General features: G+C 38.7%; 1 protein-coding gene across 1 annotated transcript; it reads right to left on the bottom strand.

Annotated features, from left to right (window-relative positions):
* Positions 1-70423: 70423 nt before the first annotated feature.
* On the bottom strand, positions 70424-206079 carry RAPGEF5 (Rap guanine nucleotide exchange factor 5). Its single transcript, XM_081971446.1, has 26 exons — positions 205540-206079; positions 195785-195835; positions 193621-193727; positions 180537-180658; positions 174344-174512; positions 170192-170258; positions 163263-163311; positions 154713-154789; positions 149799-149924; positions 118599-118717; positions 118167-118255; positions 101762-101840; positions 100368-100512; positions 98687-98784; positions 94973-95003; positions 89617-89695; positions 85531-85680; positions 84215-84312; positions 82131-82253; positions 81266-81444; positions 78631-78721; positions 75221-75271; positions 74836-74923; positions 73227-73291; positions 71911-71965; positions 70424-70961 (listed from the first exon to the last, which is right to left on the bottom strand). The coding sequence occupies exons 1-26, from the start codon at positions 205726-205728 to the stop codon at positions 70843-70845; spliced, it is 2616 nt and encodes an 871-aa protein (XP_081827572.1). The 5' UTR covers positions 205729-206079; the 3' UTR covers positions 70424-70842.
* Positions 206080-288358: the final 82279 nt, after the last annotated feature.

Here is a 288358-nt window from a genome sequence, read left to right as displayed (position 1 = left end):
TTGTCAGAAGGTCTCAAAAGATGATCACGTGACCCTGGGACATTGCAATCGTCATAAATGTGAGTCAGTTGCGAGGCATCTAAATGCAGTTCACGTGACTATGGGGATACTGTAATGGTCATAAGTGTGAAAAATGGTTATAAGTCATTTTTTCAGTGCCTTTGTAACTTTGAACAGTCACTTAATGAACTGTTGCAAGTCAAGGACTGCCTATATATTAGAGTTTTTGAAATGTCACAATAAAAATAAAAGTGTTAGCTTAAAAGATTGACAAAGTATTATTCTTTATGTTTTCTGAAGTGAACCATAAACTCTTTTTTCTTATGTATAAAGAGTCTTACTAAGGGATGCTTATGGGATCATGCTATAAATCCCTAAGAACTGTGATTATTCATTGATGGGAGCATCTGAGAATAAACTAGATTAAGTGCATCCTGAAGCCCAGAAATGTTCTTTAATGAAATCAAGGGACAGAACAAAATCTTCCTAGGGAAGTATTTTAAAAAAACCTGTAATTACTAGATTCTTGGGTCCTTTTTCTCTTTGCCAAGAAACCCTACAAGCAGGAGTGGGCTGTTGGGGGTTCACGGGGATTCTAGAGAACCTCTAGCTAAGACTTTGTGCAGGTCGGAGAACTCCCAAATCCTACTCCTGGCTGGCCCTGCCCACCCCTCCCCTCCCAGGAGTCCCCACACAGCCCCTTTTGGATTCAGGTAAACGCAGGGTGGGTGCAGGGGCTCAGGCAGAGCAAAAATGCCCTACCGCTGCCGTGATGCAGGAGGTTGACAAGGCCGTACCCACCATGGCCATGCCAACTCAGCAACCAGGCTGAGAACCCTTTGCTAAAATTTTTGAAGCCCATCCCGGCCTATAGGGGGTAAATGGTCCTTTTGTTTTCTAAATATCTTGTGTGAATAAAGATCTTGGAAATTCAAAACCTTGCAATGATTATAAAAACTTTCTGTCTAATTGGATATGAATTTTATAAATAAATTAATACATTTCTCACTGGGTGGTCATTACTGTTTAATTCGTGCTGCATAAATGGGTGAATTATATTTTTATTGGGTGTTTTATTTAAAGCTGATCATTTATTTATGTATTTGTAAACTGCCTTAAGAAATGGTTTGTAATAAATAAATATATGGATGCAATGTGTTAAATTTCAATTAATTTAGAAAACAATTAGCCTCTCTTGTCAGCCCCTGGAGTACTTATCTTGTTCAGTGAATTGTCAATATTATCCCCCCAATTATGTAAACTGGAAATGAATATCAAAACTGCAATCAATTTAAAAAGCAGATATTTATATTTTTGAAGTGTGTTTCTCTATTTAAATTATTTAAATTTGCAGCTGTCCTCTTCTGCTGCCATTTTTATATCCTACTTAATTTAAACATTTCTTTGATATCATTCTCAAAGGATTACTCTTTTCTTTATATGTGAATGTCATTTAATATTACAAGAAATAAAGCTTAGTTTATGCTCAGAACTTTTTTCACAAATCTGAACAGCAGCCCAAACAACAGATTTTTAAAATTTGTTTTGAAAATCTGATAGCAAATAGAGCCAAGCAAAGAATCAAAATGAAGCAAGAGAGAGATCAACTATATGATGGTATAAAAACCATTTCACGCAATGTTACTTCTGAGTTGGAAATTGCATAATCGTACTATTTAAGGCTGGATCTATCCATGGGGACTTTTCATCATCCTATTCACACTGGCATATGCTTGAAGGAGAGAAAAAAAGGAAAAGTAGCACTGGATGGCCCTAAAATTCTACATTGTTGTTGTTGTTGTTAGTTGTAAAGTCATGTCTGATCCATTGCGACCCTATGGACAACATTCCTCCAGGCCTTCCTGTTCTCTACCATCATCTGAAGTCCATTTAAGCTCATGCCTACTGCTTCAGTGACTCCATCCAGCTACCTCATTTTCTGCTGCCCTCTTCTTCTTTTGCCCTCAATCTTTCCAAGCATTAGTTTCTTCTCATTAGGTGGCCAAAGTATTTGAGTTTCATCTTCAGGATCTAGCCTTCTATAGAGCACTCAGGATTGATCTCTATTACTCACCGGTTCAATTACCTTACAGTCCAAGGGACTTGCAGGAGTCTACTCCAGCACCAAAGTTCAAAGTCCTCAATTCTTTAGTGTTCAGCCTTTGTTGTGGTCTAACTTTCGCAGCTGTACATTGCAACTGGGAAAACCATAGCCTTGACTATATGTACTTTTGTTGTTGGGGTGATATCTCTGCTTTTTAGTATGCTGTCTAGATTTGCTATAGCTTTCTTCCCCAGGAGCAAGCATCTTTTAATTTCTTGAGTGCAGTCCCCATCTGTCGTGATCTTGGAGCCCAGAAAATAAAATCTGTCACTATCTAAATTTCTTCCCCATCTATTTGCCAGGAATTGAGAGAGCCGGATACCATGATCTTAGTTTTCTTAATGTTGAATTTCAAGCCAACTTTTGCACTCTCCTCCTTCACCCGCATCAAGAGGCTCTTTAGTTCCTCTTCACTTTCTGCCATTGGAGTGGCATCATCTCCATATCTGAGGTTGTTGATATTTCTCCCAGCAATCTTAATTTAAACTTTTGATTCACCTAGCCCCTTCTTTCTCATGATGTGTTCTGAATATAAGTTAAATAGGCAGGGCAACAGTATTTCTCCATGAACCAGCGTATGTTGGCAATGTGATTTCTAGTTCCTCTGCCTCTTCGAAATCCTACCTGTATGTTCTTGATCCACATATTGCTGGAGCCTAGCTTTTAGGATTTTGAGCATAACGTTACTAGCATGTGAAATGAATGCAATGGAGCAGTAGTTTGAACATTCTTTGGCATTGCCCTTCTTTGGAATTGAAATGTAGACTGACCTTTTCCAATCCCATGGCCACTGTTGAGTTTTCTGGCAAATTGAATGAAGCACTTTTAATGCATCGTCTTTTAAGATTTTGAATAGCTCAGCTGGAATACTATCACCACTAGCTTTGTTGTTGCTCAGATTTTCTAAGGCCCATTTGACTTCACATTCTAGGAGTGTGATGGCTAACCTTTTCGTAAAGTTGTGTGTGACAATTTGTAAAGTGTGTGTGGACTATCGCACGCGCACATGTGCCTAGACCCACAATGGAGTGCCGCCCCACCCACCTGTTCATGCATGCGTGACCCCCCCACATGGGGGCTGGTTTTCACCCTCCCCATGCTCCAGAGGCTTTCCTGAAGCCTGGGGAGGGTGGAAACAGCCTCCCCCGGCCCTCCAGAGGCCCACTGAAAAGTGGAAACTTATCATTTCCAAACTTTTGGTTTGCCTGTTGGGTCCATTTTTCACCCTCCCCAGGCTCTAGAGCCTTTCCTGAAGCCTGGGGAGGGTGATAAATGGCCCAATGGGCCAACCGGAAGTTTGGAAACAATCCATTTCTACCTTCCAGAGGGCCCCTGGGGAGCAGGGGGAGGCTGTTTTCACCCTCCCCAGGCTTCAGGAAGTTCGGGAATGAAAATGGCTTCTGGCCCTCTGGAAGGTCAAAAATCAGCTGGCTGATGCGCACATGCACGCCAGAGCTGAGGGCTGGCATGCTGGCAAATATGGCTCTACGTGCCCCCTGTGGCACGCATGCCTTAGATTCACCATCACAGTTCTAGGGTGTGGCTCAAGGTCAGTGATCACACATTGTGGTTATCAGGACATTGAGCTCGTTCTTGTATAGTTCTTCTGTGCAATTTTCCTACCTCTTCTTAATCTCTTCTGCCTCTGTTAGTGCCCCGCCATTTTGGTCCTTTATTATGCATAACCTTTGCATGAAACGTTCGCTTCATATCTCCAATTTTCTTGAAGAGGTCCCTGATCCTTTCATCTACTTCTCTGCACTGTTTATTGAAAAAGACATTCTTATCTCTTCTAGCTATTCTGCATTCAATTGGATGTATCTTTCCCTTTCTCCCTTGCCTTTGTTTGACCACATCCAGTTTGTCTTGATTAATGGAACTTATATTCCAGGTTCCTATGGAGTATAGCTCTTTACACCATCAGACTTTCCTTTCACCACCAGATACATCCACAGCTGAGCATCCTTTCAGCTTTGGCCCAGCCACTTCATTTTCTGGCGCTACTAGTACTAGCCCTCTGCTCTTCCCCAATAGCATACTGGACACCTTCCAACCTGAGGAGCTCATCTTCCAGCGTCCTATCTTTTTGCCTTTTGGTATTGTCCATGGGGTTTTTATGGCAAAGATACTGGAGTGGGTTGCCATTTCCTTCTCCAGTGGATCACGCTTTGTCAGAGCTCTCTGCTGTCCATCTTGGGTGACCCTGCACATCAGAGATCATAGCTTCATTGAGCTACGCAAGCCCCTTTGCCACGAAAAGGCATTAATCCATGAAGGAGGAAATTCTACATTAAAAAATTCCTAAATGAATCTGAAGGATAGGAACAATTGCTGGAACCAGAGCTCATATGTTTACTTGTCAAAATCAAGAGCAATTTAATCTTACAGTATTTTATGAAGTAGCTACTTTAGGCCAAAGCCCCTGAAACCAGTATGCAGCTTATACATCCACATGAAAAGAGAACAAACTGGGTTATTTACAACAAGTCCAACAAAAATAACACAGTTTGCCCACGTTTTAAGAAATGTTATGTGGGTGGGTAGGTGATAAATGGCTACAAATAAGACAGTTGACAGAAGACTTCGAAAAGTGAGAAAATGCTGTCTGCTGCTTCATTGGTTCTGAAACAAAAGAGTTCCAGGAATACCATGAATTGCATAAACTTTCTACTGGCTCATCTTTGCTTTTTGATTCATTCAGCTTAGTGTCTAAGCCAAGATGCAGTTTCAGAATGATCTAAGTGCATGTTTATGGGGTCAGAGAACAATGGATGGCTACACAGACCGAGTTCCTTAGAAGCATCAGTGCTAGATGAACTATAAACAAAAAGGACCCTGAATGGTGTTAAGAAAAGTCCTACATAACTAAACTGGTGTCAATCCAGATGACCTTTGTTACTGAGCTTTAAAGAAATAGTGATTGAATAAATCTCATACATACATACATACATACATACATACATACATACATACATAGAGAGAGAGAGAGAAAGAAAGAAAGAAAAAGAGAGAGAGAAAAAGAAAGAAGAAAGAAAGAAAGAAGAAAGAAAGAAGAAGAAAGAAAGAAAGAAAGAAAGAAAGAAAGAAAGAAAGAAAGAAAGAAAGAAAGAAAGAAAGAAGAAGGGAAGGGAGGGAGAAGGAAGGAAGGAATGAGAAAGTGCTTATAGTTTTAAAAAGTTCAAGCACTGCATTTTCATTTGATCTTTGTTTTTCTAACTAGGAATGAGCTTATCTTCTCAGAAAGAAATGTTGATAATAGAAAGGCTCCAGAAATTTGTCAGGCTGCCCCAGAAACAAAATAATGACTAAGGAAAGTCAAAACAAGGTGCCTGGAAACTTAAACAGCACTAAAATCCAGTTCACAGGGCAATGGATTGTCAGGCCTTTCCCCCTTTTTTATGATTATGTTAGTCCTTTAAAAATCTAGTTTTTTTAAGGGGCATAACTGGCACTTAGCCTGAAACTGTGCAAAAGGTTCTCCTGGCCATTTAGTTTTTTTTTAATTAGTCCTTTCAAGATCAAACCTCATTTTAGAAAATAACTTTATTTTCTGCTCATAGTAATTTTATTAAAGATTACAAATATAATAGTAAAGGCTAACATAAGCTAAAGAATAAAATAATAGAAAAGATACATATAGCAAGGGAAAAGAAAAGAAATATGTAGGTACTTCACCCTTCATGGCAAAAAGTGTAAGCAATTTTAATAACATCATTTTCTCTTGTAACAAAAGATCACTTCCTCTTATGTCCAGTGGTGGGTTCCTACTGGTTCAGCCAAACTGGTAGTGGTATGGTGGCCTGGGTTGCTGGAACAGGCCTGCCATGACCCCGAACCAGTTCCCCGGTCTTTTCTGCAATCTCCGGCATGTTTCTGCACTTGCACAGAACCATTTTCAGTCAACTGCACATGCACAGCAATGCGCTCACACGAGCGAAGCAAGCAGCATGCATGCAAAACGCCCTCTCAGTGAACCGGTAGTAAACTAGCTAGGAACCCACCACTGCTTATGACCCATCTTTTATCTATCAGGGGTGTCAAACTGGTGGCCTATGGTCCTGATGCATTACATGCAGGCCATGCCCACCTGGCGAAAAAAGTCGTGAAACATCATGTGATGGCAACATAAAACAGCGGGTTTGACACCCATGCTATAAACAAATCCAAAAGGTTTTGTTATTTCAGCCCTGATGTCCACTAAAAAACTTAACCTTGTCCAAATAAGCCTTCCTTTTACTTCTAATACCCATTATACCCATCAAATAATGCTATGAAATTTGATTTCTTTTCATTTATTTATTTATCATTGTCATTTGCTGCGGCATTCTGAACTAAACCAATGCTTCCAAATTCTCTTCAAGGGCAACCCTATGTAGAGCACATTACAATAATCCAAGCAGGAGGTCAGGAGGGCAAAGGTGACTGTGAGATGGGCACATTGGTTCAGGAATGGGCGTAGCACTCAACCTGAAGTTGTGCAAAGATTCCCCTGGCCCAATTGCACTGTTCCTTGAGCAGGAGTCATGAATCTAGGAGGACCCTCAGATTGCGCACGGGGTCAGTCTGGGTCATTGCAACTCCATCCATGACCAAGTATGGTAATTCTCCCAGAGCCAAAGACACTCCCCCCATCTCAGACCCACTTTGTCTTTCCAGGGTCCAGCTTTATTTGCTCTTTGTTGCAGTCTTTCCAATTCTGTCTTGTATTTAGTGGTGGGATTCAGCCATTCTGTACTGGTTCGCCAGAACTGCTAGCTAACTTTTTGTGCAGTTCTGCGAACCAACTGAAATAGTGTGCCTCGCCCCTCCCCAAGGGAGCGGAGAAAACAAGGAGCTTTGGGCTTCTCCTTCTCCAGCACCTGCAAAACTGCAGTTCTCTCCCCATTACTCCAGCTTGGATTTCACTGGAAGGAGGGCAGCGGAAAGCAATGCAATGCCCTCCCACGCATCCTACATGCCAATATCCAAGTCTTTTTGGGAAAGATGCTATCATCTTTTTAGCATTTTTCTACTACCTATTCGCCCAAACAGGTAGTAAAACAATGCTTTTAAAAAGTTTTTAAAGGTTTTTCAGTGTGAGTTCTGATTTGGCGAGGAGTTGCGGACACCAAAAATGAATTGTTATCTTTATGTAAAGTGTAATAGTTGGTTTGACTCTGTGAGGTTCCTGCTTGTTTCAGGGGCCATTTTGTGTGAAGTCCAGCTGTGTTTACATTGTGTGTGAGTCAGCTGTGCAACTTTTGTGTTATCTTTGTGTAAAGTGTGACTAGTTCATTTTTGAGCTCTCTGTGACTCTATGAGGTTCCTGATTGTTGCAGGGGCCATTTTGTGTGAAGTCCAGCTGCTTTTACATTGTGTGTGAGTCAGTTGTACAGCCGCACCCACCAAGCCATGCCCACAGAACTGATAGGGAAAATTTTTGAATTTCACCACTGCCTCAGCCGCCTTCTTTTGGAGGGCTACTATCCATTCAGCTCCCCTTCTCCACCTCTCCTCTCACCCCACTAGCCAGCCTGCCAGTGGAAAGTGAGTTGGTGGGGTTTATTACATTCCAGGCATTTCCCACCCAAATGGCATGCCACGTTTCCATGGGGGGGGAGTTGTTTGGGGAAGTTGGCGGGGGAATGGGGGTTGGGTAGCAGAGGAACCGCTTTCAAGCCATTGGTTTTGGTGGAGCAGAGCGTCTCCCCTTAGTTATGTAGGCAGAGGCGCACTTCCCATTTCAATAGTCCCCCACAGGAAAAAAAAATTAAACCGTCGCTTGGGCCAGGCTGCTGGGCTAGCAGCAGAATATCCATGCCCAGGATGGACTCACCATGCTACCCATACAACCATATCTGCCAGCAGCGGGTGGTATGTACAAAATGAGAGGCTTTGCCTCCCCTGGGCAGTAGAGCCACGTCTCTCATTAGTGCTGAGAGGCTGAGGAGAAGGTCTTGCATGGCTGCCAAAAAGTCTTTCTGACAGCCTCACCGGTAGCAGAGATGAGAATGTCGTTAGCCCCTAATTCTCCTTAAGCATTGCCAAATGAGGAACAGCACTGGCAGACTTTCTAAGCCTGCCTAATGTAGGTGAAGCTTTACCCACAGGATGAATAAGAGGTATTAATAGGGTTAGGTATTAACAGCTTTTGTCTGAAGGAGAAGAAGGGAGAAAAAAGAGGGAAAGTGGCAAAGTGAGAAGTGCCCCGCCTGCCAGGCACTAAAGCGCTACAGAGAGAGAGAGAGAGAGAGAGAGAGAGAGAGAGAGAGAGAGAGAGAGAGAGAGAGAGAGAGAGAGAGAGATCTGATCCAACCTCTATGCGTGTAAGCATGTCTGTGACAGAGAGAGGAGGGGAGAGAGGGAGAGATCCAACTTCTGAGGGTTATATCAGGGCTGGTGGTGATGTGCTCTCGCTCTATCTCTGTCTCTCTCTAACTCTGTCTCTCACTCTGTGTGTGTGTGTGTGTGTATCTCTGTCTCTGTCTCTGTCTCTCTCTCTTTCTCTCTCTCTCTCTCTCTCTCTCTCTCTCTCTCTCTCTCTCTCTCTCTCTCTCTCACACACACACACACACACACACACACACATGTTGGATCTCTCCCTCTCGGTAGTGGTGCCAGTACAGTGACTGGTTAGTGGGGCATTTTCCCTCTTTCCTCCTGCTCCCCCCACCCAAGACCCCTGGATTCCTCCTCATCCTCGCCTGGCTCACATAGGCATCATCCACACGAGTGATGTCAAATCCAACTTCTGACTTCCAGCCACACCCACCCAGTCATATAATAACCCAGCCATGCCTATCCAGCCAGTCATTAGGGCAGAGAGCTGGTTGTTAAACTATTTGAATCCCACCACTGCCTTCTATGCATTATTATTGGCAGAATATGCTAACTTATAGTTCTTGGTGTTTGCTGACCTTGCTATGATACTAAATACCAGCCTTGCCAAGATTTTAATCCCTTCCAAGTATTCAAGGAATTATTAAAAGTGAGGCTGCCTTATTTAACACTGCATCTCTTCAATAAGGGGTTTTTGAGAAAGTTTATCAATGCTTAGTGAGTTTCTGTGTCTATATGTAATGAAACAACAGTGCCATCTGCTGGCCAGCATATCTATGTTATTATTCATAAAGATAAGGAAACCAGGTTGAAATCTCTTCATATAGTCAAATAAGATTATCTTAGCCGTCTTCTCATTTCCAGGCAAATAAATATTTAGTTATATAGAATCATAGTAACCAGTTTTGCTTGAGGAATAAGATTGCACAATGGTGTAATGTCCTATAAGCAGTTAATTTAATCAAGATCTATCCATTCTTCTAGCTCCTGTTTAAAAAACCGTGATTCATACTTGGAATGGAAGGTTTGCTTGGGTAAAGGTTCCCCTTTTGCACATATGTGCTAGTTGTTCCCAACTCTAGGGGGGGTGCTCATCTCCATTTCAAAGCCAAAGTCCCAGCATTGTCCAAAGACGTCTCCATGGTTATGTGGCCAGTATGACTAAACACCGAAGGCACACAGAACGCTGTTACCTTCCCACCAAAGGTAGTTCCTATTTTTCCACTTGCATTTTTGCATGCTTTCAAACTGCTAGGTTGGGACAAGTAACGGGAGCTCACTTCATTATGGAGCACTAGGGATTTGAATCACCGAACTGCCTACCTTTCTGTCAACAAGCTCAGCATCTTAGCTACTGAACCACCACGTCCCTCTTGGGGAAGCCATAATAAATACTGAATGGAAGCACTTTTGATGACCGTATCCATGATCATGAGCTGTCACGTCACCACTATTGCATTGATCTTGCATTGCTAGCAGAACTGTCCTATTTTATGGCTTGTTTGCATGAGTTTGCTCTTCCAAAAAATACAAATTCTTCTTGTATGGAACTGCAATTACTGAGGTTTTCAAAATCAACTATGAAAGCCTTTTCCACGGAACTATTGCTTGAATTATAGGGACCACTACAACCATTGGCCAAATTCCCTTAGCACTGTCTTTCTCAACCTTGGCAGCTTGAAGATGTATGAACTTTGACTCCCAAAATTCCCCAATTTACTGTCCTTGTTCGGAATTCTGAGCTTGAAGTTCTCATATCTTCAAGCAGCAAAGTTTGAGAAACATTGGCTCAGCAGCTGGTTATGGATAATTATGCAGGAAAAAAGGAGTTAATAAGGAGTCCAGTTTAGAGATTTCATTCATGGCTTGTTTGCATGAGTTTGCTCTTCCCTGTATTTTTTTTTCTATAACTGAACACAGAATTGTACTCTTGCAGAAAACATCAAACAGTCTTAAGAGGAGCATGCCAGATTTACAGTGATAACTTTTCAGTTACAAAAATGAAAGTGATCTTTTATTTGCAGTCATTAAGGGGAGCATATGTAGCAATGGCAGGGGTACATATAGCTATGAAGTTCCGTTTATGTTTTGCTTGAAAAATATTCTAAGTTCAGTCACAAGTTTCTTCAGACAAAATTGGAAGACATTCCCTGAAAGCTTAAAAACACAACCACCCAAGCTTGGTGAAGCTAAACTAGATATGTCAATAGTCTGTCAGAATAAGGGTATTGTGTATTGTGTGAAGGGATAGTTAAATTGACAAGAACAATTGGAAAGCTTTCATAATAATAGTTGTTCAATTTGAATGGCTCAATTTGTACCTTATACCTTATAACATGGCTGCTGGGGAATTCTGGAAGTTGAAGTCCACAAGTCTTAAAGTTCCCAAGTTTGGACACCCCTGCCTTATAAGAAAGCCCATAAGAGATGACTGATTGATTGACTGACTGACTGACTAATTCCATAACATGCCCAATATTTCAGCCTAGTTATTGGTTCCCTGAGTAAGAATTTTGGATTGATGCACTCTACAATCCATTTGTTTGTTTTCTTTACTGTGCAATGGTATCCTCAAAAATTTCCAATACCAAGTTCAAAATATATCAATGCTCTTTTTGTCCTATCAGAAAACCCAACTTTCATTTCCATATTGTGTTTCAGGAAAAATCATTGTTTAAAAGATCATTCTGATCTTTTAAAATATAGGCAAATTACAGCATTTGAATATCTTTATCCAGGGCTTTCGTTGTTGTTCTACAAACAGCTAGTCTGTGTATGTTTCTTGATTTCTGATTCTTTTACTGCTGGTAGTCAGCCCTAAAAAAGAAGAAACTATAACTTCAATACACCTTCATTGTCACTTCTAAAATTGGTTCTGGTGCCTCTTGATATTATTTGAGCTTCTTTATATTTAATGCTAGGCCTATTTTTTCACTTACTTTCATAACTAGAGCTGTCAATTTAGTTGCATTTTCAGCTATCATCATCAGTATCATTAGCTGAAAATGCAACTAAATTGACAGCTCTATTTATGAAAGCTGGTGAACCCAAATAATATCAAGCGGTACCAAAACCAATTTTAGAAGTGACAATGAAGGTGTATCTGAAGAGTATTATCAGCACAGGGATGGTGTTTGATAGTTGTTCTTCCAATTTTAAAATCAGTCATCTTCTTTCAATCCAGCGTCCCTCGGTATATAGTTAAATAAACCTTTCATCTCAATCTTTACAAATTTGGAACCAGTCACCATGTTGCATCCAATCTGTGGCTTCCTATCCCACATGACATGAAGGCAATGTTATGTTAGTCAGATTACTTCACCTTGCATTGTGTTTCTCGTGTTAGGGATTCTTACACTCCAGGTAATTCTTTCATTGCTGTTTCAGATTTTATTTTCATACCCACCAAACATCAGCAAGTAGCTATCCCAAAGGCTTTAATCCAGCTGGGTTATAAACAGCACTTGTACTCTGAAAGAACCTCAGCAATTTCCCATAGCTTGTTTAGTGCCATCTGACATGTGAAAACCTTTTTCTGCCACTATATATCATCAATCAATTTATCTTTGCTAGTTTTCATTGCCTTCTTCCATGGATCATGATGTGATGTCTTTGCTATTATTGCAATAAAGTGTTCATCAGCTTCCAGTGGCTTCCTCTATTCCTGCCATCCAGCTTAGGTACCTCTTTATTTAGCTGGATAGATTGGGGGGGGTCTTTATACCTTGGGTGACATTCTTGGAGTATACATTCATGGCATACACTGGACTAAGATTCTTCACTCATCTTTCCCAGGATTGGCTCAATTGTTCTGAATGTTTATAGTACTAGTTTCATCTACTTCCATGTGTTCTTATCCAAGCCTTTTCCATTTCTAAAAAAAATGAGATATAAATACATTGGCAAATAAATAAATATAGGAATCTCCCATTCAAATACATCCCAAATTCTTTGCACTTTCCTGATTCTAGAGTCAGTCCAGAGCGTTGCAAGTCAGAAGCAGATGGTCCTAACTTTTGCAAATTCTACCCATCCCTAAGATTATGCTTTTAATTTACAAGAGAGAGGCTATCCAGCAATCTGTGTACTTCCACATTAGAGACTCAGATAGACTTTGTACAGTTTCTTATTAAAGGATGTTATGCCTAAACATATTTGCAAGTATCTCTAAAATCCAGAGGATAGCAGCAAATAAAATGCATGAAAACCTTGGTCCATGAAAACGTAATGCAGTACTGTGTGTTAATGACACCGAATTCATTATAAATTATATCACCCTCTTAATTTTGATAAGAAAAGTAAGTTTGATATCTGTCCTGGAAAATATACTAGATAAAATATTGGGCCAATAAGTTTTTAAGTTTCAATGCAGCCACTTTGTGGCTTTCCACCAGGCCTGCAAAGTTTTATCAGGAATAGAAATCCTTAACTTCTAATTGTAAATTTGCTTCAAATTTTCAAAATTAATAATATTTCAATCTAGAAAATTTATCAGATTTTTTTCTTGTGTACCTCCCTTTCATGGGCTTTTAATCAGGTAAGTACTTCTTGGTCCATCTTTTTCACAATTAGTTATGACTTTCATTTTATCTCATCTGGTATTGTGCTGAACTGATATGAGGTCTAGAGAAGTTTGTGACAAAGTGATCTCATTAAATGTTCCATCTTTCTCCGAACTAGATTTTACATTTTAAAAAGACAATTGCTGATTATCCATCAAGGACATCACAATATCCAGTCACACAATATCCACTTCAGTTTGCACCCTTACTCAATATTAATTCCATATCCCTTTCCATTTGAATAACCGTTTCAATCAATAATCCAGAAATTAAAATTGTCATAGCAAGTTAAAATCTAGATATTTAGAAATACTCCAAATCAAGATCACAGATCCATTAATCTGTGAAAATTCCAACTATCCAGTTGTAATTAAAATCAATATAATTTATCAGCAATGTTCCTCTCTTCTCTCTTCTTACAGTTTAGGTCAGTTCATTTAATTCAACACTGTCATTTTAATTATAATTCCTTCTAAGGGAAATAAAGAAATTTTTATTTCTGATCATATACCTTTCTTTCATCTATGGATTGAATGCAAAAATATTCCTACTTTCTGAGTCTTTTGAATATGCTGACAATATATGCTTGTTATTCCCTTCAGCACATCTACTGAATGATTACAATGGAGAATATAAAATAAAATTCCAAAGATCTAATGTAATTAATTTCTTACTTAATCTTACAAGTTTTCCTTATTGTTAAAATGTTATCTTATTATTTTATATTATGCATTAAGCATTGATTCATTTAAAGACTGTTTCATACTATCATCTTCCATTTCTTTTCAAGTACTACAATTCTAAAATATACTTTCCAGAATAATTTCAGTGTTTTACAGTACAATACTTTATTTCACAATTTCTTCTTCCTGTGTGTATTTTTTAAATATACATTAACATGTATCTCAATTTCTGTATCTTCTTAGGACTTCTGATGTTCTGAACATTTTTTAAAATAAAATTCTTATTTAAATCTATTAGAAGGTATTTTAAGAAATTTGATTATGCTCCATTAAATCTGGGTTTTTAATGCTTTATTGTGGAACCTTGTGTTTTAACATCTGTAGCCAGCAAAACACGTTCAGGTTTACAGTATGACCCAATTTAGCTTTTAAACAACAAACTGGATGAGAGTGTATGCTGGAAAATGTTTATTCATATGTTGTGAAGTAGTGCTGATTTAACAGAATGGTAAATACTCCTTGTGTAAAAGTACTTTAAATATCTTGTTGTGTTCTAAAAATACTTGTAATGAATCCCCTAACTTAATTTTAAAGAAAGAAAAAGAAAGAAAGGGTGAGCCTTACTCCTGAAACCAAACCCTACAATTTTAGGCTAATGCAAAAATCACTGCAGGGGATATGAAACAGGAGGACACTTCTAGAACAATTTGAAATAATCCTGTTCCAGAAGCGCCATAGATTCAGGACGCTACAGAGCAGAGGTGAAATGCTACTGGTTCGGACCAGTTCATCTGAACTGGTAGTAAAAAAAAGCTACCAGTTTGCTTGAGCCAGTAGTAAAAAAAATGCTACGGGTTCAGGCGAACTGGTATTTCCGATGATCACTGCAACACACAGCAGGATTTCCTGTTTTCTAGCTAATATAAATTGCGTGGCACAGCAGATTCCCTCCCCCAACGCCACTGTTCTACTTATCTTTGCAGGTGCTCTTGGTAGAAGGCTCTGCCAATCCACCCAGAATCATCACATCCCTTTTTTTGACACTCTGCGCATGTGTGGAAGTGGCGCATGCTCACATTTGCGAACTGGTAGCGAAGGTAGGTAGACTTCACCTCTGCTACAGAACTTGCTGGGCTGACTCAGCAAAAAGCACCAGCAGTCGGTTATAGATTAATAGCTCTAGTTTCATTCCTACTTTCCATGAAGCTTTGGAAGCTATGCCAACAATCTTTAAGAACCAGGGTTGGGCAATGAAAGAATAAACAAGAGCATCTTCTTTCCTCCAACCCTGATTGATCTGTTATCTGTCTTTTCACAGAGTTTTAGGACGTTTTTCTTTTCTTTTCTTCCTTGTCCTTTCTGTTCATTCTTTCTCCTCCATCTGATTTTCAGCTTCTTTTTCATTCCCTCTCCTTCAGCTGAACTCCAACTTCCAAAAGCTGGAGAGTATATGAAAGAGCCTTACCCTTTTCTCAAAGACAAAAAAAAAAACCCTGTGCATATAGAGCATGTTTTGGACTTATTCTCTTTCCCCAAATCCAAACTGGATATATTGTCCCATCACCAACCCCACAAAATCTTCATTCCTCGGTATGGCTTAGGTGCTTTCTCCCTTTTATTGCCTTTTTCATTGTCTGTTACATCCCATCTTGTGAATGTTCTTTATACTTTCACTGCCATTTCCTACATGGTATTAATTGTTTTAAAGAATATTTCCCTATTGAATGTTAATTCTCCACTGATTGCTACTTTCTCTTTCATTGCCATCTCCAACTGATATACTTTTATTGTCTTGTTCCTTAATAAAATCCCAATTCAAGGACATGCATGGTAACATTTCTGAGGTCTAGGATGCTAGGTTTGTTATGTGTTTTTTAAAAATAATCTTTAGTTAAAAGATCTCAGTTGTATTCTGACCCCTGCTGGACAGTTCCTGCGTAATGCAAGATTTTATTCACAGACATAGTATTATGGAAGATTTTCTTTGATTTTCTTTGTTAATTTTTCTTATTATTTGAGAGGATTATTATCCTAAATTTTAGCCAGCTGCCCTGCTGAAATTCCCTTATCTAACTAAGTTGTCCTTTCATTTTCTTTGTTTCTTTCAGTCAAATTTCTTTCATTACAGCTAATCCTTCATTGCATTTTAATAGTCTTGGATGAGGAACCTATTTTGCCATTACTACCTGTTGATTACAATTCTCTTGATGTAATGTAGGTGGTACTAATTGTTCACTAATGAAAACCTTATTAGAATAAAGGCCTTTAACTGATGACGGGGGGGGGGGGGGGGGGGGGAAACGGATTGCTTTCAACACAACATGTTAAACTTCTTTGTTGTTTTAACATGAGAATGTAAACTTAAGTTGCAAAGGGCACATGTTTAAGTGGTGTGGGATTGCTCCTAAATACTGAAAAGTAAGAATGAAGTTACAGGAAGTCCCCAAATTGTGTTAAATTTTAAATCCTAGAGATTACATTAAATTTGTCATAGCTTCCTCCCTCACAACATACCATGACTGACGATTGAGTATTGCCATCAAATCAGTGTCAGCTCTTAACAATCACATAATAGATTTTCTCCATGAATGTCTGTACCTAAACTATTCATTTACTGTAGGTCTCGGCATACTATACCCATATATAACAATTAATATACTTAACATTGCTATTTCTTTCTTTAATTTCTTTTTTGAAATTACTAGATAGCCTATAATTCAAAGGACAGAAGAAAATCAAGTCTTGTTCTTTCTTAAAAACAAGGCATACAAGTAAATTTTTATATTATCTTAACCAGTGAAAAAGCGGAAGCCATTTAAAGTTCCTATACCTTCAGCAGATTTAAATGCTAGTTGTTTTCACCCTTTATTTATTGCTGTTTTAAACTGGGATTAAAAAAATTAAACATTGCAGAATAATTTTTCTGTCCTCTGAGGAGATTTTGTGCAGTTACTTCTTAATGAGGCGATGTTATTTATTAGAAGAAAGCAACTACTTCAGTTTCATTTTCCTAATTGAGATACAACAGTTTTATTTTTAAAAAAATGCTTCTTTGCAAAGAACTACTGCAATTAGGCTGCAAGTGAAACATTGTCCATTTTTGTGCTAATATGTTGCTGACAAATGTTAGCACATATCATAGAAAGTGGTTATGTACCTCAGTCCATAATGTTGTGGATTAAGTGATGGGATTATGATGTTGCCATTTTATGTAGAGATTTGATATATAAGTCCAAGTCAAAATTCCTGTCTCTTTAGTTGGTGTTACTAAATATGCATTTTATGTTAGGCATCTGATTCTAAATATGTGCCCTCTGAGAAGAAAATATTGTCCTTAGTGGGCTGCAGATAATTAGACAGACACCTGAAAGACTTTAGCTGGGAGATACCAGTAACAAAGTATTGTTCTGTTGTTTTGTTTTGTTTTGTTTTCTGTCTTCCTATAATAGGTTATTCTTCAAGATCACGGATGTTGAACTCTATTTCATTGAGGGCCGCATCAGGTTTTATTTATTTATTTTATTTATTTATTTGTCAACAAGTACAAGGAAACAAGTATGAAAACACATGAAAAAATTGCACAAATAAATGTATATAAACATAGCAAAACATAGCCATAAACACCTAAAAAGAGTACATATAAATTGGACAGTAGGACAGGGACGGTATTTACTCTGGTGCGCTTATGCACGCCCCCTTAGGGACTTCTTAAGAAATGCATAAAGTCCTTGGTAGACATCTTAAGGAAAAGTGCAGGGGTTAGAGGAACTAGCCACAGGATCAGGCAGGGTGTTCCACACATTTACTACTCTATTGCTGAAATAGTTTTTCCTGCAATCAAGATTAGAAGGGATTACATTTAGTTTGTATCTATTGATAGCCTTTGTGTTATTGCAGTTGAAGTAAAATTAGTCATTAACAGGTAGGGCATTATGGCAGATTACCTTGTGCACTAAGCTCAGGTCAGAAGGTAGACAGTGTAGTTCAAGGTTACCCAGGCCTAAAATTTCAAGTCTGGTGGTATACGGAATTTTATTACGAGCAGAGGAGTTGAGCACTCTTCTTGTAAAATGCCTCTGGACCCTCACTAATGTTTTAATGTCCAAAATGCAAGCAGGATTCCAGGCAGGTGAGCAGTATTCAAGTATAGGTCTGGCAAACGTTTTGTATGCCCTAGTTAGCAGCATAGGGTTGTGTTTGACCTCACGGGCCAAACTTGCATAGCCAGCATGGTCATAGCGAGTTTGACATCACTCATATTGGGGGCACCTGTGGTAACCCGAATGCCTTGCCAGTGAAAATGGGCTTTGAAGCTCCGTTTTTGGCTGCAACAGCCTCCCGCAACCCTCTGCCAGTGATAATGGAGCTTGTAAAATGAAGCTTGTGGCCCTCCCAAGCTCCGTTTTTGCTGGCAGAGGCACCACAAGCCAGTCCTTCATTGTTTCTAGGGTGGCCCAGCAGGCCAGATCTAAGCACCCCACGGGCTGGACTCACCCCTCATGGGCCTTGAGTTTGACACCCCTGCTCAAAATGCTTCATTCTCTACTGATCTGCTATTATTTTTCATCCTACAAGTTGTTGGGTTTTGTAATTATAAAAGTGGCTGATTATTTAGATACTTCAAAAGTGAATCACTATTCAAAAAATACATGCCAGGTTAAAATTTGTTAGCACATTATTTTCTAAATGCTGTTGAAATCTGCACTTTAATCACTGGATCCAATTCTTAATTTGCATATACTGTACCTAATGAAAATGTGCCAGATTTTAAATGCACAATCAAGTGCTAGTTTGTGATATGTCTATAAAGCAGTAATAAGACTGCAATGCCAAGTCTATTAATGTTTTAGATTCATGCCCAGTTCTCTGCATTGTATTATAAAAATAAAGCCTGTTTTTTCTTCTTTTGCTCCAGACTCTTTTCAGGAATATTTACAACTATGTCTCATTAAAATGGCAAGTTGGAGCATGACTGGAGTTATAAAATTATCTAAGGGCTAGGAGATTATGTTGTAAGCCACCCAGAGTTGTGTGACGAAAAGATGGGCATTCAATTAATTAAACAAATAAATAATGGGAGATTGACATGTGTGTTTAATGAAACAATAGCACCTTCATAAAGAAACCTGTAGCATGATAAATCGTACTAAACTGAAGATTTCCCATCACCATATTTAGAAATATTGCTTTTCTGTGAAGTAGAGATGCTCCGTCCAAGACCCTGCTTGGTGTCCTGGGACAAAAATGATGCCCCAGAGATTCCTCCTATAAAGGGAGGAAACTGAGTTTTTGCTTGTTCTCAGGTGGAGATATGGATTTATAACTCTAGATATGGTTGGACTCTAATCAGTCCACATAATATATGTGGGTATATGCATAATTTTATATTTATTTATTTACATTGGTTATGTAGTGTATATTGGAAGCGTGATTCTTTGAGAACTGTATGCAATGGAATTTAATTTAATGTATGTTGATCAATGTACATTCAAAGTGACAATAAAGTTATTCTATTCTATTCTACTCTACTCCATTCTACTCTATTCTACGATTGACTGACTGACTGACTGACTGACTGACTGGCACACACACAATGCTATTTGGTGAACTGTGTTTCAGCAATCCCTTGAAGTTCATGCTTTCTCTATACTTTCTGGAAGAACTGATTCATAAAAGTCTAGCATTTATCTGTGTTTTTCTTCAAAAGATCTGTCTCCAAACCATCCTGCTCCAAGTTGTCTTCTAAAGATTTGTAGCAGGTGCTGGTGGGGCACCAATTGAATGAAGTAAAGTTGATGGGACAGAGGCCACTTCTGGCCCTCTCATTGACAGACTTCCAGAAGACCTTTGGGGAATGGTTATTCACCATTGGTGATTTTTTAAATTACATAATTGCAGTTATCAGTCATTTTTTATTTTTGTTATGAACGTTTTTTGCATTATGTTGTTTGGAGGTTCAGTTAATTTATTATAGACATGTTATTATTTACATGCTGATGACTGCAATTGATCAGAAAGGATTCACCAGCAGACACATTAAAATAACAACAATAAGAGTAGTAACACATCCAGTAACTACTGGTTGAATACTACATTAAATACATACTAGTCTGTGTATGCTGTTCAAAGTATCCCTACAGCAAAACCCTGACATGTCACAAAAGTAACACAGACAAAATGTATTCCGTGAGTTTGGGTTTATGCCAGACAATGAATTTGTATTTTGCATTTATTAGTTTGCCAAACATGTACAAGATAGCAGGTATAAATATAAACATGGACATGAACGAAAGAAATGAATACAAATAAATGGGACAGTAGGACAGGGACGGTAGGCATGCTAGTGTGCTTATGCATGCCCCCTTTACACTTTAAAGTGTTTTTGACAGTTTTGACAAATCAGCTGGTTTGAGTGTATTGTGGATTTGATAGAACCATCTGCTGGTGAGAAGAGAGTATTGCAATACTTTGTGGAAGATAGAAGAGAAAGTGCAGTTAGTTCAGATGGTTGATGCCTGAAGGTATGTTAATTTTCTGGGAGGATACTAGAGTTAGAATTAGCACAACCATAGAGGCTCAGGCCTTTATGGAAAAAAAACAAAGCACTCCTAGATAAAACTGATGATCCTACACCAGATCTACTGGACATGGGAGGGGCCGGAGCGCTGCTGGCGGGGGGAGAAGGGGCAATACCAAGAAAACTCAGATCACAAAAATGAACAGGAAAATCTGCTTGACAAAAATTGATTGAAATTATTATCTGAATCTATATGCTGACAAGATATTGCTATTTAGTATTAAAGTTTATGTTTAAATGAATATCATGAGTACGGGGGGAGGGGACACCTTCTACATATTGTAACTGCCAAAATTTGTAACCCATTCCACCACCCCTTTCCTTTCTTTTCCCTAAAAAAACCAATAAAACTTTGTTTAAAAAAAAAGAGAGAAAGTGCAGTTGGGAAAAGTGACCTTGACTACCAGAAAACATAATCTGGAACCATGAGAACTGCTAAGGAATGTTTGTTTTTCTACATTGCTTGGTTTTGATTTTCTATGGCCATGGAAGATAATAAATTTTCAACTTGGATTGTATTGGACTAACATTAGAATTGGACATTAGAATCTGGCAATTAAAAAAAGACTGTATGGACTTTAAGTTCTAATTAAATGTGATATAATTTAAAAGTTTTAAAAAATTGTTAAATTTGTTAAATTGACAATACAGAGTCTTGGATATATGATGAATTATTTGAGATACTAAAAAATGTGCGTGAAACTTTAAAAGAGAATAAAAAGTCAGAAATCCGTCTGGAGTACATAGAACAGGAAACAAGAGAGAAGGGGGTAAAAGTGAGCATAAATGAAGAACAAGAAAATAATATTGAAGAAAAAGGAACTGAAAATTAAAAAGTTAGGTGATTTTACTGGGATTTACAGTGGCACAAAAAGACGGGGGGAATGTCCCCCCAAAGAATCAATCAAATGGCAGAGAAGCCCTGGCGAAAACTACTCGAACAACAATATTAAAAGTGAGAAAAAGGATTCAGAAGAAAAGACACGATAATTATAAAAAGAAAAAGAAAGAAAAAGAATAAATTAAGACAATGAGATAAAAGGAGAAAATTAATAAGAAGTGGAATCTTTGAGAGACCAAGAGAAAATGGTTAAAAAGGAGGAGGAACAGAAATAAGGTACATCTAGTAGATTAAAGAGTATTGTATTAATATTATTAATGGTGGACAGTTAATTAAGATGTAAGGGAATTATAAAACATTATTAATTGTGGGTAATTAATTAAGTTAGATGTTTTTTATGTAAAAATTGAATTTGATGATGTGTGTTGCTTATAGCAAAACAGACTAACAGATGAAATGTAAAATTTGGTTTAAGACAATTTAAATTAAGAGACAAAGATGAAATGTTAAAGAATGGGATGGGGAATTTGAGAAACATATTTAGCGATGAAGTTAATGTTATTGTAAGAGATTAGAAATTAAGTGATATTGTTTATGCATTAAGAAGAAAATGAGTTTAAGATAAAAAATATGGAAAGAAAATAATATGGCTGAAATTGGAAACAGAGATATGGTGTAAAATGGATTATGTATATGAGAGGATGTACAAGAAAAGATCTGGACAACATTTTGTTCATAAAATATGTAAAATATTTGCAGTAAAAAAAGAAAACTTTGGGAAAAATGGAAATGGAAAAAAAATTATTGAATGGTCAATAACTAAACTATTGTAAATCGAGGACTATCTCTATTCTTTAACTGATATATCTGTACATAATGACTTTAAAGTAAGGCCACATCCACACTGCCATCTCACCATCCCCCTATTATGTCCTGGAGCTAGCCAAAAATCACCCCTCTGAATATTTTTGCCTCCACAATAAGGACTTCTTGAGGATGAACTGATCACATTGCATTGCTTTCAGTACAACTTTTATATGCAACATTGTATGATTGATAGCCCCCTTTGATGAGATTCTAGCCATGTCTGATTTTATCCATCATGTAAAAAATGTCCCCCAATTATCTTTCAGAATCCAGCAGTTATTCTATACACATTACTCTGTACACACAATAAACATGTTTTCTTTCTTTTCTTTCCTATTGAAATATCAACAAATCAGTTTTTTAGAAGATGCTTATAACTCTGGGTCAGCTGGTTGCTTTGCTGCCTTCTGGCAGTCATCTGAACAATGCAGCCAAGAATAAGAGGTTGGATCTGCTGTAGAAGAGCTGAAGTTTGAAAAATGTTTGGCTGTGGGGGATTGGTGTGGGAGCTAGAAACTATTAAGGAACAATATGTAAAAAGAAGAAGCGGAAGCAGTGTCCACTGGTCGGAGAATTTTACAAATACAAGACATTGTTCCTTTCACTTACCCCTCACAGATTAGATAGGTTGGAGAAAAAGAGACTTCAAAAGAACACTGTAAGATTAATGTCTATGGCTACTATCTCCAGGCTGTCACATGATTGCATTGCTTTTGATATAGAAAAGAGCAAAGAGCTCACTCCCTTGAAATCCCTCTTCAAAAACATGTGATAAGCTGATAGGCTAGACCAGGGGTGTCAAACTCATGTCATCATGGCAGCATCAAGTGACATATAGGGACTTTCCCCCCCTTTGCTAAACCGGGCGTGGAAGTGCCAGCATGTGACACATACAGCCCGGCGACCATGAGTTTGACAGCTCTGGGCACTTAAGAAAGGGAAGGGAAAGGGGTTAGGTTAGGGTTAGGTTATGTCTCATTATGTCTCCAGTTGCCAAACTCTGGGATCAATGAAGAAGTCAGCTCCCCAGCAGACCTGCAGGACCATTTACAACTGTGTTACCTCAAACTTCTTCACTTATGCTTCACAGCTTGTCAGATGAAAGATCTTGAGACAGGTGAGAGGCACAGAAGTACTTGTGGAGTAGGGGAATCAGAAGGCATCTGTTAATGCTTCAAGGTAAGCATGTTCAAGAAGTCCAGCGTAACGGTTCCAGGAAATTCCTTTATTGCTATAGGCTAGAATAAACTGCTGAAGCTGGTTAGTTCCTCTCTACGCCATCTTATGCCAAAGAAAATGAAGGCAGATTTAATTTTGATCTTCTTGTATTTTCTTCTTTCTCACCATCATGTAATGTCTCCTGAAAGTTTTCCCTTAACAGGTTGCTCATCTCTTCCCCATTCCCAAGGCCAGATCTATATTCTTTCACAACACCTTTGGGCTGCCTTGATGCAGGTTGACCTTAACTTATGGGAAGAGGTAGAGAAGACAGGCTCTGCAAACAATGGGTGGAGTCTTAGATAACATTTTCCAGGATACTTTTCCTTATGTTCTTCTTTAGAGATTGAGGGTAAAGTTACAGACTGGGTTTATTTTATGAACTTTGTAATGTCTACTATGGGGTGACATGGTAGCTCAGTAGTTAAGATGCTGAGTTTGTTGATCAAAAAGGTGAGCAGTTCGGTGGTTTGAATCCCTAGCGCCACGTAATAGAGTGAGCTCCCGTTACTTGTCCCAGCTTCTGCCAACCTAGCTGTTCAAAAGCACGTTAAAATGGAAGTAGAAAAATAGGAACCACCTTTGGTGGGAAGGTAACAGCATTCCATGTTCCTTCAGTGTTTAGTCATGCTGACCACATGACCACGGAGACATCTTTGGACAGTGCTGGCTCTTCACCTTTGAAACGGAGAGGAGCACTGCCCCTAGAGTCGTGGATGACTAGCACATATGTGCGCGGGAAACCTTTATCTTTACCTTAATGTCTATTATGTTTTAATTTCCCAATATACTATTTTCTACCTTAAATAATTTTAGAAAAAAATATAGAAATGTTGGTATATAACCAAACAAAGATGATAAAAATTAAACAGAATTTAGTGTAAACAGCATAACAAATACAACCAATTTCTCCCTATACTAAATTTTCCAAAGATTACTAGCCAAAGGTGGAAAGACTACTCCTGTATTAAAAACACTGATCTATCAAATTAGAGAAAGCTACCTCTAAATTAAGGTTCCTGACATTATGATTATAAATGATGATCTGCAGACAGAAATGTGGGGAAGGTAGTGATGTAGAAAATACAATCTGGCTAATTTTGAAAATGTAATCACGTATCTGCCTTTCGTTCATTAAAGTGTCGAAGTAGAGGGTTTCCATTTTAGACAACAGTAATATTGTTGCTATTAAATCTTCTTTTTCTCACTTTCTGTTCAGTTTTAAATGAGTGTTGGGAGAAACATGTCTGGCTTTGTGAATTTGAGTACTTAGACCAGATGCCTGCTAAATACAATGCCAAATAAATGGGCTGGCATCTCCTATGTTTTGGAAGGATGCTTGGATGAAGATGATTCCATAGCAACCTGCTCTGCAGGAACTTGGAAAGTAATGTTACAATCAACAGCATACTCTACCCATACACACACCTCACATCCTTATGAATTCCATACTGTTTAGCTAAAGCAGTATCATTTTCCCATATGTAGCAGTAGCAGCCATATGAATACTTCAAGTTGCTTCCAAAAACTTAAATTCTGACTACTTTTAAATCCATGCAAATACACACACAAACTGTAATCGTATTTCTTTCATAAACATACACTGCGTAATGACTTTAAATTACTTTACTTCTTCGCATGAGAACATGGAAGTATTCCACATTCTAGAAACTTCTTAGCAGATCATCTGTGTGCAATAAATGTTATCAAACTAAAGTCTTAAAGTGAGCACAGCTTTGTACAACAAAATTAAAATTAAAACAAAAAGGAATGAATGGATTTCTTTTATTGAAATCAAGAAACAATATCATCATTTTATTCTTATAATGGCTTTTTTGCACTCATTGATATGAAATCTTATGTATGTTTTCTCAAAATAACTCTAGCCTTATTTGGTGGGATTTACTACTATATAAAAATAAAAGGCTTGTATTACTTTATTAGCACATACTATGGAATCAGCTTTCATGGACTAAATGTAATCTGTTATTTTCAACAGACATATTCTTGCCACCATTGAGAAAGATCTGAAAGCCATGAGATCAGATATAAATAAAATGGAGGGAGGGGGGAATGCAATACTACAAGTGCACTAGAGATTGAGATGCATGTAGCATTAATTAAATGTTAAGGCAATTGATACAGAACATAACACCACTAGCCTCTGAATTTAATTGCAAATAACATTTATCATAGCATGCAAAATAAAATAATTCTATTAGATTGGTTAGTTTTTGTGAATAAACTCTCTAAATTAATTTCTTGTTAATATTATCTGATTATTTCTCCCATTCCCATTCCTAAAAATGCCTAAACATAACTAACGGAACTACACAAAGATAGGTTTCCATGCTAGAGAAGCAATCATATACAGAAAACAATGCAATGATATTGATGGGAGATTTTGCCTAAGAAAATAATAACTTTGCATCCTGCCATGCATTCATTTCTTAAGAAAGACTGGCCTGGTTATCACTAAACGTAAAATTGTGCCCCTTCCACAATATTGAAACACTTGTGGGTGTTTATATATCCATATGCAGAGAGTAAGGAAAATTTCTTGTTTATCAAGGTCAGAGTATGGAACTATAATATTCCAGACACTCTATTTAACATTTGGTAATTCAACTGAAACATTTAAGAACTGTAGTTCAGCAAGATCTGAACATTCAGAAATTTCTCAGTCCTAATCAAAGTTTGAGTTTGAGTCAACCAGGTGTCTTCTAGATCTCTGAGCCTTTAGCTTCCAAAAACCTGGGACAGGAACAATTATAGGAGTCTTAGTCCAAACAGGTTCCAGTTGCTTATCCCTGCCTTACAGGGTGAAACGAGGACTAACTGGCAAGACTGAGTTTCATTTAGTCACAGAGGGATTAAATTACATTCTTTATTTCAGTTTAATGCATTTTAATGTTTATTTCTATATATGCAAGACTCCTTAATTTAGCATAATTATTGAGATGAACTTCAGCTAACATTACAAGAAAATTGTAACTTGTCATAAAACAAGAGTCCCATATTGTAGCTGAGCTGTTAACACATTGAGATACCCTGTTAGAATATCTTAATAATGCAAATAAGTTCTCTTCGCTCCCCACTATGATACTCCTTTGGTGACTTGATTAATTATTATGAAGCCAAATGGCTAACAAAAGACGATATAAATAAAAATATCTTCTCATGTCCAATAAAAGAGTGTAAATTTTAACTACGGTGCATGACAGCAAGTGTAAGCAAGAATTAAACACAATGCAACTCACTGAATGAGTTAATATGCTTAGGGCCTTTGTTGCTAGAAATAGTTGGCTCTATTATAATCATCCATTGTAGTTGTACTCAGCTGCGATTTCAGTTTTTCCTTTCAGTACATATTCAATGACATTTCTAACAGTATAAGCTTCCAATTCTAGCAAGGTCTGGCACCACAGGAATCTACTGCACCTAAATTCTTGGAGCAGAACATTCTGGATCAAATCCAGGTCTCAATCCAAAGGCCTCAGCACCTAGGAAGACAGACTTTCTATTTGAAATCATACAATATCTAAGGAATTTACATTAATGGGGATCATACACCAATTATACCATATTCTAAACTATGGTTTAAGGCCATGTGGGTACTGTACCTAATGTTTTATTCAACCATTAAGGTTAACAGAAAAGTGTAATGTGTGGGCCATGGTACTGTCACTCGATGATTCAGTTAGTAGCTTAATAAACATGGGGGGGGGGCGAATCCATCATTTTGTTTATTTAGCCTGTCATTTTGTGATAGCCTGCCATTTTGTGATAACACATTGGATGGGGAAATTTTCTTTGAAGGCTGTTCAGAAAATGAAATAAGTTTAAAATACTTGTTTGATCTTCTGTATCTTCTGGATATGAACTATAGGAGGATATTTTGCTATTAAAATAGTTTCACTGCATCCTGATTTATTTTCGTTCACAAGTATCAGAAATGCTGCTTTATTTTGAAGACCGGCGTATAATTGCAAAGCACTTACAAAAATTCAGAAAGTGAATAGATCTGCTTATTCCACACTCTTGCCTGGATCTTAATTTTTTTAATTTCTTATTAATCTCTGTCCCAATTTATATTATGGGAGGATATTAAGTTACAAGAGAGTAGCTGACTTAATCTGAATTAAAAATCTTAACTCCAGCAATCATTCCAAACTTTAAGGGTGTACTATGCACGTGTGCCTACTAACCAATTTTTTACTTTACAAAACGTTCTTTATTTTTATTATTACATATAGCATAACATAACTCATAATATTATGCGTTAGTATATAGATGATAAATAAATGATGATAGATGATAGATAGATAGATAGATAGATAGATAGATAGATAGATAGATAGATAGATAGATAGATAGATAGATAGATAGATAGATAGAAAGGCAGGCAGGCAGGCAGGCAGGCAGGCAGGCAGGCAGACAGACAGGCAGGCAGCCAGGCAGGCAGGCAGGCAGCCAGGCAGGCAGACGTTGGTTGGTTGGTTGGTTGGTTGGTTGGTTGGTTGGTTGGTTGGTTGGTTGGTTGGTAGGTAGGTAGGTAGGTAGGTAGGTAGGTAGATAGATAGATAGATAGATAGATAGATAGATAGATAGATAGATGATAGATAGATAGATGATAGATAGATAGATAGATAGATAGATAGATAGATAGATAGATAGATAGATAGATAGATAGATAGAGTTGTGTAGTGGGCTTCAGTAGGCAAGAACCAGACCAGCATGGCTGCAACAGCATTTATTGACTCAAAAATGGAGCCTTAACCAATTATAAACTAGAAAAAACCTGGTCCCATCTAATTGTTCTGAACTTACAGTTGGAGTCATGTAAAGGTTAGTTTCACTTTTGCACAATGTGATAGATAGATAGATGATAGATAGATGATAGATAGATAGATGATAGATAGATAGATAGATAGATAGATGATAGATAGATAGATAGATGATAGATAGATAGATAGATAGATAGATAGATAGATAGATAGATAGATAGATTCAAGTTCCATGATAACCTTCCCAATTTGAAATTGGTTGAAAAAGACTGAAAATTGAAACAACAAAATCAAGAAATATATAATCTTCCTGATGATATATTTTACAAAACTCTGATTCTGCCTCCCCTACTCCCAAATGTACTAGATAGGGGAAGTGCATTGCAACACTTATCTATTGTTGGGTGTTTTATGATCCCATTCACAAAACTTACAATGACAGTTGCATATTAACCACTTTTAGATAGCCAGTGTCAGCATAAAAATGGTGGTTAACGTAAATAATCATGCTTTTGTCAATTTTTTCCCCAAAAGCAATGCACATACAGGATGTTATTATATAGAAAATTGACATGGGCAGATACAGTTCAGTCTATGCAATCCAACCTAATTTCCTTCCAGGTGAAGTCATTTGTTTTGACTGCACATGGATGCAGATAAGCTCTGTAACTGGACATAAATGATAAGCTCTAATGAAATGGTCAACCTGCCACTTTTCACAGAAGAGCTATTACACATATCTTGAAGTGCTCATAATAAATTCTAGGATCATTATATTTGATTTCATAGAATTTATCTTTTTGTCTTAAAATCTTTTGAGAACAATGGCTTTGAACAAAAGACCACTAGCAAAACCACTGAGATCTTTCTGAATACCATTTTTAGTAAATTGAGAAGTCACTCTAAGGCTTTGTTTAATGTTTCTGTTTCTAAAAAATGGGGGGGAAAGTACTCATGGCAGGTAGAACCAAAAGTAGAATGTAGGAAAGCATCCCCTTTCGTATTCTGCAAAATATGGGAATTACAAATAAATAGGAATATTTTCCCAAACTTTCACCGATTCAATCAAACAATATATAAACTAATTTAAAATAGCTGATGGGAAAGCATTCTCACCTCAGAATTAGACTTTTCATTGGCAACAGATTCTTTTCAGAATGAGAACTTACATATTCAGAAAACAAACATACAAAAATATGCATTTAAACAGTGATATTCAAAAATGATAAAACAAAAACATCAGATGGCAGTCACAATGGTGCAATCAAAACGTGTGTGTGTGTCTGTGTGTGTCTGTGTCTGTGTATAGAGAGGGGGGGAGAGAGGAAGGGAGGGAGAGAGGGAGAGGGGGGGAGGGAGAGTGCTTTGATCACAGTGTCATGGCTGCTACCTTACTCTTTTGACCATGTTGGACCATATCTAACTGGAGCACAAGTAATCCTAATTTACTACCAGTTGTTTAAAAGCAAAACATACACATTTGGGAGAGTGGAGTTAAACTTGCAGAGATTTGCTTAACAACTGGTTGAAAAAACAGGTCCATTCATGTGGTGCCTTGACTTACAACTGCAATGGCTTATGACGGAAATTCTGCTCCCAGTTGTGGTCATAAGTTGAGGACTATCTGTTTGTTCTTAGAACATCCAGATCATCTGTCTGTTTGCTTACTCTGTGTTGATACTGGACAATGTAGGAAAAGTGTTTAATGATAAAACTCGATTTGCAGAGAATTGTTGCAGATTTAAAAAGAAGGCTTGCAAAGGAGCTTAGAATAACAAGTTCTGTTTAATGAAAAACAGTTGAAAATATATAATACCCTCTTAGTCAACCATTTCTTGCTGAGGTTCATTCTCCTGCCAGGATGATTTATTAAAACATAAATCCACAGTAGGGAAACTCTAACTTGGGGTCAAATACAATGGATCATGCAATTTTGACAAACAATTTGCTCTGCTGGAAAATCCTTCTCTCACTACAAGCATTTTTTTCATTGAGACAATTTTATTTTTCTTTGCCACAGCAGGAGCAAGAAATTTCCTCTCACTTTACATCAAAGCAACCTTTCTACTATGAGCAAGAGACAAGCATTTCCCCTTCCTCTCGGGAAGGAAAAGGATGTCTTCACTCATAAGACTCCTAAAAAATAAATTCACTAATGTCTTTCTTTCTTTATGTTGTTTAGAAGGCCACAAAAGACAAATCAAGAGGGCATCGGATTGCTGAGAGGAGGAGGATTAGGAAGGAAATAGAAATTATGCAGCACAGAGATTATAAGAAGCAGCTTTCATTTATCCCTGTAGGTTTTTGTTCCCAGCTGGTCTATTAGTTACTTTCCCTGTTACATCAGAATTTTGCAAATCAATACATTTGGAAATATCTCTGAAAACCAGAAATTAACTTGATGCACAAGCAGTTTTTTATATGGCCTTATAGCCCTTGGACCATGACACTGTGGTCAGGGCCGGATTTAGATGAAAAGAGGCCCTAGGCTATTCCACTTATGGGGCCCTTTCACCTCCCATTTTTAAGTTTGTAAATTACATGAGAGATAATAAAATACATCATTACTGTGATATATATCAATATATTAAATGAAACATGTTGTAATTGGTACTAACCTTTATAAAAAATGTGGCACGGATAATAAATAAAAATAAAAGGCCCCTCTTGATCTTAAGGCCCTAGGCTCAAGCCTAGTTAGCCTATAGGAAAATCTGGCCCTGACTATGGTATATTTGTGGTTTTACTCTCCTACCCGTATCCACTTCGTTATTATTTCTACACAACAAAACAATCTCCTGGATGTTTGTTAGGATTGTGCAACTTGGAAAATGATTTGGAAGAAGTGATTAACATCTGCAGGACTGCAACGCTTATCTTCTGTTCATTAAATAGTCGGGTACATTCTGAGTCTGAGAAAAGTTTTTTTTTTTAATTGTAAAATTTTTATTGGTTTTTACAAATGTTTCGAGGAAAAGGGTAAATAGGTATAGAAAATTTTGACAGCTACATCATGCGGAAGGTAGAAACCCTCCCAAATCTCACAACTTTTATAAAAAATAAAACATCAAAATTTGAATAAACATTGGCAGCTTTTTGTTTTTACATTCAATCATCAATATATTCAATCATCTTTTGTATCACTTCCAAGAATTACATGATAACAACAATTGCAATAATGTTTCAACTCATTTTTGTGGCCTGAGTCTTCTGAGTGTTGCATCCTCCCCCCTGTCTGTTGGCAGAGCCGCGGCCCCTCCCTCCTTCATATCTTGTGTACTGTCCCCTGTTTCATCTAGGAGGGCACTATGTTTCTTAATAAAGGCCTCCCCCTCCACAACTGTGTTGATTCTAATTCTGCTGCCCTCCCAGAAAATCAGCATTCTTTCTGGTAATAACCATCTGAACTAGATTCCATTATTATATAATTTCTTTGCTAAAGAGGAATATTTCTTCCTCTTATCTCTTACTTTCTTTGGAATCTGTTTAAGAATGGTTATTTCTTTGTCTCTATATTTTAGTGGTCCCACCCTTTGAGCTCCTAAGACCTCATCTCTTGTAGTCTTTCTAAGAAATTTAACATGTATTTCCCTTGGCACATTGTGTGTTCTAACGTATGCTGAGTTAATCCTATAGATCAAATCAATATCCCACCATAGCTGTTGTTTATCTCTTTTAATATATTCTGCTAAGATTGTGGTCATGATCTCCTTGAGATCTTCCTTCTCTGTTTCTGGCAAGTTTTGAAATCTAAGAAAAAAAGACATTCTCTCAAATTCCACCTTTATCATATGATTTTCAAATTCTACATTCCCCTTCTGGATTGTCTTAACCTCTTCCCTCAGCCCAGTCGCGCCCTCCTCCAGCACACCTATTCTCTGTTTATTTTGTGTTGTTTGTTGTTGCGTTTCTCTGAGTTCATCAGTTAAATCTGCCAGTTGTTTTTTCGGTTTGTCCTGTCCGTTTATAATAGTTTGAAACATTCCCTCAACGGATAGTTCCTTTGAGCTCTCTTCAGTCGCTTTAGGTTGTAAAAATAAAGGCAGTTGTGTCTTTTGGATGACCGGGCTGGACGTAGAAGATGTTGGGGCCAAAGACGGCTTACCAGGCGGTTTTTTTTTAGGACCCATATTAAGTTCAGAGATAGCTATAAGTTTGCACAAAGAAATGGCATCTGTGGAAAGACACAACCGGGAGAAGTCATAAGGCAAGCAAGTCCAGAGGAGAGCATTGGTCTCTATACAGCTCCAAGCCAGGTGATATAAACCAAGTGTTCCAAATCCAAGGGAGATACGTGCAAGGAGAGGCTCCTGGAGATCTCTAGGGTGTGATATAATACAAAGCCAGAAATTCTTTCAAAAGGGAAACTTCATTCATAAGTGCAAGAAGAAGGAGGAAGTTGGCCATCTTGGCTCCGCCTTCACAGGAGATCAGAAAGCAACGTCCAAAGTTTCCATAAAATAGTTTAAAAGAATCAACTCAGCAGTCCTCCTTTGCAATTATAGCAAGAAATCATCCTCCCATTGCTTAAAGGAAGAGAAAGTAACTTTTAACTCTCTCTCTCTCTCTCTTCTGAGAGAGAGGGATTTTCCAATTGCCGCTTTTCCGAGGGGGGGTGAAAACCCTCCCTCCAGTCTTAACACTTCAAAAGATTGAAAACACAGTTTAAGAAAGGCTGCTGTTCATCGATTAAGTAGTTAAAATGGAGATTGAGGGAAGCTTCCCACCTCACCACATTTCAGCTGTAACGTCCGATTAGTTGTTTTCTTCCAGCTCCGCTTGGCGAAGGCGCTCTGCTGCGCACCCCCCACACTCCCCGGCTCCTGGGGCGAAGCTGGAGACCCCCCTGCAGCCACCGCCGATCCAGGGGCCCCCAACGGGCCGCCCTATGGCAGGGAGCCCCTCCAAGGCTCTCTGTGCTCCCCCTAAACTTAAAGGGAGCCCAGCGAGAAGACAAGCAGCAGACCCGAACGTCCATCGCCTTCAGCGACCGGAAGTCGTCTCCCTTGAGAAAAGTTATTTAATAAATAGTAAAGAAGAGCTGCACTTGTTAAAATCTAAAGCACTTTTTTCAAATGGTTTCTGAAATATGCCTGGCCCTCTTGCTTACACTTAGATCAGGCCATGTGAGCAGTATATAAGCCAGTTACCTCCTGCCTGCCTTGTTCATGTATGGGAAATGAGATATCCTTGCACTTGTCACATATAATTATACACATGATCCATGCAGACAAAAAGAAGTTCATCAAAAATCAGAAGAGAAAAATCTTGTGGCATTTAAAACATACACACAATTGTGGCTTGCTTTAGCATTTAAAAAATTGAAATTAGTCTATGATATTGTTTCCTGGCTCTATATTACAATGTTTTATAATGCTTAACTTAAATATACTGCCTATTATATATTAACATATTTTCATAATATTTACTGTTCTATACAGTCTCAGACAAGTGGTCCATCACACACAGTGTATACATATTTTGAATAAATAAATGCACCTTGATTTTTCTTCCTTGAATTTTGATTAAATCAAAATACTTGTTTTCTTGATAATGGAGTTTTATGATTTCTTTTTATAGTTCAGAGAGAAAAGTATCAGATAGTTATAAACTAAGAAGCTTTCTGCAGAAATTAAGAGAATAAAGCTTTAGGGAACCCTTTGAATAATAGAAAAGTGTATATTTTTTCCTCCAGAATAAAAAAAACCACCCAGTAATAGATTAGCAATACCACAACCATGATGGATGGTTGAATGAATAAGAATCCATGTGTCAAGCCTGTCTGTTTTTTGCTTTTACTTCTTCATTGTTTCTCCTCTTTCTAACTTGTTTTTACAGATCAAAGTTCTGCTCTTCACCCATAGCTTAAAACAGCATTTCTCAATCTTAGCAACTTTAAGTTTTGTAGACTTCAACTGAATGGCTAGTTGCAAAATGCTGGGAGTTGAAATCCAAGAATTGTTTTAAGTTTTCAAGTCGACAAAGATTGCCTTAAAGGAATAAATTCTTGGGTGCAGAGAAATCTCTTGGCTAAATTTCTCAAACATGAGGCTGAGATAAAGATTGACAGTCAACGTCATGGTGTGGGTTGGGTTGGGTTTAAATAAGTATTGTACTGAGTAAGGCAGTCAGGGAAAAACAGGACAACTGTACTTGACTGCAGAGTGTTCCTCTTGTCCCCAGGGCTCATTTCACACTATAGATTACATACATGTTTATAATATTTATTGTTTTATACTTGCCCAAGTCTATCTATGTAAAAAAAAATCTAATTCTATTCTAAGAATTGAAATGTTGCCATTTCCTTCAATGGGAGAGTTAATGTACACTTGCTTATATCAACTAAAAGGAGAATTGGAATTGACTTAATCCTAAACTACATTTGAGTGGCAGTAATTGATGTTTTCCCCTTAAGTTAGGGAAAATAGAATTTTCAAATATCGTATCTCATAAAACATAATAATATTGAAAGATTTTAATTCTATTACTAATTCAAGGACCCAAACAGCTCTATCAGTGTGGGGTACCTCTGACACCAAATATTATACAATTATAATTCCCAGCATATGTCATTTTGGATCATGGTCCCGGAAGTTTCATAATTTCCATATGTTCTTCAACATCTGGGATGTCCCAATCCTGATATATTAAAAGTTAAGGGATGATTGACCCAAGTTACTTCATACTACTTTTTTACACCTCCATCACTTCTGTAAAATTTAAAAAGTGTGACATTCTGATAAAAAAAATCATTTACTCTTGAAATTTCAGTGGAATTCTCACGGGAAAAGGTGGTTGTTTTGCATCTTCTTATGAGATGGCCAAAGGACGCTTATTAATGTCTTTTTCTTTCATTGTTCAGCATACCCCAACAATATGCCGCTCCTCTAACTTTTCATATTTCAGCTAAACACAAAGACATCAGAATGATATTTCTCTCCCTCAGCTTGTTTTGGAAGCAGAAAATATGGCAAAGCAAAGATGCTTCAGAGTAGTAGAACAGAAAACAGCTGGATCAGCAGTAGCAGTTTCTGATAACTCTAAGAATAAAGTAGCTCAAAGAGAAGCATCTGTGAAAAACAAAACATCAAAGAAAAAGAAAATGTCAACAAATCTGCAATTCAGGTTTTGGAACAACAATTTGTTAAATCCTACTTATAAATTCTACACATATAATTATGGATATCTGCCATCAACTCAGTGCTGATTCTTATTAACCACATAGATTTTCTTGATGGTGATCTGTCCCTGATCTGGTCCTTCAAGTCTCCTGGTTGTCTTCTTCTGCTCTTTCCTTCCATCTTTCCACATTATAGAATTTTTCGGAGAGCTAGGTCTTCATATAATGTGATAATTTGAGGGTGATCATTTATGTTCAAGTGATAATTCTGGGTTTATTTGTTTGATGATCCACTTGTTTGTTTTCATAGCTGTCCACAATACTCTCAGGAATATAAACTTTCAACCAACGTTCAAAAGTATCATAATACACTTCCTATTCTACTAAAAATTCAATTCATCTGTAGGGTACCAGTTTAAGAAGGCTATTAATTAAATAAGGTCAGCTAAATATTATGCTAATAATAAATAATATGAATTAGTTGCTACAACGATTAAGAGTACATTTAAGCATACTAGAATCAAGAATTGCCTTAGTTTAAACATATTTTTAAAATTAATAAGGCAGCTAATCAATTTAGAAAAACCACATAATTTAAAAATAACTTGCAAAGTTAAACAGTGACAGAAATGTTTTCACCTGAAGAAAAAAAAATCAAAACATTCATCTACTCAGATAATCTCAAATGGAATTCAGAACATCAAGTTTTGATATGGTGAAACAAAAATGGAATGTTCTCTCTGGAATCTGCAGCTTAAGATATACATTTTCACAATAGGCTGTGGGGTTTAATGAGAAGAAGACTTCTATAAGGTCCTCTAGTTGGATGTAAGACTCCATTCTAAACTCAGAAAACATCCATCCAACAGGTGTGTGAAACACCTAATATCATCATTTTGACTCAATTTATTGGCCCCACTAACCCAACCAGATATGCATGGATTCTAACATAATAGAAAGGACCTATTGAATATCAATTTCCATCAGCCATCATTGCAAAATAAGTCAGAGGAGCTCCAGTTTAGCAAGCTTTCATTAGAGCTGCTTGTATAAATGTTGTTGATTTGGGTACAAGGGCTAACCAGATGGCTGTGCTGACAGATCTAGTGTCCATTAATTTGCTGAATTACTTTTTCAAAGCATTAAAACCAGTGACCATCACAGCATCACATAAAACTAGGCTGTATAAAATTTTAGCTGGCAGACTGTTGCTGATTGCTGACAACATTTACAGCAACATGACCATCTTTTACAAGTTTTCTTCTTCCCGTCAAATAAATCCCTATCCAACATTTTGCTATCCTTTTATAGAATTTGTAAAAACCACAAGGCATAAAGAGATACGACTTCAGATCCTAAAACTGAATTTTTAACTGGATTTCGAGTACCAAGTTGTTTTGATTTAGAAGAGAATTCTAGCTATCGTGTCAAAATGTATTACTTAATACAAGGTGCACTTCTGACTTATGGCATTTGACCAAAGGAATCTGCAAGCTCTAATCTCATTTTGCTTGCACAGGCATGAATCAAAATGAATTATGAATCTGAACATTGTAAATTATGTGTATCACAAAATACAAAGCACAATGATCAACCACAATCCAGATTTTCAGCTTAAATAGCTTTACATTCATGCAAGCAAATTAACCATAAAATGGGGGAGGGGGGAGAGTTGAAGGAGAGAAAAACAAAATATCCCAAGAAAGAATAAACTGCAGATAATAAGCACCAATCTGGTGTTGAATGCTGCCCAAGATACCAATTGTTTTAAGTCACGACAAAGACAGCTGAATGCTCATCTTGTGGATATAGAGCATGGATGATTGCTTGCCATGAGTATCTTCTCTCACAAATAACAGTTTTTTCGCTCTTAATTTTCTGCTAAATTGGAAGCTAACTGCTTCCCACATTGTCATTGGAACACCTGCAGCTGTGCTGGATTTCTGCGCACCATTTCTTTTAGGTAAAACAGCACTCCGCTTTCCTTCAGCTCCACATTATGCTTATGTCTTTCTTTCATTGCACTACAGTACTAATGATTCAGGCAGGCTGGTCAGTCATTAAGTGACAAGCAAATGATACTGTAGGCAACGTGTGACTAATCGGTCTGAACAAATGAAATCACAGACTTGCTTCTCTCATCATTCATTTCCCAAACAGTAGCAATGTGGCGCACAGCAGGTAGTTCAGTTAAAACCAGCCTTGTAAAACAAATTTCCTGCCACAGTTTTAAGTGTGCACCACTGTGATGGGTTTGAGAAGCTGCAGTTGGGAGACCCAAAGGAATGAAGAAAGGTTGGGGAGGAGGGGAGGAGAGGGAGGACGCAGTGGAGAAGGAGGAAACTTTAGTACATACATTACTGTAATTAAGGGTTTTGTATCTTATTGATGTGGTTTCTGTTTGGATGATTCTCAAAACTGACTGTTGCATTAGCAAACCCCAAACATGTTACACTTAACATGGAAACGATAAAAAATAAAAAAAAATAAAACAGGCATTTGTTTCAACCAAAATTTCCAAGATGCTTTGTTAGTATTGCTTAGAGGTGGAACTGAAATCCTGAAAGTATTTCCTGCGTGCTAAACCATGACATCTTTTTAAAAAAATAGTGCAGATTTGAGGGGTTGAATTTAGCTTTATTTTTCATGTAATTGGCTTATTTTCTCTCTCTTATAGTTGATTTTATTATGATTGTACCTTTCAGTTGCCTCACTTGTCAGTGCTTATGCAAATTTGTGCAGAATATGCAGATCATACAGACTATGAACAGAAATGAGATTAGAACAGCGATAAATAATACAGAGTCAGAACATCCATAGTCAAAATGATGAAAGAAGCATTGCAATAAGAGGAACAACTTCTGTGCCTTTCATACATGTATGCGCTGCCTCTACAAAAGGGATAGAACCTGCGATTAAACCAGTAGTGGGTTTTGGCTCCCATTGCAACCGGTACACTGGAACAGGAGCCACATGTGCACCACAGGCACTCACGCTGCACACACATGCGCACCCACTGCCTGTGACGCTCCAGCTGCTCAGCGGAGCATTGCACAGGCGCCGTACTCTGTGTGCGCATGCGCAGATGGCCCATTTCCTTCAAATACAGGTAAGGAACAAGGGCGGGCAGGCGAGCTCTCCAAAGCACCGTTCCGGTACAGTGGCTGCTGCTTCTGGCAGAAAAGAAGCAAACTGAACCAAAGCAGCCACTTCAGCTAATTCAGAGAAGTGAAGCGACCTCACTCCTTTACCACACAGTGGCAAAACAGCTGCTTTGTTGAAATCCCAAAGGTGCTTTTTCAAGAGGCAACTGGACTTTCTGGTTTTTCTTTGAAGACATTTCGCTTCTCATCCAAGAAGGAAGCTTCTTGGAAGAGAAGTGAAACATCTTCAAAGAAAATCAGAAAGTCCAGTTGCCTCTTGAAAAAGCACCTTTGGGACAACCATGACCTGGATGACTGAGAATCTCCAGTCTTCATTCAAATCTTTGTCAAGGCAAACTTCCCCTTTGAAGCTCGTGAAGCTCCTTTCTTATCACAGTGAAATACTGTATGGAAACCTTGTATCGTATATTTATCCAATAATTTTAAAAACCGAGGAGCAGAACAGATAAACCAATAATTATGATACAGAACAATGGTTTTATGCAGAATAAAAGCAGATCTGTAAACAAAGTGTATATCATTTGTCAATTTACAGCCACAATTAACAACTATTCGAAGTTATGACAGATTTAAAAAGAGTTACTTAGGATCTACCGGGTCGTACCACCTGCAACCCACCATTGGATTAAACGTACGGAGTGCTGTACATCTATGAGGTACCACATAACACCATTTAGCACCATGTCAATCACCTTCTCCCAAAATACAGATTGCATGCCACTCCCAAGTTGTTGGATTCAATGGTCCTCATTTCAGTGGCATTTTGGAATCTGCTGTAGTGATTGAAAATTTCAATGTCTCTTTCCTCATTCTAACCCCTCCTTTAAAAAAAAGATCAACCATACAATAATAATAATAGGAAGATCATTTTAAAGTCAGGTTTAGACAATCTAAATCAAAGATAGGCAAACTACAGATTTTTTTCCCTTAATGCATATTAGGATTTTGCAGAATGGTTTTTTTTTGTCCTGTGAGGCTTACTATAGCTATTTTGCACTTTAAAGGCTCCTACCATCACCAGGAAACAAATCCATAAATATTGCCACATTATCACCACACCCTCTGAGAGGCACTGAAAATAATTTGGAATGAGTGATGCAGTTCTTGTTTCCTCTTTCTCTAAAACAGGGGTGCCAAATTCAATTTCATTGATGGCCGCATCAGCATTGTGTTTGATCTTGGGAAGTGGCGTGGGGGTGGCCAGCTATATGTCACTTGTGTCAGGGGTGCCTGTGGTGGCTCAAGAGCTCTGCCAGTGAAAATGGGCTGTTTCCAGGGTAGCCGTGCAGCTCACATCTAAGCACCCATGAGCCGGATCTAGCCCCCGGGCCTTGAGTTTGACACCTCTGCTCTAAAGGGAGTTATTCATACAAGGTTCACTAAGAATCATTTCTGGAAATAAACAGATTGTCTGAGTCTGATACTTTGCTTTGTAACATAGCAACTTGATGTTGAACTTTTTTTTTTAACTGAAAGAATTTAAAAATAAAATCTTGGGGTTGAAGAAGCAGACAAACCCTGTTCACTTAGTGAGAAGATACCTTATTAACTGTTATTGATGTTGATCCTCATTTAGTGGACCAGGAAATGAACTAGTGGAGATGACAAAATTGACTGTATTAATTAGGGACAAGAATATAAATAGTTTTGTGGTTATTTGGAAACCACTTCTTTCTGCATGAAAGAGAAAAAAAGTGAAATTTTGATTTTGGGTTTTGATAATTAAGTGAAGTATTATTATAGAAATGACTTGTGATTATTATTTGGCATAACCAAAAAGTTGATACTATAACAGTGATGGCGAACCTTTTTTGGCTCGCGTGCCACAAGTGGGGGGAGCGCAGGGGGGTCGTGTGCGGGCGTGCCGCACCCATAATGCAACGTGTGACACCCCCCCCAGTGCGCATGCACGCACAACGCGTGACCCCCCCCATTTTTACATACTTTTTCGCCCTCCCCAGGCTCCAGGGGCTTTATAGGAGCCTGGGGAGGGCGAAAAGAGCCTCCCCCGCCCCCCCGTAGGCCCTCCGGAGGCTTCAGGGACCGTCCAGAGGCTTCCCTGAAGCCTTCGGAGCGCTTAAAACCACCCTCTGAGCAAACCAGAAGTGACTTCCGGGTTGCTCGGAGGGTCGTTTTTAGCGCTCCGAAGGCATCAGGGAAGTGTCCAGACGGTCCCTGAAGCCTTCGGAATGCTTAAAACGACCATCCGAGCAACCCGGAAGTCACTTCCCTTTTGCTCGGAGGGTGGTTTTAAGCGTTCCGAAGGCTTCAGGGACGGTCCCTGAAGCCTCCGGGGGGGCGGGGAGGCTCTTCTCACCCTCCCCAGGCTCCTATAAAGCCTCTGGAGCCTGGGGAAGGCGAAAAATAGCTTTTAAAAAGGCGAACTCAGCTGGCCAGCGCACGCATGCGCGCTGGCCAGCTGACAGGGCAGCGCCTCACGTGCCCTGACAAATGGCTCCGCGTGCCACTTGTGGCACGTGTGCCATAGGTTCGCCATCACTGTACTATAACTTTACTGAGTATTTTACTGCACCGAAGAAAGTCACAAGTCACTGCTTGTTTCTTTATTTCTTTTTCCCCTTTTCTTCACTTATCTCCTCTATTTCTTTCCTTTCCCATTTTCCCATTGTCTTTATTTCTATTTGTATTTTCTAACAAATAAACTGTTAATTATGTCTGTGAGTATGTGTGTGTGTGAAACTATAATTGTGTTTACAATCTTATTAAGTTTTCCTTTGTTTTACAGACCTGTGAAAGTTATAAATGTGAGGATTCTTCATAAAGTTATTTTTTCACCACCCTCGTAATTACAGTCATTAAACCAATTGAGTCTTATATTTTACGTTTTTTATAAGATGGGCAGTTGTACAAATTTGAATGATCAATAAACAAATAAATAAGAAGGGCAGTTCCTAAACAAGTTCTAAACGAAGGACTATCCATGTTATTCAGCCAGCAGCAACTTTTCAAAGACTGAAGTTATTTAACTGTAAATTCACAACATTAAAGTGAAGACTGACTACAAGAAACAAATGTATGCTTTAAGATAGAAACAGAAATAACCCTACTTTTCACAATAAACATAAACATAATTTTATTATAATCATATGTTTATTCAAACTATAGTCTAGAAATCAAAATTTATAGTTTTCGTCCATGCATGTACACACTTACACCTACTACTGGCAACTGGTTGAGAGGTAAAACCAGAGGATAAAAGAAGTTGGAAACTACATGGAGCGTGTGATGATTCCTACCAACCACACAGGAACTACTTTCTTTATAAATTACCATCAATAATATGCATACTCCTGATCCATACAGTGGTTTAAAGAAAGGACCCCTTATAAAATCAAGATGGGTGCCAGGCAGAAAATTTTGTTCCCTGAAAGTGTGCTAGTCTATAGAATGTAAAATGTGGTGTTTTTTTTTTTAAATTATGTGTTGGAAATCATTTGCTCAATGCAAATGTAGTCCTTCATTTCATGGGACAAAAACAGTGTCTACATAACAGTATTTAAACAGTTAGGTTTCATTACTGTTGCTAATTGCCTTAACCATCATACTTCAATGAATAGACAATGTCTTAATTCAATAAATAGTAAAAAAAATTAAAAATCACACATTTATAATATCTCAACACACCCAGCATTCTTTTATATTTAGCATAGTTTTTAGACTTCCCAAAATCTTAAAAACTCGCTCTTCATAAAACTTAATTTCAGAGCCTGGGAAAATTTCAACAGGGAAATATTACACATTAGATTAAAGAAGAGATTCACTCTTCTCTACTTAATATTTCCCTATTTAGATAAGAAATCAAACAAAGGGAATTTTCCAAGTCTTCCTTTCATTCTTATTCCTAATTCTTCAGACCAACTTCCTTTTGGTAACTATAATTCCAGAATTTAGATTAAATACTTCAAAACTGTTTCCAATCACATACATTTAAAGTTTAGCAGAAGGACTATTTTCTGCTCTCCCTCAGTGCAAGTAGATTGCAAATTAATGGATAGAAACAGAAGTGGGGTTTATGAATAGCAGCTTCCCATCTAATGAAGCTGAATGTCATGTGCCACTGATTTTTTTCCACTAATAGAATAGAATAGAATAACAGAGTTGGAAGGAACCTTGAAGATTTTCTAGTCCAAGCCCCTCTTTAGGCAGGAAACCTTACACCACTTCAGACAAATGAATATCCAACATCTTCTTTAAAATGTTGGAGCATTCACCACTTCTGGAAGCAAGTTGTTCCATTGATTAATTGTTCTAACTGTCAGGAAATTTCTCCTTATTGCCAAGTTGCTTTTTTCCTTGATTAGTTTCCACCCATTGCTTCTTGTCCTACCCTCAGGTACTTTGGAGAATAGTTTGACTCCCTCTTCTTTGAGGCAGTCCCTGAGATATTGGAACACTGCTATCATGTCACCCCCTAGTCCTTGTTTTCATTAAACTAGACATATCCAGTTCCTGAAACCATTCTTCTTATGTTTTAGCCTCCACTCCCATAATCATCTTTGTTGCTCTTGTCTGCATTCTTTCTAGAGTCTCAACATCTTTTTTGCATCATGACGACCAAAACTGGATGCAGTATTCCAAGTGTAGCCTTATCAAGGCATTATAAAGTGGTATTAACACTTCATGTGATCTTGATTCTATCCCTCTTCTTATGCAGCCTAGAACTGTAATGTTGTCTCTGTATTTAATTAGCAATTCAGCATGAATCTACCTGTCTATGCCTATTAAATCTGAAATCAATATCCATTCAAATTCTGCATGAAACATGCTAGATGAAGAACTGGTGAATGATTTATCTGAATTTCATAGAGCACAAAAAATTTCTTACTGGCTAAACATCCCCATTAGCATTGTGACTGAAAAAGCTCAACAGGAAGTGGTTCCTCCATGTGTCTTTTGGAGAAATATCAGGGAACTGTGAGAACCCAGAGAAGTTGCACACCATCAGAAAGACAGTTGTATCATGAAAGCCAAAATATTCACTTATGCTTCATGGCCACTTGATTATTAAATAACGGCAGCATCACAGACTGCATGTGAATATTTGTTTGGAAATTTTATTTTCAGTTTTGAAAGAATTCAATTTTACTTTTATGAAATTGAACAAGAACTGGTAGGAAAAAAGGCAGAAGAATTTATCTGCCTATCTTAAACCTTATACATATTTTAAGTTCTATATGCAGGGAACACAATTCTAATTTCTGTCTGGTGTCTTTTTGCTTTTCCATTGTATTTCAGTTCAGTAACCTCAGTCTTTTGATGTAAGAATATTGAAAATAAATTCTTTTAAAAATGAAATGTAATTCAATTAAATACATGCAATTATTTGATTTGTGTGGCTTTAACCAACCTTCAGATGCTTTTACTTATTTGTTTTTGTATATTCTTTTTGGCAGACAGCTTTGCATTCTGAAATCAAATTAAAATTCGTGTAGGTTACATCCTGAAAAGCATTCTATGTTCAAAGAGTGAATATAGAATGATGACGAATTATTTTCATTTAATGGTATTTATCAGTGTTACATATTGCAAAAGAAGCAGGCTACTGTAGCCAGACACAAATGAAAAGAAAAAATAAGTTCCCCTTTTAAAAATGGCTAAAGACATCTCTTCTATACTTCTTTTTCTACAGAAAATTATGTCCCCTCATCTCTTCCCCAAACCACTTCTGGCTCTTCTGGATTTGACACCCTTTAATTAACACTTTCCCTTTCTCCCTCTCTCTCCCTCTCTCTCTCTCTCTCTTCTTTCTTTTTGGCTGGCAGTGCAGGCTGTAGGTTGCTTGCGTGACTGGATTCCTACCCCTGCAGCGCGATTAGGCTCCCTGCGGTGCACAAACAAAAAAAAATCTCACAAGAGCCTAACCCAACCATTTTCCTATGAATAGAACGCTGCGTCTTTATGAGGATAGAAAAAAGCTGTGAGTTTGCCTCCGATGCATATTGAGAGGAGGGAAAGGGACGGCAATATGCAGAGAAATAATGAGCATGCACCTGTTTGAAGCAACATTTGCTAATACACTGGCTTGTGGGGGAAGGGAAGGTGAACAGCAGTAACGTTTGATAGCCTGTTGGCCTTCAGTCCTCATCATGAAGTGCATTTAAACGATAACATAATACATATTCATTTTTTGGCAGATTCTCATTATGGCCGTGCATCTAAAAATATGGCTCCTATCAAGAACAATTTGGAAACATTGGGGAAATAATGCAGTTACCTTCTTTTGGACAGTTTTTTTTTTCTGAGCAAAGTCTTCCTATTGTGTAAAAGCATTCAGAATGCCTAACCAATCAAATGGATGCTCTTCTCTGAACCAAAATCACAACATGGAAAAACAAAGCATATTATTTTGATTATTTCTCCTTTTTCCCATAGTTCATCTCTCTGTAAAATATCTGAACTACTTCATGTGGCAGTCAATATAATTTCAAAGTACTTTCATAAAATATAGTTCAGACAGGTCATATGTTACCCTGACCCTTCCTTATCATTGTCTTTTTTGGGATGGCAAGTAGCATGAGAAAGAAAAAAAATGAGAAGGGAAATCAGAAATAAAGATAATCCTCAATTTAAGACCACAATTAAGCCCAAATAGTGTTGCTAAGTGAAAAACTTGTTAAGTGGTTTTACCCCATTTTATGACTTTTCTTGCCAAATCTGTTAAGTAAATCACTGCTGTTCTTAAATTAATTATACAGTTTTAAGTGAATCTGGTTTCCTCATTGACTTTGCTTGTGAGAAGGTGGCAGTAGGGAATCCTATGACTCCTGGACCAGTGGTGGGATTCAAATAATTTAACAACCAGTTCTCTGCCCTAATGCTGGATAGGCATGGCTGGGTGGTCATGTGACTGGGTGGGCATGGCCAACTCAACGTCACTCACATCAAGGGGTGCTTCACCTAACTCAGCCTCTCGTGACTACTTTTCATAAGTCACTTTTTTCAGTGCCATTGTAACTTTGAATGGTCAAAGCATCTTGAGAAATTAAAATACTTAAAATGCAACAATAACTATCAGGAGCCAACTCCTGCTCATAAAGTGAAACACTTTAGCAGAGAGGTCATTTAAGCTCTCCAGAAAGTGGGTGGGCATACTTGGGCTACAAAATGCCAAGCTAAAAAGACAAATTAACAAAGTATATGGGGGACCCAGTGTCTGCCTTCCCAAGCTTGTCAGAATCACAATAAAAATTAGTACATGCCACAGATATCTAAATAAACCATGTTTACTGGTACCATGTTACTAAGCTCATGAGAGAAAAATTGAAGGATCCACGCCCCTACCTCCTTTTTTAAAAAATCTTACTCTCAGTGAGCAATCATGTGCCTTGGCCACTCCAAAGCAATGAAAGAGACTCCTGTCCCAAAGGTTTGGGACAACCATGACTTGGATGACTGAAGAATCTCCATAGACAAGAGACTCCTATGCTCAGTGAACTGACAAAGCACCCTTTCCCACCCAGGAGAATGTTGAATGCTGTTTCTCTGTGCTGTGCACTTTCTGGATGGGACTTAGAGGAAGTGGTGGCTCACAGCTGCTAAATTGCACAAGAGACACTCTCTCTCCCAGCAACAGCAGCAGCAGAGAGAAGCAGCCACTGCCCCGGAGAGCAGAGATGGAGCGGAGCAGGCCCCGAAAAGCTGCTCAGTCAACCCCCACCGCATGGCGGAAGCCGCACTTGCACGGAAGCTGTGCGTGCGCACACTCACATTTTTGGCGAACTGGTTGTTAATTGGGTTGAATCCCCCCACTGGTTTTATTGTTTATTTAGAGCTAATAGTGATTGTTTTCCTATTGCATAAAAATGTTTATGCTTTTAAAATGAATCTTCAACTTCTTCTAATTATTGGACCAATTGGACTACTGAAACTACTTTCTGAACACAACTATAGGCATTAATCAATAGTCACTACAATTTCCAAGCACAGATTTTGGCTATGCTGGTTCTGGATAGTTCAACACAACTATAAGTAACACATGTATTTGAGAAGAGCTATAGGCATAGCTTTATTCTCAATACTTTGTTGCTTTTGGGTCTCCCCATAGCTATAAAGACAGCCCTAAGAATGATGAATTGACTCTTTTCTTAGAGAGCCAAAAAAGTTGAACTGAATCAGAATGAGCAGCTTGTATTTTGGTTTACTATGTCCCATCAGTTGTAGCCAGTATGGTCGGTAATAAGGAGCTGCCCAAGTTGCAATCCAAAATGTGTAAAGGATATCAAATCCATTACTCTTACATTGCTTTTCCATTTCATAGGTTATCCCCTGCTCTCTTCACTATGTAGATATACATTTTGCAATGGAATCTTATCCTGGAAGACAATTTAATGAAGAACAAAGTCTTGGGCACAATAGAGAATAAAGTGCATGCTAAATAAAAGATAAGCCTAAACAATTACTAATTATGCCACAAATGTTTTTTGAAAGGGAATAAATACATTTTAAATTTTTTTAAAAATGCTAAGTAATTTGAAAGAACCGAACATTTTGCATTTTATCCTTGAGACACAATGAATCTTTGAGGAATGGCAACTAGAGATTAAAACTCCCTGGAAGCAAAAATCCTTGGGAGTTATTTGAGTAGGTCAACCCAGTTGATAGCTGAGAAAAAACAGTGCTGCCATAATACTTTACTGAGAATAGAATCAAGCCTGCGATCAGTTGGCAGCTGAGGTTTACAAAACACTTCACTGCTGTTTAAGTAGCCAGAATAAGGGAGAATAATTAAAAACTGCTACTTTAGCCCTCATTGAAAAGTGAAAGATTAAAAGCTGCTTTGGCAGCCAGCAAGTGGTGCTGAAAGACACAGCTGGGCCAGGTGGGTGTTTGGCAGGAGCATCTGGCCAAACCAATGATCAACAGGAGATGGCGGGGAGAGCCGGGGGGGGGGGGGACAGATAGAAGCAAAAATCAGCGAGGCATTTCTTCTGCTTTGCATAGATGTTGATATCATGGTCAGCCAGCCAAGATGAATAGGGTGTACTTGCAGATTCTGAAGCTATAGAGTGAAATTCCTTAAGCACTAAGGGTATCTATCTTATCAGTCTGTCAAATTGTTAAAGGACAAAGTGAGCCACCTACAATAAAGAGGTGATTTGCTTCAGCCATTTGTGACATTAAAAGTCAAATACATTTGCAATCAAATACTTTTCACAGCAAGTGAAAATGGTGTTTTTTGGTTGAATATAACTAATTTATATAACAAGCATGTTGGAGAGAAAAGAAGGGCTCACTTGAATTCAAGATCTGAGAGGCATAGTGAAGCAGGAACAAAACAATCAGAAGAACTCACTGACCTCAACTACTACTAGTAATAATATTTAATAAAATTCCGCCTTGCTCCTATTTCAGTTAAACAGGACAGAATCATTTTAGAGAGGAGCCTGTCATGAAGATAGATCTGGAGTAGATTCGTAGTAATGAAATACAAGTAGGGAAGATCAAAATAACATTCCATAAAAGGTTTGTAGTATGTTTTAATCTGATAGGAAATAATTTCTATTGCTAGCTGAAAATAATACATATTATTAGATGCACACACATAAACAGATACTTTCTGGAAATTTGGGACTTTGTGAAAATACTTATCTTTCCCTCTCCTGCAGTTAATTGAAGGAAAATGGGGAGGGGAGAATTAATAAAAAAGTTGTTAAAGGGGGAAAAATGATTCCACAAGTTCACATAGTCCTTGACTTACAACCATCTGTTCAAAAATAGTTCAAAGATATGACAGTGCTGAATGAAAGAACTTATGACCCCAGCCCAAAGTTATAACCATTGCCATGATATCTCGCTTCATGACCCCACTGCTTAGTAACCAAAATTCTACTCCCAACTGGGTCATAATCAGGACTTCTGACACAGAATTCTTACAAATTCTCTCAAAGGACAGAAGTAGGTCAACCTGTGATATGAAATTGGAGAAGCAAGGACTTTATTTAGGCAAATAGGACTTCAGATTAGGCTTTTGGGTTTTTTATTTTATTTTCTGGTTTGCAAAATGAAGGCAATGGGCCTTGATATTTTTAGGAGATAAAAATTGGACCTGACAAAACATATTGGACCAATAGGACAAGATTTAACCTGCAGATTTAAAACAATTACTGGCTTAGTTTATACCATAAAACATTTTCTAATGAATCCAAGGTAAAATAGATCCAGACATTTGTGGCAGCTACAATATATTAAAAACAATGTAGAGATGGGCTAAGTTGATAAATCTGGTTTACTTAAATTCCTAATTTTTCTGTTTTGAATTCAGTCTGCTCTACTTTTATATTAATTTTAAAATCTGTTTTCATTAATTGAAATTGAAATTTAATTTGTTAGCCGCACCCTCTCCAAAAGGACTCGGGGCGGCGTACAATAAAACACATACATACATGCATTAAATCTGCATGCATTTTATCCCAATTTACGCATATGTTTGCAATTTTACCTACTGTGCACAGTTGATAAAAGCAAATTTTCCTGTCAATATGTAATGTAATCATCATGGTTATGAAGGATTGCAATTTGTTTTGCAAATTTTCTTCTAATTTGATGGCCTTCTGAATGAAAGCCTGTTTTACAAAATTTAAAGAAATGTGATTTGATAGCTGTTTGTTGAAAAAAAAAGTGATTCCAATATCTTCACATCATGTCATTTACTACTAAATATTGCAATGAAAACACAAACAACAGGGAAAAGAAACGTCATTTTTGCAGTTACTTTGATTACAGTTTGATGCAATGACAAAGAATAATGATCCCATTACCACCACAAATAATATGATCACTCTTGGTATGATTTTGACTGATTTTATTCCCTAGATTTGTTTTCTTCACAAATAATCAAATGTTCTTAAGTTGCATTAATATAAGAGAGTCAAGTCCTGCCTTAGCCATGAAAGTAATTCGGGTGACTTTGGGCTAGTTATGTTCTCTCATCCCAGTCAACCTCAGATGACTGTTGTTATGGGGAAAGTAGGAAGAGGAAGGATATGTTTGCTGCCTTGAGTTATTTATAAAAATAATAAAAGCAGGCATTCAAGCAACAGTCTTCTGCTCATTAGAAATTTGCTAATGAGATGCAACAGACATCTTCAAGTTAATATGAGTGCTTGTTACTAATCCTACCCATCTTGAAGATAGGTTGGAAAGGGCCAATTTATAGGATCTTCTGATGATTCCTTCTCTTCCCCTACTCAAACATTATTCATATTCTGAACCATCACAACTTCATGCCTTTGATATATAGAAATGCACAACAATTATAAATGGCAGCAACAAAATCTAAGCAAGATCAGAGAGGATCTCTCCAAAATTTTAAATACCTCACTTGACAAAAAAGATGTTTATATGGCATTTTATGGTTTTTTTTTTTAAGTTTTCCTTCTGCATTGTTTTGCAGCTGTAGTATTGACCACAGTTTAATGAAACCACACTTTCCCTACCATAGTGACACCTGCTGAGAATGTCTGGTACATGAGCTGCATGATAACAAGAATACTGTCCCTCTCTCCATGGCTTCAAATGTTTCGCACTTATTACTAATATACTGCACCAGCACAGCTGCTGTGTTATCAACAAACACAAATCTTAGACATTGTCATTATAAACTCACCCTTTGGAATCAGATTAAGGCTTCCAAAAGAGAAAGAATAAGTGTATGGAATACATTAGCTGATAAGTGCATGGAATATATAAGTAAAGGGAAGAGTAAAACTATGTGTTCCAGCAGCTGTTATTTTCGAGAATAGTTGGTGCACACACAGAGACACTCTTCAGAGGAAAAAAAATAAAATAAAATATAGATGTTGCAAACAAAATTGTATCAGTAACAGTATCTGGATCCTGATTATCTATTCAGTTTATGAAGCAAAAGTTGAAGTCTATATTCTACTTGAGTATTAGAACAAACACAGTCCCAGCACCTGAGATGTATTTTGGGTGTAGATCTAAGGACATCTGCTACTGAATTGGGAATTTATACAATTCATGCATTGTCTAAAATTGGAGCATATAACTAGTGGCACAAAATCAGAATGGAGAATCTAGTTTATGTTTTGTTATCTGACTACTAAAATGTGATTAACTGGATGAATTTATTTTTTATACCTATTTCATCTGCATTATCTCTATAACACACAATTTGGAATTTCCTCCATATTAAAAATAATCATCTTACATCTTTTATTAATTTATGCTTCCCACTCTCGTGACTTTTTTAAGCCCACACAGTAAAGCAGAAAAGCCAATATTATAAAAATACTGATATCATTGCTTGGTTTAATAAAGATAATAAAATTTAGTAGAAATGTCTCTTTGCATAGAAGAATTGGCAACTGCAAAATGAGGACTGCAGAGTTCACTCATAAATTTGTTAATTCAATCAATTATTATTGCCACATATTTTAATTTTTAAATATAATTACAGAAACATTTTTTTAAAATTACAATTATAAACCCTTTTTCTTTTGAGGTGTCTATACACAAAACCTATTAATTTCCAAATAATTAATTTGAAGAATTTTATTCAAATTATTTGCACACTCCAAAGTTTACACATTTAAACTAAAACCCTTAAAAACTTAATTAATTTTCCTAAGCACTGGTTACAGCTTTCAGAGGTATTAAAACTAATAATTAAAATGTCTTTGCATTCTCTACTATAACATCTGTATTGTTGTAGAACAGCAATAAATAAAAAGCCCACTAGATGGTGGTGGAGGATTCCATTACACAAAAATATCTACTATCAACTCTCAGTTTGAAAGAAAGGGAAGGGCCACGGGAAAGAAGTAGTCATTCGTTGTCCTTCCTAGGAAAGTCCCTCTCAGTCACATACTGAAGATATCCCCCTTCATACACATGAACCTGGATAATAAAACTCATTCTTCCTTTCCTTTTGCTTGCCAGGCGAGAAATAAATGCAGTCTTTTCTGATTAAAGCAACCTAGAAACCCTATAAAATCAAAATAGTAGAGTTTTAGTTTAAGGTAGATGGTGTTTTCTGGACTCATTGCTTGTAAAATTGGGTGAGGCTGCTAAATCATAGATGAAAAAGATTGACAGAAAATAGGCATCGTTAGAAATGCTTTGCCAATATGCAGTGCAGCACTTTTAAACAGAAAGTCTATAAATTTGGTAAAGGTTACTTCATAAAATAAGGAAATAATGTGAGAAGATTAAAACTGAGCCATGTGGTAACAGACAACGAATCCCCCACTCCAAAAAAAGGAGGTTAGGGTTGATTATTACAAGGGGGGAGACCCCCTGTTGCTTGGTTGACCAGTCAGCCTTCTGGCACCTCTGTTCCTGGTTAAATCATGGCATTGGACTTTCTCCATTTACTATTTCAGATTTACAACAATATATATTTTCAGCATCTATAAATCATCATTCTCCAGTTCAAGCCAATGCGCTCTGAATTACATGGCACTAAGAGAGTTTCATATTTATTTTACTGTTTTTCAGGAATGATGTGAACCAAACAAGTCAGGATACTGTGTGTGATGAAACATAAAAAGAAGGGAAACTGATGAATGGAGGAAGCTGGTTCTAGATTACATGCAACATGCTCTTGACAATAGAAAATATACCCTTACAAAATTATTTTATAAACAAAAAGATGCAGTTCATAGAGTCAGTGTGTTACAGATAATAATATTCATCACATGATACATGTTTCTACATGTATGTATATTGTATATTTTAATATGATTTTCACACTTTTATTGTGCTATAAGTTTTATGTTAAACAATATAAATATATCAGGGGATTCAGGACAAGGCATAGGAGGGATATAATAATAATAATTGGCATTAAAAAGGCAAATTCGCCATAGGTCAATTGCAATCATGCAATTATACCTGTAATACCATCAAACAACAACATTTGCCTATCCCAGGGAAGCACTCGATAGGTGAATTCACATGTCAAATCCAGTCTGGACATCTAGATGATTGTGCAATGAACCATAAAATAATAATATGCCAGGTTCTTTGGAAGGACTTGAGAGATGGAGAAATCTATCTTACTTCTTTTAGATGGACAATCTGAAGCTGTATGGAAAAACACCATCTGAAATGTAATCACTGTTCAACATCTAATATACAGTTACGTTTGGATTGGACAACTGTGCCATCCTTACCATCAAAGAAAGAAACAATAGTTAAAACTAAAGGAATCAAGATGTCCAATGAAAAATAATTAAGAGTTTAGATCAGGGGTGCCCAAACTTGGGAACTTTAAGACTTGTGGACTTCAACTCCCAGAATTCCCCAGCCAGCCATGTCTTAAAGTTCCCAAGTTTGGACACCCCTGATATATACAGTATGGTAGAAAATATTCTATCCCCAACTGACAAAATTGAGATAATGTTCTGCAAAAAAGGTGGTTAAATGCTGGCTGGGGAATTCTGGGAGTTGAAGTCCACAAGTCTTAAAGTTCCCAAGTTTGGACACCCCTGGTTTAGATGAAGAAGAGTCTATTTAAGATTTCTTTTTCTCTACTTGGTTTCCAGCACAACTGCAGTACATTTACAACCATTTTTTATCACTGAAATAATTATCTGCAACCATAGGTTTTAGGAAAATACATATAAAATTACAACTATCATATCAGTTTAATACTTCTCTAATATTAACAATATTATTCGTCTGGGTGTGCCTTGTATTTTCCTTGCATCCATTGGAAAGCAATGCAACTTCTTTCTGTTTATGTTTGTTTCCATGAGACAAAAAACCCTCAGTTATTTATTTATTAAGTATTTCTAATGTTCTTAATTACCACCAGGGGAATTGCTCATTTATGGTTTCATACACAAATACATGCACATACCTCTCATGTTGCTCCCACTGCCACACTGGCAATACCGTCACAGTCTTTGTGTTTATAATGCCTCTTTTTATTATTATTTTTATACAGAGACTCAGGTGTATAGAAATAAATGTAGACATAGAACTTTTATTGTTCTCTTTCTCAAATAAAATCTACACTTTTTCACATGTTCATAACTTTCCAGGTAAAAATCTAGTTGGCTAGGCCTCTAGATTTCCATTTTGGTGCATCACCAAAATGGAAAAGTCATTGCAATTGATGGTTCTCATTTTTAAAAATATTTTCCAGCAGTGCATCAAAACTTAGTCAATCCCACCTGGGTACTTTTTCTCACATTTTCTTGTACTTGAGTACAAGTGCCTTTGTTAACTCTCATACTTTTTAAAATCTTCCTGAGAAAACTTCTTGGGCTTCTTGTTCTGCTTTGGTTAAGTCTCAGGTTATCTTATCTTTCAACCATGTCTATTCACACAATTACATGACATTCAAATAACAGATCATTATAGCACAGCATTACAGAATGGTTCCCATTATAAGCTAGTAGCAATGCAGTGGCACCCTAAGCTGATCCATGATTCCTTAATTAATATGGTAAAATGTAGCTAACTCATTCAGGCAATACTTGTGGCCTAAAGATAGGGCTCAGTGGCTAAGATGTTGAGCTTGTCGATCAGAAAGGTCGGCAATTCGGTGGTTCAAATCCCTAGTGCCGTATAACGTAGTGAGCTCCCGTTATTTGTCCCAGCTTCTGCCAGCCTAGCAGTTTGAAAGGACCTAAAAATTGTAAGTAGAAAAATAGGTACCACCTTTGGTGGGAAGGTAACAGCGTTCGATGAGCCTTCAGCTTTCGTCCTGCTGGCTACATGACCATGGAGATGTCTTCAGACAGTGCTGGCTCTTCAGCTTAGAAATGGAGATGAGCACTGCCCCCTAGAGTCAGGAACAACTAGCACATATGTGCAAGGGGAACCTTTACCTTTAATGATATGGAGGAGCCTTTAAACATTTTATCTTAGAGACAATAATTTATGAATCAGCCATGGAGAATTGCATTTCCACATCAGCCAAGAAAAGGATCCTGGCATCTAAGCAGAATAGTGTAGTGTTAGATAGAAAGTAATTATCATCTTGTCCTTGAATGTCTAGTTTCTTTTCCAAAAGCTTATGAGAAGGCAAGGAAAGAGAAATAGGCATAAAAGCAGACACTTGTAAATCTAAGAGGAAAGCTTTAAGAAAACAATTTCCCTTTACTATGTAAACAAATACCTGGCTGCTGCTTTGAAAGAGAAAACAAAGCAGCTGTACAAAACTATGGGAACCAGACACTCCTGTATAAATCTCAACAGATCCTTCTACATTCACTTTAATTCACATTTTAAACCTTGATTTTCATCATTGGGTATCAGTAACATAAGAATATTGTTGGCAGTAAACTATTGGTAAACTGTAGTTCGCCAATTAGGAAATCTGATGTGCAGCTGAATTTGGTCAAATTAATCAACAAGTTTATATCCTTCAAGTTTTCATTATATTTTGATTTATTTACTGCCAAGTTCCCTTCCATTTCATGAGAAATATCAGAGTAGAAGTACAGAAACTTTTCATTAGGTACCTGAGTCATCTCTTATTTCATGCTATTAATCTAGTATTTAGTTGTTAAATTGTTGTAGCCAAAGAATTTATTAAACTAGGATAATTAACTCTTGTGTTTTGCAAATGGAAAATGTTGCAGGTTTTTTTTAAAAAAGAAAGCATTAATTCTCACAAAAATATGTACTTTGTTTTATTTTTAATCCTTTATATTGCCCCTCATCTTAAATAAAACTCTGGGTAACTCTAAGACAATATATGCAAATGATGAAATAAAAACAGTAAAAACAAAAAGATCTGGCACAACAGCTGAACTTTCTGATGCAGCTTACAACACATCCATGCCAATCTCACCCTATTCCACACTTTGGGGTAAATCCAGGCCTTAAAGGCTTCCTATTCTGAAGCACAACCCAGAATCACCTATTTGGTAACATAGGTGATATATAAATTTAATAAATAAATGGTTGGGAACATGCCAGATTCCATAGGGCAGGGACTTCAATGTTTGACCTAGTGCAGTGATGGTGAACCTATGGCATGCGTGGCACAAGTGGCACGCGGAGCCATTTGTCAGGGCACGCGAGGCGCTGCCCTGTCAGCTGGCCAGCACGCATGCGTGCACTGGCCAGCTGAGTTCACCTTTTTAAAAGCTATTTTTCGCCTTCCCCAGGGTCCAGAGGCTTTATAGGAGCCTGGGGAGGGCAAAAAGAGCCTCCCCCCCGGAGGCTTCAGGGACCGTCCGGAGGCTTCCCTGAAGCCTTCGGAATGCTTAAAACCACCCTCCGAGCAAACTGGAAGTCCGGGTTGCTCGGAGGGTCGTTTTAAGCCCTCCGAAGGCTTCAGGGACCGTCCGGAGGCTTCCCTGATGCCTTCGGAGCGCTTAAAACCACCCTCCGAGCAACCCGGAAGTCATTTCCGGTTTGCTCGGAGGGTGGTTTTAAGCGCTCCGAAGGCTTCAGGGAAGCCTCCGGATGGTTCTTGAAGCCTCCAGAGGGCCTCCAGAGGGCGGGGGAGGCTCTTTTCGCGCCCCCCCAGGCTCCTATAAAGCCTCTGGAGCCTGGGGAGGGCGAAAAAAACATGTAAAAATGGGGGGGGTTGTGCACGCATGCGCACTGGGGGATCACGCATTGCATTATGGGTGCGGCACGCCTGCACACAACCCCCCGTGCTCCCCCCACTTGTGGCACGGAGCCAAAAAAGGTTCGCCATCGGTGACCTAGTTGAATTTTTCTGTCCACAAAAAAGTTGTGACAATGGGTAAAGATAGTTTCAGAACAGCAACTCACCAAAAGGAAAAAAGTGAGACACATATTCCTAGCCTCCCAGAAAACTCTTTATCCTTGGCTTCTCTGTACATCAGCAAAAAAATGTATTTTAATTACAAAAACATTTCAGAAACCAAAGTCAGATTGGTAGACAAAATTAGCAGACAAATTGGCAGACAAAAATTATCTGTCAGAATATTATATTGATATCAGATGACAGTATATCAATCTAACGGTTGTAACTTTCACCTTCATATTTGGCCTGGAGCAGTGGTAGGATTCAAAATTTTTTACTACCGGTTCTGTGGGCGTGGCTTGGTGGGCGTGGCAGGGGAAGGAAACTGTAAAATCTCCATTCCCTCCCCACTCCAGGGGAATGATACTGCAAAATTCCGATTTCCTCCTGGTCATCTAGGACTCAGGAGGCAGAGAATATATGGGGGCAGAGCCAGTCAGACGTGGTATTTACTGGTTCTCCAAATTACTCAGAATTTCCACTACTGGTTCTCCAGAACTGGTCAGAATCTGCTGAATATCACCTCTGACCTGGGGTAATTATTCACAATATAGCAAACTTCAGTTGAGTGCAAGGCTAACGTTTGTGAGTCATATCAGAATGATAGTATTTTTTCCCATTAGCTTTTAAACTGCATCTATGTGCGCTACTGTCATCAAGATATAAAAATAAATCTAATGGAAACCATCCAGGAAAAAAAGCTTAGCTGAATATTCTCATTAGTTCCTGTCTTGTCAGGTATCAGGGCAATGGTAAGGTTACCAGGCAATTAGTTATTTTGGATCCAGCAACAATAATCACACCAGTAAATGAAGGGATTTTAAGCTTTATCAGCAGCTCATCAGACAAGACTTAAAAGCATAACATAAAAAGCATTCATAGCAAGCAAATGAGACCCAAATCTCTTATAAGCTGCCAGGAGCTCCTTAATAAGGACAGCCAATTTCCACAATGCCTAATGCAAGTTCTGGTGCAGAAGCTCCCAATAAACCACACAACTCTTTTAATCAAAACCTGACACTATGACTTCATGGCTCTGCTATGGTTGGAAGACTGTAAGACCTGACCTTGACCTGGCTAGAATATGACTCTGGGATGGGAATTGAAGGTTTGAGACTTTCACAGCTTTGAAGTTATGTGAAGATAAACCCACCTTTGTTCCTTTGTTTAGATAGCAAGGGTGGAAAACAAGGAGGCCAGCTCAGAATTAGCTCTGAACTTACTGTATGTTGTTGTTGTTAGTTGTAAAGTCATGTCCGACCCATTATGACCCGTGGACAACTTTCCTCCAGGTCTTCCTGTCCTCTACCATCCTCTGGAGTCATTTACGCTCATGCCTTTGGTGACTCCGTCCAGCCACCTCATCCTCTGTTGTCCCCTTCTTCTTTTGCCCTCAATTGTTCCCAGCATTAGAAAGCACTCTTCTCCAGTGGGTCCTTCCTTCTCATTAGGTGGCCAAAGTATTTGAGCTTCATCTTCAGGATCTGGCCTTCTAAAGAGCAGTCAGGGTTGATTTTCTCTAGAACTGACTGGTTTGACCGCATTGCAGTCCAAGAGACTCGCAGGAGTTTTCTTCAGCACCACAGTTCAAAGGCCTCAATTCTTTGGCACTCTGTCTTTCTTATGATCCAACCTTCACAGCCATACATTGCAATTGGGAAAACCATAGCCTTGACTATACACACTTTTGTTGGCAAGGTGATGTCTCTGCTTTTTAGTACGCTGTCTAGATTTGCCACAGCTTTTATCCCCAGGAGCAAGTGTCTTTTAATTTCTTGGCTGCAATCCAGGGGTGGGTTTCAAATTTTTTTTACTACCAGTTCGGTGGGTGGGGTTAGATGGGGGGGCATGTGACTGAGTGGGCATGGGCAACTTGACGTCACTCATGCACACTCAGTCACATGACCCCCTCACCAAGCCATGCCCACCGAAGCTGTGGAGAAAAGTTTTGATGGGGGGTGGGGCGGGTTCCAGTCTCACTAAGGGAGCGCCTGCAAACTACCCAGTAAGAAAAAAAGTTTTTGTTCAATGAAGATTGTTCTGCGCATGTGCAGAACAGAAAATAAGGATGGCGTGCCCAGGATTGAACCGGTCTGAACCGGTAGGAACCCACCTCTGCCACAGTTCCCATCTGTGGTGATCTTTAAGCCTAGGAAAATAAAATCTGTCACTATCTCCATTTCTTCCCCATCTATTTACCAGATATTGAGAAGGCCAGATGCCATGATCTTAGTTTTCTTAATGTTGAGTTTCAAGTCAACTTTTGCACTCTCCTTCTTCACCCGCATCAAGAAGCTATTTAGTTCCTCTTCACTTTCTGCCATTAGAGTGGCATATCTGCATATCTGAGGTTGTTGATATTTCTCCTGGCAATCTTAATTCCAATTTTTGATTCATCTAGCCCCACTTTTCTCATGATGTGCTCTGCATATAAGTTAAATAGGCAGGGCAACAGTATACAGCCTTGCGGGACTCCTTTTGAACTAATTTTGAACTAATTTTGAACTAATCAGGGGGTCTGTGACCTATTCTCATATGCTTCTTGACCTTCATATAGGTTTCTCAAGAGGCAAATAGGATGGTCCGGTACTTTCATGTCTTAAAACAATTTGTTGTGAGCCACACAACCAAAGGCTTTAGCATAGTCAATGAAGCAGAAATAGATATTTTTCTGGAACTCCCTAGCTTTCTCCATGATCCAGCATATGTTGGCAATTTGATCTCTAGTTCCTCTGCCTCTTTGAAATCCTACCTGTACTTCTGGCAGTTCTCGATCCACATACTTCAGGAGCCTAGCCTGCACGATTTTGAGCATAACTTTACTAGCATGTGAAATGAGTGCAATGGTGTGGTAGTTTGAACATTCTTTGGCATTGCCTTTCTTTGGGATTGGAATGTAAACTGACCTTTTCCAATCCTGTGGCCAATGTTGAGTTTTCCAGACCTTTATAGACTTTCTGAACTTATAGACTTTCCCTAATATAAAGGAGAAATCAAAATATGTCACTAACTCCTCACAATAACAATGGTCTTCTTTCCTCGCCATTCACTTCCTTACTCAAACAAGTCAGAGCAGACCCATTTCACTTATTGAGCACTACAGAACTACTCTTCCTAGGAATTCACATCATTAAAGCAGTCAAGTGAAGATTTTGCTTTCAGACACTAGATGTCGCTCGTGCAGTACATTAGGAAGGTGTTCAGACAAGAAAAATAGCATTGGAAAATCTCTTACTTGGACAAAGGGAACCCTCTGGAGGAAGCTTACCCCTGTCTTACTGAGGGAATTTTATATGGGGAACAAATGCCCCCATGCCCCCATTGTGTTGAATTTCAGCTCCTTCCCAATCTTTTAGCAAGCAAACACACCTGGAAATGCATGTGAAGGTTACTCTTTGTGAAAACACCCAGGATGCAAAGGTTGACTCGAGTAAAAAAAATAAAATTCTTTTCTAATTCTTGTTATGGTCAGTCTTTTCATCTGCTATTTAAAGTCCAAATGTAGAATGGTCAGTTTTCAAAAGTCACTCAAGGCGTAAAGTTCCAGTCTCTATTTCTGTCTCTTAACATATCTAATATTCCTTCCTCATCCTATTTTTACCACAAGAACCTTGTGGGCTGAATGCTGACTCAGGCCACCAACTGGCTTTCATTTTCATTATATTTTATTTTACCTGTCTACCAGAACAGATCCCTGCACTAAATCATATGCTGATTAAAATATAAGATACAAGTAGTCCTCAACTTGCACCAGTACATTTAGTGACCATTCAAAGTTACAATGGCAGTGTAAAAAGTGATGTGACCATTTTTAATACTTATGATCATGGTAGCATCCCCAGGGTCACATGAACAATTTTCAGATGCTTGGAAACACATATTTATCATGGTTGCAATGTCCCAGGGTTATGAGATCACCATTTGTGAGCTTCTGACCAGAAAAGCCAATGGTGGAGCCCAATTCACTTACCAACTGTGTTACTAAATTAATAACCGTAGGGATTCACTTAACAACTGTGCAAGGAAGGTCATAAAATGGAGCAAAATTCACTTAACAATTGTCTCGCTTAGCGACAATTTTGGAATCATACCTGTGTACAATAGGATCCCCACAAACTTTCCTTTTTATTTTCAAAGAATGCTAGAAAAAAATGATGTCAAATTCAGAAGGATATTGTCTTTGAGAGTGTGGAGCATGGAACAAGTTTGATGAGGTGGAGGGAGAAACTTGGCAATAATGGAGGCTACAAAAGAAAACATGTATTTTAAAAAGCCCAATGCGCTTTCTTCCTCACTAGAGACACATGTGAGCTGCTCCATTTTATAGTAGGTCCTCTGTCTTCTTCCTCCTAGTCTAGTGACGTGGAATTGAGCTATCATTAAGAGTTAGGAACAGGTGGGATTCAAATAATTTAACAACCGGTTCTCTGCCTTAATGACCAGCTGGGTAGGCAGGGCTTGGTGGTCATGTGATTGGGTGGGTGTAGCCAACTCAACATCACTCAGGTCAATGGGCGCTTTGCCTTGGCTGTTACAAAATAATAAGGGTTAACCTGAGAGGCAGTTCCTGTAAGCAGGCCAATAAAGATTAGGCTAGAAACAACACCAGAATGTTTCCTTCCTATCTTCCTTACAGGATTAGCCTTGTAAAGTGGAAAAAAACAAAATGAGATTTCTTCCTACAACCGGTTCTCCGAACTGCTTAGAAAGTTAACAATCGGTTCTCCCAAATAGGTGTGAAGTGGCTGAATCCCACCACTGGTTAGGAACCAGTGACGTGCAGTCAGGGGAGGCAGAGGAGCACAGCCCTGGGAAAAAGGCGAGAGCTGAGGTCAGACTGAGCTAGTTGCTCCCTGAGCCTGCCTCACCATGGATGACTGCTTAACTGTTTAAAAAAGCCTCTAAAAAACGCCCTCTACTATGAGGCAGGAAAACTGCGTGCCGCTCCTACGTCAGGAATTTTTAGGCTTTTAACCCTTAAGTTAAGCAAGGGTTAAAAGCCTAAAAATTCCTGACGTAGGGGAGGCATCCAGTTTTCCTGCCTCCTAGTAGAGGGCGCTCGTTTGGGTGGGGCTTCTTCCGAGAAGTTTTGTGTGTGTGTATGTCAGAGAGAGAGAGTTTGTTTGAGTGAGAGAGCGAAGGGGGTAGGAGAGGCAAGGAGGGCAGCCCACCTTACCCGGCCGGAGGGGCATTGCGTCCGGCTCCAGTCCAGCCTGCGGCGATTGCAGTCCCCGCCAGCTCCTCCAGGGACTCCCAGGCTCGGCACGGGAGGCCGTGGAAGAGAGTTTTGCCCTTTGCTGGTGAACGTGGCCTCATTTCACACCCGAAGCTTCCCCGTTTCTTCTTCATTCTTTTGCTTTCCACAAAAACAGGGACGCACTTTGGGAAGGCAGGAGCCCGGAGGAGCCCACCGGCGCCCGCACCGCCCGCTCTGGAAGCCGAACTTGCGCCCATCCTGGAGGGATCCTACCCCGCGCTGGCTTTCAGAGACGTGAAAGGCTCTTTCCTCAGGCGGGCATCTTTTCCAGGCTGTGGAATTCTGGGAGTTAAAGTCCACAAGTCTAAAAAAATTGCTGCCTCACCAGCCATAAACCTCACCGCATGTCACTGTTAGGAACAATTTCAGAAGTCACGTCCTGCATGGTTTTCCCACTTCATTAAAAAATAATGTGATGGGCCAATTTAGATTAGACTATGTGGCCTTGAAGAATGAGAGGTTGCTCCCCTTGTTAATCTCTTGGTTAAAATCATCCTTGCTAAAGCTGCTCTTTTCATTTGAAACTGCCGACACTCCTACACACATGGATGCAGAGCTTTTGGAAATGCATTTAGCTCATCGAAATTACAAGTTAAAAAAATGAAAACCAAACCCAGAATGAAAGCCAGAATCCAGTTCAGCCTTTATATTTAAATATTTATGTTAAAATTCTTGCATATTGTCTAATTTACCTTGATTATAAGAAACATACAGTTTAACTCAGTGGGGAAATTCTTTTTTTTTTTTTTACTACCGGTTCTGTGGTGTGGCTTGGCAGGGAAAGGATACTGCAAAATCCACCCCTCTCTGGGGCCAGCTAGAGGTGGTATTTGCCAGTTCTCTGAACTACCCAAAATTTCTGCTACCGGTTCTCCAGAACCTGCTTAAATTCCAGTGATGTGCGGTGAGGTTTATGCTGGTGAGGCACTGACACAGTGGTGGGTTTCAAATATTTTTAGACTGGTGGACTTCAACTTCCAGAATTCCACAGCCAGGCATGCTCAGTTCCGATTTAAAATGACAGCATTGTTTTTCTCCTTTGCGAAATAAGTTTCCTTTTTTCCTTTTCTTTTTCTTCTCCCTTCCCCTCCTTCCTCCCTCTCTCCCTTTCTCCCCCTCTCTCAAACACACACACACACACAAGTTGGATTGGACTATCTCTCCTACCCTCTTCCCTCTCTCACTCACTCTCAAACAAACACACACACACACACACACACACACAAACACACACACAAAAGTTGGATTGGATATCTTTTCCAGTGACTTGAAAGCAGCTCCTCTGCCATACTCCCCATTCCCCTGCTGCCTTCCCCAAACACCTCCACCATTGCAAATGCAGCCTGCTGTCTGGGTGGGAAATGCCTGGAACACAATAAAGCCCACCCACTCACCTCCTGCTGGCAGGCTGGGGTGAGAGGAGAGACAGAGAAGCCGGAGGGGAGCCGATCCGAGCCTTCCAAAAGAAAGAGGCTGGGGGAAAGTGTGTGTGCTACAGCATGGCTGTTTGCCTGGTTTCCATGGATGACTCTGCTTAACTGTTAAAAAAGCATCTTAAAAAGTGCCCTCTACTATGAGGCAGGAGAACTGCATGCCTCACCTACGTCAGGAATTTTTAGGCTTTTAACCCTTGCTTAACTCTGCTTGAGTGATCATAAAACGCCTAAAGTCAGACTCGAGGAAGCATACAGTTCTTTTGCCTCATAGTAGAGGGTGCTTTTTTAGAGGCTTTTTTTTTACAGTTAAGCAGAGTCATCCACGGTGAGGCAGCAACTAGCTCAGCTTTTTCCTTTTACATTTTTTTTCTTTTCATAATGAGAGTGGTGAGGCTGTGTCTCACTTGCCTCACCTGACTGCACGTCACTGTTAATTTCACCCCTGCTTTAACTTAATTAAATCAGTCCTGGTGCCCGGGATCTGTATCAAATTCTTGAAAACTAAGACATAGGCCAGAATGGTCCAAAATAGTTTCATGTTTAGCTATGAAACTGTTGGTAATCATTTCAGCAGAATGATTACTCAGTGATAATTATAAACAGGACAGCTTAAATCTACAATTAGTTCAAGCATCTGGCAGACTTTGGCAAAAATAGCTCCTATAATTGTAAACAAGTGAGAATTTAAAATCTTCCATGTGCTTTAATATAATTTGTGGTAGTAACTTCATCCTTTCTTGATATAGAATACAACCTGTTAGCACAAATGATGTATCAAAAAGAATGAGGCCCTTTGGAACACATTTGAATATTTTCACACTGTTTTTCACTAATTTCTTATAAAATAGTTTGCCCTATGACTGTGTATCTTCTTGTGAACTTAGCTAAGCAAGTTGTCATGACCCAACTTGTGCCTGCATCCAGAAAAACAAAAATGCCATTCACTCAATGTTCCACTATTTCAGTTTGTGTTCCTTTCTCTCTACTGATGTCCCCCTGCCTCTGTTCTACATTTTTAAAACCTGTTGTGCTATTTTGATTGAAAGGTCATTATGAGGAGAAAATTCCAAACTTGGGAAACATTCCATTAAAGCTTCTTGCAGTCTATGATGCTGAACTTAGCAAATGTGCCTTATTTCTGCAACCAGGAAATTCCCCCTGTATTCCTATTCATAATAATTGGATGCTACTAAGGCAGCTGAAGTGGAGGAAAGGCATTGATTTTTGAAATGATGGTTAAGAGTGTAATAGTTGGTAAATGTGGGTGACCTGGAATGGCAGAATTCAGTTGCATTATTCATTAAAGTGAAAGTTGCCAATGTAAATGCAAAGTTGGGTCCAACCTATTCAATATAGGTTGGACCTTACTTTGCCAAGGAAATCACAGTACTATAAATGTGCTATATAAGAAACTTGTCTGATAAAATGATTCCCCCCCCCCATGTCAATGCAAGAAATTTTACTTAGACCATAATAAATGACCTGAAAGACAGAAGATACCTTACAAGTACCTCAAGCCACATCCTGGTAATTCTAAAGTATCAGGCAGAAATATTTCACAGTATCTGCTCCAGTCCTTTTAATTACAAATATTGGGAAATTTGGAGTTTGTATTATTTATTGCCCAAAGAAAGTAAATTTGTCAATTATTTTGTTCATTAACAAGAATCAGGTTAGACTATAATGTACACTTTTCTGCCTACTTGTCAAGTGAGCAAATAATTATTTCATTGCTTGTATGATTAGATGCCAATTACTTTAATACAGATCCAATATGTGCTCTTAACAAATAACTTGAAATACAGATTGTATTATAAGACTGTAATTGGGTCCTGTAATTGGATCCTGAAGATGAAACTCAAATATTTTGGCTACCTAATGAAAAGAAAGGACCCACTGAAGAAGAGCCTTATGCTGGGAAAGACTGGGGGCAAAAGAAGGAGACAACAGAGGATGCGGCGGGTGGATAGAGTCACTGAAGCAGTAGGTGTGAGTGTAAATGGACTCCAGAGGATGGTAGAGAACAGGAAGGCCTGGAGGAACGTTGTCCATGGGGTCGCAATGGGTCGGACACGACTTTGCAACTAACAACATTGGGTAATACGCTATGGATATGTATTCTTAATAGCAGAAGGCTTTCTCTGTAGAATCTTTGTCCCCTTGTTGTAATTGTTATATTGCAGACCTTAATCTTTTAGATGGGGATGTGAAACTAGTGGTCCGCAGGCCAGATGTGTCATGCCCAAGCCACAGGTTACCCCAGCTCTGCGAATGGAAAAAACGTAGCAAAACATCATGTGAAGGCAATGTGACATGGTGAGTTTGACACCCATGTTTTAGATTATCATAACTTCCTCTATACCAGTGCTTCTCAAATAGTGGGGCGCGCCCCCCAGGGGGGGCGCGAGGCTCCATAAAGGGGGGCTTGTTTGATCAGAGCAGGCGCTTCGGTGCGTCTACTCTGCCTGCTTTTGTTCCGCCCTGGCGGCAGGGATTGACTGTCAGGATCGCTGAGCCCGCCCACGTCTCTCTTCCCTCAGCCGCCCCTTCTCTTTCTCCTTCTTCTGACTGGCCCTCACAGTCATGACTCAAGCCTATCCATCTCGGGCAGCCACAACAAGGCGACTGCTCCTCCCGCGGCCAGCGGTGGCGCCCATTTATCAGGCCTCCGACCCGGAACCTTTATCGGCTGCTGGAGCCGTACGGGAACCGGATCTAGTGCCGGCTAAATGGGTGGGGAGTAAGGCGGGGCCCCGGCGGAGAGAAGCGAAACCCGGGCTTCAAGGATGCGTCTCTGTCTGGAGAGTTTCCAAGGCTCCGTGGTAAGGAAAGGCGAGAGTTTCCAAAGCTTAGAGCGCTCCGGTGTTTTATCCCGCTCTCCTTCCCTTTGAGCCCCGCTGCAGAGAAGCTCGTTGAGGGAGCCAATCGGCGAGCATTTGGTTGGCATAAAAGTCAAAAGCCTCTGTGGCTCCCTCCCTCCCTAAGTCGGCGGTCATCTTAAGGACCACTTGGACAGTCTTCGCATCTGGGATGCGTGGGTCTTTCCCACTGAGACGAGCAGGTGTTGTTTCTAGAAATCACTGCGTGCAGGATATATATGTGTGTGTTTGTGTGTATATACATGCACATACAAGTGTCATTTCTTCAGTGTTATCACAGAAGTGAGTACACCCCTTAACATTTTGTAAATATTTAAGTATACTTAAATATTTACAAAATGTTAAGGGGTGTACTCACTTCTGTGATACTCTATATATAAATATATGTATGTATATGTTCTAGCTGTGCTCCTTTAAATCTTTTCTGCTACAGTTAATAAAGCTATTCTTTGTTGTAAATTGATCCACATTTCTTTCTTTTTTTATTCTCTTATACGTTAATAAGGATACAGTGTTATGCAGAGGTGTACTTATAACAATTTTATAGACAAATGATACTATTTACAGTCGCGCAGGGGGCGCGAAATGTTTTCTTCTTCCTAGGGGGGGCATGACAGAAAATAATTGAGAAGCACTGCTCTATACTGTCCGAAGCTGGGTAGGGTAAAACAAAAGAGCAATGGGTTGTCCAAGATCACCCAGGGGCATCATGATGTAAAACAGTTCAAGTACACACAATGAAACATACATTTATGGTAGACGTTAAGTAAAGACTCAGAGACATAATTTGTTAATATGATTTGTATTTTGAAAAGCATATCAAAAAAAGTTTTAAGTGTAACATTTTGCTTTTACAACTTTTTGTATTGCTTATTATTCTGACATACAAATTATTGCTTGCTAGCTCTCATAAATATGCTAAACAATTATATATACAGAAAGCAAAACAATTTAACTTGTAAAGGGCTCCATTGTCAACTGTATTCTTGTTAAACCAGAGTATTTTATATATGCCAATAATGTTAGATAAGTACAAGTATGTCCCTGAGAAGTCAGGCAAATAACCTTAGCTTGGACAATCTTTCTGTTACCTTAATGCAGATTGAAAAAAATGGTCTGGAGAGACTAAAATTTGAAGAATTAAACCAACCACATCAAGGCTGCAAAAATACAAGCGACAGCTAGTAGCAGCCAGCAGTTTTATCTTATAGTGCCATCACAATTATTCAAACCTGTGCAGCAGAGATGTAAGTAGCCTTTTCTTTTTATCTTGAGAGTGCCTTTGTTCCTAACAATGTAAAAAGAATTTAATAGACTATGCAAATAAATAGTAATTGCTACAAAGGTTAGTATTTACAAGTTGTTTGCTTTTATAGTCACCCAAATGCTCATTTATAGTGCTCAATACACTCCAAGAGGTCTTACACTATTTTGCAACAGTGTCTTTTTGTATATTTCTAGAGTTTATCCCCCCCCCCCTTTTTTTAAATTGCTATTTGTGCTCCTCTTATGGGGCTTATAGATCTAAATTTGGGGACCAATTTATACTGCAATCCTATGCAAGTTTATTGAGGAATAAGTGCTATTGTATTCAGTGGGGTTTACTCTAAAGCATAAGAAACAATTGTAAATTTTCGATTCTAATCTTCTGAAGTGAGCAAGACTTTGAGACTCAATGCAGGGACTGTTTCTTTGTTATGACAACACTATATCTTAGCAATCTCAAGGCTGACTCAGTCATTGTCTTAAACTTGGCCTCCTTTCAGGAGAGAGTTACATGAATGTATCAGGAGTAGGATAAAATGGAGATTATACGCTACATATCTGTCTTCTGCTTCCGAGTCCTCAAATTGTGGCAAATTGTGCTCTTTTTCCCCCCTGAACATAACCTTGGAGAAAAAATTGTTCATTTTTACAATCTACAGTCAGAATGCACTTCCACAGAAATGCAATTATCTAGTTATTTAGTTCTAAAGTAACAAATGAGGTTACTGAACTTAAAAAAACTGCTTAGCAGGTAATATGTAATTGCCATAAATCAATATATTTGTTTTCCCTTGTTTTAATATAGCTTAAATTATCTAAAGTCCAGTTGACTGCTATATAGTCTTGCATAGGTAAAATGAAACCTAAGTTATAACCCATAGCTTACTTTTAGGAAATATTTGGCTCATAATTCTGAATGGTCCCTTTGGCTGAATAATGACCAAGAGGCCACTGAAATGAAGTCAAGTAATGCTGCTTACAACATCTGGCACCAGACAGTCCAGCTCATGAAGTTTGAAAATAGTTCAGTTTTTGCTTTACTTCACTAAACATTAAGCTTGCTCATTAAAAGCAGTGAACATGTTTCGGAATGGTAGCAAAACAGAAAAGTCAGATTTGAATTCCTATCAATCTTTTGTAGTCTTAAGACTGCAATTGTATGAAGGTGTTAATGGATCTGTAAAGGCAAGACAATATCTAGAAATAAGAATCAGCCACCCCATGTTACACATCATTAGTTTTTTAATCTACTAGTCCTTCCCTGCAAATCTCACTTTTTTCAGTTAATTTATTCTAGAACTACAAATGTAGAATTATTTTATAGGTTTAAACTCAACCACTTAACAAACAGAGGCTCATCCTAATACATGGATTTAACAAAAGCTGTAATTCTTCCCTCCAAATATATCCTTAAATGGTGTTATGAAACAATACAAATTACAATGCCTTTTCCCAAAATGTTCAGTTCCGTTCCTAAAGGTGTGGTTTGTTTGTGCGCATAGAAAGCTTATTTACAACAGTTGAGACTTCTCCAATTGCAAATGCTATTTTTGTGTGTGGATAAAAATAAAGCTTATAACATATTTTTACAACAACTCCTACTGCCAAACCAAACAGTTACTCTTCAGTTAACAAACATACTGCTTCTTCAGTTATGTTGCTATAAGAAAAACATCCTGAAAATTCCTAAATAATTTGTCTATGCTGTTTCTAATTTTTCAACTACTTAAGAAAATAATGTGATGATTTCTATCAAATAATTCTAGAACACATTGATTAAACAGTATAGTAAGTTCAGAATGTAAATTGTTCTCTTTATATTATACCTGTACAGGGTTTTCAATTTTATGAGAAAGGCCAAATCTATTGGAAAAACTCTCTACTTCATTGCAAGCGAACAAAAAGCATTCATTATCACTTAAAACTGATTTTGTCTGCAACAACAGTCAATGTTTTATGAAGGATCTTGTGTAGAAAAGGTTCTTGAATAAATATGATCTAAGGCTGTACAACAAAGAAAATAATTCAGATGTTTTCAAAAGGGAGACCTAATTTTTAACACAGCCTCTCTTGTCTATCAGTATGGTCCTGTAATACTATAAATGTTTATTTTGTATAAAGCTGCATATAAATAGATTTTCACAGTGAAATGCATTCCTTTACGCACAGTGGAATACATTCTATTTACTGCATTCTTTAGGCAATTTCTTGAGAATACTTAATAGAAGAATAAAGAAGACATTCTGAAGACAGGAACAAATTGCAAACATGATTTCAAGAATGTAAGCCTAGTTTTGATATCTCAACGTGAAAACTGAGGCACAAGAATTATTACACCAAAGCTTTCACTTTTAAGTCACATGCTCAAATTACATTCAAATACATTGCAACAAATATGTGATTGTCTCACATATTTGTCGCAGAGGTTTTAAATCTTTCTCTTCAGAAAACCTTTTTAAAAAAATCAGATTACCATAATGCATCCAGAATGAATATGCAGATTAGAACAGTTATGCAAGTGTCATACAAGTTGCTAGAAAGTGTTACTCATGAAATCAGTGTTTAGTTTTCTGTGCTGCATTAGGCTGTGACTTACGACAGCATAACTCTTCCTTATAGCAACATGAATGAAAGTCTGTTGTCAGTGTGAAATCCCCAAATCTTTACCTTTTCTCTTTTGTAATTGCCCTTTGATGAAAGAATGCTAACAAAAAATTTTCTCAGACAGACTTTGAGAATCATCCATTTTATTTCCAATGAAAGTTCTCTTATGGTAGAACCCTCCTCATCTTGTAAATTGGAATTCAACCTCAGCTTTTAAACTTGCAAGGAAAAAACAATAATATGTTTGTTTCTCAAAGTATAATTCCTCTATAGTCAGATTCATGAATTTAGCTTAATATGTTGTATGAACTTTTTTTTATTTTGTTTGTAAATTATGTTTATGACTGATAAACAAGGTCAGATTTAATAGCTATAAATTATTACCACTTTGAATGTTAATAATGGTAGTAAATGTGCCATAGCACTTTTACTTTCATTTTTAAAAAAGTAATTGCGAGGATTCCACTGTAATTTTCCAAGTGGCAAGCAACAGCCCCATAGTATGATAGGTTGGTTTGTTACCAATTTAGTGCTGTTCTGCAATAAACTTGCACCAGTCTGAAGGTAAGAATAATTAGTAACAGCACAGTGAAGAGAACACAGAAGTAAAACTATATTTATTGAAATAAAGCTATAGGTAGGACACTGTTGTGACATTGCTTGCCTCTAATACTATTACCGTACTAAGGAAAGGACCCCCCAAAAATGAAGTGGTTCTAAAGGTTAAAAAGAATTACCCATAAGAAGTATTAAAGGCAGAGTGCTCTAAATTCTAATCCAGCATGAAAGCACATCATACATTACCATAATTAATGCTGTGATATTTTACTTTATTAGGCAGCACATTGTGGAATACTGTACAAGATGTTAAATCAAGTATTAACTGTGCTTGTTTTAAATTTACATTTTGTTAAATTGTTTTAGGTATTTATATTTTAACAATTTGTCTTTCTTTAGATTTAGTCTTAAAGTGGATGCCAGCACATATCTTGGGGATGATTCATCAATACCTGCCCTACTATTTTCTTTTTTTGGCACCACAGTCAACACTTTAGGGCAGCTTATGATTAGTGAGGTATATCCCCATGTGCCAAATTATGAACACCTTTCTCAAAACAGTGCTGCTAGACCTTATAAGGTCTTGTTTCAATTTAACACTGAGTTGGGACTGAAAGCTATTTTGAACAAAAAAAATCAAGAAAAATGAGCTTTTTAATATGGTGAATCATTTCTTCGTTCTGTAGCTAAGTAGATTTGGCATTTTTCATCTTGTAAGGTTGTTGTGAAGATTGTTTCCTCTTGCTTTGCATGAGAGGCCAACGCGTACTGTGGCACCAATTACTGATAAAACTCAGTAATCATCAATTTCTTAGGAAAACATAATGCTTGGCACATAAATATTCACTGAACTGAAAGTGCTGGAATTATGTAAGTAGGAATTCATGTACGAGGTTCTATCCTGTGAGAAAGCTCAAATAACATCTGCTGGTTGTCAATAATATGCAAATGATGGACATAGGACTTCAGCTCCTCATGCTCTTTCGAGGGTATATCATTTCCTACAGTTTTGACAAGAGAAAAACAATAGATCAGTCAACCATACAGCATTTTTCTGAGGGCATATTTTGAAGTTTAATCAACAATTTATCTTAAGGAACTCCTGAACTTCACATTTTTTTATTTCTAGAAAATAATGGACATTTTCTAATGACCTCTAATTTCATAGTGGCCTACACATACTCTTTTCATATGACTTCTACATTAACAAAAAATATAAAATAGTCGTGTGTATTACATTATATGTGAAGACTTGTCAAACATGAACAAACTTAGTTCAACATGAACTAAGATAAAACTGCATCACAAAAAAATCTATAAAGATTATATTGAAAAAGCAATTCTCCAGATCTCTTCATTATATGCTGGTTCATGTACTAGATAAAACACTCATGATAATGGAAATGATTCTGTGCAAATTAAAAATATTAACAAAGCTATTTATGTGAATATATAGGATTTTCATTTCTTGACATTTGTTTTATTCCATTATTTGCATGTATTCTGTATATGTATGTTTATGTGTAAAAAATATGGGAAGCCAGATGTCATGAATTTAATGCCCATCAGCCATATTGGTATTGGGAATATGGTGGTATGGGTTGCTAATGGATATTGGAAATTGAAGTTTAAACTCCAAAATGAATTATTAGCTTATAATATTAATGTGATAGAAATAATTATTAATACATAACTAGAGATAATCATATTATTTCTTTTTAAGTGTAATTTAAATAAAAGCAAATGTTCTTATAACTCATATATTAATCTTAAGAGTATAGCCACCAGCAAATCAATAAAAAGGGTTAGTCTTTAGGGCTAAATAAATTTTGTATTCCTGCTCTGGTAAGTAATAACAAAAACACAGAGAAGGTGGGCTCTGATTCCCAAAAGTTTAAGACAGATGTATGAAGGAGATGTGGGGAACCTCCCAAAATATCATTCACTTACCAAATTGGTTACGCCTACAATGCCTCAATGATCGGACTGTGTCAGCAATCATGTGCTGTGAAGATAAAATACATAGATTAATAAGCCAATAAACATTTAAACTGGGAATGACCAGCATGTATAAGCTCCATTATGAGGTCAGGAGGCATTGTTATAAAATGGAAATCTGGATTGTATTTGCTCCGGGAATCCCTTTACGGATTATTTCAAACATTAACTCATGGTTGCAGATTTTATTACAGGAGCTGTAAGATACCGTTTGCATTCTGCCTTTTGCGGGCATTTGTGGGGGAGAGGTGGCTGAACAGGCATCCAAACTTTGGTTTTTCCAAAAAATCCTCTAACTTCCATTCCTTTCAAAAGAATAGTAATTCATGTGAACAGAAAATATTTTAGCCAGCAAAAAGTAGGCAATATGGTATCAGAAATTGAAGAAACCATGAAATCTACCCAATATATCTAGGAAATGGAGTTAATAGTTTTTTTTAAAGGATAAATTTTAAATTAAAAATTTATCCTTTAAAAAATCAGTGTAAAAGAATGAGTCCTGTGCTGTTTTTTTCCTAGGTAGATCACAAAGATCTATACATTATCAAACAGAAAAAAAGTATACATGTATGATCAGATGTCAGGCTGATCTCAACTGATATATCTCCATTAATATTCACTGATTTATTCCTGGGGAAAAAAAGGTATTTTTCTACAATTATTATTCAATCACAGTTAATCAATGTAGGCCAAATAATTTAATTTATAGAGCAATGAATAGATAGGACTACAAATTAGCCATATAGAAACATATAGAATAAAAAGCACAAAATGCCTAACTTCCTAAAAATAATATTTTCCTACATTAATGTAAACAAACAAAACCATAATTATTAGTTCTCTGTTAATTTTGCAGATGTTTTCTTCAAATATCTGCCTTCTATTTATATATAATGATCTAATAATCATTGTTATAAACATTTACTCCAACCAATAAAAATATGAATATTTCTGCAAGATAACAAACCCATGCAAAACAGAGAACTAAAAATAATGGCGATGTCCAGGTATTTTCTTTTGCGTATTAAAGGAAGTATATAATTAGGAATAACACATAATGATCAATTAACAATGTGTGAAATTTATTAACTAAGCTTGAATATCAATTATTTTATAGGGGGACTACTCAGTGAATTCCACCTGGAGCTGAAGCAAAGGGAATTAAATTCAATTTTAATTTGAAGAAATAAGAGTAAGAAGAAAGGAGGATGAGCAATAATATAGAAATGGTAGTTTGTATTTTTATTGTTGAATTTAGTGATACATACCAGCTTTTCAAAATTTACAAGGTTATCCAGAAATGTTTTATTTCCTTCATGTATAAATGTTACATCTAAAAAAAGACAGATATATTTTTCAACTTAACTTTCCATGTCTACACAGTAACAATAATAAAACCCAATGGTAATTGTTACATTCTCATGCATAAGAAAGCATTCAGAAAATTTACTTGTGATTAAAAAAAATTAAAATATGCCAAACTTCAATTTTTGGACTTCTAAGTGAAACATTTGAAATCATCAAATATGCATAAGGTAGTTTTCTAAGAACATATCTAATGTGCATCTGTCTCTAGTTCTTGGTGGTTACTCTTCTACTGTAATCTAGTGATTCGCATCATCATTTTGCATTCCCTATCATCAGTAGAATCAATACAACCACACCACAATATCAAATAAATACTGATATTTATTCCTCTTTTATACTACCACCCAGTCCTATTCAAACTGGTGCACTTTGGACATAACTTTCATTCATAAAAGCTCAGCATATTAAGTTAGGGAGGTGACTGTCTGCTTGCTATCCCAAAGAAACACCTCCTTCTCGAATCCTTTAAGCTAAAGATCTCATTACCCATCTCTCAAACGGAATGATCAATTTAACCATCCATTTAGTTATTTATTATGATGACTTCCTCTTAATATCTTTCCTCCTCTTAAATGCTATCCCTCTGTCCCCTTTTCCACAATGACTGGCATTTTTCTCTCCTGGAATTTATATTGTATCAGAATATCCTAATACATATGATATATATCTTTTCATCAGATGTTATGTTACTGTCAATGTTAATAATGAAAGCTTTAACAGCTGTTAAAAATTGTTCAAATCAAAATACAACTAAAAGCCTTGAAAAGACTTAGAAGTTGAAATAAGGAATCTGCCTTGCTTACTACATTACAAGTAGAAACAAATTCTGTGGAGCAGAAAACTGCCTCTGAGCTATAGTATAAGAGCAGGATAAATAAACTAGAGTTAAAAAGCAATTAATTGTGATTTTGTTATATAAATTCCATTAATTTAAATGCTGTACTACAGAATTAATAATCTAAAAAGGTAGCTCAATTTTCCTTTTAATATTATTTTTAAAAATATCAGGAAAACAGGAATACATTTTACTATAAATCAATAAAACTGATTGAGCAGCTGTGTAAGATTCAAAAGAGGATCCTCCCAGTTATTCAAGGAGACCAAATCTGAAATTGAATCTGACTCAAAATGAACACATATACCTTAGATACAGCCTAAAGATGTACACATTTACTTAGAAATAGAGCCCAATATATTTTGCCAGCTTCACTGGCTAGTAAAGAGGTTCGCAACCCTTGGGCCACAAGCTGTTTGGAACCAAGCCGCTTGTTGGCTGATTGCATGGAATCATACTGCTCCCCACCCCACCCCACCCCGGTCTGAAATAACGGAAATAGTAGATATTACCTGTGTAGGCTGATTGCAGCCTACACAGATATGTCTTAAAAGTTACTTTACTTTTCAATGCCTGAATTACAATCCTAAATATCACTGAAATTTATTAAAACTAATTACACTTGACTGAAACGAGGCCTCTAAGTTCAGGACTGCAAATATGCTTAAATTTACCTTTAAGGAGTAAAGGCATGAAAGGGATCTTTGGGGACTTCATTTTCTTGAATGCATCCCTATAGGCTTTGTGGTTCAGAGAGGGATCCTGTTAAAATGATTTGACTCTATTAGGAACAGCAGTTTAAATTGGTATAAGCTTCAATATGTGCAGATACAAATGTATTTATTTCTTGAAAAATAAGGCAGAAACAATTTCTTAAAGAGAACTGGATGAAGTAATATATATTCTTATCTAAAACATATCACACTTGTGTAAAGCTAGATGTTAAGTGCAACACATCCAAAGTTAGATAATAATAGCACTTACATAATATTCTTCCATTTAGCAACAACAATACATAGATAGGGAAATTAATGACAATTTTACATGAAGCCAACTTACTGTCAAACTTTCAAGTTCCGCAAAGAGTTTCTTAAACTTTCCAGGCATTCTCTGCAATAAAATACGACATATTAAAAGACTAGAACCAGAATTAAACACTAGATTCTATCAGTAACTAATTTGTAGTATGTTAAAGACATACACTTTCTCTGGTAGTATCTTTCTTAGATTTTTTTTAAATAAATGTTTATGTTTGAGAGTGACATAAACATGTGTTCCAACCCACATGTATTATTTAATACTGTTTATAAACACCTGGATTTGTATTTATTTAACAATATCTTTAAGATTTATGTAGGAGGAGGGGGAGGGGAAGGGGGAGGTTATCATCAACCACATTATCACTTTTCTTGAAGAAAGAATGCTATGGTCATTGATTTTATCACAGTAGTCTTCCTGGAATATTGAAGGGAAAAATCACTGATGTTATATTTATATGATGAGATTCATCAAATGCAATTTTTCTCAACCAAAATATAAAATAAAAATGAGGATATAAATATAAGAAAACTGAAATTAGCAGCAGAAATATTATGTTACAAAACACTCGGAACTCCAGTAGTCATTATGTAAGAAAATTGTCCTCTCCATCAAACAGAGTTCAATTAAGCTTTTTGAACTTATACTGGTTATACCAAATTTCATCATAGTAATAGTGTACAAAATTAAGTAGCAATATCTATATTAATATCTATCTATCATCTATCTATCATCTATCTATCTATCTATCTATCTATCTATCTATCTATCTATCTATCTATCTATCTATTATCTATCTATCTATCTATCTATCATCTATCTATCTATCTATCATCTATCTATCTATCTATCTATCTATCTATCTATCTATCTATCTATCTATCTATCTATCTATCTATCTATCTATCAATGGGAAAAAAAACAGATCCAGGAAACTACAGACCTATCAGCCTGACCTCAATATCAGGAAAGATTCTGGAAAAGATAATCAAGCAACGAATTAGCAAACACCTAGAAGCAAACAAAGTAATAGCCAAAAGCCAACATGGGTTTGTCAGAAACAAATCATGCCAGACTAATCTTATTGCATTCTTTGACAAAGTGACAAAATTAGTGGACCAGAAGAATGCTGTCGATATAGTTTACTTGGACTTCAGTAACGCATTTGATAAGGTAGACCATAACCTACTACTAGATAAAGTAGAAGAATGTGGGTTGGACAGCATCACCACCAGATGAATTCATAACTGGCTGACTAACTGGCTACACTCAACATGTAGTCCTCAATGGAACTGCATCTACATGGAGGGAGGTATGCAGTGGAGTACCCCAAGGCTCTGTTTTAGGCCCAGTACTCTTCAACATCTTCATCAATGTCACTACGTTAATTTGTTTGTCAATTGAGCTTATATTCTGAGATATACTGCAGAAATATTTTCTTATCTGACAATGATTTACTGTGCATGCTTCTTAACACGTTTCATAATACGTCACACATTCTTGTACTTTCCTTCTGATTTTCGTTTGTCTACCGAAGGAAGTGGGCGACAATTGCTCTTGCCAGAATGTAAGAATTTAGATAATAAGGTTTTATTTTTATTTCCTATTAAAGTTGTTTTCATTAGAACATGTTCTCGGGTTTTGTTTATTTCTTATCAAGAGATATGCTTCTTGGAAGGGCTGGCGATCCACACCTCAATCGAAGGTGGGGGGGAAATTCCCTTCCTTCACAATCAATGATTTGGATGAGGGAATAAATGGGGAACTCATCAAATTTGCAGATGACACCAAGCTGGCAGGAATAGCCAACACTCCAGAAGATAGGCTAAAGATACAGAAGGATCTTGACAAACTTGAACATTGGGCACTATCTAACAAAATGAAATTCAATGATGAAAAGAGTAAGGTTCTACATTTAGGCAACAAAAACGAAATGCACAGGTACAGTATAGGTGGTACCTTGCTCAACAGTAGTAATTGTGAAAGGGATCTTGGAGTCCTAGTGGACAATCATTTAAATATGAGCCAGCAGTGTGCAGCAGCTGCCAAAAAAGCCAACACAGTTCTAGGCTGCATCAACAGAGGGATAGAATCAAGATCACGTGAAGTGTTAATACCACTTTATAATGCTTTGGTAAGGCCACACTTGGAATACTGCATTCAGTTTTGGTCACCACGATGTAGAAAAGATGCGGAAACTCTAGAAAGAGTGCAGAGAAGAGCAACAAAGATGATTAGGGACTGGAGACTAAAACATATGAAGAACGGTTGCAGGAACTAGGTATGTCTAGTTTAATAGAAAGAAGAACTAGGGGAGACATGATAGCAGTGTTCCAATATCTCAGGGGTTGCCACAAAGAAGAGGGAGTCAAACTATTTTCCAAGGCACCTGATGGTAGAACAAGAAGCAATGGGTGGAAAGTAATTAAGGAGAGAAGCAACTTAGAACTGAGGAGAAACTTCCTGACAGTTAGAACAATTAATCAGTGGAACAGCATGCCTCCAGAAGTTGTGAATGCCTCAACACTGGAAGTCTTTAAGAAGATGTTGGATAGCCATTTGTCTAAAATGGTATAGGGTTTCCTGCCTAGGCAGGGGGGTTGGACTAGAAGACCTCCAAAGTCCCTTCCAACTCTGCTATTGTATTATTGTATTATTATCTATCTATCTATCTATCTATCTATCTATCTATCTATCTATCTATCTATCTATCATCTATCTATCATCTATCTATCATCTATCTATCTACCTACCTACCTATCTACCTATCTACTTATCTATATATCTATCAATAAAGGTAAAGGTTCCCCTCACACATATGGGCTAGTCATTCCCAACTCTAAGGGGCGGTGCTCATCTCCGTTTCAAAGCCAAAGAGCCAGCATTGTCCGAAGACATCTCCATGGTCATGTGGCCAGCATGACTAAACACTGAAGGTGCACGGAACGCTATTACCTTCCCACCATAGTGATCTCTATTTTTCTACTTGCATTTTTACATGCTTTTGAACTGGTAGGTTGGCAGAAGCTGGTACAAGTAATGGGAGCTCCCTCCATTACGCGGCACTAGGGATTTGAAGTGCCGAACTGCTGAAAGGTTTTGTCGTATAAATTCCCAGGAATTAATATTTGTTAAATGGATAGAATTTTCCATGGTAGTTCCATTTCATGCAACTCATACTAAAAGAAAAACAATTTAAAGCCATTATCAGCTTCCTAAACAGTTTATAAATTTTGTTTTGGATTTATTTCCCTAAAATAATATTACTTAAATCTGTTCTTTCTATATCAATATCAATGATGAGAAAGTCAAGAATACATGGTTGCACTATCGTGCAACTTTTTTCTTTTCATATATGCCAAACTGCTGAAAAATATGATTAAAAATAATTATCTAGGGGGAAAAATAAAACAATAAAATTCTCATATTACCTCCCATGTCTGAGAAAGCCGGCTGATAGATGCAGTGTTGAGCCCCATGACAATGGCAAAAAATGAATTCAGATTTCGCTGGGCTTTGCAGCTATGAAATAATATCAGAAAAGTAATTTACTTGTGGTATTCAAAGTCACTTAACACTGTTGTTTAAAATAGAGTGCTGAATTTATATATATTTTACAGGTAAAATGTATGCAAAGTTATTATTTTCTAAACTTTGTAAACATGAGGGATTTTTAAAAAAGAAAATACTGCTCTATTCTTTAAAAATCACCCCCAAATTTTGATAATTCCAAACAATACAAATTCAAAATTCAAATATATGGGAATTTGCAAAAGAAAGAACAGTTTTTTCTCTAGACTGCCAATCGTAAATCTGCAATTTCTTCTTAGAGGTATACATAATTACACAGAAACACACACACCTCACATGCACAGATCCTGGCAAATTATTATTCCTTACTGCACAAATTGGATTTATCTAAATTAAATCTTTATCCACTCTTGCCTGCACAAAGCTTTCCAATGTTAAGAATATTCATGTGTTTTACAGTCTTTAATCTACAGTATTTTATAGCTTCTTGTTGAAAATTTAATTAATGTGCAACCAATATATTCTAGTGAATTATTAAATATTATTGATTAAAATCACATGATCAGACAAGTACCTTTCTGATAGAGGTAGTCCTCAACCTACAACCACAATTGCTAATAAAACATTTGCTAATAAAACATTTGTAAGTGAATTTTGCCCCATTTTATGACCTTTCTGCCACAGTTGTTAAGTGAAGCAGTGGAGTGTTAAGTTAATAACATGGTTGTTAAGTGAAGTTGACTTCCCCATTGACTTTGCTTTGTCAGAACATCACAAAAGGGATCACATGACCCTGCAAAACAGCAACCATCATAAATATGAGTCAATTGCTATGTACCTAAATTTTGATCACATGACCATGGGAATGCTGCAACTGTTGTGTGAAAAATGGTCATGTGTAAAATGGGTCAGTATAATTTCGAACAGTCACTAAATTAACTATTGTAAGTTGAGGACTACCTGCATTTATAAAGACAAGATTCTATTCAGCAATTTTCAATAATGCTATCTGGTTGAAGAATCTCATTATCTTAATAGAAATAGTATCTCTTGTTGGAATATATATTTCTATACAAATAATCTTTGAATTACAAACATAATGCAGCTGTCAATTACATTTGTAAGTCAAGAGGGTATTAAGTGAATCATGTTACGTGACCGAGCCTTCTGCTCTCCGCATGCATTCATTAAACAAATGTGTGGGTCATTAGGTGGAATGCCTCAGAGTTAGCTTGACTCTGCCCCCAGGCTCCCAAGGCATCCTACCACCCAGAGATATCCTACTATGCTTCCCACCACTCAGCTTGGGCTGCCTCCTCACCCTTTTGGTTGAGCTTTTTAACCAAAAAAGTGTGCTTGGCACACAACAACAACATGGTCTTTGATGATGTTTCCTTGATGATTCAAAGAAACACCAATTACAAGGTGTTGTACCTTATGATTCGTGACAAATCATATCTTTTCTTTTATGTACACTGAGAGCATATGCACCAAAGACAAATTCCTTGTGTGTCCAATCACACTTGGCCAATAAAGAATTTTATGCTATTCTATTTCCACAATGAAGGATAGTGGTGGCAGCATTATGCTTTGATGCTGCTTTTCTTCAGCTGGAACTGGGGCTTTAGTCAAGATGAAGGGAATTAAGCCCTGAAGATGAAGAGGAAATTTCCCTTTCAATATGATAATAACCCAATAACCCATATAAAAGAATGGCTTCACCAGAAGAAGATCAAAGTTTGAAAAGGGGCCAGGGAGAGCCCAGACCAATTGAAAATCTGTGAGGTGACCTATAGAGAGCTGTGCACAGGAGATTCTCTCACAACCTGACAGATCTGGATAACTTTTGTAAGGAACAGTAGGCAAAAATTCCTAAGGAAAGGCACGCCATGCTGATAGGCTCCTACCCCAAAAGATTGGATTTGTCATAAAAACAAAAGGTGCTTCAGTAAAGTATTAATTTAAGGATGTGCACACTTATGCAACCACAATATTATGCTTTTTATTGTTACTTTTTCTCCTAAGAGATTTTGATTTGTTTTTAAGTTGAATTGTGTAACATATTTAACATGGACAAAATTCTGAAGTGGTTTATTTTGATCTGATTTTTTTACATTATAAAAACCTGGCATTTTAACAGGGGTATAGAGATTTGTTTATATCCACTGTATACAACTGAAATATGTCATCGAGAAATTAAATTAATATACTTTTAATAATGGCTGGTAGTTAAGTAGGACTTTCCTTAGCATCACTATGTATACAAAAATAGAATTCCAAACAGAGAAGCAATTGGAGAAATAAATCATGTATGTGTAGACAATTGAAACTACAGTGAAGCTTAAAGGAATTATCACTATGCAGCAAATTTTGGATACAGCATGTAATTATTTAATCAAGCGTGGCTTTTTTATGCATGTTTCAATGGACAAAGTCAAATATGTAAAATATTTTCTTTCATTACCCCTTGTTAAGTGAATTCAACAGGAACCAGCTATCAATATTCATTATATTCAATATTCATTTTTAACTTACTGAGCAGCAATTTTAATGAACTTCTTCACTAGTTGTACACGTTTACAGAGCTGGTTGCAGAGTAGTATTTCTGTGGCAACCCAAAGTTGAACCTCATTGCATCTTTGAAGCAAAAGACTAAGATTCACAGTGTTTTTCCCATTGCCTTGTCGGCTGAAGGTGAAATATATCAGTTCTTGCTGGAAGACAGTTTAAAAGAATGTAAAATGCAAATTAGAATTTAATAATCTGAAAAATGTAATTATTGTTGCTTGGTCAGATAACCCATATTACTAACTTGAACAAATCTAGAGTGATTCAGTAAAGTATTTTTGCAATTACTCTTTTAATTAAAACTATAAAAAATGTAATAACCAGATTGTTTGTTACTTAATATTATTAATCATTGCTAGTTTCAGTTTGAAATGCTTTTGAGAACGGGATTAAATCTATTTTTCTTTTTTGTAAAAGAAGTAACAGAAAGATTTCCAATTCCTGGGCTGGGACCCACTATAAGCTGCCCAGAACTGGGCTGTAGAAGTGGTGAGAAAGCCTGCACACATCCCCACTCACACAAGCAGCGGGTGAGTGTGTGCTCGCCATTTGCGCTAGCAGCAGGTGCTTGTGCCGTACAAATGGAATTTTGTGCACGTGAGCACTTCTCCATTACACAGACAGAACCATCCCGTTGTCCTCCACCCACCCCGCAGCCAGTCCACAAAGCTGAAAACATTGGTGAACTCTGAAGTAAAAGCTGCATTTGGCAATAAGCCTGTGGAATGACCCAAAATAATTACAAAGAAATAATTACATTAGAAAACATGTTGTGATTCATCAAAGCTAAACAAGTGTTTACAATAGTTAGCATGCAGATTCATTATCTTACTTCATGAACCAAATTGAAAAGATTCCAGTCAAAAACTGTTAATTCTAAAGCAAGGTCCCAGGTGTTAATGCCCAGAATTTTCACCGATCGTTGATGGATTTCCTCATTTTCAGTAAAAGGGATCTAAATCAAGAGATATATTAAAAAAGAAGCATATACAACTCAAAATTAGTTGCAAAGAAATGTTTTAAATATTTTTGCATTGAAATCATTATGGTCTCTAATTAATTTTAATATTAAGAACAGTAGCATGTGTCATTAGGAATGCCATGAAGACAAATATATATATTTGCCACTATATAAACAAAAAATAGTAAATAGGATAAATGAGGACCATTTTGAAGCAAACATCTCAAATTTGTCATACCAATAAAATTTTACTACAAGTAAATTGTAAATTGTTTTTCTAAGACCTAAACAAGCTGTACTAATAGTATTCTAACTGTTTTCTATTACTATATAATTAATCATGTGCCTTGGTTCTGCATCAGAAATATATCCCACTAAATTCAGTTGAACATAATTCACAGTAAATATGTAACAACATCAAAATGCCAAGGATGACTCAGAATCTCCATTAATATTTCCTTCAATACAGTTACAATAACATTTTTTGCAATGTGGAATTCGAAAATATTAGAGGGCAACTAGTTAATCTGAATTATCATATACCACTATATAAGGGGAGTCAAACTTGATTTTATTGAGAGCCACATCAGGGTTGTGTTTGACCTTGGGGGGGTCGGGTGGGAGTGACCATAGTGGGCATGGTCAGCTTGATGTCACTCATGTCGGGGGCTCCTGTGGTGGCCTGAGCACTTTGCCAGAGAAAACGGGTTCCCGAGCTACGTTTTCAGCTGCAACAGCCTCCTGCAACCCTCTGCCAGCAAAAACGGAGCTCGGGAGGGCTGTCCATTTTCACAGGCAGAGGCACTGCGGGCCAGTCTTTCACTATTTCCAGGGCAGCCCCACAGGCCAGATCTAAGCACCACATGGGTTGGACCCAGCCCTTGGGCCTTGAGTTTGACACACCTGCATTATATCATAGGATTTAAATCAAACTTTTCAGTAATATTAAAAATTACATTTCTTCATATAGACTATCATTTTATATTAATAAAGATTTGATAAATTCATCTTAAACCTTCATAATTTTTCTTACTTGATAACAGATTTTCTTGATTATAAATACTTCAGGAAAATAGAGTGAGAGTCTCAATTTGTGCAAATATTTTTCTAGAAATGATATAATAAGAGAGAAAGGCACCCTTGGTTCTTCCTCTGGGATCTTTAGGTTCTGTGGTAATCCATCTCTGTAGCTGAATAATGAGAGGCAAAGGAGGTGTTCTTGCTTACACTTTAGTACCCGTCCTTTACATACATCAATTTCTACATAGACCTCTGGGAAATCCTCAATTTATCTGGCTAAATATAGTGGCAAAACAACAAGTAAAAGACCTTTGGGGATTCAATAGCTCAGCCAAACAGGCTGAGGTGAATGATAAAGGCCAACTAGTTAATTCCAGGATTGAAATAAAATCAACTTTATTAAGGTTACCAAAAGTAACACACACAATACACATTTTAAAAAGATAATATACAGAAGAATCCTAATGCAATTTGAAGTATAGGTAAATAACTTTCAACCATGCCAGCAGCTTCCCACTTTCCACCTAAAACCTGACAGAACTCAGTTTCTTCCTTAATTGGATATTCCTGGCAGTGATTCGCTATGAGCCCCTAAGACTAGTTGGGAGTTTAAAGCACCAGCTGTTCCCCACCACCTATGTATGTCACATATGAATAGAATAAGACATCTAGTTATCTAAAACATTGTCTATCCAAATCCAAACATTTTCACTGTTTAACTGCTGAAACCTTCAGATCTCCAAAATGAATTCCCCACGCGACTTAGTTTATGATAAAATTTAAGTCCTTATACCTAGAGGGGTCATATGGTGGAGAGAAACAGTCTAGTTAATGATTTACCTAGCCTCTGTTCATACTGAATTTATAGGAGAGTAATGCAGTTAATACAGTTTCAAATTTCAAGCCACCTAAAAATAAGAACCACAAAGACTTACCAAAGTATCTGTCAGATCCCTTCGAAATACAAACATACGAGCAGATAACTCAAGAGATTTGGAGATTGCTAGATCATATGGTCGTAGTTCATGTTTTTCTTTAAGAGTAGTGAAAAGAATCATAGTAAGAAATTTTGATTAACTGTATCACATTTATAGCTACAGCCTTTTTCTGAATCCATAATAGCAATCCAGTAGCACTTAGATCTATATACCGCTTTAGAGTGCTTTACAGCCCTCTCTAAGTGGTTTATAGAGTCAGCATACTCAATAATTTGGGTCCCCATTTTTTACACACCTTGGAAGGATGGAAGGCTAAGTCAACCTTGAGGCGGTTGAGATTTGAACTGCCAAATTGCAGGCAGCCGGCAATCAGTAGAAGTAGCTAGCAAGCTGAACAGGTAGTGGTTTGACAGCCTGAGTCACTGGAACAGGCAGCGACCCAGGCCTGCCATGCCCCTGAATCGGTTCTTCCAGTGGTGCCATAGGTACCACCATCTTGCATTTTTATAGTACTGCGCATGCATGCACAGCGTGCATCAAGCATATGTGCTATGCGACCACGAGCAAACCGGCAGTAATGGCTGCTGGAACCCACCCTTGCATGCAATTGTTGCAGCATCCCCATGGTCACATGATCAAAATTCAGATGCTTGGCAACTGACTCATGTTTACGACAGTTGCAGTGTCCTGGGATCATGTGATCACCTTTTGTGACCTTCTGACAAGCCAAGTCAATGGGCAAGCCAGATTCCCTTGACAACTGTGTTACTAACAAGGACTGCAGTGGTTCAACTGTGGCAAGAAAGGTTCATAAAATGAGGCAAAACAAATGTCCCACCTAGCAACAGAAACATTGGGCTCAATCATTGTCATAAATCAAGGACTATCTTTATTTAGAAAACATTCATTTTCTAAAAGCAATATTTCCTACAAATATCTAAATATGACTTGATTATTTAAAAATAGAAACCATTTTCCAGAGTGCATTTATGTTATACAGGTAGTTTTAAATTGCAAACCTTACAGTTTGCAAATCTTACAGTCTATAGTTATTGGTAAATGCAAACCTTATAACGTGTTTCTGAAGAAGTGAAATCCTTTTCGATATAGAAATGAAGCGGAATGTATTATACAGCAGAACTAAAGTATTAGCAGTTGTCATGGAAACTACTTTCTGCTGAACAGCTCTTTATTGTAACTTTGGCCATCCAGCTATGGACCCACTAGAGGAGACCTACATCTGCACTAGGAAATAATTTACAGATAAGATACCAAAAATAGTATTAAGATATTAATAGCTGAAAAGCATTTACCATCAGAGAATGAAAGAGCCACTAGAGCCAGATCTTCCTGAGGATGTTGGAGTTTCTCTGCTACAATTTTCACAATCTCTTGAACTGAACTGGATAATTTAGTTTTTACACTGATGTAAGAATGTTGTGTTATATACACACGGCAAAAAACTGCAAAGAAAGAGGAAAATCATTCCGTTAACAAAAGTAAATTCTTATTGAAAGCTGTAAAAACTTAAATTATTGCACTGTTTTCGACGGCTTGCCACTCATTCTTTGATAAAAGAAATTGCAGTTATTCTAGGATTTGGAAAAGTGAATCTGCTTAAAGATCAGAGTACAGTAGCTGTGATTTCTGTAAAATAAATGATGACCTGGTGTAATATGTCATAATGTGATATGTCATTAATATGGGATAATAGGAATCTTAAATATATGTAACTGTCTTTATAATGGAGCATGTTAAGAGTTCTGTAAGAGGAAAACTTTAGTGAGGAGATTAAGGGTTTGCAAGAGGAAGCTTAAATCACACCTAGCCAAACCGCAGAATTGAAGACAGGAAACTTAGATAGTTTTGCAAGTACCTGTGACTTACTAGAAAAATCACATTTTATTTTAGCTTTGAGAGAAGGAAAAGGGAGGGCTTGTGGGGGGTGGGGGGGAGCCTGTCAGATCTATAATAGTTTTGCAAACGAATCCTTCGGGATTCAGTCGGTGCTTTCTTGTGTTGCGACTGAATCTTGCGCAATAAACCTTTTCTGTTTGATCCTGGAATTCCGTGTCAGTTCCTATATTCCATAATATCATCATGTGCGGTTGTTCATTTGTGATTGTATTTACCTACTTTTAACAACTGGTATGAACCAGATGATTTTTATTATCTCCTGATATGTAAAACCATAGAACTCAAAAACAGTGTACTTCCCCCCCCCCCAAAATGAGTGTATTATAAAAGGAATTATTACTTCACCCATATTTTGTAAATGTTATCAAAGGTATGTCTTAACTTGTTACATTTAATTTAGATTTGGAACCAGAGGTGGGTTCCTACAAGTAAGTAGTAACAGCCTGCCATGCCCCCGAACCGGTTCTATCTGCAGCACATGTGCAGAAGCATTTTTTAACTATTGCGCATGCATGTATAGCCTGCCCCTGAAGCACATCTCTGAGCGAACCGGCAGTAGAAGAAGCTGAAACCCACCCCTATTTGGAACCATTGGCCTACTGGTTTAAAAAATTATAATATGCAAGAGAATGTTGAATCTTATTAATAATGGTCAAGGCATGAATAAATATGTAAGAATATTCCTAATAAAGCATATTGTTGCCAATTTAAATATTTCAGTCTTGTACACAAATTAATAATGATATTAATGGTGAAAATTCCTATGAAATGAAACATTCTTAAAATGAATACAACTTAAGCACATACACAATCACAAACATAAAGAGAAATCTTATCCCTCATAAGTACTTAGTTTTATTGGATGGAACTATCCCATTTATTATTCTACCTTGTATATATGTATACTATCTGTACATGTAAAGGAGGAAGGTTAATTTATGTACTTTCAAGTTTTGCATTGGGCTTATATTTTAACAATGTTTGTTTATACATGTAGGTATATGTGAACTACCGGTGGTTTTTTTTCCCCAGAAATCATTTGAGCACAACTAAAAATGATTTGTCCTCCTTTAAGCAAAATTAACTTATTAAGGACTGAATACCTCTTCAGGGATTACAACCTTGTTGGGGTGAAGGGGCTTGCATAGCTCAATGAAGCTATGAGCTATGCCGTGTCGGGGACACCCAAGACGGACTGGTCATAGCAGAGAGCTCTGACAAAATGTGATCCACTGGAAAAGGAAATGGCAACCCACTCCAGTATCTTTGCCATGAACAACAATGACTCAATGGAATACACAACCCCATGGACAACAATAGTGTTGTCCATGGTGTCGCGAGGGGTTGGACACGACTTTGCAACTAATAACAACAAAAGACTGAATGATACATTGGGAAGGTTTTAGGATGAAGTTTAAGTTGGATGCCAGATCATGAATAACATTTATACTAGATATGGGATAATTGCAATTTGATAATTTTAAATAAATACACCTTTAAAAGTACTTGGACAAAAACAGTATTAAATACTATGAAGCTGTTATATTCATAATTCTTTCTTTGAAACAAGAGAAGTATTACAAAAATTTAGATTGTCTGAAACTGCAAAGTGGCAACACTTTGCATTAAAATACAAATAAACTAGCAGAGGCTAAATGAAGGCAACTGTAGGTCACTGGAAAACTCTCCAAGACCTGTTGTAAATCAAGTCAATTCATTTTTTCTTTTTGAATAAAATTTTTATTGGTTTTTACAAATGTTTTAAAGGGGTAAATAGGTATAAATTTTTTTGACAGCTACATCATGTGGAAGGTGGTAATTCCCCCAAATCTCACAATTTTTGCAAAGAAAAAAAGGAAAACATCAAAATTTGAATAAACATTGGCAGCTTTTGGTTTTACATTAAATCATCAATATATTAAATCATTTTTGTATCACTTCCAACAATTACATTATAACAACAATTGCAATAATGTTTCAGCTCATTTTTGTGACCTGAGTCTTCTCAATGTTGCATCCTCCCCCGTCTGCTGGCAGAGCCTCGGCCCCTCCCTCCTTCATATCTTGTGTACTGTCCCCTGTTTTGTCTAGGAGGGCATTATGTTTTTTAATGAAAGCCTCCGCCTCCACAATTGTATTAATTCTAATTCTGCTGCCCTCTCAGAAAATCAGCATACCTTCTGGCAATAGCCATCTAAACCAGACTCCTTTATTATATAATTTCTTTGCTAAAGAGGAATATTTCTTCCTCTTATCTCTTACTTTCTTTGGAATCTGTTTAAGAATGGTTATTTCTTTGTCTTTATATTTTAGTGGTTCCCCCCTTTGAGCTCCTAGGACCTCATCTCTTGTGGTCTTTCTAAGAAATTTAACATGGATTTCCCTTGGAACATTGTGTGTTCTAACGTATGCTGAATTGATCCTATAAATCAGATCAATATCCCACCATAGCTGTTGTTTATTTCTTTTAATGTATTCTGCTAAAATTGTAGTCAAAATCTCCTTAAGATCTTCATTCTCTATTTCTGGCAAGTTTTGGATCTAAGGATCCTTTCAAATTCCATCTTTATCATATGATTTTCAAATTCTATATTCCCCTTCTGAATTGTCTTAACCTCTTCCCTCATCCCAGCTGCGCCCTCCTCCAGTACACCTATTCTCTGTTTGTTTTGTGTAGCTTGTTGTTGCGTTTCTCTGAGCTGGTCATTTAATTCTGTCAGTTGTTTTTTCAATTCATCCTGTCCCTGTCATAAGCGCACCCACCACACTTCCCGGCTCCTGGGGCGAAGTTGGAGACCCCCCCCACGGCCACCGCTGATCCAGGGTGTCCCAACAAGCAGCCCTGCAGCAGAGAGCCCCTACAAGGCCCCCTGTGCTCCCAAAGGGAGCCCACCGAAAAGACGAGTAGCGGACGCGCATGTCCGTCGCCTTCAGGGACTGGAAGTTGTCTCCAAAGTCAAGTCAATTCATAAAGAAACCAATCTAACAGGACTATCTTCCCGGGAAAACTAAGAAACAGCACAATTGTTAATGTTCTCCACCTACAGACTATATAATTGTTCAAAAATGAAAATTGTATCAGCTGTGTGGCCTTCAATGTTGAGTTAAATGGTGATGCCTTGGGAAAAGCCCATAATTGTCATAGCAGAAATGAACAGATTCTTGGAGATTTGCAATGCCACCCTTCTCCCATATGTAGTCAAGAGTGGCGCACTATCCAAAAATCCAATTGGGAAGATTTGAGGTAAAGACATTCTTTCGTTTATTATTCAACCCAAACCAGTTTCCAACTATACTGGTCATATGGAGAAACAAGGTCACAATTCCGACAGTTAACAGAATCAATGTAACTGCACAAGGACATTGGATTGTGACTGGAAGGATGAGGGAAAAGTTGAAATAGGAATCAGTTTATTTTTCATCCAAATAGCAGATGCTGTTAATATGATATTTATTTCTTTTTGTATTTCATTCATTCTTACCTTCTTCTGTTTCATTCACAGATTCTCTGGTCTGAAGCCAGTTCTGCTTGAGGCTATATTGATGTAAAATGGCTTTATGCTATAAAGAGTTTAAAAAATGCAAAAATTACTGGATATTTTAAAAAAGGAAACAAAGAAAAAAGTCTCTGCATAGTTTGTCTAAATAAACTAATCACATTCTATTCATGAAAAACAGGAGATGTAAAGAAGAATACACAGACAGAGAGGAGGGGGAGGAGGATAAAGACAAATAAATTTTATGAGAACATTCACAGAAACCTTATTTTCTGCTTCTGATACTTTTATTTTATTATTTATTCATTCATTCAATTTCCATAACTGCCCATCTCAACCCAATTTACTGCAAGCAGGCAGTATCACAATAATTAAAAACATAAAAGAAAAAGGGTTACAAATTATATGTATAGCAACAGAAAATTATCATAGTAATTACATAAAAATTAGCAATGTAACCAGATAATAAAGCCTCTAATATATTTGGGAACCTAGATTCAGGTGCATAGACAGATCTTTAATGCATTACAAAAGACTAACATAGTCAGGGCCATCCTAAACTCCAAAGGAAAGATGTGCATGGGCTACTGCCAAGAAGGTATAACTCCTGTTTCTTACCATGTTTCCCCGAAAATATGAGAGGGTCTTATTTTCTTTTTACTTACAAAATATGGCCTTGGGCTTATTATAAGGGAGGACTTATTGTTTTGGGGTTGCCAGGCGGCTGCTCCCTTGTGCACTGGCTCCCGAAGAGCCAGGCACAGCCTCAGGGGCGAAGCAGCCATGAGGTGACCAAATTCATGAGCAACTGCCTGGCAAACCCCCTCTCTAACAAAATTAAAGTGGGGAAGCCAAGTCATATTTCCTGTAGATAATGTTGAATCTAAATGGATTTTGACAGAAAATCTGGACAAAGTTATTGAACGCAAATGTTAGGAGTAATGACAGAAAGAAATACTATATATGTCTTTACCTGTGTAAGTAATGTATTCCCAAATTTAGAGAATTAATGTTTAAGTGTGTTCAGAAAAAAATATTTATTTATGTAGAAAATATATATGGTTGCCTAACTCATTCCCAGTGGTTCTGGATAGCTTACAAAGATAAAACCCCAAGTAAAACCCTCAATACAAAAGCAAATAAATCACTTGATAAGTTTCTTATCACTTTGGGGTACCAAGCCTATTAGAAGATCCATATGTTCAGGGCTTTGTAAAAGATTGTCAAAGTGGGGGCCAGTCTTATCTCTGCAGGGACGATGTTCTCCGGGGGGGCGGGATGGATCTCCTTAGAAGAGGGAACGCTGAAAGATTGGGTAAATATGACTGAGAAAAAAACAGTCCTTCAAACAACCTGATCCCAAGCCATGTAAGGGTTTAAAGGTGACAGCCAGCACCTTGAATTGGGCCCGAAAGCAAATCAGTAGTCAGCGCAGTTCCTGCAAGAGTGATGACACGTGCAAATCTCGGCTAGCACAAAACCGCCTCATTTTTAAACATTTGAAACTTCCAAATATTTGGCTGCTGGAAGACTCTCTGCCCCTTATAGAGCGCATTTGCAGTAGTCAAGATGGGAGGTGACTAGGGGTGTAGGTAACTGTGTTGTTGTTAGTTGCAAAGTTGTGTCTGACCCATCGTGACCCCATGGACAACATTCTTCCAAGTCTTTTTGTCCTCTACCATCCTCTAGAGTCCACTTAAGCTCACACCTACTGTTTCGGTGATTCCATCCAGCCACTTCATTCTCTTGTCGTCCCCTTTTTCTTTTGTCCTCAATCTATGCCAGCAGTAGGCTCTTCTCCAGTGTGTATACACTATATACCCTATACACAATGGGTAACTGAATAGTTTTCAAATATGAGTTCAATCATTCCAGAACTGGGGGGGAGGGCTTTGTTCCTAGTTACCTCTTATTTGGATTACTGCAACACTCCCTATATGGGCTTGCCCTTAATGAATATTTGGGATATTCAATAGGTGCAAATTGAGGCTACACAAGTAGTTAATGGTACCAGGTATGCAGCATAAGTAAAATCTCTTCTATGGGAGCTGCATTGGCTTCTGATGTGTTTCCAGGTGCAATTTAAAGTGCTGGTTGTCACCTTTAAAATGGTACATAGCTTGGGAGTGGGGTACATATAGGAATGTCTTCTCCCAATAGTTTCTACCCATCCAATTCAGTCTAATAGATTGGCTGTAGGTCTCATTAGCCATGGAATGTCGGTTGGTACCATGTTTCCCCGAAAATACAACCTGTCCTGAAACTAAAGCTTTGCCACATTTTTCGCGTGGGCAAAAATATAAACCCACCCCCGAAAATAAACCCCCTGGACAACCCCCCTCCTGCCAGGCAGAGCACCGCTCACCGACCTAGCGGTATCCTGAAGGCGCCAAGCCGCAGGAGCTGGGGGGAGGAGAAAGGTGCTTACATTGCTTGGTGTCTTCGGGATACCGCTTGGTTGGGGAGTGGCATTCTGGCCGGAGGGGGGAGTTGCCAGGTGGCTGCTCCCTTGCCTCAACATGTCTGGGCCCGCTCTCCCTGCAGCAGCAGCCACCACCGCCACACTCCGAGCATAAGTCTTCTCCGGTTCCAAACTCCCAAACTCGATTGCCAAGTGTTCCAGCAGTGGCCACTCTAGGAGTGCACTCTATGGTTGTAGGCTGGCTGCTGGAACTCTCTGTAAGAGAGTCTTCCAGACAGAGAGTCTTCCAGCAGCTAACCAACAACTACAGAGCACACTCCTAGAGCGGCCGCTGCTGGAAGACTTGGCAACCGAGTTTGGGAGTTTGGAACCGGAGAAGACGTTATGCTCGGAGCGTGGTGGTGGCAGCTGCAGGGAGAGCAGGGCCCGGACATGTTGAGGCAAGGAGGCATACCTGTTGGGGGCGGAACAGGTACTCGTGCAACCCCCTTCTCCAGCCAGGCAGAGTGCCATTAACTGACTTAGGGGGTATCCCTAAGACACCAAGCCACGTGGCACTCTGCCTGCTCCCCAGCTCCCACAGCTTGGCACATTCAGGATACCCCCTAGGTCAGTACAAGGAGCTCTGCCTGGCTGGAGAAGGGGGTTGCACGAGTACCTGTTCCGCCCCCAACAGGTATGCCTCCTTGCCTCAACATGTCCGGGCCCTGCTCTCCCTGCAGCTGCCACCACCACGCTCCGAGCATAACGTCTTCTCCGGTTCCAAACTCCCAAACTCGGTTGCCAAGTCTTCCAGCAGCGGCCGCTCTAGGAGTGTGCTCTGTAGTTGTTGGTTAGCTGCTGGAAGACTCTCTGTCTGGAAGACTCTCTTACAGAGAGTTCCAGCAGCCAGCCTACAACCATAGAGTGCACTCCTAGAGTGGCCACTGCTGGAACACTTGGCAATCGAGTTTGGGAGTTTGGAACCGGAGAAGACTTATGCTCGGAGTGTGGCGGTGGTGGCTGCTGCTGCAGGGAGAGCGGGCCCAGACATGTTGAGGCAAGGGAGCAGCCACCTGGCAACTCCCCCCTCCGGCCAGAATGCCACTCCCCAACCAAGCGGTATCCCGAAGACACCAAGCAATGTAAGCACCTTTCTCCTCCCCCCAGCTCCTGCGGCTTGGCGCCTTCAGGATACCGCTAGGTCGGTGAGCGGTGCTCTGCCTGGCAGGAGGGGGGTTGTCCAGGGGGTTTATTTTCGGGGGTGGGTTTATATTTTTGCCCACGCGAAAAATGTGGCAAAGCTTTAGTTTCAGGACAGGTTGTATTTTCGGGGAAACATGGTACCAACCGACATTCCATGGCTAATGAGACCTACAGCCAATCTATTAGACTGAATTGGATGGGTAGAAACTATTGGGAGAAGACATTCCTATATGTACCCCACTCCCAAGCTATGTACCATTTTAAAGGTGACAACCAGCACTTTAAATTGCACCTGGAAACACATCAGAAGCCAATGCAGCTCCCATAGAAGAGATTTTACTTATGCTGCATACCTGGTACCATTAACTACTTGTGTAGCCTCAATTTGCACCTATTGAATATCCCAAATATTCATTAAGGGCAAGCCCATATAGGGAGTGTTGCAGTAATCCAAATAAGAGGTAACTAGGAACAAAGCCCTCCCCCCCAGTTCTGGAATGATTGAACTCATATTTGAAAACTATTCAGTTACCCATTGTGTATAGGGTATATAGTGTATACACACTGGAGAAGAGCCTACTGCTGGCATAGATTGAGGACAAAAGAAAAAGGGGACGACAAGAGAATGAAGTGGCTGGATGGAATCACCGAAACAGTAGGTGTGAGCTTAAGTGGACTCTAGAGGATGGTAGAGGACAAAAAGACTTGGAAGAATGTTGTCCATGGGGTCACGATGGGTCAGACACAACTTTGCAACTAACAACAACACAGTTACCTACACCCCTAGTCACCTCCCATCTTGACTACTGCAAATGCGCTCTATAAGGGGCAGAGAGTCTTCCAGCAGCCAAATATTTGGAAGTTTCAAATGTTTAAAAATGAGGCGGTTTTGTGCTAGCCGAGATTTGCACGTGTCATCACTCTTGCAGGAACTGCGCTGACTACTGATTTGCTTTCGGGCCCAATTCAAGGTGCTGGCTGTCACCTTTAAACCCTTACATGGCTTGGGATCAGGTTGTTTGAAGGACTGTTTTTTTCTCAGTCATATTTACCCAATCTTTCAGCGTTCCCTCTTCTAAGGAGATCCATCCCGCCCCCCCGGAGAACATCGTCCCTGCAGAGATAAGACTGGCCCCCACTTTGACAATCTTTTACAAAGCCCTGAACATATGGATCTTCTAATAGGCTTGGTACCCCAAAGTGATAAGAAACTTATCAAGTGATTTATTTGCTTTTGTATTGAGGGTTTTACTTGGGGTTTTATCTTTGTAAGCTATCCAGAACCACTGGGAATGAGTTAGGCAACCATATATATTTTCTACATAAATAAATATTTTTTTCTGAACACACTTAAACATTAATTCTCTAAATTTGGGAATACATTACTTACACAGGTAAAGACATATATAGTATTTCTTTCTGTCATTACTCCTAACATTTGCGTTCAATAACTTTGTCCAGATTTTCTGTCAAAATCCATTTAGATTCAACATTATCTACAGGAAATATGACTTGGCTTCCCCACTTTAATTTTGTTAGAGGCATCTTTTTTTTAGTTCTATGGTTGGAAACAGAGCCACATCTTTAGCAGACAGATTTAACAATTCCAACAGAAAAGTGCAGCTTGCCTATTTATTTATTTTGGCTGTTTTCATTAATTAAAAGAATCTAAGGTAAAGAAAAATGAAGTTACTAAATTAGAATTAAAATTATTTTAGTATCTTTTCATATTACCTTTCTGTGAGGTGAATATTCATCTACTGTGCTGAAAGAAAAATATGTACATTATTCATTTTTGTAATAAAAATGCTTTCAGTATTGGTGTAGATTTCTGTTAAAAAGTGGCATAGAATCTAATGGCCTGGAAGTTTGATCTTTACACATTTAATTCAACACTTTTAACAATACACCACATTGACTCTAGCTGTATTGCTACCATATATGACTAATGATATCACTTATTACTATATGTCGTTATTAGCTAGTAATCTGTAACAGCAATTGTTGTGACAGTAATTGTTGATAGAAGTAATATTTAGAGCATTTGTTTACACAAAATTAATTGCCTACATAAAAACTAATCATTCCAGTCTTACTTTAGGGTGAATAGGATGCCTTTTTCTCCAGTATTATCAATATTCAGTGGCAGGAGCTCTCTGAATTTCAGACAAAAGCTTTTCCAACCCTACACAGAAATTCCCTACAATATTGTGCTATTTACCCAGTAAAATATATCAAAAATTATACATAATACAGTATTATTTTCAGCCAGTCATTTCTTATTTAAAAAATATATAATAGTAAATTATATATTAATTATATTATATAAATGAAAATATGTAATTATATTTAAGCAAATACAGTTGTGTTCATATAATAATTATGGGGCGGAGATTTTTTTGTGGGTGGGGGTGTGTTTTCAGGATTGTTATGGGTGTTGCGACTGGTCTCGGGGTGTTATGTGAATTTCGTTGTATGTGTAAATGTACAACGACAAATAAAGCCTGTGTGTGTGTGTGTGTGTGTGTGTGTGTGTGTGTGTGTATGAAATGTTCGTGTGTAATGGGAGAAAAATGAATGTTGGCTTTTGTTAAAACATCAAATCAACATTATGTTGATTTAAATCAGTGGACAAATCTCTCAAACTCCAAAAAACAACTGAGTCCATTGAAAATATAAAGTTAATAATTATTGTGCAACCACTATTTCATAGTACTCATTCATAAATCATGCTTCAAAGAGACAAAAAATAAGATTTGTGCACAACAGACCTCAAAAATTATACAGATCATTCAGTACTCTTGTAGGGGGGGGGAATTAAATTTGTGCCATATATTAAAACTCTGTTCAAACAGCCTTCTCTCTACCTCTTATGCTGATATTAATTATTTTTAATCCAATAGCTGTGTAACAAACAATATAATACAATAGCAGAGTTGGAAGGGACCTTGGAGGTCTTCTAGTCCAACCCCCTGCCTCTAACATCTTCCTAAAGACTTCCAGTGTTGGGGCATTCACAACTTCTGGAGACAAACTGTTCCACTGATTAATTGTTCTAACTGTCAGGAAATTTCTCCTCAGTTCTAAGTTGCTTCTCTCCTTGATTAGTTTTTACACGTTGCTTCTTGTTCTGCCCTCAGGTGCTTTGGAGAATAGTTTGACTCCCTCTTCTTTGTGGCAACCTCTGAGATATTGGAACACTGCTATCATATCTCCCCTGGTCCTTCTTTCTCTTACAATAGTTCCTGCAACTATTCTTCATATGTTTTAGCCTCCAGTCCCCTAATCATCTTTGTTGCTCTTCTCTGCACTCTTTCTAGGATCTCCACATCTTTTTTACATCGTGGCGACCAGAACTGAATGCAGTATTTGCAAGTGTGGCCTTACCAAGGCACCATAAAGTGGTATTAACACTTCACGTGATCTTGATTCTATCTCTCTGTTTATGCAGCCTAGAACTATGTTGGCTTTTTTGGCAGCTGTGCACACTGCTGGCTCATATTTAAATGGTTGTCCACTAGGATTCCAAGATCCCTCTCACAGTTACTACTATTGAGCAAGGTACCACCTATATTGTATCTGTGCATTTTGGTTTTTTTGCCTAAATGTAGAACCTTACTCTTTTCACCATTGAATTTCATTTTGTTAGATAGTGCCCAATGTTTAAGTTTGTCAAGATTCTTCTGTACCTTAAGCCTATCTTCTGGAGTGTTGGCTATTCCTGCCATCGTGGTGTCATCTGCAAATTTGATAAGTTCCCCATTTATCCCCTCATCCAGATCATTGATGAAGATGTTGAAGAGTACTGGGCCTAAAACAGAGCCTTGGGGTATTCCACTGCATACCTCCCTCCATGTAGATGCAGTTCCATTGAGGACTACACATTAAGTGCAGTTGGTCAGCCAGTTACGAATCCATGATGCTGTCTAACCCACATTTTTCTACTTTATCTAGTAGTAGGTTATAGTCTACTTTATCAAATGCCTTGCTGAAGTCCAAGTAAATTATATCGATGACATTCCTCTGGTCTACTAATTTTGTCACTTTGTCAAAGAATGCAATAAGATTAGTCTGGCATGATCTGTTTCTGACAAACCCATCTTGGCTTTTGGCTATTACTTTGTTTGTTTCTAGGTGTTCGCTAATTCGTTGCTTGATTATCTTTTCCAGAATCTTTCTTGGTATTGAGGTCAGGCTGATAGGTCTATAGTTTTCTGGATCTATTTTCTTTTCCTTTTTTGAAGATGGGAACCACATCAGCTCTTTTCCAGTCCTCTGGCAGTTCCCCAATGCTCCAGGATCTCTGAAAGATATAGTTCAGTGGCTCTGAGATCTCGTCTGCCAGTTCCTTCAGAACCCTGGGGTGTAATCCATCTGGTCCTGGTGATTTGAACTCGTCTAGGGTGAGCACCATACCATTTTCTTCCCTATTTTGGGCTATTTGCTGATATTCTGCCTTAGTTATTTCCCCCACTTTCCACTTTTTATATTTATCCTTTTTGTCTTTCAATTTGTCAGAGTTCTTTATGCAGCCATACTGGTTTCTTTTGGGAGCTATTATTTTTCTTCTTTATTGGTATTGTGCTAGACTGGGCTTTTTGTAATCTCATTTTTCAAAATTTCCCAAGCTTCTTGAGTTGTTTTCCCCTTGAGGATTCTCATCCATGGAATCCTTCCCAAGCTCTCTCTAAGTTTACTGAAATTAGCTCTCTTAAAGTCCAATACTCTAGTTTGACTTTGTTCTACTACTTGTGTTTTCATAATGTTGAATTCCATTATTGCATGATCGCTTGCCCCCAAGGTTCCTGTAGCTTCAAAACCTTCTATCATTTCTTCCCTGATATTGAGAATTAAGTCCAATATGGTGGATCCCCTTGTTCCCTTCTCTACCTTTTGGGAAACAAAGTTGTCTGCTAGGTTTGTTAGAAACCTGTTGGATCTTCCACTTGGTGCAGAGTTTGTTTCCCAGTTGATATCAGGGTAGTTAAAATCCTCCATTACTATTGTGGTGTGCTTCCTACATAACTTAGTTAGCTGACTAGCAAAAAGTTCATCTACTTCCTCTGCTTGGTTGGGTGGCCCTTAGTATAGACCTATGGCAATGTCATTTCCCCCACAACCTTTAATATTGACCCAAATGCATTCAAGATAGTTCTTATCATTGTTGTGCTCTATTTCTGTAGACATTAGTTATTTCTTATATATAACCTTTTTATAATACTAGTAAAAATGGACTATTAGATTGCAATAATAATTTGTGTATCAAACCTATTATTTCATGTTATTCCCTTATAAACTATGCAAAATCAATGCTTGCCTATACAAACATTAAATACTTGAAACCAGATCACTTGATGTTACAAAAAAAAAACTGTTAAAATTTGGGGAAAAAATAATTATAACTCTTTAAAGGAAGAAATACAAAATAGGACCAAAAAAGAAACTTACTGACGACGATGCATTCCAAGTAATTTCTGAAATTCTTTCAGGTCTTTTTCCAATATAGGGTATTCATACACATCGTCTAACACATTTCTATATATTGTCTATGGAAAGTGGAAGTTGAGAGAAAAGGGAAGGAGAAAAAAATCTAATAAATAAATGCTACAGGTTTTTGGCGATTCAGCTAAAGCAATTACTCCAGAAATGTTTCATGTTAAGATTTTCAGGTTGGAAAGGCGGCTTTTTAAATGTTTTTTTTATAAAATAGCCAGTTTGGTATAGTGGTTTAAGGCAGAGTTCAAGTCTGCCTAAGGCATGAAGCCAATCACTTTCTGTCAAGCCTAGGAAGAATGAAATGACAAACGTCTTACAAAAATCCTTGCCAAGAAAACTGACGCACTAGTCCAGACGGTGGCTAGGAGTCAAAAACTGACTTGAAGGCACACAACCACCAGTCAATATTAGTTATCTTGAAAGGCAGTCTATTACTTACCTTATTGCTGATGTATGCTGAAGAGGATACCTTTTCAAAGAATGCCTAAACACAGTCATTGTGTGCTTCATTCATGATAGAAAGATCTTCAGTGTTGAGTATATTAAGATATGAAATGTTCTTAAGAAAGTGAGAATCCCAGAACACCTCACTGTCCTTATATAAAGCACAATCAGAAAGCATCATGGTGTAAAAGACTGACTGCATACTGGCAAAGAAGTGGAACACTGCTGCATGGTTTTATTTATTCATTTATTCAACCTATATACTAAACATATATTGAAGGAAGCTGAATTAGAGAAAGGTTAATGCTGCTTTAAAATTGGAGAAAGGAAATCCATAATTGTGCTATAATGATGACAGTACTCTTAGAGCTGAAAACACAAGTGATTTGAATGCTCCAGTAATAAAAGTCAAGGAGTATGGTGGAAAAAAGGTCTGTGATTAAGTATTTAAAAAATCAAGTAAGAAACCAGCCTGATAACTGACAATGGAAACAACAGTGATAGACAGCTTCTGCCTTTTAGAATCACCTACTAATACAAAAGGAAATACACAGGAGACTCTCTGAGGAAGGCTATAATGGAGGGAAAGATAAGAGGGAAACACAAAAAGAGAATGACCAGCAGCAAGATAGATGGACTCAGTTACAGCAGTTCTGAGGGGATAGGTTGATGACAGATTGTCTTAGGAGAAAATCTATATACGTGGTTGCTAAGAATTGTTATTAATTTAATGGCACATAATCAATCAAATTTTATGACAACTAGTTTATCATCTATGTGCTTTCCACAACCGGTCAAGATTTATTACTCCATTTTAATCCTGTTTTTTGTATGTACGGTTACAATACCTTTTTTCATTTCATATAATTGTAAAAAACCATGACGCTCCTTGGACATTACATAATATGTAATGTATAAACCCATTATTAGAACACTAAATCCTCTGAATTCCGGAATCTTGGTTAATTGTTCACTTTTAGATCATAACAGAAGAGCAATTATTTGGAGATAATTTGAAGAAGGCTAGAAGCACCCAGTAGAGATATTACATTATAAATGTTGTTCCTATATTCAATAAGTGAGCTTACTTCAAATATACTCTTACAGGTTGCACATATTAAGGTAGCTTTGGATTTTTTAAAAATGTATAATTATTGTTCTGTATCAGAAAATATTTAAGTAATCATACCTTAAGAAATTGTTTCAAATGCTCATCTTCATGCAACCAGTCTTTGTAGAGTGAAGTCCACTGTGAAACCAAATGCAAGACCTTTCTCTTTTTGCAGGGAATATCAACAATTCCTTCCTTGTCCTGATGGTTCTTTGCACAATAAGTGGAGGCAAGTTAAGGTGAAATCTCAAAAACAACATAATTTTTCATCCTATTGTCTGAATATACTTTTTTCAATTTATTTAAGCAGCTTTGAGTACTTATTGATTTTGATGAAGCTTTAAAATACAATGAAATAAATAAAATGATTTGAATGTAAGGTTTATTCAGTAATAATTTAAAATATTTGTTATATACTAAGTAATATGTGAAAGCAACTGTCTCTTGTCAGAAGCTAGATTTTAGTATACAACAAAAATCTTTCTTACATACTAAGTAATGTAAGAATTTCCCATCTTATCTCTGAATAAAGAGAACATTGAAAAGGATTGAAATTTTCCAAACATTACAACTAATACAAGTATTAGTCTAGGTCAGTAACGTCAAACTCAATTTCATTGAGGGCTATATCAGGGTTGTGTTCTCAGGGTATGGCCAATTCATCACTCAAGGCTCTGTTTTCAGCCATGACAGCCCACCCATGCTCTGTTTTCAGCCACAACGGTCTCCTGCATCTTTCTGCCAGCAAAAGCAGAGCCCAGGCAGGCTGTGTGTGGCCTGTCCAAGCTCCATTTTCTCTTAACAGAGGTACTGCGGGCCACTCCTTCACTTTTTTCAGGCTGGGCTTGCGAGGCAGATCTAAGAGGGCCACCACCCTTATCCGGGCCTTGAGTTTTGACACCCCTGGCCTGAGTTGTCTTTTTTTTTTCTTAATACAAAAATGATAAAAATAAATAAAACACAAACATAACTAAATATAATTATAAACCACTGAGAATCAGTATAAGCCTTTCAGAATGATTTATACAGTGAGATGGATGGCATATAAATTTGATTAATAATTTATGAATATATTTGATCTCAAATTATTAAACTAAAACTATGCTTCATGCAACACTGCCAGTGAAATTCTCAAATGCTATTAGGCTCTGCTGAAAATTAAAGTAATGGCTGTATTATATTCCTGTAAGCTGAATAAAGGAAGTGGTATTGATTAAAGAGCCTATTGCCATTTTTATATTGGGAATGGAAGTAAATTATTTTGTAATGCTAAATCTGACCTTCCATCAACTTTGGCTGAAAGTTGAGATATAAGCAGTGGTACATAGATGTATCTACTCCAACGATTAATAAATAATCCTTAATAGGGGCAAATAAGTTATGTAGATTTGCCTTATAGCTAACCTATAAAGATCATTAGACACAATGAGGCCTGAATGAATGATTTCCCCTTGTTTTATAGAGAAGGATATTGTCTCAGCAGAGCTTGACACAAGTCATCTGTTGTCATGAAGACTGTGTATGTAAGGAGGAAGTCATCCAGAAGAGTTTCTACAAACAAAGGAGAAGGAAAAACAAAAACCAAATTTTAAAAATGTACAAGATAACTGGAGTATTATGTAAGCATATTATTAATAAAGCTCAAACTATGACAGTAAAAAGTCACAATAAATATAAACATAGCAGTAAGTTTCAGATAAATGTATGAAAATCTGAAAATGAGTATGAACTTCAAAAAGATATGGGTCTCCCAAAACAAAATACAAGAGATAATTTTTCTTAAAAAGGAATTGCTACAGCACATATAAAATTGACTTCAGCTTTTTAAATACTTTACAAAATGCAATGTACTTTATTGAAAGATAACTTATAATGTGGCATTGTGTATACTTATTCAAAAGCAAGCTCCACTAAATTTAACTGGAGTTACATTAGTATAGCAATGATGATTAACCTGTATTAAAAAGCCAGTCATCAACACACCCCAATCAACACCTAAAAAGTCACATATAACAGGCCCTATAAATACCACACACTCGGTGCTAGAGAGAAGTTCCCTGAAGATGGGCTCTAGCATGAGTCGAAAGATCAAAAGACAAAACCTCTGGTCCTCCATTGATAGCTGCCTTCACCCCCAACCACTGCTAGCTGACTGGCCAGCCTGCTTCTTTACCGTCTCCCTCAGGCTGGGGGCAGTGGGGACAGTGTGAAAGGCCACTGGGAAAGTCTGAAAAGGAGGAAGAGTGGCTGGCTGAGGCATCTGAGCCCAGCTCCTGCAAGGCCTTTGCCACCGACACTGATGTTGCTGCTGGGCTCCAAAAAAGGCCCAGTGGGAAAAATGGAGGTTGCCACAATTTTTTCTCCTACTTTGTCTTAGTTGCACGCCACCACCTCTATCTTGGAGATGGTGGCAGCTAGGGAGAGCTATGAGTGGTAGCTAGAGGGAGCACAGAGTGAGGGCCGGAGGGGATGTCAAAAGAGCTGCCATCCCTTAACCTCTTCCACTCCCCCTCCATGGAGTACTCGCCTCCCTAGGTGGCCCTGCTGTGGCATTTAACTGACACAGTAAATCTGCAGCATAGGTGTCGACATGGACAATAAGGGCACATGTGCACTTTCCAGGCCACGTTCCAGCTTTTATTCACCACCTGCCTCCATCTGCCAGCCTGTCCCAGGCCGGCCTCCTCCAGATGTGGTCTCTTGGGCTATGGATTTCTCTCTGCTCCTGCCCCCAAGAGCACTTTACATGTTTATATTGTAAAATAAAATGGCCTATTCTTTTCTTCCTTCTTTCCTCCCTTCTTTCTTCTTTTCTTCCTTTCTTTCCTTCTTCCTTTTCCTCCTTTCCTTCCTTCCTTCTTTCTTCCATTATTGCCTTCCTTCTCCCAATGGCTCCTTTGTTTGGCTGCTGAGAAGGAAGGCCCCACTACTCTCCGCCACAGAGGCAGCCTTTCCATTCCTCCATGATTAAAAGTCCCCAAACAAACATGCACTTGACTACTAGCAGTTTGGGGAGGAGAGGAGCTTGTGGGGGAACCAAATTGTTCCCATGTAGAGTTAGAGTTAGACAGTGAGTGTTGTTCCATCCCAACACTGCAGTCCCAAGTCAGCTGCACCCAGTAAGTGGCTACGCCCACCCAGCTACACCCACCTGGTTACAGCCACATCTACCCAGCCATGCCCACCTGGCCACTGTGAGTCATCATAGTCTTATATCAACTGGCCCTTTGAGGACAACCATAATGCTGATGTGGCTGTCAATGAAATTGAGTTTGACACCCCTGATATACAGTATTCCTCACAATAACACTGTGGGTTGGGCTTGGCTGAGAGAGAAAGTGACTGGTCAAAAAGCACACCCAACTGCTTTCATGCCTAAGGAGAGACTAGAATTTACAGTCTCCTGGGTTTAAGACTAGTATCTGAACCACAAGATCAAACTGGCTGTCTTGTGAAAATGAGGTATATTGACTGATGAAAATCAGTAGAATTTCTAGCCACTTTGAATGAAAAATACATAGAAATCAAAGCTTAACACCCTTTTTAAAAATAATTCGAATTGTACCCATACTTCTAGAAACATAAAAATATCCTATTCCTTTTCAACTAACAAAGCTATTCAAAGCACAGAAACTAAAGAAAAATAGAAAGCCAAAGAAGTTAAAGATGAGGTTAAAAATACAGCTAAATCTATCTTACACTACCACAATTCTGTTATCTTTTACCTTTCCAGAAAACTTTCTTTGCACCCACCATAACCACATTCCAAACTTGCTCTTAAATATTTTACTATTTCAAAATATTTTTTACTTTCTAAGTTATTAACTGTAAAGCACCTTGTTATCTTGATTGCATTTATGTTCTGAATTCTACTTTGTTTTGACCAAAATGGAAAATACAGGTAGTCCTAAAGTTATGGCCATAATTGAGATCATAATTTTGATTGCTAAGTAAAGCAGTTGTCTAATGAATTGTATCCAATTTATAACCTTTTTGCTCATGGTTATTAAGCGAATCACTGCAGTAAAGTGAATCATGTAGTTGTTAAGTGGATCTGGCTTCTGCCATTGACTTTGCTTGTCAGAAGCCAGCTGGAAAAGATTGCAAATGGTGATCACATGACTCCAGAATACTGCAATAAGCTGCAATGTCATAAGTACATGCTAGTTATGAAGCATCCAAATTTTGGGGATGCTGCAACAAACATTAAGTGTGACGAATAGTTGTAAGTCATTTTTTTGAATGCCATTGTAATTTTGAATGGTCACTAAATGAACGATTATAAGTCAAGGACTACCTGTAGAACTAGAGTAGTCATTAAATATAAAACAGTATGTGCATATCAGCAATTGTCTTTACAATAAACAATTAAGCAGGAATAGATCAAATGGACCAATTCATCAGACCAAGACCTTTGCAGGCTATAATAGCTGTTAAGAAGGGAAGGGAAAGGGATCTGATCTGGATTAGGATCTCAGTATTGGAAATTGGAGTTAGTGTTAAGTCCTACACTGTATGTTTTTAAAAATATACCTCTATGAATCAACATACTGCAAGAATATGAACCATTTTTCAAATAAAATGTCAAAGTTTGTTACTCCTAAGGTAAAGAAATCAATATTTTTACTAATAGTTTTATGTTAGCTGCTGTCTGGCCAGCATATATGATATTATTTATCTACCTAATCAAATTGAAACCAACTACTTTTCAATTGTTGATGGTTGCAATGTATCGGTACATGCCATCGAACTATTTCAAACAGCAAAATTTAAAATGTGATAATAGGTAAGCAGAAAAAAATGTATTAAGTGTGTGCTATTGTCACAGCCTCACCAATCCCACTGATTTCAAAGAGAGCTTTCTAGTTTAAAGAATCAAAATGCAGTCACTCTTTCGATGAAAAGTACCCTACACTGTAGCCATGAAACTCCATGGTTCCAATTTCCACATCATTTTGCACATTCCAGTTTCAATTGAACTCAACATGCAAGCGTGAAATTGGCTGGATAATAAGACCTCAGGAGGTTTAACTTTCAGGATTTCCTAATCAGCATTTTGAAAAAGAAAGCCATGTTTCTCTTCAATAAGTGGGAGTGATTCTCAGAATGAAAAAAGAAAGAAAAAGAAAGAAAGAAAGAAAGAAAGAAAGAAAGAAAGAAAGAAAGAAAGATTTTTAAAGGATGTTCTTACGTACATTTCAACCTATATTTTCATCCACTGGGACATAGTACTGAAACAAGAATCTTGCTTATTCCTTAAGAAAATACACAAACCCAATACTCAAAGGAAAAAAAAACAGGAGTCATTTCCCACAATGTAAGGACCACAACAATCACTACATGGGACAGAAAGGTAGAAGACTGCTGGACTGTACCCATAAACATCAATTGGCAACAGAAAAACATGACAAAAACTCAATTTCTACAACGTACGGACAGCTCAATCACAGTTTCAACCAGAAATTTAAAATTTTAGATCAAGCCAAATCTAAAACTACTAAGGAATTTGTGGTAGCTTAGCTTTCAGACAAATCAGTTCAGTGGACACACAGAAAAAACCCCTTTAAATACCATTTAAAAGATAGAACCAAAAGCCTAGGAAGGGAATAAACAGCCTAGACCAGTGGTTCTCAACCTGTGGGTCAGGACCCCTTTGGGGGTCAAATGACCCTTTCACAGGGGTCGCCTAAGACCATCGGAAAACACATATTTTCAATGGTCTTAGGAACCGAGACACCAATTTTATGATTGGGGGTCACCACAACATGAGGAACTGTATTAAAGGGTCGCGGCATTGGGAAGGTTGAGAACCACTGGCCTAGACTATACATCATCCAGAAGCACAGAGAAGCAAGAAATACCACCAAATAATCAATCAGGGAGGAGGTAACACCCCAATCAAGGAAACATCCAGGAGGAAACCATATTCCTACCAAGACTGGCAGTAGCTTTTTGTAAGATGGCCAAGTATGCCCAGAATAGCATTTTGCAAGGTGGACAACTATATGAAAAGTGGAAAGGGTGGAGGGGAGGGAGGGAGGGAGGGAGAGGGAGAGGGAGAGGGAGAGGGAGAGGGAGAGGGAGAGGGAGAGGGAGAGGGAGAGAGAGAGAGAGAGAGAGAGAGAGAGAGAGAGAGAGAGAGAGAGAGAAAGAATAAGGCAATACTCCTTACTTCCTTTCTAGGTAGTGTGGCTTTAAAAAAAGAAAAAAAAAGAAAAACCTCTCTTAGCTAAATGTCCTCTGATGTTTTTTCCCCTTTGCTCTTTAATGTTCTTTCATTCACCATCTTTTGCTGTTTAGCTATCTTCCAATATAATGATTTTCTTCCTATCTAAGCAAATGTTAGAAAATAGCAGGGTTTTTTCCCCTGTTTTAAAGGGTCCTAGTTTTACTTTAGTTTATTTTGTGCTTTAAATAAAAGTATAAATGCAAATGTATCGTAATGGTGCATACTAATACATAAATGTCAGAGACAACCTTTACAAATATAGAAGTATAATAAAATATGTATTTGTAGATAAGAATACAGTGACTATTTAAATTGCAGACTTATGTAAAAATTCATGATGATACTGCATTAGAGGGAATAATAAAACAAATATATTTGCTTACTGTAGAATGGTAATACTCATAGAATTAAGCAAGATAAATTTTAGTAGGAAAAGACAATTCACAACTGCTAGAGCTGCAATTTCAGAAAGAAAAAGCACAGTATTATTGTGAAAAAACCCCACTATGCACCCTTCATTGTTCCCTTTAGCCATCTGCTCTAGGCAATTGATCAATGCTACACCTTCATGAAAGAGCTCTTTTATTCTTATGTCAGTCAAGTTACATTTATATCTTTAAAGAGGTAGGAATTCAGTTATGTGCCATATATGATATTTACTTAGAAGTATTGCTTCTACAGATAAAGCTTATTTAATTCAGAAATACATTTGTGATTTCATGTCACCAAGGCCATAAAATTGATATATTGCAGTTAGTCATTTATAAACAAGGCATGTGCTTATATCATAGCCTGGGTAGTATAAGCATAAACATTATTATATAACCTCTTCTCTCTATAGTTTTGCCACATAAAGTATCAAGAAGAAAATTTAATTGTAACGAAGTTGATTAGAGCAAAGAGTATACATAGGACTATCTTTGAAGACTAAAATATATACCTAGTTCAGAATCACTATTGCTAAACTTTCCATTATAATTAATTAGATAATATCTGCAATCCTATGCCCTGCTTCCTTTTTGTCTCTAAGGAAAATGCAAAGTGCTTTCTTTAATTGATGAAAGTCTAACTTCTTGGAGCTTAGATATATAGTTCCCAAAGAATTTCTTTGTACTTTGAGATTTCATGCGATATCCTATATAGAATGGTACCTTAAAAGACTTATTGTGAAAGACATAGGATTTCCTTGGTAACACTCTGATGGAAGGTTTTAAGGATAGTGCTTGGAATTAAAGATATAGTCCATTATTTTAATGTTATGGGCTGCTGTAAAATTATTTGTAAAATAACTAGCTACTATATTTTCCTCCTTTGTCAATCACTTTTAATAAAGACTTTTCAGGCTTTATTGCAGCACATTTAGATATAATTTGACTAAACCATCTCTAATTTTAGAGTTTCAAAGATATATAACAAGATTTACTTTTCACAAAAGTGCACCCTTTACTGTATAAGTCTGAAAAGTAATATGCACTTCCTTTCTCTAACACATATTCCTCAGTACTCTCATATATTTAAAAGTATATAATATTCAGTCCAATGACTAGTTCGGGCTTTCTATCCAGATGTATGTATTATTCTCAGCAATTACCAAAGGGCTGAATACTTTATGTGCAAAATTCAACCTAGCTTAGGTTTAAAATTGTTGCATCTGAAGGGCCACACAGATCAAACACAGCAGAAATGGAATTTTGAAGTTTTTAACGTACTTTTAACCAGAAGTAGTAACAGTCTGAAATAATGATGATTGGTTAAAAAGAAAAAGTGCAAGAAACCTGACAAGAAAAGGGATATATAATCTTGTTATATGATAAAGGTAAAGGTTCCTCTAGCACATATGTGCTAGTCATTCCTGACTCTAGGGGGCGGTGCTCATCTCTGTTTCAAAGCCGAACAGTCAGCACTATCCAAAGATGTCTTCTTGGTCATGTGGCCAGCATGACTAAATGCCAAAGGCATACAGAACGCTGTTACCTTCCCACCAAAGGTGGTTCCTATTTTTCTATTTGCATTTTTTACATGCTTTCGAACTGCTAGGTTGGCAGAAGCTGGGACAAGTAACGGGAGCTCATTCTGTTAACGCGGCACTAGGGATTCGAACCACTGAACTGCTGACCTTTCTGATCGACAAGCTCAGGGTCTTAGCCACTGAGCCAGCACATCCCTTTGTTATATGGTACCAACCGTTAAATCAGAAAGAGCAAATTGCAACATTCTTGCAAACTCCTGCTCTTTTTTTGCAGTCCAGGAATCCCCAAAACTCATGCCAAAAAAGCTCAGTAGCAAGCTTCCAAAATACAACAGAACAATTTAACATCCTTTTTTAAAAGTCCAAAATAAAATAAGAATGTATTTCATTTTAACTTTGACTCTAAAAGATTAAAAGGGAATGAAACTCTGCCCGCTATAGAGTCATTTTGGAACGAGATGGGCAACAAATACATTTAACAAATAAATAAGACAGAAACACAGCCAATAAATCAGTCAAAATTCTGATGATAATAAGGCTACAAAAACCAAGAAGGAATCATAACTTTATTGAATTATTAAATCTTTGAGTAATCTGAGAATTTTCTGTTCATGATTACTATCTTTGAATAATATAAACCAGAACATAGGTATAAAAAGCATGTCGTTATATGTATGTATGGTATCTCTGAAGACTTGTTGATATATACCAGGGGTGTCCAAACTTGGGAACTTTAAGACTTGTGGACTTCAACTCCCAGAATTCCCCAGCCAGCGGGGAATTCTGGGAGTTGAAGTCCACAAGTCTTAAAGTTCCCAAGTTTGGACACCCCTGATATATACAGTATGGTAGAAAATATTCTATCCCCAACTGACAAAATTGAGATAATGTTCTGCAAAAAAGGTGGTTAAATTTAAAACCTACGCATAGACAATTTCAGATGGAAGAAATGGCTGAAAACATTGCAAAGGGATGCTTTTTTTAACTTTGCCATCTTTCACATGCTTTGGGAGGGAAATGAATATAGTCTTTTATTTTTCACAGAAAACATCAGAAACAAGAAAATCTTTGTACTAAAAACCTTTGAGTACAGAAAACACTGGAAACACTGAAACAAATGTGCACAATGAACACAGTAACGGAGTTGTATTCTCCGCTTAAAAGTAAGGTTTTGTTCTGTTATTTGGTATATTCATTATTCTTATATCCTGCAGTATTTTTATATATGATGAGTCAAGTAAGCTGGTGCTTTCAAAGCCCAAAAAGATTCCTTGCAGCTTTGAAAATTCTCAATCCCCAACTATAAATAGTTGAAAGATGAAAAGGAACATTTCTACAATCTGTTGTATTTTATTCATGCAACTTGCTCCAACTTGGAATTTTGGTTAATATGAACAATGATACATATGTTGAATTTCAAACAAAGGACATTCCTTTTCCAATGATTTCTGTCTTAAAACAGTTCATGCAGCAAAGGAGCATTAAAATATATAAAGAAAGGTCACATATCAAATCAGCAAATTTGTTTTAATTAACAAGACAATTGTACTTGTACAACTAAAACTTTTCAGTGGGAATGCCATGTTAATGTTCAACTATCTCTGATTAATTGCAATATCTCAGAAAAGTAAAGGACCAAGGACCACAGGGAACAGGATTCTTATAAATGACCACAGCACCTTCTTCTTCAAATGTTTAACTGAAGTGCTTTAGAAAGAGGCAATGACAACTTCAAGGCAATTGACCTGATATGAAAGATGCAATATTCCAATCATTCTAAATGTCTAAATTAGCTATTTGAATTTTTCAATCACCTTTATCTTGAGGCTCAATCAGGGTCATTATAACATAATTCAAAGGACCATCATGACATTTAATGGGGATAGCATTTACATTTATTTAGCTTGCTCATTTTATTATATTCCATTTTCCACTACCCTTGGATATTTCCACAGTGTTTTTAAGATGCAAAGAAAGCATCTTAATTATTATTCTGGAATTTTTTATACAGGTAATCCTCAATTTACAACTTACAATTTACAATCAACTTAATGATTGGTCAAAGTTACAATAGCACTGAAAAAAGTACCTGCGGGATCGCATCCTACCCCATACATCCCTGCGACCAATTCGCTCTCACAGGGAGGGACTCCTCCGGGTGCCATCCACTAAGGAATGCCAGCGGGCGGCGCCCAGGAGTAGGGCCTTCTCTGTGATGGGCCCAACCCTCTGGAATGACCTCCCCTCCGATATTAGAATCACCACTGACCTCCGCTCCTTCCGCAAGAAACTCAAGACCCACCTGTTCCAATTAGCTGGCCTGGCCCAATTATAGTTTTATTCTTCAATCCTCCTGGCCGGTATTTTAAATTTCTGGGGTAGATTTCTAATGTTGTTTTAATTTTATTATTATTGTACAGATTTTTATGTAATTCGTTTTTATGGGGTTTTGATGTTTTATTATGTATATGGTATTTTAATTTTTGTCTGTACACCGCCCCGAGTCCCTTCGGGGAGAGGGAGCGGTTTATAAATTTAATTTAAAAAAAAGTGACTTCTGACCTTTTTTCACACTTATGACAATTGGAACATCCCCATGGTCATGTGATTTACCTTCGGATGTTTGACAACTGACTCACATTTATCCCAGTTATGGTGCCTCTTAGTCATGGAATCTCCTTTTGCAACCTTCTGGCAAGCAAAATCAATGGGAAACCAAGTTTCACTTAACAATTGTGTTACTGATTTAATAACTACAGTGATTCACTTAACAAATGTGGCAAGAAAAGTTGTATAATGCAGCAAAACCTACTTAACAAATTTCTCACTTAGCAGCATAAATTTTGGGCTGAGTTGTGGTTGTAAGTTGAGGACTATCTGTACTCAGTTATCATGCATGTCTATTTGAAATAGTCTTACCTAGTCTGTATTCTAATCTGCATTTTAGTTCAATATACTATTATGAAACCCTTTATTTTAATAAGCAACTATGTCTCCCTTCAATACATCTGGATGAAACTATACATTGATGATAGGTAATTAATTTGGATTTTGGTCATTACTGTATCAATACACCTTTCAGTCCCATTTGTGGATTCTAGATGTGAATGTATACATTTCTGAAAACAAGAACCAAACTTTATATATGCAGTAAAATCCTGACAGAATGATAGTACTGTCTGAAAAAAGACAAATGGATTTTTCTCTGCATACATTTACTATCATTTAATATTATATGAAATTTCAATAATGTCATAAATCAAGCAGCAAATTAAATAGGTTTTTTATTCACATATGCAACTTACATACTTACATTTAGACAGGTCCATAATTGTTTTAATATATTTTGGATTAAATGATAATATTGTCATATTTCATGTAAGGCTCAAACCAAAAAAACTCTGTAATCAGTTATTATAATAACTGAATTAAGTATATAAGAATGCATAGTTTAATTAATAACACTATATAAAACAACATGAAAAGAAGACTTTTCTTTTTGTGCTATTATATTAGAATTGTATTATTATATTCAATCATCAATACTACATCTCAGCAAATCCTTCAAAATAAATATTTCAGTTCACATGACACTCTATGTGGGCATGCAGTGTTTGAAATAGCTGCGTGGAAACGGCATGGCTATTTGCACAGCCCTGATAAATTGACACCAAATAGTTCATTCAATGGCATTAGTTCATTAAAAAATAAAATTTCACTTCTGAATAGATGCAGCAATTTCCTAAAGTGTTCCACATTTTGAATATATTTTGAATTAAACTTGTGTGCACCTGTACATCTAATGTACCAATTTAAAATCCCATAATGTCTGGCCCAGCAATTTCTGTACACATTTTGCTTATGTATATAAGCTCAGAAATGAAGTATATTCACAATACACAAGATGATTAAAAGAACTGAATTGCAATCTGTTTAACATCCAGTTCCTTAAATATCGCAAAAGAAGGAATAATGCTGTAACTTATTATGATTCCCTTTCTGAAAAATGACATCTGCTTGGTTCAGAGTTGCCATTTACTCAATGGAATCTATTCAGTCAGTGCCAGATCTAATCAACTTACAGTGTGACAATCACAATACATTGAACAATTCCAATAGAAAAGATAAATATCTGCAGCTCAGAATTGAATTATGAGCTTTTGGTGCAGTCTGAACTTGAGTGTTTGCTTGCAGACAATTCATTACCCACCTAAGTAACAACTGTCTTGTGATGTTGGATAATGGAATGCCTGCAAGCAAACAACCAAGCTCACACAGCATCAAAACTTCGCATTGAACTATATAGGTCAGTTCAATGCCCACTCAATGAACATATAAACATTTTTCCCCCTTCTCCCTTTTTAAATCACCCTGAATACTTGCAATTATACAAATAAATTAACTGGAATGAAAGCAAAAAATAAGAGAGCCAGTTTGGTTTAGTGGTTAAGGCACCAAACTTGAAAGTGGAGGACCATGAATTCAGATCCCGCCGTAGCTGTGAAAGCCAGCTGGGGAATGTTGGGCCAGTCCCTCTCTCTCAACACAACTTAACCCACCTCACAGGGTTATTTTGGGAGAAATTGGAGTGTTAGGTATGTTCTCCACTTTGAGTTATTTGTAAAAATAATAAGGGCGAAATGCAAATAAATAAATAAAAGAACAGAACAGAAATGTGTGATATATACATTCATAAATAAAAGGAAATAAATGTAAATGTTCCCCTTGCACATATGTGCTAATCGTTTCTGACTCTAGGGGGCGGGTGCTCATCTCCATTTCAAAGCCGAAGACCCAGCGCTGTCCAAAGATGTCTCCGTGGTTATGTGGCTGGCATGACTAAACACCGAGGGTGCACAGAATGCTATTACCTTCCCAGCAAATGTGGTTCCTATTTTTTCTACTTGCATTTTTACATGCTTTCTAACTGCTAGGTTGGCAGAAGCTGGGACAAGTAATGGGAGCTCACTCCATTATGTGGTGCTAGGGATTTGAATTACTAAACTGCCAACTTTTATGATCGACAAACTCAGCATCTTAGCCACTGAGCCACTTGTGTCCCATAAATGGAAAAACAATCTCACAAGTAAGCAGAAATACCAACATTAAAATATCAATTTTCAATTAGTTTTACCCACACTTTAACCAAGACAGATGAAGAAAAAATAGCTGATAAGAAAAATGTTTGTTTTGTTTGTTTTGTTTTATTGGATTTATATGCCGCCCTTCTCCCAAAGGACTTAGGGCAGCATACAGCATTAAAAAACACATATTACAAAAGTTAAAAGGACATTAGAAACAATCCAAAAATCCTTAAAAATATAGATAGGAGATTGTGACCACATCCAAAGAAAAATATACTATCCATAGGATACTACAAACTTCTTTGTTGTTGTTTTATATCTCAGTAAGCAATTTCTCAATGCAAAAGATGCAAAAGTTTTTGTGTGTGTGGAATAAATATAGCAGTTAAGAACAGAAAATTATTTAATTTATTTTACCTGGCATCAATTTATACAATTTGTTCAACAAATTAATACCGTGTTTCCCTGAAAATAAGACAGGGTCTTATTTTCTTTTGACCTCTGAAATAAGCGCTTGGCCTTATTTTTGGGGAGGACTTATTATTTTGGAGGTGCAGGAGGCGGCGAGCGTGGTCACCTCCTGGCTGCTGCTGCTGCGTTGCAATATTTTCGGGGAGGGCTTATTTTCGGGGGAGGGCGTATTTTAGCGCATGCGCTCAAAACCCAATTGGGCTTATTATCCGGGGAGGTCTTATTTTGGGGAAAACAGGGTATGTTTCACTATTTCAATTTCTAAAAAAAAAAGCTATGTACTAGTTTGCCTACTATTCCACCGCAACCATTTAAAAATATTACTATTTAGAGAACTAATTTTAGTGGAGGTGTAATATAGATCATGGCCATGTATGTTTGCTAAAACAGATTTAAACAAAATGCCTTATCACAAAGAATTTTCATATAATTCATCAAGTTCAAAACTGAAATAATTTTCTGAAAGATTTTGAAGAAAATCTGCTGTATCTTACTCGTATCTTATAAGAAACTTACATAATATTAGATATTATAAAAAGATCCCTTTGATTTAAATTAAAGATGATATACAGTACATTATATATTCTTCTAGTAACTGGTTGTATCTGATAAAACATGGTAAGGTTATGAAAACTTCTTTCATCTAAGTCTTCAATCCTTTTCTCTTCCAAATACAATCAGTGGTGACAGGTTTTTCATTAGGGATTTAGATTCAAACACAAAAAGGTGCTTAAAAATACATTTGGTTGAGTGGACATCTTCAATTCTTTAAGCCAACTAAGTTTATGCGGCAGCTAGTTTACATCGATCTCTAATCCTCTTCCTTCTTTATTTCTTATAATGAATAATTTTAACTTCATGCGGAAAAATAGTGTGATCAAGGAATAGTGTAAAAGATCAAGAATCAAAGACTGTTTCCATTTTTTTAAAGCATATACTTCTTGAAACAGTAGACATAACTTAATGACAGTTTATTTATTTGGATTTTCTAATGTCCAATATTTGTAATTAAACCTTGGGGTCCCAACTATGAATGACTTTTACCCATGGTTTTTTAAAAAACTACCATCTATCAAAATAGTTAAAATTGAGTTATGTGAATAAACCTTAACTTTTTATGGACTTTCTATATCTTAATTTATAAATTTGCTGGGAAAATACTATGAATTTGCCTATGGTATTAAAATATGTAAAATGATTGCATAGGTTTGATCTAGTAAACTTTTTGGAACTATATGTAAGTATAAATATTGAGCTAAATATTGTCTAAAAGTTTCCCAAAAGATAAACTGGTGGTAGAACTCTGGCTTAAGTTTACTATATATTGTATGCACTCATTTGCTATCTTAAGGTAAATCTCAAATTGCATAAATCACTGAGAAACAAAAAGGACAAAATGCTTCGAAAACATCATCAGGCTGTCAGCAAATAATCAGATAACATTCTGTGTGATCGGTAGTTAGGTTCTTTCCCAAGAGGGAACATAAGAGACATAAGAGAGAATGAATGTAAGAGAAGGCATAAGACAAATAAACCAAAAGGAACTGCAATGGCTGACTTCTACTGGAATTAAAAAGTGAAAGGAGCGTGAAGAATGCCTTCTAATACCTTCTCAGTGGTTTCATCCAGTTTATCATTTAAAAGTTCCTACGGCAGAATGTTTAAAGTATAGTATTGCAAGCAAACTCTGCCCACAGCCAGGAGTTCGAACCTGACAGAACTCAAGGTTGACTCAGCCTTCCATACTTCTGAGGTCGGTAAAATGAGGCTCTAGATTGTTCAGGGTGTATTATCGGATGGTATATAAGCCTAAATGCTATTGGTATCATTTAAGTGTTCAAGTTTCATCCCCCTGAAAGCTGCCTAAATGTATTGATCAAAGGCCCTAGAATGGATGTATTCCTAATGAAGAATACCTTACGTATTCTTTCTTTATTTAAAAGTACAGGTAGTCCTTGACTTACAACCACAATGAGCCCAACATTTCTGCTATTAAGTCAGAAATTTCTGCTGTTAAATGAGTTTTATGATCTTTCTTGCCACAGTTGTTAAGTGAATCACTGCCGTTCTTAAGTTACACAGTTAATTAACATGGTTTTTAAGTCAATCTGGCTCCGCCACTGACCTTGCTTCTCAGAAGGTTGCAAAAGGGGATCACATGACCCTGAGACCCTGCAACCATCATAAATATGGGTCAGTTGACAAGCATCTGAATTTTGATCATGTGACCATAGAGATGATGCAATGGTTGTAAGTGTAAAAAAATGGTCATAAATCACTTATTCAATGCTGTTGTAACTTCAAATGGTCACTAAATGAATTGTTCTAAATCAAGGACTGCCTGTATTAGAAGGAAGTATAACTAATATGGGACATTGCTACAGTACAACCACTATCAAAATGTACAGTTTAAGTTTTCACACTTCAGCTGTTATGTTTGCATCTACAAATATACTGAGGTAAATCACTGCAGCTATTTAATTATTTTAATACATACATTTTGTGTTCTTTTACTATTATTAGGGCTACATTGATTGTACATCAAGCCTGTCATTGTCAGCTCTTTTCAGAGGTAGAGGTATTTGCAAAAAATGTTCAGGGAAGTATATCACTAAATATATTTCATTGCAGCCAATTATGCTTGGATAGTTATTTTTCACCTTAATCTGGAAAGATGGAATACAGTATTAATGAGCATTGGAATAAGTGTGAGAAATGGGAAGGGGGTCAGGAAAGTAACAAAGGGTTACTGGAGAAATGAACATCAATTTATATTTTTTTCATATGTTAAAAACAAATAACCATGATGCATAATTATTGGGGAGCTCAGTGTGTTCTATAAGATTTGTGAAAGATGCACAAATAAATATAACAGGAATCTGTAGGAGAGATTACTCGAAACAAATATTCAAATGTAAAGAACACAGTGGGATTCATGGTGCCTAGCTAAAACAATCCTGACATGGCCCACCACTTTTTATGTAGCCTATGATTTGATGCTGGAGAAATTACATACAACATTACTTTGATTATGCCTGAGGAAGCACAGCTATTACACAGCCATGATTTCCATGAACAAAGTATTAATCCCTATTCATAGAGAAGTAGATCAGTAAACAGTACAATAAATCAAGCATTAGTTCTTTCTTTCTACTTATAATTTAGAAAACCTATATAGTAAGCACAAATGCCTTATGCCTAACTATGTCCTACTGATTTACAGCTAGAAAAGAAATCTGACACAGGAATGCCTAAAAATTCGTCAATGTTATTTATGATTTAATCTTTTTAATTCTTCCAAATGTGTTTATTTTTTAATAATCTCATTTGGGAAACAGCTGAGAACAATAAAAAATATTAATTCCATTTCCAAGTTTCTGTATTTCACAACCCATCTTCAACTATGGAGGGAATGCTTCAGGACAGCTAACCATCTGCTTTAATTAAAACTGTAAATAAATTGTAGGTGGTCTTGATAAACTACCGAAAGAGTGTTGGTGACAGCATTACAGCTGAAAAATAACCTGCACATCAAGCAACCTGATCAATATAATAATTGCTCCAGACTGAAACAAAAGTAAAATCTTTAGCTGAAGGCAGACAATTACTAAAGGAGGTTATTTTGTTGTACATTATGTGATGTAGGTAAGCTATTAATGCTAAAAAATTAAGAAACTGTTGGAACTAAACAAGTAGCTTTGGAGTACTTTAAATAATTGCTGACTTATAAACCCTACAGCTATATACCTCGGCTTGCTATCTTCTGATTGCCTCTTTATTCCACACCCATTGTAAATTGTTTTCTTTTATCTAGCAAGATATATTTAGCTACTGAAAGTTAATGAGATTTTTTTTAAAAAATCCTCATTTTCAAGTTTAATGTTTTTATTGTTAAATATAGATGATGAACTATATTAGCATAATAAGATGATACTACGAATGCTATGTATTTGAAACAGCACTATCTAAAACATTGTAAAATTATAATAATTTTAAGTAAAATGCTGCTTGGAAAAATACCATATTATACATATTTGCATAGTAGCTGATCAACTGTGTCTGCTAAGAACACGAGTGGATACAGAGAAACTGCTTTTTGTGAGCGTGATGTTATTATAATGTACCTGTGTCTTTGTCCTGTACTTCTTCCAGGTGCAAGTCATTCAGGAGATGCTCCAAAATCTTCTCTGGTGTCCCTGACACCACAACATATCTGTCAGAAAGGAGAGAGTCCACAGAGTCATCCTCTGTTGAAGACTGAGAACGGCTGCTCCATTCATCTTCCTCATCTTCTTCATCAATGTATTTAAAATAAGGCACATCAAATGTGTGCAAAGGCAATTCTCTGCCTGGAAACAAAGCAGAATCCTTCTTCTCTATGTGAGGGTCAAAGATCCTCAGTCTCGAACTTCCCATACTGTACGGCAAATGAAAATGACATTCCCTCAATGCTGCCCTCTCACTTTGGTTGCCAGCAACCAAATTCAGCCAGCTGCCGAGAGGTCTGCGTCAGCATGACTCCAGCTGAGTCTGAGCACCCAAGGAAAAACTCTTACCTCCAATCATTCTCGGCACTCCCAGATGTGGGGGTTGGGCTTTGTGACAACACTCTCCTAAGCACCAGCACATCTTGGTCCAGTTCCTTCACTTGAACAGTGGTCACTTCATCATCTGGCTTTAATTTGGAGAGGGAGATAAACAACAAAGAGAAAAAGGAATGAAATCTCAAGGGACTGAAAGAAAGAAGGGGTGGGGAATAGCTTTGATTAGAGCTGCATTTTCTCTCTATCGAGGCTGCCATCCGCAGCAGGCACTGCCTTTGATTTACATTCAGAAAATTCACAATGCACCAGAATTTGAGCAGTGCCTTCTTTTCCCAGGGGCACTGATAGCTGTTAATTACAAATTATTAGATTTAACACTTAAATGAAAGGACGACAGTTAATAGAAAGAGGAGCGTTCTTTAGTTTGCTTTTTGCTTGATCGAAGTTACATTCTGCTCTTGCCTACAACTTAAAATTGTTAAGGAAGTTATAACCAATTTATGCCACTCTACAGCATTTCAGTGAGTTTAACTGCTATATCAATATACTAGACCATCCTATAAAACTACTCAAGCAATGAATATGTCAAAGAATACAATATTCATTCTTGCATAGAGAGCTCACGTAACGAAAAATTAACTTCCGAAAACTAAAGCCCACTAAAAGCATGGGATTCACAAAAGATTGCCTCTTGGAAAATTAGTATTGCTGCTTGTTGTACTGACTTTTTTCTATCCCAAAACCTATTAAATGAAGGGATTATTCATAGACATACAGCCTATTAGAACAGCCTATTAGAATCTTAAAAGTGTGACTGTATAGAGCCAGAACTGTTGACTAAACAGCCTGCAGGAACTATATACTGCTTGGTGAAGAATTTTCATTTCTTCCAAGAGCTTCCTAGAAAAATCTTGCATAAAGCACACTCTGATATTATTTAAATTAAGTGTGGTAATCTGCACTCCTTCTGGCTATGTTCAAATGTAAATACTTCTCACATCCTATAAGACAATGCAAAACATAGATCCTGAATCAGATGAAAGAAACCAACTGGCTGAATATAACAGAAATTGAAAGAATTATAAAGCAATGTTATTTGATGTTTAATCTTCTTTTAGTCATCATTTTTCCATAACATGAAGGAATCTGAAAACAAATCAGCAATAGAACTATATATTGATGCCAGAGGAGTCACAGAAATAGGAAGTCTTGTCTGCACACTTTTAATATTTATATATAGGAGAGAGAGATAATAATTATTAATTTTTGCAGGTTCAGATATGCAAGTGCTAAACCAATTAACATAAACCTTTTGTTGAAAAATTCCCTTGGGAGATCAAGACATCATGTTTCAGGAATACCAATGTACAACTGTAATTTTCTATTTCACGGTATACGCTTTTGTTGCCCACAATATGCAAGTCAGACATAAAACAGCAAGCTATGTAAAATCACTTTAAAATCACATTATTTAATTAAAAAAGATTTCTCCATACAGCCTTCTCATTTTATTGTTTTCAAATCTTCCACATCAATCTTGTGCCAGGGTTTCCCAGGAGATGGTGTCGATATCCAGGGATTTGAGAAAGGTTTTTAGCATGTCCTTGTATCGCTTCCTTTGTCCCGCCCCCCCTCCCCATGCGATTGCTTTCCTTGAGAAAGCTCACCATAGCTCTTTGGGGATGTGATGGTCTGGCATCCTTACAGATGGCCTGCCCAGCATGTCTCGGCTTTCATCAGCAGGGTGTAAACTGATAGCAGACCTGCTCTGAAGAAGATTTCTTGTCCTGCCATCGGATCCTCAGAAGTCTGCGGAGGCAGGTCGTGTGGAAGCGGTTCAGTGGCCTAGTGTGCCTCCTGTATACAGTCTAGGTCTCACTGGCGTACATCAGGGTAGTTAGCATTACTGCTCGGTAGGCTCTGAGCTTTGTAGCAAGGCTTATTCCATGGCCGTCCCACCAGTTGGTCAGTAGTCAGCCAAATGCAGAGCTTGCCTTGCTGATTCTGCAGTTGACCTCAATGTCTATTGTCACCGCGCAGGAGAGGATTCTGCCAAGATATGTAAATTGGTCCACTACTTGCAGCTTTTGACCCTTCACTGTGATGGTGGGTTCTTGGTGTTGGGCTTTCGAAGCTGGCTATTGCATCACTTTGGTTTTCTTTGTGTTGATAAGGAGACCAAAGCTGTCACCTGCTGCTTCGAATTTGTCCATGCTGGCTTGCATTTCCTGCTCTGATCCAGCATTCAGGGCACAGTCGTCAGCAAAAAGGAGGTCTCGTAGCACAGTCTCCTTTATCTTGGGGACAGCCTGGAATCTTCACAGGTCCTGTATCTCAGGCTAACTCACAAGGAACTATTCTGGAAGGCATCTGACAGCATGGCTGAAAACATTCTATTGAACAGGGTTGGTGCCAACACGCATCCTTGCTTGACGCCGTTGTGACAGAAAAGACCTCTGAACCTTTTCCGTCGTCCAGAACATGAGCCATCATGCTATCATGGAACTGATATATACCATCAGGATGAATCTATCAGGACACCCAAACTGATAGATTTGGGTTTAGACAGAACTTCATGACTTACAGTGTCAAAAGTCTTGGTGAGATCCACAAAAGTGCTGTACAATTCACGATTTTATATTTACTACACTAAGAAAGACATAAAATAGTGCTTAATTATGAATCACATAGATCCCATCCAACAGCATCTATATGATACTTGCCTGCCTGTGCTGTGCTGGTTATAGTATCTGGCAGTGCCTTGTGTGTGTGTGTGTGTGTTGTGTTGTGTTTTTGTGTTGTGTTTATATTAATTATGTTGTGTATACCACAGATATTGTGCCTGGAACTTGCCAGGTAGATTATTTTTCTTTTGAAATATTGCTTTTTGTGAAAACCCTTAAATGGACAGAACAGAGAAAATCTCACCCTGCCTATTTAAGAACTAGCAAAAACAAAAATAATTTAAATTATTACTTTAGTTAAATACTTTCAAACTACATACATTTTTCCTTAAATTTGTGAATCATTAGTGGTTTCAAAAAAGGCTTTCCATGAAGGAGTAGCACAATAATTGTTTAGGAACATAGATTACAATATGAATTCATTAACTTCAGTGAGACATTTAGTATAAGGACACGGAGAACAGGAAAATTTATTTCACTGCTGCATTAGCTAAACTAACACTGATACATCTAGCAATAATCTATTTTTTATCTTCCCACAATATGATGCTGGTACCTGGGCATGACCTTGGGCTCAAAGCAAAAGATACATTTGCAGAGCATGCCAACAGCTTCAAAAGTTATAGAGGGCCCCTATTGAAAAGCAGCATGTTTAGGAAAACAGAATATGCTAATATAGTCTTGTATTTTTCTGAAAGCAATGTGGAATTAAATGTCTGTGTTTATAAAATTTGCTGTTTTGACTTAAAAACTCAAAAATATATTTCAACCTGCTTTGTGAAATTACTATTTTTTTTATTTGTATTCTAAAAAATTACCCTGGAAAATCAGGACCATAGTTCACATTTGCAATTTTATCATTTTTAGGGAAAAGTAACTAATAATGATTTCTAATTGTGAAACAAGGACTAGAAATATTGATGGTAGTTTATATTAGCTGAAACTAAACAGTAGTTTCTCTTTGATGAGAGAATTCTCAGATTGTTCACAAGCAACTCCTCCAATGAAGAAAATGCATAAACTTACAACCTGCATTAGTAATAAATTTAAACATTTATACACCGAGACATACAGACCATATATACGCATGAATACACCCACCCACAATTTTATTCATATTTTTAAATCTAAATCCATAAAGTATTTGAATCAGTTATAAATAAGAATCATTTTATCTAATATCCCAAACATATTGCAAACATATTCCAAATCAGAAAATCAATAATTATATGACCGACATATCAGTGATAATAATTATTATTGCTTCTATTGTGACAGACTTGTAAGCATTTTGCTGATGATAACAATAGTACTCAGACTTACAGTGGGGCAAAAAAGTATTTAGTCAGCCACCAATTGTGCAAGTTCTCCCACTTAAAAAGATGAGAGAGGCCTGTAATTGGCATCATAGGTAGACCTCAACTATGAGAGACAAAATGAGAAAACAAATCCAGACAATCACATTGGCTGATTTAGAAAGAATTTATTTGCAAATTATGGTGGAAAATAAGTATTTGGTCAATATCAAAAGTTCCTCGCAATACTGTTATATGTCCTTTGTTGGCAATCACAGAGGTCAAACGTTTCGTGTGAGTCTTCACAAGGTTGGCACACACTGTTGCTGGTATGTTGACCCATTCCTCCATGCAGATCTCCTCTAGAGCAGTGATGTTTTGGGGCTGTTGCTGGGCAACATGGACTTTCAACTCCCTCCAAAGATTTTCTATGGGGTTGAGATCTGGAGACTGGCTAGGCCACTCCAGGACCTTGAAATGCTTCTTACGAAGCTACTCCTTCATTGCCCGGGTGGTATGTTTGGGATCATTGTTATGTTGAAAGACCCAGCCATGTTTCATCTTCAATGCCCTTGCTGATGGAAGGAGGTTTGCACTCAAAATCTCACAATACATGGCCCCATTTATTCTGTCCTGTACACAGATCAGTCGTCCTGGTCCCTTTGCAGAGAAACAGCCCCAAAGCATGATGTTGCCACCCCCATGCTTCACAATAGGTATGGTGTGCTTTGGATGCAACTCAGCATTCTCTCTCCTCCAAACACGACGAGTTGTGTTTCTACCAAACAGTTCTATTTTGGTTTCATCTGATCATATGACATTCTCCCAATCCTCTTCTGGATCATCCAAACGCTCTCTAGCAAACTTCAGACGGGCCCGGACATGTACTGGCTTAAGCAGGGGGACACGTCTGGCACTGCAGGATCTGAGTCCCTGGCGACATAGTGTGTTACTGATGGTAGCCTTTGTTACGTTGGTCCCAGCTCTCTGCAGGTCATTCACTAGGTCCCCCCGTGTGGTCCTGGGATTTTTGCTCACCGTTCTTGTGATCATTTTGACCCCATAGGGTGAGATCTTGCGTGGAGCCCCAGATCAAGGGAGATTATCAGTGGTTTTGTATGTCTTCCATTTTCTAATTATTGCTCCCACAGTTGATTTGTTTACACCAAGCTGCTTGCCTATTGCAGATTCAGTCTTCCCAGCCTGGTGCAGGTCTACAATTTTGTTTCTGGTGTCCTTTGACAGCTCTTTGGTCTTCACCATAGTGGAGTTTGGACTGTGACTGTTTGAGGTTGTGGACATGTGTCTTTTATACTGATAACAAGTTCAAACAGGTGCCATTGATACAGGTAATGAATGCAGGACAGAGGAGCCTCTTAAAGAAGAAGGTACAGGTCTGTGAGAGCCAGAAATCTTGCTTGTTTGTAGGTGACCAAATATTATTTTCCACCATAATTTGCAAATAAATTCTTTCCAAATCAGCCAATGTGATTGTTTGGGGTTTTTTTTTTTTAAATTTTGTCTCTCATAGTTGAGGTCTACCTATGATGCCATTTACAGGCCTCTCTCATGTTTTTAAGTGGGAGAACTTGCACAATTTGTCGCTGACTAAATACTTTTTTGCCCCACTGTATATACTGCTTCATAGTGCTTTACAGCACTCTCTAGGTGGTTTACAAAGAGCATATTGCCCGCAACAATCTGGGTCCTCATTTTACAGACTTCAGTAGGATGAAAGGCTGAGTCAACCTTGAGCCAGTCAAGATTGAACTGCTGACAGTGAGCAGAGAGCTAGCCTACAAAATTGCATTCTAATCAGTGTACCACCACAGCTCCTTATGATGTGTCAGTTATCTTTCCTAAATTGTTTTCTTCCCATTTAGGTAACTGGATGTTTCTGTCTAATAAAAGAGTATGCCTTGTGCACCTGTGACAAGAGAATTTTATTGGTCTATATTTCCAGTTATCCTCCCACATCCTACATTTCATAATTTGGACCTACTCTTTGGATGAATAATTTCAAAAACATTTCTAAAAGATATTTCTTTCCACTGAAGAAGTTAACTTTCTTCATTATACTACCTTAAAATTAATCTTTTTCCTTTAAAATATTTATTAATCTACATATATATGCACGAGTGTAATAGCACACTTTTAATTCCCAAGGAAAAATTATATCAAGGAATTCTGAGACAAAAAGTAGACTCATATATGAAAATCACAATCATGAATGGACAAACATGTAACTGTAAAAATGTACTTATTAGCAAATAGACAGAACAGAATAAGAGAGTTAGAAGAGTCCTTGAAAGTTTTCTAGACCAATCCCCAGCTCAAGCAGGAAACTTTCAGCTGGCCAGCTGAGTTCACCCTTTTTAAAGCATTTTCCCCCCTCCCCAGGCTCCAGAGCCTTTATAGGAGCCTGGGGAAGGCAAAAAGAGCCTCTTCTGTCTGTTCCCCCCCCCCCGAGGCCCTCCGAAGGCTTCATGAGCTTCCCTGAAGCCTCTGGAACGCAAAAAACCGGCCCTACAGGCAAACCGGAAGTTTGGGAACGGATTTCCGGTTTGCTCGGAGGTTCATTTTGACTGCTCCAGAGGCTTCAGGGAAGCGTCCTGAAGGTCCCTGAAGTCTCCGGAGGGCTTTCGGGAGGGCAGGGGGGCTGTTTTCGCCCTCCCCAGGCTCCTATAAAGCCTCTGGAGCCTGGGGAGGGCAAAAAAAGCATGCAAAAAATGGGGGGAGCACCTGTAGTGCGAGCATGCGCACAGGGGGGGTCGCACATGCACACAGTGGGGTCGTGCATTGCATTATGGGTGTGGCATGCCCACACATTACCCCCCTGCGCGTCCCCCACTTATGGCACGCGAGCCAAAAAAGGTTCGCCATCGCTGCCCTAAACCATTCCAGACAAGTGACTGTTCAGTCTCTTCTTAAAAGTCTCCACTGAAGGAGCATCTACAACTTCTGAAGGAAAGTCATTCCACTGGTTAATTGTTCTCACTGTTAGGAAATTTCTCCTCTGTTCTAGATTGAATCTGACTTTGATTAATTTCCATACATTGTTTCTGTACATAAATACATTTAAAATAAAACAGTGGAAGAACATTACCACTAGAACTTAACTTGCAATAAGAAAAGGGTTGACTGAGTGCCCAAGCAACTGAAAAAATAAAATTATAGTACAGAAGCATCTCTCTACAGGAACTATAAGGATAAACCAACTAGACAGAATGTGGAATTTCCTTTCTATGAATTTTTCTTGATATTCGGGAGTTCCATAGATAAATAATCAGAATGGACAGATTAAACCAGTATAGAAAAAGCATATAATTCCAACTTCAGAATAGCTAACATGTATTTATGTTTGCTTATTCATATATCTGAACAACTGAATCTTTGAGGACTTTAACTATTTCTTAGTTCTGCTTTCTGCCTGAAAATTATAGATAATTATGTGATGGTATTTCAATAGCATGGTCATACAAAGTTCATAAAAGTAAGGCAGAACATACAGATCAATTAAAGATACCTCATTCAAACTTAATGTAACACAATAAATTAGTTCTATCTGGCAGACAAGATAAAGTAAAACAACCAAGAATAGGTTACACAATCTTCGGTAAGCATGAAAATCCCCTATTTTGTTGCATTTTTTGCTGTAAATATATTATGAAATAGTCCCACTTCGGAACACACAAAACTATAAGAATCTGACAATATAAAACCATGACAAAAATAACATTTCATATTTGTAATGCAAAGTAATTATCTAGTGGTGATGCTTTATTGCAAGATGATCAAACAATGGCTTCATTACAGGTGCACATCTCCACTGTAAAAAGACCTTAGCCTATCTTAAAACCCACCTATAACGAAATACTATCCTTCTCTAGAATAGCAAAACAAGAAAATCTTGTTTATCTCAAATGAAACAGTCATGTGCCATTTTTTTAAAACAGAAGATTAAACAAGATAGTACACGTACCAAAATTACTGATGTTATCATCTTAATGGTTAGAGTAACAATAGGTACTATTAGTAAAATCCTTTTAACTGGAGCAAGGCTAGATGGACATATACAGTCACTCTAAAATCGTACCACTTAAGTACACTAACCCTATACTATTGAGAGTTTTATTTAATAAGAGAAATAAATAGAGTGTCTTTACTTCTTCTTCATGAACAATTGTTACATTAAGGCGGGACAAAGGTCCTTAATGAGAGGAACAGCTGAAAAAGAAATGCCTGTGGAAAGGTGGATAAATTACTTGCATCCAATTAGTTTCCATCTGGCCTAATAAGCAAAACACAAAAACCAGAAAACAAAGTAATTCTGAAAGCACACAATTCAGATTTACTGAGGATATATGGTGGTCTTGCACATATATAGAAGAGCTTTCAACACACACACACACACACACACACACACACCTGGTTCTACTAAAAATTGGGTGTTGAGGTAGCTGATCTCACTGATTTAAAACTAACTTGTTCAAGTACAGTCATCCACCACTTACAGTATGCTTTTTAGCTCTCTGCATAATAGACAAACAATGTTTAGCAATAAAAATAACATCACAGTTGAGGCTTATGAAAAATTAAAAAGCAAACTGTTTTTAACTGAGTCTTATACAAAAGTATAAGACTCTTGTTTGCTCACAGACACCACCATAATAAAATTCTAATATTCTGATTATTAAGGTGACCAACCGTCCTCCTTTAGGGAGGACAGTCCTTCTTTTGTAAGTTCTGTCCTCCCTCGAAAAGTGTCCTCCTACATGTCCTCCTTTTCGATATTTGAAGACTAATCTGTTGCGTGTTATATGACGTATTTGTATTTGACATGACAATTCGTCAAGACTCGGTATAGTGCGGTATAAGACGCGATTATGAGACGCATGCGCTCCGCACGGGAGACCTTGAGAGAGAGAGACGCGTGCAAGTGGCTTTGTTTACTTCTTACCGAAACACAACATGGCACATACGCACACAGTAGACTCACGGCACGTCGGCAATTGAATGACTCACGGTAATTATTTCTTTCTCAGTGAATATTCAATTATACAGACGTAAGTACAATTCACGTTTTATTAAACTGTTTTTAATGGTGTTTTTTTAATTGATCGCAAGTATATTGAACAGATATTGAATCTTGTGTTGAATTTTTATCTAAAGAAATGCGAGACATTAAAATAGACGACAATTGTCTCTTTGAAGAAATTAGAAGACTGAATGTATATTTAAATTCTGAAAAATTAATACAATGGGAAAATCAACATGTTGAAATTGATAAAAGATGGGTGGATATTTTCAGCCATTTCAAAAATGAACATATTCCATGTGAACATTTATTTATACTTGTTCAATTTACGTTGTGCTGCCCTGGAACTAATGCAGCAGTTGAAAGAGTTTTTTTCAATTGCCAATGATTTTTCGACAAGTGAGAAATCGAGATTGAATGTTGATACTCTAGCTGCAGCACTTGCTGTAAAATTCAATATGAAGGATATTTCTTGTTCAGATATTTCCAATATATTGTTAGAAGATGATACATTGACAAAAATATTAATTCAATGGAAAAGTACTTATTTAAATAATAATTAACAGGCATGTAAGCATAATTACAATATAAAATGTTGCAAATGTTTTTATTATGCATATATCATATTTTAGTGTATTATTGTTGCAATGAATAAAATATTTCTTTTATTTACGATATATTTTTTCCAATTTATTTGTCCTCCTTTTCATTGTAAAAAAGTTGGTCACCTTATGATTATCATATGGAACAATGGCCCCATAATCTTTAAAGTGGCTATACTTCAGCTAGGTTTAAATCCCTTGGATCAAACCAAAAACTACCTATTTTAGAATGGTGTTACAGAGACCACTTGGATGTTTATGGGAAGCGCAGAAAAGACACAAGCACAAAAGTACCATATACATTTCCTTACAAAGTGACACAGAAGTATACGACTGTATCTGTAATATTGTCTGTAATATATTTGAATATTCCAACTAATTGCCATTAAGAGGTCTGTCATCCATAACCCTGGTCTTTAAAATCATTTAATAAGAACCAAAAGGTAAACTTAATTTACAGTGCATTTCATTACTTACAGGATCTGTGATCAACAAGATGAAGTAAGTATCAAAATAGAAGGTGAGCAAGTAAAGGATACGATAGTATGGGCTAAAATTTTTGATTATACAATAGAGTTAGATAAATGGCAGGAATTGTGGGATAGGAATTATAAATTAACAATGTCAACTGCATTTAAAGAAAATCTTTATAAAATGTTTTATAGATGGCATTTTTCACCTACAAGATTGGCAAAGATATTTAAGAACATGTCCACTAAATGTTGGAAATGTTATCAGATACTTGGTTCGTATTATCATATCTTGTGGACATGCCCAAAAGCAAAAAAATATTTGACAAAAATGTATACATAGTTGGAAAAAATGATAAAGCAACATACAGATTTAAAATCAGAAATATTTTTGTTGGGCATTTTGCAGATAAGTGTAATAAGATGAACACATATTTGATTTTACTTGTATTAACTGCAGACTAGAACAATGGAAAAGTGAAGATGAAAATGTGACTAAAAAATACTAGAATGTGCAGAAATGGTAGACTAACACAATTAAGGAAAATAAAGAAACTGAACACTTTAACATGGGGCTTATTTTATCAATGATTAGCTTATAAAAACAGAAGTTAGATTCATGGAAATATAAGAAAAGGATTAATGATACAAGGAAGCTTTGTTAAAATGGATAAGGTATTATTATTATTATTATTATTATTATTATTATTATTATTATTATTATTATTATTACAATTTATTCATTAAATATGAAACTCAGTCAACTGAACATTAAAAAATGCATCACAAATACCATTGACTGGTGCTAATGGTTGACACCGGTTGCTGCCAGCATCCTATGTATCAACCAAGTACCTTAAAATATACGGTTGTTGTTGTTGTTATTATTATTATTAAACTAATATCAATGTAATGAACCTTGTTGTGAACACTTTGATTTTATTTCCTAAACTATTTGTACCCAGACAACAAAATGTTTAACTGAAAATGGAGTTTTATATTATAAAATAAAAAACTTATATATAAAAAAGATATCACAACCAACATTTAACAAACCATTTCTCCAAGTAGCTTTTTTCACTCCCCCTAGTAAAGCCATCCAAGATAGTGAGCACCTTGGTTAATTTCATGGTTAAACTGTGTTACATGAAGAACTGCTTTCTTTTATATCTTCTGAAGTTTTAGTTTTATGTAAAAAAATTATATGATATACCGGTATTTGTCATAGATCTATTTTTATTTCTAAGATAAAAGGCATAGTTGCTGGAAGTTGGGCAACATGTACATTAATTATTATTATAGAGGAACTGCTCTTCATTCTTGATCATTATGGTTCTGCTTTCTGCATTATTCCCATTCTATTTAAGGCCTAATATGTGTTCAAAATTCCAAACATGGTGATATTACAGATTTACAATGCACTTTTGTGCTAATGGCATTTTAATTGGCAATTTCTTTCTAATGAACCTTTGATCCACAAAGAATTTCAGGATATGAATAATTTGATGAAAGTCTCGCACAGCTAATATACATTGTGTATTGAGATTTTCATTTAAAGTATTTATTGCCTAGGCAAGGCACATCCATTAGGAATGTTTGACCTACTATTTCTAATGTGGAACTACAGTCTTTGTCTACCTTCCAAATATCACTTTTTCCACCCTACATTTTTTTCCACCCAAGATTTTAAACACAGTGGAAGTCTACCTTGAAAATATCATGGATGCTTAACAGTTTCTGTTAACTATAACTTCATTGGGGATAAGTAATAAAACCATCAAAGCAGAACCATTACATATAATTCTGAAATTTTTTCACAAAGGAACTCACACTTCTCTGACTAGTCATAAAATACTACAAAAAAAAAACCCAGCGTGTGCTTTGTTTTATCAATCTGGGTCTTGAGAGCATTTTTAAAGATGCTACAACAGATTTGCAGTGGGGTTTGTTTTAGCTTTAGATCAAACAATACGTGTTGAAAGATGCAGCAAAGATTAAGACACTGCTTCCCCTCTCCAATATAATCCTCATGAAAATTTCCTTTCCTGCAGCAATCACTGTCTCAGGAGTTGATGATGACACCGTGCACTATCTTCATTAGAATAGACTAGAATTTTTTATTGGCCACCTGTGATTGGACACACAAGGAATTTGCCTTTGGTGCATATACTCTCACTGTACATAAGGAGACTAAAATACATTCATCAAGAATAAAAAGATACAACACTTAGTGATTGTCAAGATTACTAATAAGCAATCAAATCATACTAGGAAACAAATAAAACAATATAAATTGTAAAGATACCAGCAACATGGTTATAGTCATAAGTTAGAAGAGATATATATTAATAAGGAAGAGAAGAATAATAGTAATACAGTCTTAGTAAATTGTTTGACAGTGTTGTGGGAATTAGTTGTTTAGCAGAGTGATGGCATTTAGGGAAAAACTGTCCTTGTGTATCTAGTTGCTTTTTTGATGACGTTTTTGATGTTAGGAGTCCATTTTAAGTCTTGAGATATGATAGAACCTAGAAACTTGAAGGACTCTACTGTTGATACTATGTTATCTAGTATTGTAAAAGATGGTAGTATTGAAGGTTTTATTTTTATAAAAACCCAACTCATTTAATATAAGCTTCTCTTACCAAACAAAGTAATTCAGTTGAGGTACATTAGCTACATTGTCTATGAAAAGAAGCAGGGAGTTAGGCATGGTGAGCACCACATGTACATAGAATAATAATAGAATTGGAAGGGAAGAAAATTGGAAGTAAACTGCTATAAAAGGATTGAAGCTATTTTCATAAAAACTATACTGACACTACCTTTCTGACTTTGACTTCATCCAATATGGAATGGAAATGGAAGCCTGGTATCAATTCCAGTTATTTTACATCTGATTATGCTTTCAATATAATTTTCAAGAAAAAAAACAATTTCCATGCTACATACAGTATAATAACAATAGCATTTAGACTTATATACCGCTTCACAGTACTTTACAGCCCTCTCTAAACAGTTTAAAGAGTCAGCATATTGCCCCCAACAAATCATCCAAGACTTTGGAAGGATGGAAGGCTGATAGGTTAAATTATCAATCACAATAAATTCTCACAACTAATCATACTTCTTATTCCCAAAATAAGAAAATAAATCTTAATTAGCTATAATTTTGGGAATACCACAAATATGTTCAATATACAATAAAGCTGTAAGCAGTGGCACCTCCAATATATTATGTAACATTCATCCTTTAAAACAAGACACTTGTTAAAAATATTATATGCTTTCTTGAATAATGCTTGTGATATTAAAATATGAAAAAGGGTGCAATTCCAGAAAGCAAATCTGTAGAGAACATTTTGTTATTCATGATCCAACTATCTATAGCTTCACATATCACCATTTGGTAATTATACACTTGATACACTTTTCATGGTATTTCTTTTCACACATATATGTTTTGTTATACAATGTTCCAAGCAATTCGCTATTTTGCAATGGAACAGAAGTATCGATCCCTCATAATGAGGGATCATCATTCCAAAAGTCTCTCTGGCACAGTGATCCCTTAATGATCCCAGAGCTATCTGCATTCTAAATACATATAGTAATCTGGCATGGTAGTTTCTTAAATTTGAGCAAGAACAGAACAGAAATTTCAGTTTCCAAGTGATCTATAGCATTCCTTAGAATTCCAATAGAAAAGCGCACAGCAGAAAATGAATGTTTACACAAAAAGTTATCCTTGCAAAATTGGAAATACCTCCTTATTAAAGCATAAATGAGTCTAATATCCAATGCAAAAAAAAGTGAAATATAAATATGATATCTGGCATGTTAGTTTCACTGGGATGCTTTATCCACACAATTTCCATCTCAACAAATGAAAAAGGCCCCCAGTATATTAACAGAAATCCAGATGAATACATCACTAAGTGGACCAATAATCTATGATAAATTTCTGTAGCTCTATAGTAGTTTGTGATAGAAAGAGTTAAGCATGATTTGCAAGTCAGAAGGTGTGGTTTCACGAATTCAAGAACACTACAGCATCAACAATATCAACTTGGCATAATGATTTTCTCAGGGGATCATAAATCAGCAGACAGATATTCCTAGGAATTCCAGCAACTGATCAATTCTAAAAGTACAGGCCACTGCAAGTTTTAAATGTGGTAATTTTCTGTTCTGTAAGCAGATGTCATACTCTTGCTTCATCAATAACAAAAAGCAGATATCATCTCATTCCTTCATCAATAACAAGAAAAATGTGCTTATTATAGTTTCAAGGCTACCATGGATGATTTCACTTTTCTGATGCCAGGAACAATGCAAGAAAGCCAGCAGTTCATTGAATAAATCTCCAGAGCATTTCAGGTACATAACAGGTGATAACACTACATACATACATCTCAAAACAGATACTATTATTTAAATCTAAAACTAATACATTAGAAAGATTAAAATGTAAGCCTAAAGTCTTTTAATCTATATGAATTAACATTTTAAAATAGTTTATAGAATAAAAAATTAATATTCTTATATGCATTACACCTATTAACAAACTCAAACTCCTGTAATCAGCACAAAACCCATGTATCCTAAAATGGAACAAGGAGTAGCTAACCAGGTGGAGAATGGATCACCTGAGCACTCTTCTCTTACTTGTCTAAAAAGATTGGTTTTTTCATCATTTTTCCAAGACACTAAATTCCACCCTTTAATCTCCGTTTCATAAACATTTATGGCTTTGTTATCTGCAGGTGAATGCTGGTAAGTAATCCATATAAATAATAACTACCTTTTATGTGATATATATATATATATATATATATATATATATATATATATATATATATATATATATATATATATATATATATATATATATATATATATATATATATATATATATATATATATATGCAAGTATTTATACATTTTACATCAAAAATATCACTTGGTTTATTGAATATTTAAAGTAAAAAGAAATAATCAACAGAAGTAATGTGAAACACATAAAAATAATAAAATTAATGGTCTAACAGTAATATGTCTTTCACATTTTTAAATGGCATTGGATTAGATATGAGCTAAAATTAGAATCAAAATTATTAAAATCCAATGGGATACGTTTGCACTACCTAGTCTAAATGCCATTGATTAAAACATGACTAATCTAATTTAGAAAGGGAGTGCAACAGTTCAGTGATTAAATACACTGAGCTTGTCAGCTACAAAGTTGATAGCCAGATTTGTGACCAGAACACCACAATACTTGCCCTACTCCTCCTGCCAATTTAGCAGTTCAAACGTATGCAAATGTGAGTAGATAAATAGGTACTACTTCAGTGGGAAGATAGTAGCTTTCCATGCACCTCGGCATATAATCATGATGGCTATGTGACAATGGAAAGGTCTTTGGTCAATGCTGACTCCTTCAGCAAAGAGCTGGATACAACTAGACAGGGAAACCTTAACCTTGCTTTAATCTACCATATTTTGGAGTATAAGATGCACCTTTTTCCCTCAAAAAAGAGGCTGAAAATCTGGGTGTATCTTATACACTGAATACAGCTTTTTTGCCTCCCAAAACCCTGCCCCCTTCACCAAAATGGCCATGCAGAGCCTTTAAGAGACTTTCAGAGTGCTCCTGGGGCTGGGGAGGGAAAAATGAACAAAAAATGGACTGGTTTTTGCTCAATTTTGCCCTCCCAGCCCCCAGGAGCACTTTATAAGCCTCGGCTATGCATGCGTGTTTTTGACAAAAAACGAGTCCTTTTTTTAGAAAAACAGGCTTTTGTTCATTTTTGGCCCCCATCCCACAGGAGCACTTTACAAGCCTCCTAAAGGTTATTCACGCCCTTTTTAAAAAAAATGGGCCCGTTTTTTGGGAGGTCTGCAGAGTGCAAAAACTTTTTTTCAAATTTGCCTCTTCAAAATCTTGGTGCATCTTATACTCCGGTGCGTCTTATACTCCGAAAAATATGGTAGTTTGGATCCAACCCACTGTATGACAGGGTCACAGAAAAAAGTTTTATTTTCAAAGAAAAAGAATGTATTTCCAGTCATGATAATTTTAGTTTTTGTTACAGAGAGCTGACATTAAATTTAGAATCATTCAAGAATTTCATTGAAAATTAGTATTTTGTTCAAGAGAAAGGAATATGTTAATAGAGATTATATTTACTGCAATAGGATAGTGTTTTCAATAAAATGGGATTGCATTCTGTGTACTATTTTATATATCAAACCCTAAAAAGAAAAGTAAAAGCACAATTATTCCTAAATGTGTGGGGAAAAGCATGAAAGTTTTAAAAGTGAAGCTATTTTTCTCTCTGTTCTCTGGTATTAAAAATATTACCCACAAATTATAAAAATATCTTACTTAAGTCCTATAAATCGTATGATATAAACTGTTACGATTATTTTTATACAGAAAATTAAGCCTCTTAATAAATTTTCTTCTCTTCTGTATCAACCAAATCAAAAAAGTTAAAAATAATTGTCAGTGAATTAATGTTACAAATAAAAAGGCTTGTCTTGAATGGAACCACAGATTCCAGTGACCTTCCCCATATTATCTTTCATACTGAATCTAAACACAAGAATGTGTCCAAAAAAATGAAATGACAACCATCCTCTTCAAAGCTCATTTAGGTGTGTGTGTCCTTGGTTCATAGTATAACAAGTGCTCCCCATGGAGTCTGTCAGTCTACGGACAGTCTTGCCATGTGCATTTTAATAAAAAGGCACAACAGATGAGTCCAGAAACACTAATTAAAAAATAACAAAGGATTTTACATATTAATTCAATGTAGTAATTCCCTATTGACATGTAAGGACCAAATCTTCCCTAGCCTTGCACCTGATGTCATAAAACTTTATAGCCATGCAACAAAAATGCAAAGCTAATTAAAATTGCCACATGTGTACTTTATAGTCTGAGAATACTGTAAATCAAGATGGAATAGTTTTATGACTAAGAATCTACATAATGTCAAACAAAACTTCTCAAATCAAAGATGTCTCACCATTCAACAAGGTAATGCATATTACATACATCAAGAGAAGAGATTTAATATATATAAAATCAATCCATTCTTGTCTTGTAGGAGTATTACATCAACATCTTTAAAAACTCTTGCCTTAAAAAAATATGAAATCAAGTTTTATAGTTAGCAGATTTAACAAAAAGGTAGTTGTTCAAAAATATTGTTCCTTGAAGCTTTTGAAGTCTTTTAATTTAGATAATAAACCAAATAAATAATGATTTTGATTCGGAGTTCATTGAGTAAAAAGAGGGGAATAATTATTTCTATTATCCTTCACATTTTTTATATCCAATGCCTGAAAATGTATTGGATCATTAATATAATAAATAATTGAATTACTAATTGAAACCTGCTTAAAAAAAACAGAAATATAGGGTATCAGAACCAATAGTTGACAAATGTTATCACTACCAGTGAAAGAGTTTACTGAAAGGTATTTGTTTCTGATTTTAAAAAACCCATGTTTCAAAATAAAGCAACATTAAAAAGGCACTGAATGTTGATTTATCTGAAGAAATATTCATTTTAGGGATGTTATCTTGAAAAAAATGTTTTTAACTAATGAACTAAATGTTATTTATTTTGCATTTATTAGATGCAAGATTAGTATTTAAACACCATTGTATTAAAAAGCGATGAGGGAGAATTCAAAATGAAGAATATGCTCACAGACGGTGCAGGACTAGCTGGATTCATAGAATGTAGTGAGACATAATTTTGCTTGGTTTCAATTTTTAAAATGTACTGAATAACTTTAGGATCACTTCCTCAAATTGAATTACAGAATTTGACAATATTTAGTGATGGATACCAACTTGAATGGCTTTCAATAGGGTGACAAATATTATATCAATGGCTATTTATCATGGTAGTTAACATTATCTATATATATAAAAGCAAAATACCATTTATGCATCATCACAAAATCTCCAGAACCGTAAAGCCTACAAACTTTAAATTTGGCACATATGCTCCACTTGGCTTCTAGGTGCTTGTTAAGAAAGGATTTTTCAAAATGACCATCAGATCATTAGTATTGCTTATATTATTATTAAGATGCTCTGATGCTAAGGAGCTAGACATTCTACTCCCTATCCCTACCTGAAAAAGATTCTGTTCCAACTGCCATTTGGGTGTGGGCGTGGCCAGTGCATGAACTATCTGGCCTGTGGGCTGGAGTTTAGACATTTACTTGCCCTCCCCATCTGAAAAATGCTCTGATGCTAAGGAGGTAGCCTGAGGGAGGAAAGGGATAAGACAGGAGAGGCCTCTGTGGGGCAAGCCTGAGGGAGGGAAGGGAATAGGAGGGGATCAATGGGGGCAGCCTGAGGGAGAGAAGGGGATAAGATAGGGGAGACCTCTGTGAGGCACGCTTGAAGGAAAGAAGGGAATAGGAGAGGATCAATGGGGCAAGCCTGAGGGAGAGAAGGGGAGAGGAGAGGCCGATCATAACTACTCATTTATTTTCAAGCTCTTAAGTGTCGATTTATCAAGCCCGATCACATAGTTTCATAGTAGAGCACGGGTATTCATCTAGTCCTTAATGTTTTAAAGATAGAATGCACGTAAGGGCTAGTTGCTATAGAGCAGTGGTAGCTAACCTTTTTGTCACTGAGTGCTGAAGGGACACACATGCGTACCCAAAGTGCAATGCATTCATGCCACTCCTGCATCCCACCCCAAGCATGTGTGACCCCTATGTGCACCCCACCTCTCCGCATATGCGCATGTGGCCCCTTGTGCCTCCTGCCCCGGTGCATGTATGTGACTCCTCCCATATGTGCTCTGCCCTCTATGCATGCACGGCACGCATACCTTGTGCATGCATGCACCCCCACACACACACACACATGCACATGAGTCTCCCACATGCACCCCCCCGCAGCAGAGACCCAAAAACCAGCTGGCGGGAAGACACACACATGTGCAGTGGAGCTGAGCACACATGCCACAGTTTCACCATTACAGCTATAGAATAATACTCATATTCTGACAATGGACATCCTATTTGACTGGAAGATACATTAGACTTTACAGAATTCGACTATGAAAAAAAGGCATCTTCATTAAAAGCTGATGTACCTTACCTAGAAACCTTTTAAACTTCAATCTATAATGTGACTTCATACTGAATAAATTGCTAAAAAAGCTGAGTTTCATACAAAACTCAATCTGGGATTGTATACCTACCTAAAAGTAGGTCAATATTCTTACATACCAACATTCTTAATCCCTTCTGGGTATTAAATCTAGCAACTGCTTAAGTCCAGTTGATTTCATTTGGTCTCTTCTGACTAAAAGTACATCAAAAATTTAGCTGTAGAAATATACTTAGATATTAACATTTAGTTGATAAGCTTACATTTTTACAGCTTCTCATAAAAGCTGTAGCCAATTAAAAGGTAAAACAATCCTAAACTAGTTTTTTCTTTAGAATGAAGCTATTTTTTTAAAGATACCTAGTTTTTATATTCTGAATTAGAACTGAAAAGTTTTTCTTTCAGAAAATACTTTATGTCTGCTAGGGAAAATTAGTTTAAGATATTTTTAAAGTAAGTTGCAACAAACAATTCCTAATAAATGTGTGTATATTCAGAACATAGGTTTTCTAGTTTGCAATATACCTTTTAGCCTATTGCCTTATATTTTTATTAATAGGAATCCAAAGGAAGCAACTCTCATACAAATCAGAAACAATCTAACTTGCCCCATGCCTGGTAAAGTTATCATTACATCAGTTTACAATTTTGATATCCAGAAAACATTGACAGGTAATGAGATTAAAAGCAGTTTGAGAATGTGCACATTTTCCCACCCTTCCTTTATTATACAAAAAGAGTGATGTATAAAGTGACAGGTCACTATTATTTGAATGCAGGATTTCCTTTACTCAGGAAATTGAATGCTGCAACACACAGCAATGTTATCAGTCTCTTCTGCAAGAATAATGGACAGGCAATTAGCCTCTTACACAAATCAATGACTTCTCATATATTGGGTACCACTTAGATTTAAACTTTGAGTTTCTCTGGAAGAAGCAAGAGAGAGCATGGAAGTTTTGCAGGATTTCTGAAAATGTGTTCCTTGTAGCAGCAGCAATTTTTGAATCATTTGCTAAATCACTTAGAAAGTTATTCTATGTGTTGTGCCCGCTCACATAGAACTTCCAATTGGTTATACACACATTTTCAAAAAGCCTGCAAAACATACATACAAAGCTTCAAGGGGCAAATGTTTAATACTATTTTAGTGAAATCATGCAAGATTTAATAGTCTTAAATTTCCTCTCTAACATGAAAATGCCTATGTGTACTGTATAACAATGTATACAGTACAATGTGAGTGAATATTAAAAATTAGCCCTTCGGGAAAGTGTCCTGCTCATTTGCTTAAAGAAGTTTGTCTTCTGCTCTGAAATCTTGCGATAATAAAATCACTGTATATCATTACTGAATATTGTGACTAACAGTAACTCTGAGATTTTCCCCCTAATCTTCCCCAGTTTTCTGAAAGTTTACAATTACAATTTCATACAAATATGAAAGTTTGCCTTTATCAAATATTGTTATTATATACAAAATTACTAATATGCATTTTCAACATATGCATTTTTCTTATGTTCAAATCTAATCAGTTGTTTCAGTAATTTGTTTATTTTATTGTCACTTGAATACTGTAAAGAGAAGAAAACAGGTAGAATCAACAATCCAAATAGAGATATCAAGATACAGAGAAATTGTTCATTATGTGACAGATTGAAGTGTTAATTCATAGGAAATTTACATAACAAATATTGTCTTCTATAATAGGCACAAACCTGTATTGATATAAACAGCTGTTCGCTGGATGCAAAACTTTGATCGAAATAATATTTCATATCAACTAGCTTTTTAAATGAGTTTTATTTAAAGCTATACTATCACACCTTCTTGCATTAATTCCTAAATAATTAAAATTATATTTTTTAATGTTATTTTCACCAAAAAATGTCTTACTTCTTACAGAAATCTCACACAGAGATTGGAGAAATTAAAGGTAAATAATTTGTAGAGCAACATAATAGGCCATTTATAACAAATGTTTTCATGATGCACCTAGATCATTTATGCAAATCAAAGAAAATATATTTTAAAGTTAACGTTTAAGAACAAGTGTAAAACAGTTAAAAGAGACCCTAGAATTGGATAAAGAGTAAACCCTCGGGGACTTTCAGGGGAATTAATTTACGAGTCACTTCCTCTTGTAGCAAGTTCTAGCTAAGCTAAGGTGACCAACTTTTTTACAATGAAAAGGAGGACAAATAAATTGGAAAAAATATATCGTAAATAAAAGAAATATTTTATTCATTGCAACAATAATACACTAAAATATGATATATGCATAATAAAAACATTTGCAACATTTTATATTGTAATTATGCTTACATGCCTGTTAATTATTATTTAAATAAGTACTTTTCCATTGAATTAATATTTTTGTCAATGTATCATCTTCTAACAATATATTGGAAATATCTGAACAAGAAATATCCTTCATATTGAATTTTACAGCAAGTGCTGCAGCTAGAGTATCAACATTCAATCTCGATTTCTCACTTGTCGAAAAATCATTGGCAATTGAAAAAAACTCTTTCAACTGCTGCATTAGTTCCAGGGCAGCACAACGTAAATTGAACAAGTATAAATAAATGTTCACATGGAATATGTTCATTTTTGAAATGGCTGAAAATATCCACCCATCTTTTATCAATTTCAACATGTTGATTTTCCCATTGTATTAATTTTTCAGAATTTAAATATACATTCAGTCTTCTAATTTCTTCAAAGAGACAATTGTCGTCTATTTTAATGTCTCGCATTTCTTTAGATAAAAATTCAACACAAGATTCAATATCTGTTCAATATACTTGCGATCAATTAAAAAAACACCATTAAAAACAGTTTAATAAAACGTGAATTGTACTTACGTCTGTATAATTGAATATTCACTGAGAAAGAAATAATTACCGTGAGTCATTCAATTGCCGACGTGCCGTGAGTCTACTGTGTGCGTATGTGCCATGTTGTGTTTCGGTAAGAAGTAAACAAAGCCACTTGCACGCGTCTCTCTCTCTCAAGGTCTCCCGTGCGGAGCGCATGCGTCTCATAATCGCGTCTTATACCGCACTATACCGAGTCTTGACGAATTGTCATGTCAAATACAAATACGTCATATAACACGCAACAGATTAGTCTTCAAATATCGAAAAGGAGGACATGTAGGAGGACACTTTTCGAGGGAGGACAGAACTTACAAAAGAAGGACTGTCCTCCCTAAAGGAGGACGGTTGGTCACCTTAGCTAAGCAGAAGAACAAGAGCAGAAATCACATAATTACAAGTGCACATTGAGCCCGATTCTCTTGACAAAGATTCTAACAAATGTATTATTAGCAAGTTATGTGTATAGTAAGTTTTATTCAACAGCTGAATAAATGAAAGCAATATTATAATTTACTGCTCTCCTTCATAAATAGCAAATTAATTAAAAAGAATAGCAATGCCTTCAAAATATAGTGATCTTTATGTTCAGAATAGTACTTTCACCTATAACTTAAAAATATTACAGGTATTACTTGCTCAGGGTTTAAAATGCATAGCAAATGAAATCAAACATAATACAATTTCAATTTTAAATATTTCTTACTGTATATTCAGTGTCAGATATCAAATCTGTAACTTGCTCCAAATGAATGTTTTCTCATCATGCAAATGTAATTCTTCTTTATGCATGACACTGAACTCAAGGCTAATAAAATGGTCAAACACCATTGATTTCTGTTCGAAGAACTCAAATTCTGCAGCCAGACTTAATTATGTAAATTAAGTAGAATTGCTACTTATGCTAATGTTGCATACATTACTTTGCTTTCAAAGCACGGAGTATTATTGTTTCATATGTTTCTCACTGAATAATTATCAGAAAGTATGTTATTAATATGCAGCATTAGATTTGTTTATTGATACTTGATTTGGCCCAGCTTGATTAAGCTCTAGATCTTGAACGTCTGTGAAGGCTTTCAGTCATCCAGGTCATGGTTGTTTCCCAAAGGTACTTTTCAAAAGGCTACTTGTCTTTCTTATTTATTTATTTTCTTCACAATGTTTCACTTCTCATCCAAGAAGTGGGACATTTCTGTCCAGTTGCCTTTTGAAAAGCACGTTTGGGACTCTGAATTTTGAAGATATCTCTAAAATGGTTACAGATCTGTAAACATAAAGATAGGGACCTTTTTTTTATTATTATTTCTGGAACTGAAGGTCCGTCATCCCTCCCCCCCCCCTTTCATTTATCATCCTATGCTGCTTTGAGGCTGGGCAACTACTGATTGTTGACATATCTTAAAAATCTCTATTTTTTATTAATTTATTATTTTTACAAATAATTTAAGGTGGCAAATACATACACCACACACTTTCTCCCCCAGTGTGCAGTGGGTTGGCTGAGAGGGAGTGACTGGCTCAAAGTCACCCAGCTGGTATTTCATGGCTGAAGTGTGACTTAACTCAAGGGCTCTGCTTTATAGCCTCTCTCATGACAAAATCTGAGTCTCAACAACTTTCTCGACTTACAACCACAATTGAGCTCAAAAATTATGCTGTTAAGTGAGACATTTATTGCGTTTTGCCACATTTTACAACCTTTCTTGCCATGGTTGCTAAGTTAATCAATGTTAAATTAATCACACGGTTATTAAGTGAACCCCATTGACTTTTCTTGTCAAAAGGTCACAAAAGGGGATCATGTGAGCTTGGGACACAGCAATGCTCATAGGTATGAACCAGTTGCCAAGTGTCTGATTTTTGATCACATGAGCATGGGGGTGCTACAAAAGTTAGAAGTGTGAAAAATGCCATTGTAATGTCACTAAATGAACTGTAGTTCACTTAGTTGGTCACTTAGTTGACTTGAGCAGCTATAGAAAATTAATTAATTAATTAATTAATTAATTAATTGAACCCTATTCTGATGATTTGTGATGCTACGCTTAAAAAATGTCCCAGAAGTTGCAACTGCTGCAAAATAAATTAGGCTAATGGAATGGAAACCAATGGAATGTACAGGATGCCTGTAGTAAAAAATAAGACATATACTTTCTGAACTCAATTTAAAGTTTTATACTAATGCCTAAAACCCAGACCTGCTTAGAATCTGATTGTCTTAGTGCATCCGCAGCATGCCTAGTCTGATCTGCAGGATCATCAATAGAGGATGCCACATGAGCAGTGGGGGGTTGTGGGACATGGCCCGTGGGTGGAGCTGTGAGGGTGGAGTAGACGCTATATAATATATGGGTTTTTTTTTCCTAATTGTCACTCTGTGCCAGTTATCCCAGTTTCTTGGATAAAGTATTACAATTAACCATCTTTGGCTCTGTTTGAATTCCTGGCTGAATGCCGGAACAGTGACAGTTACAACTATAATTCTCAAATTTATAATTAAGTTAACTGAAAATTTCAGGCATTGTAATACCAAAACATCCATAGAGCACAAGGTTAAAGAAAGATGACACAAATTGTTTAAAAGATACAATACAGTAGATCAGCAAAGAGATAATTTTTCATCCAAAGTCACACAAACAAATGAAGCAATCCTATGTCCTTAAGTGTGATTTCATTTCCTGTGTTTGTATAGTAAAAGCTAAATGCTTTATTTATGGAAAGTTATTTCTCCAATTTGCCACAAAAATTTTGTGTGACAGAAAGAAAAGAATAGGTGAATATTATGCACGTTCTATGTTTCTAGGATTCTAACGGTTTTGGTTTGGTTTCTGGGAAATTAGTATATAGCAGAAAAAGATATTTCCAATTTACAAATATAGAGCGTGCTTGGGTAGCACATATACTAAATTTACAAATATACATAAAAAACTGGAAGCAAAAAACACTTTATCTAACAATGCAATTATAAGTTTTAAGTATTTTTATTTGTCAGCTATTTCAAATGCTACTTCTTCCATAAGGAAGCAAAATAAGGCAACCATTGTTTCCAAATACAGTGTGAGAAAAAATAAATAAAACAAACTGTTCTTCTAATGTTGTCTGATAGCTAAGTTCAGCAATTTCAATAATATTTTTCTTCAAAACAAATTTCAATATGCCATGGTGCATAATTAATACTGAATATCTAATGAGGTGAAAATTAAAATCTATCAGTTCTTTTTCAGACAATAAATGTTAATAAAAGGCACAAGCTTTCAAGAACCACAATTCATCCCAATTTAAATTGGGATGAATTGGAGGGAGGAAAAGGAAGGAGAAAATTGGGTAGTTATGCAGATGTAGGTTATATATGAGATTATAAATATCAAATCAATTAACAAATGTGATGTGTCAAACCACATTCGATTTGTTGAGACTTTCTAAAAGACTTGAAACTTTTTAATGCAATTGAGCTGAGAATCATTGATATAGTTTTATACAATTTTATGGGTTCTTGCAAGTATCTGGAACCAACTAAAGTTTCAAAAGTTTAGCCATAAATCATCTCACCGTTTGGGACCAATATACATTATTTATTTATGTTACTTTCAGTTAGGATCTATGACATATTGACAATGACCTCTCGGCACCACCATCTTGCCACAGCCATGTCATCACAGCCACCTTGGCTCAACCATCTGGGCAAAGGACAAATCACCACAGAAAACGTGATGCAGGACAATTCAAATCACTGAGTCAGCCATCACTGTCCCTGCTTGCCCTCTCTCTGCCTGGGAGCCATCAGGGCAGCGTGGTGAAAGAGAGATCTGCAATGCCGAGATTGGATGCCACTCTCCCATGAGTGCCTGCAGAGAAAAATAAATGGCTGAATGTGGCATGGGCATGCACCTCTCATGCAGGAAGCAAGTTTGACACAGCAGTTAGCCATGCAGAACAGACGTGCTCTGACCAATGAGCAGATGTGCCCATGGGAACTCAGATCCAGAGATGTAGTCTGTCACAACAAGCCAATGGCTGCGTCCAGTGAAGGGAGGTGCTGTAGAATTGTCCCATTGCAAGTTGCACATGGCATTTTGTCCCATGCTGAGATGACTGCACCAAGTGCATGGCGACACGACTATGGGAAGTTGAGATGGCAGATCCAAGTTGTCCAATTCCATTTTCAATGTGCCACCACTTCTCAAATATTTTAGATACTACCTTTCCTTTTTAAATTATGCTAATTATGACCCATATTATGTAAATTATTGAAGCATTCACTGGCCATTTTTTGCAGCACTGGCCACAGGTTTATTATTATTTGTTGCACATTGGTACCAAATGATTTCAGAGCATAGCATAAACCACCTGAGTAAGCAAGCTAAGTGGGTTTTTTAAATGTGTTTCTAAATGTTTATGTATTATTTTTGCATTGTTTCCCACCAAAGGTTAAAAAGTAATCATACCACTATTGCAGAAACTCAGTTTTGAGGAAGTGTATAACACAAACTATCAATTACTCCACTGTACTCTACTCGATTTGTTTCTGGTAGTTTTTAATGAACTTATTTTTAATATCCTGTAAAAGCAGCATTAATTTAACAAAAATTATCACATTGCAAAAACATGACAATTAAAAAAAAAACCAATAAATTAAATAATAGTGGGATAGCATGGAATTGGATATTTGAGGGACCTTTTCTCGGTTAAATCTCCCTGTTCTATCTGCTCCAGTGAGTTTTGTGGGAGTTTAATCTGGTAGAACCTAGAAGGAAAACCATTTGTGTCATGCCCCCCCCCCCATTCTGTGAAACATCATCCCCTCCTCGAGGTGAGGCTGACCACAACCCTATCGGACTTCCAGAAAGCCCTAAAACTATGACAAGATGGAGGCTCCTAGATGACCATATGTCAACTAAATGCAATTTTGCACATTTCAACACCATTCTCTGATTATTTTCTTTAATCTTGCTTTTATTTTATTTTTTAATTTCAATTGGATGTTTTAATGATTTAATGTATTTTGATTGTTTATTGTGTATACTTCCCAGAGTCACTATGTGAGCTGGGCAGTTATACAAATGTGATTAAATAAATATAGGAATAATATAAACAAGCAGCATTACTGGGGGGAAAGGGACAGAAAAAAACAAGTGAAAAAAACACACTAAAAGTTGATAAGGGAAATCATGGGCTTGTGGAATACTGTAAACACAAAGACATTTTGCTTTGCAGATAGAAATAGGACTCCACAAACGTCCCTTTCTAGAGATCAAGACAACACAATGTACTCCCAAATATGATTAACTCATCTTTTTTTAAAAACTTGCAGGCCTTTGCCAGTTTTAAATATTTAAAAATAGATTCGCCTTGCCATCACTATCACATTTGCAGAAAACATTTATTCCAGTGTTGCCCGGTAATGCAAGTATGCTGCTCATATAAAATTAATCCTAAAAATACTCTTAATAAACATTATTTTGAATTATCATCAGCCCCTACCAACATAGGCAATAATAAGAAATGATTGGGATATAAAATCCTTCAAAACCTAGTATATTAATAATAATAATAATAAGTTTGAATTTATTAGCCGCTCCCTTTCCAAGTAGGACTCGGGGCGGCGTACAATGGGGCATATAAAACACAGAAAATATATAAAACACATAGACGTACATACAGAACATACATACAGATACACAAACACGGACTCGGGGGAGGTAAACAATTTACATCATATAGACAGTTAAAAGACCCGCATTAAAATACCCCAATTGTAAAAACCCGATATAAAATTAAGATTTAACGTTTAAAATACAATTTAAAAACAGTTAGGAGGAATAAGAATAATTACGATTGAGCCAGGCCAGATAATTGAAAGAGGTGGGTCTTCAGCTGTACACGGAAGGAGCGGAGATCGGAAGTAATCCTGATGTCACGGGGGAGGTCATTCCACAGGGCTGGGCCCACCACAGAGAAGGCTCTGCTCCTGGGTGTCGCCCCCCGGCACTGTTTGGCGGACGGCACCCGGAGAAGTCCCTCTCTGTGTGAGCGAATTGGTCGTAGGGATGTGTGGGGCAGGATGCGATCCTGCATATAACTAGGCCCTGTGCCATGAAGCGCTTTAAAGATCATAATCAAAACCTTGAAACGCACTCGGTAGACCACAGGAAGCCAGTGCAGCTCGCGCAGGAGAGGTGTTACAGGGGAGTACCTAGTCCTCCCCATAATCACCCGCGCGGCCGCGTTCTGGACCAACTGTAGTCTCCGAGTGCATCTCAAGGGAAGCCCCATGTAGAGAGCATTGCAGTAATCCAGGCGAGACGTCACTAGCGCATGGGTGACTGTGCGTAGGGCATCCCGGTCCAATAAGGGGCGCAATTGGCGCATCAGGCGGACCTGATGGAACGCCCCCCTTGCCACGGCTGTTACATGGTTATCCATGGACAGCCGGGCATCCAGGAGGACGCCCAAATTGCGCACCTGTTCCATGGGGGCTAGTTGGACGCCCCCGATGGCCAGAGATGGAAACACCTGGTTGAACCGGGAGGCCGGAAGCCACAGCCACTCCGTCTTGGAAGGGTTGAGTTTTAGTCGGTTGCCATCCATCCAGACCCGTACGGCCTCCAGACACCGGGACATCATTTCGACGGCCTCATTGGGGTGGTTCGGGGTGGAAATGTATAGCTGAGTATCATCAGCATACAGATGATATCCCACCCCAAAACCACGGATGATCTCGCCCAGCGGTTTCATATATGTGTTGAACAGGAGAGGCGAGAGTACCGATCCCTGTGGCACTCCACATGTGAGTGGCCTCCGGGTCGAACTCTGCTCCCCTGTCAACACACGTTGCGTCCGATCAGAGAGGTAGGAGCCAAACCACCGTAAGACGGTGCCCCTGACTCCCAGCCCCTCTAGCCGGTGCAACAGGATACCATGGTCGATGGTATCGAACGCCGCCGAGAGATCTAATAGGACCAGGATAGAGGAACAACCCCTATCTCTGGCCCTCCAGAGATCATCAACCAATGCGACCAAGGCCGTCTCTGTGCTGTGCCCGGGTCGGAAGCCGGACTGGCGCGGGTCTAGATAATCATTTTCCTCCAGGTGACGTGGGAACTGCTGTGCTACCACACTCTCTACAACCTTCGCTAAAAAAGGAAGGTTGGAGACTGGACGATAATTGACTAGGTCCGTTGGGTCCAGGGAAGGCTTCTTGAGCAGGGGCCTCACCACCGCCTCTTTCAAGGCGGCCGGTAGAGAACCCTCACCCAGCGAGGCGTTCACCAGGCCCAGGAGCCAGTCGCGCGTAACCTCCCAGGATGCCAGTACAAGCCAGGAGGGACACGGGTCCAATAAACATGTGGTAGGTCGCAGACGTCCACGCAACCTGTCCAAATCCTCGATGGCAACCGAGTCGAACTCCTCCCAAAGCGGTCCCTCAAGACTCGCAACGGGCGTCTCTACTGAATCACTGAAAGGGGTCCATCCCATCCGGATTTGAGCGACTTTATCCTGTAGATAATTCCCAAACTCCTCTGCTCTGCCCTGTAATGGGGCTTCCCGTGGTCTCTCAAACAAGAGGGAACGGGTCACCCGAAACAGGGCAGCAGGGCGGTTATCTGCAGACGCAATAAGAGCGGCACAATGTTGACGTTTGGCCGCTCTTAATGCCACAAGGTACGTCTTCAAATATGCTCGTACCTGTGCTCGGTCAAATTCGGAACGGGAGGATCTCCAACGACTCTCTAGGCGTCTCTTGTGGCGTTTCATCACCCTTAGCTCCTCGGTAAACCAAGGTGCCAGGGTGGTTCGTCGCCGCAAGAGAGGCCGCAAAGGCGCCACCCGGTCTAGGGCCCCGGTAGTCGCACTATTCCATGCGTCTACCAGGTCCTCCACTCGGGGGCGGGTCAGGTCCACAGTAGGTGGCCCAAGTTCCGTCTGGAACCTATCCGGTTCCATCAGGCGCTTGGGGCGGAACCATCTAATACCTTCCAGTTCCGCCTCCTCGCGGCGGGGGGTGGCACCAGGGAAGTCCAGCCGGAGAAGTGAGTGATCCGACCATGACAGGGGAATAGTGTCTAGATCCCCTATTCCCAGATCACTCGTCCACTGGCCAGAGACAAAAACAAGGTCCAGGGTGTGGCCTCCCTCGTGAGTAGGGCCCTGAATTAACTGGGTCAGGTCCATGGCTGTCATGGAAGCCATGAACTCCCGAACCCCCTCAGACGCTTCTCCCATCGACGGCAGATTAAAATCCCCCATCACTAAAAGTTTGGGGGTCTCAACCGCCACCGATTAATTAAATGTATTAATAAGAAGGACAAGATTCAAGCATCATAGGAAAAATGATCTCTTAACTGAGAGAAGATGATAGACTGCTTCAATTTAAATGCCTGGGATTCAAACTTAAGTAACAATATTTTGCAGGAACTGTCAGTATGCAAGAATACAGAGTCCATCACATTTTTCAAGAATGTAAAACTTCTTAAAATACCTAACATCTTGAATGGATTTCCTAAACAAAAAAATAAAATAAACCCATCTTATATTGGTAATCAATAGTTAGTGTAATTACCACATATCTTTAGTTTAAATGTTAAGCAGAATCGTTTTGAGTATCATGTGAGTTACAAGTAATTTAATTCAGGCTTTTTAAACTTGGACCATGTCCCTGAGACTATAATTCTTAAATTCCTAGCCAGTATAATCATGCCATCATATCAAGTAGATAGCTGGAACACTTCAGAAGCATTATTTTATATCTATTAATATAAACAGCTCAAGAAAACTCTTCCTCATCCTAGCACCTAACACATCTGGAAGGTGCCAAGTTGGAAAGTTTGGTTGAAAGTCCACTGTCATTGTGTAGGGGGAAGAAACTGAAAAAAAATCCAGATGCAAAAAGTAAATTATGAGTATCATTTAAAGATATGAAATGCCATCGATTATCATTAAATCTCTCTCCTTCCCTCCCTCCCTCCCTCCCTCTCCCTCCCTTTAATTACATTTAAAATTCAACTTCATTGACTCTACTATGAATCATTCTTGGACTGTGTCCAATTACTTTACTATTTGAGAAAAAATGGGAAAATGTCCTACCTGGTCTGTATTCCCTGGTTCTCTTTTGTTTGCCTGTGAAACATGACAATTTTCTTTTGCAAATTTCTGGACAAGTTCGATGTGCCCAATATCTTCTCGTTCTTGAAGCTTGCACATAACTCCCGCCTTCAATGTTGGTGGAAAAGGAAAAAGATATTTAAATCCACAGTCCCAGGACATGACAGTCACAAACTTTGAATTTTACCAAAAACTCATCTTTTCCATTTCACCCTCTGAATTGTCCCAATTTTATGCTGAGCAAACTGTTGTTTCTTGCTTTAAAAAACAAAAGAGGCACCGAACGAACACAATCTCCTCTTTCTATGCGATGCTATCTGCTTAACATAGCAGAGGCAATGCTGAACTAAGTAAGCTGCTATTATGGATGCAGCTGATATGCAGGCAGTGCGTTTGTTCCCGTCAACTTGTTTCCTGTTACATAAGAGAACCACAGTAAAAGTTACAAATTCATTGGAAAGTTAGCCAAGAACAGCCCTGGAAAAGGATGGAGAGCAAGAGAGTCATTCCTAAAAATAACAGCCTAAGCTTCTATTTCATACACTCCACCCTTCTTTGTATGTATAACATATAACTATTAAAGTATGTTAGGTTTAAAAAGATATGTATATGTGTATGATTTTTGTTGTTTCAGACATGACAGTCTATAAAAATAAATGTTTTGAATGGAGATATTATCAAGTGTCTGTGAAAGATAACTAGCAGCATTTTGATATACATGTCTCTATGTGCATATAGACACAATTTAAGGATCTAGAGAAGACACCAGATGTCTTTTCATATTGATAGTATAGTGATAAAGAAATTGTGCTTATTATCAAGAAGCTCCAAATTCAAGTTACTCCCTAGATTGCAGAATTCATTGGGTGATTCTGATCAATTATTCTTTCTTAGTCAATCTCACCAGAGGCAATGAACAGAAAACCTCACTTTAAACTTATAAAAAGTTAGAATATAAATGCAACAATAAACAATAAAACTGCTCCAGACGTTTTGCCAAATGTAGTAATTTAAATCAGATATAAGAAAGTAGGAAAACATGGGGAATAATGATACTTAATTGCATTTAATTAAGGAATCCATTTTGCTTCTGTCATGATCCTGTTTACTCTTTGAAATACTACAGAGTCTGAAAAACCAACTCAGAAATAAAGTCTACCCTAAAGTGGGTGTGCCACATGTTTTTGGAATCAAATGCCACATGTGAATTTAGTAGTAAATCCTAAGATGTTAGGAGGTTTATGTTAAGTAGGATGAGGGGAGAAATCAAAACAATGCAGAACAAGCATATTACAATTTGATGCCCAGCTTGCAATTATGACATCCCAGTACTCTGGAGTCCTGTGATTGCCACTTGAAACCTTTTCTGCCAACTTCCTGTCAATGGGGAAACCAACAGGAGGTCTCAAGCATGTACATGTACATAACAACATTACTTTGGTAACTGGCAATGATTCACTTAATGACAGCAACCAGAAGTGCAATGATTTCTTTCGCTATGCACCCCAGTCATGTTGTGTTTTATTACCACATCATGTAGCAACAAAACTCCAGTCCAAATTACCATTGATAAATGAATATTTTAAACAAGTTTTCCACAGGTTCTTTAATTCCCTACAAGATTACATTTATCCATAATTTATTTATCCTGCTTTTAATCACCAATTATATCATGAATAGATTCTGAGACTGAAGGAGAGTGTCTGGCCCGAAGTCACCTAACTGCATGATCATTAATGTACACTTTATTCAAACCTATATTCAACAAACTGGATGCCCTAACAATCTGTGAAGAACACTTGAAACATCATAAGTTTATTTCTGTCTCTCTCTGTTTTCTTGTTCCATCTTTATTATTCTTATACCTAACACCAAGGTATCTAATACTCGTATCTCTTTCTATTTTCCCCATAACAACAACCCCGTGAAGTGATTGGGCTGAAGCAGTGTTTAGCCCAAAGTCACCCAGCTGGTTTCATGTCTAAAACTAGACGAGAGCTCACAGTCTCCTGGTTTGTAGCCTGGAGCTTTAACCATTAGATCAAACTTGCTTGAAAAGAAAAAGAAATACTAGTAATAGTGATATTACTATAGTGATACTAGTATATTCACAGAAAAATGTTCTTATCTTAATAATAAAATGGTCCAGAAAATTATGTTCTTAAAAGCAAAATATCACTAATAAATCAATAAGCCAAAAGTGATACAAAGATAAATAACCTGAATCTCTTAGAGAAAACTCAGAAAAAAATATTTTCATCCCTTTCAGCTCAATGTCACTACAAAAGTCTGCCTGTCCTCAGAACTATTCTTGCTTTACCCTCAGACCTTCAAAACTCCTGCTGACAACAGTAACAATCATAAAACACTAATTTCAGCTTTCTCTTAACCTTGAGATTTGCATTCCATTTAGGAACTTGCAGAGCCTCATTTGTCAGTTTGTAACTATGTATATATAAAAAAAGAATCCTACATAATAGTAAACCATGTAGTTATTTCTCTGTGTTTTAATAAATGAATCAGAATTGGTTAGCTTTGTGAATCAGGATATACTGTTAACTACAATGCTTTAGCATAAGATACAAATGAACATCATTATTATTAATGTTGTATATGGATTCAACTACCTCTGTATTGTTCTGTTAAATAAGACGCTCCGAGATATAATGAGAAATTTAGAGAAGCAAGAAAATCGTTAGGATTATGACTCACACTTTGCAAACCAATAAAACCTACTGCCTTATTGAACAGAATAATTATATATACAATTGCTAAAGTATTACTTTGTAAACAATAATAATTTTGTTTACAGGAAAAATACATTCATTAGGGCTACTAAATGGCCAAATATGCAAATTAATGCATGGTCTTGTGCTGGCCTTATCGGTTTCATTTCAGTTTAACACCTCCAATAATTTCTATAAATAAAAAGTGGGGTATTAGCTAATATGCATATACCAATTTTGCAAAATGTTCAAAGTAGTTTTCACACCAATCAAATGTCTGGATTTACTGTAATTGAAATACTTTTGTTTTCTGTAATTTACCCACATAATCTTATTACCATGCTGCTTATTAGAACAGATGAATACTTAATGAATTCCTTTGTTTTTAACTCTCAAACAACAAAACCTTGAAATGTCATTTATATAAACTCAACATGGACAACAAAAAGAGCCAACCTAATGGTATGGACATGATATACAACCAAATGATAAATTCGTCAACTGCTCTGTAGCAAATATTTTAAATATGAAGTACTCATTACATAGTGAGATGAATAGCATGCTATCATTATTTATAGTTTTCCTAATACAGCTACTCCAATTTTGCCCTTCCTGGATAAATTGGTGAAAGCTCTGGACTAACTCAATTATATCACCCGATATAAGGATTTGGGCAGTTAAATAGGATCTTCCAAAAGATCCTGTCTATTTCCCAATATCGACCAAACAGAAGAAATGGATTAAAATTAGAAACAATCATATATATATATATATATTCAATTTACATGACCTCTTAGTTGACCTGAAATTTGGGGTGTGTACATATTAAACCAAATAATTTAAAAACTTATTAAAATATACCAAAGAGTTAAACTACCCTCTACCAGTAATGAGAACTTCACTGGTAGTATTTATCTAAAGCAGAAACACAATCGGTTATGATGGGTCAGGCTTGATCTTATAAATTTTTACTGCAATTACTGTCATCAGCCTTCTTCAAAAACATGAGCCAACTCCCATAATACTTGGTTAATGTGGTCTAATCCACCCCATCTGTTCATCTCAATTCAACATCAAGTTGAAGACAGCTATCATACATTAAATAATGAAGGAGGCAAATTTGTTTTCATTTTATTGAATTTTAAACAGTCAACAGGGGAAATCATCCATATCCTCAAAGGTTAGGTTGCCAAGTCCTTTAATTCAAAAGCACATCTTAATTAGTAGTGGAGTCAGCCGGCTACATGAAAATAAATGCAATAAGGTTTGTAGAAGGAAATTTTAAAAAATACTGCTGGAACTGAAAATTGATATAGTATCACATCATTCCCCCCCCCCCCCCCAATTTTTCCCAATTTTTCTTCCCAATATTTCTTATTAAGCATTAAGAATACATTCCAGAAAAATAGTTGTGATATAATTTCTTGCAGGAATGGACAAGTATCTATCATCTTGCAACAGAAATGCACCGTCCACTTGATAGGGATATGTTTTTTCACTTTCTACCCAACATCAGATTATATCTCAATACTAACTATAGCAAAGTTTATTCCTTGAGCACACGTTTCCAGACAGGTCCAAATTTTACATTCCTTTTCAGGAATTAAACTATAAACCGTTATATTTTTACATGGTGTTAAGAAGATTTAATATTTGCTTTTCCTACAACACCTGCAAATTATATTGCCCAAAAATAATGTATTTAATTGAGTCATATTCATTTTAATGAAACAAATCAGAATATGACAATATTACAAATTGATCTAAAAGGATAAATATAGAATGTAAATCACACACCTGATTTTCAGGTTAGACCCTTAAATAGCAGAAAGTCCCAAACAAAATCATGTAGTTTTGTATATTGTATATTGCAGTGACAGCGTACCTTTTTCTTATGGCATGCCAAAATTGCATGTGTGCGCTTGCCCACACCAATTCAAACAGGGAACAAACTTCCGGAAGGACAAAAAGTCAGCTGGCTGGCATGCCCATGTGCACCAGAACTGATGACTGGCATGCCAGCAAATATGGCTCTGTGGCACCTATGCCATAGGTTTGCTATCATGGGTATATTGCATAGCTGGATTGTGGGGTAGTATATAAGGTTAGCAATGACATTTGTAAAAAGAGAATCCCCAATCTCTTTCATGCATAAGTAATTATTTTCTACCTGTGCATCACAAATATCCTTTGGGGTTTTTTGCACTGTTGCCTCTCCTCTGCAGACGTCATAACTTTGATTCATTGCTAAAGAAAAATAAAATGAAAGATACACATAAGAACTTCTAACAAGAACTATGAAAATTAACATTATATCCATAGACTTGCCAGCAATTTTACAAGCGCCTTATTACCACATTCAATATGATTCACCATCTTCAAGAAATATTTTGATTACAAATTTAACAAAGTCATATTTTAGTACTGTATGTAGTCATAGAATTTACAGAACATACAAGCAATATTTAATATATATTTATTATACTTCTATTCTACTTTCCTCCTACAGAGACCACTGGTATATTGTAGATACATATTTAGCTACTAAAATTAGTTAATTTTCATTTTAGTAAAATAATAAAGGTAAAGGTTCCCCTCGCACATATATCCTAGTCATTCCCAACTCTAGGGGGCGGTGCTCATATCCATTTCAAAGCCGAAGAGCCAGCATTGTCCGAAGATGTCTCTGTGCTCATGTCGCTGGCTTGACTAAACGCCGATGGAGCATGGAATGCTGTTACCTTCCCACCATGATAGTCCCTATTTTTCTACTTGCATTTTTACATGCTTTCAAACTGCTAGGTTGGCAGAAACTGGGACAAGTAATAGGAGCTTACTCCATTACGTGGTGCTAGAGATTCGAACTGCCAAACTGCTGAACTTCTGATCAACAAGCTCAGTGTCTTAGCCAAAGAGCCATCATGTCCCTTAGTAAAATAATAACAAAATATAAAAACATTCATCAGTTTAAAAAAAATTAAAGGGAAAACAAAATTAAAACAGTGAGTTACCACTACCAGATTCATTAGTGGGCAGTTTAACCATCAGGAAAACATCTGGGACAATATCAGTGGTGAAATTCTTTTTTTTTAACTACTGGTTCTGTGGACGTGGCTTGGTGGGCGTGGCAAGGGAAGGATACTGCAAAATCTCTATTCCCACCCCATTCTAGGGCCGCCAAAGGTCGTATTTTTTGGTTTTCTGAACTACTCAAAATTTCCACTACTGGTCAGAATCTGTTGAATTTCACCCCTGGACAAAATCTATTATCAGTCATCAGTGAAGCCTCCCCATGCTATAAACATGCATTATTTTAAATCTCCCCTCTTTTTATCTTTACAGGAACTCCTTCAGGAGGCCTTGTCTGCATCTCATTTCCTAGACATTTCCATCCAGAAGAATCCAAGAAGACAATTTTTGTGCCCTGGTGTTCATGTTCCCTGAGATTAGACTTGTTGTCCTTTTCCAAGGCATTAAAATCTGGTTTTGCTATATAGTTTGGCATTTTACCAGTACAAATGAACCCATCTTATGACTGATTTGAATGTGCTGAATGTTCTCATCAGTTATTCAATGCTATTGACACTGTTTTTTTTTAAAATGGTTGTTTTATTCTGCTTCTATTAATAATTATTAGCCATCAAGAATCAAACATATTTATTACAGTTTTTTTAAAAAATGACAGCCAAATATAGGTAGTCCTCAATTTAGGACTATAATTGAGCCCAACATTTATGTTGCCAAGTGAGAAATTTGTTAAGTGAGTTTTGTCCCATTTTACAACTTCTCTTGCCACATTTGTTAAGTGAATCCCTGCAGTTGTTAAATTAGTAACACGGCTGTTCAGCGAATCTGGTTTCTCCATTGACTTTGCTTGTCAGAATGTTGCAAAAGGTGATCGCCTGACTCCAGGACACTGCAACCGTCATAAATGTGAGTCAGCTGACAAGCATCCAAATGTGAATTACGTAACCACAAGAATGCTGCAATGGTTGTTAGTGTGAAAAATGTTCATAAGACAATTTTTTCAGTAATGTTATAACTTTCAACAGTCACTAAGGACACTTTGTAAGTCGAAGACTACCTGTAATATCCAATGAGCTTCACAGCTTCATCCCTTTCTACAGTAAAAGACAAACTTCCTGGGTCCTAATCTAACACTCTAATCATTAAAGAGATTGCTGAATATATAAAGATACATATTTTATGTAGTTAGTCAGCAATAAAAAGTGCTAACCATAGCAGAACACTAGCTTACTGATATGGTTCACATATTAAATTAAGCTACAAATATTCTTTACAAGCTACAATGACTGCAGCACCCAATGTTCTATATTAAAGTACTGGTACATTATGGCATAGTGTGATGTTCTAACTCATTCAAGTGTCCCTTCTTATTCACACTTCCACTGTAAACTTTTTAAAATTCTAGATAATTTCTCAGATGAACTATACCAACGATAGATTTTATTTAAAAAATAATGTTAATTCAATCCTTTCAACCACATATTTTCCCATTGTTATATTTGTATATTTTAACCAAAAATTTTATTATACACTTTCACTTCTTGTTGTTCTGTTCCAAATTTTAGTACAAGTTTACATATTTTAGTAACTACATATTTGTTATTTGTACATTGCTCTATTTAAAACTCAGCCTTACTATGTTCAAAACTACAAATTCTTTTTACTTTCTTTACTTTTTACTTCAATTAGAAAATTTTTGAAATTAATATACAATTGAAACTGGAGATCTTTGGGGGAGAATAGACAAAAAAGTCATGGACTTTTGTTTTTATATATGCTTTTATACAATTTTTATAACTGCACTTAGATTATTATTATTTGCAAAATATGCAAAATGTTACTACACACAATGAATGAATAATTATTAAAGATAATTAAATTTACTGAGATAACCAAATTGACTACCTTAATCAGAGAAAAGGTAATAGTTTATTGCTGACTTGAAAACTTTTACTGGTTTTTTGAAAGAAACAGACAAAAATAAATGTATGATTTATAGTTTTGATTATTGGAAAGAATGTAGAAAACAGAGTTTGTCTTTCTTCTATTTTGCAACTATAGAGCATATATAAATTTATAATTGTAATAACTTCTCTAAGGAAAATCAGAAGTGGCTACTTTGCATCTTTTTTCCTTCTTTGCTTTCAAGCTTTCAGTTCCTTCTTTGATTTTGTTTTCCTTTTCTTTTTCTTATTCTAAATTAGTTAAATTTTCTAACATTAAATAATATATGAGTGCCTATATTTCTCTGAGAGTCTGTGTGTGTGCGTGTGTGTCTGTCTGTCTGTCTACATGCATAGTGCATATGTGCACACGTGGGTGTATAGAAGGAAAGTGGTAAGAGTACAGTCCATCAAAATCAGTTAGTTCTAAGAATTATTTTCTAAGATTCTGAATATATATGGGGGGGAAAAGCAGTCACACAGCTTGAATTCTAAATTAGTCCTGTTTCCTTTTTTGCATATACAAGGATACAGGGACGTGCGGTCAGGGGAGGCAGGGGAGGCAGAGCCTCACGGCTCTCATCATGAAAAGAAAAAAAAAGAGAAAAGGGAAAAGGCACACGTGGTCCCTTTCCCCGCCTTCCTGAGTCAACATGGTGCCCTTCATGTTGACTCAGGAAGGCGGGGAATGGGACCACGTGTGCAGGAGGCTGAGGCTGCCTCAGCCTCCTGCACACGTGGTCCCATTTCCTGCCTTCCTAATGACGTCACCAGCCTCACCAGCTATAAACCTCACCGCACGTCACTGCAAGGATACATGAGCCTATCTCCATTGTAAAACTCCTTTTTCAGGACTGTTGTAATGGTTGCTGGAGTGTTCAATTTTGGCAATTTGAATCTTTTGAATTCTTTAACTTCAAAATTGAGAATGTGCTCCTATCTTTAAATCACATTCCAAGTGACTCACGTATAGTATTTCAGACTAATTTTGGTCCAAGTTTGATTAATGCAGGTATGAATAAATTTGGGGAGCCTCTGAGCCTTCTTCCTAAGCAAGGTTTGTTTAATTTCTTCAATAAGAATAGTCTTATCTGTTCTTAATGGAAGATTCACTTAAGATGCTTGATAATCATGTATTATTTCAGTTAAAATGAAAATTAAAGGTAAAGGTTCCCCTCACACATACGTGCAAGTCGTTCCCAACTCTAGGTGTGGTGCTCGTCTTCGTTTCAAAACCAAAGAGCCAGTGCTGTCCGAAGACATATTCATGGTCATGTGGCCAGCATGACTAAGCGCCGAAGGCACACCGAATGCTGTTACCTTCCCACCAAAGTTGTTCCTATTTTTCTATTTATATTTTTACATGCTTTCAAACTGCAAAATTGGCAGAAGCTGGCACAATTAATGGGAGTGCACTCCATTATGCAGCACTAGGGATTCGAACTGCTGAACTGCTGACTTTTCTGATTGACAAGCTAAGTGTCTTAGCCACTGAGCCACAGCATCCCTGAAAATGAAGATTACTTCCTAATAATTCCATTATTGACTTTTATTGGTTTATCAGAAAAAAATCCTATACCAAATTGAAATCTATGTAAAACTGAATTGAAATTAAATTTACTTCCACAACATGGCTTACAATGGATTTAAAGAAAAAACCCTCAAGAATATGCCCTTGTCTATTATCAGAATTAGCTGCAGTATGTTTGAAGAAAAACTTCAATTATGAAGGATATCTTTCATAAATTTATGTGCAGATTCTAGTCCCAAAGGTGCTTTTTAACATGCAGATTCTAGATTTTGTTTAAATGTAGGATTAAAGATTTTTGAATAGAAATTATGGATGCTACCACTAACCAGTTATGAAAGCAAAGAGGAACTTTTAACAAAAAGAATAATCTATAATTGAATGCATGAAAAATGTAAACCCAAGTACAATGTTATGATACATGAGTGACAGTTATCATAAAAGGAATATGTTAATGTATTGGGTACTTTCACTCAAGAACGGGATATGTTTCTCTAAATATCTACTTATCTCAGTATTAAAATTTAATCTATAGTCTTTGCTTCTCCTACAATGGCCTTTGTAAAGTTCATAATAAAATGCAAGACAAATCAACTGTTGGAAACATTAATTGGAGAAAGTTTCCCTTCACTGACTCACACAGGAAAAGAACTCAAAAGTTTTCACAGCTAGCATGGAGACTAACTTATTCTGAAAGCACCAGGTTGTGTAAACTGAACTTTCCAATTATTCTATAGCTCAAATTATATGTAATCTTAAATAAAAACATGGGAAAGTATCTCATTTCCCACCAGCCATATCAACTGCTTATTTTATACATTACGCTCAATATTAAAGCACCGAACAAATATTAATACTGCTCACATTGCTTCCAAAACACTATTAACAATCCAAACAGAAAATAGTTTTGCTTTGAAAATAGTATACAATTAACTAGAGAAGCAGTAGATAGATAAATTAGAAGAGGAAAAGAAGATTGCTGGATTAGCACCATTCATTAGTTGAATGGTCAATCTTCATGTCAAATTTTCATATTTTTAACATTAATAGATGTGCACAAAAATATAGATAGTCCTCAACTTACGAATCGTCATTAGTCCAGCAACCATTCAAAATCATAATGGCATTGAAAGAAGAGACTTACAACCTGCACAGGAAGTTACACTGCTGCAATGCCACCATGGTCACATGGACAAAATTCAGGTGCTTGACAACCTGACTGCCCTCGTGACTAAAGGTATCACCCTCCCACTTTCCCCCCACCCCACCCTGCTAACTTTAAGCCTGCTTCCTGCCCTGCTGGTCCCACACCTTCTCCTCGTTACTGCTTTCTTCATTTACCTTTTTCAAAAATCAGTTTGGGAAGGAGAATTGGTCAACCTGCTTTGTAGCTTTCCTTTACAGTAGCCATGTAATGCCATTCCAGAAGCAGCCGTCATTTTGGAAGCAACCATATTCGCAGATCATTAGAACTGCAAAAATTCTCAAAGTGAAGCCCAGTTACAGAATGGCACCATGCAGCTCCTGGATAGGAAAACTATGGGGCAGATTGGCCAGTTGTCTTTCCCAAAGGCGATCTTTGGAAAGTGAGGTGGAACTCAGGGAGGAGGCCCAAGACAGTGGAACCTAGTGGACAACCATTTAAATATGAGGCAGCAGTGTGCAGCAGCTGCCGAAAAAGCCAACACAGTTCTAGGCTGCATCAACAGAGGGATAGAATCAAGATCACTTGAAGTGTTAATACCACTTTATAATGCCTTGGTAAGGCCACACTTGGAATACTGCATTCAGTTTTGGTCGCCACGATGTAAAAAAGATGTGGAGACTCTACAAAGAGTGCAGAGAAGAGCAACAAAGATGATTAGGGGACTGGACACTAAAACATATGAAGAACGGTTGCAGGAACTGGGTATGTCTAGCTTAAGAGAAAGAAGGACTAGGGGAGACATGATAGCAGTGTTCCAATATCTCAGGGGTTGCCACAAAGAAGAGGGAGTCAAACTATTCTCCAAGGCACCTGAGGGTAGAACAAGAAGCAATGGGTGGAAACTAATCAAGGAGAGAAGCAACTTAGAACTGAGGAGAAACTTCCTGACAGTTAGAACAATTAATCAATGGAACGGCTTGCCTCAAGAAGTTGTGAATGCCCCAACACTGGAAGTCTTTAAGAAAATGTTGGATAGCCATTTGCCTGAAACGGTATAGGGTTTCCTGCCTAGGCAGCGGGTTGGACTAGAAGACCTTCAAGGTCCCTTCCAACTCTACTATTGTATTGTATTGAACCTAGCAAGGAAGGAAGTGTAAGACAGGGTGCTTCAGAAGGTGAGAAAAGAACTTGGGAGTCCCAGAACAGGCAAGTGTGAAGTACTGTAGTGTGGGCCTCTGCCAGACCTCCCAGCACCTCCCCCACTCAAGACAACCTGTGCTCCACTTCACAACTACAACTGAAAGAGCAGGGATTATACTCATTAAATGGGCACCTTGCTTAACGAACACCACAACTTAATGGGTAGGAAATGTTAACTTTGGGGACATTAGTAAAATCTCATCACTTCCAAAATAAAATAACTAGCCAAAATAAAAGCCTTTGAAATTCAAAATTTAAAAATAGTGATGTGGCCTGTTTGATACTCTATTATAAAGAATGTACATTAAGATAATTTTCTTAACTCAGATTCCTTGATCACAGGAGATAGAAGCCATGCCTGCAAAGTATCATTATAATGCTTTGCTTATTTAAAAAGAATGTATTCCAGCTAACATGGATAATTAATATTTATTTTATTTCCTTTTATCAGGAACATATAAATATATAATATTTATATTATAAAAATATTATAAACAAATATTTTACTGCAATGGCATGGATTTTTTGGCTAATATTTTCTTAATAAATTCTCTGAAACACATTGAATTCTTACTGAAGCTTTCCCTATCCTGTCATCTTCCAGATATGTTGGGATAAAACTCAAACTAGACAGCTCAACTGAAAGGGATTTTAGAAATTACTATCAGAGAATATTTCACAGCACTAGCTTTGGAAGTACTTGATAGGGGTCTTCAACCTTGGTAACTTTAAGCTTGGAGGACTTCAACTCCCAGAATTTCCCAGCCAGCTGACTGGGGAATTCTGGGTTTTGGAGTCCTCCAGGCTTAAAGTTGTCAAGGTTGGTGACCCCTGTTTTATGTTACAAGGAGGGATTTTTTGTGCGTGCTTTCAAAGGATACAAAAATTTGCTTCTAAATGCAACTGATACAGATAACCCATAGGAACAGGGATAGAACAAGCTGATCTCGTTCTTTTTGGCTTTCACATTATTGTGAAATGGGCATTTCTTTTGTGTATCCATTCAAATTTTTAACAGCTTTTCCTTTGCAAACACGCTCTATTTCAATGACTTTACATGAAATTAAAAGAGATCCTGCTCTTTATAGACAAGCACGTTTCTCCCAATAACTAATATCCCAGAGTTCCTACTTTGGCTAATTTCTACAAAATCGGGTAAATATTGACAATTTTTGAAAAATATACTTTGGATCCTAGATAAACAATGAAGATAAACATCACCTTCAAAATTGAAATATATATTTCAAACTAAGACAATGTACTAATTTATAAAATATAAAAATGCATAAATCAATTGGTAACCATTCATTTAGTAACCATTTGAAATTGCATTACCACTGAAAAACATTGCAGCATCCCTGTTTACATGTTCAAAATTTGAATACTTGGCAACATATTTATGACAATTGCAGTGTACAAGATCATGTGACGACCTTATTTTTACCTTCTGACAAACTCAATGGGGAAGCCAGATTCACTTAACAACCATGTTATTCACTTAATAACTGCGGTGTTTCCCTTAACTGGGGCAAGAAGGTGCTAAAATGGGGCAAAACTCATTGAACAACTGTCTCATTTAGCCACATAAATTTTGGGCTCAATCCTGGCTGTAAACTGAGGATTACCTATAATACATCAAGCAAATTCATCAAGTAAATATTAATTGGCTGAATACAAAATGAAAAATATCTGACATATTTCATACATATCAGATATCAAATATCAGCAATATTTCTTATCACATTCAAACAATCAATTCTAGTTTTTCTTTCTGTGATTAACCAATTTTGTTGTATTTATTTTGTACAATGACAACAAAGGCTATACTATTATATTTAAAAATGTTGTATATAAATAAAAAATTGGTATATTCACCTGATTTTCTTGCTTTCATAGCCAGAACAGTTGCCAGTTCTCTCTGCATCTAGCACATCAAAACAATTGTGTTATAAATATGCTGATGGAATATCTATATAAATAAATATAAATGGAATATATATTCCTTTGTTTCCAATAGAACTGCCACATAAATTGTCTGCTGCCTATACAAGGAACAGAAATGCAAACAGATGGAATTTGCTTTTTCAAGAATCCTGAATTTAAGACTAGAATGGAGTTCAGCTTCAAACCTAATTATATTTATTGAGATGTTCCACTGAATGCAATAAAGATGAACTATAGCATTAATTGAATGCTATAGGTATTAGCTTCATGAAAAAAGTATTTTAACTTATGACCAAGCTATAAAGGTTATGCCCAAGCTATAAAGGTTATGACCAAGCTATAAATAAAAAAAATGGGTAAGATGTGGGGGAAATATATAATTTTCATCACATTTGGCACATGGGAGTTCCCTCATTTCATCAAATGTCTTCCCAGAAATTACTTATCAACAAACTCGATCAAGCCAACTGCCAGGGTAAATAGAAAAGAATCTCCAATATAAATCTCAAAATAAGCAACTCACATTTGCCCAATTTGTGAAGGAATTTGAAAGCCTAGAGTAAGCTACAGATTATAATATATCCTTTTAGCAGTTTCCTGACCTCCTAACATCATTCATTGCCTTATGTACAACTATTACATGTTATTTTAACTAACTGAAATAAACTATCTTTGACCAAAAGTGCACCTTTGCACTTATTTCCTGCACTTGAACTAACTTGGCATTATTCAACACAGCTGTTCTCATTCAACAGTTCCTCGCCCTTCTATTGTTTGGAGAGAACATGCATTTCCTTTATTTACAGGTTTCAGTCTGACTCATCAAGAAATAAGTACTTAGAAAAAAAGGACTTTGAAATGTACATAACCAAAAGTAGATCCTGAATTGAAGAAAGAAAGAAGTTGAAGTTGAAGAGACACATCACTCACAAAGGCATATTAGTTATACATAAACTTTTATTTTACTTTATGTAGCTACAATTAATTCATTAATTAATATTTTATATTTAGATTATTATTGGTTAACAGTGCTTAACTTAGCAAATGACTACTTAGCAAATAGATTGGGCCTTTGGTAAGCCCAGTCTATTGATTCCATATAGCAGTAGTCTAAACAAATAAATGCATTTTTTACTTTATTTGTATATTACCCATTCCCTGAAGATTCTGGACAGCTGCCAATCAAAAATACCACCAAGCAAAATCCATCCTCAAAAACAATAATAAATTCTATCATGAAATAAACTAAAAACAGTATCAAAAGAATACTGTATTCAAAAGAAAGGTGTACAAAAACACAAGTCTGGCAATTTAAATGTTCAAAAACAGCATGCACTTTGGATAGAATAATAATATCTTAACTGCTTTTCTGAACTCTGCAAGAAGAGCACTCTAAAAGAAGGCAAGGGGAAGAGTGTGGGGTTAGCCATACCCTCTGCAACTTCAAGTTGCTGAATTTCTCAGTTAATCAACTGAGTTAACTATGAGAAGAGAATTACTGCAATCTGGTCAAACACCTTAGTTGTCCCTTTAACTAATGTTCATGATCTCAATCAAACTGCCCATCAGAATCTCAGTTCCTAAGCACCTTCTGAAAAACCAATAATTCTTTAAGGATCTGGGACAGACACAGACTGATCTAACATATCCTTCTTCACAGCAGAGAGAGTTGTACATTAAACTCGGCAGCCATTAGTGTGTGAACTATCCATGATAAGGACCCAAATGCAATGCCCCTGGCCCACTCCAGATTCCTCACCAGGGAAGCCTTGTTAACGTGTCCTAACATTCCCATTCCCAAGATCATCATCTCAACAATTAGGTTAAACAGCCTTGACAGAGACATATGACTACAATTTCCCCTCTACTGTATCTTGGGACCTCAGTTAATGCTAAACCTGAAATCCCAGAAGCAGACTCCCTAGAAACACTGGCCCCTCCTCTAAGTTTTTGAAATAAAAATCAGAGGTAGCCTGCTATCCACAATTAAATTGTGGGTGGGCTTTGTTTTTTTTTTCACAGACAAACCTGGCATTCAATAGCGATATAAGAGAAAAGTCGGCAGAGTTAGAGGGCAAAATTAAGTATGTCATCAGCTTAAAAGTCTAAGTCCAACTCTTCCTGAATTCTGTTGACCTTTATCTGGCACCAGTTTAGCAGTGACCTTTAGTTAACTAGATTCTTGGTTATAGACTTGAATACGTTTTCTGTGCCACTATTTAACAAATGATTCTGATCCTTTGCAACTTACAAGCCAGAACCCCTGGTTCTTGTGAAGAAGACTAAGAACCTGAGGGTGCGGATTAGTAAGAGCTATGAAACCCTCCTTCTCCAAGGGTCTCAGAGTTCCATTTTAGCTTTTAGTGCCAACTATAATCTCATTTTACTCATTTTTCATTTCACAAAAGCTCCCTTGGACTGCATCACCCCCTACAGCCCCAAAACTTCTGCAATCTAGTAGTACCAGGGCCAAATCAGTCAAAATATTTCCAGAATTTGAAGTCCCTCAATCAGCCCTCTAACCCCACTTCCAACTACTCCCCCATGCTATTCTTATTCAAAATTCAAATAACAGTGGGGATCCTAATGTCATCCAGATATCGCTCTCTGACTCCAAACCAAACTCCAATCCTAAAGATGGCCTTTTGAAATTTTTAGTGAGAAGACATAACAATTAAAGTCAATGGAATCCAAAGTCTTTGCTGTCAGTAACTGCACTCTTATGAATCCTGTCAGTGTTTATATATAACCTGAATGTCACAGAGTTTTCCTAGAGTAGAGACCAACTGAAGAAAGCAACCAACATCTCAGACTTTCTATAATCAAGGTAAAGCCTTATTTGGAGTACTGTCTGTCTCTGTTGACCATCTATGAATGCACATAAGTCAGAGAGGGGGGGGAAAAGAGAGATAAAATGGCAGCCACCAGTCCAAAGCCATTAACATCAGGAAATACTTCATGGCCAAAGTGGTGCTCTAAATCCAGGCCATAGCACTGCACTGCTTTCCAAACATAATTAATAATGACTTCGCTTGATCTACTCCCTCTTTATATCTCACAAGTTATTTCCAATATCTTGTAGCTGGCAAAAGTCTTGTCTCACAATGTGCCTTAACGATTTAGCTTTTTCCTTTTGTTTCCATGCACCTGATGGCTTGGATGTGTAATAGGATAGTAAAATCAGCCTGAGAAGTATCAAGGAGCAGCCCATCATGGTTGCCATTTTTATTATTAATTTATTTACTATTTAATCATCTTCTAAACATTTAGATTTTATTATTACGGGGCATTGCTTTACTGACTACAAAGATCAACTAGAGACTACTATGCCTAACATGCCATGAAAGACTACTATGTGGTTCTTCAGATTTTGTTAAACTTTAATTTAAATCTGCTCTTAAATAGCAATAGCACTTAGACTTATATGTCGCGCTTTACAGTGCTTTACAACCCTCTCTAAGTGTTTTACAGGGTCAGCATATTTTCCGTAACAATCTGGGTCCTCATTTACCAACCTCAGAAGGATGGAAGGCTAAGTCAATCTTGAGTCTGGTGAGATTCAAACTGCCAACTTGCAGGCAGTCGGCAGTCAGCAGAAGTACCTGCAGTACTGCATTCTAATCCCTGCACCACCACAGCTCTTAATCATAGCAAAATGTGAGGAATTATGGAACTTGAAACCCAACAATACCTGAGGACCTTTTTACCAGTTTCTGATTTTACCAGTTTCTGACCCCAACGAGGCCGTCGAAATGATGTCCCGGTGTTTAGAGGCCGTACGGGTCTGGATGGATGGCAACCGACTAAAACTCAACCCCTCCAAGACGGAGTGGCTGTGGCTTCCGGCCCCCCGGTTCAACCAGTTGTTTCCATCTCTGGCCATCGGGGGCGAGCAACTGGCCCCCGTGGAACGGGTGCGCAATTTGGGCGTCCTCCTGGATGCCCGGCTGTCCATGGATGACCATGTAACAGCCGTGGCAAGGGGGGCGTTCCATCAGGTTCGCCTGATGCGCCAATTGCGCCCCTTATTGGACCGGGATGCCCTACGCACAGTCACCCATGCGCTGGTGACGTCTCGCCTGGACTACTGCAATGCTCTCTACATGGGGCTTCCCTTGAGATGCACTCGGAGACTGCAGTTGGTCCAGAATGCGGCCGCGCGGGTGATTATGGGGAGGACTAGATACTCCCCTGTAACACCTCTCCTGCGCGAGCTGCACTGGCTTCCTGTAGTCTATCGGGTGCGTTTCAAGGTTTTGATTACGATCTTTAAAGCGCTTCATGGCACAGGACCTAGTTACATGCGGGATCGCATCCTGCCCAATCATCCCTACGACCAATCCGCTCACACAGAGAGGGACTTCTCCGGGTGCCGTCCACTAAACAGTGTCGGGGGGGCGACACCCAGGAGCAGAGCCTTCTCTGTGATGGGCCCAGCCCTGTGGAATGACCTCCCCCGTGACATCAGGATGACTTCCAATCTCCGCTCCTTCCGTGTACAGCTTAAGACCCACCTTTTTCAATTATCTGGCCTGGCTCAACCGTAGTTTTTTCTTATTCCTCCTGACAGTCCTTTTAAATTTTTAAATTGTGTTATTATTAAGGGGTATTTTAATGGCTGATTTTTAACATTCTTAATGTGATGTAATTGTTACCTCCTCCGTGCATTTATGTCTTTGTATATGTGTGGATTTGTTGTTTATGTGTTTGCACATATGTTTTTATGTTTTATATGTTTTATTGTACGCCCCCCCAAGTCCTTTTTGGAGAGGGAGTGGCTAATAAATTAATAATAATAATAATAATAATAATAATAATAATAATAATAATAATAATAATAATAATAATAATAATAATAATAATAATAATAATAATAATTATTATTATTATTATTATTATTATTATTATTATTATTATTATTATTATTATTATTATTATTATTATTATTATTATTATTATTATTATTATTATTATAAATTAGTATGCTGTGTGTAGAAGCAGTTAAGAAAAATAAGTGTCAGGGCAGTGTTTCTTCCTCTTTCCTAACATTCCTTCTCAGACTGATATGAAAGCAGTTTCCGAATTTTATTGAATGTGCTGATTGGCGTAATGCAATGATTTTGCAATGTAATGTAATGCAATGTTTTTCAGACACAGCAACTTTAAAATGTGTATACTTCTATTCCCATAATCCACAACCAGGATTCTGACTGAAAAATTTTGGAATCTGAATCCACATACCTTAAAGTTGCCAAGTTTATAAAACACTGACCAAGACTGCATACTCAGTTCTGCAGTATTTAATTTTTCTACCTAATTCTGGTATAAATATCAATGACAGGAATAAGAAATGAGCAGTTCTCAATATTTTTGAACCTAGATGCCTCCAGATCTCTGATAAGTGCTCATTATATTGCCTATTTTGCTGCTACCTATTCAAAACATAAAGGTTTCTTTTGCATAATTAACAAATAATTTATTCTTTAGTTTTATAATGCAATTACAGTTTATTCCCTTCCCTTTCATGAAAAAAAATCATCCTCAATTGGATCAATTTTGTTTTAAAATATTTATATCTAGCTTGCCCTTCAATATTAGGACTAAAATAAACATTTAACAAAGGCAGTATTAAAGTTTTAGTTTTTAAAAAATGAAAGGGTGGCAAGATAAGCATTAATGGGCAAAGTTGGCAGGACTATCTCTTTAATTAAAATTACAAAATAAAGTGTTTCTCTGATGCATTAAGGGAAAAAGTCTGCAATACTTCATTCTGTTAATGACACATTACTGGCAGATCTAGCAATAAAAATAAACAATTCAGTCTACATGCTAAGCAAAAAAACAGTGTATTTCAAAGCTATCTAAAATCAAAGAGATCATTATAACCATGTTTAAAAATAAACACTACAATGTCCATCAACACCAGCATGACTGATCAACTATCAGGGATGAAGGGCACCATAATCCAAAAGAGCTGGAAGACATGAGGGTGAAAGCTATTTTATTAATGAAAGTTAAGCACATTCTCTTTTGCACATGGCTTCTAATGCTGCCACTTGATGAACAGGAAAAAAAAACTGTATCTGTTTTAAACCTTTTTTTAAGTATATCATGTTTACAAGACACATAGCTCCGGATATTTCTTTACACTTTCTGTTGGGGTTTTGCTTATATAAATACTCAATTGTTAAATGGGATTTGCATGGAACAAGTGCTGAATTATTAAACCTTGATTTCAGTTGAAATTAAACAAAAAGTACAGCAGAAATACTGGCCCACAGTGGTCATTTTCAGATGTCTTGGTCTAATTCTTGGTATTAATGTTTATTTTCATGTGGATAGGAGTCTAAATTAATAATTTAATGTCTGGTCTTCCTTCACTCTCTTCTGCAGAGATCTGAATAATGTGCTGCCAAATGAAGATATTCTGGGAACTTGGGAACTTAAAGTCAGAATTAGCAAAGATATTCCAGGCTAATGCAGACCAGTTGTACATGCCCAATTCCTCTTTAACTGGCTTGAATTCAGTCGGAATTCAGTCAGCAATGCCTTAAGTACTCTAAGCAAGCGACATGTATTTTATATTCCATTATTCAAACATATCTCCCAACTTCAGTAATAATATCTCTTACTGTCCAAAGATTTTTAATATTGCTTCTCATTTTAGCTACACTTACTCTGAGTTTCTTGATTTTAATAACTAGCACTGTTCTACAAGTAATATTAATTACTATTGCTGTTTCCTTTTCCACTGCTAATCAGTAGTGGAGGATTTTCAGTCCAGATAAAAATACAAGAAATGCATTGTTTAAATAACTAATTAAAATCATCCCACAAATTAATCTTTAAGAAAGGCTTACTGCTGCTGTGAGACGAGCAAGAATTTCTGCATTGCTTTCAGCTGTTTCTTCTATTCTTCTGTTATCCCTTTTGAAACAAAAAGCAAATAAAAGCTCATAGTATATCTGAGGTGTAAGGTTGGTCTGAATTCCCTGAAGACACAGGAAAACAGAGAAATAGACTGCTATGACTAAGACATAATGCTTAGGTTTGCCAATGTAATATCTCTGCTACACAAATTGCACTGGCTGTCATTTTCCTTCCAGATACAATGCAAGGTTCTGGTTATCATCTTTAAAACCCAACACTGGGTCAGGTTATCTGGATGAATGCTTCTTCCTAAGGACATTTACCCATTCTATCAGATCAGATAGGTGGGCACGCTCCTAATCCCTTCTCTTAAACATTACCATATTATGAAACTAGGAAGTGTGCCTTTTCATAGCAGCCCCTGCCCTGTATAACCTTCCTTTTGAAGTTTGGCAGGCCTTTACCCTCCTAGTCTTCCAAAAAGCTCTTTTCCCATATGTGCTGGGAAGATATGTGGTGGATGAGAGGATTTTATGAGGAACTGTATGTTGAAAGTTAGCTTTAGTACTAGAGGTTTTTTATTAATGTTTATGGTTTTAATATATTTATATATTATATTATTTTGTTATTGGTGTTTTAATTGCTGATTGGGAACCGGCCAGATCTTAATACAAGATAGATGGCTATATAAATCTTGTAACTAAATAATATAAATGATTAAAATGTTTCTAACACCAGTACAACTAAATGCCTTTATTTTTATCAAATATGTTTATATTAAGAAAATATAATGTTGTAGGTTCGTTATTACGTTTCCTGGAATGGCATAACTGAACAGCAACTTTAATTTAAGAATGGCACCCCAAGGAAATAAACTCTTCAGTTTAATTTCAAGGAAGAAGAATTAAAGTTATAAACCCCAATTATTAACTTCTGGTGATCAACAGATGGAATCAAGAAAGCCACCGACTTTGCCTCCAGCGAATAAATGACATAAAATACAAGGAACCCAGCAGATTGTTGTATTTTATGTTTTAATCTCAGTTTGTCCAATCAGTAAATTTCTTATTTCTTTTAAATCTCATGTTCCGCTGTCCTTTCTCTATTTGTCATTACCTGCTGATTATTTTAACAGTCCTGCTTTTTAATTTAGCATTATTTTAAAGTAGCATGATGTGATAAAGCACATATATTGTCCTAATCTTGATTCTTTAATCAATATTATTAAATAACCACAAAAATACAGATTTATATTATGGTGGTGGTGGTTGAGGTCACGGTAAATTAAGCCAAAACTATACAGCCTCGATTATGACATTAATGCTATCTGTACACCTAATTTTGTATTAGGTTTGATGTCTTTTGCCCATCACTTAATGCAAAACTAATTTCTAATTGAGATCGAGATAGTGACCTTTCAGTTTAACTAAAATTGCTTTAAAATGAGGAAAAATATAACATGCAGGCTTGTTAGATACTGTGGTTACTTGATTATGAAGATACATAAGTAGCACCAGGCTTTATAAAATGTAGAAAGCAGAAAATAAAATGATAGGGTTTATTGTTATTCACAAGCAAATATCCTGTTCATATATAATGTTACATGTTAAGAGGGTGATGAAGCGCCATAGGAGACGTCTAGAGAGCAGGTGGAGGTCCTCACGCTCCGAATCTGATCGAACACAGGTAAGAGCCTACTTACGGACCTACCTTGTGGCATTAAGGGCGGCCAAACATAGATATTGCGCTGCTCTTATTGCGTCCGCGGATAACCGCCCTGCCGCCCTGTTTAGGGTGACCCGCTCCCTCTTGTCACAGAGGTCGCAGGGGGCACCCTTGCAGGGCAGAGCAGAGGAGTTTGGGGAATATCTGCAGGATAAAATCGCTCAGATCCGGAGCGGATGGGCCCCCCTCAGTGGACCGGACGGGCCGCCAACAGCGAGTCTTGTGAGACCATCCTGGGAGGAGTTTGATTCTGTTGCCCCCGAGGATTTGGATAGGTTGCATGGACGGCTGCGACCCACCACATGTTTAATGGACCCGTGTCCCTCCTGGTTGGTACTGGCATCTTGGGAGGTGACCCGAGGCTGGCTTCTGGGCCTGGTGAATGCCTCATTGGGTGAGGGATCCTTACCAACCGCCTTGAAGGAGGCGGTGGTAAGGCCCTTACTTAAGAGGCCTTCACTCGACCCAATGGAGCTAGCTAACTATCGTCCAGTCTCCAACCTTCCGTTTCTAGCGAAGGTTGTTGAGAATGTGGTGGCGCAGCAGTTTCCACGACACCTTGACGAATCCGAGTATCTAGACTCACACCAGTCCGGCTTCCGACCCGGGCACAGCACAGAGACAGCCTTGGTCGCGTTGGTTGATGATCTCTGGAGGGCCAGAGATAGAGGTTGTTCCTCTATCCTGGTCCTATTAGACCTCTCGGTGGCTTTTGATACCATTGACCATGGTATCCTATTGCGCCGTTTGGAGGGGATAGGAGTCGGAGGTACCGTTTTGCGGTGGTTCGGCTCCTACCTCTCCGACCGGAGGCAATGTGTGTTGACAGGGGGACAGAGGTCGACCCCGAGGCCACTCACTTGTGGAGTGCCACAGGGGTCGGTCCTCTCGCCTCTCCTGTTCAACACATATGTGAAGCCGCTGGGTGAGATCATCCGTGGTTTTGGGGTTGAGTATCACCTCTACGCTGATGATACTCAGCTGTATATTTCAACCCCAAACCACCCCAACGAGGCTGTCGAAGTGATGTCCCGGTGCTTGGAAGCCGTCGGGGTCTGGATGGGGGACAACAGACTTAAACTCAACCCCTCCAAGACCGAGTGGCTGTGGCTACCGGCACCTCGGTTCAGCCAGCTGATTCCATCGCTGGCCATAGGGGGCGAACAATTGCCCCCTGTGGAACGGGCAGGCAATTTGGGCGTCCTCCTTGATGCCCGGCTGTCAATGGATGACCATGTGGCAGCTGTGGCGAGGGGGGCGTTCCACCAGGTTCGCCTGGTGCGCCAATTGCGCCCCCTACTGGACCGGGATGCCCTACGCGCGGTCACTCATGCGCTGGTGACGTCCCGCCTGGATTCTGCAATGCTCTCTACGTGGGGCTGCCCTTGGGACGCGCCCAGAGACTACAGTTAGTTCAGAACGCAGCCGCGCGGGCTGTGATGGGGAGTACGAGGTACTCCCACGTAACACCTCTCCTGCGCGAGCTGCACTGGCTACCTGTGGTTTTTCGGGTGCATTTCAAGGTGCTGATTACCATCTTTAAAGCGCTCCATGGCACGGGACCTAGTTACTTGCGGGATCGCATCCTCCCACATACATCCCTGCGGCCAATTCGCTCACACAGGGAGGGACTTCTCCTGGTGCCGTCCACTAGGCAATGCCAACGGGCGACACCAAGGAGTAGGGCCTTCTCTGTGATGGGCCCAACCCTCTGGAATGACCTCCCCCCCGACATTAGAACCACTTCTGACCTCCGCTCCTTCCGGCAAAAATTGAAGACTCACCTGTTCCGATTAGCAGGCCTGGCATAATTACAACTGTCCCTCCTGGCAAATGTATTATTATCTGGTTATCTTAGGGGTTTTTTAATTTGTTGTGTTTGTTTTAGTGATTTAAAACTTATATTTATATTAGCTTTGTACAGTTCTTTTAATTGCATTTTAACCTCCTCCAAACTGTACATATTTAACTATTTAACTTTTTTATTGTATTTTGTGATATTCTCTATGGACTGTACACCGCCCCGAGTCCCTTCTGGGAGAGGGGGTGGTCTAGAAGCACTAAAATTAAATTATTAAGTTTATACCTAATGTTTATACCTTGATTCCTATATAAAGCTAAATCGTAAGAAAAGTAATACTCTTTTTAACATAATGGGTTAGATTTATTTTTATAAACCTAAATACAGTATATAGTCATTTTTACAATGGTATTAACGGTATATTGGTATTTATATATAATATTTCACACTGATTTAAGTTTTTTTTTTAAAACAATTACTTGCAATATTTTTAAATTTTATTAAACTGTTTGAAAAGGTAAATCATAAGAAATGGACTCATAACATGCTGTAAAATTCAAAACATATAATGTATATGTGAAGCAAATCAGTCAGTAATGAATAGAAATATACTTACAGCTTACACATATTCATCCTTGGAGAAGTAACAACCACCATCTTCAGTAGAAATTTCACACCGTTTTTCCATCCTTTTTCTCCTTCATATTCACAGAATAGGTATGTGCATTCATCAGATGAGAACTGGTAGAAAACATACCTGTCTAGAAAATGTATCTGCTTATCCACTGTTTAAAGAAAAGAGGAAAAATGATTATTGATTTATATGGCTCTTTCCTGATTATCGCAAGTCAAATATATACATGCACGTTTCGTCTACAATTCATCAAGTGGAAAGGCCTGGCAATTTGTGTATAAACTTGAAAACTATACAGAGTTAGGGGACTATTTGTATGACGGAACTCCCTCCCCAAGAATTCCAGTCCTGTAGACTATTCGGAAAATGGCATAAACCAAAAGGAAACAAAATTTCCAAACCACTGCAAGACAAATAACATGAGTGTGTTTACATCATGTTTTTCAACCACAGCAACCTCCAACATGCTGGCTAAGGCTCAGAAACCAACTGGTCTATGTAGTCAATTTGAAAAAGATTGCAAAGACCAATATACATATGCTAACCAATTATTTCTTCACAAGTTTTTGTGTAGGTAGAAGACCAGTGAAGCGTTCCCCAAATAGCATTTTATTACTTATCAGCTATCAGTGAGTTATGCCTCTTTTTTAAAAAAATCATTTTCTAAAAAACTCTTTTATGATAAGTCACCTATGAAGTCTGTATCTGTTCATTACAAGCTGCTAGTTAGGAATATTATATAACAAAGCCATGTTAACTGTTGTGGCGCAGCCGTTGCCGTTGCCACCAGACTCCGAGAGTGAGGGTCCCTACGAGTCAGCCCCAGAGGAGATGGGGGACCCTGGACAGGGTTCGGACGCTGAGCAGGGATCCGAGAGTCTGGTCGGCCACCAGGAGGCGCCTGAGGCATGGAGCAGCGGTGAGAGGGGGGCTCCCGATGCCATGCCTTGGAGCAGCGGGGAAGACTCACGAGACAGTGAGTCAGAACTCAGCAGGGAGTTTCTGGACGCCCGTTACCGCCGCGCTCATAGACGCAAGGAGCGTGGGCGTAATTATAGGCGGTAAAGAGCTCTCAGCTGCTGTTTGGGAGGCTCCCTTTCCAGGTTATAAAAGGGTTGACTGTGCATACGCCCTTTGCAGCAGTCAACAGAAGACTTATGCCAGAAGTTCTAGTCTAGAATTCTAGCAAGCTGGATAGCTGCTTTTGTGTTCTGTTCCTGTGAGTTTTGTCTTGGCGGCTTGCTGCCACGGAACCTCTTGTTTGTTTGTGCAATAAACCTTGTTCCCTTGTACTGTTCCGGAGTGTGTGTTCTGTGTGGGCAACGGAGGAAGGGGTGTCAGAACAGTTAACTAAGAAACAATTCTAACAGTATACACTCAAATGAAACAGTTCCATTTTGTATTGTAGAACTTGTTCACTGAGAGGAAAAAATAAACTGCATGCATATTCTGAGCATACAGCTTACAATAGGATTGTAACAAACTCTTACTGAAAAGTAGCTCTACTTTAGCATGGCTTGAACAAAACAAAACAAAACTCATGCAACAAATATGCTGATGGATGAATCTGCATTAATTATATTTCTATTCAAGCCCCATGTTGCAAAAACTTCTCATGTTAGTGAAGAAAAAGATATCTTAAGTGTTTTTCAAGATTCATGCTGAACTCATTCAATAAAGATTCAAAGCATGAAACATTACATTAAGCAAGTCATAATCAAGAAAAGATAAACACCATAGCAAAAATCAATATAAAAATATGTAGAGGAGAGATGAACAAGAGGTTCAGTTATAAATAAAGAAGGTGGATGGAGATGCCAGACTTAGCCATGGCTTAGATATCTGGATGGGTCCAAGATAAATATGGTAACACATGAAAAAAGGTGAACACAGATATATATCAAAGCTATGTATTTGTTAATGTGTGTGGACTTGGCTGCCACCTTTGAATAGAAGAAGACAGCTGTCTTCCCCAAAGGGCCTTACTATCAAAAAATATCATTAAAGTGATTGAAAAGGAGGAATAGGTAAATAATAGGAAGAGAAATGCATATTGTCAAAAAATATTTTCAATTACCATAAGCATACAGTGAAACTGCTATCCAGATTTTAGAAATTTAGTGGAAATAATATCTAGAAAATGATGATAAAAATAACCAGGGTGATACATTTTATGAAAATTGGCATGTACTTTCACGGGCATCAATATATGGCAAATGTATCATTGTAATTATCCAGAATGTGAAAGATACAAATGTATGATGATGATGATGATGATGATGATGATGATGATGATGATGATAATAATAATAATAATAATAATAATAATAATAATAATAATAATAATAATAATAATAATAATAAATAATTTTATTTCTAGACCGCACCCTTTCCTTGGCAGGACTCGGGGCGGTGTACAGTCATGTTAAAACCATATACAAATACATAGGCAGAAACGTAGACGTAGACGTAGACATAAACGTAGACATAAACGTAGACGGAGGAGGTAAAAAATATACTGTACAATTCTTAATTAAAATACAAATACTATTAAAATTCCCTTAAAAAATTCCCCAATAAAATGTTTAAAATGTTTGCCAGGAGGTGGAAGATGGAACTATCAATCGGTTAAGCCAGCTAGTCGGAACAGGTGAGTCTTGAGCTTCTGTCGGAAGGAGCGGAGGTCATTAGTAGTTCTAATATCGGGAGGGAGGTCATTCCAGAGGGTTCGGCCCATCACAGAGAAGGCTCTACTCCTAGGCATCACCCGCTGGCACTGCTTGGCAGATGGCACCTGGAGGAGTCCCTCTCTGTGAGAGCGGATAGGTCGTAGAGATGTATGAGGTGAGATGTGGTCCCGCAGGTAACTAGGTCCCATGCCATGGAGCGCTTTGAAGATAGTAACCAAGACTTTGAAACGCACCCGAAAAACCACAGGCAGCCAGTGCAGCTCGCGCAGGAATGGTGTTATATGGGAGTATCTTGATCCTCCCATGATAACCCGCACGGCCGCATTCTGAACTAGCTGTAGTCTTCGGGTGCATCTCAAGGGGAGCCCCATGTAGAGAGCATTGCAGTAGTCCAGGCGAGACGTCACCAGCGCATGAGTGACTGTGCATAGGGCGTCCCGATCCAATAGGGGGCGCAATTGACGCACCAGACGAACCTGGTGGAACGCCCCCCTCGCCACGGCTGTCAGATGGTCATCCATTGACAGCCGGGCATCAAGGAGGACGCCCAAATTGCGCGCCCGTTCCACGGGGGGCAATAATTCGTCCCCTATGGCCAGTGATGGCGTCAACTGGTTAAATCGGGGCGCCGGTAGCCACAGCCACTCAGTCTTGGAAGGGTTGAGCTTAAGTCTGTTGTCCCCCATCCAGACCCGCAAAGCTTCCAAACACCGGGACATTTCGACGGCCTCGTTGGGGTGGTTTGGGGTGGAAATGTACAGCTGTGTATCATCAGCGTACAGATGGTATCCAACCCCAAAACCACGGATGATCTCACCCAGCGGCTTCATGTATGTGTTGAACAGGAGGGGCGAGAGGACCGAACCCTGAGGCACCCCACAAGTGAGTGGCCTCAGGGTCGACCTCTGCTCCCCTGCCAACACACACTGCATCCGGTCGGAGAGATAGGAGCGGAACCACCGCAGAACGGTGCCCCCCACGCCCATCTCTTCCAGCCGGCGCAATAAGATACCATGGTCGATGGTATCGAAAGCCACTGATAGATCTAATAGGACCAGGATACAGGAACAACCCCTATCTCTGGCCCTCCATAGATCATCTACCAAGGCGACCAAGGCCGTCTCCGTGCTGTGACCGGGTCGAAAGCCGGACTGGCGCGGGTCAAGATAGACTGCTTCCTCCAGGTGACGTGGGAACTGTTGCGCCACCACACTCTCTACAACTTTCGCTAAAAAGGGAAGGTTGGAGACAGGACGGTAATTAGCTAGTTCCTCCGGATCCAAGGAAGGCCTCTTGAGCAGGGGCCTCACCACCGCCTCTTTCAAGGCGGTCGGCAAGGATCCCTCCTCCAGTGAAGCGTTCACCAGACCCAGGAGCCAGCCTCGTGTAACCTCCCAGGATGCCAGTACAAGCCAGGAGGGACACGGGTCCAGTAAACATGAGGTGACTCGCAGTCACCCACGTAACCTGTCCAAGTCCTCGGGGGCAACAGAGTCAAACTCCTCCCAGCATGGTGTCTCAAGACTTGCTTCCGACGTCTCCCCTGGTCCACTGAAGGGGGCCCATCCACTCCGGATCTGATCGATTTTGTCCTGCAGATATTCCCCAAACTCCTCTGCTCTACCCTGCAAAGGGGCTTCCCGCGACCTCTGAAATAAGAGAGAGCGGGTCACCCGAAACAGGGCGGCAGGGCGGTTATCCGCGGACGCAATAAGAACGGCACAGTGTCTGCGTTTGGCCGCTTTTAGAGCCACAAGGAAGGTCCGTAAATAGGCTCTTACCTGTGTTCGGTCAGATTCGGAGCGTGAGGACCTCCACCTGCTTTCTAGGCATCTCTTGTGGCGTTTCATCATCCTCAGCTCCTCGGTAAACCAAGGAGCCAGGGTGGTTCGTTGCCGCAAGAGAGGCCGCAAAGGCGCTACCCGGTCCAAGGCCCCCGTAGCCGCCTGATTCCAAGCGGCCACTAGGTCCTCCGTCCGGGAGCGGGTCAAGGCTACAGGAAGTGGCCCAAGCTCCGTCTGGAACCTATTCGGTTCCATCAGTCGCTTGGGGCAGAACCATCTGGGACAATCAGGTTCTGCCTCCCCGCGGTGGGGGGTAGCGCTGGGGAAGTCGAGCCGGAGAGAAGAGTGGTCTGACCATGACAAGGGTGTGATAACTAGATCCCCTATTCCCAGATCACTCGTCCACTGTCCAGATACAAAAACAAGGTCCAGTGTGTGTCCACCCTCGTGTGTGGGGCCCTGAATTAATTGGGACAGGTCCATGGCTGTCATGGAAGCCATGAACTCCCGGGCCACCTCGGATGCTTCACCCGTCGACGGCAGATTGAAATCCCCCATAACCACAAGTTTGGGGGTATCAACTGCCGTCTCCGCGATCAGCTCGAGGAGCTCGGGCAGGGCCGCTGATGCATAGCGAGGAGCCAAGTATACAATCAGCAAGCCCAACTGCCTCCCTGGGCCCCATTTCACACCAAGGGACTCACACCCAGAGATCTGTGGCACAGTGAACTCCCTCGGTTCCAGACTCTCCCGTATAATTACCGCCACCCCACCACCCTTACCCTGGGCCCGCGGCTGATGAAATGCACGGTAACCTGGTGGGCACATCTCCACGAGGGGCAAACCACCCTCGTGGCCCAGCCAGGTCTCCGTTATCCCTGCAAGGTCCGGCTCCCCCTCTGAGATCAACTCATTAATGAGGGGGGCCTTGTTAACAACGGACCTTGCATTGCAAAGCATCAGCAGGCCCTGGCTCTGTAGGTCCTGACCACCTAGGCTGCGAGGGTTGGTACAAGCGACCGGGCGTGTCCAACAGCCACGGTCTCCCAACCGACTACGGGATTTTGTTCGGTCATCGCATCCACCCCTCCCCACGACCGTTGGAATAAAACAGCCCTCTGTAGGAATGTCATTTTCCCTCCCCCTCCACACTCCGCTCACTTCCTCCTTGACCTCACCTGTTCGCCTGGCTACAATCCTCCTCCTGGCCTGATCCCTCCCACCCATCCTGGAACCCCCTAAAAAGGATAAAAAGCATTTAGTTAAAAAAAACCTGAGTCTTCGCTTCCTCCACCTCTCGGGGTTAACAAACCAGTCATTAAGGTGGGCCCTTGAGAGGGCGAAGGGCCATGTCTGCGAGAGGGGGGACTCCCGCAGCTGGAGCAAATCCGATCTCAAATATATGCTGGAATATATGCTGGAAGCGATGCAACCAGGGCCAGGGTGCCATGGATGTTAAAATGAGTCAGCAGGCCAGGTTCCACATCAGATGATGAATAAAGGGACAATGAGAAGACAGTAGAAAGACGGTAAAAAAGATGGAGGCCGGGAGGGATAAAGGGAGACTATATTCAAAATAATGCCCCTTCTTTTTATTTTTTATTTTTGTATATATTGTCACTCTAATGCTCCAATAAAGAGGAAAACAAGAGAAATCTAATGCTTTGCACAACAGATTGGACTTGCTACTGTAAAACTGACCTGTAAACACAATTCCCATATTCAGTAGTAACTGCCAGATACCAGCTGCTGTAGATCTGCTGTTAATGAAAGTACAGCACTTCAAAAGCCAGTCTACCAGTTCAGATCCAATGCAACTTTGCCTAACAAAACAAAGACCAAAGTTATAATTCTGAAGCATTTACAAGAAAGTATGTTCATGCTGATGTCAGGCTTATATTTTAATAAACATACATTGTACTTTATCACAATGAAAGACATTTACCTAAACTGAAATCCAGCACATATTTAATGAATCCAGGTGACACAAATGATGAGCATGCTTTTATATCTAACTTTGCAGTTTAATATAATTGTGTTCACTCCAAAGATTGGTTACATGACAACATCTGCCATGGAGTTTACATATTCAGAAGAAGTAGCTATCAAAACAGCCGCTTGAATCTCTGTGTGGCTTCCGTGAGTCATCTCTATTAGAATAGCTGTTGAATTAAAATCTATCTAGAAAATGCTGAGAGCCTTGATGTGCTGAATTTTCCAGGAGCAAATCCAAAGTTAAACTTTTTGCAGAGGCCTAACAGCTACATGACTCCAGCTGTACCTATTGTCCTCTAAACAAAGACCCAAAAAGAGATGTTGAGATTAACTTAGTTCATATATGTACATCGTAAATCCTTTATTAGCCTTAATTCTTCCTTTTGCTTTGTTTTTCATACTTTATACAACCTGATAAGGGACGTTCAGGTATTCTAATCCAGTACTTCTTCACAGCTGGATAGTTAAGAGTGCCACAAGAAAAAAATCTGTCTAATTTGGGGATTTTCAAACTGTAGATCAGGGCTGTCAAACTTGATCGCGTCACGGGCTGTATTGTGATGTATCACAATGTTTTTTTTTCCTTTGCTGAGCTGGGGTGGGCATGGCTTCCATAGGCTGTATCCAGCCCGTGGGCCACCAGTTTGACAGCCTGTTATAGATCATGACTCAAAGCTTGAAGTAAAGTCTGACACAGCTTTAGCTCTGCCTCCAGAAGTCTCATGGATCATTCCCTCCTTCCTACATTGTCCACAGTGTCTACTAGCCCAAATTCACAAGGTTCATCAGATGTTGTGTGCTGTGAACCTGGAATCACTAAATAAGATTCCATAAAAATATCAGTTCCCTTCTAGTTATTTCTCATTGCCTTTTGTGCTTGCAGTTATAGGGGCAAGAATGAGAAGAAACAAGATTTCCACATGATCCCAGGCAGCAAATATGCTTGGCAACAGAATTGAAAGTGCTCGCCTCAAACAGGGACACCTGCTGCAAGAAAATTAGAAGAGGAAGGGTGTACGTGATACATTGGCCCAGTGGTGAACAATTTATTCTGAGCGATTGGTTTCCTTGCTATAGCACTCAAATGAAAGATGAGATGAATCTACCTACTGCAAATATGCTTTTGCTGATTGGTCACCTATTTATTTGATCAACTAAACTGGTTTGTTCTCTTTTCTATGCATATACACTGCACATACACACCCAGCGGCTTCATGTATGTGTTGAACAGACACTAACTCACAATCAAACACTATGCTAAGGCAACAAAATCCAGATAAAAATCACTAAATGGTAGCAAGATATTAGACTTCTGAATCTTTCTAGTGATTGCACACACTTCCATAGTCCAGATCCAATTCTAATTCAGCTGTTTAGCACCATTCAGTCTCAGTAATCAGTCAGATATGTTACGAAGAAATCTGCTAATGTTTACTGTTGTCACAGAAACCCTGGTTGGCTGTAATCCCAATTTATCTCCTCCCCCGCCCCTCTAATGTATCTTACTGTGAGCATTTCAAGGAAGTTAGCTATAAAACCACTCAGTTTTGGGGGAGGCTAATAGCATATCTTTTTAAGCATTTGAGTGGTTTCTAGGTTCTTGGAAAATAGTAATACCAACAAATATCCTCAAAAGAGCAATTAAAGTACTATTTGGTAATAATTATTTGAGACACAACAGGTGTATACACTACTTGGACCACTGGCAGAACTTGTTCTCATTCTGCCTGGACAGGAAAACATATGGAAAGTTCTGGCAAGACTCTGCTTTTGCCTGTGCAAGCCTCATGGCTTTGAAACTCACATTTGAATCCAAAATACAGGAATGCAGGAACTACCAAAATTAGGAAGGGAGGTTAGTTAGACAAGCTACCCTATAGATTATCTATTTAACCTAAGACTTAAGGGAGTTCTAGCAAGGCTCCGACTTTGGATGCACAAGCATCGTATGAAACACAAAACTGGAACACTGCCAGAATTTGTTCTGATGAGCCAGCAAAAAGTCAGAATTTTCTACAGTTGCTGGAATAAACTGCTAATGTTGATCCAATAAAAATGTGTAGTCAAAATGAGACTGACCCTTTCAAAATAAAACCCAAATTTCAAAATTATATAAAACTGATCAGGTTTATCATTCTCACTGAAAATATGTTTCTAAATCTATTGATGTATTGTTTACAATAGATTATTTTATAACATTAAAAGGCTCATTTTTACTTTAACATACAGATTACTATTGAATAATTAAAGGTAGTATATATATTTTCTCCATTTCTGATTGAAATCTTTATTTTTATTGGGAAGGAGAAAAGGAAAATGATACTTGTGTTCTACTTGTGTTTCTCATAGTAAAGATTTTCTACATGAAAATGGCTTAAATATCTTATAATCAATTATAAATATTACATATTTTAATTCATTAAATTAATTAAACAGAATGGAGATGGACAGTTCTGTCTTAAACTAATGACTGCCACAACTCAGCTCTAAAAATCTCTATGAGAACTAAGCTAACAGAATAACAAAATTGGAAGGGACCTTGGACCTCTTCTACTTCAAATCTTCCTCAAGCAGAAACAGATTAATTCCTTGCTTCCACCCTATGATTTTTTTTACAGATATTTGCAAAACCTTCTTAAACCAATCATACCATTCCAACATAAAGATTTTCAATTCAACTGAACATATTTAATTATTCAATTATTGTCTCGACTTTTGCATAGTTCTGACTAGAAGATCCACTACTGTCTTCTATTAATCTTTCTGTGCTGATACCATTATTTTGATTTCTTCACAATATGTGTTTCTTCAGTCTAATGAAAGATGCTACCATCTTTTCCTGCCATATTCAATTTCTCTCAATTTAAATTGGGGTTTCACATTATCAGTCTTCATATTGATTATGAGCTGCAAATATCTGAGTGACCACTAGCTGACAGCAAATAGATGAAGTAGAAAGAATGTTGGTCTTACCTGAACGTGTCTTTTCAGGGGAAGAGAGGGAGTGGTCACGTGTGAGTATTCTCAAAGCCTGATTGGCCCAAAGACTGAGAGTAAACTTCTTAAATACTCCTGCCTTCCATTCCTGCCCAGTTTCCTTGAAGGCGAACAATAGAACTGAAACAAAAAACCAACAACACAAACCCCAGGAACCACCCGGGCTCCCCTTGGCCCAACAACCTAAACAGGGCGGGTTGTGACCACTCCCTCTCTTCCCCTGAAAAGACACATTCAAGTAAGGCCAACATTCTTTTTCCAGTGGAAGAGAGGGAGTGGTCACATGTGGGACATACCCAAGCTCAGTCCCAAGGGGGGGAAAGAAACACAACCACAAGCTATGGCCCAAGGGGAGTATCAGCTACTATCCTCTGCAGGACCCTTCGACCAAAAGAGGAATCCACCGAAGCGAACGCATTCAGCCGATATGTCGGATGAACAGGGTCGGGGATGCCCAAGTGGCGGCCCGGCAAATGTCCTCAAAAGGAGCCCTAGTGGCCCATGCCGCCATGGTCACGGCACTCCTAGTAGAATGGGCTGTTATTCCCGATGGAGTGGGACAACCCGCCACCCCATAGGCCTCCACGATGGCCTGTCATAGCCAACGACCGATGGTAGCCGAAGACATCCTGGACCCCAACGTCCTAGGTTGGAAGGAGACAAACAAGGCTTCTGACATACGAACCTCTGCAGTCTGTCGGAGATAAATACACAAAGCCCGACGGACGTCCAAACGGTGCCAGAACCTCTCCCTATCATTAGACAGATCCGGACAAAAATCGGGCAGGGCAACCTCCTGCGCCCTGTGAAAAGGGATATTCACCTTTGGAAGGAAGGTAGGGCCAAGCCGAAGAACCACCTATCCTGGTGAAAATGGCAAAGATCATCCTTGGATGAAAGAGCACCCAACTCCAAGATACGCCGGGCTGAGGTAATCGCCACCAGAAAGACCACCTTAAGGGACAAGAATCTCAGATGGACCAACCAGAGAGGCTCAAACAGGGGCCCCATCAAGGCCCTGAGAACCAGGGGCAGATCCCATGTATGGATTCTATGGACAGGAGGAGGCCGGAGATTAGCCGCCCCCTTAAGAAAACGCTTGATCAGGGGAACGTGAGAGAGGACCCCACCCACCCCCCAGTACCGAAGACAGGGCCGCCACCTGACGACGCAAGGTATTGTGTGACAGCCCATTGTCCAGTCTTTTCTGCAGAAATTCCAAGACATCAGGAATTCCAAGACGTCAGGAATAGTAGCCCTAGCCGGAGAAATCTCCGCGGGGTGCACCACCTAACAAAGGCAGCCCAGGTAGAGTTGTAAACCTGGAGTTGGAAGCTTCGATGGTGTGGATGACCCCAGAGGACAGGTTGGCCATCCTCAGTAGTCTCCGTTCAAGAGCCAGGCGGTCAGATGGAGCCACTGGGGTTCCGGGTGAATCAGGACCCCCTGGCGTAAGACCACCTCCTCCAGCAGAATTCTCCACAGAAGGGCCACCGACAACTGGACTAGATCCGCGAACCAGGGTCTCCTGGGCCAATAAGAGGCCACGACGATGACCAGCGCCTTCTCCACCACTACTTTCTGGACGGTCCCCGGAATGAGGGGAATGGGGGGAAGGCATAGAGAAGGCCCTCCGCCGACCGAGATTGGAACCGGGTGAAGAAACGTGGGAGTTGTGAGTTTGCCAGGGAGGCGAAGAGGTCCACCAGAGGAGTGCTGAACCTCTGACAGATCCCCTGGAACAAGGACGGATGGAGCTGCCACTCACCATTGTCTAGGGTTGCCCAGTTCAGCCAATCCGCCTGGTGGTTGGAAATCCTGGAGATGTGTTCCGACACCAACGACAAAAGGTGGCTCTCCGCCCAGGCTCCAAGCCGCAGGGCCTCCAGCCAGAGAGCCCGAGAGTGAGTCCCCCCCTTGTCGGTTTATGTGAGCCTTGGTAGCCATGTTGTCCATCAGGAGAAGCACATGACGGCCTTCCACGGATGACCGGAAATGTTGCAGGGCTAGGTGCGCCGCCTTCAGTTCCAACCAATTTATATTGTGCCAGAGATCTGAAGATGTCCATCTGCCCTGGGCTAAACGAGAGCCCACCAGGGCCCCCCAACTGAACAGGCTCACATCTGTGGTCATGGTCACCCTGTCCGGCTCCCAGAAGGAGCAGCCCTGGCGAATGGCCGGGGAGATCCACCACTTGAGGGAGGTCTGGACCCCCACTGGGAGGCGGAGGGTCCGAAGAGAGTTGCTCATTCTTCCCCTCTGGAAAGGAATGAGCTTCCACTGAAGGGGTTGGAGGTGGAGCCTGGCCCACAGGACTATCCCTATACAAGAAATCATCTTGCCTAGCAACTGAGATAACGTGAGAACTAAAACTAACCAACTTCTTTGAACCTTTCCTGTGAGCTGTTGTAGGCTGGTTTGGTGTTCTGGGGACAGGCAGACCACCTCTGACCTGGAGTCTATGACCTTCCCCGGGTGAAGAATGCACGTGGACTGGGAGAGATGGCTCTTGGGGAAGTTCACTGAAAACCCCAGAGATTGAAGGCTCTGAATGGTGAGCCGAAGGTCTGAGACCGCCTGAGAAGACGACCCTGCCTGGACCAAAACATCATCCAGGTAACATTGGAGTCTCACCGGGATGGTGCGCAGATGAGCCGCCAACGCCGCTAGCACCTTGGTAAATGTGCGTGGGGCTGAAGCCAACCCAAATGGAAGAACCCTGTACTGGTAATGGCGATCCCCGTGCGAGAACCTCAGGAACCTGCGATGAGTTGGGAAAATTTGAATATGAAGATAGGCCTCTGTCAGGTCCATTGACGCTAAGAAGTCCCCTTTCCAGATGCCTTGAAGGATAGACTTGAGGGAGGCATCTTGAAGCGCCTGTATACTAGAAAATGGTTCAGGCACATGAGGTCCAGAATTGCCCTCCAGCCCCCTGAACTCTTCGGGACGACGAACAGGTTGGAGTTGTGGCCCTGACCCCTTTTTGCCAGGGGAACAGCCTCTACCACCCAAATGTCTAGAAGATGTTGAATAGCCTGAACCATCAGACGGCGGTGCTCCAGGCTCCGCGACAGAGGGAACAACCTGAAGAGGTTTGGGGGGTAGAGAAAAACTCTAACCTGAGACCCTGACGAATTGTGGACCTGACCCAGGCATCTGATGTGATCTCATCTCGGCCACCTCGACTGATGCTTGAACCTGCTCTGGTCTTGGAAAGATGACCGAGAAAACTCCCTGTCTGACCTGAAATAGGAGAAACGCTGATGATGGTCAAAGTAAGAACCCCTATAAGATTGCCTACGATAAGGATGAGACTGCGTCTCGGGCTTCTTAGCATTGGACAGGAGAACCTTTTTCTTGTCTTTGTTCTCGACTAGAATGGGATCGAGGGCCTCCCCAAAAAGATTTGGACCCTTAAAGGGGGACGCTGCCAGATTCCACTTGGCTTTGTTATCCATCTGCCAGTTACGGACCCATAAGAGGTGGTGGGAAGTAACAGAGGTGGCTAAGGCACTGGACACAAACTTAACCATGTCCAGAGTCGCATCAGCAAAGAATTGAGATGCAGCAATAATCTTAGTCAGGTCCTGGTGCAACCGTTCGTCCTGGATCGGGATACGATCCTGGAGCTGGCGAAGCCACATGACCGTAACGTGGTTCAAATACGAGGCCGCGGTGGCGGACTATATGGCCCAGGCAGTGGCATTGAAATTTTTCCGTAAGGTAAGCTCTGCGCACTTATCCTCAGGTTTTAACTTGTCTGCCGCATCTCCGGACACCACCAGGAAAGAGGAGACCAGAGTAACAACCGGGGTATCAATAGAGAGCAATTGAATGGCCTAGGCAAAGGTCTGCTCCACATTGTAAAAGCGGTGGTCGTTACTCCCAGGGTTAGAAAAGTTAGAGTGGCGGGACCATTGGTTGGTCAAGACCTCAATGAATAAAGGTGGGGCTGGAATCTCCTCCTTGTTCGTGGCCGTGTTTGAAAACATGGCCATGTCTGGGTCCCTAGGTGGGGGATCCCTTGTCCCCATCTTGGTGGTCTTCCTCGCCTTGTTCAGGAGAACTTTGAACATAGCCGGAGGAAAAAGGCCTGAGGAAGAAGGAGGATCAGGGGGCCACGTCCTCTTCCTCCGAGAATCCCATATCCTGGAGATTCTCCTCCCCCATGGCCGAGGCCTCGCTAACCATGGATGGAGAGGATGCTCTATACTGGTGATAGCTCATTCCCCCTTGAGACCTAGATGAGTGGGAACTCCTGTCCCGCTGGGCAATGCCCGTGAAATGGCTGCATAAATAAATCATTTGATACCTTCAGGGAGGCATTCCAAATCCTCCATGTCCCTATAAGGAGAGGCAGGAACCTGAGGTGCCAATCTGCATGAAGCATAGTGCCCCCGGGATGTCCACGCTAAGGGATCTGCCTGACTCCCCCTAGCCAAACCTGGAGAGATCAAAGGGGAAGGGGAGGAGGACCCCCTTTGCCTGGAATAACTGCGGGACCTGGCAGGGGAGGCTGAAGGAGATAAAGGGCTGAAACCCCGAGGAGAAGACTGCTTGGAAGGTGGTCTGATAGGGGAACTGGACCTGCTGGTAGAAGCAGGCCCTGCAGACCTGGCCTGCCTTTCGGCCCTGGCAAAGGTCTTTTCCAGGGCCCTATGCCTCCTGGCCTCCTCCTTTGTGGAGGTTCTAGGGGGGCGGTGTGCTGCCACTGGTCTTACTGGGGGATCCCTGGGTCGAAACCCCTGCCCCAGGCCCTCTTCCCCCCTCACTGGGCCTTCAGGCTGGCCCTGGGGAATCTCCAAGCCCTCCTCCATAGCCCCACTCATGTGTCCTGGAGCGTGGAGGGAGAAGAGTTGAGGCCTCTGTAGGCCCTTCCGGAACCTGGGCCTTGGGATGGCACGGGAGAATGAAACTAGGCCAAAAAGCCTTGGCCTGGGCCTCCCAAACTGCTTGCAGGCCGATGAAGGCCTCGCACACGTGGCGCAGTTAAAATGACCACCAGGCCCCACACGGATCAAAAGGAAGCCGAATTTGTGCTCAGCCTGGTCTCTCGCGGCTCACAAACAGCCTCGCGCTGCTGGGGGCCTCGCAGCAAACCTGTCCGCACTCCCCCCTTCGTGTCACCGATCTCGCCGAAAAACAAAACGCTGAAGCACATGGCAGCCACCCGAATCAAGCGGCGGCAGCTCCGTCGGCTCATGTAAGCCTTGTGGGTGCCGATGCCACTTCTTCCACTCTGAAGGGAAGAATGCCGCACCCGCAGCTGGATAGGAGCTGGCACCCCCGCAATCCCGGGGATAGGGCTAAGGCTCCATGCCTGCGGAGGGAAGGGTGGATGCTCCACAGGCCCCAACCGCCCAAGGCAGAAGGACTGTCCCTTGGGCTGCAGCTGCAATTTTGAATTTAAGAGAACTTTGAAAATGCCCAATTCAGCCAAATTAGAGACCAGATTGAAGAAAAAATTGAAATCTATTCCTACCTAGAAAAACAATTCTCAACAGTGCTTGGACCAAGAGACTGAGAGGAAACTGGGCAGGAATGGAAGACGGGAGTATTTAAGAAGTTTACTCTCAGTCTTTGGACCAATCATGCTTTGAGAATACCCACACGTGACCATTCCCTCTCTTCCACTGGAAAATCTTAAAAGTGCAGAACAAAGGCTAGAAAATCTGGATTACCAAAAAGGCTGATTTTTGAAAAATAAAAAAAGTCTTACTTTGATTCAAGATCATCTCACACAAATTCTAGTATTTTGATTTCCCCAGGGAAGTGCTTTTAATGATGGGGTATGAGTATGCACTTAGCAACATATTAAAGATCTGGAAATCCAACAAGATAGGGCTCCTTTTCCCAAAAATATTTATTTGAGCAAACTCCTCCTTTTAAAACAGTGACACATAAATAGCCAGGGACGTGCGGTCAGGGGAGGCAGGGGAGGCAGGGGAGGCAGGGGAGGCAGGGGAGGCAGGGCCTCACCTCTCTTCATGAAATAATAGTATATAATATTATATACTATATATATATATATATAATATTATAATATGATATACATTCCGCCCTGCCGCCCTATTTCGGGTGACCTGCTCCCTCTTATCACAGAGGCCGCGGGAAGCCCCTTTGCAGGGTAGAGCAGAGGAGTTTGGGGAATATCTGCAGGACAAAATCACTCAGATCCGGAGTGGATGGGCCCCCTTCAGTGGCCCAGGGGAGACGTTGGAAGCAAGTCTTGAGGCACCACGTTGGGAGGAGTTTGACTCTGTTGCCCTCGAGGATTTGGACAGGTTACGTGGGCGACTGCGAGCCACTACATGTTTATTGGACCCGTGTCCCTCCTGGCTTGTACTGGCATCCTGGGAGGTTACACGAGGCTGGCTCTTGGGTCTTGTGAACGCTTCATTGGGGGAGGGGTCCTTGCCGGTCGCCTTGAAAGAGGCGGTGGTGAGGCCCCTACTCAAGAAGCCTTCCCTGGACCCGGTGGAGCTAGCTAATTACCGTCCCGTCTCCAACCTTCCCTTTTTAGCGAAGGTTGTAGAGAGTGTGGTGGCACAACAGTTCCCATGTCACCTGGAGGAAACCGACTATCTAGACCCGCGCCAGTCCGGCTTCCGGCCCGGTCACAGCACGGAGACGGCCTTGGTCGCGTTGGTGGACGATCTCTCGAGGGCCAGAGATAGGGGTTTTTCCTCTATCCTGGTCCTATTAGACCTATCAGCGGCCTTCGATACCATCGACCATGGTATCTTTCAATTATCTGGCCTGGCTCAACCGTAATTTTTTTTTCTCACTCCTCCTGACTGTCTTTTTAAATTCTAAATTTTAATTGTACATTGGGTTTTTTACAATTGGGTATTTTAATGGGGATTTTAACTGTCTAAATGTTGTAATTGGTTACCTCCTCCGTGCATGTGTGTCTCTGTATTTTTGTATGTTTATGTGTTTGTATACATGTTTCTATGTTCTATATGCCCACTGTACGCCGCCCCGAGTCCTGCCTGGAAAGGGAGCGGCTAATAAATTCAAATTTATTATTATTATTATTATCCTATTGCACCGGCTGGAGGGGATGGGAGTGGGGGGCATCGTTTTACGGTGGTTCTGCTCCTACCTCTCCGACCGGACGCAATGTGTGTTGGCAGGGGAACAGAGATCGACCCTGAGGCCACTCACTTGTGGGGTGCCACAGGGGTCGGTCCTCTCGCCCCTCCTGTTCAACACATACATGAAGCCACTGGGTGAGATCATCCGTGGTTTTGGGGGTGGATACCATCTGTACGCTGATGACACACAGCTGTACATCTCCACCCCAAACCACCCCAACGAGGCCGTCGAAATGATGTCCCGGTGCTTGGAAGCCGTTCGGGTCTGGATGGGGGACAACAGACTCAGACTCAACCCCTCCAAGACTGAGTGGCTGTGGCTACCGGCGCCCCGGTTCAGCCAGTGGACTCCATCGTTGGCCATAGGGGGTGAACAACTGCCCCCCGTGGAACGGGCGCGCAATTTGGGCATCTTCCTCGATGCCCGGCTGTCGATGGATGACCATGTGGCAGCCGTGGCAAGGGGGGCGTTCCACCAGGTTTGCCTGGTGCGCCAATTGCGCCCATTGGATCGGGACGCCTTACGCACGGTCACTCACGCGCTGGTGACGTCTCGCCTGGACTACTGCAATGCTCTCTACATGAGGCTCCCCTTGAGATGCACCTGAAGACTTACAGCTAGTTCAGAATGCGGCCGCGTGGGCCATCATGGGAGGGACAAGATACTCCCATATAACACCACTCCCGCGCGAGCTGCACTTGCTGCCTGTGGTTTTTCGGGTGCGTTTCAAGGTGTTGGTTACTATCTTCAAAGCGCTCCATGGCACGGGACCTAGTTACCTGCGGGATCGCATCTCACCTCATACATCCCTGCGACCAATCCGCTCTCACAGGGAGGGACTCCTCCAGGTGCCGTCCACTAAGCAGTGTCAACGGGCGGCGCCCAGGAGTAGAGCCTTCTCTGTGATTGGCCCAACCCTCTGGAATGACCTCCCCCCCGATATTAGAACTACCACCGACCTCCGCTCCTTCCGACAGAAGCTTAAGACCCACCTGTTCCAATTAGCAGGCTTAACCGATTTATAGTCCCATTCAACCTCCTGGCAAACATCTTATTGGGTAGTTTTTAAGGGTATTTTAAGGGTATTTTAATGTTTATATGTATTTTAGCTTAAATATTGTACAGTCCACATCCTACCTCCTCCGTTTAACTATTTGTTTAACTATTTGTATATTAAGTATGCCCATATTGTGTATTTATTCTGTTTTAATATGACTGTACACCGCCCCGAGTCCTGTTTAGGAAAGGGTGCGGTTTATAAATTAAAGTTATTATTATTATTATTATTATTATTATTATTATTATTATTATTATTATTATTATTATTATTCCGAGCTGCAGAGGCAGAAATGTTGTCGGCGCTTCCGGATGCCGAAGGCACGCAAACACACATCTACCCAGCTGTCTTTTCCAGCTACCTAGCGCCCTTTTCCACCGATCGCGCACGTTGTGCGCGCAAGAAGGAAAAGTCCACGGTGAAGCCCTTGTTGCCCCGAGCTCTTGTTTGCACTTCCGCCCCTTTTTCTTCGCTCCTCCCCGCTCCGGCTCTGGACTTTTCCTTCTTCGCCGTTCTTGCGCGCCTCTCCAGCCACCGCCTTGGAAGTGAGTCGCGCGGACGGAGCTTTGGGGCTGAGGAGAGAGGCAGGGACGGAGGGAGTGGGGGGAGAGGAGCCGCCCCCCTCACCCCCCAGGCAATGGGGAAAGCTTTCCCGAAATGGGGGGGTGTCACGGGAAATAAAAAGGGTGCGCGCTGGGGGGACGAAGGAGGCTTTGGCGCCCCTTAGAGGTGGGTGGGAAAGCAATGAAAGGGGCAGCGAGGGCGGGCGGTGGCTGCAGGTGGCAAGGCTTGAGCGGGGTGAAAGCGCAGCCCCTTTCGTTGCTTTCCCATTCACCCCGCTCAAGCCTTGCCCGAGGGAGCTGGGGATCGGGCTTTGGGTTGGTGGGAGACCTTGAAGGAGTGGAGGGGGAAGGGACTGGCGCCGGTGGAGGAAACAATGTTACGCGGATCAGTGCACTTCGCGGTCCCCTTAATGTTCACTCAGGAAGGCGGAGAATGGGACCACGTGTGCTGCACACGTGGTCCCATTCCCCGCCTTCCTGATGACGTCACCAGCCTCCCCAGCCATAGCCCTCACCGCACGTCACTGTAAATAACCATCCCCAGAATCCAAAAGACAGTATTCGTAGCAGACTGCAATATACTTCCTACAGCAGTTTTGGTGGGCCAATACCCCAAAAATATCATACAAGCTGAGATTGGGCCCCTGTGGACATTGAAACTATAGCTTGTGTCCTGCTATACTGTATTTTCTATAATGACTCACAGGATCAATTTATAACACCTTATCTAATAAAATATCTGGAAAATATTTATCTTTTCATATGCAACTACTATTATCAGATCAATATAAAGTAATATCTCTGAATGTGACCAAATTCTGTTGTGCTATATGTAAAATTAGGCAAACTTTAACACCTCACTGTTAATGCACCACAAATTGCAACATTTTGTTCTGTTTTGTATTTACACAGCACAATAGGAATGCTCTGGATTAAAAAGTATCAACTTGGAAAGAAATCAGCCAATGGTGGTCATGGTGATGCATGGTGACCAATTCAGATCCAATTCAAGTGAATGAACGGGCAAGCACAAGATGATATGCAGTTAAAATAAAAAATATACTGTTACCTGCAAAGCCCCATCAGAGACATTCTGTCTTTTATCAGAGAGGAAGCTTGTAACACAAAAACATTTCTGAGAGCTCTTCCAGCACACAAGGCATCCTCTCCATAAATCTAAAGAAGATAAATTGGATGGACAATAATTTTTGCGGTTTAGACAATTATATATAGCATTACAACTAGATAAAAATTTCAAGACACAGCAAACTAATGCAGCAGAATTTCATTAACCTTTTAAAATATGTTTTAGTTGTCAGTAATAATTACATATTAAATTTTAATTTCACACAGAAATTATTTGCTCAAAAATAAAGAGCTGTTAATGCTTCTGCATTTAAATATAAAAAAGCTCAAAACAATGAAGCAATGTGACTAGTTATATTATTATTATTATTATTATTATTATTATTATTATTATTATTATTATTAACAACAACAACAACAACAACAATAATAATAATAATAATAATAATAATAATAATAACAATAACAATAATAATAATAATAATGATGATGATGATTTCAAATAATGATTTCAAATAATGATTTGAAACTCTATGGAAAGTCAGAAATAGAAATCCAATCACTGACACAGTCCGAATATTCAGCACCGATATTTCAATGCAGTTTGGCATGGAAAAATGCGCCACTGTATCCATAAAAAGGGGCAAAATCACTACATGTGAGGGAATTGAAATGCCCAATGGCCAACTAATTAAATGCAACGAAAATGAAGCCTACAAATACTTAGGCATTTTGCAGTTGGATAACATCAAACATGGAGAAGTAAAAACTATTGTCAGGAGAGAGTACACCAACAGAGTTAGGAAAATTTTGAAATCTAAATTAAATGGTGGAAATACAATCAAGGCCATAAATACCTGGGCAATACCAGTTATAAGATACACAGCTGGTATAGTTAACTGGACACAAGCTGATTTGGACATTTTGGACCGAAAAACCAGGAAACTAATGACAATGCACTACAGTTTACATCCACGTGGTGACACTGATAGACTATACCTGCCCCGAAAATCAGGTGGCAGAGGATTATTACAAGTGAAGCAAATAGTTGAAGAAGAAAAACATGCACTGGCTGATTATTTAAAAGAAAGTCAAGAACATCTATTAATCGAAGTAAAGAACAAAAATCTATTGAAGGCTCAACAGACGAAACAAGAATACAGAAAAGATGTGATAAAATCAAGAATGGAGAGTTGGCAGAACAAAGCATTACATGGTCAATTTCTGGAAAAAATAAAAGATAGAGTGGACAGTAAAAAAACTTGGTTATGGTTAACAACAGGTACATTAAAGAAAGAAACAGAGTCACTAATCCTGGCTGCGCAAGAACAAGCTATCCGAACAAATGCCATTAAGGCCAAAATCGAAAAATCCTCTGATGATGCCAAATGCAGACTTTGCAAAGAAGTTGATGAAACTGTTGACCACATACTCAGCTGCTGTAAAAAAAATCGCGCAGACTGATTATAAATTGCGGCACAATTCAGTAGCACAAATGATCCACTGGAATTTGTGCAAAAATTATAATATTAAAACAACAACAAACTGGTGGGAACATAAGCCTGAAAAAGTCACCGAAAATCAGATGGTCAAGATCCTGTGGGATTTTCGTATACAAACAGACAAAGTACTAGCGCATAACACACCAGACGTCACACTGGTTGAGAAAAAGAAGGTTACAATCATAGACATCGCAATACCAGGTGATAGCAGAGTTGAGGAGAAGGAACATGAAAAAGTCGCGAAATACCAGGACTTAAAAATTGAAATCCAACGATTATGGCACAAACCAGCAGTGGTAATTCCAGTGGTAATCGGCACACTGGGTGCTATTCCAAAAGCACTGGAATTACATTTAAAACAGTTAAAACTTGACAAAATCACCATCAGTCAAATGCAAAAAGCTGCACTGCTTGGATCTGCACGTATATTGCGAAAATACGTTACGACGTTCTAGGCCCCTGGGTGGGGCCCGACTAGTAATCAATGCCAAATCCGGCGAATCAACTGGCCGCTGTGATACAATCGTATAATAATAATAATAATAATAATAATAATAATAATAATAATAATAATAATAATAATAATAATAATAATAATAATAATAATAATAATAATAATAATAATAATATAGAAGCAATAAATACCTTATTAGGAGGATTTTCCACATAAGGATTTGAAATTCTCCTAGATACAATCTGTAAATAAAAATAAAAAGTATAACAATAAGAAATAATTTAAAGATAAATAAAAGCATTTCTTACCAATCACTTGACACTGATATTTTGCCTATAAAATACTGAAGTTCTCTTTGTAGTACTTTTTAAAAGAAATGCTTAATTCTTCCCTAAATTCCAGAGACTTTTTAGGTCCCTTTAAACTGATAGATTTTTATCAACACTTTTATTCATTTCATTTCAATTCATTTAGTTTTATAAATATCGCTTCATTATTACTTTATAATTACCTTAAATTATTAAGCATTACCTTACAGTGGTAAAGGCTTCTACTTATCAATTAATCAAATTTTTAGCAACCTATTGTTTTAAGTTTGCTTTTTTGTAAGGTAAAAAGAACACCATATGATTTTCATTTTTTTTCTTTCCCCTACCTGGGTTGCCTTGTAAAAGGAAGCTACCACTATTGCAAAGGACTGCTTAATCTAATATCTTTGCTAATAGTCTTTAGTCACCATGTTGTTATAATGGCCATTGGAACCAAAACTTCTATTACTAAGCTATGTAGTCCTAAAACGTGTCATCATGTGACTGCATAACTCAATGATAGCAATCCTGGCACTCCCTTTTATCATCATTAAAGAGAGGACTTCATATACCTGCAATGTGAGTCCCTCTCATTTAATGACTTTCTAACTTTAAATGCCCACTGCAGGTGTGGTCATAAACTGAGGACTACCATTTGGTTCCCAACATGTATTTAGAATAAAGGAACATTTAAGAGTGTAGACAAGAGATCCACTTACAGTAAATCATAAAGAGAGAAGGGTTTGTTCTTGTACATTTCAGTTTGGTGTCAAATATCTCAAAACTCATTATTTTCAAAAGAAAAAACAGTTCCCAAATAAACTGAATGAGGAAGGGGATGGCATTGAAGTGGAAAAGTGTCACGTGGTATGAGATAAATACCAAGATGATATTGGTAAAGTTCTATGATGTTATAAATATTGTCTTTGGGACTGTCTGTGTATGATTATAAAGAGGAACCTCATGGCTTATTCTCTTTGTACATTATATAGCCATTAGCAGAAAATAATTCATAGATCTGTCTAAAGAACAGTTACCTTCTTTAGTGTACTCTATCGTGCTAATTCCAGCACTCATAGTGAGTTAGCCTGGCCCTGTAACTGGATACTTAATTGATTAGAATAGTCTCCTATCGATCATAGTTACTATCAAGACATAAACCATATCTGGCAACTAATGGCTGGATTTACACATTATGCTAGGGAGAAACCAAGCTAATTTTCATTAATATGATGTATAAATGAAATTGATTTATGTATCATTAAGCAAGTATGCCTGCAGCTCTGCACTAAAACTGCTTTATGCCAAAGAATTCAATAATTTGACCCATCTCAATGTAATGTTACAACCACTATGGCAGTGACGGCGAACCTTGTCGGCACTGAGTGCCAAAAAGGTCACGCGGGAACGTCACACACACATGCACTCATTGGGGCTATGCTCCGGAAAAGCCAAACTTCCATGTTCTAGTGCACATGCACACCTGATGATCAGCTGGTCAGCATGCACGCACAGGCCAGTTTCCAGCACTGCTGAACGTGCAAAGGGATAGTGCCCCAGAAAAGCCTAACTTTTGGGTGCTGCAACATACCTGCATCCGACAATCAACTGGCCTGTGCGTGTGCGCACACTGGTTTTCAGCACTGCTGCACAGGCAAAGGACATCGTTGCATGTGCATGTGTGCCATAAACTGTCATGCGCCAGAAGACAAACAGGCAAGGCCGGTTGTGCTGGGTGACATAACTTCGCGTGCCACTTTGGGCACATGTGCCATAGGTTCGCCATCACAGCGCTATGGTTTAGTTTATCACAATATCTAATTTGGTATTTCCCGTCACTTCCCAATGAATGATCTTGGTCAGATTGGTACAAAAGCAGAGGGACTATTTATGGAAGTATCTCTACAGCAGACCATGTCCAGGTGAAATATCCATTTCTGAGCATTTAAAAGTATTTTTAGATGTATAGCTTATAACTCTTAGACCAAGTATGTTGAGAGAATAACATAATACATATCTATCACCTGAGCTTCTGAGGGAATGACTACATGGAAATGTAATATAATCAGTGAGTCAAAAGCCTCTTAGGGAAGTAAGAAGTGGCAGCATGTAATAACTGATCTTGCAATAAATCCCACAGACAATAGCCAGAAAGAGGACACAGAAAGGAAAAGAAGGAAAAATCAATCACTTTCAAACAATTTGGATTTTATTGCTTCTTATGACATCAACAATTATGCTGAATGAAAGCAATACTGGTGATAAATGTTAAGGCCTAGCTTGTGAAGTATGGTCTACTGAAACACATTGGGCTGGATTGAAATGAAAAGATAAACCTAACCCAAACAAACCATTTATGGCCCAGTGCAGTATATAAATCCAGCTACTAAATACAGCAGTTCCCAAATTTAAATGCAAGAACTTTTCAACACTTGGAGATAACAGAAATTGAACATGTGATCTACCATCATTATGCTTTCTAAAAAGCAGACAAAAATTGGGCAAATGAAAACAATTCTATTAATTTTTTAGAAATTACAAAAATGAGTTTTGAGGGGAGAAAATAAGGATTTTTGCTCCCAATTACTTTAAAAAGTTTTTAAATACAAAGGATTATTCAAAATGCATCTTATTTGACTAAAATACTCAATTCTTTAAAAAAAGGATATCATCTAGAGAAGACAAGGATAGAAATAATTTCTCTTCATTCTCTTCAATATTTTATTTCAGATTTCATTTCGTAGTATTTTGACCAAGAAACTAAATAACTTTCAATAAAATGAGGTAAAATATGTTAAAATTTAAAATATAAAATATGCTATCATCATAAACTGCTTAGAGAGGGCTTGTAAAGCATTATGGAGAAGTATATAAGTCTAAGCACTATTGCTATTAGAAGTTAAAGGCAATGAAGCAAAAGAGATAAAAAAATCTACGTGTGTTACTGATCTATGGTTTCTCCCTGCAGCATACTATCAAAGATTTTTCTTATTATATGCTACAGACTTTTTAAAAATGGAAATCTGGATAACTTTTCTATGTAGATTAGAAAATGAATGTAGGGGAGGAAACTATGTAAAATAAATGGTTTGGAAACAAAATGTTTCATTTCCTGCAAATAGATGGGGAAGAAATGGAGGTAGCAATTGATTTTATTTACCTGGGCTCTAAGATCACCACAGATGGGGACTACAGTCAAGAAATTAAAAGATGCTTGCACCTGGGGAGGAAAGCTATGGCAAATCTAGACAGCATGCTAAAAAGCAGAAACATCACACTACCAACAAAAGTGCATATAGTCAAGACTATGGTTTACCCAGTTGTAATGTATACCTGTGAAAGTTGGACCACAAGAAAGACTGAGTGCCAAAGAATTGAGGCCTTTGAACTATGGTGCTGGAGAAGACTCCTGTGAGTCTCTTGGACTGCAATGCGGTCAAACCAGTCAGTTCTAGAGAAAATCAACGCTGACTGCTCTTTAGAAGGCAAGATCCTGAAGATGAAATTCAAATACTTTGACTACCTAATGAGAAGGAAGGACTCACTGGAGAAGAGCCTAATGCTGGGAATGATTGAGGGCAAAAGAAGAAGGGAAAGACAGAGAATGAGGTGGCCGGATGGAGTCACAGAAGCAGTCAGTGTGAGCTTAAATGGACTGGGGGATGGTACAGGAAGGCCTGGAGGAACGTTGTCCATCAGGTCACAATGGGTCAGACATGACTTTGTGACCAAGTTCCATTAGAGCAGAGGTGTCAAACTTGATTTCACTGAGGGCCACATTAGGGTTGTGTTCGACCTTGGAGGGTGCAGGGGCCATGGCCAAGGGGTGTGGCCAGCTTGACATAATTCATGTTGCAGGCACCTATGGGGGCTCAAGTGTTCTGCCAGTGAAAACGTGTGTTAAATTTTAACAATGACTGTTTTTATGTATTGTTTTAATTCATTGTTGAGTGCCATTCAAATTCACTTTTTGTGAGATGGGCAGCTATATAATTGAAATAAATAAGTAAGTAAATTGGGGGTCCTTCTGTACTTGCAGCTATAGCTGAAAGACATGTGAAAGCTGTAGCCAGGTGGGCCTAGTCTAGGTTCACATTGACTATCCTTTGCTTAGGAAGCTCTTGATACATGGTCTCCTAATGACATAATTATTGCCATACAATCTACATTGGGCAGGACTTAAAGATCACATGGAAGCTACCACTAGTTCAGAATGCCGCAGCATGATGAATAATGGGGTACCTGCTGGGTATCACTATAACTACATAAACTACACTCGTTGCCAGTTGGCTTTTGAGTACAATTTAAACTGCTTGTTATTAACCATGAATACTCCTGTTAATGACACTGAACAAAAGGTCTACAAAATTACAGCTGCCCTAGCACCCTCCTCTTATGAAGTTGCAGCATCTTTGATTGCGTGATTGTGATTTGCCACTTTCCCCACTGTCTTCCCACAAGCAAAGAAAATGGGGAAGCTGGCAGAGGAGGTTAAAAGTCACTTTGATAAGTTTTTCTCACTTTGTAGCAGCACTGCAGCCACTCCCCATGTATGCTAACTCCTTGCACTCCTTCCCATACTGTGCAGCAATCACCCCAAGCCCCACTGCACTCACAATGCAGCAGCCCATCATTTATCCTAAGCAATCACTTACCTGCCCATTAGCCTGCTTATGAGCTGCCTGGGATTTCCAACTTCCTGCCAGCTTTGCTATTGACTTTATTTGCTGGAAGCCAGCAGGAAATTGCAACGAGGTCCTCACTTACTGAACCACAATCCTCTATAATGATAAGGATGTGCCAGGGTGTGCCAGGATTGCCATCTTTAATCATGCTATCATGTGCCATTGCACTTAACTGAAATTTCAGTCCCAATTACTGTGTAGAACTACCTACCCAGAGCCGTCTAAGATATTGATTTATGCCATCAAGTCATTTTTAATTTCTAGTAAGCATTTAAGATTTTTCTATGACAATCCGTCTCCACTATATGGCACAAAGTCTGGATTCCTGAGGGACCACTTTTCTCCAATTGTTTCTGTCCACTCAATACATTCTGGCAGAGTGGAAATGCCCCCTCCATTGAATGTTTCCATCTGTGAGACACAAGGATCTATGTCTTCTATGCCAGGTGGTCTATAGCAACGGGCCCCAAGCTTTTTGGCACCAAGGGCCACTTTTGTGGAAGACAATTTTTCCAAACACTGGCGGGGGTGGAGGAGTGTGCAACCTAGATCCCTCAGATGTGCCGTTTACAGTAGGGTTCATGCTTCTATGAGAATTTAATGTCTGATGATCTGGGATGAAGTTGAGTTGGTGATGCTTGCACTGGAGAGTGGCTGCAAATACTGATGAAGCTTCACTTGCTGACCTATCACTTATCTCCAGCTGTGCAGCCAGTTCCTAATAGCCCACAGATCAGTACTGATCCACAGCCCAGGTATCACCACTACTCTATGACATGATACCAATTTTATGGATTTTGTCTTCTTTTGTTTCGTGCATTGGCCAGAATTCATTGGAAGTGGGTGGCTATAATAAATTAAGTTTTTAATCCATGACTGGAAGTAACATATTGTACTATATTTTCAGTTGTCATTCAGCTACCTTGTTTTAGAATTTTAGAATTTCATTTTCCAAAATATGGTGTGGCCACAGCTATTATATTTCATACATCCTAGAGTAACAAAGAACAGTTTTAACTGTTAAATACATTATTTGCAAGCCACCTCATCACAGAGCTTTACAATACCATATACATGTAATTTTCATAACTAATTATTAATATAGACCTATGAGTACACACATATTTTAAAAGAATCATCTCATGAATAATCTTTATGCTATTTCAATACCATGTACAACCTATCTCCATACAGAATGTAATATCCACCTTCCCTTAAGGATAGTGTTAAGAGGACAGGCACGTTCAATTTAGAATTAATCCTTCAAAGCTTTTACCAATTTCACACAGAGATTAAGGATAGCATATGTATTTAAATTATATTCTGAATGTACATTGAGACACTGGATTGGAAGATGATCATAATTTTGAAATTGGATGGAACACCAATAATCTGCACTGTGCACTCTGATGATTAAAAATGATTTGGAAGTTCTAATGAAGTTAGTTTTAAAAATCCAGTGAACAATGTGACTAAGATTAAACTGCCAGCAATAAGCCATCGTATTGTCAATGAAATCACTGAAGTTAGTGAATTAATTTTAAGTTTTAAAATCAACTGTAAATAAAGCAGCCAAGTCAAGAAATACACTACAAACCAGCACTTGGCAGGATAACCATGAAGGCTTTGGAAAGACATTCAGATGCCAGGGTATATCTTTATCTGCAAAGATTAAAATTAAGGCAATGGAATTCCTTGACTCTATAAAAATGGGGAAAAAATGAATTTTTGAAGAAGCAGGATAGGTCTGTATTAATACTTTTGAATTCTGGTGATGGAGAAGCCTTCCAATAATTCCATGGATAGCTAAAAAGACAAACAGATTGTGTAACAAATCAATCAGAGTTCTCACAAATGTTTGGGATGTATTATACAAAGGTCTAGCTGTCAAGACATGTGTAACAATGGAAAATATGGAAGAAAATAGAAGACACCTGCAGCAGGGTGGACAATTACAGCAACAATTGAAACATTGCTAGAAAACCCAATGGATCAAGTTGGGGACAGATCGTCCTACAAAAGGACTATCTATATCATAGGTATTAAACTTACCATATCACGTTGCCATCACGTGATATTTCACAAAGTTTTTCCTATTCATGGAGCTGTGGTGAGTATAGCCTATGCATGGCACATCCAGCCCATGGGCCACCAGTTTGACACCCCTGATCTATATGGTCAGTTAATAAAAATTGGATGACATATAATCATTTGTTTCTTTAAAAATGTATTATCTCCTCCTTTAAATTGACACACACACACGTGCACACGCACAGGCACACACACAAAAGTCCTCAGGTGATTGCAAACACAATAGCATGTTCATGGATGCATCGATTTGACTTCTTAGCAACTTGGTATTAAAATGATTTTTTTCTCAAAAATAGGATTTTTTTTCAATTATTGTTTTAATTAGAAATGCCTATGAAAATTGATGACAGGAAACATCAAATTAGGAGACATCCTCCATTTATCTTACAGGAGAATCTTCTAATAATGCACAATGTAACACATGCTTGCTTCATGTAGGAGGGAAAGGCAAAAAATGACTCCAGAGATTTGTCTGCTCAAGTTCCACCCTGAGAGGATATTCGTTTTTGTCAACAAACATCAGGAAAACTACATCAGAGCTAGAAACACAATAGCATGTTTTTGTTTAAAAATTATGCTAAAGTCTTAATGTTGCTTAATCAATTGTGTTTTCTATACTATTTATTCAAAAATAATTTTGGCTAAATTCAATATTTAATACAATACAATACAATAGCAGAGTTGAAAGGGACCTTGGTCCAGCCCCCTGCCTAGGCAGGAAACCCTATACCATTTCAGACAAATGGCTATCCAACATCTTCTTAAAGACTTCCAGTGCTGGAGCATTCACAACTTCTGGAGGCAAGCTGTTCCACTGATTAATTGTTCTAACTGTCAGGAGGTTTCTCCTCAGTTCTAAGTTGCTTCTCTCCTTGATTATTTTCCACCCATTGCTTCTTGTTCTACCCTCAGGTGCCTTGGAGAATAGTTTGACTCCCTCTTCTTTGTGGCAACCCCTGAGATATTGGAACCCAGCTATCATGTCTCCCTAGTCCTTCTTTTCATTAGACTAGACATACCCAGTTCCTGCAACCGTTCTTCACATGTTTTAGTCTCCAGTCCCCTAATCATCTTTGTTGCTCTTCTCTGCACTCTTTCTAGAGCCTCCACATCTTTTCTACATTGTGGTGACCAAAACTGAATGCAGTATTCCAAGTGTGGCCTTACCAAGGCATTATAAAGTGGTATTAACACTTCACGTGTTAATAAAGTTAATACCATAAAGTGGTATTAACATTTACTTCCTAGGTGAGCAAATATTAATTATAACCTAAAATTAATGTGTCAATTATTTTTACTACAGCATTGAGATATTGATATTTTTTCAGAAAAGTGCAAATAGTCCTCAACTTACAACTGTTTAGTGACCTTCCGACATTCCAACAGCACTGAAAAATAGTGTCTTATGACCATTTTCCATACTAATGACTGTTGCAGCATCCCCATGGTCATGTGATTAAAATTCAGATGCTTGGCAACTGACTCCTATTTATGATGGCTGGAGTATCTCCTGTGCCCCTTGACCCTCTTTTGCGATTATTAGACAAGCAAAGTAAATGGGAAAGCCAGATTCACTTAACAAGTGCAGTGATTCACCCAACTGTGGCAAAAAAGATCATAAAATTGGGCAACTCTCACTTTACAATCATCTCACTTAGCAAACACATTTTGGGCTCAAATATGGTAGTAAGTCTAGGACAACTATGTATAGTAAACACAAATTATGGAGCAAAATAGAAAACTGGTAATTAATAGCTTCAGGCTACTCAATATACTACTGATACTGACTTTACCAACCAGTTACAATCCCTAATTCTAGGCATGTTGCCCACATCCATGATTAATCTGTGCATATTCAGTTCACAGAATATTTTTATTAAAGCTTCTTCAAGCTGGCCAACTTGCATTTAATTTGTATTCCTTGAAAGCTTATATGAGAGGCCTGGGTTTGATTAGGAAGACTAACCATTGCAATGCATAGCCTTAGCAATTATATATAAAGTTAAACGGTAAATCAATTAAAGTTATCAATATATATTGGCTGATGTACCTCACAGATTAAGTGTCTTATTTTAGTGTAGATAAGTACAGTAAATATTCCACTGAATCAAGAAATTGATTAGAAATGCAAAACTATATAGCCAGCTAAAACTGGTACCTTGATAAACTGATTAAACTCCAAGACTGTTTCAACACTCAGCCCACGCTTCAAAGCCATTCGTTTTTGCTTTGTTTTAAATGTTACATTGTTGTATACAATCTGTTTACTTAGGATACAATTTCATTGAATTCGGTGGTGCATAACCCACAGCTGCAAATCTAACTGCTCTTGAGTTAACAATTATTCCCGAAGAACTGCATTATCTCTTCACATCTGCTCTGCAACATGGCCTCCATTCCAGCTGCGGATGTCTAATTTCAGCGAACTCAGGTCACTAGCCCCCTATACACACACACACACACACACACACACACCATGCTACATAGATCACATGGTCTTTGCAAATCTCACACAAATTAAAGGCAGGCTTCCCTTATGGCACAGGTAGATTAAAGGCTGGAGTTTAAGAGAATACGACTCTCTTACTGTATACCATTACTCCTAATGGACAGTAATTGTTTTATTTTCCTAGTAGTTATGCACGAATATCAAGGTATCAATTTTCGTGGCGCGGATCTTTTTTTAACTTTGAAAATAAGCAAAGTGCAAAATGCCCCACAGCACACACACGCACACACACGCACACACATACAGGGTTCTTCCTTGGGTACCAAGTCACCCACCGCCTTGCGGAGGCCAAACCCTGTAGCAGAGATGAGTAAATTATTGGAAGCACGCGGCCCCCGGCGTCGTTCACTCACCCGGCCTCCGCCATCTGAGCGCTTTCTCCGCAGCGTCAATCCACTCCGGAGCAGCGTCGGTAGTTCCCTCAGCTTCTGCCGCAACTGCACTTGCTGCTCCTGGCCTCTGGCGTCCGTGGCGTTACGGTCATGGAGCAGCGAGTCGGCCCTGTCACACGCAGGTTGCATCTTAACGGAGCTCACAGCCATGCATGCTACTTGCCGGAGAAGCCTCCTCTCCCGCTGCTTCAGCGCTTGTCCCCGGGCATGCACGGCGCACACCTTTCTCTTGTTATGCAAAACACGACTTTCAGGCAAATGAATTGGCCGCCACAGCCGCAGCCGTGGCGGCGGCGGCGTCCTATTCCTTCTCCTTCTCACGGGAATTGGGAAGGAAAACAGAAAGAACCCCGCACATACGCTGCTCTCCACCAGCACGAAAATCAAATTGTGCAAGAATGTCGATCCCCTAACCAAAATACTCAGGATAAGACGTTTACCATTCAGGTGCAGATAATGCGCCAGGAACCTAATCTTTCTTATGGCCTCCACCTTTCCCTACTCTCGTGGCCCCTCCCCTTTTGACGCTGTTTTTCCTCAACTGCTACGACGGGAACAAACAAAAGTCAAAGGAAGGGGCTCGAAAGGAGCAGTGGTGTGCTGAATGTCGTACGTTGTGGCTTCTTGGTGTGCTTCTCTTCAGAGTACACGTCTTTCCAGGAGAATTGCAAATAGCATTAACAGATAATAAAACCATAGCAATAAAGGGATAAAAGTTACGAGTGATACAACTCACTAATGCAACTAAGTATTTAGTTATCATTTTATTAAATGAGCTACAATTATCTGGGTTATTATATTGGCTATTTGGATAACATCCAGATGATTGTAAAGAAATGAAGGCTTAGAGGTACTGGGCTAAACAAAGTGTTAAGTGTATCACTAATTAAAATAGTTTAGCTTGGTGTACAGATGTGATGTGTAAATTTACAAAGCCAGATTGAGTATACGAACTGTGGCTCATTAGGTCTATGCAGGCACATTTGAAGATGCATTGGAGCATATAAAGCACTTCTCCAAACTGTTAAAGAAGAGTTTCTTTTTTGAAAGGAACTCTTCTAGTCTTCAGAAGCTATTTCTACTTATCAGTGCATGTATATACACAGATGCATATACAGCAAAGATTAATACTTGCAGAAACAGCCAAGAACAATTTTTAAAGCAGCTGTAGTAGTCTTGCAAAAGTCACAAATATTCTACAAAGTATATTTTAAAGGTTTATAGTTGGTTGACAAAGAATCAAAAGCTACTGAAAGACTCCACATGTATGTATTAGGCCAACACACACAGCTGTTACTGTGATTTGCAAAACATACAATAATTGAACACTCTATACTGAAACCAAACAAATCATAACATTGTGTGTTATATGAACTCAGTGACCATAGTTATGAGAAGACCCTGTTTTCCATTTTATTTATCCCCATTCCTCTATTCCTTCTAACTGATCTGAAATTTTCCTAAGTATTCCAATCAGGTATAGAATTGGTAGGCAATATTTTCACGAAACTGCTTCCAAGGAAGATACTGAAGTAGATGTTTTGGATTATTTGGGACATTCAGAGAACTCAAACCATGTGTGAAAGAAAATCCTTTCTAGGCTGTAAAGATGCTTAATAATACAAAACCTCAAAAATTCCACCTAAGTACTAGTTTTCTCATCTTGTAGTCCAATTTGATGTTGCTCATTACAGTTCTATATTCAACAAGAATTGTTATTTGGCTTTTTTCTTATACCTGTTTTTCTCTACTTATTTGTTTAGATAGTTAAATTCCTTCCAAGTGATACATTCAATTACCCAACAATTCATAAAAGATAAAATATATTGAATCTATTACGGTGCATGTACGTTTTTAAATTTACATGTTTTCACAAGCTCACTGGGGATTGGTTGCCCAAATCCTGGAAAATTTAAACAACTGTCATTGGCCGGCTGGGCTGCTGGAGCTCCTTAATTTACATGTTTTCACATGCTCACCAGGGATTGGTTGCCCAAACCCCAGAAAGTTTAAACTACTGTCATTGGCCGGCTGGTCTGCCAGAGCTCCTTAAAAGGAGAGCTCCAACAGCCCAGCCAGCAGAGCCCAGTCACTTACTCTTGCAATAAAAAGTGCTGAAACTCACTCGCGCCTCTCGCCTGCTGTTTCTCACTGATCTAAGACTGGCGATAAAGGACAAACGGACCTGAGAATCCTCATTGGACAAGCAACCATTTCGAACAAGGACCAAGACCCTGCACCACAGCACGAGCTGGCATCGCAAGCATCCCCTGCACCAGCGATCTTCGACCCACAGACAGAGGATGAGCACACATACATGGGGCAATTCTGGATGTTCATGGAAGCCAACAACTACCAGTACCGGCCGGACAATAGGAAGTGGGCATTATTTCTAACTTACTGCGGAACGAAAATCTATAAGATGGCACAGACGTTGATTGCCCCACCAAACGTAGAGACCATCACATGGACAACTCTACAATGTGCCCTGGAAGACCACTATGTGCCATCTGCCGCCCCCATGGTGAGCCAGAACAAGTTTTACCACCAGCACCAATGGGAAGGAGAGACAATGAATGATTTCGTGGCCAGCCTCAGAGAAATCGCGACCCGGTGTGAATTTATCAACCCAAAAGAAATGATGAAGGACTGGATCATCCTAGGAATGAGAGACCTCTCCTTGAAAAAGAAGCTGCTAATCAGAAGGGGAGTCTCATTTAAGATGTGGTCGAGGAAGCCTGGGCAGCTGAATCATCAGATAACTTGGCAGCGCACATAAGGAAAATCAGCGGGGTACACCAAACAGTCAGAGAACCCAACTGGGCATCCGAAGTCCAGAATACAATGATGAAGGGGACGATGCGATTCCATCCATCGCGTGTACCCAGAGAGGAGACAAAGTGCAAGGGGCATAGAGAGCAGGCAGCCACATTGCCCTGGCTACATGGATTCCATTCAAGAGCAGCGTGCAATTTCTGAGAAGTAATCTGCCACAGATGCCAGTGGAAAGGCCACATTGCCGAGGCATGCAGAACATCCCAACTCACCCCGACCCATGGCTCTGTGAGGGAGATAAAACAACCCACAACCTGGCCAACAGTGGAATGGGCGGAGAGAGGAACAGTACCAAGCCCAGAGGGAGATCCATCACACCACTGTGGGCCACTCAGACGGCTACGAAGGGGAAAAGTTCCATGCCACGGTGACCATTGAAGGGGGACCATGCAAGATGGAGCTGGACACAGGATCATCATGTCCTAGCAGACCATTAAGAAATTGAACCCAACAGCCAGCAAGAAGCTCCTCAAACCACCAAATGTCCGGCTCAATGACTACCAGGGGAACCAGATCCAAGTCCTAGGAAGAATGGAGGTCAAGGTGGTGTTCCACGAAGTCCAGAGCCATCTACCCCTCATGGTCATCGCCAGCAACCGACTGTCCCTACTGGGAGTAGAATGGTTCAAGCCCCTGAGGCTAGACATCACCTGCCTGCATCAAATCTCAATCCACGACCTGGATCACCTAGTGGCAGAGTTCACAGACGTCTTTGATGGGGGTCTAGGTAAATATACGGGGAAACCTATTTCATTTAACCTAGACCCCCATGTAACCCCCATCAGGCTCAAACCCTGAACCCTTTGCTCTATGGCCCAAGGTGGATGAGCAATTAGACAAACTAATTGCCCAAGGAATCCTCGTGCCGACCAACCACGCGGTATGGGAAAACCTAATAGTCACCTCTGTAAAGCCAGATGGTTCTATCTGCCTCTGCACAGATTACAAGTGTACACTGAATAAGGTCTTACAGCAAAGTGCGTACCCAGTGCCAGTTGTGCAACATCTGTTGCATTCCCTAAGAAGCTGGAAAATATTCGCCAAACTGGACCTGACCAAGGCATACAAGCAATTGCCTGTGGATGAATCCACCACAGAAGCACAGATGATTGTGACCCACAGGGGGGCTTTCAAATGCACCAGACTGCAGTTTGGAGTCAGCATAGCCCCAGGACTGTTTCAGTGTTTAATGGAGTGGCTACTGCAAGGAATCCCAGGGGTGGTGTCATACTTTGATGACGTATTCACCTCAGGGGACTCCATAGAGCAGCTGATGGAATGCGTGCATGAGACTTTGGGGAGGTTCAAGGAGAAGGGACTTAAAGTGAACCCAAAAAAATGCAAAATCGGTGTGAGGCAGGTAGAGTTCCTGAGATACCTCATAGACGGGTCTGGCATCCACCCCACAGACAGCAAAGTAAAGGCCATTAGAAATGCCCCAACCCCAAGGAACAAGAACAAGAAGGCTCCAAGCCTTCTTAGGACTATTGAACTTTTATAATATTTTTTACAACAGAAGGCCACCATTGCTGAGCTGCTGCACAAGCTCCTGAGGAAGACAGCACCGTGGACCTGGGGACAGAAGGAAGACAGGGTCTTCGCAGCGGTATAAAAGCTCCTATCCTCAACAGCATGCTCATCCAGTTCAACCATACTTTGCCAGTTCAGATCACCTGTGATGCCTCCCCCTTCAGAGTTGGAGCGGTCCTCAGCCATCACCTACCAGATGGATCGGAGGCTCCCATAGCCTATTACTCCAAGATCTTTTTCCCGGCTGAACGCAACTACAGCCAGATCAACAAGGAAGCCTTGGCTGCAGTCACAGGGATAAAGACATTCCATAAGTATGTGTATGGCAGACATTTTGGACTCATCACGGACCATAAGCCACTGCTGGAGCTCCTCACCGGGAACCAACAAACCACTCCATACATGTCCCCAAGGATGACTAGATGTGCCATTTTTCTCATGGCGTATGACTATGAGCTGATCCACTGCCCAGGGAAGGACATCAGCCATACAGATGCACTCCCCCATTGCCCATTACTGGAGCTGGTGAAAGACCCTGCCCCCACTGCCACGGTACTGCTAATCGACATTGATCGACCCAGCCCAGTCACCGCCAGGAACATCGCCGAGCACACACAAAAGGACAAGGGGTTGCAAAAGGTTCTGAACTGGGTGTTGAGTGGGTGGCCATAGGAGAAGCTGAGTGAGGAGTTCCAGAGCTACCAGAGTAAGCAAGCAGAACTATCAACTATCAAGGGTTACTTGTTGTGGGGGGAGAGAGTCATCATACCCCAGAGGCTGCAGAGGCGAGCCATTGAAGCCCTCCACAAGGGTCACCCAGGGATAGTATGGATGAAGACACTAGCCTGGAGCTACACCTGGTGGCCCAATATGGATAAGAACATCACAGAGTGGATAGCCACTTGCAAATCCTGCCAAGAGGCATGACCAGCCCCACCCTGGGCACCCGTGTGAGAGTGGGAAGCAGCCAAGGAACCATGGTCATGCATCCACATCAACTTTGTGGAACCAGTGAAAGGGCAGATGTTCCTCATCGTGGTGGATGCTTACTCCAAATGGCTAGAGGTTGTTATCATGCAATAACCATGGTAGAAGCCACCATCAGAGCTCTCCGGAAACATTTCGTAACCCACGGACTACCTGACACCCTGGTCTCCGACAATGGCCCACAACTGACTGCCAAGATGCTCTGCAAGGAATCCGGCATGTTCTCATCGCCCCATTCAATCCGGGGAACAATGGATAGGCTGAGTGAATGGTAAGGCTCACAAAAGAAACTCTCACTGAATGGGACCAGGAAGCTGGCAGGAAAAGGTTGACCAATTGCTTTTCACCCAACACATCACCGTCTATGCGACCACGAAACAAAAGCCCAGCAGAGCTGTTGATGGGGAGAAGACTGAGGTCCAGACTCGACCGATACCACCCGGACTACATTCCAGAGAACCCCCTGGATTCCACTCAGCCAACCTGAGAGTTCAACATAAATGACCAGGTATTCGCCCTGGGTACCCGACTTGGCTGGCGGGCTGAATCGTGGCCGTCACTGGGCCAAGGTCATACCGAGTGGAGCTAGAAGATGGACGAATCTGGAGGAGGCACATCAACCAACTTCGACACCACCTGGGGGACACTGAACTGAGGAACCAAGGCAATTGGACCTCACTCCCCAGCTCAGAACAACTCCCGGAGAACCCCAGGTCTCTGTCATGCGGAGCATGCTCAACCGCCAGCCGGGAAGCAGATGGACAGGAACCGGCCCCACCAAGCCAAGAGATTGAGGGACGACCATCCAGCCTGAGCCGCGAACACATAGCTGCATCCAAAGTCATCCCGTGAAGAAATGGCATCTCAGGAGCCGAAGGAACCAGGCCAGAGCTCAACTCGTGGGCCGAGGAGCTCCTGAAGGTTCCTTCCCAGGCAGCCAGAGGAACAGCAGGCTTGACCGCACCGGTGAGCTCCCAGGGACAAGTGATCTGTACAGGTCAAGTAGGAGACCAGCGTGCCCGGCCTACCTGAAAGACTATGTCATCTATGGAGGCCGTGGATTGGACATTGTTCATTCTAGGATGGCAGGGGTGTTATGTACGGACGTACATTGTTAAATTTACATGTTTTCACATGCTCACCGGGGATTGGTTGCCCAAACCCCAGGACGTTTAAACTACTGTCACTGGCCGGCTAGTCTGCCGGAGCTCCTTAAAAGGTGAGCTCCAGCAGCCCAGCCGCCAGAGCCCAGTCACCTACTCTTTCCATAAAAAGTGCTGAAACTCACTTGCGCCTCTCGCCTGCTGCTTCTCACCAATCTAACAGTGCAGACTTAAAAACTTACAAAATCCTGTATTTATTTAACAGAGAATAACTCTGAATTTGAAGAGTTTATTTCTGAAAAGACAGAAGACAAAGTGATGGCAATGTAAAATAATAAAAAATAAAGTTTAGCTTCTGAATCATTGTCTGATTTCTGATACTTAAATGGAGGATATTATAAGAATTTGTGCTAAAAGGCTCATTTTCTTTTATCCCCACTGATATTTCATGTTACTTTTACTTTGGGTCTTCCCGATGTTATTTAGTCAGGAAGCCAGAGATACTTTTTCTCACTTCCTCCTGCCTTCTAGAAATCTTTGCATGTGCTTTGAAATCCAACATTCTTATATTATCATTCTAAGATATTACTTGGAATGATTTCTTTCTTGTTTTCATTTTACTCCTTTTTTTCATTTTACCTGCTCTTGAATAAAAAATAAAAGGTGAGAAAGTGGAAAAAATACAAAATCCCTTAAATTAGGATAAGACATTTTTCAGCCATTTTAGTCCTTAGAGATTGATTGTGCATTGAATCCATTGCTAATGTTGATGGTATCAGATAACATCTAGCACTTACAGTCAAAACTAAGCATAATGAGTGATGCAAAAGGACTTTGAAATGCTAATTAATGTGGCATTATTGTTAGAAAAATCTGAAACAGCTTTTCAGCAATCTGTGCTTGGTGCAGCATTTCTGTTTATAGATCTAGTACAGAAAGGTTAAACTTGGCTTAAATGTGTTTAATTTTTATTTATTTGTATCCTGCCTTTATTATTTTTATAGATTGTTCTCAATTTACAACCACAATTGAGACTAGAACCTCTGTTGTGAAGCAAGTTATTGCAGAAGTTAATCATGTGATCATTAAGTAGATCTGGTGTTCCCATTGACTTTCCTTGCCAGCTGGAAGGTTGCAAATGGCAATCACATGATCTTGGAACATGCAACATTTTAAATACATGCCAGTTGCCAAACACCCGAATTTTGATTATGTGACCATGGAGATGCTACCTTGGTTTAAGTGCAAGGGTTGGTTTTATGTCACTTTTTTCAGTGCCATTGTAACTGTGAATGGTCACTAAATTAATGGTTGTAAGTTGAGGGTTACCTGTAATTCAAGGTGGTCCAAACATCTTCCCCCTTCTATTTTCCTCACAACAACAATGAGGTGAGTTGGATTGAGAGACTGGCCAAAGTCACCCAGCTGGCTTTCATGACTAAGGTAGAACTTGAACTCTCATTTTCTAGCATGGTGCCTTAACCTCTAGACCAGGGCTGCCAAACTTGCACCCCGTGGGCTGGATGCGTCGCACCTGGTTTAGCAAAGGGGTGAAAAACCCCAAAACATCATGTGACGCTGCCGTGACAACACAAGTTTGACACCCCTTCTCTAGACCAAACTGGTATTCTAATTTAGCATTATATTCAACCACAGTTTGTACCCAAACTGTTTTAAGTCCTATAACTTTTGCTTGAGTCTCAAATTCGAATAGGGATTAACCTATTTTAATTATTCTTCAGTATTGCACATATATTTTCAGTGGGCTCCTACCCACTTAGGTTCTATTTTCATATGAAACATAAATACCCAGAATAACAGAGTTGGAATGGGGCTTGAAGGTCTTCTAGTTCAACCCCCTGCTGAAGCAGAAGATTTGAACCATTTAAGACAAATGGCTGTCTAATCACTTCTTTAAAACTTCCGGTGGTGGAACACCCACCATTTCTGGAGGCAAGGCATTCCATTGGTTAATTATTATCACTTCAGAAAATAATTCCTTAATTCTAAGTTGGATCTGTCCTCAATTAGTTTGCAACCATCTTTTTTTTTCTTGTCCTGCCTTCAGCTGCTTTGGAGAATAAACTGACTTTCTCTTCTTTGTGACAGCCCCTCAAATATTGAAGATTGCTATCATGTCCTTCTTTTCATTAAAGGTAAAGGTTCCCCTCGCACATATATGCCAGTCATTCCCGATGCTAGGGGGCGTGCTCATCTCCGTTTCAAAGCTGAAGAACCAGCACTGTCCAAAGACGTCTCCATGGTCATGTGGCCGGCATGACTAAACACCGAAGGCGCACAGAATGCTGTTACCTGCCCACCAAAGTGGTCCCTATTTCTCTACTTGCATTTTTACATGCTTTCGAACTGCTAGGTTGTCAGAAGCTGGGACATGTAATGGGAGCTCACTCTGTTACGCAGCGCTAGGGATTCGAACCGGCAAACTGCCAATTTTTCTGATTGACAAGAAAATCTGAGCCACTGAGCCACTGCGTCCCTCTTTTCATTAGCTATACCCAATTCCTGCAAATATTCTTCATGTTTTAGCCTCAATCCCCTCGTCATCTTTCTTGCTCTTCTCTGCACTCTTTCTAGAATCTCAACCTTTTTTTCATATTATAGCAAACAAAACTGGACACAAGAATCCAAGTTTGGTCTTACCAACGCATTATAAAGCAGTATACAGCATTTCTTGTGAGCTTGATTGTATCTTTTAAATCCATCTCAATCTATTTCTAGTAAAAGAAGTACGTAGGTTATACAAAATTCATGAAAGGGTTATTTTGCAAAGCCTGCTAGGAAACCTAAGCAAATTTAAGATTTGTGGACTCTGAGAATTTCCAGCCAACATGGGAAATCCACATACCTTAAAATTGCTAAGGTTGAAAACAAGTGTCCAGAAAGGTTGGGTGACTATTTTAAGTTGCCCGCCTGTCAGCATGTTGCTTTTCTTCTTGGCAATGCAGATACAAAAAGTGGAGGGCCTGTGAGACAGCTTTCCCAAACCTTTCAAGGTCTTATAAAGCAGGGATGACTGATTGACTTTTTGGTACATTGAGGAACTTTTTTTATATATAAAAAAAGTAATGCCAGGATTTTAACCTTGGTTTTTTACTTGGGGTTTCCCCCTATTTATTTTTTTCCCACTAGTTTTCCTCGGTTTCCACAATACTGAGGTTGATGGGGAGGGGAGCATAAAAAATACCAAAGACATTTTCCAGCTTTCCTTTTTTTTTTGTCTCCAAACCCATCCAAATATTTGGAATCCTTTTTTTTTTTTTACTGGGGGCATCAGGAGCAAATCAGGAGTCTTAAAATTTGAGGCACCCATTTCATCGCTTTCACAAATAGGATCTGCACCAGGGGTAAAATTCAGCAGGTTCTGACAGGTTCTGGAGAACCGGTAGTGGAAATTTTGAGTAGTTCAGAGAACCTTCAAATACCACCTCTGGCTGGCCCCAGATTGGGGTGGGAATGGAGATTTTGCAGTATCCTTCCCCTGCCATACCCATTAAGCCCACAGAACCAGTAGTAAAAAAAAATTGGATTTCACCACTGATCTCCACCAGTTATTTTGGAAGTCCCTCAACATGCCATGCAAACATGGAACATAGGAACATGCTGAGCAAACTATCAGCTACCATGCATTGTTCTGCTAATTTCAACATTTACCTTTATGAAACAAAAAGTTGATGGTTTGGAATATTAGTGTGGGAAAGGGCACTAATGGTATGTATGCTGTATGCAGTAACTTTTAAAACAGATGTGTTAATGGTGCAGTAGATTAGGTCATAGAAGCAGGCCGTGTTCTACAATACAAATGTCTAGGATGTAGTGACAATGATACAGGACTGATTACATTTCCTGGATGACCTCATTCAAAGAGTTCTGCAAGCTGTAGATAAGAATCGGGGAACTTTGGCATAACATCTCAAAAGGGAAAGGGAAGGGAGGAGAAATAACTTTCTGCCCATGTGTACTTCTTTTGCCATTCTAAGTTCTCAACACCTGCAATAATTGTGGCTCTTCGCTACTAATTTAAACAAAAGAAACCAAATAGGTCAAGCACACAGGTGGCTGGACAAGAAACAACCTTGAATTAAGCTTCTTTGCGTGCCTCTGCTTGATTGATACTTCATTTCATGGAAAAATCAAGACATTGCATTAATTCATGCAATATACTGTATCTATATACGATAAACTTCTTAAATATTTCATAGCCTGATAGATGCTTTCTGGACTTATTCTACAAGATAATTAAAATCTTTTCAAAAATCAAAGTATAATAATAATAATTCTTTATTGTCTGCGCACAACATATGTACAATGAGATTGGTTGAGCTCCCTCAGTGCACACACATCCCAACACAATACAACTCACAGTGAAGACAAAAAAAGAAAATATCCCTAACCCAATAAATCATATTAACAAACACCCAGTCCCATTACACCAGTGTGAACATGTTACACTTGCCCTGCAAGTCCATCTACTTATGATGTTACTTCACATTCAGGAGTCTGACAGCCCATGGATAAAAACTGTTCTTCAGCCTGTTTGTGCGGCTATCTATTCTTCTATATTTCCTTCCTGGTGGTAGGAGGGTAAAGAAGTGCTGACCAGAGTGTGAGTCATCCCTGAGAATTTTCTTCAGTACATCTTGCTGATCAAAATAATAACAATAGTATAATAATTATTTTTATTCTCATGAGAATGGAGCTTAATAATGATCAAGGGTACAAGCCATGGTAGCGCAGTGGTTAGAGTGTCATACTGCAGATCACTTCTGCTGACTGACTGCTGACTGCAATTTGGCAGTATAAATCTCACCACACTCAAGGTTGATTGAGCCTTCCATCCTTTTGAGGTGGGTAAAATGAGGACCCAAATTGTTGGGGGCAATATGCTGACTCTATAAACCGCTTAAAGAGAGCTGCAAAGCACTGTGAAGTAGTATATAAGTCTGAATGCTATTGCTACTCAAATGCTTCTTAGGGTTTGGACAAATCCTCAATCCTCCCTTTTTTTTAACGAACTAGCTAGTTATAAAGAATGGCGAGGATCATTATACTGTAATTTTAATCTAATGTAATCTAATTTGAATGTTAATCTGAATGCATATCATTTACTGTAGCATTCTGTTTGCTGAGGATATACATGTCTTTACAACTTGTAAAGGCACCTGACTGCTAAGGCAGAGTAAAATTGGTCCAGTTCTTGCATGAAAATATTACTTTTGTAGGAAAATGGGAGCATATCTATTCAGACAAGGCCTGTGAAGACATCTTGAAGTGATGCACTTAGGTGAAGTGATCTGCTTGGCTTCAATTGGACCATATGGCGGCTTGTCAACTTGTTGAACCCATTTTCAGTGCATAGCTCATGAAAATGATCTTGGGCTATTCAGATAAACCCTTAGTTTTAATGTAACATGATTATTATATAAATATTTGAAATTTAGAAGAGTGAAAACCCACATGAGGAACTATTTCTTGACAAAAGATGGTCAAATCCCTTCTAGTGATCTGCAGGATACTATTCAACTATTCCAAACTGGATAAGACTGGGCTACACACCTAAGTGGATTTAGTAGAGATTTCCTTTCTCAGATTGCCGATTTATCATAAGATTCAGGACCAGATACAGTTGCTGTATTGTAACTCTGTGTGCGAATTATTAGCCCTTGTTCGCACATGCTGATTGGATAGTTTAGATGATTTGATAATTTAGGGCTCATAGAATTGATACTAAAGATCAACTGCAGCTACTGAAGGCAGTGATAGTTACACTTAGCAAAATGTCATGCTGTAGCTATCACACTGAGAACTGATGCACAATATGGTTTGGCAGCTCTTCAAGATGAATACAAGAAGCTAATTTATATTATTTGCAAGGGCTTAATTGCAAGATACTCTCACAAAACTAAATAAAGTATGCCTATGAATCTTTTCTTCTAAAATAAAAACAAAAGAAAAAAATTGTGCAAGCTTCAAACTGGAGTAATAAAGAAGGTCGTCAAAACATAGTGGGAGCACCAGGGAAAAAAACAAATTCTTACAGATCCTGCACTGAAGCTCAGGTCCTACCAGCAATTCCTTCAAGTTACAGCTGATGCAAAAAATAGTTCATCTTATTTGTGAAATAAAAAGAGAGAAACAATTGCACATGAGTTTTTGAAAAATGCAGATATTTGTTAAATGATTCCTGCACTTAATACGACTTTAATACCAAAATTATATCAATTTCAAACATAAGGAATAGATAAAACATATACCTATTTAAGAAACTTCCCACAAGTTCAGATAGAAATTATTTTTTCTATTTAAAAATAACTAGAAAATTAACTACAGTAAATTTAGTTAAAATCATTTGATCTGGGCGCTGAAGATGGTGTGTTGAGGACTGGGAACAGTGCCAAAACAGTGAAAGCTGCATAGATATAATTGCATTTTACACAAAAAGTAAGGAAAGCCCTACATTTAATTATAAGGAACATCCAATTAAAATCTTTCAGGATGTGTTACTTCAGTACAGGAAAGAAACTTTCAGCTCATATCCTAGGGCTCTATATTACGTGCTATCAATGGACATACTCTGTTAGTAATTGTCATAAAATATGTCATTGGTATTGAGCAACATATAACAGATATTTTCAGGCAATTAAATCTACAGGATAACTGACACAAAAATTATTTCCCCAGGGCTCTACATGGAAGGATAAGCAATGAAACAGGAGGCAAAAAGAGATTCAGTTAGCTTCTAGTTGAGACTCTCAGGACTGAAAAAAATGAGGATTGACTATAAGATTTAAGCTGAATAGATGACAAATTATTGATGATATCTTCTCACGTATTCATAAGCATATTTATATAAAATTGTGAGTATTTGGAAGGAAATATGTTAGTGAGCATATCTGCACTTTTATGCATAGGTAGGTGTGTGTATGTGTGTGTGTGTGTGTATTCATTTTCATAACATATAAACCACATGTATACTATTACATAGCCAACATTGTATTGTATTATTAAATGTTTACATCAATTCATCTTACCATCAACTCCCAAAAACAATTATTGGCTCTTCTGCTCTCCATGCACCATATTTGTCACTTTCTTCTCCCTCTCTCCTCCCCCTCCCTACCTTCTTTCTTCCCTCTGTCATCCTTCTCTTCTCTACTTTCCTTCCTCTCTCCTTCTCCTCTCTCCCCTTTCTTTCCTACTCTTTCCCCTCCACCCTCTCTCCTATCCCTCTCTTCTTCCCTTACATCTCTCCTCTAATTCCCACTCTTCATCTCATTTACTTGGTGTATTTCAGCTTCTGAGTGAGCTCCATTTTATGTTGATGGTATTTATAATTCCTTTTCAATATACATATTTAATTTTAACATATATCTTCTCCTTTAAAAAAAGAGAGAACAAAAATGTATACATATATAGTCATTATATTTTAACTACCACTCCACCTAATTTTGGCCAAGATGTGGACCTGGTTACAATTCCCAGCTATTCTCCTCATTATGTTTATATAACAATACATCCTTACATACCCCCACTTTGTAATTCTGTCTTTAAATCTCAATAGTTTCCCATTGTAAGTATATTTCATGTTCCCTCTCCATTTTTCCATATCTTGGTTTAGATTACCCTTAATTGTTTATAAATAGCAATACTTACTGTTCAATGTTCATTACAATTTCCTTAATCTACTATATAGAACAAGCGGTACACATCTCACTTTGTTCATGATCTTAAAAGTTCTATATATGTCCAGGTTTAATATATTTTAATCCATGTTTAATTGTCCTTATATTGTCATATTCAATCAATTAGCAACTCAGTTTAATTATCATGTATAACAATGAATCACAAACCTCTGCTTTACAATCTCCCCATATCAGTTTCATATTTGTCCATATTCCATGTTTTAACTTTTATTTATCTTTCCATTATCATATTCAGTCAGTTAGCAACTCCATTTTATTGTCATATTTAAGAATAAACCCCTTATCTTAGCTTTACATTTTCCTATATAACGATTTCTAGTTGTCTGATTTTTCCTAGGAAGTCTTTTGTCCCACTTCTCTATTCCTGCCTTCTCCCTTTTCTTTGTTTTGACATGTCTACCCTCTTCATTGTTCCCCAAGGCTCCATCAAAAAGATCTTTTATATTTCCCTTGGTTAGGGCGTAACCTCCTATTTCAATTTTCCTATGCCACTGTCAACCTCCAAAACATCTTTTGTCTGCTTTTTATTCCCTTTTGTTGGGACAGATCCCCCCCTTTACAATTTTCCCTATACCACTGCCAAGCCCTATGGAGTTTTTTGTCTGCTTTTTATTTCCCACCATTTCTACCCCTTCATTGTCTCTCCCCCCTACTTCCTTCCCTTCTTCCTTAAATATCTGCTTCTCTGAATTCAGAATTCTATTTAGGCTTGATTTTAATGATTTATGCATATTTTTTATAATTTCAAATAGTTCTTCAAATTCCTACCTTTCCATAATGTCCAGTCCCAAAGTTACAGTTAGTTATACAATTCTTATTTCAGAGTTCTGGTCTACCTTAAATTTATCTATTTCAGCTACTGTGGGAAAGAGCTATGGGAGCCATCTTGGTCTTTTGTTCTTCCTTAATGTACGGTTCCAGAATTGCAGTTAGTTATACCAATCTTATTTTGAAATTCTGGTCCACCTTAAATTTAGTTAATTCAACTACTATAAAAACAGAAGAGAAGATAGAGCCAACTTGATCTTTTGCAGAAAAAAAAGAAAAAAAAAGACTTCGTATTTCCCCAGTTCTTGACCTTGCTATCATTTTTCCTTGGTACTTTCCTTGGTTATAATTGCTCAAAATAGATTAATAGGAACAAACTTGCATACAGCCAAATTTAGGTATGTTTCTCTTCCCTCCTGATTTTCCAAGTTCTGATTTATGGCAGTTGGTAAATTAAAATTTCCCACACAGGCAAGATTAGGTTATCAGTTGTCAGTAAGGAGATGGTGCTTTTTACTTGATCTTTCTCCCTTGTTGCATTCCAGTTCACATTAATTGGAATTGCTTAAGATATGTTAGTTAAAAGACACTCGGAGAAAGCAAATCTTCATGCTCCTAGACTCCTTTAAAAACACAAACTTTTCAAGTCCAAAACCAAATTTAGAGTTTGTGTTTAAGTGAGCGTTTAAGTGGGTTTGTCACTTCTCTTCTTTCTCCTTTCTGTCCACAAATTATTTCAAGCAAATGGCTCTCTTTGGGGATAGTGATTCAACCCTCCATTTTCCCCTTCTTTCTTTTCGCAAAAATCCCGATCTATCCATCAATATTATTTATGCTCTCAAGGTTCTTTACCTTTTCCAAATTCTGATTTATAACTGTGGGTTAATAGATCTTACCAGGCTTTCATCTTGCCTCTGCACATTGTGGTTCAGCTGCTTTGGCTTGGAGCCAGCTCTTGTGCAGCCATGTTGCCATGCTGCTGCCCTGGCTCCGATTCCAAGGGCAAATCTCGGACCTACGAGGGACCTGGTGCACTCCCTCTGGGTCTGATGAAGCACTGCTCCTTCTTTACACACACACACACACACACACACACACACCATAGGGGGATTCTGATCCAAAAACAGATCCCAGAGACACTTTTGGCAGACAGGGTTCATGTGTGTCAGGGGAAAAAAACACCCTGTTAGAGATCGATGAACCGTGGCTGATTCCCTTCAGCATATCTTTTGAGATATTGAGAAAAATAAGTCTTTAAAAGTATTCTAATTAATAAACAAACTTTAATAATAAAATAAAACAGAAAATAACTAATTGGTTACATTTTGATAATGAAAAGCTTCGTTAGCCAAAGTTGGCTGCCGAACAAAGAAGAGAGAAATTTTGGAATGTGTAACGCGTGCGCAATAAATCACTTTCAGATAAGAACCCTTTTTTGTTTTATGACCTGCGCAATAAAGCTTTCTTAGTTTAACTCTTGAGTGTCAATTCAGGCAGTTCAGGCCTAGCAAACCTTTTAACATCGTGACACCCCTTCTTTTGCTAGTCTGGGCTGACGTCATCAAATCATCAATTAAGGCACATCTTCTTTCGCAGATACTCGTGTTGATTTGCGGCGAGTGGTTTGTTAAGCATGTCTGCGATCTGATCATGTGTAGAAACATATTGCAATTTAACAAAACCTTGCTTAACTAATTGCTTTGTGTTTTGATAACGAATGTCAATGTGTCTGGACCTAGAACCTGTGGAATGTGACTCGGAAATATAAACAACAGATACATTATCTTCCATCACGGTGATTGGTCGAATCGGACGTGTCCAGATATCTGTGATCAAAGCATCAAACCACGTTAGAGAATTACAAGCATCTGAAACACAAGCATATTCAGCTTCAGTAGATGAACATGAAACAAAACTCTGTTTTCTCACTTGCCAGTAAACAGGACAACCATTTAGGAACATCATGTAACCAGAAGTGCTTTTGCGTGACTTCTTGTCGCTCGCCCAGTCGGCGTCGGCAAAACAAATCAACTTTGGTTGATCAGTGTGTGTTGGTTCTAGCAATAACTTCATGTGCTTAGTGTGTTTTAGGTATTTCAACAACTTCTTAATGCATGACCAATGAAATTGTGTTGCCTTACCTACGTGTCGTGATAAAAGATTAACACTAAGTGCGATGTCAGGTCTGGTCCAACTACTAATGTATAATAGTGAACCAATGACTGAACGATAAAGTGTTTGATCCTCGAACTCAGGACTTGGTTCATGTGTTAAGTTGTGAAAATCTGTTTGCATGGGTGTCTTTGTTGTGCTAGCATCTTTCATGTTGCAATGATGTAGAATGTGGTCAATTTTCTCCTCTTGTGAAAGACTAAACCCCTTCTGTGTCTTTTCAATTTGAACACCTAAATAAGTGCTAATGTGTCCTAAAGATTTTAGTGTGAAGTATCTCTGCAAACTTTTAGCAAAAATCTCACTCATTTTCTTATTTGGACCAATATAAACAATATCATCAACATAAACAAGAATTATCTCATATGCATTGTTAGATCTTTTTGTGAACACGCATTCATCAGTTTCGGACTTAATAAAGCCCATTGAATTTAGTTTGTCAGTAAGACATAAATACCACATTAAACCTGACTGTTTCAGACCATAAAGACTTTTGTTCAGGAACCAGGTATCCCCTTCTTGCTTTCGGAATCCTGGAGGGCTTCTCACGTAGATCTCTTCATCTAGGTCTGCATGTAGATAAGCTGTGTCCACATCAAATTGGAAAACTTCTAAACCAAGAATAGTTGCAGTGGTTAAAGCAATTTTTACACTTTCAGTTCTGACTGTTGGTGAGTAAGTGTTTGTGTAGTCCTCAGGATAACGTTGAGCGAAACCCTGAGCTACCAGTCTGGCTTTGTATAAAGACTCACCATTCGGTTTCTTCTTGATTCTGTAGACCCATCGGGTGCCAATGACTTTCTTATTTGCTGGAGGTTTTGCAGGTGTGAATACATTAAGTTTCTTTAAACTGTCCATTTCATCCTGCATTGCATCATACCATTTGTCTTGTTCTGAATCAGGAAGCTGTTTGATTTGTGTGAATGTCTCTGGAGGAAGAGTAACGTTGCAAATCAAAGGTAATGGTGATTTTGTCAGTTGCCATGAATAACGTTGTGGAGGGATTCCTTTTGTGGCCCTCTTGGAGCGTCTAGGAACATCAGTCCAGTCTTCTTCTTCTTCATCATCATCCTCGTCCTCACGTTCGTCGCTAGCATCAGCATCCGCGGCTTGAGAAGACGGAACATCAGGTTGTGAAGAACTGGTAGAAGGAACATCTGCCTGCGAATTGTCATCAGGCTGCGTGGCATCTGGAACACCATCTCTAGGAAAATAAACTTCAGGATCATTGGAATGAATCCTGGACCAGTCAATGTCTTCCTCAAAATTAGCAGATTGTGAAATGACAATCACGTGTTTAGTATCAATGAATTTGTACCATTTTGAATTATCATCAATACCCATAAATCTTAGTCTCTTTGCTACTGCACCTCCCTTTCTTCTTTGACTTAAGGGAGTGTTCACCATAGCATATGAACCAAAAATATGGAGGTTCTTGAGATTAGGCTTGTAGCCATATAGCATGTAGAAAGGAGTTTGATTGATTACACTGCTCCAAGTACGGTTGACAATGTAATTTGCATATTTGATTGCTTCACCCCAGTATGCGTTACTGAGATTGGCATCTTCTAGAAGACAACGCATCATGGTTTGTAGAACCCCTTGTCTTCTTTCTACGACTCCGTTATGAGCCGGTGTATATGGAGCAGATGTCTGATGAAGAATTCCATTCTTACGCATCCAGTCCTGGAAACGCTGAGACATGAATTCTGCACCACGGTCACTTTGGATTCTAGCGATGCGAACTTGGTATTGTGTAGAAACAAACGCTGCAAAGTCTTTAAAGATCTGAAAGGTCTCAGATTTCTCTCTCATAGGATATACAAATCCATACCTAGAATGATTATCTACAATTGTTAAAAAATACTTTCTGCCACCAAGTGTTGGTGGGAAAGGACCCACTATGTCAGTGTGTACCAAATCAAAAATGCGTGTTGACCGGCGTGTAGCGTGTTTGGGAATTGCAGCCGCCTTGGATTTAGCCTTTTTGCAAACCGCACAATCCAAAAACACCTTACACCCCTTTAGATCCAAACCTTTTGCGAACTCCGGCATCTTTCTAAGAACACGGAAACTGGCATGCCCCAATCTTCTGTGCCACTTGTGAATACACCTGGAATGCAAAGGTTTACCAGTTAGTGAATTCTCAACATTAACAGTTTCATGAGGACCCTCAGGCTTACTTTGAGCAATCTGTTTCTGTTTTCTTTGTTTGTTGGCTTTAGGAGCCTTTGGCACAGTAACGCTTTCTCTCTCTGGGACAACTCTCTCTGGGTTTGCGTTGTGCCTTTTTGGAGTTTGCATACTTGCCTGTGCTTGCCCTTTAGGCTTTGGCTTTAAGTAATAAACACCACCAATCAGCATAGTTTCAGCAACAATATCACCATCTTTAACTAAGTAACTTGCTTTTTCGAGGTGGTGAACCTGGAACTTTAACTCTCTAGACAAGTGACTTTGACTAAGCAAATTACTGGTTGCTGAAGGTATGTAATAAACATCAGGGATGTGTGTATCGAGCTCTTCAATGTAAACAGTTCCTTTTCCCATAACCTTGCAAGTGTGGTTGGTGAAGGAATACAGTTCTCGATACTCGGGCTCTGGTTCGCCCATCTCTGTGAAAAGTTCCCTTCTGTGGGTAACGTGCACAGCTGCTCCACTATCTAAAGTCCACAAAAGACGTCTGTCGAACTTTGGATCAGGTTGTGGAACGTTGGTTATGGCCAGTGTTGCAAGTGGAGCTTGTGAATCATGCCTTGGACCACGACGACCTTGTCTTCCGCCTCTACCTCTGCCTCTGGAATCTGTTCCTCTGGGCTGGTACGTGACGGGAGCTGGAACTCGTTGGGGACAATCCCGGGTGTCATGTCCCACACGGTTGCAGGTGTAGCATTTTGGCATCCTTGGAGCGTAGCCTCTTCCTCGGAAGGGACGTCTGGCTGGAGCCTTCGGTGCTGGAGGCCGTTGCAGATGTGGGGTAGCTAACCTGATAGCTTCGTCTTCCACTAAAAGTCTGCAAACGTGGTTAACTGTGCGTTGAGCAATAGGCACGTAGTTAATCTTTGCAACAGCATCTTTCCATTCATAATTCAATGAGTTAATGATGATGCTAATCATTTGGATATCATCGATTACATGGCCATTTTGTCTCAATTCACTTCTCATTCTTTTCAGTTTGGTCAAATGTCCACCAATTCGTTCACCAGGTTTCAACTTCGAACCATGGAACTCAGACATAAGCAAACATGAGGATTCAATTGAAACGGGCCTGTAGCAATCTTCCAAAATAGCCCAAATTTCTTGGGCAGTTGCATCAGGTGGAAAGATACCTTGGATCTCAATTTCCATTGACATGAGTAAAGTCGTGATAGCTCTGTTTTCAAGGTTTCTTATTGCAGGCGTCCACGGTGGAGGAGGAGGATTAAAAATCATGGAATGTGTGCCTTCTCTTCGAAGCAAGAGCGCAATTTCACTGACCCAGGCTTTATAATTCTCTCCTGACTCCTTTAATTTGGACTCACCAGTCAAGGGGGTGACTGTGAATACCTGCTGAGGAATAATTTGTTGCTCTGGTTGCAAATCTGGTTGTTGAACCAGGGGATGCTGGGGTTGCATCATTGGCCTTTGCGTGGCAACATCAAATTGGCTTCCTCGAATTTGCCTCTGGCTTTGCCTTATTCCATCTAGGGAGAATTCCACACCGCCAGGAGGTGTTGAAGACTTAACCTTTGGAGACAAAGTTTTGGCTTCTAAAGGACTCATAGACATATCTCTGAAAATCTGGTCCAATTGCTTAATCTTTTGCTGTAATAATTTTTCTCCGCCAGCAGATGGCAGTGCAGCTTCACTTTTTGGCTGCCTCTCCTTTCTATACGTATGCTGAAGTTCAATGGGCTCAAAGGGACCACGTGACCTCGGTGACGTGTACATGTCTCTTTGTTCTAATTGACCAGTGAACTCTGTGAGGTGTGTCTTAGGCTGTTGTTTTGAAGAAGACAAGATGGCGTCCTCAGACATTTTGGGAGTGGGGGAGCTTCTTCTACTTCGCCTTATCTCCTCAAAACACACTCTCGCCTCCTTAACATATCTTTCTAAACGTTCTATTTGATATAGATAGCTTTGCATTTCTTGCTCACCATCTGGGGGAATTTCATAAAATCTGCTTTCTGCGTGGGAGGAATTTTCCTCTGCCGGCAGTTGCCGTTTAGACTTTTGCCGTTCATTAATTGTATCTTGATAATCTGCGAGGGTCTGGGAATGGAGTGGCTCTGGCAGAGTGGGAAGTTTTGGCTTGGCCCCCAAAAATTCATAATCTCCTGGAGATATTTTAGAAGGAGGAACCACTGACCTCGTTTCGTGGATGTCGCGTCCTGTAGCTCCTTCTCCCATATTTGGCTCGGCACCTGAAGGAATTTGTTGTTCCTGAAGCACGTTTTGATCTTGCTTCTCTGTGTCCGAGGGAGCCTCCTTGTCAGAGGAAGCTGATCCATCTGTGCTCGCCCCATCTTTCTTTTTCTTTTTTTTCTTTTTCTCCGACATTGCTAATTAGGCTTAGTCGGTTATCTTTAGATAGCATGAAGGGAAAATACAGCCATAAATTGTAATCATCTCAGCTGGTATCATCAAAAAGCCAAAACTCTGCTACCAAGTTGTCAACCATCCTCTGCTACCAAGTTGTCAGGGGAAAAAAACACCCTGTTAGAGATCGATGAACCGTGGCTGATTCCCTTCAGCATATCTTTTGAGATATTGAGAAAAATAAGTCTTTAAAAGTATTCTAATTAATAAACAAACTTTAATAATAAAATAAAACAGAAAATAACTAATTGGTTACATTTTGATAATGAAAAGCTTCGTTAGCCAAAGTTGGCTGCCGAACAAAGAAGAGAGAAATTTTGGAATGTGTAACGCGTGCGCAATAAATCACTTTCAGATAAGAACCCTTTTTTGTTTTATGACCTGCGCAATAAAGCTTTCTTAGTTTAACTCTTGAGTGTCAATTCAGGCAGTTCAGGCCTAGCAAACCTTTTAACATCGTGACAATGTGAGACTCTTCAGAGCTCATATCCCCCATATCTGTCCAGCTGGAGAACTTCAGGTCGACTTGCATATGTGTATATATTTGTGTGTGTGTGTGTGTGTGTGTGTGTGTGTTTACTTGTGTTTCCATGAAAATAAGGTTGGGTCTTATTTTCATTTAGGTCCCAAAATAAGCACTAGGGCATATTTTTGGGAGGTATCTTATTTTTTTCCAGGTATGGGAGGCCCACTTTTTCTGCTTGCTCACAGTGGGGCCATGCTGAGCATCAGTGCTGCCACTGTGAGGCAGGAGGGGGTGGAGTCTCCCCATGCGCCCCACACCAGTTTACCTCAGGGCGTCTGCATCCAGGCCATTCATTCCCCTAAATCTGCTTTGCCTTGTGGCCAAGGCATCAGCACACCACTCAGACTACTGCTCCATTGTGGCTGTGAGCAAGCAGAAGAAGGGGCCTGCTGCTGCACATGGTTGCTAGTGCTGCTGCCGCAAGGCAAGTATTAGGATGTGGATAGCCCGGCCTCTGATGTAAACTAGTGTGTGACACATGGGGCAGCACACCTCCCCATCTCGTGGCAATGGCACTGTGAGCAACCAGATGGAATGTGCAGGCAGCTGGCTATGCAAGCTCTTAAGTAGGGCTTATTTTGGGGTAGGGCTTACATTAGGCACACACATAAAAATGTGCTACGTCTTATTTTCAGGATAGATCTTGTTTTTGGGGAAACAATATGTATATGTATAGAGGTACATTACTATATTACACTATTAATACTAACAATTAGAAATTGATATTTTCTAATAAATTTTATATATAATAACCATATCAACAGTTAATATTAAAGAGTAGTCCATGTAAGAAAAGGATATTGTTCTATTTACATTTCAGTTAACTAAGAAATTGTACTTACCTCCTCTCAAATCTTACCTCCTCCATTTTCCCAAAACTCAAATGGAGAGAGAGAGAGAGAGAGAGAGAGAGAGAGAGAGAGAGGGAGGGAGGGAGGGAGGGAGGGAGAGAGAGAGAGAGAGAGAGGGAGAGAGAGAGAGACTGGTTCAAGGTCATCCAGTTAGCTAAGATGCCTAAGATGGAACCAGAACTCAGAATCCCCCCTGTTTATAGCCTGATACCTTAAACAGAACACCAACTGGCTTTTCTATACAAAAGTAGGAAGTCAAAAATAGAGCTGTAAGGAGTAAGATATACAGGTAATCCTCAGGTTATGCCTATGTCAGGCCTGTAGTTATGTTTCTTTTAGGATCTTTGGCCTGCCACACTTTCTATTATTTCATTATGCTGTTTCATTAGTGTAGTGGTTGGGAGTGGGAAATAGAAAGGAGTAGAATGGTGGAATGTTGTCATTCTTTAGTAGAAGCCATGGTCATCTTTTGTCTCCACATCTTGACACCTGACTGGAACCAGCGGGGTGGAGATGCCAGCATGGAAGAAGAAGATTGGACCATGTGATGGATTTATGCATGTGGGCATAAGATCATGAACTTTCAACTGGGTGGAATCCCAGGAAGCTCTTCAGAGTTGGAATTTCATAGATGTGCCAACATGTCTGTCTTATTAAATTGGAACTTTAAGGATAGCTCTGCCTTGGACTCTGATTTAATTCTGCATGATATTTGGAACGCTGACAGCCTACCTGTTCAGCAACTGTTCAAAGTTATGGCAGTGCTGAACAAGAGGGATTTTTAATTGGTCCTCAAAGTTGCAGCTGTTTCAGCATTCCAATGTTCATATGATTACAATTCAGGCACTTGGCAACTGGCTCACAATTATGATGATTGCAGCATTCCATGATCAAATGATCATTGCAAGCAAAGTCAGTGGGGACGCTGGCAAAAGGTGGAAGTTGCTCCCAAAAGTTTCAAAGCTCTTCGTGGCCACAGCTACCACCTACTCTTCCAGCAGGAGTCATTTATCTAAGAGGAACCCTGAACTGCAACCAGCTCTTTGTGGGGGAGTGCAATTCTGTCCAGAGATAAAAACAGACTTTATTCCAAATCAATCCACTTCCAGATTCATACATTCATTTCCAACAAATTGACTGCTGAATTCTGATGTTTCCCTTCCAAGAAAGAACTTAAATTGCCTCTCTGGAACAAAGACATATAGGTAACCATCATCAACATATTACTAATTTATCCCATGCCATCAGATGGCCTTACTTAGTGGCTATATAGAAATGTTTAACTATTAGGAGAAAAGGGATGAACCTTGTGCCATATCAAATTGGACCATCCAAAGACTTTACTAGTTCCCATCACTAAGTGGAACAGATTATTTAGCAAGCAAAAAGATTACTACAATACAATGAAGTACTCTCCAAGCCTCCACTTTAGGTCTAGAATCAGACACATATATTTCAAATAATATTTCTTGTTTTTATTCCCACTTATCTGCATGTATCAGAGAAGACCATTTTTCTGCTTTGTATGCTCAATTTATTTCTCATATAGACTTGCAGCTACATGCAGCCTCCTTGTCCCACTAGCCTCCAGTGTCATGCTCAGAAATTAAAATCATAAGTAAGCAGTTTAAACCATGAAAAGCCCTGGATTGTATTTCATTATTTATAAACAGCAATGTGGAGCTGTGGGGCCCCAGTGCTGGCTTCTCTTTTTACCATAATAGATCACTTCACCAGAGTTCCCTAGACTGAGTCTTAGTTATTATCATTCCAATATTCAAGAAAGATTTTAAAAAACCTGTCCTACTAGCTTCTATCCAATTCTATTCTGTAGAATAACATAAACAAAATGCATGCTAAACATATTAAATTTTTGAACTTGATAAATCTGAATCCTCTTTAGATTTTCAAGCCTCTGTACGCCCAAATATTTACCTTGATTATGCATCTAAAAATAAGGAAATTTAACTATTAGGTTAATTGTTTTGCTTGAAAGTACAATTTATATATCTATTTAATTTGGAACAAAACCTCTAACAGAACTGCTATCTGGGCTCAACTAGGACCAAATACAGCATTCCATCGTAAAGCCAAACCCACTTTCGGGATAAATATTTTACATACTGGCTAAATTATTTAATAATCCAGTTGGATTGGCCTATTGAATTCTGGCAGGCAGTTTAAAATCCACTTGGAAAAATATAACCTAAAGAAATTGAATTACTATGGTTTCATCTGTGATGCAAATTTACCCCAAGAACCAGATGAAACTAAATCAACTTTCAGACAAAGGATTTGTGTCTCTAGAAGATCTGTTAGAATCTGATGTTCTTTCATGGGCTATATTCGTAAACAAAAATGTTTTTGAATTCTTATTTATACTAAATTGTAATTCCTCAATTTAGAAGATATAATCTTTTTCAATATTCTTCTCACACCAGTTTTGGAGAATAAATACAGGAAAAATCTTTTAGGAATATCACACTATCCCAGGGGCATGGTGCCATAGAAACTATGGCCCACAACCTCCTTTAGTATCCCAATTTTACAAAGATATCTGACATGTATGCCCTTTGTTTCATTTCAAAGCTATGCAACCTTTCTAACATCTTTTGTTAAAGGAACAGACCACTGCCACCCGCTCATTGCCCTCCCATCCATAACATAAGACAATAATGGTAGCTGCAGTATATACTTGATGGCAGTTTATCTGGATAGGAACACCAAAAAAATAATGATAACAAATCATGCCCTTCACCCTTGCAGACTCCATTTAAGTGGGCATTGAATATTGTAAGTACATCAGAATATAGACAAAGAAAAAAATAGTACTGGTAAAACATCAACTCTATATTTCCATTCTTGGTGATCCAAGTGATGGTGTGACTGAACTCTGGTAAACCGAATTGATTTTGGTACGTGGGGCTCCACCGGCATCCAGGACTTTGGCCCAGCAGTTAACAATGGAAATGGTTTGTCACTGCCCTGGGTCAGCCTTTATACTCTGCCAGTGAATCTGATAATTAAAAAGCTTCTTTCTTTCTCTGCATTTTTTTCTTTTGCAATTCTCCTTTTATTAAGTTATAAAGTATTGTAAAATACAAAATACAAAAGTAAATAAGAGGACAATGAGGAGGGAAGGGGAAAGGGGGAAGAAAAGTGAGGAAAAAATAGGGAAAGAAAAAGAAAATGAAGCATTGAGTTCCAACTCTCTCTGTTACAGTAGAATAAGGCATTAACAACAGATCACAGCATTTTGCTTTTCCATAATAGTATGAACAAGTCATCTCTATAAAGATCTAACAATCTAATCTATAAAACCCAAAGTTAAAGTTTCATTCTTTTCCACATCAAGCACAAAGTTCAAAGTAAAATAAAATAATCTATTGCTGTAAACTATGATAATTATAATAACGTAAGCTGCCCAGACTCATTTTATAGGAAAGATGGACAGCATAAAAATGTAATAAACAAAAATAATCTGGCTCTACAGTATTGGACTGAAAAGAAAAAAGACAAGCAATCTAGAGCTAAAAAAAATTCATATCCCATTAATTCCAGCTGCCCCATGGGGAACACCTTGCTGATTGATGCTCTGTACATTTTTTTTTCAATCTGCAACAAAAACATATTTAACTTTTTCAGGCTTTAAAAATGTTATGTGACTACATTTCTTTAGGATCATATTCAAAGTTACTAAAACTTTGTTGCACTGTGACATAAAGTTAAAATATCCTAGAATAATTTGGACATTATTACCCTGTCACTGTGGCCAAACTTGAAGTGACAGAACCTATATGATACAGGGACGTGCGGTCAGGGGAGGCAGGAGAGGCAGGGGAGGCAAAGCCTCACCTCTCTTCATGAAATAATAGTATATAATATTATATACTATATATATATATGTATGTATGTATGTATGTATGTATGTATGTATGTATGTTGTATTTGTACTGATAAATAAATAAAGGGAGACTAGTATAGATCTATTTCGAGCTAATTAGCTCTCATCAGCTAGCCATACCCTTACTGGGATTCGAACCTGGGCTGTATTATATCTTAGGCAGAAGTCTTAGCCACTAAGCCACAGGCTCGACTCCTTATCAGTTGAGCCAGGGAAATAGGTATGTATTTGTGTTACAACCCCTGGTATGCCTAAATATGGGAGGAAGGTCACTACTCCCTCATTTCTGTCCTTCGGCTTATCACAGAAGACCATGCAGGCAGAAAACCATATTTTTATTTTTAATGTTGCCTTTTTATATTTGTGTTGTATTTGTACTGATAAATAAATAAAGGGAGACTAGTATAGATCTATTTCGAGCTAATTAGCTCTCATCAGCTAGCCATACCCTTACTGGGATTCGAACCTGGGCTGTATTATATCTTAGGCAGAAGTTGAGCCAGGGAAATAGGTATGTATTTGTGTTACAATCCCTGGTATGCCTAAATATGGGAGGAAGGTCACTACTCCCTCATTTCTGTCCTTCGGCTTATCACAGAAGACCATGCAGGCAGAAAACCATATCTTTATTTTTAATGTTGCCTTTTTATATTTGTGTTGTATTTGTACTGATAAATAAATAAAGGGAGACTAGTATAGATCTATTTCGAGCTAATTAGCTCTCATCAGCTAGCCATACCCTTACTGGGATTCGAACCTGGGCTGTATTATATCTTAGGCAGAAGTCTTAGCCACTAAGCCACAGGCTCGACTCCTTATCAGTTGAGCCAGGGAAATAGGTATGCATTTGTGTTACAACCCCTGGTATGCCTAAATATGGGAGGAAGGTCACTACTCCAGTACAAATACAACACAAATATAAAAAGGCAAGCCGAAGGACAGAAAGAGGGAGTAGTGACCTTCCTCCCATATTTAGTCATACCAGGGGTTGTAACACAAATACATACCTATTTCCCTGGCTCAACTGATAAGGAAGAGAACCCGTGGCTTAGTGGTTAAGACTCCTGCCTAAGATATATACAGCCCGGGTTCTAATCCCAGTAAGGGTATGGCTAGCTGATGAGAGCTAATTAGCTCGAAATAGATCTATCCTAGTCTCCCTTTATTTATTTATCAGTACAATTACTACACAAATATAAAAAAAAAGGCAACAGTAAAAATAAAAATATGGTTTTCTGCCTGCATGGTCTTCTGTGATAAGCCGAAGGACAGAATGAGGGAGTAGTGACCTTCCTCCCGTATTTAGTCATACCAGGGGTTGTAACACAAATACATAATATTATATACATCCGTCCGGGCGCGCCCGGGAGCTGAGGAGGCAGAAATGTTGTCGGCGCTGCCGGATGACGAAGGCAGTCGCTTTCGTGCCTTCGTCATCCGGCAGCACCGACAACACTTCTGCCTCCGCCCTCCGCAGCTCCCGGGCACGCCCAGACGGAGGTAGCCAGAATGGCGCTGAGGCAGTCCGGTGGACGAGCGAGCGAGGCAGCCTGATCCTCGCTCACTCGCCCGCTGGACTGCCTCGGCACCATTCTGGCTACCTCCGTCCGGGCGCGCCCGGGAGCTGCAGAGGGCGGAGGCAGAAATGTTGGCGCTGTTGGATGACAAAGGCACGAAAGCGCAGCCGCCTGAATGGGAAAGCAACAAAAGGGGCTGCGCTTTCACCCCACTCAAGCCTTTCCGCCTGCATGGGAAGCCGCCTGAATGCGAAATGGGAATGGGAAGCGCAGCCGCCTGAATGGGAAAGCAACGAAAGGGGCAGCGAGGGCGGGCGGGAAAGCAACGAAAGGGGCAGCGAGGGCGGGCGGTGGCTGCAGGCAGCATGGCTTGAGCGGGGTGAAAGCGCAGCCCCTTTCGTTGCTTTCCCATTCACCCCGCTCAAGCCTTGCCCAAGGGAGCTGGGGATCGGGCTTTGGGTTGGTGGGAGACCTTGAAGGAGTGAGTGGGGGAAGGGACTGGCGCCGGTGGAGGAAGCAATGCTACGCGGATCAGTGCACTCCGCGGTCCCCTTAATGTTTACTCAGGAAGGCGGAGAATGGGATCACGTGTGCTGGAGGCTGAGGCTGCCTCAGCCTCCTGCACACGTGGTCCCATTCCCCGCCTTCCTGATGACGTCACCAGCCTCACCAGCCATAACCCTCATCGCACGTCACTGATATGATATAAGTTCATGCTATCTAGTTTTGGTTGTACAAATCAAACTTTTTTACATTTTTTAAGAAACCAGATTTTAGCCTTTCTTTCCTTCCCTTTCGAAAAGGAAGTTTTACATCTAATTGATGTATAAATTGCAAAAAAATGTGAAATAATGTGGCTCCTGCACAATATCATGATATAAATTATATAACACGTAGACAGAACACAATTACTATAAATGTAGGATTGTCTTTCAGTTAGAAAAGAATGTAGGCTTTTTTCTTTGTCTTTGAAAGAAATAATATCTAGCACCCTCTAGTGGAATGAATTTGAAAAAAAGTTTTCTGTTTGAAGTCTATGAGACTGCTACAGTAATATTTATTTTAAATTGATTGTACAGTACAACTGTGATCAAAATTTAGATCTCCCAAGAGAAATGTTAACCTGTATATTTTTGTATTGTAAAACATTTACAATAATGTTTTATTCAATTTCTTTTGAGCTCCTTGTTTTTTTTACACATTTTTTTAATCCTTCCCTGTCTTACAAACACCCATAGTCACTTTTATATAAACTATATTAAACATCATTACTATTGATTAGAAAATAATCTATATTACCCCATTTAGGATAAGAGCTGAAAAATGTCATATCTTAATGCAACAGAGAATGAAAGATTTATATTACCTGAAAGTTTATATAACTATAGCTTATAATCATTAATGTTACTATCATGGTGTCACTCTATCTCAGAAAATGTCATCATAGTGTCATTCACAAACTAAAATAATGTTAATTTATGCAGCCTATGTATATATATTTAGCCAAGATAAAAAATAAACCAAGGATAGGATTTTATTTGTTGGTTATCTATACGCTTTAATACTCACCTACTTGCCTGTGTGTAATCTTTAATTGAACTAAACAGTGCACCATAAATAATAATAATAATAATAATAATAATAATAATAATAATAATAATAATAATAATAATAATAATAATAATAATAATAATAATAAATTTGAATTTATTAGCCGCTCCCTTTCCAGATAGGACTCGGGGCGGCGTACAATAGAACATATAAAACATAAAACATATATACAAACACATAAACATACATATATACAAGGACATACATGCACGGAGGAGGTAACAAGTTACATCACATTAGACAGTTAAAAATCACCGTTAAAATACCCCAATTATAATAACACAATTTAAAATTTAAAATTTAAAAAATTTAAAAGGACTGTCAGGAGGAATAAGAAAAAATTTACGGTTGAGCCAGGCCAGATAATTGAAAGAGGTGGGTCTTCAGCTGTACACGGAAGGAGCGGAGATCGGAAATAATCCTGATGTCACGGGGGAGGTCATTCCACAGGGCTGGGCCCATCACAGAGAAGGCTCTGCTCCTGGGTGTCGCCCCCCGACACTGTTTAGTGGACGGCACCCGGAGAAGTCCCTCTCTGTGTGAGCGGATTGGTCGTAGGGATGCATGGGGCAGGATGCGATCCTGCATGTAACTAGGTCCTGTGCCATGAAGCGCTTTAAAGATCATAATCAAAACCTTGAAACGCACTCGGTAGACTACAGGAAGCCAGTGCAGCTCGCGCAGGAGAGGTGTTACAGGGGAGTATCTAGTCCTCCCCATAATCACCCGCGCGGCCGCATTCTGGACCAACTGTAGTCTCCGAGTGCATCTCAAGGGAAGCCCCATGTAGAGAGCATTGCAGTAGTCCAGGCGAGACGTCACTAGCGCATGGGTGACTGTGCGTAGGGCATCCCGGTCCAATAAGGGGCGCAATTGGCGCATCAGGTGGACCTGATGGAACGCCCCCCTTGCCACGGCTGTTACATGGTCATCCATGGACAGCCGGGCATCTAGGAGGACGCCCAAATTGCGCACCTGTTCCATGGGGGCTAGTTGCACGCCCCCGATGGCCAGAGATGGAAGCACCTGGTTGAACCGGGAGGCCGGAAGCCACAGCCACTCCGTCTTGGAAGGGTTGAGTTTTAGTCGGTTGCCATCCATCCAGACCCGTACGGCCTCCAAACACCGGGACATCATTTCAACGGCCTCATTGGGGTGGTTCGGGGTGGAAATGTATAGCTGAGTATCATCAGCATACAGATGATATCCCACCCCAAAACCACGGATGATCTCGCCCAGCGGTTTCATGTATGTGTTGAACAGGAGAGGCGAGAGCACCGATCCCTGTGGCACTCCACATGTGAGTGGCCTCCGGGTCGATCTCTGCTCCCCTGCCAACACACGTTGCGTCCGGTCAGAGAGGTAGGAGCCAAACCACCATAAAACGGTGCCCCTGACTCCCAACCCCTCTAGCCGGTGCAACAGGATACCATGGTCGATGGTATCGAACGCCGCCGAGAGATCTAATAGGACCAGGATAGAGGAACAACCCCTATCTCTGGCCCTCCAGAGATCATCAACCAATGCGACCAAGGCCGTCTCTGTGCTGTGCCCGGGTCGGAAGCCGGACTGGCGCGGGTCTAGATAATCATTTTCCTCCAGGTGACGTGGGAACTGCTGTACCACCACACTCTCTACAACCTTCGCTAAAAAAGGAAGGTTGGAGACTGGACGATAATTGACTAGGTCCGTTGGGTCCAGGGAAGGCTTCTTGAGCAGGGGCCTCACCACCGCCTCTTTCAAGGCGGCCGGTAGAGACCCCTCACCCAACGAGGCATTCACTAGGCCCAGGACCCAGTCGCGCGTAACCTCCCAGGATGCCAGTACAAGCCAGGAGGGACACGGGTCCAATAAACAAGTGGTGGGTCGCAGACGTCCACGCAACCTGTCCAAATCCTCGATGGCAACCGAGTCAAACTCCTCCCAAAGCGGTCCCTCAAGACTCGCCACGGGCGTCTCTACTGAACCACTGAAAGGGGCCCATCCCATCCGGATTTGAGCGACTTTGTCCTGTAGATATTTCCCAAACTCCTCTGCTCTGCCCTGTAAAGGGGCTTCCCGCGGTCTCTCAAACAAGAGGGAGCGAGTCACCCGAAACAGGGCGGCAGGGCGGTTATCTGCGGATGCAATAAGAGCGGCGCAATGTTGACGTTTGGCCGCTCTTAGTGCCACGAGGTACGTCCTCAAATAGGATCGTGCCTGTGCTCGGTCAAATTCGGAACGGGAGGATCTCCAACGACTCTCTAGGCGTCTCTTGTGGCGTTTCATCACCCTTAACTCCTCGGTAAACCAAGGGGCCAGGGTGGTTCGTCGCCGCAGGAGAGGTCGCAAAGGCGCCACCCGGTCTAGGGCCCCGGTAGTCGCACTATTCCATGCGTCTACCAGGTCCTCCACTCGGGAGCGGGTCAGGTCCACAGGAGGTGGCCCAAGCTCCGTCTGGAACCTATCTGGTTCCATCAGGCGCTTGGGGCGGAACCATCTAATACCTTCCAAAAATAACAATTTTTGGACCAAAGTACCTAAAATGGGATAATTTATAGAATGCATATAAAATCTAGAATCCATGATTCCTGTGGAATTGAAATTTGGAAAATTTATAAAGCCAATATCACAAAGTTATAAAACATTTTATTACATATCATATCATATATCACATTACGTATCAGATCCTTCTGTTGACTGTACTATGCAATTCAGCATGGGCTATATTCAAGGTAAATATATCTCTGAATATCTTTTTGAATTTTAAGAATTTTTCCACTGAAGGCCATGCATTAGAAGCTCTGCCATTGTTGAAGGCATTGAACAATCTGGTAAAGAAATATTACTGAAATGATGGCCCAATGAGAGTCCTTAAAGAACAATAAAACCCCAAAATAGTACAAAGTGGTAATCCAAGAACTGATATAGGCCAGGGGTCCCCCAACCCCCAGCCTTTGAATCACTACTAGCCATGACTATTCAGAATTGGGCTGTGTAAATGGCTGGCTGGATCATGCGTACATAAGAGCAGCTCAACCTGCACAAGTAGGGCAGTATGCACCAGCCTGCTTTTCCAGTGACTCAGGTGGGAGGGGCTACAGCAGGGTTTGTTACAGCCTGATTGGTCCAAAGACTGAGGGATTTTTCTTTAAGTATCCTCCTTTCCCTCCTGGCTCCCAGTTCCCTCAGTCTTTGGTCCAAGCAAGAGCTTTGGCTCCTGGTTTGAGGTATTAATTCTTATAATTACGATTTAAATTAATTGGCATTCTAAACAAAATTCAGTATTAATTAGAGACCTAAATTTATTAAATTTAACCAAAAGGACTACGTCCTATCGAAAGGGTGGGGGAGGCTTCCCCCACGCTCCCCGGAGCGCCCGCGGGCTTCGGCTCTACTGGGAGCGGCTCCAAGGAGGCTTTTGCGACCGAAGGTCCCTTTGTCAGCTAGCAGCCGTGCGAAGCCTCCAGATTGCCGGCGGCTCACTCCTGCGCCTTCGTGCCGAATAGCTCTTTGCCGGCAGCCGCGCGCACGGCGCCGCTTCTCATCTGTTGCTGACGATCGCTGCCGTTCATCTCCAGCCGTTTTAAACAGGCGAAACAGCATCTCAGCTGCCCCCAACTTCGTCAGAAGCACAGAAGAGGCAGCGGAAAGTCTGTGACTGCTCAGCTCGTAGCGAGGCTAACCCCTCAGAGCCAGTCAAGGAGCGGCACCGAAGAGCCCGGTCTTTTCAGCGTGGCGGCCATTTTGATTCTTCACCCACGAGGCGCGGCGGCCATTTTGGTGCATCCTCGTGGGCGGCTGAGGTCTAGCCCAGGGCTTACCAGGCCGAAGCAGGGCCAACTTAACAAGAAGACCTGCCCAACGCTTCTGATTCAAGGACACGTGAGTTACCATGGCCTCCACTAATCCGGAGGCTCCTACCCAGGCAGAGGGGGTGGAGGAGGCCCAGGGCAGACTAAGGCCTAGAACGGCGGCCTCCAAACCTACGGCTGATCATCGGCCTTCCCGGGCGGCTGCCAGGGATGAATCCAGATGTCAGAGAGCCCTGGAGAAACAGGTGGCCAGGGCGGAGAAGCGTGCTCAATCAAGGCCTGAATCTCCTGCTCGTTCCAGATCTCCCCTTGGAACCAGATCCCAGGCCTCTGAATCCCCAGCCAGGGGATTCAGTCCCTCTTCACCCTCTGTCTCCCCAGTCAGACCCAGAAGAGAGGTGGCCTCTCCCTCCCATTCCATTTCACCCAGAGGTTATAGGAAAGGGGTGGAGGACCCAGGGGAAGGGGGTTCCAGGGATTTCCTACCACCTGCTCAATTGGCTCCTCGTGGGGCTCCTCCTGATCCTTCTGAAGGGGACCTTGAGGATTTAGAACATTTACCACCTAATATTCAGAGACTGATCTCAGCAGCTATTTACAAGGGTATTTCCTTGGGCCTAGCTCAAAGGGACAACCCTAGAGATAGATCCACCCTCACTCAGACTCGTAGGGGATATTCTCCCCCTGCTGCCAGAACTCATGACTCCCTTAGGCCTCCTTCTCCTTCAGTGGTCAGTGAAGGTTCGGTCTTGGGGTAGCCTGCTCATCTAGACCTTGGGTTCTCAGAAGATGAGGAGTCGGCCTCTCCTGAGGCCCGGGTGTTTCCCGGCCTTTTTTCCCCTCCGGCCTTCAAGCCTATGTTGCGCAAAGCCAAGAAAACCACACAAATTGGAACAGGGGCCCCTCCAGTTTTTCAACATAGGGACCCAAATTTGGCTATGTTATTAATCCTAATACTGATAAGGAGGAAGTCCCTGCCCCTCCTTTCTTTTTGGAGGTGGTCCAGAATCAGTGGAATAGGCCTTCCTCCCTGCCCAACCCGGGCGCCAATGACAAGCGTTACTATAACATGGAGCAAGCATTTTCCCAAGCATTACAGCTTCCCATGGTGGATGCTCCGGTGGCCCTTCTGGCCAACGCTTCCTCGGTAGTCACGGGTGATGTGGCAGATAAATTGAAACCGGAAGACAAACGGTCAGAGTTAATCCTCCGTAAAAAAAATTCTGCTTCTGCCTGGGCCATCAAAGCGGCTGCTGCAGCCTCTTACTTTAACCGCGTGGCGGTCATGTGGCTCCAGCAGTTGCAGGATCGTATCCCTATTCACGATGAGCATCTTCATCAAGACCTCACCAAAATTATCTCGGCTACTCAATTTTCAACAGATGCCACCCTCAATTCTATTAAGTTCTCTTCCAGAGCCCTGTCCACCTCTGTGTCAGCCCGGAGACTCCTGTGGCTCCGGAATTGGCAAATGGACAATAAGTCCAAGTGGGGCCTGGTAGCGGCTCCTTTTTCTGGTCCCAATCTTTTCGGGGCCTCCTTGGATCCCATCCTTGTGGAAAACAAGGATAAGAAAAAGGTCCTTCCAACCAACACTAAAAAGTCCGATAACCGTTCTTCTTCCTTCCGTAGACCTTCCTCCTACAGGCCTCCAGATCAGGATTCCAGGCAGCAGAGGTACACACCATACAGGTACGACAGGCAGGGCCAGCGACCCTATTACCAGGACAGGAATAGGTATCAAGGTCAGTCCAAGCGGCCCTTTCATGGGGGAGGTGGCCATCCCTTCCGCAGGGGGAAATGACTCAAACCCAAGTCTCCCCATCAGAGGCCGCCTAGCTTATTTTGCGGACCGGTGGGATCAGATAACGTCCAATGCCTGGGTCAGAGCGACAATCAGAGAGGGACTCCGGCTGGAGTTCATCTCCCCTCCTCCGACACTCTTCCGAACCTTCCCCGCCTCCAGAGATCCGGAAAGGTAGTGTTTCTGGTCGCAATTACTTCAGCCCATCGCATCTCCAAATTGGGTGCCTTGTCATCCAAGGAGGACTTGTGTCAGTTCCATTGGGACAGGGTGGTCCTAAGGTTGGACCCGGCCTTCCTCCCGAAGGTTAATTCCCTTTTCCATAGGTCACAAGAAGTTGTTTTACCAAATTTCTGCCCTTCTCCTACCCATGAGAGGGAAGTCATTTGGCATAGACTGGACGTCCACCGGGCTCTTTGAATTTACCTCCGGCGCACCTCTTCCTTCAGGCGTTCGGAAGCGCTGTTCTTGTCCTTCATGCCTAGATCCCTGGGGGCGCGGGTTTCCTCAGCCACCATTGGTAGGTGGGTCAGGCAAGCCATCCAGGAAGCCTACCAGGCGGTTCACCTGTCCCCGCCTCAAGGCGTCACCGCTCATTCCACATGGAGCGCGGCTACCACCGCCGCCTGGGCTACCAGGGCTCCTGTGGAGGACATTTGCAGGGCGGCCACTTGGGCCTCTCCCTCTCTCTTTGTACGCCACTATCGACTAGATCACTTCGCCTCGGGGGACACGGCCTTTGGCCGCAGGGTGCTCCAACAGGTAGTGACCCCCCTCCCCCGGTGCGGTCTACCCTCCCAGGGACGTAGCTTGGGTATGTCCCTGCTGTAGCCCCTCCCACCTGAGTCACTGGAAAATGAGCGTTGGTCCTTACCTGAACGCTGATTTTCAGTGACGAAAGGTGGGAGGGGCTACATTCCCACCCTAGATGGAGATTCCGGGGTTCGGGGAGGATCTTGGCAGGTCTATAAGTTTTATGTTTTGCTGTTGTTTTGCTGTTCTTGTGGATATTCCTTACATATTGCTATCAGCTTTTCCTTTCGACATCGGGAACTGGGAGCCAGGAGGGAAAGGAGGATACTTAAAGAAAAATCCCTCAGTCTTTGGACCAATCAGGCTGTAACAAACCCTGCTGTAGCCCCTCCCACCTTTCATCACTGAAAATCAGCGTTCAGGTAAGGACCAATGCTCATTCTCATGCTGGCCCACCACACATGCACACCAGCCTACCTCTCACACAGCCCAGTTCCCCTTCCTCCTCCCCCCCACCACAAAACTGGGCCACCAATACACAAAGATTGGGAACCACTGATATAGACAACTTCTCTAAGGAGGAAGAAGAATTAAAGAATTGTCCAGAAAAATCTATCTTCACTGACTGGTTGTATTTTAAGGTCTTGTTTGTTGTAAGAAATTTATCAACCATTTAAATGTAGTTTGGTGCTCCATGTTGCCAAGAAAATTCTGAATGTCATTCTTGAATGCTTTCCAGTAAATTTTCTCTGACTCCACTAACAGTTCTTTGAACAACTTGTCACTGATGATGTATATGATCTGTGTGCTAATGAAAATGGCTTTTTTTTAAACCTTGGTATCAGTTATTCTTGGAAATATTTGTTTCAAACAATAAAAACCTTCATGTTTCTTAATCTTGTTGCTTTCACAAAATTTTCTCATCAGGCCACATTTTATGTGAAGCAGAGGCAAAAAATATATTTGTCAAGTCAACAAGTGGTTCATGTGCCATAATTTTTTTGTCCTGGAATCAAATTCTTTTAGAATGGACATTTCTTTTTAATGTAATATGACTCTCTTGAATGCTATCCCATTCACATATGGAAGAACAGTACTTGGATATATCCAAGCTGCATTCGAAACAGCAGACAGCTAATTTTAGCTCGGCACAGATATTCCAGTTATATTGATGTACTGGATAAGCTTCAATAATAGTTCTAAAAGTGCAGCATCTTTTGTGACAGATTCATTAGCAACAAAACAAAAACTTTAAAATATACTCCAAAGTGTTCAGGAAGCAAAGTCTTTGTTGTCCAATGCCTTTTTTCCTTTTCTCAGACATTTTCACCCTATTTACACAGTAAGTAATTTTAATTACATTAGTACCCATTATTATTATATCATTCTTGATGGGTATACTGGTTCATGGAGTGTAGTGTTAATACTTTTCACTTTTTAAATTTTTATTTTTCAGAAATCTCTTTAATTTTGATTCCGCCTAAAATTTGGTGCCTGTAGGCTGATGCTATTCAGCTTTAGCCTACATCCAACCCTGATGACAAGCATTCTACGCTGGCAGAAGCAACATCCTATATTCCTAGAATGGCTATTGCATTTCCTGCTTACTAGTTAATATTTTTCCACCTCTTCATAGTGGCAGAAACAGTAGCGTAATTCATGCCTTGCCCAACTGTGTATAAACCATATTGCCTAATAGGAACATGTAACATTGTCCCTTTAAACTGAAAATAGATAGGGGTAGGGAAAGGGTAAAAGGAAGAACATTTGCCAATGAAGAGAAATGTGAATGAATTGAGAAAATATGTTATTCAGACATTTGAATCATTCATTATTTCAGTTCTCCTTTTTTTGCAAAAGGATTATGCTTAAACTAAGCATAGTATCTCAACCTCTTGCCCTTCAGAAGATCTCAGTTGTATTTCCTGTCATTCATTCATTCATTCATAATTTATTTGAAATTAGAATTTTTCAATGCAGTACAAATATATAAAACAAAAAAGACATAAAAAGTATGAAAAAAGAAATAGAGAGAAAAAAACCAGTTATGCCTTCTACCTTTCTTTTTGTTGAGTAATTTTTAATTGTATTCTTTTCCCCATCTTCATTAGATCTTTTTAATTCCCAAATCCAGAAATCAGTAATTCAATCTTTTATTTTAACAAAAAGTCCATATGAGATTGCCAGTCAAAACATTCTTTGCTAGGTTTTTTTTTCTGATCTACTTCATCTTTTATGAAAGTTTACTTTATGATTGAATCTTTCACTGTATATACAGAACAAATAGTCCTTGACTCACAAACATTTATTTAGTGACCATTCAAAGCTACAATGGCACTGAAAAAATGGCATGACTGTTTTGCACACTTATGACTGTTGCAGTATCCCCATGGTCTTATGATCAAAATTTGACTGCTTGGTAACTGGTTCCTATTTATGACAGTTGCTGGCCTGGAATCATGTGATCACCTTTCGTGGCTTTCTGACAAATAAAGTCAATGGAAAATCCAAACTCACTTTGCATTCAGGTTACTGACTTAACAACTGCAGTAATTCACTGTGGCAAGAAAAGTCGTAAAATGAATCAAAACTCTCTTAGTTAAGAATCTCACTGTCAGCGTTCCAAATATCATGCAGAATTAAATCATTGTCCAAGGCAAAGTAGTCCTTAAAACTCCAATTTAATAAGACAGGCATGTTGGCATTAAGCTGGTGAATTTCAACTCTAATGTACATCCGGTGAATTCACCCAGTTAAAAGTTCATCATTTTCCCCCACACCCCATAATTCATCACATGGTCCAATCTTCATCTTCCACGCTGGCATGTACACCCCTCTTCTTCCAGCCAGGTGTCGAGGTGCGGAGACAAAGACGACCTTGAGCTTCTAAGAAATTCATAACAATATATTCCACAATCCTACTCCTTTCTATTCCCCCCTCCCAACTACTATACCAATGAAACAGCATAATATATATATGTTTTAATTATGTGGCAGGCCAAAGATCCTAAAAGGAACAGAATTACAGGCCTGACACTCACTTAGCAATAGAAATTTTGGATTTAATTGTGGTTGTAAAATGAGGACTATCTATATTTCATTACTTTTCCAACTTTTTGCATACAATAATTTTGCTGCAGCTACTTTTGATCATTCCTATCAGCACTATTATGCAACAAATAACACTAGATTGGCTTGTCTGAGGGGGTCAGAAAGATTCAGCTTAGAAAGACTTTGGAGATAGATGGATATAAGATTCCAGTTTAAAAAGATAATATATGTCACCAGCATTTAATTCTAACTGGATAAACAGAAACTGCCCATAGCTTGTTTATAAAATTTATTGGCCACCCATCTTACCATAAGGTAACTCTAGGCAGCTTACAGTAAAAATTTAATATTTAATTTTTAAATTAAATGCATTTAACATTACATAAATTAAAAGCAAGGATTAGAAATCAAGGACACATGGGGAGGGCTGGGGCAGAATGAGGAAGGTGAGATCTGTTATTACTCATTTAACCACCTCCATTATATTGTTGCCCCAGTGGGACCCTGGGTCTTTACGAAAGGATAGGACAGTTGGTGCTAACCATACATCGAGGGGCAAGATATTCCAGAGGGTAGGAGCAACAGCAGAGAAGGTCCTTCTCCTGGACCCCATCAGCTGGAATTCATCAGAATTTTGGAGAGAGTGTTATCATACAGGAAGGAAACATATATACTTGAGTTGTGAAAATGATGCCTTACTGGAAGATTTTATTCTAAGACAGACAGGCAGGCAGGTGGTGGTGGAGGAGGAGAAGGAGCAGGAAGAGGAGGAGGAGGAGAAGGGGAGGAGGAGGAGGAAGGGGAGGAGGAGGAGGAACAGGAGGAGGAATCAAAAAGTAGTTGTTCCAGAGTTGGAATTATTACATATTTTAGGCAGGTAATTCTAATTTAAAGAAATAGGAGTTTATTGTATTCTTACCCCTAGCTGCAAAATTAAGAATTGTCCAAAACTGAACATTTCTGGATAAGCTATCTTTGAATAATTGGCATGCAAATTATGGTTCAGGTAGGAGTTGAAATAATCCATTTCATCCAGAAACCCCTGAAGCTGCCGCGCAATCACCTTCTCAACAACCTTCTCCGAAAAGGAAAGATTGGAAACAGGTCGAAAGTTGTCCAACCAGATGGAGTCCAGTGATGGCTGGGACACTGCCCCCTCCTGTAAGAAAGCATTAATCACTGCCAGAGTCCACCCACCTCTCACCTCTTGGGACGCTTTCACAAGCCAGGAGGAACATGGGTCTAAACACAGGTGTTTGAGCACATACTCTCTAGGAGTATGTCCACTTTCTCGGGAGCAATAGGGTCAAAAGTTAAGGGTTATATATAATATATAATTGAATGTTGAGGTATATTATTCTGGGCTGTTACCTTGTATTATTGGGTCTTTTTGCCTTATAGAATATTAATATTGAAAAATAAATTTAAAAATGGATTATCACATGTAGATCATTATTGGTATATATTGGTATTATCACAGGCAGATCACTATTAGTATATATGATGATGATGATGATGATGATGATGATGATCCTTGAAAATATACCAAAAAAGAAATGAATCTTCACACTTCAATTTTACTTATAGACTCTGCTTGTTTTAGAATTAAATAACTGATTAACTGATTCACATAGCAGATTGAACTGAATAAACTGAACTGAACAACTATAACTATTATACACATAGATGGAGTATATTTTGCCCCCCAAAATCAACCTTATTATGGCTTATCATGAGGACCTTGTTCACACTATGAAAACCTGTTGGCAGAGTTCCCATGACACACTATATTACAAACCACATAACAATATTTTAGCCTACGTTACATTTTAGGCAAAATCTAGACTTTTTGTCCACTGATAGTTTTACAGAAGGCCAAGACACCCATACATCAATCAGCATTCATTCATATGTTCAATGCAGAAAATTAATTGAGATTACATGATATTCATGTTGAAGTGGATTCTGGAATTACCATGTTGCTATCTGATTAAGTAGAAAGAGTTGCATGTTCAATTCATTTAAAATTGTACTATAGTCAATAAAAGGACATGAAACCTGATTAGAAGCTGTCCCCATAAATATCTGATAAAACCCCAAAGATGGGCAAAACATCCACCATATATATGATATATGAAGAGAGTTCTAGATGTTATTATCTAGCTCAGAAAATGTGTAGAAGAGTGTTGAAATATATGCAAAGTTTAATATTATCCCATTTGAATCAGTACTGAATTTGAAGCCTGATGGGAAAGAACCTGAAGTCTGCCTAAAGCTGGGCTGGGCATTTCCAAATTGTTTTCCAGCTTACCCAGGTTGCTCTTAAGAGACCATCACTTGTTGTTGGTTTTTTTCTTATAAACATTCCAGATGTTAAAAATAAGTATGTAAATAAGTCTTGTGGTTCTGTTTTTTGATACAAGATTAGAATCAGTAATTTAGCAAGGGTTCTTCCCCTTGTCTTAGATAAAATGCTCTCCTCTCATTTGCTATTCAACAGAAAATAAAACCATCATGGATTTTTTTTCTTATCCCACTGTCAACACAATTACTCCAAAATGAGAACTGGAGGAGGGTTCTCATTTCTCTTTCAGGGAAGACTGCCTTCTCCAATGGGCATCTCATTTCATGGAATAAAAAATATTTTTTGCAACTTTTTCAGTGAGGGGTTTTAAAAATATGTGTTTTTACACCAATAATTCATACCTGCTGTTATTTTTGCAATTGCACAATATTTAGTTTGGTATGATAAATCCATGTCTGATCATATACCCCACAAATACTGTTAACTTTATCTTCTCAAAATTATATCTTGCACTATAAAAATTATTTTTTTTTGGCATAAATCTTGTCTAGCTAAGCAAAAAATAATCCATGCAGTCATAAACTAACATCAGAAAACAATTATTTGAATTACAAAAATGTTTATGCAAGTTTCATCATCTTATTTTGATTCATTCTTCAACATCAGCTGCTGACCTGCTTCTTGGCCTCTAATATAACCCTCATATTTCTAATCTGTACACTCTCTGCTTGCTGCCCCTGTAACTTGTTTCACACATCTATTGATTGGGCATGATGGGGATAGGGTGGTACTTGCACTGGTTCATCAATGAATTTCTTTATTTCCACTGTAATCAGTTTGCAGAGGTAGCTCATATACACCTTCAGACCAGTTAATCAGCTCCAGCAGAATGAATGCTCTACCTCTACCCAATGCCCAATAATAATGGGTACTAATGTAATTAACATTTGTAGAATATCCTCCAATGGCCTTTAAGCTTTTCTTCTTCGTGAGATACACAACATTATTTGCAATCACTTGAACATATTTTTGTGTTTTTGAGCCTTTCTCTGGAGTGAAATGATAAAGATATCTTCCACCTAGCTAACTGACACAGAATAATGTTTGATGATGCTGAGGAATTGCTGATCTGAATTGCTTGCTGGGGAATTGCTGGTCTGACAAGTTATGATATTTATGTAGTTACTTACCAAGCACACCTAAATTAAAGTAACCAAAATATCTTTACAACTTCCAAGGCATGTCACAACTTTTGAGCACCCTGTTTGGAAATTGAAACTTGAAAAATTTGACATGCCCTAGAAATGAAACAAACAAAATGTTAAAAAGTTATGATATTTATGTAGTTACTTACCAAGCACATCTAAATTATATTAAAGTAACCATAAATATCTTTATCCTCCCCAAGGCATGTCACAACATTTGGGCACCCCTAAGGTTTGGAAACATCCTACTTCTCCATATCCTCTCAATTTCACCAGCTAACAGGAAAACAAGATGTTGCAACTATCAGTCAGAACTTGTCCTCTTATTACCTACTATATCTTACATCCAGGAGTCATCTGCCTGGGGTGAAAAAAGGGACAGATGAAGGGGGGAAATATTCTTTATCCCTTTAAGTCAGTCTTTTGCTTGGAGATCTCAATCAGCTGAAATAGCTAACAACCTGAACAATGACTGGCAGATTTGAGGAGAGATTGAATCCCTTTTTGATGCTTCCCCACTGTGCAACCCCTGCACAATTTAGCTTCTCTTGGCTGCTTTCAAACACAACTTTAGCACCCTTTTATAATATGAGTCCAATTCCCTTCCAATACATTTTATGAAGGAGACAAGGATCTACATAAAAAAGCTTTAAACATTCCTTCTACTCAGAAGCAAAAAGATATCCATTGGGTTGAATACTGATCTCCTAAGCCAAATATATGTTATATTTTAAATGTCTTTTATTCTTCTTATGTACACTGAGAGCATATACATCAAAGACAAATCCCTCGTGTGTCCCATCACACTTGGCCAATAAAGAATTCTATTCTATATTATTTTTCAGCTGCCTAACCTCAATACCTACATTTTCTAAATCTTGAAGATGATTATATATTGGGCACTACAGGTATCAACTTTCCTAAAATCTTGGTGTAACTATAGATCATAAAAGTTTAATGGAGCAAACACTCCTCAGAAAAGAAAGAAGTTATTATTTGGAAAAAATGAACAAGATGTGAATTGCTTAAAAGATAAAATCTGGTTGAAGAATTCATTTCAGTATGAATGAAAAAAATGAGTTTTTTGTATATAAATTTTCAATTATATACAAAATTTATATTGACTGATGATTATGACAGATGTGTCTACAATGTATCTAAACCACAAGGGGCTAAGTGTTTTTTATTGGGAATTGTTGCCCCATATGAAATAAAATAGCATTTTATATAGAACATATGAGTAATTTACTCAATTTTCTTATGAAAATTAGAGTTTCCTTGGATGGTGGAATGGGATGGTTTCCTCCTAAAAAGCTGAAACCTCTGGGGAAAATAGTAAAAATACACAAGGAAACAAAGACCTATAGAGATTCTCAGTCATCCCAGGTCATGGTTGTCCCAAAGGTGCTTTTTCAAGAGGCAACTGGACTTTCTTGTTTTTTCTTTTGAAGACATTTCACTTTTCATCCAAGAAGCTTATTCAGCTCTGATAAGATAGTTCCCCACTATTCTGTCACAGCTGAAGAAGCTTCTTGGATGAGAAGCGAAATGTCTTCAAAAGAAAAAACAAGACAGTTCAGTTGCCTCCTGAAAAAGCACCCCTGTAACACAAGGCAACTTACAAAATGTTTTTTTTTTAATTTATGGACAATTTGGAGCTTGTTGATGTATGAAGATATACAAATGGTGACTCAAAAATATACTTTTTTGATCTTTTTAAAGAATAGATACAATTGGATATCTAAGACTTTGGCTACTTATTGTTCATAAACTGGAAATGTCTCAAAGGTGCCATTTCTCAAAAGGCAACTGGGCTGTTTTTTCCCTGAGGAAGAAGACATTTCGCTTCTTATCCAAGAAGGTTCATCGGTTCTTGCAAGATGGTTGGTCTATGGAAGTATTAGTTCTCACAGGATTGGGAGATGGGGTGGATGGGGGGTTGGAAGGATCATATTTCTTTGCAGGCATCTGGCCAGAATTGATGAAGTCTCTTAGATGAGAAATGAAACATTTTCTTCCTCAGGGGACCAACGAAAGTTGCCTTTCGAAAAGGCACTTTTGAGACAACAATGAGCTGGATGACTGATAATCTCCCCAGGCATAAACTAGAGATACTACCAAAACTTTCTCAGACCACAATCCAGAATTTATATTTAAAAGGGGAAATGGCTCTTTTAGTTTGAGATTGAATGAAATATTGATGCAAAAGGAAATGATAGTGGAGAACTTCAAAAAGAAGTTAAAATATTTTTTTCAGAATAATCTTAATGAGGGCACAAAAGAATGGTTTGCAATGCAAGCAAAGCTTTTGTAAGAGGATATACCACTTTATAATGCCTTGGTAAGGCCACACTTGGAATACTGCATTCAGTTCTGGTCGCCACGATGTAAAAAAGATGTGGAGACTCTAGAAAGAGTGCAGAGAAGAGCAACAAAGATGATTAGGGGACTGGAGACTAAAACATATGAAGAACGGTTGCAGGAACTAGGTATGTTTAGCTTAAGAGAAAGAAGGACTAGGGGAGACATGATAGCATTATTCCAATATCTCAGAGGTTGCCACAAAGAAGAGGGAGTCAAACTATTCTCCAAAGCACCTGAGGGTAGAACAAGAAGCAATGGGTGGAAACTAATCAAGGAGAGAAGCAACTTAGAACTGAGGAGAAATTTCCTGACAGTGAGAACAATTAATCAGTGGAACAGCTTGCCTCCAGAAGTTGTGAATGCCCCAACACTGGAAGTCTTTAAGAAGATGTTGGATAGCTATTTGTCTGAAACGGTATAGGGTTTCCTGCCTAGGCAGGGGGTTGGACTAGAAGACCTCCAAGGTCCCTTCCAACTCTACTATTGTATTGTATTATTGATATGTTATACAACAATAACCCTATTTTATCAGCAATTGTTTCATCTTGCAAATTATGCAAAGGCTTATTGCTGCTAGTGGTGTTTCTCTTCTCTCTGAGCTGCTCAGGCCCTTCCCTCCGAGTAAGAATTTCTGTGATCAGCAGCAAACAACCAATCTTTGATAGGTCAGTTAGCTGGCACTCCCTGATCAGATGGTGGATGAAATCTCAACCCTTGAATGATGAACAGGGGGAGGACTGAGGGGATTTAGAAAGAGTTATAATCTTGAGGGAAGAAATTGGGATCAAAATGCAGGGAAGCAAAACTACAGGTCCCAGAAGTTCAGAGAGGAAAAACAAAAAGGCAGCTCTGAAAGGGGAACTGGAAAACGACAGGAAAAGAAAGGACTGAGGGGAGACTTGTTCTGAGGGAAAGTGAAAATCCTAATGCAGGGCAGAACTCAGATGTGGCTATGTTTCCCTGATCCAGCTACAGTTTCCTGATTCATCACTTCTGGCTAGAGAAACAATTACTTCAATTAAAGTCTCATCAGTCCCATAAGACAGGAGGGATAGAAAGACCCCGATCATTAGCAGCTTTTTCTGGGATGATTGCTTCACAATTTAACATTGAATTTTAAAAGAAAATGCAAGAGAAAATGCAAATGATTTTGTATGCAATAAAAAGAGTTTTAAAATTCCTCAGAGAGGATAATTATTACCTATCAAATTAACTTTCTACAGAAGCAATTATCTATATTAATTGCTGAATGAGAAGGATGGAAATAAAGATGAATTATGAGAAACAAAGTATTTTGATTTTGTAAATAAACCGTGGTGATGGTTGGCGTATTAACTTGTGAAAAGAAAAAGAAAGTAATATTACAGCTATAAAAGGAAATACTGTAATAATAGACAATGCAAATGTGAGAAAAGAATTTTACCAGTATTATTTTTCTTTATTTGAAGGTCAGGACATTTCCTTGGTAAAAGTGAATGGATATTTAGATAAACAGAATTTAAAATCACAGAAAATCAAAGACAAACTTTGAATGAACTTATAACAATAAGAGAAGTTTGAAAAAAACAGAAAGGCATCTGTCCAGAGGATCTGCCATGTTTTTACTATATATGTTTTGATAATGACATTTTACAAATTTACAACAAAGAATGAATATTATTTTACAGAGTGGAAAAATTCCTGATAGGTGGAAAGTGGTAGCATTTAGCATTGATTCCCAAAAAAGCTCATGGAAAAAAAATGATTTTGGCTAAAAAGGTGAAAATAATTTTATCAGACTTGATTCATGTAGATCAATGTGGGGTTTTATCAAAAAGACAACTGCAAGATAATATTGGAAGTATGTTAAACATTGTGGTGTAATGGGAGCAACCTAATGAAAAACAAGCTGCACTGATATACTTAGATGCAAAGAAAGCCTTTCATAGTTTGATTTTCTTATTTAGAGTTCTGGATCCTCCGAGATATTGTTTTTAATGTATACTGTAATTGTTTTCAATTTATATTTCAATGGAAAACTAACAAAACATGTGAGATTCAAAAAGGGACAAACCAAGAATGCCCATTGTTTCCAGAGGAAATGAATAAAAACATAAGATAAGATGAAAGATTCATGGGAGTTAAGTGTTTTTTTTAAAAAAACTGATAAGTTTTAAGGACATTTGCACATTGATCCATTAGAAGAAAGAATGGATATATTAATTGAAAAGTTAAAGCAAATAAGAAGATTTTAAGATTAAGTATTAGAAGATGAAAATATTAATAAATAATGAAAGATCAAATAGAATTGATGTAGAAAAATTATTTAAGATTGAGAAAAAATAAAATATTGGGGCATTATTATGGCAAATATGAATTGTATGTGATTTCAAAATAATTATTTAAGCTATAAAATGAAATTAAGGGCATATCAAGATGAGAAAAATTAAAACTGACATGTGAGGTAGAAGTTTAGGGATAAAAATGAATGTTTTGCCTAGATCGATGTTTTGACAGCAGATGTACCATTTAGGCAAAGGCAAAAAGATATATCTAATTTGTGCAGAAAGGGGGAAAACACAAGTAAAATATACAATGTGCAAAGGAAAGAGTACAATTGGATTTATTGGATTTGAAACTATTTGTTACAGCTTGTTATTAGGTTTGGATAATAGAATGGAATTTCAGAGAAACAAAATATTTTTAGAGTTAAAAGATCACAACTTGAGATTTGGATGACATGGATATTTATGGTATGATTAATTTAATCATGATTTTATAAACCATTTTATTAGATGTACCATATTCCATATAGCATGCGGAATAGATTCAAATCCATCTGAATCTGATATTCAATCCCAGTGCAAGAAGCATTTTATAAAAGAGGAATAATAAAGTTAAATGGTTAATGTACGAGGAATCATTGTTAAAATAACCAAGGCAAATATCAAATTAAGTCAGGAGAACAGAAGAATGCTAATGGTGAAGTATGTAGCTATCACTGGTTTTCAGTGCATAAAAAGATGTACGATATAGAGCAAAGTAAGATAGAATGTGAAGTGCAGTTGTATGATGAACATATAATTGCTAAAATGTATACACTTTTATTGAAACTGGAAATGGAGAAAGAATAGTAAACAAATGAATGATAAAGTGGGTCAAGGATATTGGTTATAACAGGGATGGCGAACCTATGGCACGCGTGCCACAGGTGGCACCCAGAGCCATTTGTCAGGGCACGCGAGGCGCTGCCCTGTTGGCTGGCCAGTACGCATGTGTGCGCTGGCCAGCTGAGTTCACCTTTTTAAAAGCCATTTTTCGCCCTCCCCAGGCTCCAGAGTCTTTATAGGAGCCTGGGGAGGGCGAAAAGAGCCTTCCCCCCCCCGGAGGCCCTCTGGAGGCTTCAGAGACCGTCCGGAGGCTTCCCTGAAGCCTTCGGAATGCTTAAAACAACCATCAGAGCAAACCGGAACTGACTTCCGGGTTGCTTGGAGGGTCGTTTTAAGCATTCCGAAGGCTTCAGGGACCATCCAGAGTCTTCCCTGATGCCTTCGGAGCGCTTAAAATGACCCTCCGAGCAACGTTCCGAAGGCTTCAGGGAAGACTCTGGACGGTCCCTGAAGCCTCCGGAGGGCCTCCGGGGGGGCGGGGGAGGCTCTTTTCGCCCTTCCCAGGCTCCTATAAAGATTCTGGAGCCTGGGGAGGGCGAAAAAAGCATGTAAAAAAGGAGGGTCGCACGTTGTGCGTGCATGCGCACTGGGGGGGGCGCATTGCCTTATGGGTGCGGCACGCCCGCACACAACTCCCCTATGCTCCCCCCCTTGTGGCACGCGAGCCAAAAAAGGTTCACCATCGCTGGGTTATAATATGCAATATAAAGGTGGATCAATGGGAAAATATGAGGTTAAAAGGTTGAAATCATGTTATGTTAGAATCTTAATTTTTTTAATGATGTATCATTAGTATAAGACCACACAGAAATTATGTAGAATATATAAAGGCATTTCAAATGTAAGTTACATGTTTGGTGGACATGTAGAAAAGCTATGTAAAATCTTTTACTAAAAATCATTTTAGGAAATTAAATATTTTCTCTTATTGTTTTCTTACTATACAGTGTTAGTATTTCTCTTGTGGCATATAGCAGCTTTGATGATGGATGTTAAATCATGAAAATTAAGGATTAACTTTACTTTTATCATGTTGTAATCAAAGTAGGTTTCCCAATTCTTCAATCATTATTATATACCTCCTTTTACAATTTAATATAAATGCAGGACTTTATTGATTGGAATTTTCTACTCGGGGCTTCAGACAACTTTTATTAAGTTGCAGTTTCACTTAAAAAATAAACTACCCATTCCTGTTATCATATCAATACAAAAGTTTCACTTCTGAGGGAGATGGACAGTTTAGAAATAGGATAAATACACAAACAAACAAACAAACAAATCTAAAGGTATTCATTCCAACCACTTGAAAGCATGAATGTATAATATGTGCCAGGGTGTCTGAGAGATTTCCCTGGGCAATCCCCTAATGCACTCTCTGTGTATCCCTTAACTGTGAATTGCCAAGGATTTCATTTTGGGAATTACCAAAATGTGTTAGTCATAATTTCTATGCCTTCTGTTTTGCATGAAGGAGGCTTTCACAAGCTAATGCCATTCAAATCTGTCAGATTTCCCTTTGACTGCAAATAGATAGACCAGAGTATAATCTGCTATATGCCTCCTTTTCAAACGAAGTTATATTTCGCTCCACTAAAGCAGGGTTTCTCAACCTTGGCACTTTTATGTGTGGATTTTAACTCCCAGAGTTCCCCAGCCAGCCTATTAGCTGGGGAATTCAGGCAGTTGAAGCCTATGAATCTTAACGATGCTAAAGTTGAGAAACACAGTAAAAAAAGTTACTGATCATTTCATTGTCCCAATATTTTAAGACTAAACTCTGGAGGGGGGGGGGTTCCTCTGGAATATGGATTGTATTTCTTCAAATCTGAAGGGAATTTGTGCCTTTACACAAAAAGCTGAAGGCTATTTGGAACCAGCGACCACACATTTGAGGGGAATTTGAGGGGAAATTTGTCCCTTCCTTTACACAAAAACTTGGAGGCCATTTGGAAACAGAGATGAATTTTGTCTCACACCAGCAGTTCTTGGACTTTTTACTGATTGGACCTAAATGAAATCATACGTTCCTATTTATAAAAATAAGGTGCTAAACTTTCTGGATATTTGTAGTCAAAGAAGGCAAAATTACCTATCACTCTTGATCTCTTCTAGCCACGATAAGGCAAAATGTACATCTCTTACATTTTTATAGAAATTGATCTTTTATCCAATTTCAGGAAAATGTTCACACAGAGGTGTATATATATATATATATACATTTATTTATAGTACGTCACATACAACATACCTGAGACACAATTGGTTTGGTATTGGCAAGGCTTTTTTTTCTTATTACCATTTTAAGAAACCAGTTACAGAGAATTCTGCCATTCCTGTCAGGCACCTTTTCTATCAAACTGTGTTCAGTCTCATTAAATGACAGTAGATGATGATTCAAAACTGAGGTACTTAGCAGCAGCAGCACTCAACTGGCCTTGATAAACCCCAAAGAACCAAGCATAACTCAACCTAATTAATATTTGTGTGAGATATGACCAGGAATGTCCAGGGCTGAGAACCAGAGTGAAAAAATGAACATACTTCCTATAAGGATGTACCATATTAGCAAAATCTCTAGGTGTTCAGTTTTACTCAAGGAAGTCTTTCCCTGTGTTTAAAGGCCCTGCTAAAATGTTCAGTTTGGACTTCATCCATTTCTTTTAAAAATTGCTGCAATAGAATCTCCCAGAAGGTGGCTGTAATTCACTAGCAATGACACAGTTCTTATACAATATTTTACCTCAGACATTTATTTTGAATTAGCTACCAACATTTTGAATAGAGAAGAGGTTTACTAAATGGCAATCATACTGTGAATTATGAATCGGGCATAAGGTTTGTCAAGAATTGTGAGAGGAATAGTTTGTTACACAAATATGAGTAATTATTGTTTTAAATACCAAACTGGGTTATAAATTTCTTTTAGGCGAATGTAGGTTCTCTTATATTGAAATCTGTATATACAGGAATAATCCTGGGATTTAGGGAGATAACTATAATTTGTTTTAGAATTAACAGTTTTGACTTTAAAATCTTTATTTTAGGGGGAAAGCAAGACAGCATTGATTCATCAACTGTCCATCTATATACATTTCAGTGATGGGATTAAAAAAAAAAATATTACCGGTTCTATGGGTGTTGCTTGATGGGCATGCAGGGGAAGGATACTGTAAAATCTCCATTTCCACCCCACTTCAGGGAAAGGTTACTGCAAAATCCCCATTCCCTCCCGATCAGCTGGGACTCAGTAGACAGAGAATAGATGGGGCAGGGCCAGTCAGAGGTGGTGTTTCCCAGTTCTCCGAACTACTCAAAATTTCCACTACCAGTTCTCCAGAACTGGTCAGAACCTGCTGAATACCACCTGTGATTCATTTCCTTTAGAAACAAATATTATTTACACATAATTACCCCCAAGTTGTAAGTATACTTTGGGGCATGCTACCAAAAAGCTAAACTTCAAGCTTAGCCTGTATTTCCCACCCATCTTCTCAAGGGCAGTAACAAAAGGAATAATAAATTGAAGACTTAAGAATCACAGGTTTGGTGTTATTTTTTCCTCTGTTGTCTGATTGTTTTTTACTGTTCTCTTTCCCATCCCCTTCAGAGGATTTTTTCCCCAGAAAAGACATTAGGTCCAGAGTAGGGTTTTTTTCTGCCAGTTGCTTTACTGAAACTTCCAGAACTATCTCCAGTGCATCTGCAATCTGCAATCTTCACAAAATATACAGGCAGCTCAAGGTTATAAGTAACACGATGGATCACAGGCATATTCACTTAACTCTAACAATCATAGCCTTAGGCAGTGTTTTTTAAACTCAAAAAAATTTAAGATGTGTAGACTTCAACTCCCAGAATTTCACCACCCTAATTACAAATAGTCCTAGATTTATAATCATAATTGAGTTCAAAATTATGATTGGAAAGCACATTAAGTGAGATACTATGTGGCCATGCCTGATTTTATGACCTTTTTTGCAAGTGTTGTTAAGAAAAGCCCAGGATCATTAAACAAACTAGTGTTTACCAATGGGCATTTTTTCTGGAAATGCCATAAATCATAAATATCATCAACAAAATGCAGTAAATATAAGCTCGTTGCCAAAGTGCAATTATATGATCATTGTGTGGGTTTGTTTTTGTGTGTGTATATGTGCGCACGTGCACACTCACACGCACACACAAAAACATTTCAAAGTTCACACAAAATGAGAACTTTAAAATGGGTACTAAGTAGTTCTGGGAAGATCCAACATAATCAGCAAGCAACTCTTAAACAGAAACTATCAGTACTAAACCAGCAGAATTAAATATAGACAGCAACATTCTTATTTGATAAGCCACTAAGATTATTGTCTACTATTGGACTTTGATGGCAAGCAATTTATTTCACCCTAAATAGTTACTTTTACTTTACTATATCCCTTCCCTAAATATTACTATGGGGATACTGAGCAATGGGGTTTTTTTGCATTTCAGAAAAGGGAGTTATGGTGAAGCAAATGTAATTTTGAAAAAATAGACCAACCAAATTCAGCAAAAAATAAATAAATCAGCTTCATTCTGGTTTTAACTAAAGCCTCATAGAGTCAAGGAAATACCATCTGAACCAAAGATGGATTGCTATCGGTTCAGCCCAGTTCAGGCGAACTGGTAGTGTTGGTGGTCGGAGGCTCCGTCCATCCACCCGCACACTTCTGCACATGCACAGAAGCGGTGCGCATGCACACGAGCACAAGCAGACCAATAGCCCCGGGATTTGCAAGCCACCTCTGATCTGAACCCTTTGTTTTTCATGCTCTCTGTTTTCCCAGGATTGAATATTTTTTCCTGATCTTCTCCTCCCTTAATAATTTGCTTATCTGTGAACCAGGTTTACATTTCATTATATTTAGAATCCCTGCTCTATGTGGGCCTTCTCTATGATAGTCCCTATATTTTGGAATATCCTTGTTTGAAAGGTTTTTGTGATTCCTTTCCTCCAGATATTTCATAAAGATGTTTAAAACAATACCTTTCTGTTTGTAACAATTACTGAATGTTTCTGGTGCTCATCTGGAATATTTTTATGATTGTATGTATTACTTAATTTTTTTTATTTTGAATCTGGTTTATGATGCCCAGACTCCGCAGATCAGAGCATATTACAAAAACTTCCAAATAAACATATACAATGTTAGATAAGCTAAAATGTGATTGGTTTTGACATGCAAGCCCAGTAATTGTTTGAACATGTTGTGTGAACTTAAATTATAACAATGTTTGTTTTGACATAGAAAATTTCAAGAGAAAAGGGATAAAATAAACACAGCTATAAGTTGCCTTATTTGATCTTTCAAAGGAACAGGCACATAGAAATTATACATGCAAGTTTATTAAAAACAGAGGTCAACAAAGGTCTGCCACCTGGCAAAAGCCTAGATGCTCTCTGGATTACGGTTACCCTTTTCTTTAAAATAGTTCATTTCAACCCCACTTGTAATTTTCTTTCTATCCTGAGATGTCTCACCTATTTATCCATATTTTCTAGAAGGAATATCTGTCCAATTATATAATTATGACAGGCTAGTTTGTGGGGAAATCAGCTTTTCAATGATAAACATCTTTTCTCAACCTGATAAGATTGGGAAGTCTGACAGGACAAATACTACCTTTGAGTAATATTAAAAAAGTAATTGGCTTGACTCTGCTTATGACTAATTCTACGTTTAGAACAACTTTGTTCATTCTTCTACTCACAAGCCACTATTTTAGGTGTTATGCGGTTACCAGTAATGTCCCCAAGAACTTTCCACTTTCTCCAGGAATTCCAATGAAGATAGTAGCTTCTCAAGAAACAATTGAAATTTGCCTGGGCTTCTGACATCCTTTGCTGAAGGATGACCAAGATACTTCTCACTTGGAGACTGCCCGTGGTTTCTTTCTAGATTTTTTCCTTTTATAACACCATCTAAAAATCTGGACACCAACATCATCAAGACAATTTCTTCTACTAATACTTTCTCAGCAATAGCTTTCTAGTACAATGAAGATGCATTTTCTACCTCTCTTTCCTAGACTCTTGTGCACTCTCTTGCTCCTGTTTACCTTGCTAGGAGGAAATGAAGAAATTTGTGATAAATGTATTTTCTGATTTCCAGGAGAAGAGATCCAAATAGGAAAATATGATTCACTGGAAATACAACCCAAACACATAAATAACCCATGAAGCAGTTGTAATTGGCCATTGATTTCTAGAACAGTCCCATTTGCATTGCTGTATCGAAGCCAAGCATCCTGATCTTACATTCAAGATTCAGTACCTATGAATTCTTCAGACTCTGAAGGAGATGGCATCTGGTTTGAGGGGAAAGATGGCATATGTTGCCCTAGAACAGAATCTTCTTCCCCTTTTCAAAGCTTGGGGAAGAAACTACTGGACTAGAAATGCTGATTGATGTTGATTTAACAGTGATGGAAATTCTTCCTCTCTTGGCTGTTGGTTTTTACATGGAAATGGGAATTGATCGTTCCTCAACCTCCATTTATGTAAAGCTGAGGGGAAAGACTCTAGAACTGAAAACTTGCTGACAACAAGTTACCTGGAGTGGGTGTTTGTTCTCAAGAGTCAATGGTCAAACCCATCCAACTTGCTCATTTCTGAGAGGAGAGTTCTGGCCTTGTTCCTGACCAATATGTATTGCTGTTGAAAGTGTCCCTATCATCTATTGAAATCTCATTGGAGAACATGAAAATATTTTCCCCATCATTTCTCTTGGTTAGAAGGTGGTAGGTGTAGGGAGAAATTTCAGTTCCGTCCGAATAAAGAAGAAGGTAGAGGGACAAGGTCAGAAACAGGACCAGATAGATTTTCTAGTCACTAATGTCAACTACTACTTCCACACAGCACACGCAAGTTTTTATTGTTTTGTATTAGCTTTCTTACAAATGCCATTTCATTTTATTCTGTCAGCTCTTCGAGGTAGGCAAGGTCAAGAAACAGGCATAGCAGCGATTCCAGGAATGTTGTTTATTATTCTAAGCAGAATATTGAAAGCCTGTCGAAGTTTCTCCTTGCCTTGTCTTAAACTAACAGAATAAAGGTGGAATTGTTTTAAGTTTCTTTCTCACACTTTCCACTTTATGATGACTCTGTAATTTTTTCTGAATTTCCTCCTCCACCAGTCCACATATAACAGTTTATTCATTGCTTCCTCATTTCCGAGACCAGGTCTATATTCTTTCACATATTCTTACACAATATCAGAGATGGAACTATGAAATCCTGAGGCAGATTGGTTTTGTCTCTGAGTGGTAACATAAACTAATCTGGATGGAAAAGAGAAGGAAAACAGTTAAGCCCAATAAAAGCTTAAGATTGCCTTTGTTTTCTTTTGAGCCAGAATAGTTATTATCTTGGCCTTCAAGGAAAATGCTCCAAATCCTATATCTATGTACATGAGTGCAGGAGAAAAAGAGAAAATTATTTGTGCGTGTAGACACACAGACACATAGTGTGTGAGAGAGAGGGGGGGAGAGAGGGAGAGAGAGGGAAAGATTATGCACATATAAGAAAAAATATTCACATCTGAGGATAGGAGAGAAAAGAAACAGAGAAAGTGTGTCCCTGCATAATAGATATAGGGCCCTTGCTAAACTTAATAGGGATACGAAGGTGGCAGGTTCAACTGTTTCTAATGACAGTGGTGACTCAACTAAACAGGGGATTGTGGTCTGTGAGGGAAAATGTGTGAATGAGGTATTGCAAATCAAGTAAGATAAGCAAGGTATCTAAAAAGAGGAGCCACCTTCTGGTTGGTGACACAATCGTAAGAGGTGTCAATTAGGAAAGGATGTAGAGGTCTTGAAAGAAGGTAGGTATCTGCCTGGTACTACAGCTAGCAGATAAAAGAAGCTATTGTTAAGATAATCAAGAATGCTAGTAATTGTGATGTTGATATTGTTGTGCTCTAATTACTTTTCTGGAAAAAATGTATTTTCTGTGCAGAAGAATGTCTGGACCAGGAACAGAACGGAACAGAATAGAATTCTTTATTAGACACACAAGGAATTTGTCTTTAGTGCATATGTTCTAAGTGCATATAAAAGAAAAAAAATCATCAAGAATGATCAGATACAGCACTTAGTGATAGTCATACATTACTAAATAAGCAATCAAATCATTCTAGCAAACAAATAAAACAATATAAATCATAGAGATACAAGCAACAAGGTTATAGTCATAAGTGGGACGAGATAGATAATAGGATGAGAAGAAGGATGAGAAGAATGAGAAGAATAATAGTAATACGGTCTTACTAAATAATTTGACAGTTTTGTAGGAATTAGTTGTTTAGCGGAGTGATGGCATTCAAGGGCGAAACTGTTCTTGAAGTCTAGTTGTTCTGGTGTGCAGTTCCCTATGCAATTCAATTCAATTCAATTTATTTGTGCTTCTAGACCGCCCCCTCTCCCAGAAGGGACTCGGGGCGGTGTACAGTCCATAGAGAATATCACAAAAATACAATAAAAAATTAAATATGTACAGTTTGGAGGAGGTTAAAATGCAATTAAAAGAACTGTACAAAGCTAAATAAATATAATTTTTTTAAAATCCCTAAAACAGACACAACAGATTAAAAAACCCTAAGATAACCAGATAATAATACATTTGCCAGGAGGGACAGTTGTAATTATGCCAGGCCTGCTAATCGGAACAGGTGAGTCTTCAATTTTTGCCGGAAGGAGCGGAGGTCAGAAGTGGTTCTAATGTCGGGGGGGAGGTCATTCCAGAGGGTTGGGCCCATCACAGAAAAGGCCCTACTCCTTGGTGTCGCCCGTTGGCATTGCCTAGTGGACGGCACCAGGAGAAGTCCCTCCCTGTGTGAGCGAATTGGCCGCAGGGATGTATGTGGGAGGATGCGATCCCGCAAGTAACTAGGTCCCGTGCCATGGAGCGCTTTAAAGATGGTAATCAGCACCTTGAAACGCACCCGAAAAACCACAGGTAGCCAGTGCAGCTCGCGCAGGAGAGGTGTTACGTGGGAGTACCTCGTACTCCCCATCACAGCCCGCGCGGCTGCGTTCTGAACCAACTGCAGTCTCCGGGCGCGTCCCAAGGGCAGCCCCATGTAGAGAGTGTTGCAGTAATCCAGGCGGGACGTCACCAGCGCATGAGTGACCGTGCGTAAGGCATCCCGGTCCAGTAGGGGGCGCAATTGGCGCACCAGGCAAACCTGGTGGAACGCCCCCCTCGCCACGGCTGCCACATGGTCATCCATTGACAGCCGGGCATCAAGGAGGACGCCCAAATTGCGCGCCCGTTCCACAGGGGGCAATTGTTCGCCCCCTATGGCCAGCGATGGAATCAGCTGGCTGAACCGAGGTGCCGGTAGCCACAGCCACTCGGTCTTGGAGGGGTTGAGTTTAAGTCTGTTGTCCTCCATCCAGACCCCGACGGCTTCCAAGCACCGGGACATCACTTCAACAGCCTCGTTGGGGTGGTTTGGGGTTGAAATATACAGCTGAGTATCATCAGCGTAGAGGTGATACTCAACCCCAAAACCACAGATGATCTCACCCAGCGGCTTCACATATGTGTTGAACAGGAGAGGCGAGAGGACCGACCCCTGTGGCACTCCACAAGTGAGTGGCCTCGGGGTCGACCTCTGTCCCCCTGTCAACACACATTGCCTCCGGTCGGAGAGGTAGGAGCCGAACCACCGCAAAACGGTACCTCCGACTCCTATCCCCTCCAACCGGCGCAATAGGATACCATGGTCGATGGTATCAAAAGCCGCCGAGAGGTCTAATAGGACCAGGATAGAGGAACAACCTCTATTTCTGGCCCTCCAGAGATCATCGACCAACGCGACCAAGGCTGTCTCTGTGCTGTGCCCGGGTCGGAAGCCGGACTGGCGTGAGTCTAGATACTCGGATTCGTCAAGGTGTTGTGGAAACTGCTGCGCCACCACATTCTCGACAACCTTCGCTAAAAACGGAAGGTTGGAGACTGGACGATAGTTAGCTAGCTCCATTGGGTCGAGTGCAGGCCTCTTAAGTAAGGGTCTCACCACCGCCTCCTTCAAGGCGGCTGGTAAGGATCCCTCACCCAATGAGGCATTCACCAGGCCCAGAAGCCAGCCTCGGGTCACCTCCCAAGATGCCAGTACCAACCAGGAGGGACAGGGGTCCATTAAACATGTGGTGGGTCGCAGCCGTCCACGCAACCTATCCAAATCCTCGGGGGCAACAGAATCAAACTCCTCCCAGGATGGTCTCACAATTTTGCACCATTTTGATAGGCTGTAATCTTACTTTTTCAGAGGTTTTGCCAATATAGATAGTCCTTGACTTACAGCAGTTCATTTACTGACCGTTCAAAGTTACAATGGCACTAGAAAAAGTTACTTATGACCATTTTTCATACATGTTCATTGCAGCATCCCAATCATGTGATTTATATTTGGATGTGTGACAACTGACTCACAATTCTGATAATTGCCGTGTCCAAGAGTCATGTTATCATCTTTTGCGACCTTCTGACAGCAAAGTCAATGGGGAAACCAGATTCACTGAACAATACTGTTACTAATTTAAGAATTGCAGTGATTTACTTAACAAATGTGGCCAGAAAAGTTGTAAAATGGAACGAAACTCAATTAACAAATTTCTCACTTACCAGTATAAATGTTGGGCTCAATTGTGATTGCAAGTTGAGGACTGCCTGTATATAAGGAGCAAAAAGGAAAAAGGCAGCATATAGCAGAGTGCAATGTGTAGCTAAAAGAGTGGTGTAAAGCAGAAAGGTTTAGTTATGTTAGTCATAATGCGTACAGTTTTTCTGATGAAAAATCCGTGAATGGAATATACAACTAGAGGGATTTAAATTGTCTAAAAGAAACAGATGTAACAAAAGTGAAGGTGGAATTGTTATATATATATATATATATATATATATATATATATATATATATATATATATATATATATATATATATATATATATATATATATATATATATATATATATATATATATACACACACAAAGCTATATCTCTTTTACAGCAGAACAATGATGAAAACCATCTTGAATGCATTTGGATCAATATAAAAGGAAAATCCTGGCATTGCTATAGGTGTATATTACTGGCCACTCAACCATATAAAGAGAATAGAGTCAGTAAACTAATAGGAAGCAATAGTAATGGGGGACTTTAACTACCCTAATATCAATTGAGATACAAACTCTGCACCTAGTGGAAGACCAAACAGATTCCTGACAAACCTAGAAGACAACTTTGTTTTTCAAAAGATAGAGAAGGGAATTAGAGAGTCAGCCCTACAGGACTTAATTTTCAATAAGAAAGTTGAAGTGCATTGAGGTTACAAGAACCTTGGGGAGGGCAGGGGAGTGACCATACAGTATTGGAATTCAATAGTATGCAAGCACATGTAATAAGTAATAAAACAAAGTCAAACTAGAGTTTCAAGACTGATTTCAATAAAGTTAGAAAGAGATTGAGACGGATTCCATTGATGAAATCCTAAAGAAGAAAACAACCCAAGAAGCATGGGAAGTGAGACCCATATCATCCCACAAGTGGCCATCACTTGTGGGATGGTATGTTCTAAAGATATGTTCTAAAGATTTCCAAAGTGCTGGAAATCTTCAAAAAATAAGTGCACAATGGGGGATGGGGAAGAAGCCCAGGGCAAATGAGCCAAGACATGTGCAAGGTTTCTCAGGATCTCTTCCACCCTGTGCTTCATTTAATGTTACACATTCATTAACAACACATGAGGGAGAATAGGAGGTGAGAATCATTAAGTGACACCATCCTGTTTAGCAGCCGTCACCACTTGGCAAGCTCCATTATAGTCGTAAATAGAAGACTACCTGTAGCTTTTTTGAACTTTTAAAAGAGCTGTAATAAATATTTAGACCTTCCTTTCTGTCATCATATCTTCATTTCTTAGGTTACTGTTCTCTTTCTTTAGGATATTTCATGGGTAATCTTGTTATCCATTCAACTTTTCTGTTTTCTGTCTCTCTTTCAGAAAAGCTTGTTCTTAACTTACAGTAAATTCAGTGAGATTATTTTGTTCTTTTTTCCTAGCCAGGAATGATCTAAAAAACTCTGAATCAGAGTTGCTGGGTTAGTCTTACTGATTACTGTAATATTTGCTTGAGTTCTGTTGGCCTTACTAATATGTTTGTATATCTTCTGGGATTAGAAACTTACTTTTTTTAACCGAAAAATGATGAGTGATGCTAAATTTAAGAGAACATGCTGAACTTTTTTTAATGCTATGCCAAGAAAGGGCCCACTTCTAGCTAGCAAAAGAGAGTTTGTACTTTACAAACTGTAGGATATGAATCATGTTGGAATAGCAAAAAGATACCGGCTAAACTTGAAAATCTGACAGAGAAGTAAAAAAAGAAAGAAAAACATGGGGCAGGGAATTGTTCATATATCTGATCTATAATCATATCATTCTACAGACAATTTCATCTATGGAATTGACTATATTTTAAGGTAAAAATGGATTAAAATGAATGGATATGCATTTAGAGGTTACATTTTTGCAATTTTAATGATTAATTTAATTATGTTTGGGGAATTGGATTCATATAACTTTCTCAACTGTTAGCAGCAGTTCCTTTAATACTTTCAATGAAATTAATATCATTCTCTTATATTAATAAACCAAAGGATAGTGCACAAAATTATCTGCTACAACGTCCTACCTTTCAATGAATACTTCAGCTTCAACCGCAATAATACACAAGCACACAATTGATACAAACTGAAGCTAAACCACACCAAACTCGATTGCAGAAAATATGAGTTCAGCAACAGAGTGGTCAATGCCTGGAATGCACTACCTGACTCTGTTGTTACATCTTCAAACCCTCATAACTTTAACCTTAACTGTCTACTGACCTCATCCCATTCCTAAGAGGTCAGTAGGGGCGTGCATAAGTGCACTAGCATGCCAAACCTTCCTGTCCTAGTTGGTTTATTTGTACCCATTTCCTGTGTTCTTATTCATATTTATTCTTATTCCTGTTATCTTGTACATGAGTGACAAACTAAATAAAATAAATAAATAAATAAAATAAGATCAAAATTTAAAGGTTATCTGAGTACTTGGACTTACACATCATATTTAAGCCAAGAACTATTGATTTACAAATCACAGTATTTAGGACTCTGTATTACCAAACAAATGAACACAATTTAGCAGGGACTTAGAATGGTACTTGACCAACAACAGCTTCTTGTACCTAGCTATTCAGTGCAGGGGTGGGGTTCTGGCAGCCACTACTGCCAGTTTGCTTCTGGGTACGCCATGCACGTGTGCTTGATGCGCGCTGCGCAGATCTGTACAGTATAATAAAAATTGTTCTGCGCATGCGCAGAGCCCAAAAACAAGATGGCAGCGCTGTAGGCACCATCCAAAGAACTGGTTCGGGGGCGTGGCAGGCATGGGTCACTGCCAGTTCCAACGACCCAGGCCACCAAACCACTACTGGTTCGGTTGAACCGGGCCGAACCAGTAAGAACCCACCATTGATTCAGTGACTCCAAGCTCTTTGAAAGTAATCATTGACAAGGAATTGCTATCCCAGCCTCTTAAATGTTCAAGTCATCTTCGACTTAAAACAATTCATTTAGTGACAGTTCAAAATTAAAACAACACTGAAAAAGTGACTTATCACCTTTTGCACACACTTATGACCATTGCAGCATCCCCATGGTCACATGATCAAAATTCAGCTGGTTGGCAACTGGTTTCAGGGTCACGTGATCACATTTTGCAACCTTCTGATCATCAAAGTCAATGGGGAATCCAGATTCATTTACTAACCATGTTACTAACTTAACAAATGCAATGATTCAATTAACAACTGTGATGAAAAAAGTTGTAAAACGGGCAAACTCACTTCACAAATGTTTCACTTAGCAACTTAAGTTTTGGGCACAAAACTTGTGGTTTTAACTCTAAGACTTCCTGTAAAGAAATGTCCTTATAAATATTTATAAATACTCAGACAAGTGAAAATGAAAACATTGTTTTGAACTTGAATTTATCAGAATATAGTGAATAACTGAGTTCTTTATACTGGCCAGAGAAGAAGCAGCTACAGGAAGTTGACTTGGCTCCTGCCTGACAGACAGAATATTTAACTCCGGCCAGAGTTGGACAAGAGAACTGAAACATAGCACATTCTGGCCTTATCCACTGACTCAGAGACTAAAGAGCATTTGATTGTTATTCAAACAAAAATAGTAGCCATGGGAAGATAATCTCGGCCCAGACTGTTTACAAATCCTAATTAATGCTTTACAATCTTGAAGACTTACCATTTTCTTCCTTATCCTGTGTCTTGTCTTTTTAGACTGCAAATCTAAAGCATGACTTCCTCTCTTTTAAATTGATATAAATTGCACTGATATGTGTATAGGTCTATAAGTTTTAATCATTATTACATGGATTTTCAAAAGAGACTGTGAATATTGATAAAAGAAACAAGAGTATAAGAAGATATCATTTATTTTGATAATAAACAAAGGCAGAAATTCTGAAAACTCAACTTTATCCATATTTAAATATGGTATTGGCCTTAGCAGTTATCTCAAGCAATCTCTTCTAGTTATGCTTCAAGACTCCATTCCATCAAGTTGTGTACCATAAAGTAGAACATGAGACTAGTGATTTAAATTCTTCTAAATTTTCCATCTTTTTATGTTTTTTCTGTCTTTTATTCATTTCTCTTTCCCCCTGTTTTTAAACTGTTGAATGTTTAATATTGTAAGAGAAGAGAAAGCAAAAAGAATTGTGATTACCAAAAAATGATAAAAAGAGGAACCAAAATTTAAATAACCTCAATATTTGTAAATAGAATGTGGAAAGCAGAAAGTTTCTCTTGAGTAAAGGAGTAGAGTGCATTGAGGCTTTCTCAAGAGCTATAGTCATTTATTGCATAGAAGTTGTTACTGCTGATATTCAAAGAATGGCTAAAGGAAGTTAGAATGACATAAATTAAAGACCGAAACTATTGTTGAAATGCTATTCATCTTCAGGATATTTTAGAATTTTGAAATCCTTGTTGCTGCTTTCATTCATAAATTTCTTCCTTCTGTGTAAGCAATACAAAATGATCCTCAATTTGTCTGTCATCAAAGTAAGCATCTTCACCACAAAAGAGAATAAATCTTCTTTGTAATCCTGTTTTTCTCATATTGCTTTTTAATAGTCATACCGCTAGTGTCAGCTTACAGAAACAATTGTAATCTGAATTGCTGTTGCGAAGTCACATGATTGTAAAGCTGTATTTCATTGACCATATAGTTTAGTGATGACAATCCTATATATGGAACTATCATAAGAAATAGTTAGATATTATTATTTTGTACAATAAAATTAATCTCATGTTGTCTAATAAAATAATATCCACATTAATTTAATAAATGTGCTATATTATCATATATGGAGATTCTCAATCATCCAGGTCATAGTTGTCCCAAAGGTACTTTTTCAAGAGGCAACTAGACTTTCTGTTTTTTCTTTGAAGACGTTTTGCTTCTCATCCAAGAAGTTTCTTCAGCTCTGATTGGATGGTGGGAAATAGAAGGATTTATATTCCTTGCAGACAGCTGGCCATTTGCATTCTTTTAGCAAGTCATTAAGGTCACCTGGAGGTTTATCTGTGTCATCAGGGTCACCTGTTGCAGGTGCAAATGGGTGTGGAGCCCTCTTGGGACTGTTGAATAGACTGTGGAGATAGATGATGTCATATACACCCCCCTCTGTTCAATTTTAACATAGATAGCTTTTTTGACACCTCTTTCAAATCAACAGTCCTCTCTGTCCAAAATGTGGATTCTGCTGTCTCCAAAATAGTGACTATTATCTTTTAAATTCAGATGGATTGCTGAATATAGTCTTGATGGGTTTGTTCTCCCTGTTGTGCCATGTATTTATGAAGTGGTTGCTTTGTTTTCCCAATATACAGATCTGCATGTAGATCACTGAATTGTACTGCATATACCATGTTCCTCAGTTTGTGTCTGAGTGTTTATCCTTGGAGTGTATAAGCTTCTACCTTAATGTATTCTTAGGTTTGAAGTGTTCATTTATGTTGTGTTGGCTGAAGATCCTCCTGAGCTTTTCCGATATTCCTGCAACATATGGAATGATAATGTTGCTTCATTTATTTTTCTCTTCATTTTCTGTTATGGAGGAGCTCCTGTGGAGTCTTTTTTTTTTTTTTTTTTGAGATTTGATGAAGGCCCACTTGGGATAGCCACACATTCTGAGGGGTTCATTAATGTGTTTTCATTATGTGTTTTTTCTTTCCCATCTTTGCTGGTAGACAGGCCTTCAGCTCGGTAGTGTAGGGTTCTGATGATTCCCATTTTGTGCTCCAGTGAGTGGTGAGAATCAAAATGTAAATATATCTGTGTGAATGGGTTTTGTGTAAACTTTGGTGTTAAGGCTTCTGTTTTCCTTAATGTATACTGCCCAACCCAGGAAGACTAGACTATTTTCGTTAACATCTTCCTATTTGTTAAAGTCAATTGGGTTACTAATAAACACAGACCCTTATAAATTTTGAGTTGTTTTGCAAGGGGGAACTTGTCATAGTTTCAGTAGATTTCTCACTGTTCAACTATGTAGAGGGGGGGTTGTTTTTTAATTCATATTTTAATGCTTTTGTTTAGTTTAGTTTTCTGTTTATTTTTTCTTTTGTATTTTTTATCTTTTGAATAAAATAAAAAATTCTAAAACAAAAAGAAAATTGTTATTTCATTTTCATTGTCAAGCAACAACCTATTTCATTGCTTAATAATGTTATTACCCAGGTCGTGTATTCTCATTATGAAATACTAATTCCCAACATATTTCTGGGTATATTTGCAAAGCTTTAAAAGTAGAAATAAATTTATTTATTAATTTATTTTCCGCTTATTTCATTTAAAAAAAAAACTCTGGGCGGCTTACAGCAGTTCAAATTATATGTAAACATTTTATTGAAAAAGAGGAAATAATTTGCTTTAAAAGAGGAATTCAAATAACTGAATCTCTGTTGGTTTCTGTTTCCTACTTTTTAATATTCTTAATTAATTAAACAAAATAATTGTCCTTTCAACTGATTGGGGCTTTTTTTCCTCTCAAATTTCAGTTTATTCAAGGAAAATAAAAATACAAAACACCAACATATTTTTAAAATGGGACAAAAGAAGGAAAAACACAACAAATGTTAGAAATAAAACATGTCTTTAAAAAAAAGACTTAACATGTCCACCCTAGTTGAATGCTGGTTAAAATAATACAACAATATTAGTTTCCCATCCCTTGCAAAACAGGTTTAAGGAATTGCAATTATCCAACTTCTAAATCTATTTACAAATTATTAGCCTGTCATGCTATATTAATAATAAAATAATAAACAGGGAAACAATAATAATAAAAAGATTTTATAAAAGTATTATTAATAATAAAAAATGAAAGATAAGATTGAAATTCCATTCCAGTAGACATTCCTGCTAGAATCAAAAGAGGAGAGCAAGATGTTGCATTGATATTCCACACATAATCTCTTGCAATCAAACAGTGACTGGATTCACAGATTTCAAAAAGTCGCAATGAGTTTTATTTAGTTTTTGCTTAGTTCATTGTGTGAACCTGGCCAATTAGGGAGTATTTAACTGAATACAGTCAACAATCAATAGCATTCACAAAAATACTCCATGTCATCATATTCCCATACTAGAAAAAAGAAAAATATTTTATGACAAGTCTGATTAATTTGCAATAACTCCCAAGATATCTTAGTATAGGAAATGATAAAATATAGACTGGTCTATACTAACATTTGAATTCAGGTTAGACTAAACAATAAAAACCAATAAGTGTACATTAGTGGTTCCTGGGCAGGCTGGAAGGAAATGTCATGGTGTACAGGTAGTCCTTGACTTACAACCATCCGTTTAGTGAGCATTCAAAGTTACAATGGCACTGAAAAACATGACTTATTATCGATGCACGTAACCAGGATCAGGAGCTGATCAAAGCACTTCATGTTTATTACATCCTACACAAAAATCTGATCTACTAATGGTCAAGGCAAAATTAGGTGCTGGACTTAATTCTCTTGTGGGAATATCGTGACTCCAAATTGATGATGCATTTGACGCAGGGGTGAAATTCACTTACCTTCCCTACCGGCTCACAAATGTGAGGGGGTCATGCGCAGGGGGTCAAAACCGAGACATAATGCTCTCAAGATTTCTTTGCCTTTTCCAGGTTTGATTTATGGCTGTGGATTAGATAAATTTTCTTACCGGTCTTTCATTCTTCCTCACCCTCCTGTTCATTTGCTTTTGACTGGAAGTCAGCATCTTGTCAGCCATATTGCAGGCTGCCGCCCCCACTCCGATTCATAAGGCAAATCTCCGACCTGCAAGGGATCTGTTGCCTCCCTCTGGGTCTGATGAGACACTGCCCTTCTTCGCCGCCCCCCCTCCAGGGGGTTCTGATCCAAAAAAAAATCCCCGAAGTAGGTTTGTCAGACAGGGTTCATGTGAGGCTCTTCAGAGCTCACATCCCCCATGTCTGTCCAGCTGAAGAACTTCCTGTCACTCCCAGCTCGCCGAGTCTCCTGCCGCCACCACTACCAGCTTGAGCAAGCCAGATAGAAGAGATTGAATTTTACTACTGATTTGATCCTACCTTTGGGCTTCACCTAGTCATTTCCTACACTTATGTCATTTTTCATACTTAATACTATTGCAGCATCCCAATGGTCACATGACCAAAATTTGGACACTTGGCAATTGGCATGTACTGATGACAGTTGCAGTGTCCTGGGTCATGTTATCACCTTTTCTGACTTTCTGACATGCAAACTCAATGGGAAGCCAGATTCACTTAACAGTTGCATTACTAACTTAACAATTGCAATAATTCATTTAACAACTGTGGCAAGAAAGGTTATAAGATGAGGTGAAATTCACTTAACAACTGTCTTGTTCAGGCGTGTTCATAAGGTGAGGACTAGCTGTATTCTAGATTTTGTTATAAGTCTCCTGTTGTTAACATATTTATAAATGAGTAAATAAAAGATTAGAATATAATATAAAAATATAAGTAAGAGATTAGAAAAATAATTTTCTGATAACACAAAATAGGAAAAATACCAAACACATTAAAAGACAGTGTCATGATTTAGGTGGCAAACTGGAACAATGGGCAGAAACTAAAAGACACATTTTAATAGGAATAGCCTTCATTTAAATTGGGAAAATCAAAATGATGACCATAAGGTGAGATAAACTATTTTCAGAAAACAGAAATGCTTTGGAAAAGAATCTGTGTACCTTGATGTATCATTAGAATGATGCAAATGCAGAATCAAAAAAAGAAAATGCAGCCCCAAGTTACTAAGTATAGCACAAGATCAAGAAAAATCACAATTCCTCTCTTTTTGCCTTGGTCAGATAAAACATAGAATATTATATATGGTTGTAAGAAATGCATTTTACAAAAGGCATAGATAGACTGGAAAATAGCCAGAAAATTGCTGCCAGGGTGATAAGAAGCCCAGAGACTGGCTAAATAAATAAATAACGGAATAATAAAGTTGAAAGGGACTTTGAAGGTCCTAGTCCCGTGATGGCGAACCTATGGCATTCATGCCGCAGGCGGCATACAGAGCCATATTTGCAAGCATGGCAGCCCTCGGTAGCCCTCAGTCCGGCACACATGTGCATGCGGGCCAGCTGATTTTCAGCCTTCTGAAGGGCCGAAAGCCTCCAGAGCCTGGGGAGAGCGAAAATCCCCTCCAGCATGAGAGTCGTTCACGCATGCACAGTGGGGGTAAGTCGCTTGTGCTTGCGCAGGTGGGTGGATCAGTTGCACATGCACAGGTGGGTGGGCATGCACACACTTTTAGAAAAATGTTAGCCATCACTGTCCTAGTCCAACTCCATATTTAAGCAGGAAACCCTATACCAGTGATAACGTTTTTCTGCTCTTTCCACAAAAGGACGTGTGTACACATGATAGCGCATGCATGCGTGCCCACACCCATAATGCAATGCCCTCCCCCCATGCATGCATGCACCCCACCCCACCCTGCGCTCCTCCCCCCGGGCATGTGAACAGGCCTCACTGAAGCTTCCAGATTTCTGGTAGGTCCATTGTACTGTTTTTCGCCCTCCCCAGGCTTCAGGGAGGCCTCTGGAGTCTGTGGATGGCGCAAAATGGGCCTAACGGGCCCACTGGAAGTTCGGAGATGAACTTCCAGTAGGCCAGTTGGGCCTGTTTTTCGCCATCCATAGGCTCCAGAGGCTTTCCAGAAGTCTGGGGAGGGCGAAAATGGCCTCCCCCCACCCTCTGGAAGATTGAAATCATCTGACCTGCGCACACATGGGCACTGGAGTTTGCCATAGGTTCGTCATCACGGCCCTATATCATTTCAGACAAAGTGTTGTCCAATCTTTTCTTTAAAACCTTCAGTATTGGAGCACCCACAACTTCTTGAGGCAAGTTGTTCCACTGATTAATTATTCTGTCAGTAAATTTCTCCTTAGTTCTAGGTTGGTTCTCCTTGATTAGTTTCCATCCATTGTTTCTTGTTCTATCTTCATGTGCTTTGAAGAATTTATCTTCTTTATGGCAGCCCATGAGATATTGGAACATTGCTATCATTTCACCCTTAGTCCCTTATTTTCATTAAACTAGACATGTTCAATTCCTGCAACCATTTTTCATATTTTAGCCTCCAGTCCCCTAATCATCTTTGTTGCTCTTCTCTGCACTCTAAGTCCTAACATCTTATTTATATTGTGTTATCCAAGACACTTGAGGATACTGGATAAATTTAGCTTGAAGACATAATAGCTATTAATCTATTATTTTAAGAAGTTTCTCTTAACTCCAAATTATTTAGAATATTTATTGATTTACAGAAATATTAACTGATGCAATGATTTTAGTCATATGAAATGAAAAATCCCTGCAGGCAGCAAACCACAAGACCAAATAATATTCATATATCAAGAATGTTTTTGATTGTATTTTCTGCTTTGTCATTGTTCTGTAGACAAATTTTATTAAACAGAAATATGTGCACATGCACATTTTAAAATGGCACCATACTTTTAATAGCTTTACGTATTATTTAGAATACTATCAAAATATAAAGGCACATTTCCTAGCTTTAGTTAGGCCCCCAATGTTCTGGATTTAAATTCCCACAATCGTTTCTATTATCTATGCTGGCTGTGCTGATTAATTTTGAAGTACAAAACATTTTAAGAACTTAACTCATGTAACTCATACATAAATATTCCAAGATTATCTCATATATTCTTCTGATTTATAAAGTATTTGTTTGTTTGTGTTTAAACCAGTGATAGTGAACCTTTTGGACTTTTTGTGTCAAAAATTAGAAAAATGCCTAATATGACACTCTCTCACACACACACATACAGAGAGAGAGAGAGAGAGAGAGAGAGAGAGAGAGAGAGAGAGAGAGAGAGAGAGAACAAAAGAAACAATTGTTTACATATTCATTCATTTTTTTAAAAAATGCAGTCCAACTATGAGAGTGATGTTCAGGATATTCAGCATGCGGCTTATCGTCAGATGCTGTTGAGAGGCCTCCTGACCTAACTGAAGCAGCTCCAGGTTGCCTCAGGTCTTTGTTCTTGAAATGGCTTTGGGAATACTCTTCCATGGCCTCTGCAAGTTCCAAAAATGACACAAAAGTATACATGTTCTCGTGCAATTTTTGGAGGCTTTGGAGGCTGCACATGATCCTTGTGTGTAATATCTGAAGGGTCTGGAAGTCATGTGAAAGCCACATCCCTGTGGCCTCTGATAATTGAACAAGGCATGTTTTTGAGAATAGTTATCAGGTGTTATTGAACACTAGCATGTCATCAAAATGTTGAGACATGTCACCTTTGACACAAATGTCATAGGTTTGCCATCACTGATTTAGACCATCCTGCATGAACAAGCCATTGTGATTTATAAGACATGGGCCCTAGAGTGTTGTAGAAATACAACATAGAAGATAATAGAAGATATTAAACAGTCATATCCTGGTGAGATGCGTGAAGCTACCAGAAATTTGACATCTAAATTTTATATACCAAGACTGGGAGTCAGTTTCAAGAAAGATAGGTGGATGCAGTCGTGCATAAGCGTGCATAAGCACACGAGGGACGTGCATAGGCACACCAGCGTGCCTAACATCCCTGTCCTACTGTCCCCATTTATTTGTACTCATTTCCTGTGTTCTTATTCGTGTTTATTTTATTCTTGTACATGAGTGACAAACTAAATAAATAAATTAAATAAATACAGTCCAAGCTAGGCTCCTCAAGAGTTATTATGAAAGCGAAGAACCCAGAAAACAGTAAGGGAAAAAGAAATTCTGCAGAATGGTGAAGTGGTGAAAAAGAAGTGAAGAAGTAATTGGTTAAAAAAATGATGGTACTGTCTAGTATATTTGGTAGTATTCAATTCATTAGAAGTTGCTTTTTGTAAAGAAAATGGAAAGTATGCTTCCTTGGCAAACTTTCTTAAAACACATTAAAAGAAACTGAGAAAGCAATTTTATAGAGAACAGTTCCATGGAATAGGAAAAGCCCTCCCATGCACAATTACACAGAAAACATGAGATTGGTCTGATAAACATTACAGTAGATTATTAAAGCAAATGGTATTTTCAGTCATTGTGACTAATCATTCCAATGAATACTTGTAAAGAACCTTGGAAAAGGATAGCCATATCTTTTTATATATGCAAGCTACTTGAGGAAAGGATATTTCTAACTGTAGCTCTTTGCCTAACTCCACTTATTCCACAGCCGCAAGTTAATTACCAACTAACTTACATTTGAATCTATCTAAGGCTATTTATCTTTGGGTACTTTCATGTATCCGTGAATGCATTATGCCAGGAATGTATTATGCCAACAATATTATTGCTTTTGCCTGTTGCAAACATCAGAGTACATCAGTGGTGAAATTCAAATGTTTTTCTACCTATTTTATGAGCATGGCTTGGTGGGTGTGGCAGGAGAAGGATACTGCAAAATCTCCATTCCCTCCCCACTCCAGGGCCAGCCAGAGGTGGTATATGCCAGTTCTCTGAACTACACAAAATTTCCGCTACCAGTTCTCCAGAACCTGTCAGAACCTGTGAATTTCACCCATGGAGTACATGCAATGTAATATATAAATAAAAGCTTACTGACTGGGTCTCTACATTTTGCTATGCCAAACAATATTTTGTTTTACTTTTTCCATTACCATATTGTATAGATCTAGGTAGAATGTTTTTTAAATTATGGTGTATGCCTTAACATTTTTTTTGTAAATTCAGCCAATTATGCTGTATTTAATGGACCACATTTAAGTAAACTGTGTTTATTGTGATGTGCAAATCCAGTCCTCCAATATCCCTTGAAATGTTCTGAATTTAATATTAGAAAGAATTGACCTGAATATGAAATCTTCATTTAGCTATCAGTATGAATTCTTCTCCTGTGATACATGTAGATATCCATCTTTACTTTCACAATTTATGTTCTTGTATTTATTAAGGGACACAGATTTCTTGGAGGGGAGTAAGGAAGAGTTGTGCCGGAAATGCTGAAGCACTTCTGGGTTGAAAGCATTGAACAGTGACATCACTATTGTCAGGGTATGCCCAGTTAGTGGCTCCTCTCATGTCCATGTTGTTTTGCCCACTGAAATGGTATCTATTTACCTACTCACAGTCGTCCACTTTCAAACTGCTGGATCAGCAGGAGCTGGATCCTGTGACAGGAGCTTACTCCATCCCCTGGCAGCAACCAGTTCTCAAATGCAAGCCTGCTGATCATCAGCCCGGCAGCCTAACCTTGTGAGCCACTATGCTCACATAGAGCAAGGGATGGAATGTATATTGCAATTCCACAATGCAGTCTATCTTGTCTTATTTATGTGCAATGTTAGATATATATTTGAAAGGGTGGATTTGCATTGTTTGATTGTGACATTTTTGTCATTAGTGAAGTTACCAACAGATGTTTATGTTCTAGGGATATGTTAACTCTTCTTGGTGATATGCAATCAATTAATCATGCTATAATTTTATCACTATTTTCAAAGCTATAATTTTATCACTATTTTCAAAACTTTTCAAAACTCAATTTTAAAGAAAAAATGGCATTTTTAGATAGGTAATAGCAAAAATGTGTGTTGAACAACCCCACCCACTATCTTGGTTTTTGAAACTATAACTAAGAATTCTACATTATGCAATGTATTCAGTAGTGGATTGAAAAAGAGTAAGTTTTAAAGATTTCATAACATTAAAATATGTAACAAAAGTTAACAGTTTCGATACTCATTTTTACCTCAAACTTTTTGTAGCAATGAAACATCATTACAAGATTTCTCATGATTCTATTATAGTTTCATATTGATGGTGGCATGCTCTTTCATTCTCTCTCTTCTCTTATTTGCCCCCTTGTTTGATTAAAAAAATATAGAGAATTCAAAAGCATACATTATGTTTTCTCAACATGTGTTGATCTAACTGCCATAATATGGATTTTGGAATATATTTTTCCCATATTGGTACAGAAAAAATGCAGGTAATCCTCGACTTACGACCACAATTGAGCCCAAAATTTCTAGAACTAAACAAGACAGTTGTTAAATTAATTTTTCTGTATTTTATGACCTTTCTCACCACTGTTGTTAAATGAATCTCTGTAGATGTTAAGTTAATAACATGTTTGCTTGTCAAAAAGTTGCAAAAGTGATCACATGATCCTGGGACATTGCCGCCATAAATATGACCAGTTACCAAGCATCTGAATTTTGATCATGTGACCATATGATTCACACGGGAATGCTGCAAAGGTTCTAAGTGTGAAAAACAGTCATAAGTCACTTTTTAAATGCTATTGTAACTTCAAAATGTCACTAAATTGTAAATCAAGGGCTACCTGTATTATGTGGCATGTACATATATTTGTGCACTTATTTTGTTATGGTCTGCAGCATTTTGCATAAAACTGAATAGTAGTGATACGCAAAGAATACTATATCAACTAAGAATTCTGAAGACCATAAAAATAAATACTATGATGGCACCTATCATAAATCATACATCATTACATCATACATCATATATTATATCATACCATATAAAAAAAATATTTTGCTCCGATATGGAGTTTGAAGTTTTTCAAAAAGGTTTTCAGCTATTTAGGTAAGCTTTTTGTGGGCATTTTTCAGTTACTACTTCAATCAAAGATATATTCAAATAACTATAGATTTGTAGTCATAGAATAAAAAGTTCTAATTAGGAAGAACTGGAAGATAGCCAATGCAAAATAGATTTTTTATATTCAGCCCTTTCTGAACAGATCTCCCAAGCTTCTTTCATTGTCAGTTTTCCAGAACAAAACAGAGTATTCAACCAATTGGTTGCAATAGCAACCAATAACTACAAGAGCAAATGACCCATAAGACAGAATGTTTGAACTACTAGAACACACTAGAATTTACTTCTTGGCTAAAAATGTAAGATTGCAACATTGGAAATATTTGAATTATTTGAATTATTTATTTTGAATTATTTATTTGTACAACATATGTACGATGAGTTTGCTTACACTCCCTCAATGCAACACCACCCCAACACAATTCACAGTAAAGACAGAAAATCCCTAACCCAATAAATCATATTAACGAAGAGAGAAAATATTTGATTCATATTAGTAGTGAAAATAATAGTGAATGATGACTAATGATCTTATCATCCATTTCCTTGGAAAGAAGTGTATAATAGAAGAACTATGCAATGGATGTTGCTCAGAAGCTATCACAGAGATATACTTAAAATCTTGAATAATGGTTTTTTGCGGGGGCAGGGTGGAATCACATGGTGTGCAGAAGCTCTGTTTCCTATGTAGGAATTTAGCACCCACCCCCTCCTATAAGAATGAAATATTCTGGGAAATATTAAAAAGGAAGGATATTATATTTCCCTGGATGAGAAAAAGAGAAACATGTTTTTAAAGACAAAACAGCTCCCTGCAGCTCCCTGCCCCTCCTTCAGCTCCAGGGTGATGGGATTAAAACATCACCCTCAAGACATGATAGGATTAGCCCTCTACCCATCTCACCACATGGCACCTGGGAAGATTACATCATCCAGCAAGGCTCAACCAAGCATGGGAATCAGGACAGCCTACAGAGTTGCCCCTGCATGGCCCCATGGGAGTCTGACAACCAATCAGAATACAATCTCAAATTAAAAAACCCAGAGAGGGTATAAAACTCAGGCACTCTCAGCATCTCTTCCCTTTTTTTTTTCCTTCACTCAACATCTTCAAGACATGTGATCCTGTCCATCATTAAAATCATCTTTCCAAACAGCCACCATGTTTCCAGTGTCTTTCTCCCCACTTGGAACTGAACCCAGAAGGACATTTCTTCCAACACCTGTAAAGAAGAAACTATAAGAGTTATCTTTTAATAGACATTTAATAGATTTTTTTTCGGGGGTGGGGGAACATGGAAAAGGTTATTCTTTTCTTATCCATTATCTGGAACTAGTATAGCTTGAACCTATGTTTTAGTCTTTTCCAATTTAGCCTCTGCCATGGCTGAGAATTCTGAAACTTGGTCTAATAGTACTCAATTTACAGGGTACCCTAATTGGGGAACTACATACTGTACGTTCAGAAAATAATATAACAGAGGAACAGGAAAAGGAAGCAGAACAAACTGGTGAAAAATTGGCACCTTAAGCTGGCTTCTTTTCAATAGAAAATTATAGAACTGTTCATTTGTTACTGATAAAAACTGTATCCCTTTACTCACAAAAAGACTTGGAAGACCTGTAAATTATTGAGAAGAGAAGCAGATTTAGATGCATCTTATGATTTGTAAATCAACGATATTTTAACTCATACGTTTTTAGTAATAACAGCAACAAAATTACTGTGTTTGCAAAAAACACTGTCACTTGAAAGCTGTTACATTTTAATAATGCAAACACAGATCAACTGGATATTTTATGTTCATTGTATCTTGCAAACAAGGAATATTAAATAAACTGTAGTTCAATTTAGTCATATAAGTAGATTATGCTACATAGCTAATGCTTCCCATTCCTGCACAGTTGGTAGTCAGAAGAAATCCTCAGGTGTTAAATTATTTAATTTTAGATACATGTCTTTTGAGAATCAGTTGGCATAAGAGTTAAGGAATCAGGCTAGAAATCGGACACTGTGAGTTCTAGTCCTGCCTTAGAGGTAAAGGCAGCTGGGTGGCCTTGGGCCAGTTACTGTCTCTCAGCCCTATGAAGGAAGCAATGGCAAATAATTGCAAACCTTGCCAAGAAAACTACTGGGACTTGTCCAGACAGTGTCCCAGAAGTAGATATGATTGAACCGAAGGGGGAGGGAGTTTTATATACCTGTTCCAATTAGTAGATATTAGTATTCAAATTTTAAAAAATATAAAATAGGTCCTCCAAGTGTGATATCTGCCCAATTAATCCAAATCTACAGCACCAACAGTAGATAATTGGCTACTCTTTTTTTATAAGATTTCCAGCAAGGGAAATACCAATTCTATTCCAGACAAACTTGAACATTGGGCACTATCTAATAAAATGAAATTCAATGGTGAAAAGAGTAAGATTCTACATTTAGGCAACAAAAACGGAACACACAGGTACAGTATAGATGATACCTTGCTCAGTAGTAGTAACTGTGAAAGGGATCTTGGAGTCCTAGTGGAGAACCATTTAAATATGAGCCAGCAATGTGCAGCAGCTGCCAAAAAAGCCAACACAGTTCTAGGCTGCATCAACAGAGGGATAGAATCAAGATCACGTGAAGTGTTAATACCACTTTATAATGCCTTGGTAAGGCCACACTTGGAATACTGCATTCAGTTCTGGTCGCCACGATGTAAAAAAGATGTGGAGACTCTAGAAAGAGCGCAGAGAAGAGCAACAAAGATGATTAGGGGACTGGAGACTAAAACATATGAAGAACGGTTGCAGGAACTGGGTATGTTTAACTTAAGAGAAAGAAGGACTAGGGGAGACATGATAGCATTGTTCCAATATCTCAGGGGTTGCCACAAAGAAGAGGGAATCAAACTATTCTCCAAGGCACCTGAGGGTAGAACAAGATGCAATGGGTGGAAACTAATCAAGGAGAGAAGCAACTTAGAACTGAGGAGAAACTTCCTGACAGTTAGAACAATTAATCAGTGGAACAGCTTGCCTCCAGAAGTTGTGAATGCCCCAACACTGGAAGTCTTTAAGAAGATGTTGGATAGCCATCTGTCTGAAACGGTATAAGGTTTCCTGCCTAGGCAGGGGGTTGGACTAGAAGACCTTCAAGGTCCCTTCCAACTCTACTATTGTATTGTATTGTATTGATTGTTTCCATCAAATGGTCTGGCTCCTTGTATTAAGATACTTTTTCCAATAATCAGTCAAAAACTATCTTCTCTAATTAAAACATATATAGCTGTGATGGAGAACCTATGGCATGCGTGCCACAAGACGCATGCAGAGCCATTTGTTTGGGCACGCAAGGCATTGCCCTATCAGCTCCTGCGGCATGTATGCGTTGGCCAGCTGACTTCAGCCTTCTTTTTCAGCCATTTTTTTGCCCTTCAGGGAAGTCTCCGGAGGGCAAAAAACCACCCAAAGCACAAACCAGAAGGCCTCTGGAGGGCAAAAAACAGCTGTCCAGGCAAGCCGGAAGTTCGGGAATGGTGATTTCCGGTTTTCTATAGGGCCGTTTTTTGCCCTCTGGAGGCTTCAGGAGGCCTACAACCCGGACTTCCGGTCTTGTGTGCATATGCACAGGGGGTCGCATGCGCATGCGTGCAGGGTCACATGCATGCAGGGGGTTGCATGCACACAGGGGGGTCACATGTGCATACATGTAGGGGCCACATGCACATGTGCACAGGAGGTCACACGTGCATGCATGCAGGGGGTTCGCACGCACATAGCATTATGGGAGTGGGTAGGCCCAGGCACGACCACCCTGTGCTCCCCCGCTTTTGGCACACGATCCGAAAAAGGTTAGTCATCTCTGATATATAGGAATACTCATACATATATGGTATTCATACAAGTCAAAACAGAAGCAATCAAGACTTTGTGATGTTCTGTGTTATATCTGTTAAAATATGCAAATAATGCCATATTTTTTTCTATAGGCTAAGCCTACTATTATTTTCCCATAAGACCTGTTTTTATTCTCATGTCCTGCTTTGTTGACCTTTGTTGACCCTACCTATGCTCTCCTTAGGGGATAGTGCCCCAGGTGCAATAAATAAAGCATTCACAACTTGGAAACAATGTGATTTATGAAAGTCTTAGCATTTTTGTAGTCAAGTCAGATTTCTGACTCTTAGGCAGCTTTCACATGGTGTGAAACAGCGGAATCTCCTGACTTATACCTATGTGTGTGATTTTCTCGCCCCAGTGTTGCTACTTTCAACCTAGCTTTCTGTTTTATGAATGTACTTTTTAATATAATTCAGTCTAGTGAACTGTTAAATATCTTTCTGTTTGTATCATTGATGAAAAATGATAGGGATTCTGTGTGCACATAAGGCTAGTCCTGGTGATTAATATCTCTAGAATTTCTTACATATTTATGTTATGAATTATCCTACTTGATGAAAACTTTATAAATCCTTGGTGGTTGAAGGAGATAAATTGGATGTCCCAAAATATTTCTTCTGAAGCCATTTTTAAATATCTGAAGCAAATGGTTGGTTTTTTCTCCTCAAAGACTGATTATTTCAAACAAGGAAAAGAATTTCAAGTAAATTGATTGTTTGTTTTAACTACAGCTTTATAGTCCACACAACTCTTTTTCACTTTATTTAAACCCCATTTTTTAAAATTGAAATCATATAGAATATCAGTATTTGTATTAAAATTGATACTATTTTGTTCCTTTTAATTAATATAAGCATGACAGAAATTAGATGTGTTAATAATAGTTTTTTAATGTCCTCTTTTTGAAAAAAAAATAGATCACTAGTTCTACTGGGGAAAATATTTTTTGGAATGTTATCGCAAAGAGAAAAAACCTGTGGAAACTTCCTCCTAAAAATTGCTGACGATCTATTTTTAGGCTAAGCATTGTTGCAACCAACAAATTTCAGGCATTTTTCTTAAAGAAAACACGGCAATATCAGAAATAAATACAATAGCAAAAAAGGAAGTCTATAGTGCATGATTCCTTAAATGCCCGCAGAACTTCAAAAACGTTTTTTAAATTTACTAAAATTAAAATAATTTTTAAATATGATTTTAATCATTAAATTGATGACTAATTTTTGATCGCTCAGCACATGTGGATTTCACCTATCCTGGCAGTTTAGTATTACAATATAATCCAATATAGAATAAAACCACTAAGGTATTTAATTAGAAACCCAAATAAAGACTGCAAAAAAATATTTTTTTAAAAAAATAGAATGCCATGCATAATAAAAGGATTGGTATCATTGAGGATTTTTGTGCTTTTTCTTTAAATTGCCATTACAGAAATTGGACCAATTCTGGATAAAATAGAATTTACACAACTAATACCTACACGCAACCCTGGATCAGTGGATTTCTTTTCTTGGTGAAATTTCAAGGTAGGCATGGGCAGGTTTTTTAAAATATGTTATCACATTGTTTAGGACAGAGGCAATAAAGATTCCAACACTGATAATAATCCAAGTTCCATGAGCTTTCTTTCAAGAACTTTGGTATCATTATTCAAGGGTTTTGCCATCTTGGGGGATAAAAATACAAATTAACTCTAATTCTGTTAATTCAATATGCAGCAAATCCTTACAGTTCCTCCAGAGAGTTCCCCATTAAGTCACTGTGTGTGTGATTTATTTGCATACTGGTAGTATATTGCTGTAAAGCATCTACTAGATATCTAATCAAATGAAAGTAAAGGGGGAAGAAAAAGGGCATTTACAAATTTCCATTCTTCTTCTACTGAGTGACGAGAGAGGGGAACCAAGTATGTTTCATGCAATGAAAGCAAAACTCCTATTTTCTTACATCAGAAACACCAAAATAAAGATAGAAAGTTCAGTTGTGATATGAGTCCAAGTTCAGAAGATGCACCAAAGATTGGAATTAGGCTTGCAACCTTGTCTTTCATCAACAGAGTTGATACATGTGATCACTTTGGATTGTGGACGTACAATTAACAAAATGTTATTACTATGTCTGGCAGCAGAGGCAATTTATTTCTGGCTCGGGGACAGTGCAGGAAGAACTGTTCCAAGGTTGGCTTTATTTGGAAACATTGGAGCTCTAAAGAATTCCTCCCACCATTAGAAGAAAAGGTTACATCCTCCCAATTCTTATGTTTTGGGCCTTGTAGCAACTCCCATAAAAGAAATACAGGCTTGACAATTTCACATACTTCCCTGAGGAACTCAGATCAAGAGGGTTTTTGCATGGAGAAAGGATGAGATTTTTACTGTAGGATGTGCAGAGGCTGGTTCTACAACAATGATTTGTTTCTACTCCTTTTTCAGTATTTTTAGCATGGTGTATAAGGTCATTTTAAAGCTGCTTTTGAGAGATTAGGAATGAAGTACAACATTGTAAATGTAGAAATGTAGAAATATCTCATTTCATCTAATCTTATCTCACCTGAAAAGTATAGTATCTTCTATAAACATGGTTTTGGAACAGCTTTCTCTAATTTTCTGCCTTACAGATATGTTAGAATATTTACCCTAATGCTAACCAACAAAGTCACATATCTGAAGGATACCAAGTTAAGCCGGAGTGCTTTAAACAATACATTAAAATATATAAATGTACAGTAGGTATTAAATATACCCAACAATTATCTTTTTAGGCATTATTGTAGGTACAAGCAAAATGGGCAACACTGGCTATTTGAACATGACATGCCAACTCTCTCCAGGTATGTCCACTCTAAGGATCCAAATCAGGACTACTTGTACTATGGCCAGGAAGAATAGGTTATCCTAATTCCATGAAACACCACAAAACGTCTCTGATGATGGATTTTTATTGGCAGAGATTCCCCAAAACAAGATCTACCTAAAGTGTCTCTCTGCAATGTTGGAGATTCCTATCTGTTGAATAAGTATAACAGACTAAATTACAAACCATGGTTAACCAACCACAGCAATTTAATCAAAATCAAACATACCGCATTATTTGTATGATCATTCAATCTATATAATCATTCACCAACCAGATGATGCAGGGTGGTTAATAAAAGTTTAAAATATTAAATACAAAGGAAAAATAAAACAAAATAAAATATATTATTATGGCTTTTTAAGTTTTATGAAATCTGACCATTATATTTTTATACTGAATTTATTAAACATATCATAGCATCATCTACTAACTTTCTTGGTAGTTCACAATAAATAAATTTAAAATCTCTATTAAAATAAGCAATAAGTAACGATTAAAACAACAGTTAAAACCTGATTAAAAGGATGTGTTTCAGGAGCCTTTCATAAGCCAATTAAGAGGTCAATTCTATTAAATTAAAAGGCAATATATCCAAAAATCTGGGTTCAATTTAATTATGTATGTTAGATATGTAAGATTTTCTTGATATCAGTTAGTTTATCCTAAAATACTAAATTCATACAGAGAGAATCAATTGGGAGTGAAATTTGATTAACAAATTGCTTTATCACATTAAGTCATAGGGACAGTGTGTGTGTGTGTGTGTGTGTGTGTGTGTGTGTGTTTTGCAGTACTGAGCTATGATTGCACTGTAATTTGGAATGTATGAACTAAGCTTTAAAGCTTGTTCAATAGGTGATGATTAAAATAAATAATGCTCTAGGGCAACCTCCCCAAATGTGGTGCCCCCAAGATGTGTGGACTTAACTCCCAGCCAACATATTTCTTGCTGGGCCTCTGGAACTGGAACACACACAACTGGAATGTGATCATGTTAAGGAAAACTGCCTTAGTCCATTATGTAGGCTGCAGTAAAGTATCTTCTATATATGATAATGTTCAAGTAAATGAGCTCTACACACTTGGTATATTGATAGATGACAGTATGTAAATACACATTCATCCTTTCCGGAATGGCTTTGCATATTTTATGAACAGCCATTGCTAGGCATAAGCAAGCAGTTCAGTGACTTAAAGAACTGGAGATGGTCTTTGTACCAGTGGTTTGAATCCTAGCACTGCATGATGGAGTGAGCTCCCGTCTCTTGCCTCAGCTTCTGTCAACCTAACATTTTAAAGCGTGTTACATGCAAGTAGATAGTTACCACTTCAATGGGGGGAAACAGCGCTTTGAGTGGCAGTATAAATTCAACCAGTGTTGAATCTGCCCAAATGTGGCATGTCATTGGTGGTGGGGAAAGCCCCAGATGATGATGCAGAATGCCCTCAAGTCCTATGAGTATGGAGCTAATCTGCCCCCCAGTGATATACTCTGTATAGCACGCAAGCATGTACAGGGCTGACTGGCAATTGTTGACTGCCAAACAACTACTTTATAATAGTATTGTAGTCTCCTGGCTAATATAACCATTTGTGAATAGGTCCAAGTAGATATTTTATTGCTGATCACCTTTATTACAAGAATCATGCCAGACTGTCTTCCTTCCATTGGGAAATGGCAGATATAGACCTACGGGTTTGATTTCAGGTGTTTCCTCCCCAACTCTAAGCTGAAATATCTCTTTACTCCCCCTAGAGCAGTGGTTTTCAACCTGTGGGTCGGGACCCCTTTGGGGGTCAAATGACCTTTTCCCAGAGGGTGCCTAAGACCATCGGAAAACACATACTTTTGAAAAAATACGGACAACATAAAATAATTTTATGGTTGGGGGGGTCACCACAACATGAGGAACTGTATTAAAGGGTCACGGCATTAGGAAGGTTGAGACCCACTGCCCTAAAGGAACCTCCTCTTCTTCAACCAGTAATTCTACCACAGCCACTGCAATAGTTGTAATTGATTATGAAAGCTTGAGTCTCTCTATCTCTCACATATTTTTAGAGAGAGAGTGGCTTTTTACATTTGAACAAAGTAGGGCAATCTGAAGAGCAAATTTGGTGTAATAGTTACGGTTAGAAATCAGAAAACTGAGTTCTGGTCGCCACCAACCATGGACCTTGGACTAGTCTTTCTCTCTTAATCCTAGGAAGGAGGCAA

This window comes from Natrix helvetica (assembly GCF_964273705.1).
Source record: "Natrix helvetica genome assembly, chromosome: Z".
Lineage (NCBI taxonomy): Eukaryota > Metazoa > Chordata > Lepidosauria > Squamata > Natricidae > Natrix > Natrix helvetica.
This window is presented reverse-complemented; position numbering and strand designations above follow the sequence as displayed.

What these genes read in the sequence shown, in the direction of transcription:
- RAPGEF5 (XM_081971446.1), bottom strand. Translation starts at nt 205,728, where the DNA reads ATGGCTGTGAGCTCCGTTAAGATGCAACCTGCGTGTGACAGGGCCGAC. An exon ending in GCTCAGATGGCGGAGGCCGG is followed by an intron (nt 195,836 to 205,539) that starts GTGAGTGAACGA and finishes TTTTATTTACAG; the next exon opens with ATTGTATCTAGGAGAATTTC. An exon ending in TTTTCAATTTGGTTCATGAA is followed by an intron (nt 81,445 to 82,130) that starts GTAAGATAATGA and finishes ACTGTCTTCCAG; the next exon opens with CAAGAACTGATATATTTCAC.